General features: G+C 43.3%; 5 protein-coding genes, 1 long non-coding RNA gene and 3 other non-coding genes across 20 annotated transcripts; 1 reads left to right on the top strand and 8 right to left on the bottom strand.

Annotated features, from left to right (window-relative positions):
• The first annotated feature begins 94,121 nt into the window (after positions 1-94,121).
• On the top strand, positions 94,122-188,742 carry LOC122682646. The gene is made up of 5 exons (XR_006337464.1): positions 94,122-94,169; positions 105,538-105,614; positions 106,782-106,895; positions 181,939-182,026; positions 188,497-188,742. It is a non-coding gene; the product is annotated as an uncharacterized LOC122682646 (long non-coding RNA).
• On the bottom strand, positions 124,903-168,931 carry LOC122682639 (myelin associated oligodendrocyte basic protein). 5 transcript variants are annotated; one of them, XM_043885624.1, is made up of 7 exons: positions 168,783-168,930; positions 164,849-164,926; positions 146,083-146,292; positions 145,492-145,783; positions 137,727-137,944; positions 127,954-128,025; positions 124,903-127,849 (listed from the first exon to the last, which is right to left on the bottom strand). In XM_043885624.1, exons 3-4 carry the CDS (start codon positions 146,286-146,288, stop codon positions 145,528-145,530), a joined length of 462 nt encoding a protein of 153 aa, XP_043741559.1. In that variant the 5' UTR covers positions 146,289-146,292; positions 164,849-164,926; positions 168,783-168,930; the 3' UTR covers positions 124,903-127,849; positions 127,954-128,025; positions 137,727-137,944; positions 145,492-145,527. The 5 variants fall into 5 exon arrangements, with proteins under 5 accessions (XP_043741559.1, XP_043741562.1, XP_043741558.1 ...); XM_043885627.1 differs by lacking the exon at positions 145,492-145,783 and having other exon boundaries at positions 168,783-168,927; XM_043885623.1 differs by lacking the exons at positions 124,903-127,849; positions 127,954-128,025 and adding an exon at positions 135,283-136,433 and having other exon boundaries at positions 136,471-137,944; positions 145,538-145,783; positions 168,783-168,931.
• A 7,467-nt stretch (positions 188,743-196,209) lies between the features above and the next one.
• On the bottom strand, positions 196,210-210,027 carry RPSA (ribosomal protein SA). Of its 2 annotated transcripts, none has more exons than XM_043885621.1 (7): positions 209,947-210,027; positions 208,473-208,638; positions 207,275-207,393; positions 197,651-197,896; positions 196,769-196,897; positions 196,481-196,646; positions 196,210-196,356 (listed from the first exon to the last, which is right to left on the bottom strand). In XM_043885621.1, the coding sequence occupies exons 2-7, from the start codon at positions 208,603-208,605 to the stop codon at positions 196,262-196,264; spliced, it is 888 nt and encodes a 295-aa protein (XP_043741556.1). In that variant the 5' UTR covers positions 208,606-208,638; positions 209,947-210,027; the 3' UTR covers positions 196,210-196,261. The 2 variants fall into 2 exon arrangements, with proteins under 2 accessions (XP_043741556.1, XP_043741557.1); XM_043885622.1 differs by having other exon boundaries at positions 209,882-209,986.
• On the bottom strand, positions 197,442-197,591 carry LOC122683369. The gene has a single exon (XR_006337716.1). It is a non-coding gene; the product is annotated as a small nucleolar RNA SNORA62/SNORA6 family (small nucleolar RNA).
• On the bottom strand, positions 207,467-207,617 carry LOC122683367. The gene has a single exon (XR_006337714.1). It is a non-coding gene; the product is annotated as a small nucleolar RNA SNORA62/SNORA6 family (small nucleolar RNA).
• Positions 210,028-212,082: 2,055 nt separating the features above from the next.
• LOC122682633 (caspase-14-like) lies at positions 212,083-235,518 on the bottom strand. The gene is made up of 7 exons (XM_043885614.1): positions 232,626-235,518; positions 231,119-231,171; positions 229,716-229,865; positions 222,942-223,167; positions 222,333-222,449; positions 215,224-215,333; positions 212,083-214,056 (listed from the first exon to the last, which is right to left on the bottom strand). The coding sequence occupies exons 1-7, from the start codon at positions 232,969-232,971 to the stop codon at positions 213,955-213,957; spliced, it is 1,104 nt and encodes a 367-aa protein (XP_043741549.1). The 5' UTR covers positions 232,972-235,518; the 3' UTR covers positions 212,083-213,954.
• Positions 235,519-235,870: 352 nt separating this feature from the next.
• On the bottom strand, positions 235,871-248,963 carry SLC25A38 (solute carrier family 25 member 38). 3 transcript variants are annotated; one of them, XM_043885617.1, is made up of 7 exons: positions 248,574-248,961; positions 242,226-242,347; positions 241,546-241,630; positions 240,709-240,888; positions 240,277-240,451; positions 238,470-238,636; positions 235,871-236,695 (listed from the first exon to the last, which is right to left on the bottom strand). In XM_043885617.1, exons 1-7 carry the CDS (start codon positions 248,640-248,642, stop codon positions 236,573-236,575), a joined length of 921 nt encoding a protein of 306 aa, XP_043741552.1. In that variant the 5' UTR covers positions 248,643-248,961; the 3' UTR covers positions 235,871-236,572. The 3 variants fall into 3 exon arrangements, with proteins under 3 accessions (XP_043741552.1, XP_043741554.1, XP_043741555.1); XM_043885619.1 differs by having other exon boundaries at positions 240,283-240,451; positions 248,574-248,959; XM_043885620.1 differs by lacking the exon at positions 238,470-238,636 and having other exon boundaries at positions 240,283-240,451; positions 248,574-248,963.
• Positions 248,964-252,204: 3,241 nt separating this feature from the next.
• Positions 252,205-252,311, bottom strand: LOC122683414. The gene has a single exon (XR_006337750.1). It is a non-coding gene; the product is annotated as a U6 spliceosomal RNA (small nuclear RNA).
• A 5,535-nt stretch (positions 252,312-257,846) lies between these two features.
• On the bottom strand, positions 257,847-265,808 carry CCR8 (C-C motif chemokine receptor 8). 5 transcript variants are annotated; one of them, XM_043885613.1, is made up of 5 exons: positions 265,395-265,808; positions 262,573-262,733; positions 261,858-261,964; positions 259,895-259,999; positions 257,847-259,742 (listed from the first exon to the last, which is right to left on the bottom strand). In XM_043885613.1, the coding sequence occupies exon 5, from the start codon at positions 259,709-259,711 to the stop codon at positions 258,653-258,655; it is 1,059 nt and encodes a 352-aa protein (XP_043741548.1). In that variant the 5' UTR covers positions 259,712-259,742; positions 259,895-259,999; positions 261,858-261,964; positions 262,573-262,733; positions 265,395-265,808; the 3' UTR covers positions 257,847-258,652. The 5 variants fall into 5 exon arrangements, with proteins under 5 accessions (XP_043741548.1, XP_043741544.1, XP_043741545.1 ...); XM_043885609.1 differs by lacking the exons at positions 259,895-259,999; positions 265,395-265,808 and adding exons at positions 261,150-261,224; positions 264,383-264,435; XM_043885610.1 differs by lacking the exon at positions 259,895-259,999 and having other exon boundaries at positions 265,395-265,807.
• Between the last annotated feature and the right edge of the window lie 2,334 nt (positions 265,809-268,142).

The following is a 268,142-nucleotide window of genomic DNA, read 5'->3' as shown; positions in this document are numbered from 1 at the left end:
ACGTCCGACTCTTTGCGACCCCATGAACCACAGCATGCCAGGCCTCCCTGTCCATCACCAACTCCTGGAGTTTACCCAAACTCATGTCTATTGAGTCAGTAATGCCATCCAGCCATCTCATCCTCTGTCATCCCCTTCTCCTCCTGCCCTCAATCTTTCCCAGCATCAGGGTCTTTTCAAATAAGTCAGCTCTTCACATCAGGTGGCCAAAGTACTGGAGTTTCAGCTTCAACATCAGTCCTTCCAGTGAACACCCAGGACTGATTTCCTTTAGGATGGACTGGTTGGATCTCCTTGCAGTCCAAGGGTCTCTCAAGAGTCTTCTTCAACAACACAGTTCAAAAGCATCAATTCTTCAGCGCTCAGCTTTCTTCACAGTCCAACTTTCACATCCATACATGACTACTGGAAAAACCATAGCTTTGACTAGATGGACCTTTGTTGACAAAGTAGTGTCTCTGCTTTTTAATATGCTCTCTAAGTTGGTCATAACTTTCCTTCCAAGGAGTAAGCATCTTTTAATTTCATGGTGGCAGTCACCATCTGCAGTGATTTTGGAGCCCCCAAAATAAAGTCAGCCACTGTTTCCACTCTTTCCCCATCTATTTGCCATTAAGTGATAGGACCGGATGCCATGATCTTAGTTTTCTGAATGTTGAGCTTTAAGCCAACTTTTTCACTCTCCTCTTTCACTTCCATCAAGAGACTCTTTAGTTCTTCTTCACTTTCTGCCATAAAGGTGGTGTCATTTGCATATTTGAGGTTATTGATATTTCTCCCGGCAATCTTGATTCCAGCTTGTGCTTATTCCTACCCAGCGTTTTTCATGATGTACTCTGCATATAAGTTAAATAAGTCAGGTGACAATATACAGCCTTGACGTACTCCTTTTCCTATTTGGATCCAGTCTGTTGTTCCATGTCCAGTTCTAATTGTTGCTTCCTGACCTGCATACAGGTTTCTCAAGAGGCAGGTCAGGTGTCTGGTATTTCCATCTCTTTCAGAATTAAACCCAGTACATTTAATTAAATTGACCAGAAGATTATGTTGTGTTTATTTAGGATTAACCTTTCAATTAAGGTCTTACTATCATTACCAAATTATAAATACAAAAAAAGATTAAAGAATTTCAATCCAACAGAGTAAAGTTTCTAAATTTTCTCTTAAGTAAATCAATAGGAAATAGAAGAATATGTTCACTTTTATTACCTCATTGTTGACTAGATCTTGCAATAATTCCAGGCCTTGTTTCCAAGAAAATTTTAGATGGCATTTGTGAAAATGATATTTCAGCTACTTTACTGGACAATCCTTTAAGCATCTTGCCTAATTCGTTAAAAAAAAAAAAAAACAGTCAAAGCAAAAGAAAACAAACCCAAACTCACGCAAGCTTTTTAATGGTTCTGTTGTGCAGGCAGGAACCCGCCAGCCTCCCCAGCACCACCCCCAACCCCCTAAGGCCAGTTAGCCAATTAGACGTACAATGAGTCATTCAGTCACTGAACTGCAGCCTTGATATTCAAAAGGCACACTTGTTTTTGTTTCTTGTCCAGCAGCAAAATCCCCAAAGAATACATTTTTCACTGTATTTATTCATCACATGCTAAAATGACCCAGAACAAATATATGAGACCTTTCAGTGAACTACTTGGGCCTTCCTGTTAATCTGTCTCAAAAAACTGTCACTGAGAGGGATTTGTGATGGGTTATCACATGGTAACAGAAACGTTTTTCTCTTTAAATTTCTTACTTACTTATTTGTAAGCTCCAATATTATAAATTATTGTATAAATATGTATATTTATTATTTAAAGGAAGCTGCATATTTTTGTAAAGCAAAATGTATATATGTTCATTGTAACAATCTACACATATATAGTTTATATGTATACATATATACATAGTGTATATACATATATATGTAGTGACATATATACATAGTCACACACAATAGTACATATCTACCTATCTAGTATGTTAGACACACATGTGCTCATGCACAGTATGTGTAACATGTACATATATGTGCACACTCATATATTCTACAGTACAAAGGAATGGTTAAGAGAATGGACTCTGCAACCAGTGTTGTTCATTCACTCAGTCGTGTCCAACTCTTTGTGACCCCATGGACTGCAGCACGCCAGGGTTCCCTGTCCTTTACCATCTCCTGGAGTTTGCTCAAACTCATGTCCATTGAGTCAGTGATACTATCCAACCACCTCATCCTCTGTCATCTCCTACTCCTGCCTTCAATCTTTCCCAGCATCAGGGTCTTTTCTAGTGAGTTGGCTCTTCGAATCAGGTGGCCAAAGTATTGGAGCTTAAGCATCAGTCCTTCCAATGAACACCCAGGACTGATCTCCTTTAGGAGGGACTGGTTGGATCTCCTTGCAGTCCAAGGGACTCTCAAGTGTCTTCTCCAACACCACAGTTCAAAAGCATCAATTCTTCGGCGTTCAGCCTTCTTTATGGGCCAACTCTCACATCCATACATGACTACTGGAATAACCATAGCTTTGACTAGATGGACCTTTGTTGGCAAAGTAATATCTCTGCTTTTTAATCTGCCATCTGGATTGGTCATAACTTTTCTTCCGAGGAGCAAGTGTCTTTTAATTTCATGGCTGCAGTCACCATCTGCAGTGATTTTGGAGCCCCCAAAATAAAGTCAGCCACTGTTTCCCCATCTATTTTCCATGAAGTGATGGGACCAGATGCCATGATCTTAGTTTTTGAAATGTTAAATTTAAGCCAGCTTTTTCACTCTCCTCTTTCACTTTCATCAAGAGGCTCTTTAGTTCTTCTTCGCTTTCTGCCGTAAGGGTGATGTCATCTGCATATCTGAGGTTATTGATATTTCTCCCGGCAATCTTGATTCTAGCTTGAGCTTCATCCAGCCCGGCAATGGAAAATTATATGTAAATCTGTCAGTAATCTGCATGAATTTGTGAATGTAGTTCAGGTATAAATAATCACCCCCTCCTGTGTCTATTTCACACATTTGAATTTTTTGCATACCAGGTTTTTCCTCATGGGAGATATATGTATTCACTTAAAGACAGAAATTTTACTACTAACTCTTCTACCTTCTTCAGAAAACTAAGATCACAGCATCTGGTCCCATCACTTCATGGAAAATAGATGGGGAAACAGTGCGAGACTTTATTTTCTTGGGCTCCAAAATCACTGCAGATGGTGACTGCAGCCATGAAATTAAAAGACACTTGCTCCTCGGAAGAAAAGTTATGACCAATCCAGATGGCAGATTAAAAAGCAGAGATATCACTTTGCAGAAAAGGTCCATCTAGTCAAAGCTATGGTTTTTCCAGTAGTCATGTATGGATGTGAGAGTTGGCCCATAAAGAAGGCTGAACACCGAAGAATTGATGCTTTTGAACTGTGGTGTTGGAGAAGACTCTTGGGAGTCCCTTGGACAGCAAGGAGATCAAACCAGTCCATCCTAAAGGAAATCAGTCCTGAATATTCATTGGAAGGACTGATACTAAAGCTGAAGTTCCAATACTTGGGCCACCTGATGCGAAGAACTGACTCATTTGAATAGATCCTGATGCTGGGAAAATTGAAGGCAGGTGTAGAAGGGGATGACAGAGGATGAGATGGTTAGATGGCATAACCGACTCAATGGACATGAGTTTGAGTAAACTCCTGGAGTTGGTGATGGATAGGGAGGCCTGGCGTGCTGCAGTCCACGGGGCCACAAAGACGCAACCGAGAAACTGAACTGAACTGAACTTCTACCAACTGTACTTTCCCAGGCCAAATCAATATAACTTTTGACTTTGCCTCGCATATTTTGTATTCTAAACTCCTCAAATCTTTTCATTCATTCTTGAGCCTTCCTGAGTTTTCCACACCTCTGGAGTCATCATCAAACACCAAAATTCACATTATATTCTAACTGGGATGTGATCCTGCAACTGTGAAGCCCTCTCCAGGGCTGTAAGTCCTTCAAGAGGGACTGTGGTCTCATCTCCAAGTGCCTTGTAATTACCTCTGCCCAGAATGTCCATTCGTTCAGTGTTACCCTGGCCCCAGTGAGTTATACACCATCAGTTGGTCACTTAGCTGAACATCAAAATCACTAGGGAAGCTTTTAAGAAATACCAATGCTTAAGTGCCCTCAGAGCAATGAAGTCAGAATCTCTGGGGAAGTGGCTATACAGTGCTATTTTTTAAAAGCTCCTGTGTGGATCTCAGATGCGGTCAAAGTTAACAGTTAGTGCCATATAGAAAGGACATCACCGTCCTTTGGATCGTCAAACAGGCCCATATATTTGCTCTGCTGCCCATAAGGTGCTTGCATGTACATTCCTCATGGAATATAGGCAGCTACACTGTCTCACCTTCTCAAAGAAGGTCAGTGGACAGCTTTCTGAGGCTGTGCCCCACACCTTGTCACCAAATGCCTCCAGAAAAATATTTCTGCACAGTGGGGCTGCAGACTGTTTTAGAGCAATAGTTCTCACCTTTTTCTTCTATTGCCACACATGTGATGGCTGGTATCCACGGGCATGACACTCTCCTACTGTGACAGATGAGGGTCAATTCCCAGCTGTAATTCTATTTAAGGATGTATTTTAAAATGCAAGTTAGTGGCAGTGACATAATTACAGGGACAATTTGAGCTGTTATCAAACCAAGTAAAAATTTGCAAACTTAGATACTTTAGTTGCTGTGCATTCACTCAACAACTATGTATTGAATATCTACTCTCTCTGGACACTGATCTAGATGCCGGACGTGAAAAAAGTTCTTGCTCTACATAGATATTACATTTTAGGGTAATTACATATTAGTTAAGAGACAGACAGTAAACAGATGAATCTACAAATGTAGGGTAAAGTGTTTACAGGTAAATGTCATGAAGAAAAGGAGCAGATGAGAGAGTGCTTTGTTCAATAGATCAGTCAGGAAAGACCTCTCTGAGGAGGTGGTATTTGAGTGGAGAGAGTTCAGAAGGAAGTGAGAAGGCAACCTGTGGCGGGGGAGGAAGGGAAAATGGTCCCAGCAATTGCAGAGACCTTGAGGAGGGAGCCTGCTGTGCAGTTCAAAGAACATAAAGTGGACCAAAGTGGCTAGGGTGGGACAGGAATGAGAGAGTGATGGGGGTTGAAGTCAGAGCAATAGCAAGGATCCCAGAGTCTGTAGGGTTTCTGGATTTAATTCTTACAGCAGTGGAATTAGGGATGCTCAGATTTACTCTCTAAAAGGATGGATTATTCAGGTTGCCATGTAGAGTGCTTACTCTACTGTGGTAGAGGGATGGAATTGGAAGCAGTGGTCCAAGTAAGCTGTTGGTGATCCATTCAGAGCTGTAGCAGAGGAGGCGGAGAGAAGTGGCAGGATTTTAGGAGAGTTACCAGGATTTGCCAATGCAGTGAAAGTCAGGTGTGAGAAAAAGAGAAGATTATGGGGATGGGGATGCTATTTGTTGAGATGGAAAAAGAGGGTGTTTGAGGGAAAATCAAGAGTTCAGTTTGGGCTATGTTAAACTTAAGGTGCATTTTATATATCTAAGTAAAGATATTGAGCAGAGAGTTGAAAACATGAGCTGCAATTAAAAGGAGAGGTTGGGACTGCTGATTTCAATTTGATAGTCATTGCTATGATATGAAAGTGAAAGTGAAGTTGTTCAGTCGTGTCTGACTCTTTGCGATCTCGTGGACTGTACCCCACCAGGCTCCTCCATCCATGGAATTTTCTGGACAAGGGTACTGGAGTGGGTTCCCATCCCCTTCTCCAGGGGATCTTCTGGACCCAGGGATCGAACCTGGGTCTCCCACATTGCTGTGATATGAGATTATATATTTTATCGGTTTATTTTTTGTCTCTTTCTCCCCCAAGAATATGAGTTTCATGAGGTCAGAAAATTAATCTATTTTGTTCTTTACTGTGTCCCCAACCCCTGGAACATTGATAAGCACATAGATATTGTCCAATAAATATTATTGAATGAATGAAAAATTCAATTCAGGATAGTATAAGATAAATGAAAAATATCAGGACATAATAAGTGCTAAAGGGTGACATGGTATGTGAGTTGAGACTGGCTCCGTGATGAGTGTGTGGGCTATAATGTTCAAGAAAACAAGTCATGGGGGAGATTGATCTTTACCAGGTCTTAAAAAACCTTAAGGTCTATAGGTAAAATAAATCAAGAAGAGGAAAATGATGACATTGGTTATATTGAATTTGAAGTAACAGAGGAACATCTGAATTTGACAGAAAGACATTTAAGTTAGTTCTCTAAACAGCTTGAGATCTGGGCTTGCAAAGGACAGACACGGGCCCTCCTCCTTTCTGAAATTAGAACCCACACACTACAGTAGAATATTGATCTATAAATGTGGTCACAAGAAATTAAGGAGGAAATTTTGAGACACCAATTTCGAATTGAAAAAAAGCAACACTTTTCAAAATTTAATGTGCACACAAATCACCTGGAAATCTTGCTAAAATTCAGATTTTGATTTTTGTAGATCTGGGGTGGGGACTGAGCGTCTCTGTCACCAACAAGCTGCCAGGTGATGCTGATGCCTCCAGGTCCTTGGACCATTTTTAAATAGTGAAGTACTTACGTGAGGTGTGAAGCCAAAAGGAACATTTTCAAAGGAAATAAATAAAAACCCATTATTAATACATGACTCTTCATCTCCTCATAGACACAGAGAGTAAAAGGATTGAGTTTCTGGGCATCAGAAGAAGCTTATTTTAGATAGAACTTATTTGCAGGGAGTTGTTACTGAGTATGAGCAAGGGTCAGGTGCAGAGGTTACGTCCCTCTTAATCTCAAACCAAGAGAGAGAATTTCACTGGACTCTCCAACAGCACTGAGTTAGCTACTGTTGGAGAGACAAAAAATGGACTGAGTCTGACCCCAAAAAGGCAAAGGATGAGACACAGGCCTGGCTGGCTGCTGTCTGACAGGTTGAAATGGCTGCTTAGTAATCAGGCTGTGAATGCAATTTGTCAGGGCAGAGGAAATGGAATAGGTCAGAAATCAGATTACTGGGCAGAAGGAAAGACTGAAGCGAACAATCGCAGAGGGTCCTCATTAGGAAAAGTCCAGAATATTTCACTTTAAATCAAGTCTGGAATCTGGATGATTACATGGGATGAGAATTTTAATTTCTAAATTGAGATTCTGTTTTCTTTTTAAATGTTCATGGAATCTTTTATTATCTATGAGTGGTCTAAAAGTAATTTTCTGAGTTAGTTTTTTAAATGTTTATTTATTGATTGTTTTTGGCTGTGCTGGGTCTTCGTCGCTATGCGGGCTTTTTCTCTAGTTGCAGTGAGTGAGGGATACTCTCTGGCTGAGGTGCTCAGCCTTCTTTCTGTGGTGGCTTCTCTTGTTTCACAACACAGACTCTAGGGCCTACAGGCTTCAGTAGTTGCAGCAAGAGGGCGCTTTCTGGGTTAGTTTTTATCTCAGGGTGGAGAATTTCTCCCATGGAGCAAACTTTGAAGAGACAGTGGGAAACAAAGTAAAATTGGCTTAGGGTGATGCCCATGAGTTATGCTCCTTCCGTGTTCTGATGATAAGAGGGTTTCAGGGAGAGGAGGCAAGTCTACCTTGGATCTGCATACCAGCTACAAGATGGCCTTTAATCACGGTGCCCTTGAGCACGTTTGTCTGATATCACCACCCATAATGAGATCATCTTCTAAGTGCTGGTCTCGGAGATCTTGGACAGCCCTGTTGCTGTTAACACTACTCCTACAGATTAGCCCCACTGTGTCTGCTCATACTGAGCTCAGTTGAAAGAGCTCCCATTTGTAAGAGACTTGCTAACTCCACTAACTCTGCTTCTCTTTGAATAGACCATGGCAGTGGAAAGAGCAGCCACCCTGGTCTCGTAGCAGCTACAAACACCAACAGGGTTTTCATATCCTGCGCACATTAGAGTTAGGACAAATGTGACTTGGAGCAGTTGTATGTCTTGTCTTGTTATCTATGCCCAAGGAACCCATCAATGTGGAGATCGAATCAGTTCTCACCGCTGCAAAGCACTTACAACCCTAACACAATCAGAGATGATATTTCAGGTACTAAGCTTGAGATCTGTGAGTCATCATGGGAGATGGAAGAGTGGAAGCACCCATGCCCCCTTCTCAATCTTCCCTTCCTGGAATCTTCCCTTTGGGTTCTCAACTCATATCTCATACACCACTTACACTAAGATTCCTTGCTGTCCATGAACATGAAGACTTCCTTTCAGCCTCTACCTCAGTCTGTCTTCCTCATGGAGAGCCTCCTTCATCTTGTCTTTTTCAGGGAAGGTATGCCAAATGAGACAACCCTCTGAGTCTCCATGACACCTGGGACAAAACTCTACAGGATCGTCTGTCTGTGTGTGGTCATTTCTTGCTGCATTAACGGACGTGTGCGGGTGGCTTCCTATTGTTGAGTACCTTTTCTTTTATTGGATGTTTGATGAATTATGTAGTTAAGATAGTGTTAGATTGTTCCAATGACTTAAAAGTTAAGAAAACTCCTAGGTGGACAGCAGAGAGTCACAGAAGTGTCATGTCCAACAGCAGACTGTGGGCAGGGAGGTTCGTGAGAGGGCGCCAGGCACATTGTCTTCCAAGTTGCTCAGTTCCTTCGATGCTAGAATGGCAGTATCTCAGCCTGTGTGAGCTGGAAGCCTTCACAACTCCTGTTCACTGCCCTTTTGTTTTCTCTTACAATTTAGTAGATTTTAAAGTAACCCTCTTTCCCTAATTATAAACATAATACATTTTTATGGTCTCATAATACGAGCTGGTTTTTTTGGCACCAACCCTGTTGGCACCTGTGGTCCCGGTGTATTATTAATAGTTCTGCCTCTCATTCTCAGAAATTGTCTTGTTTGAACTGGGACTTACATTACCACCCTCCTGATGGTACAGGATTGGGACTGTACTCAAATTGTTGTGTGTACATCTGATTACCGTAGGATAGATTCCAAAAGGTAAAATTCCTGAGCCAAAGGTTATGAAGGCATTTCGGGCCTTTGTCACATTATGCCATTTTACTCTCCAGAAAAGTGGCAATGGTATACTCCAACTGGCGTTTCACGAGAGCCTTTGATGTTACTAGACCGGAGTTTGGTTATTAAAGTCAATAACCTCAGCACCAACACCAGTGGAACAACTTCAGAAACCAAGACGTTTCTGTTGCCTCACAATTAAGATGGGAAAATTAGCAACTTGCTCTTCTTCCCACCTTTGTCCCTGTTTACCATGATTTGCCAGTATCCTCTGAGCTAGGTTTCTGTCTTAAAGATAAGTTATTTTTCATTTTATTCATCTTTTCACTTAAGAACTATACACATATATTATGTTTATAATCAATGTGACTCTAGACTGTGATGTGTATATTGAATTATATATTAATAATGAATACTAATATATAATTATATATTTGTGTATTAATATATTAGGTCTATGTATCATACATAGATATCTATTTTTATATAATATTCAAATGGAGCCAAGAACTCCTGTGCCCTTTAATGTCACAGCTTCTCCATTTGTGAGTTCTTACCCATTTGCTGCATTCTTTCCTTTCTCCCTCATCCTCTAAGACAGCTGGGTTGTATCTTGAAGCAAATTCTTTCGTTAGGGAGCATTGATTTTAGGTTTCCTGTCATATCTGATCACATCTTCCTCAGGTCTTCTTTAGTGGATGACCTTGGTCAGAGTGGAGTCACAGATTTCCTGTTTTCTTCCCAGTCAGCCTTAAATATATAAAATGGAGCTCTGTGGACAGCCACGCTTTTGGGGCACCAATACATTTATTGGAATCATAATACAACCTTACCTACTGTTTCTTTCCTCAGTTCAGTTGCTCACTCATGTCCAGCTCTTTGCAACCCCATGGACTGCAGCACACCAGGCTTCCCTGTCCATCACCAACTCCCAGAGCTTGCTCAAACTTATGTCCATCAAGTCAGTGATGCCATCCAACTGTCTCATCCTCTGTCATCCCCTTCTTCTCCTGCCATCAATCTTTCCCAGCATCAGGGTCTTTTCCAATGAGTCAGTTCTTCATATCAGGTGGCCAAAGTATTGGAGCTTCAGCTTTAACATCAGTCTTTCCAATGAATATTCAGGACTGATTTCCTTTAGGATGGACTGGTTGGATCTCCTTGCAGTCCAAGGGGCTCTCAAGAGCCTTCCCCAACACCACAGTTCAAAAGCATCAATTCTTCAGCACTCAGCTTTCCTTATGGTCCAACTCTGACATCCACACATGACTACTGGAAAAGCCATAGCTTTGACTAGATGGACCTTTGTCTGCAAAGTGATATCTCTGCTTTTTAATATGCTAAGTTTGTCATAGCTTTTCTTCCAAGGAGCAAGCTTCTTTTAATTTCATGACTGCAGTTACCATCTGCAGTGGTTTTGGAGCCCAAGAAAATAAAATCTGTCACTGTTTCCATTGTTTCCCCTTCCTGTTTTTCAAGACAGAGTAGTCCTTTGGTTGAAGTTCCACAATCTTGAGGAACTATGTCTTTTCCAATCTGATCTTGGCACCCAGGCATTGCTGGATCCCATAATTTTTCATCTAGGAAGCCACTGAGGGCCAATTTCGATCTTCAGTTGTGTGTCCTAAAACTATCAGACCACAACAGACAGCAAAGGATACATTTGAATTGGAAGAGGGCTTTAAGTCTTTAATTCTTTCACTTCAGATGGTTACCTAGGTCAGGTCCTTGAATAGCCCCTGAGCAGAGATAGATCAGTTGGTAAATCCTGTGACCTAATGCCTTTGGAATTTCTTTGTTCTTCAAATTTGTCTCACTCTAAATTTGAGTTTTAGATTATTTTTTACTCACGTCCACACACATTTGCCTGACTCTCACTTGTTTCTTTTCAGCAGAGATCTCGGAATCCATTTCCTTACCAGAGGACATTCCAGTCCTGGTTACACAAGGCAAATTAGTGTTAGGTTTCAACCACCAGGTGTGCATCCACCTTCAAACATGTCATAATTTAACAAGGCATAAATACAAGACACACAAAAAATAGTGAATGCTCAGTGCTCCCTGTGTCATTTTAAATTCCATTACAGCTTCTTGGTGTGTGGCTGACACTTGCTGTAGAATTCTTGGTCATCTTCTCTCGTCTCCTCTGCCCTCTGCATGTGTCGTTCTGTCCTCTTCTGAGGCTGCTCTAGTTCATTTTCCTCTGTGAAGGTACCCACGCCAGCATATAAAGGTTGGTGCTGGCTCCAAGTTTGCTCTCCCTTGTTCTCTTGGAACCTATAGATCCGTTCACTCTACAGGCACAGGCTGTCCTTTTATTCATCCCTTCCTTCTGAATGCTCTGTGATTTTCACCATCAAGCCTATATACATGGAGTATATAATTTCCTGTACTGTCAATTCTACTTCTTGCTGCTTCTATTTTGAAGTTTTAGTTTTGAGACAGTTTAAAGTTTCTCTGCCCTCCCTTTATTTTATTCTAATTACCTTTACATCCCATTCTGTTGCTTTATTGTTTATTTGAAGTGTTGTGTCTCTTTAATTTCTGTTTCATCGAGTCCCAGGTCTCTTTGACTTCTTTTTCCAAAGTGAGTTTATCTTAGAAAAGGTTCTGGTTGCAACTGATGGAACTCCAGCTCAGAGTAGTTTAAAGATAACTGGGAAATGTAATCAAACTCTAAGAGAAGCAAGATTGGAGCTAGCTTTAGGAGTGTGTGGAGCTGAGGGTACAGTCCCATCAGCGCCCTCTCTGGCTCTTGCCTGTCCTTCTGTCATTGTATTAGTTTTCTTCTCTCTCACTGTAGACCTGGTCCCTACAGGCTCTCAGCCAAATGCTCCATTATCACAGAAGAAAAAACAATTTCCCTCTAGCTGGAGTCAAAAACTTTTTGTGGAGGCAGCTTGGTTACATTCCTACCCCTACACCAATGAGTGTCCCCAGATGATAACAGATTAGCCCACTGTGGGCCACAGCTCTGCCTCTGTGATCAGGGATGTTGGGTCTGTTACAATAACCCATACACTTTCTCCTCCTTTCTTTTGCAAGCTATTTTGTCCTTAGTTTTGTTGTAGATGTTCCTGCTTGTCACTCAAAAAAAAAAAAAAAAAATAGAAGTTGGATGGTTCTACCCGGGCTTGCTGTTTGTCCAGTAATAACGTGAACAGATTTTTCTTAATCATGTTTTTGCCTACCTTGTCCAAACCTCTTTGTATATTGATATTGATGGTTGGGACTCTCTTTCCAGTTATTTTGTTGTGTATGGACTGGTGAGTATACGGAATTGGAGGAGGGAGTGTGTAAAGGGAAGGATTTCTACCTGGTGAGTGCTCCCACATACCTGTGGAAATGACTAAGCCATCAAATGAGAAGCAACTCTCATTGGGTGAATACAGTTGTGACCTAGTCTTAGACTTCAGTGAGGCATCCAGTACTGTACAGACCCCAGCAATGGGAGTATAGGACGGTCTTATTGTTTGCTCTTTTCAATATTGTATTAATATTTGTAGCAGCTTTATTGAGGTATAATTTGCATACTATCACAGTCACTCATTTTACGTGTACAGTGATTTTTAATAAATTTACAGAGTTGTGCAAACATCACCATAATCTTAAAATATTCCTATCACCCCAGAAGTCTGTCCTGCTCATTTGCAAACCTCTTCTGGCAACCTAGCCTCTAGCAATACTAATCTGCTTTCTGTCTCCATAAAGTCATTTCTGAACATTTCATGTAAACAGGAACAGAATATGTGGTCTTTTCTATTTGCTTTCTTTCACTGAACAGAATTTATTTTAGGTTTATTCATGAGGCAGCCAGTGTTAGAAGATGGGTCCATTTTATGCTGAACGGTATCCCCTCATATGGTTTTAACAGCCATATTTATTGAACCTCTAAGTGAGATATATTATCTGACAAAGCTTGTTTTTCTGATCTGTAAGGGGAATGAAGTATTTTGAACAGAGACTAGCCTGGTATGGTCCGAAAGCAGGCTTTCTCCCTTGCCTCTGATAGAGTTTGACACGTCTGCTCAAAACAATCAATGTTGCTGTTTGGACAGAACTGGTTGACCTGAACAAATACATTCGTATGCCAATGCAGCATATGAGACAGGGGACCAGACAGAGATGATAGCGGAGGATGGTACAACTCCTGGACCGGTGAGAGCCAGCACCTCTTTAAAACACATGGAGACACGCAGACACTCACAGGCACGCAAACAAAACCCCAGATACGCACAAAGGCTCGCCTATGCAAACCTCCAAAGAAACACGTGAGAGCATTGGCTTTCTTCCTGCATTGCTCATGCAGAATGCAGAGTATCTTGATTTCATTTAAGGTAAAAATAATAATGATATATTCTTTCTGTTTCTAGATTGCTAAGGACAAGAAGGTACTGGTCTTCTTGGGGTTAATGAAGTCCAGATATTTATAAAGAATTAGTTTTCTGAACAAAGAATCTCAAAATATAGAAACCTTGGCCAAATAAGTCGTCAGGAAAAAAGTTCATTATTTGCATCACTCATCTTCCTTGGTAGTTACTTATATTTCTAAAATTACAAGGATAGTGATCATGTTAAAGGAAGAGAAGACAGTAAGCACATCCCCCCCATCTATCTGCCTACCTATCTATATCTTTCATCTACTATCTCTTCCCTACTTTTAAGACTTTGTGTGCTATTTCATGTATTCATTCACTTATTTAAATGTCCTCTTTTTAGAAAGGTTGTTTTCAATTTTCTGAATAATTTTCCCCTTTTTGTGGGCATTTAGATTGCTTACTGTTTTCTGAACCAAACTTACGATCAGCGTCCTCATACACGTGCCCTCGTGCGTGAGTGAGAGCATTTCTCTGTTTTCCCAGTTGTTGAATTGTTCAGTAAAGAGTGTCTGTGTGCTGTACGTTCAGTCACTCAGTCATGTCCAGCTCTTATGCGTGTCCAACTCTTTTGCGACCCCATGGACTGTAGCCCGCCAGGCTCCTCTGTCCATGGGGTTCTCCAGGCAAGAATACTGGAGTGGGTTGCCATTTCCTCCTCCAGGGGATCTTCCCCACCCAGGGATGGAAACTGCATCTCATGTCTCCTGCATTGACAGGCAGGTTCTCACCACTAGTGCCACCTGGGAAGTCCCAAGGAATATCCCAAGTTAACATTTTGATAGATGCTGCCAAAGTGCCATCTAAAAATGCACCAGTTTATATCCCCATGGTTTCATAGCTCAGTAAATTTACCAAAAAACTCCTGAAATGTATGCTTTAGTAGGTAAAATTTATGTTTGTAAATTTCATAGCAATAAAGCTGTCCAAAAGTATGTAGGTAACTTTTGCTAATTTTGTCAACTGATAAACTTGGAAAATTAAAATAAATACTTTGAGGGTTTTGACTAACATTGATTTTGCTTTGCAATGAGTTAAATCATGGATTAGTTTGGAAAGAATAGTTAGCTCTACATTATTGAGTTGTCCCATCAGGGATGGGCTGTGTCTTCCTGAATAATTGAATAGTTTCTTCTGTACGAGTCTTGCACATATTCTAAGTGTCATTTGTATTTGTTATAGTTTTTATTTCCTTGTGAATCAATCTCTTTCTCTATTACATTTTCTGATATGTAGAAAGTGATTAAATTTTTAGATTGTTGATTGTTTCTGGCTACATTATTCTGGCTCTTAGTGGTTAAAACAGTTTTTCATTTGATTCTCTTGAATTTCTAGGCTCATAGTCATATCATCAACATACAGAGTTTAATCTTTTCAGAAAAATGTTTACAGCTCATATCCCTATCTCTGTGTTATTGCAGTGATAGAAGTCTATATTATAATCTTGTGTGTTAAACAAGATAGCCAGCCTTTCTTTCTCATTGCTTCTCCTTTACACATGCTATTTGATCAAGGTACTTCCTTAAGCAAAAGTAGTTTCTGTCTATCCCCCATTCTTAAGATAATTTTTTCCCTTTGCAGCTGAGTAGTTTGCAGGGAGATAATTTGAAACCGTTTGAATATTCTGTTTCCCAGGAACTTTTCCTCTGAATAATGTTTGTATCCACTGATGATTCTTGCGTGAATCCATTATTATACTGAGATTGCAAAATGGTATTTGCCCTGCCCCCAATCTGATTATTCCTTCTACATCTGTGAGCCAGCATACATTGGTACACAAGAGATTTCTCCTCATGTCTCTATTTTTGGCTATCATGTGGAGTTATGGATTCCTTTCTAATTCAGTGTGTTCCAATCCATTACGTACTGTCATTATTCTATTTGGTCCTCAAATTGTCCCGTATTTGACCGGGTGCACACCTTAGAGTTAGCTCTTATGTAATTTTAGCCTGACTATCAGTCTTTGAGCACTTTCTTGCTTTCTGGCACAACATAATGTTCAAGGCTCATTTTGTACTTTCCTAGTGCCAGTCATGGAATCAGCCATTTCTCCAAGGAGTTCTGGTTTCTTTTATTAGAGGATGATATTTAGAAACTAAAATCTGGGCATCGGATATACTCACTGCTCTCGTTGTAATGTGGTTCTAGATGCCCAGTGCACAGAACTGGGAAATATATGTATAAAAACACACATGTACACACATCTATCTATTACCTATCTATTACTATGTGAGAAACCATTAGTTTATGATGGTATTTTCAATTTCAATCCAAAACCACAGATTTTATTTAAGCTTTCCCATCCTTAATATATTTACTTATTTTCTCAATCTTAGAATGTATGAAGAGCTGTTTTAGAATTGCTAACACACCCCACTGTGGGGGGTGGGGTTCCTATTGATTAGAGCTCAATATTTGTTTAAAGTTCTTTTTTAGTTTAGTCTAAGGAAGTATCATCAAAATACTGTATTCAAAGTTACATGAGTTCTTTTTATTTTCCCTTTCAGATTGGTTATGTTATTAATATTTGAAGTATAGCTAAATATATTTGGTTTTGTTTATATTTCAATTAGGGCTTTCCTTCTCATCCTTGCTAGTTTTTTTTTTTTTTTTTTTTTTACTTTTTGTTTATATAAAACATGACCATAGTTCCAAAATTCAAAATTATATAAAACCAGATACTCAGAGGAGTGTCAGTTCATGTGCCCCAAGTCCTCCCACCCTATTTCCACACATCTCCTTTAGGTAAGTTATCACATTCATTTTTGGTTTATCTTTCTTGTGTTTCATTTTGCAAAAATAAACAGGTGTATATATAGTGTCTTATTTCATTATTTCACACAAAGAAGTGTACTATGTATAGCCTTTTGTTTCATTTGCTTTTTTGCTTTAATAATATTCTATCATTACATTATACATAGTAATTTCATTTTAAAAGGTCAAAGCTCAAAGAAGTTAAACTTTTCTAGGTTCATGAAGCCAACAGGTGGAGGAACTAGGAAAATACACTTGCACCCTGATACCTTCCATCTTTCTTATGATCTTTTCTTTTTCTTTGTAATTAGTTTGTATTGCTACTTCTCAATATTAGCATTAACTGGCAAAAAGAATATTTACCTTTTTACTTTCTGGAAATATTACTGCTTCCTGGAAGCAATCCCAGCTTTGTTCAGACAGGTCGATGATGCATTTAATGGACATTTGGAATAACTCTAATAGTTCCTGTTGTGGCAAAGCTTACTTTAAAAAAATTTTTCTTGAGAGTTGAAAATACTCTGCATGATTATTTGCTTCCTTCCCATCCTACACTCCTTCTGTTTATTCCTACTTTAGATTTCCCAGCTGAGATGCATACTGCCTTCAAAATCTTTACAGTTTAATGTATTAGGGAGTTGACATTACCACCCAAATCACAGCAAAGGAAGCTATTATATGGTTTCTCTCTTTTTTCCCTCATAACAGAGAAGATGTATTGCTTGCTCTGGTTATAGAAAGGGACACAGTTGGCAACACTGTATTTTACTAATATGCAGGTAAATCTAAAATATCCATCAATCACAGAAGTAGTTTGAAAAGGAAAGAGTGGCTCAGTTAACCTCGGGCTCCAGGAACCCACCTCTGAGAACATTCACCAGTGTTCCTGCCATGCAGCTCTTCATCTGAGAACTCACTGATTTTTTCACCACCTAGCTCAGGAGATCCAAATGCAACAATATAAAGCCACTGTGACTGTAAAGCTTAAATGAAGGAAATTGAAGAGAAATCTAAATTAGAAAAAAAAGATGCCTTCAAGGAAAAAAATATTATTATTGTGTTGTAAAATACAATGGAGTCTCTTAAACTTTCAGATATAAGATTATATCATTGACACATAGTAATATTTTTGCCTATGCCTTTTGGATCCTGATATTTATATCTCTTATTCTTTCTCTTGTCTAATTGTATTGGGTATTAGTTATATTACATGTATTTGTTGCATAACTACAGTGATAATAAGGATGCTTGTAGTTTTCCTGCCTGTAATATTTTGCCACTGTGAGTGAGATTGGTCTATCCCTTCTTCCCTCCCTCCCACCTTTCTTTCTCCCTTCCTTCCTTCTTGCACGTGATCTTTGTGAGGTTGTTGTATATGAGCCATACTGGTTTCAGAAAGAGTTTGGAAATCATCACTTTTTTGTGATTCAGAGTGGTTTACTTGGGGTCTAATAGTACCTCCCTTATGTGAATGAGAGCTAACTGCAATAATGCATGTAAAGATCTTAGATGAGTGGCCAGCATGTAATAAGCACTGAACCAACATTAGCTATGATGGAATATGATTAGATATCAATTCCAGGTATCATGTGTTTTTGGCATGAGTAACAAATGCATCATTATACAAGTCTCGAGAATCTAAATGTCCTAGAGCTATAATTTCCCCTTCATCCCTGCCTCTTACTCCCCCGCCACCCTGGGTTTCCATCATCAAGACCTGCTGCCCCAATTCCAGAACCTCATGTGTCTGCTTCACAGTCAAGCTCCCTGGAGGAAGAGCAGAGGTGTGGAAGAGGCAAGGGGGTCCTGGGGCGAGGAGAGGGAGGAAAAAGAGAAAAGGGACTCACACATGGCTGACAGAAGTCTCCACACAGACCAGTACATAGCATTCAGAAAAAGTAAAACGCTGTTGATAATTTTCTCTGGATTCTGGAATGTACCTATTCTTGTCCACCTTGCTAGATGCTGTGTCCATGGGATCTTTGGCTTCTTTCTTCTCTGATATCTCTGGATGCTCCTTTCCATATCCTTCGTGGAATTTTTTCATCCATCCTTTAAATGCTTCTTTCTTCAGAGGACACCTCTAGATTCTTCTCACTCCATACTTTCTTTCTGTATAAATTTCTGTGGCTACTCTTCTTTAGTCCACTGGCTGTATATGGCAGTTACTCACAAACTCATCTCCAGAATGGATCATTTACTCAGTAGGACCAGCTACAGAACTGGTGGGACCCAGTGCAAAATATCCATGTTGGTCCCTTGCTTTAAAATTATTATGAATTTCAAGATGGTGACAGCACAACATTAAGCCCAACAAGGGATTCTTCAGAGCGTGGGTCCCTGTGTGACTGCAGAGGTTGCCCACCCGTGAGGCCTGGTCTGCCACTGACATAAAGGCCAGAATATTAACCGTCTCCTGGCTACTTCTACTTGGATGTCCCACAGGGCACATATCCAACTCAACACGTGTGAACTCAACTCATATCTATGTCTCCATCACTCCAAAAGTCCTCCTCCTCTTTTGTCTTGGGAAGCAGCAAATGGCATTTCCAAGTCAGAAATCGAGCGTCATTCTTATCGCCTTGTTTTTCTCAGCCTTGGCAGCCCAGTTTTCAGGGGAGATTTGGTCTTCCCCATCTTCACTACATCTACCTTGGTTTCAGACACTCCTGACTCTCATGTAGATAATTGCCACCCTCATCTTCTCAGCTAGTCTCCTTGCCTCCAAGTCTGTGTCTTTGTAAATCTGTTGTCCATACCAGGATAAGAAAGATAATTCTTTAACCTAAATTTGAAATGGTAACTATCTAGCCTATGAGCCATCAATGGTTTTTCTGTTGCCTTCAACTTGAAATTCAAGTTGTTTAGCTTGACAAATAAGAGTCCTTGTGATCTAGCACCACCCGGGCTATGGCTGAGGCAGGCTGGACCACAGGAAATTCCCTAACCCTTTCAGCAAAGAGCTAAACTGGCACATGAAACTGTTTTAATCCAGAATACCATTTTTAGTAGCCTAGAGTAAGCCTTACTCTTTCAATTCTCTTTTCTAATTCTTATGTTCTAAAGGCGTACCAATGCCAGGGAATCTGTCTAGAGGTGGCAGTTGGCTATTTCTGGTTGCTCTCCTTACATAGCTACTATTACTGTTGAACAGGGATGTGCTGGCCATTGTTCATTTTGGCTCATGCCCATAGTTAAATTGAATTATGAGGAGAGGCTCAGCAAGGTTTCTGTAACATGTGGCTTTCAATATCAGTTATTGTTACCACTGTCAGTGACACCATCTTTCGTTTGGAACAAGAAGTAATTTCCATGCGCCTGTAATATTATCCAACAATTCCATGCCTAACTATTTATTCAAGAAAAACAGAAACGCTTATGCTCGATAGGACGGGGATTTTCATACAACAGAACACCACCCAGCAATAAAAAGGTTGTGCTAATGATACATGCAGAACCGAGGATAAATCTCAGTGAATTGTGTTAATTGAGAAAAACTAGACACAAAATAGAATCCACTTACATGAAGTTCAAGACCAAGGTAGTCTGTGGTGAAAGTAATGAGGACTGTGATGGCCTGTGGAGGAGGGGGATTTAAGGAATGTGTGGGAGGGGCATGAGGAAATGTCCTAGGTTGATATGCACATATGTGGAAACTAACCAAACTGTACACTTAATACTATGCATTTTATTATATGTGAACTAGAGCTCAATTTCTAAAATTGTTAAAATAGGGGGGAAATTTGAAATTAACTAGAAAAATTAATATTAGAAGTATTTTTCAGGTCATTTAGATGTTTCTTGTGCGGTAAAGTAACTCCTATGGAAAACCATTTTAAAAGCAAACCAAAAATTGTAGACGAGCACTGTACATGTTTCATAAGTATATGGAAGGAAGATATCAGATAGTGAGGCATGCAAGTGGCTTAGTCATGAGAAGCTGGAGGTGGAAGCAGGCACATTAATTACGTTCCACTAAAAAGTTAGTTTCTGGTGTAAAATGACATCTAGCATGCAGTCTCTGACTCAACCTTTCACATGTTCCCTGTAACATACCACAAACTAGACAGATTGCCAGGATCCAGGAGGTTTTTCGCTAATTCCAAAGCTGTGCAGCAGACTCTGGAATAGTAATTGATGCCACACACCACCCACATCAGGCCCTGGTTATATTGAGGGAAGTGATGCAAATACATGCTTTCTTCCCAGGACCAGTCCTTGGGTTAGAACCCCAGGAATCCTAACAACCAAAAGACCAGGAGTCATCCTTCCATGGCTTGTTGCGGTGTTCAGAGTCCCCCAGCCCCATCCCCATACTATCCCTTAGCAATTCTCCATCAACCACCCCCCCCACACTCCCTCCCCCAACTCACCACCAACAACCAAAAACGGAATGGAGTCCAGGAAGACTGGGCGGGAGTGGAGACCTACCGAAAGAGCCCTGGTAGCCATGAACGCTAGGGAGAGTCTTCCTTCTGGTCCAGTGATCTACCTGTTCAGGATGCTGTGGTACCTGCTCAGGGGAGGACAAGAGGATCTGCCTTTGGTCCAGGGGAATCACCTTTCAGTGGGGACATCCAAGACCACAAAAATGGTGCTAGTCTCAGGCACATCACCCAGCTTAATTAATCATATATCTTAGAAGAGAACACAATAGCTAAGTGACTTTAATAATGAGAGAACCGCCCCCCCTCAGCATTCACATAATCTTTTTAGAAACACTGTGTTTAGATGGAGCATTTCTTGTTCAACATCAGGAACTTGATTTTGTTATTTTTGTTTAACTTGGGATTTTAGGCAAAACCATATATTCAGTCTGTCATCATGATACAACCTTTTCTTTTGAAATAATATTTGCATCACTTTTGTGCAAGTTATTTTTTGCTCATGAATATTGTATTGCAGTGATCTTTTTGTGCTTTTAAATGGAAAGAGCTTTAGTTGAACTAGAGGATATTGTTTTGTAATATATTTGAAAAAAACAATTTCTACATATCATAATGATGGCTGGGGGGACGCCTACTTACAGGTTACTAGCTTTGCATAATGAGCTTCTTTTCCTAAGTTGTCCTGCCTTTATTCCTTACAACTGCCTCCACTATGCAAAATACTGTCTCTGAATGTGGCAGTTAATACCTGGGAGAATGGTACACATCTCTTCTTGTTTACAGGTTGTTGTCTCTAGCTTTACAGAGTCATTAGTGGGTCTTTCTTTGGCCCAGAGTGAGTTCAAGAACGACTAAATCCTCTGTGCATTGTTATCTATTTATAGAGACCATCTGTCTTTATTTTATAGCAACACAATTGCAGTTATATTAAGACACTTCCCAGGCTCCAGAGATGGGCATTCTTAAGGTCTTGATTGTTGTCCATTTCACTGAAAGTGGCCTTGACGGAACCAGACTGAGAGGTATTAATGAAGAGGAGGGGCAGGAAATCTTTGTGTTGCGCCATTAACAAACCAGGGGGTTCCTGCCTGTGCCGATGCTGCCCTAGTTCTCAGGATACAAGATGAGTGGGTCAGAGTTCCAGCTCACAAGGAGCTCTTGCTCTCAATGTGGAAACAGGCACTGACCATAAAACACGGTAACGCACCTAAGGGCTGCAGCAGAGGTATGGATACAGAGAGGAAAAGCCGCCCAAGGCCTCCAGCAAGTCCTGGAGAAGGAGAACATCACCTACTTCCCAGCTGCACTTTCTACACAAACACATGAGGAAGAAGCGCCTTGATTCTGCAGGACTCCTGCAGTAGATGCTGTTGATGCCAGATCCCGTTACCTGTCACCAGCTTCTGTGAGTATTAGACAGCTATCCCTTTATTCTGAAACTTGCCCTTGGTCTGCTGGGGGCCACTTTTTGGAAATGCCTGGGATATTCTGCCCTTCTCATCAACGACCCACAGTCTATCACTGACTGATCACACAAGGTACAGAAGGCTGACCCCTTGCCTCAAGAAAGGAACACCCTGAGCTCACACTCTGGAGCTCCTTGTGGAATCAGGCTGAGGTTAGACTTCCGCTGAACTCACACCTTGGTTTGTTTCTTTCCCTTCTGTCTGATTTCCTTTCCTCTTAGCTGAATTGAAAGGAGTCCCTCAATCATTTGGTCAGCAATCCATTTCAGGCTCTGCTTTTAGAGAACCTACACAAGACCATTTCCTGTTTTTATTCTCAGCTTCTTCATTGTATGGCTCTCAAAAATAAATCATGGAGCCAGAAGAAATGGAAGGGAGAGAGCAGTGTCAGGGAATAATCTTATCAAGGCATTTCTCAGCTCTATCCCCCTTTTCTCAGTGAGAAGACCACTATCTAAGGAGAAAGAAAGCCTTCATGGAGGGAGGGTGTGGGAGGGAGAGCATATAAACAGAAGGCTGGCCTCCTCCAAGAATGTTGGAGGCCCTCAGTCTACATTAGATACTAAATAGAAAAAAAAATTTTTTTTTAATTATTTTTCTTTAGCACACTGCTGAACTCTAGTGTTGCTGATAATCTCAATCTCATTTCTTTGTTGTATTATAATGTCTTTTTCCTCTGATAGCTTTTATTTTTAAAGAATATTTTTTATTTATTGTTTATTTATTTGGCACTCTGGGTCTTAATTGGGGCTCATGGATCTTCTATCTCAGTTGTGGCATGCAGGATCTTTACTTGCGGCATGCAAACTCTTAGTTGCGGCATGTGGGATCTAGTTCCCTGACCAGGGATTGAGTTCCGGCCCCCTGTATTGGGAGCTTGGAGTCTTAGCCACTGTTCCCAGGCCAACAGTGAAGTCCCTAGAAATTGATTCAAATTGAAAGTGCAGTCACTTGAATTCTTGAGGTTGTGAAATTCACCTTTATGGCAACAAGAAGTGCTGGAGAAAACTGAGTTTGCAATCATTTTACTTATGGTTCTCTTTGGCTGTACCTCCTGATATTTGCAAAGGATTTAAATCAACCTGGGAGACCATCCTGAGTGCCACACAGGCCAAAGCCATCCATTCCTGAGACACCTGAAGCTTTCCCCAGGGATTACCTGAAACAGGAGTTTTACTTTCTAAGGGACATTCTAGCTGCCGGGGCAAGCAGTACAGGTTGCTGAGTCCATTCAGGAGAGAACATTTATGGAGAAGAGTCTGGTCTCTGAGCACAGGCCCTGGAGGAGGTGCTTGGAAGTTGTCTTCAATGAAGTGTTTTTGCATGCATTAGCTGTCCTTCATTAGGAAGACTGGAACAATTAGTGTTATCTTGATTAATGAAGCTAAATTAGCTTTGTAATATCTAACACTTCTTCCTCACTGCTAACATGCAAGAATTTGGAACTGATTTAATGCAGCCCACTGGGCAGACTTTTACACAATGCTGGGGTTCATCTACAGCAAAACGTTTGGTGAAGTCAGACCTGATCAACTTGTGTACAAGACGAGGCAAATGGGGCCTAGATTTTAAGAATGTGGGTCACAGAGCTGAGAGTAGGTTCTGGCCTGGTCATCACCAGCCCTCAGGTGATTAATGTGAAAAGTGGAAATCACTTGAACACCATCCTCAGTGTTCTAAGTCATGCGTGCTCACTCAGTCACATCCGGCTCTTTGCAACCCCATGGACTGTAGCCCACCAGGCTCCTCTGTCCATGGGAATCTCCAGGCAAGAATACTAGAGTAAGTCGCCGTTTCCTACTCCAGGTAATCTTCCAAAACCCAGGGATCGAACCGGCATCTCCCATGTCTCTCGCATTGGCAGACATAGTCTTTACCACTGAGCCACCTGGGAAGCCCTTGTTCTAGATCAGTGGTCCTCAAAGGGAGGTCCCCAGACCAGCAGCATCTGTGTTACTTAGGGATTTGTTTGAAATGTGAAATTGTAGTCCCTACCTCAGTGAATCATACACTCTGAGAGTGAAGTCCAGAAATCTGTTTAATCAACCATCCAGGGCATTCTGCTGCATGTTAGAGTCTAGAAACCACTGTTCTAAGCAGTGGTTCTTTACCCTGATTGGTCATTACAAGTGTCTGGTGAATTTTTAAAATATTTGAATGCACTGTTTCAACCCCAGGCAAGTCTAATATAATCTCAGGTGGAGCCAGCCAGTGTTCATATGTTTAAAAGCTCCCCAAGTCATTCTCTAATATGCTGTCAGTCTTGTTCTGAAGATTAAGTGGCATGCAGAGTATTGTAGCGTACAGTAATTACTCAAATGTTATTTATTTCTCAGTTATTGTTAATAATGTGAATGAATATGCAGTGAGTGACACTTGGGTAGCCACATTTATAGGGTCCTCCTCACCCCTGCTCGCGCTGCACCCCACCAAGCTGCCAGCCAAGTAGCAAAGTGGAGCACGTATTGGTTTGGGAGTAAGTCAGAGCAGGTTTGAATCTGAGTTTTTTCATTGGCGACCTCAGTCACCTTAAGAAAGTCACTTGACCCCTGTAAGCTTTAGGGATGTCATCTCATGGGCTGGGCAGCAGGAAACACTATCATTCATCACTCCATCCTTTCTTTCTTCCTCTTTTCTTTTCCCTTCTTCCTTCCTTCATACCGCCCTCACTCTCCTTTGAATTCTATGACAAGTGACGCTGCAGGTACATTTCATCCTTAGTTTGGTCCTCCCTGTGGACCCCTTTATACACTGTTCTGCTCTGGAGTGACCCTGGGCCACATAGGAACCTCCAGGACCCTTGGCTCTCCTCCGTGAAAGGTTCTACCTGAGCAAATCCTCAGGTGCCAGGGTCAACAGTCAGCCCTCCAGAGCAGTGCCCTGGTCCATCTCAACCCTTTAGCATGAACGACCCTCAAAGGCAAAAGGCACTTCCTGCAAGAGAAGACTGTACAATGATACTCCTGTAATCTCTGTGTCTTTTCTGTCAGATGGGCAGCTCATGGTACGGAGAAGGGAAGATGGGGGCCGTATCTCTAAGGTGTTCCCTTTTGTGCGTGATACATGTTGAGGCAGGCCCTTCTGTGGATCATAAGGGTGTGGGATCCGTTTCCCTAAGAAGCTTAATTCCACACACAACGGGCACCGCCGGTCAGATGTCACCTTGTTAAGTTTCCAATAACAAACTTGGACCCCTTTCCTCTATTTGGTTTAGTGGAGCCGATGAAAGAGAAACCAAGAATGACCCTCAGGTCTGAAAATGATGGAAAAACAGGAGGAGGCATAGGAAATAAATGAGCCGGGCAAAAAAAATGGAATATGTTCCAGATTGTTCTAAATTGACCCTTAATGTGAAGAGGGAAGGCTCCAGACTTTTGCAGGACTTAAGATTCAAAGACAATGCTATCAACCTCTTCCTGAGACCAGAGGCAAGACCCAGGTCACACCCTTTTCAATTTTTTGCTGCTCGTCTTTTCTAAAATCTGGTTTCCATCTGAGTACTGAGTCTTAAGCACAGAATCTGGTGTTGTAGGATGCTGTCAGCACCTCTTTGAGTATTCCCTTGGGCTTCACCATTTTAGTGCACGCTGGCCAATGGCCAGCTGCCAGCATCTGCCAGCACTTCCAGTAGCTGAGGTCTGCCTATGTGCAGAGCAGGTCAGAAGAATATGTCAAGAATTCCTCCCCAGAAAAGGGAACCCTCTTACACTGTTGGTGGGAATGCAAACCAGTACAGCCGCTATGGAGAACAGTGTGGAGATTTCTTTAAAAACTGGAAATAGAACTGCCATATGACCCAGCAATCCCACTCCTGGGCATACACACTGAGGGAACAAGATCTGAAAGAGACACGTGCACCCCAGTGTTCATCGCAGCACTGTTTATAATAGCCAGGACATGGAAGCAGCCTAGATGCCCATCAGCAGACAAATGGATAAGGAAGCTGTGGCACATATACACCATGGAATATTACTCAGCCATTAAAAAGAATTCATTTGAATCAGTTCTAATGAGATGGATGAAACTGGAGCCCATTATACAGAGTGAAGTAAGCCAGAAAGATAAAGACCAATACAGTATACTAAGGCATATATATGGAATTTAGAAAGATGGTAATGATAACCCTATATGCAAAACAGAAAAAGAGGCACAGATGTACAGAACAGACTTTTGGACTCTGTGGGAGAAGGCGAGGGTGGGATATTTTGAGAGAACAGCATTGAAACATGTATATTATCTATAGTGAAACAGATCACCAGCCCAGGCTGGATGCATGAGACAAGTGCTCGGGCCTGGTGCACTGGGAAGACCCAGAGGAATTGGGTGGAGAAGGAGATGGGAGGGGGGATCGGGATGGGGAATACATGTAAATCCATGGCTGATTCATGTCAACGTATGACAAAAACCACTACAATATTGTAAAGTAATTAGCCTCCAACTAATAAAAATAAAAAAAAATAAAAAGAATTCCTCCCCAGGAGTCATCAACCCCAGGTGGGATAACTCAGTGCATTCTACCCAGGTTTCCAGAGCCCCCCCCAGTGGAACTGACTTTCAGTAACCCACGTGGTCACCAGCTGGATAACAAACCTTTTGTTAGCTGGCTGCCCTGCCCTGCCTCACTTCCCCACATCTTGCTCAGGGTCTCCTGGCAACACCTCTTAAGTGAACAGCTGGTCTTACATCCTTGTCTCTGGGTCTGCTTCTGGGGAACCTGAAGTAAAGCACGGGGCACGTCCAGGGTGCACTGTGGTCACCACTTGCGGCCAGCGTGGGGGCCCGGCTCTGCTGAACTTGTGTGTGTGAGTCTCTCGGTCATGTCCGACTCCACGCCACCCCGAGGACTGTACCCGCCAGGCTGAGCTTACGACCCCAGCTCAAACCCTAAACCTGAGGATGCTCACGGGATAGCCTTCTTCCTTCAGCCTACAATGAGTTAATTTTCTTCTAGCCTACAATATTCCAGTGCAGACAAAACAAATTGAGCTCCTGGAACAGGCCTAGTAAAGATAAATTTATTAGGACCCATTGAATTAGGGAGGAAGTTGACTGCTTGTCCTGCTTCTCTCCGCCTCTGTTCTGGGTGATGATTCATGTCCTGAGCTTCCTTCCTAGGGATGAACGTGACTAACTGGGGCTTAGATGTCAGTGGTTCTGAAGCTCCAGTTCTGAGGAAGGCCTTAAGGATGGAGAAATGCTATCAAAGGTCAGTCACTCAGCTTCTCAGCATCATAAGGACTTACCACTTACTAGCAGAATCATTTCTTGTTGTCTGCTTCCCCCATTAGAAAGTAGACATTATCTCAGGTAGTCCTCACAATAATCCTATAAAGAACACATTATTACCCCGTTTTACAGATAAGGAACCTGAAATTTAGAAAGGTTGAATGCATTGTATAAGATCACCCAGATAATGTAGAGGAATCCAGAGGCTGCCATAGTAAACAGTCCTATGAACAGATACACTATCACTAACAAGAAGTGAGTGGAATGGCTGCTTTTTATGTGTTTTCCCTCAAGTATTTAAGTGATAAGGCTGCTGAAATCCCTCCCGCCTCCTGTGGCTAAAAGCAAGCCCAGCTCCCAGAATCATCAGCCAGTATATCTAAAGTTCTTCTCTAAATAGCTGTTAGTAAGAAAAATGCAAATGAGAACTAATTGCAAATTGCTCCAGCCTCACTTTGAGACCTTCTGTGTTGACTGAGCCAAAACTTCCTCCCAAGCACACAGATGTGCTGGCTCCTCTGTTCTGGAGCTTCACTGTTCCCTTGGCAGGGAACCAAGCCTATGACAGAACAAGACTGCCATATCCACTTCAGGACTTCTCAATATTGTGGTCCCTGCTGGAATCTGCCCACTGAGGGCATAGCTGTGGACAGAAGCCCTCCATGTCTGCCGAGAGTGCAACATCTAGGTCTTTAGCTTTGTTTTTAATTAGAACCAAATATCTCCCCATATTAAAGGGTAGTCAGTGAAAATAACATGAACAGGTGTTAAGACATATGTGTTTACACACACTCACACACATACCCGCAGAGTCACATGTATACTTGAAAGTACAACATTACTTTCCAGTCATGTTCTCCAGAAATGAAAGTACAACTCCAGGAAGACAAGCTTGCTTCCAGATTTCACTCAGTTACAGTTCAACAGTGTTGAGTGTCTTCAAAAGTGTTCACATAGGACTTTCCTGTATTAAGTTAAATCAAGCGAAATTGACATTTTTTAAGTCGCAAATAAGATCATGTGGTTTAACTGAATATGTAATCAGCAACCAGCAGGGCTTTTCTTTCTTCACGAAAATCAGAGATACCAAGGGAACATTTCATGCATAGATGAGCACAATAAAGGACAGAAACAGTATGGACCTAACAGAAGCAGAAGATATTAAGAGGTGGCAAGAGTACACAGAAGAACTATACAAAAAAGATCTTCATGACACAGATAACCACGATGGTGTGATCACTCACCTAGAGCCAGACATCCTGGAGTGTGAAGTCAAGTGGGCTTTAGGAAGCATCACTACAAACAAAGTTAGTGGAGGTGATGGAATTCCAACTGAGCTATTTCAAGTCCTAAAAGGTGATGCAGTGAAAGTGCTGCACTCAATATGCCAGCAAATTTGGAAAACTCAGCAGTGGCCACGGGACTGGAAAAGGTCAGTTTTCATTCCAATCCCTAAGAAAGGCAATGCCAAAGAATGCTCAAACTAATGCACAGTTGCACTCATCTCACACGCTTGCAAGTAATGCCAAGATTCTCCAAGTGAGGTTTCAACAGTACGTGAACTGAGAACTTCCAGATATTAGAAAAGGCAAAAGAACCAGAGATCAATTTGCCAACATCCGTTGGATCACAGAAAAGGCAAGAGAGTTTCAGAAAAACATCTCCTTCTGCTTCATTGACTACACTAAAGCCTTTGACTGTGTGGATCACAATTGTGATCCACATGTTGGAACTGTGGACAATTCTTTAAGAGATGGGAATACCAGACCACCTTACCTGCCTCCTGAGGAATCTGTATGCAGGTCAAGAAGCAACAGTTAGAAGCATACATGGAACAATGGACTGGTTCCAAATTGGAAAAGGAGTACATCAAGGCTGTATATTGTCACCCTGCTTATTTCACTTATATGCAGAGTACATTATGCAGAATGCCAGGCTGGATAAAGCACAAGCTGGAAATCAAGACTGCTGGGAGAAATATCAATAACCTCAGATATGCAGGTGACACCACCCTTATGGAAGAAACCAAAGAGGAGCTAAAGAGACTCTTGATGAAGGTGAAAGAGGAGAGTGAAAAAGCTGGCTTAAAACTCAACACTCAAAAAATTAAGGTCATGGCATCTGGTCTCATCACTTCATGGCCAATAGACAGGGAAAAAATGGAAACAGTGAGAGACTTTATTTTCTTGGGCTCCAAAATCACTGCAGATGGTGATTGCAGCCATGAAATTAAAAGACACTTGCTCCTTGGAAGAAAAGCTATGACAAAACTGGACAGCATATTAAAAAGCAGAGACATTACTTTGCCAACAAAAGTTCATATAGTCAAATATGGTTTTTCCAGTAGTCATGTATGGATGTGAGTTGGACCATAAAGAAAGCTAAGCACCGAAGAATTGATGCTTTTGAACTGTGGTGTAGGAGAAGACTTTTGAGAGTCCCTTGGACTACAAAGAGATCCAACAAGTCCATCCTAAAGGAAATCAGTCCTGAATAGTCATTGGAAGGACTGATGCTGAAGCTGAAGCTCCAATACTTTGGCCACCTGATTCGAAGAGCTGACTCATTAAAAAAGACCCTGATGCTGGGAAAGATTGAAGGTAGGAAGAGAAGGGGACTTCAGAGAATGAGATGGTTGGATGGCATCAATGACTTGATGGACATGAGTCTGAGCAGGCTCCGAGAGTTGGTGATGGACAGAGAAGCCTGGTTCATTGCTCTCCACGGGGTCGCAAAGAGTTGAACATGACTGAATGACTGAACTGAACTGAATTGAACCAGCAGAGGGAGTTAAGAAGCAGGAACCCTTCCCCAGGAGGCCCAGCAAGGAAGAACCTAGGGAGCAAGTGGTAATGGTGTGAATATAGAGGACCCAGATGAGAGGGGAGTGTGGAGTGACTTGGACAAATTCTCTTCTGCAGTGGGTACCACAGAAATATCTTAGGACAATCAGGAAACCTGCTGTCTATTTCAGACTTGCTTTCAACTAGCTGTGCTCCTTGGCAGATGGCTCGAGTTCTCTGAGCCTCAATTTCTTCATCTGTAAAATAAGAGTGTAGTTCAGACAGTTTCTGGGTCAAGGTCAGCTAGCAGGAGACCAGATTACTTGTCAGAAAATGGTTCACTGGGGGAAAGAAATTGACATTCCTGAGCATTTTTGTTACCCTGCCTAAGGATAGAATTTTAGGGCATAATTCCAGAAACTAAGTCATAACATGGAAGCATATGTTAAATAGATTTCTTAGTGTCCTAATGTTTGTATGTGACCACCATTGCATTTACTGGGGTTTCCTTTGTTCACTGCTGGCTGTTACAAATGTAGTGAAAGTGTTAGTCACTGAGTCTGACTCTTTGAGACCCCATGGACTGTAGCCCACCAGGCTCCTCTGTCCATGGAACTCTCCAGGCAAGAATACTGGAGTGGGTAGCCATTCCCTTCTCCGGGGGATCTTCCCGACCCAGGGATGGAATCCAGGTCTTCTGTGTTGCAGATGAATTCTCTACCATCTGAGTTAAGAGTAGGGGAAGCCCAAAATGTGTCTTTTTGGCATGAAGATTATTCTAGGCTGATTGTTTTTAGGAAACAGAAAACACAGGAAGTCTTTCTTTTTACCTCCCCCCACAACCACCCCTTAACTACCTGAAAGAATTTAGATAAAGGGTCTGGTCCAGGAAAGCACTGTAACCAGAGAAATCTACAAAGAATGTGGATTTAGGTGTGGTAGGGGCAGTTTAACAGGGTATGGAAGCTGAAGTCCTCTCTGGGTCCCCTCTGCATAACATAGCAAGCATTTGCTTACCAAACTTTTGTTTTTTCCATCTCCATGTAGAACTGCCTTCCTCCCCTTTGAAGTCTAAGCCGCTATCCCCTCTTTTTCTCCCAGATGGCATGGAAGTCTCAATTGACTGACTTGTCCTTTTTTTTTTTTTTTTTGCTTTTTTCTTGTGGGGTCCCTGTAAGTGTGTAGCTAAATTTTATTTTCTCCTGTTAGTCTATCTCGTGTCAATTTAATTCTTAGACCAGCCAGAAGAACCTAGAAAAGGTAGAGGCAAAAATTTCGCATTCCCCAACATGAAGCACAGGCCTGTGATTTAAGGAACATGTTTAGGACTCTGTTTTTTAAAGACATCTGTATGGCCGTAGATGAAAGAAGTTCCCTTTTCAGAGAACAGAAGAGGTGCCCTAAAGAGTGGCTCCCTTCCCCAGTGAAAAGCTGCAGCAGCCTTCTCTCTATTTGGGATTCAGAACCACCTTCACAGTAGCGTTCTGCAGATGCTGAAATGCAGTCCATTTCTAAGAGACATTTATGCAACCTTGAATTTATGGGTACCAATAAATTACAGCCTAAAGTCATCCATGGGAAATCTAAATAAGGTTTTCTATATACAGGAAAAAAGCCCTCTTCATTTAAGAATTAAATTGATCATGATTTTCAAAATATTAAACATTGCATAGTTATATTAAAACATACTCTTAATTTCCAATTTACGAGACTATAAATTTAATTCAGAAATCTTGGGGAAACAGGGAAATGCATCTCCTGGTCCCACCCTCACAAATTAACCTTTGTTAAAATTTTGGCAGGTAAATTTGTGTTCTTCCATTCATGTCACAAATATTTATTGAGTGACTGCTATGTGCCAGGCACTGTGCTGTGTGCTAAGGAGAAGTAAATTGAGAGATAAGTTGTTGGGGTAAGGATTAGCAACTTTATTCAGAAAGCTAGCCAACTGAGAAGATTGTGGACTAGTGTCCCAGTGAACCCTGAGTTAGAATTCAGGCTTCTTTTATACTGAAAGGGGAGTGGTGCGATTGGGTCCTCTAAACTTCCTGGTACAGGAATCCTTTGCTCTTGATGCTGTCCATGTAGGTCCCATCACATCGCTGTAAACCTCCAAAGAGACAAGTGTTATTCTCTGTTCTGCAACTTTTTATCTCTATATTAATGGAAAAGTGTTATACCTTTGAAGGTCAGAACCTTGAGAGTGGGGATATCCTATACATTTCAGGCTATAGGCAACATTCTTGTAATACAAGGGTTAAAGAAAAAGAAACAGATGCAATATAGAGTTAGATTTGTTCTCCCATATTACACTAAGGGTTCCATTTCTCTTTTCCTGCCTGTTCCGGGCTATTCTTTCCTACTGTGAGTTTGTAATGGAATAAGAGGCAACAAAGGATTGTGCAGAGATGGGTGTTGGACTCATTCCAGCCTTACAGATTTTGTTGCAGGGACTATGATGAATAAATGTAAAGAACCTGGCACTGAGCCCCACATTTGGCAGGTGCTCCATCAACAATAGCTATTGTTACTTTTTATTGCTGTTATTTTTCTGTAAAGGTTCTTATTACCAATTGCAGCTAATTTTAGTTCTGCTTCTACAGTTGTTCCAAATGCATTTTTAAGCTCCGAGTCTTCATCCTTGCTCTTCCTAAGGAGGATTGCATCTTTCAGTGCTGTCTCCAAAATTTTGGCTGCTGGCTATTTATTTCCCCCAGAAATGGCTTTTCTTGCCATTCAGGGTTTTCTTTTAGCTTTTAAATTCTGTGCTTCCTGCTTAGCCAGTTGCATGCCCTCTCCCCATGATGGAGGGTGGGGTTGGTGTAAATGTTACACTTCAGGCTTAACTTCATGGCAGTTAAGCCATGAAGGATGATCTCTGGGAAAGAAATATCCTCTTTTTGATAGTTCCTGTATCCTCCTGCTTAGCTTTCTCCCCTACTTTCAACAACTTAGTCATTTAACCACCCATCAGTGGTAAGGGAGGGGGCCTATCCCTAGAGAGAGAAGAGAACACAGCCTTCCAGGAAATTCCAACGCAAGGTCCCTTTGGCCAAAAGCACTTCTCCAGAGTGGCCAACATTCACAGCAGCTGGGAGGTGGGGCCAGTTTCTCCACAAAGGGGATCTGGGACAGGCAACCCCAAAACCAACTATGCCAGCCTAATGCATGGGTTTCTTTCCCCCAAGAATGAGCATAAGGAACTCTAACTATTCCTCAGTGTCATTTGTTGGAAGTGATGTAACTCAACTGTATAATGTAGAACAATTATAACTACAGTTATTTCTGGAACTCCACTTAGGGTGCTGGATCTGAAAATAGGGATTAGGGATGTGGGCAGAATGGTGCTATGTTAATAAGTGAATGAATTTGATGTTACTCTAGTAAAGGAGAGGATGAAAGAGAAAACAATGATTTTCATAGATTATTACCAGGTACTGCAAACCTCTTTCCCAACACTTTGAAGATTATTTGAAACATGAGGAAACAGTGTTTAAATAACAAAAATCACTTCCCTTTCTCTCTCTCTCCATATATGTATACAATATCATATATATATATATATATATATATAAATACATAGCAGAGAATGTGTGTATGTATGTGTGTATATACACACATATATATAAACATATATAAATATATGTGTGTGTATAGTCAATAGAAATAATCAATAAACAATCTATAATAGGAATAGAACAGTTTATTGAAGCTAATAGTTTTTTTTAAAGCCCAGAAGGCAGCATGCCCACAATGAGTCAATATGAACTTGGCACCTGGGAAGGGAGTCTTATCACTGAGGGAGTATCAGCATTGTCATCCCAAGAAAGGAGGCATTTAAAAACTTTATTTTTAATATGGACATTCTTTAATTCTGGTCAGTGTGCCCTCTTCTTAATAATGAAAGAAGATGTACAATGTATGTTTGACAGGTCACAAACAGGTTGTTTTAGTTAGCTTAAAATTCAACTTATGTGTAAGTCAATATGACTTCCTCATACCTCAATATGTGAAAATGTCTTTTATGTTTCTATATATGTGTATGTGAAGAGGTGACTCATTTGAAAAGACCCTGATGCTGGGAAAGATTGAGGGCAAGCAGAGAAGGGGATGACAGAGGATGAGATGGTTGGATGGCATCACCAACTCAATGGACATGAGTTTGGATAGACTCCGGGAGTTGGTGATGGACAGGGAGGCCTGGCGTGCTGCGGTTCATGGGGTCGCAAAGAGTCGGACACGACTGAGCAACTGAACTGAACTGACTGATCGAGCCACTAGAATTTCTGGGTTAAAGCTTGTAAAACTCACTTCACACGTAGGGACCCCGTGCAGAAGCTCACCTCCCCCCGCCACTGCCCGCAGGCATAGAATTGTACTGTATCACTCTGATCCTCCCTGTGACGAGATGCCTTTTCATGACTATCTTTTCCACCTGTGGCCATATCATTCTTAGCCATGGTTGCTAATTTTTCCAGTTCTATGAGTCCTGGCATCATGCAAGCTTTTGACGGTTTTTCTTCAGCTTGTGGTCTTGTGCCAGATCTCTTCCTGACTCCCCAGTGGTCTGGAGAGGAACTTAATTCATTTCCCTGTTTCTTTACTTTTTATTGGTGAGGGAGATGCTTTGGATGCTGGAAATATTCATTATGCTGCTGGTTTCTTAAAAGAAGAGAAAAAGACTCTTCTATACATTTTGGCTAGGATAACTTGATTCTCAGAGTTCCTGGACCCGTTCTAATTTAAAATTATGAACAAATGTCCCCCAGATTATTTATCAAATTCTGTATCTTTATATTGAAGTTATAATGCTGTTGTTACAGTTGGGGCTGATCTCAAATAAAATCCCATTTAGCTCACGAAGTCTGAGTCTCTTAGAGATTTCTGTTCCTATTGTGGATGTCTTAGAGCATTGAAATAGTATTTTCTATGCCTGGAAACAATTAAAGCATTAGGCTAGGAGAAAAGTGGCCAACATTATTAATTTTTTTTAAATCATTGTCACACTGTAGCTAGACACAATAGTTGTCTAGCAACTAAAAAATGGAGGGCAGGTAACTGGGCTGCCATACAAGGTTAGACTGGTTATTTCAACCTTGTTGCCCCAGCTTTGGGATGCTATTCCAAATGGAAAATGCTGAGATAACAAATGAGCACAAATATATGATCCTCTATTTAGTGACCGAGGAGACAGTCCCTATTACACACGTCTTGGATTCTCTTTGCTGATCATTATTACCGAGTCAAGCACATGTTAGTCCACTAAAAAAATAAAATTACTGTTTTCTGTTTCACAAGCATTTATGAAGAAACAATTGGGGAAAGTACAAAAAAAAAAAAGGAATTCTTTGGACATTGTTACAGAACTGTTTTAATTCTAAGCTATCTGATCACATGTGGTCGCAGCCCGTGGTGATAATGCTGGATGAAACAGGTGGTTAAGCTGCTTGAGTCTCTGGTGCTTCAGTCCATCTTCCCATTCAAAACTGTGTCTTGTTCTTTTAGGCAACAAGAGTTTTATTAGCATTCTAGTAGTGCCATGTAGTTTTAGTAGGTAAGCTATGTTGTTAAAAATTAATTATAGTAACATATTTTGAGATGGCTTAAAAACTGGGGTGTTCAGTCACTTTGGATCAAATATTAGAGTCCAGAAGAATAGTGATAGTTTATTCAACATGTATTCAATACAGATTTACTGAGCATTTACTATGTGGTAGGAATTGTTTATGCATTGGAGACACAATAGTATATGAGGTATAGTATATGAAATATTTTTCCTGCCTGCACAGAATTTACAACCTAGCAGGAGTAGGATGCCAAGGAAAAGAACACAAGTGGATATGAAACAACAAATCATGCTGCAAGCAATAAAGAAATAGTATGAGGTGTTAAGAGTGTAATGGAGAATAATTCCTAGATGGGGTGGAATGTGTTTAGAACAGATAACTCTAAGAAAGGCATTTAAACTGAATTGAAGTATGAATAGGGGTTAACCAGGTAGTGAGTGAGTAGAACATTTCAAATAGAGGGAACAATGTGTCTGAAGGTATAAGTTTTATGAAGGATTTATGAATTCGAGGTAGCTCAGCTGGTAAAGAATCCACCTATAATGCAAGAGACCCCGGTTCGATTCCTGGATTGCGAAGATCCCCTGGAGAAGGGACAGGCTACCCATTCCAGTACTCTTGGGCTTCCCTGGAGGCTCAGATGGTAAAGATGACCTGCCTTCCAGAGTAATGGAAATAAAAGCAAAAATAAACAAATGGGACCTAATGAAACTTAAAAGCTTTTGTACAACGAAGGAAACTATAAGCAAGGTGAAAAGACAGCCTTCAGAATGGGAAAAAAATAATAGCAAATGAAGCAACTGACAAAGAATTAATCTCAAAATATACAAGTAACTCCTGCAGCTCAAGTCCAGAAAAGTAAACGACCCAATCAAAAAATGGGTCAAAGAACTAAACAGACATTTCTCCAAAGAAGACATACAAATGGCTAACAAACACATGAAGAGATGCTCAACATCACTCATTATCAGAGGAATGCAAGTCAAAACCACAATGAGGTACCATCTCATGCTGGTCAGAATGGCTACTGTCCAAAAGTCTATAAACAATAAATGCTCGAGAGGGTGTGGAGAAAAGGGAACCCTCTTACACTGTTGGTGGGAATGCAAACTAGTACAGCCGCTATGGAGAACAGTGTGGAGATTCCTTAAAAAAACTGGAAATAGAACTGCCATATGACCCAGCAATCCTACTGCTGGGCATACACACCGAGGAAACCAGATCTGAAAGAGACACGTGCACCCCAATGTTCATCGCAGCACTGTTTATAATAGCCAGGACACGGAAGCAACCTAGATGTCCATCGGCAGACGAATGGATAAGAAAGCTGTGGTACATAAACACAATGGAATATTACTCAGCCATTAAAAAGAATACATTTGAATCAGTTCTAATGAGGTAGATGAAACTGGAGCCCATTATACAGAGTGAAGTAAGTCAGAAAGAAAAACACTAATACAGTATACTAACGTATATATATGGAATTTAGAAAGATGGTAAGGATGACCCTATATTTGAGACAGCAAAAGAGACACAGATGTATAGAACAGTCTTTTGGACTCTGTGGGAGAAGGCGAGGGTGGGATGATTTGAGAGAATATCATTGAAACATGTATATTATCATATGTGAAACAGATCGCCAGTCCAGGTTCGATGCATGAGACAAGTGCTCAGGGCTGGTGCTCTGGGATGACCCAGAGGGATGGGACGGGGAGGGAGGTGGGAGGGGGGTTCAGGATGGGGAACACATGTACACCCACGGCTGATTCATGTCCATGTATGGCAAAAACCACTATAATACTGTAAAGTAATTAGCCTCCAATTAAAATAAATTTTAAAAATTAAAAAAAAAAAAAAGAATCTACCTGCAATGTGGGAGACCTGGTTCAATCCCTGGGTTGGGATGATCCCCTGGAGGAGGACATGGCAACCCACTCCAGTATTCTTGCCTGAAGAATCCCCATGGACAGAGGAGCCTGGCTGCCTGCAGTCCGTGGGGTTGCAGAGTTGGACACGACTGAGTGACTAAGCATGCATGTATGAATTCGAGAAACTGTGACTGGGGCTCAGAGAGCAAGGGGCAGAATCACAGGAGAAGGAATTAGAGTCTTAGGGCCCTGTGGACCATAGCAATTTTGTTGTTGTTGTTTAATCGGAGATTCATTGCTTTACACTGTTGTGTGGGTTGCTGCTCTACAACAGTGTGATCAGCCATATAAGTGTGTGTTTGTGTGTGTATATCCCTTCCCTCATAAGCCTCCCTCCTACCCACCATCCCACCCCTCTAGGTTGTCACAGATTACCAGGCGGGGCTCCCATTTTGGTGGAAGTAATGAGTAAGTGAATGGAAAGAAGAACTACAGCTAATTGCAAGCCGTTATTATCAGAATGGATCCACTGTGAGCCCTGCTTCTGGTATTACTGGAAGACAGTAATACCTGAAGCTACTATCGTCTCAAAGGCCAGGATAAGAGCACGTAGTCCTGAGGCTCGAGGGGAAAACATTCCAAAGAAAAGAGAAGGATTTCACCAAGGCAAATGTTTGGAACCTGTCAATGCCCTCTTGTAACAATCTCGTAACAGAAGAGGAAGTCTAAACAAGTATTGTTCAACTTCTCAGCAGAAATACTTATTTAAGTCACAAAATGAGTTTGATAAATCTCATTAACATATTATCAAAAGTTTGAAGGCCCCTGAGGTATTCCAGTCTTTTCCTCTCTTATTTTTTTTTTTTGGTCTAATGCTTGGGTCTTTCTAAAATACTGTCCCACTTCCTCTCTTCACCTCCATCTGTAACAGGGGGCTCAAGGAGCTTTATTTGGAAAGATTATTACCTGGGTGATGTCCTTATACCCATGCAGTACTTGTTGCTTAGAACACATAAGCAAACACAACTCACCTCTGGCCATGTAAATATCAACCAGATGATTGGGTCTTTTTGCTCTAAGATGTATATTGACCTGAGGCCACTGCTGGGTATTATTGAGATAGAAGCATCAAATTCTTTTTCTACATCTCCTGAGATGATCATATTAGTTTTCTCTTTAGTCTATTATTATGGTAAATTATATTGGTTATTCTTAAAATGTTTAGCCAACCTTGCATTCCCATAATACACTCCACTTGGTTGTGATGTATTATCCCTTTTATATATAGCTGGATTTAACTTGCTAATTTAGGTTTGGTGGTATATCGGTATTCATGAATGATATGGGTCTGTCGTTTTCTTACGTCTTTGAGAAGTGTTTTATTACTTTTGTAAAGTAATTGTGTAGAAACAGTGTTATTCCTTAAATGTTTGATAGAATTTGCTAGTGAACTCTTCTAGGCCTGGAGTCTTCTTTATTGCTTTAAAACAATAGCTATGAATTCAATTTCTTTGAAGAATAGCAATATTCAATTTATCTACACTTCTTGAGCAAATTTTGAAGTTTATGTCTTTCAAGGAATTGATCCATTTCATCTAAATTGTCAAATTTGTGGACACTGTTTTTTGAAATATTCCCTTATTTTATTTTTCATTCCCTTATTATCTAATTATCTTTATCACAGATGAACTTAGTATCTATTTAGTGTCTGTCAGATCTGTCAGATGGCCTCTCTTTTTTTCCTCTTCTCTTGTTAATTTGTACCCTTTTTTCCCATAGTATGTCTGATTTATCAATTTTATTAATGCTTTTTAAGTACCAGCCATTGATTTTATTGATTTTTTTCCTACTGTATTTCTATTTTTAATTTCTTTGTTTCTGCTCTTTATTAACTCCCTTCTGCTTGCTTTGGATATGAGTTTCTCCTTGACTTCTAGTTTCTTACACTGGAAGGATAGATTATTGATTTTAGAGCTTTCTTTTTCTAGGGTAGGCATTTAAGCTATAAAATTTTTCTCTAAGCACTGCTTTAGCTTCTGTTTACAATATATTGATGAGAACATGGCAGAACTGGAATTCTCATTGGAATTCACAATGCTGGTAGAATACAAAATGGCACAGCCTCTTTGGAAAATAGTTTGTAAGCTTCTTAAAACATTAAATATACACCTACCATATGACCTGTTCATTCTACTCCTAGATATTCATGCAAAAGAAAATCATTATTACATATTATATACTTATTAGAACATGTGTTTGTACAAAGACTTGTACACAAATGTTCATAGCAAACTTATTTGTAATAGCCAAGAACAACCTAAATGCACAACAGTAGCTGAGTGGATAAGGAAATTGTAGTATATCCACATAATTGAAGACCATTCATTAATGAAAAGAAATGACTTGATATAAGCATCAACACACATGAGTTTCAAAGGTATCATGCTGAGTGAAAGAAGTTGGACTGAAAAGAGTACATTTATGTAAAACTCAAGGAAATCCAAACTAATGTTTAAGTAGATAGGAATAGAAAGTATTTTCTATAACAATGTTAGTTCTTTAGACTCCAGTGTTAGAAGCCAAAAATCACATTCACCGGTGTGAAACAATTTTTTAAATGATCCATCAGCTTAACATTCAGTTTTTTAGAGACAACAGATGCTACCTCCCTTATATGCAGAAGTGTTTTTTGCTAAGTCTTTGGAGTCATTCGCTTTCTCAATCCTGATACTGTTACTCTAAATTGTTCCAGAGATATTTACACAAAAGGCACTCGTGTGGAATGGTAATTTCCTGGGCAGGTGAGAGATTGATCTTACTTTTGTCAAGTAGGAAAGGAATGATTATTAAATGAGAGTTTAGAAAGAAGAACCAAGGGAACTAGTTTTGAAAAGCAATACATATGTTCAGATTCTAGGAATCGATTCCCATAAAACCATCTGTGCCCATTCATCTCCTTGAAAAAATTTAGTATATTCTGTAAATGTACCTTATACTGAAGACTGTTGGTGTAAAATATTTATGTAGTATTTCAAGATGATTTTAAGAATAGAATGCATGTAATATTTTTCTATTGCTATTAGACATAAAAGCTTGGTAGGATACACATTTGGGGGAAGTTACAACTTTTCCCTAAATTCTTTAGAGGTTTCCTCATTGTCCTTTGGAATTTGGTATTTCCAGAGAAATCTGAGCCTACTCTGATTTCTATTCCTACTATCTTTCCTTTACTTGGTGCTTTTAGAACTTTCTTCCTCTTTTTTTCATTTATTTATCTATCTATCTTCTTTTCATTCTTTAAATACAAAAAAAAAAAAAAATGTTTACCAGGATGTGTTTGATGTTGATACGCATGTCCTGGGGTAATTTCAGAAATTTTTTCTTTAACTATTAAATTGACAAATATTTATTTAGTGAGTCTTATGTGGCAAACGGGCTTCCCAGGTGGTGCTAGAGGTAAAGAACTCACTTGTCAATGCCAGAGACATAAAAGACACGAGTTCAATCTGTGGGTCAGGAAGATCCCCTGGATCCACTCCAGCATTCTTGCCTGGAGAATCCCATTGACAGAGGAGCCTGGCAGGCTACAGTCCCTGGGGTCACGAAGAGTTGGACACAGCTGAAGCAACTTGGCATGCATTTGGTAAATACTCCATTATGTGTTCATGAACAAGTTACAGTTATCTCCATTTCATGATGCTAGCTTTCTCCTTTTGTTCCATAAAGCATGACAGTTTTTTTAGTTTTGCTTTATTGTCCCCAGTAAGTCACTTTTTCAAAGACTATTCTGTCTTCTAATCTTCAGGATAATGGTTCTTCTGTTAGCTATAATTTTTAATAGCCACATATTAGTTTTTAAAAATCTTATCTTAAAAAGGAGAGAATTGTTTGATTTATTATTCACAGTACACAAGATGAGTAATAGCATAATTGTGGCAATGAAGAAAAACCTACCATTGTGTGTGTGTGTATGTATAGTTTCAAATGAACTTTAGCACTTTTCATGACAGCTGGGTCAAACAACTTTTTATGATGTAGGGAAGGAAATTGGGGATATGTGTGTTTGTTAAAATATTGTAGAACAATATTTTGTACTATAGCTGAATTGTACATCTATATTGTTGCTTTGCTGCTGGTATATTTGCAGCCAGTAAAAGTAGGAAATTGTCTCTGCTTCCATAATAAATACTGAGATCAGATAGACATACATAAAAGAAAATTGCATAGAAGCAGTCTGCAAAAAAGAGATATGTGTCCAAAAGCAGGCATTTATTTTGTAGACCTAGCTTTCCCTGTGGCTGATTATTTTAATATTGATTGAGTGAATAACAACAATTTGATTGGAAAATTTTGCCTCCTATAAAGAAGAAACATATTATCTCCGATAACTTACTTTATGGAAGACAATGAGCATTTTTAAAAGATTGAATGGACCATTGAAAAAATCCACTACTCTTCTTTCTTTCAATTCCATCTCATTGACTACATAAAGAGATTAGAATTTGACTTTATTGCTTTGAGTATTTTAATTAAAGTTTTACATTTAATCTTGAAGTAAAGGAAGTTTTATATCATTGAAGAGACACTTATACTTATAAGCGCTCTTTGAATAATAAAAGTAGAAATTATTAGTAAGTTACATGTATGAGAAATTACTTTTGCTAAGATAATAAAAAGATCAGACTAGGTAGGCATGCACATCACCATCGGTTTATTGGCCTAGAACCTGGATATGTTTGTGCTAAACAATTAATATCTGGTGAGGAAAAATTTGCACTCAGAAGTCAGCAAAACACTAAGAAGCCTATATCCTAGAAAGGTAGGTCTTTTTAGGTGACTCAGTTTACTTTCTCTAAGTGAATGAATACATTAGGAAATAAGAAAGGCTGAAGACCAGAGGGTCAGAGACATTGTCACAGTTAGATACAGCGTCTCATACAGTGATGTTTGAATCTGTGTTGGGGGTGGGAGAGGGAGGTGATAAATGTGCGGGTGTCTTTCAGTCAATATTCTCTGGTGTAGCTGTACTGGTTGTTTATGGGAGTTCTTTCTGAGCCTTGTGTGTTGTTAAATATTGTGAGTATCACCAGAGGTACAGGCATTTGCTCTCTGTGCTATACATCTAGTCTCATTCAACTAAAATTCAGTGAACACTTAGTGTATGTTGATGAAATACTATATCCAGTGGGGGGTGTGTGTGTGATTTAGGACTGACGATAGATACCCTACTTTTAGGTGAACAGACCATGTGGAAAAAGAGATGAATAACAAAGGAATTCAAAAACCTTGTGGACTATTTGATGAGAGTGCAGAAAATTTTACATTTTCCATCACTTTTCTGTTTTTCCACATGTGTGCAAATGACTCCTGAGAGGTTGTTTACTGAGACTTCTTTCTGCAGATTATTTCAACCCAAGGCAGGAGGCTTTCTCTGATACTGAAGTTAGATCAAGCTCTCCTTTGGAAAACAAGTCAGAAAAAGCCTGACCACATCCTTTTCCTTCTGAGCCCTTTTGGGTTGATCTACAGCAGGCAGAGGTTATTGCTGACTTTCCAACAGTTCATCCATGTCTTCAGGCTTTCACTGTAAATTTTAAGAGATTATTAGTGAGGTTTGCTGGAACCTTCTCCCATAACTCTGAGCTTCCTAGAAAGGAGAGTTTTGCATCAACTTCTGTCATCCTCTTCAATTTCAAGTTAATTTAACTCTATATGGTTGAAACTTATCAGTGTTGTTCAGATAAGTATTGAAACTTATCAGGTATGTGGATCATTCATTTATTCAGTCATTCATTTATTTTCAACATATATTTATCATGGTGCTGCAATGGGCCAGTCCCTGTTTTAAGTAATATGAACAAAACATAAAAGTAAATTCCCTCTTTAGCTTGCCTTGTAGGGAGGGGGAGGAAAGAGTAATCAACACCAGTAAGTATGTCATAAAGACTATGGTGGTTCATGATCTGGAGGAAAAATAAAGCAAAGAAGGTGTATAAGGAACTCTGGGAATGTTGTTGTCATTTTTGAATAGTGTGTCAGGGAAGGAATCATTGAAAAGATAGCAGTGAGTAAAGGAGAACAGGGAGATGGGGGTGCTAATCACTGGAAGAAGTGCATTCCAGCTAAAATGTGGAGCATAAAGAGGGGATATATGTGTGCATACAGTTGATTTACTTTGCCGTACAGCAGAACTAACACAACATTTTAAAACAACTATACTCCGATAAAAATTAATTTTAAAATAAAATGCACAGCATGCAGAGGCCTTGAGTCATCCATGGCTTGGAAGCTTTGAGGAGCAGCAAAATGTTGAGCGTGGCTGAAGCAGAAGGAGCAAAGGGAAAGCATACTAGGAAATGGTTAGAGAGCTAATAAGAAGGTCCAACTGAAGGGTCTGTTGTGGTTCAGTTGCTCCGTGGTGTCCGACTCTTTGTGACCCCAAGGACTGCAGCATGCCAGGCTTCCCTGTCCATCACCAACTCCTAGAGCTTGCTCAAACTCATGTCCATCAGGTTGATGATGCCATCCAACCATCTCATCCTCTGTCATCCCCTTCTCCTCCTGCCTTCAATCTTTCCCAGCATCAGGGTCTTCGCATCTGGTGGCCAAAGTACTGTAGCTTCAGCTTCAGCATCACTCCTTCCAGTGAATATTCAGGATTGATTTCCTTTAGAATTAACTGGTTTGATCTCTTTGCAGTCCAAGGGAGTCTCAAAAGTCTTCTTCAACACCACAGTTTGAAAGCATTAATTCTTTGTCACTCAGTCTTCTTTGGGCTTCCCTTGTGGCTCAGCTGATAAAGAATCTGCCTGCAATGTGGGAGACCTGGGTTTGATCCCTGGGTTGGGAAGATCCCCTGGAGAAGGGAAGGGCTACCCACTCCAATATTTTGGCCTAGAGAATTCCATGAACTGTATAGTCCATGAGGTCGCAAAGAGTCAGACACAACTGAGCGACTCACTTCTCACTTCTTGTTCAGCCTTCTTAATGGTCCAACTCTCGCATCCATACATGGCTACTGGAAAAACCATAGCTTTGACTAGATGGACCTTTGTCAGCAAAGTGATGTCTCTGCTTTTAATATGCTGTCTAGATTTGTCACAGCTTTTCTTCCAAGGAGCAAGCATCTTTTAATTTCATAGTTCCAGTCACCATCTGCAGTGATTTTGAGGCCTAAGGAAATAAAGTCTGTCACTGTTTCCATTGTTTCCCCATCTATTTCCCATGAAGTAATGGGATTGGGTGCCATGATCTTAGTTTTTTAAATGTTGAGTTTTAATCCAGGTTTTTCACTCTCCTCTTTCTCCTTCATCAAAAGGCACTGTGGTTATTGAAAAGATGTTGGCTTTACACGAAATGAGATGCATATCATTTCGTGCAAAACCAAAGTAATGATGTGATCTGGCTTATATTTTAATGGAACCTCGTGTCTGACACTTTGGCCAATGCCCAAGGGTAAAAGCAGCTAACAAATATACCTCTGTGATTCCAGCTACAGGATTCTGCCCCCTATTTTGATTGTGTTCAAAAACATGTTTCTAGTGTTCATTTCTGGCCATTTTGGTAGTTAATAGTAGGAGCATTGACCTGCCACTGTTCTAACTCAGCTGGAGGCAGACACCTTCCATCACCCTCTACCTACTTGTCTTTATGATATGCTGTATTTCAGCCTGTTCCTTTGTCTTACTGTCTGTCTCTCCAAACATGAAGGCTGGCCCGATTTTATTTGTTGCTGTATCCTGTGCCTATAACTTTGAGATGGCCTTTGGGCCAACCTCCTAACTGGTCTCTCTGCTTCTATACTGACCCCTGACTACAAAATGAGCCATTACCACAATAGCCTGAGTGAGCTTTTAGTGTTACTCACCCCTCTGATCCAGATGGCAAAGTGTCTGCCTGCAGTGCAGGAAACCCAGGTTCGATCCCTGGATCAGGAAGATTCCCTGGAGAAGGAAATGGCAACCCACTCTAGTACTCTTGCCTGGAAAATCCCATGGACAGAGGAGCCTGGTAGGCTACAGTCCATGGGGTAGCGAAGAGTTGGACACGACTGAGCAACTTCACACACACACACACACACACACACACACACACCCCCCTCTGATCAAAACCATCCAGTGGCCCTCATCTTACTCGGGGTCAAAGCCAAAGACCCCCACCAGGACTGAGGGAGCCAAATGGTCAGGACACCTTGTGACTCAGGATCTCAGCACCATCTACCCTGCCTCTCACCCAAGTGCCCTCACCAGACTGGTCTCCTGGCCACTTCTCAGACTCACCAGGCACATTCCTGTCTGAGGTCTTTGCCCATGCTGTTCCCTCTGCCTGGAATGCTCTTCTCTAAAATACCCACAAGACTTTCTTTTACATCAGACTTTTACCCAATCTCAGCTTCTAAACCAGGAACACAAACATTGGGACAGTTTTGCATGCTGTGCCCTGCCTAAGCACAGAGGGCCCCCATCCCCTTGTGGTCTAGAAGCAGCTCTTGACGGAGATAGGACCAGCAGCTATGCATGCTTATGGAGGGAGCATCCCTTTTTACTCCCATGGGCTGGTTTTCACCTCAATTTTACACTCCTTTCTCACAGAGTTACCATGAGGATTAAGCAATTGTATCAGTGATAATAACCTTAAGAAATAACATTTCTTGAGCAATTAGTTCAGGCCAAGTACTGTAGTAAACCCTTTGCAGTTTAGTGGTCTTATCCTCACAAGAACACTGTTAAAGATAGGTGCTATTATTATCACTAAGCATGCTGCTGCTAAGTCACGTCAGTCGTGTCCAGCTCTGTGCGACCCCATAGACAACAGCCCACCAGGCTCCCGTCCCCATTGTAAAAACATTCATCTGCATTCCAGTTACCAGCACCATCATCATCTCACAGTCTTCTGTGATTCTTTAGCTTGTACCTCTGTTAAGATTTCCCTTAGAATGTCTCTCATGAATTCTGAGGAGACAGTTGGGATAAGACATCATTCAGTTTCATTCCAGTTTGCACAACTCCAGCCAGCTATTTTGAAGGTTAAAGGCATAGTAAGAATACAGAAAACGGGCTTCTTTTTATGCACCTCAAAAATAGAGCATTAGAAACAAATGCAATAGTACTTCTGTCATCTGTTTCATCTGTCTACATAATCAGTTTTTGTTTCGTCAAACTATGTTTCAGCGGTCCGCTCTCGTAACGTCATCTAATTCTGGGTTTTAGGAGTCCTGGAAGCTCTGCCTGCTGTCCCGGCGTGGTCTGACAGGTCTGCCCACAGGAGCGAGGTTAGCTTGTCTGGGAGACCTGCAGCTGTGAGCAGATCCCTGGCAGTGTCGATAGTTATCTGATTATCATATTTGGTTTGGTCCTTCCTACTGGTGCTTCTAACCTGTCCTTCTTTGTTGTTACTTTAGGAAGACCTAGTTTCTAATCTGTAGCTTATAACGGACCTTCAGGCAAAATGAGAGGATGGCAGAGAATCAGCTTGTTGCTGGCAAAACAAAATGACTCTACTTCGTTCCAGTGATGAACAGGAGTGGAGGATGATAGAATACTTTCACGGTCAAAACATATGTACACATGACTATTTTATACAGAGCAGGCCAAATTAGTACCCTGAAGGTAAGAACATATTTTGGCCATGGAGAGCCTTAACAAATCTCCCAGGGCCTTCCAATCCAACTCGTTAAGTAGGTATAATGTTAAAAAGAGTTACTGCAAGAGATTGGCCACTTGGTTATGATAGGAGCACAGGGTCCTGAGAATAAAAAAAAAAAATGCTTGTAGCCTGGCTCCTTTATTAGCCAGAATGGCAATAAAAGAGTTTCAGACAGACATGATAGAAGGTAACCTGGAAGCTCTAATTCTTTTAGAAGCAAGGGACTTACGTTGTTTTCTTGTAAAATAAGTACAAAGCATGACAAGTGTCATCACCAGGACCCGAAGTTATTCAGTTCTCAAGTGAGGGGTATTTTTTTTGAGAAGTTGAGGAACCTGTGTTCTCTGGGCAGGTCACACAATACGTGGAGAACAACTCTTTACCACCTCTTAGTAAGATCCATGGAGAAGGCAATGGCACCCCACTCCAGTACTCTTACCTGGAAAATCCCATGGACGGAGGAGCCTGGTAGGCTCCATGGGGTCGCTAGGAGTCGGACACGACTGAGCGACTTCACTTTCACTTTTCACTTTCATGCACTGGAGAAGGGAATGGCAACCCACTCCAGTGTTCTTGCCTGGAGAATCCCAAGGACCGGGGAGCCTGGGGCTGCCGTCTATGGGGTCGCACAGAGTCGGACACGACTGAAGCGACTTAGCAGCAGCAGCAGCAGCAGTAAAACCCAACTGAATGCACCAAACATCAGTTTTAAGCTACTAGTTCTCTCTTCTTCCTTATCCATAAATTTCCTATGTTCATTAATTATAATATACCTTTATACATACACTTGAACATATATAGCAAAGAGTTAGATGACATTTAAAGCTTTCAGCTTTAATTTTAAAGTAAAATTAATTTTACTACCATGTTCTGAATTATGAAAAACACATATTAATTTTATCATCTTAGTTGAAGTGAAGTTAACCTTCAGTTACAAAAGCAAAAACCTTAATGTGTTAATCATTTTTAAAACATCAAATTAAAAGAAACTCGCCCATAAATATAAGTAGATATTTGAGTGGAAAAAACTTACAGTTCTTTTTAATGGGAGTAATGACTCATCATTGTAGCCCAGAACAAAACTTGGGGGAAAAATGATTTGAGAACCATTAGAAAACTAGGTGTGAAGTGTATTTGTAAATTGGTGTGCTGAAGAGCAAAGATGGATTGATTAGAAATAACTCATTTCCTGGGACAAGATATGGAAATAGTACCGTGATAGTGAAAATTGTGATAACATAGATACTTGCTTGCCTACATGCATTAGTGACCACTGTGAACCCTTCAAGACAGGGGCATTGTCCATCTCCAGGGTTGGTCCACCTCCACACCCAGTGAGGGTTGTGAAGCTGAGGTCAGGCAGGGGTTGAGCGCCTTTAGGGAATGAAATCAAACCCGGGGCATTGCAGGTATTTCTTGCCATGGATCAGGCCGAGACATCATCCTTCCTCACCTCTTCTTCCCTTTCCTAGCTCCCTCCCACACTTACAGGTTTTTCATGAAGAACATTCCCTTAATGTCCCAATAATCCTATAATCTTGAATCTGTCACAGGCTCTGTTCTAGGAAACCCAGCTTGAGACATATGAGCCCATATCTGAGAGCACAATGCCACTCTCACTATGGATAGTTTTCTGACACTTTTCACTCCTCTGCTGGCCAAGAGGCTAAGCCCTCTGTTTTCCCCTTGCCTTCCCCCTACATCCATCAGTCTTTCATGAATCCTATTAGTAGGAATCAGAGAAGCTTATCTTTGAGTCTAAGATCTTGGGAATGATTGTGGTCACAGAGCCCGACCTTGTTCCCTGAAGTGAACATGCTTTTCCTCTTTCCTGAGGACAAACGCCCCCCAACACCCCCCTACCCCCCATGCCCCACCCCAGCCCCTGCCAGTAGGAGGCCAGCCAACGCAGAATTTGCTCCAAGGGGAGTTTACCACGAGATGAAAACTGTGCCCCACTTCAACTTGAAAAGAGTTTGTTATACAAAGTTAACAAGACAGGAGATATCCTTGGAACAGACGTTAAAGCCCCCTTCCCCATAGCTGCCAAGTCTAGTCTGAGTTTTCATTGACTCAGACCCCAGGAGCCACGCCACTCAAAGTTCTGGCTTTGCTCTACTTTGAAGAGTTCATCAGCTCTCTCTGCATCTTCTCTCTTCTTCCCAGGGAAGAGCTTTCAGGATTCCTAGGTAGGGAGCCTCAGCAAAGCCAGGCACACTCACTCAAGATGCCGTTCTCCACTTCTGGCTATGATTACGATGCTCACAGAGGCCAATTCAAGCCCTGATCTCCGTGCCCTGGCTGCCGCTGAGTTCCTCTGTCGAGCAGGGATGGAGAAGCTGACAGATGGGCAGGGAACCTGTGACGGCCTTGTGGCAGCCCCTGTGACCGCAGAACAGCTGCCAGGACCATGCACACAGATGCAGGAGATGATTAGGAGGCCGCCAGGCTGCAGCCTCTGCTTAAATGGGGCCACCCGGGCTGTGTCTGGAGACAGATGGACAGAAGTTAATACAAACGTGTCATCACTACTCTCAAAGGACTATGAACCAGCTCATCTCAGCAGCTCTGGGTCTAGGGCCTAGAGGGAGACAAGGAGGGCAGTAATAGACTTTTGCTGGTCTTGCTTTGCAGCCAGTCACCCTACGTCAACCCAAACCTGAGGGTGAAGAGTGGGGACAAGGGATACAAAAGTGCTGGAAGAAGCACTGAAAATTGATGACTAATTTTCCCAGTTCTGAAAAGGCATCCTAGGCTGTCTAAACCACCACTGATCCACACATACCAACACCACCCTGGCACCCTTTCCCAATACATTCTATGTTAGCTTCCATGTGCAATCTTTTTCTATATCAGAGGAGTCATCATATTTTAATTTGCATAAAAATCAGCTATTGGAGTTTGTGAATAATGCAGATTCTCAGGGTCTTATCCTGGGTCAGAGTGGGGAGAGCTTGTTCTTACTTATATAGCTAAAGCCAAGAATCTTCAGTGGTTGGGAGAAGAAAATGGTCAACATTTGGATCTAGAATGGCTGGAAGCAAATAGATTCCTCCATTGTAGTTGCTTATCCAACTGGAGCACCAAATCTTGAATCATCATCATCAGAGCACTGAGCCTCCTCTGTAATTCACTCAGGCTAGAAAGAAAAGTGGATGAGGAACTTGGAGTCTAGGAGAGACCACAAAAGGAGACAGCAGGGTATTAAGAAGCTACTGTACTCTCTGTAGTTTTGTGCAAAGCCTCACAAAAGGTGTGTTATCCTTCTCCACATCAGCATGGCAGGAGACAGTATTGATAAATACAAAAGACACCAGAATGTGAGTCCACGTGGATGGAGTTCTCTGACTCTATCACATTGTCATTATCATTGTTCTGCCTTGCTGGGCATAAAATCTTAGCTGCTTAAAAACTATTTTGGAAGCAAATGCAATACTGGCTTTTCACCTGAGTTTGTACCGGGTTTGAGTCCTCTCCTCGGGAAGTACTGACTCCCTCACTAGGTTTCTGGGATTGGACACGTGAATTTCAACCCCACTGGTCCCTATCATACCTCATGCAGATGAATGATTTGTCAGGGAAGATCTTCTTCAGCTTCCTCATTTTTCAGATGAGGAAGCCTCCCCAGAAACAAATGTTTCCATGAGAACAAGAAGTTTATTCCTTATAGAGACTTCAGGGGTGGCTCTTCAAAAAACTTAACCATCTCTCCTGAACAAGATGGGTTTTTAACTGGTTCTGTTACCTTGCTTCTTTTTACATTAAATATTTACAATATCTCACTGTCTTTAAAATGGTTTGCTGTTCATTAAGAATAACTTGCTCCGTTCGAACAAAAATCCTTATACTCAGATATAGTAGCATTTGATCCACTTGACAATATTCTCAGTGGTTTTGTGGAGGTGTGTAAACTTGGATATGGAAACACGGAGAGAGCTAAATTGCTCCACAAATGAACCAAGAAGAGATGATAACAAGCCTGGAAGGCAGGTGGCTGCAAGTCCATGAAGAGAGAATCAAGAGATACCCTGGAATTTTTGAGTGAAATGCTATCTGTCATGCAACATAAACAATACCCCTTCTGCCTCTCTCACAAAGTCTTTAGTTAAATCTACATTTGTGGATGAGATTTGGTATTGGGAATGATACAAACAAAGAAACAAATACTGTTGCAAGATTGGCCTAGGGTGAGACCAAAGGCTGGGTACCGTGGCAAACGGACATGGGAGCAGCCGCACATAAGTTACACCAGGAATCAAAGTGCAAGCCTCGTGGAGTCTTTCTTGAATTATCAGATATACCTGAGATAAGTATAGTACCTAGAAGACTAGAAGGGCTTATGGCTCTAGGAATCACTCCCAAAAGAGAAGGACCAAAGAGTGTCATGGATGGCCAGGCTCACAATGAAAAGGGAAAGAGCTATAAGAAACAAATGCTTATGTGTATTGACCTACTTAGGGTTGGTAATGGCAAACTCTTCCTCAGGATGGAGATCCTTTAAAGCAGTGGTTAAAGAGTGTGGTTCTGGACTCAGACACAGCTGGGATCAAACCTTGGCTGGCTCTAGCATTCTCTGTTTAAGAAAAGGCACCTAACTTAACCTCATTTTTCTTAATGAGGTTCTGTTATCCTAACTCTCTTGCTTTTGAGTAAGTCCAATAACCTCTTCAGGCTCTTTGCTCTAGGACAGCAGTTTTACTAGAGGTATACAGGAAAGCATGAAGTATAGACTATTGCATTGAAAAGCATTTTGATGGCACCCGCCCAACCCAAGAGTTTGGAATCCCTCCCCACTGCACCTGGAGAGACCTTCCCAAATCCCCTCAGAACAAACAAACAAACTTGGGTATTGGATGCTTGTACTAAGTCACTTCAGTCATGTCCAACACTGTGCGACCCTATGGACTGTAGCCTACCAGGCTCCTCTATCCATGGGATTTTTCCAGGCAAGAATACTGGAGTGGGTTGCCATGCCCTCCTCCAGGGGATCTTCCCGACTGAATGATCGAACCCATGTCTCTTATGTCTCCTGCACTGGCGGGCAGATTCTTTACCACTAGCACCACCTGGGAAGCCCAAGGTACTCAATGAGCTGGTTTAAAAATAAAGATGGTTAAAGGGATGGAGAATCCATGAAGCCGTGGAAGATGAAGTCTCTTGTGGCAGTTCTAGGCTCAGTGGCAGATGACAGGAGATGACAAGAGAACTCCAGCAAGTATGTGATGAAAACTGCTCACAAAACTGAGGGAAGCTCCTTGATTGAGACTGTTAGTCCCTCAACTTCCTCATGAGTGCACCATGACATGAGAAAAGGTGCAATGGAGGGTCTATCATTCCACGGGGCCATCATACCTCTCTTTTCTGTACTCTGAGCCTGCATCTTAACAGTCAGTTCTTATTTGTTACTACAAGTCATTTCCTTTGATATCATTTCTGTCTCTGCACATGACATCTCTGTTCTATGGCTCTATGGTGCAAAAATTTTCCAACCCTTCCTCACCCATGACACGTTCAGAAAGTAATGGAGAGATGTGTGGCAAACTAAGAATTTCTAGGTAGCTTTAAATATCACCCTCCCCTTTTTTTGGACCTTGGGTTTTTCCATTTTAAAGAACTGAAATCATAAAGAATTCAGGAAAAAAATCATCTAATAAGTTGTTTAATCATTTAAATATTATGTAAGAATGCTTCCCCCAAATCTTCAACTCCTCCTTCCAGATTATTCTTAGACAATTTAGCAACTGAATGACAAAAAAAAATACCTTCACATATTAAAATTTTATGGCATACCCTCAAGCAGCATTGACGTTCTAAGCTCAGAAGTGTGATTAATCTCTTCCTCGTATCTATTGATTTAAAGGTGTAATGCTTTTTATAATTGTCATTTCAAAATGCCAGATGAGAGAAACTTTAACTTAGGTATGTGACAAAAAATTCGCCTGTGTCTTCCCTTACTTTTTTCAGTGGCTCCTTTTTATTCTTTTTAAAAACTGAGATATAACTGACATAGAGTTTCATGTTTCATGTTAGTTTCATGTGTACAACATAACAACTTAATATTTGTATATGTTAGTTTCATGTGTGTAACATAACAATTTAATATTTGTATATATTGCAAAATGACCACCGCAGTAAGTCTAGTTAGTATCCATCACCATATGTAGCTACCAATTTTTGTGCTCCCTTCTGCAGCACGTATACATAGTTACAAATTCTTTTTCTTGTGATAACAACTTCTAAAATCTATTCTTTTATCAGCTTTCAAATATACAATATTGTTTACTACAGTCATGATGCTGTACATGACATCCCCATTACACATTTATAACTGGAAGTCTTGCTCTTCATGTTATCTATAGGAGAGCACCGCCTAGTAGGGTCCCATCATCTGTTTAATCACAGCTCCCTCCTCTATGACTCTGAACCAATTTAGAGGTTGGACTTGAATCATAGTATCCCCTTTATTATTAGCCAGATTATAGAATATGAGTCAGACCTGAGGCAAAACTCCGCTTTCAGTGACCTCTTTCCAACTCAACTCAAATCTAAACCTTGCCACCACACAGTGGGGGAGTTCTGACTACAGAGGTGACTGCTCCAGTCACATGGATGAAGGATCTGAGTGTATCTTAAACTGCATCAAGTCAAATGGACAAGAGGCCCCACCTTCTAGGTGTATTTTGCACCTAAAAGGAGAGGGAGAGGGAAGAAAATAGCCTGTCTCCATGCTGGTCAGAGAGAGGGACACTTCTTTTCATCTCATCCATGAGATAAGTTACTTCTGTTATGGAGAGGGGGTAAGAGCAAAAGATTTTGCCCAGCTCTTCCTAAGCAGTAGAAATGTTGACAAATCCTGTTCCATGGACCAAGTCAGGAAGATATGTAGTAGGAATTGAAAGATATCTCTTATTCTTTAAGCACACCATCCATGAGAAACCATAGCACGTGAAGCCATAAAATTCATCCCTAGCTCAATACCATCCAATCAGATAATTAAGTATTATCTGAGAGCCTGAACAGTGGAAATTATTTTTCTAACCAGCTCCAAACATTCAGATGAAGAGACTGCATGCTGCTGTTCATTACAAGCTTCATAATTATCTCAGAATTCTTGAGCACACAGGTATATTTTTTTTTTCTTTTCATTTCAAATTGAAGAAAAGAATCCTTATTATGTTTTTATGGCTTTATTGAGGTATAGTTGATACAACGAAGGACATATATTTAAAATGAACCATTTGATAACCTTCATAAAACACTCATCACAATCAAGATAATTGTCCCCAAAGTTCCCTTGAACCTGGTACTTCTTCCCCCAGCAAGAAGTCATTTGCAGTATAGATTAGTTTATATTTCATAAAAATGGTATCATTCAGTTTGTATTTTTTATTTGGTTTCTTTCATCCAGCATACATCCTTTTTTTTTTTTACTCATCTATGTCATTGTGTATGTCAATTGTTCATCTTTTTTTATTGCTGAGTAGCTTTCCATTGTATTATGAACCACAGTTTGCTTATTCATTCACTTGTTGCTGGACATTTGGACTGTTTCCCGTTTGTGGCTCCTACAGATAAAGCCACTGTGAACCTTCGTCTTCAGATCCCTCTGTGGACATATGCTTTTGTTTATTTTGGGTAAATATCCAGGATTGGTTGGGTTGTATGGTAAGCATATGGTTAATATTTGAAGAAACTGCCGAACTCTTTTCCAGATTGGATGCAATAAAGACATATTCTGTTTTTTCACTTCATTTTGAACAAATGGAAAGAAAGCTTTTCCATTTTACATTTAACCATCAAACCGTCTGCATTTTTTTTCTCTTATGTTCTTGAGGAAGTGTCATAAGTCTTCTTATTTTGGAGAACTTATTTTTTCAGTAATTATGTTCTAGCCCTTCTACTGGCTTGCTTCTCATTTGTAAAATGGGGTAAGTCACCAACCTGGAGAATCTTAGGTTCAGAGATGCTGCATTTGCCTCAGAGACTTGCTGTGAAGATTAATGGAGATTCCAGGAAGTTTTCAAACAAAATACCTCAATTGTGGTGGATCTAAACATACTGCCTACCTTTGTGAACAGGTGCAGAACAGTGTTGATTGAAAGCCAGAAACCAGACTCTGGAGTGGAAAAAATTAAAACAAAACAAAACAAACTCTATGCCTTTCAGTTTCATCAAGATCTTCTCACCCCACCCACATTTATTCCAAGTACTTGAGATGTCAGAGCAGGAAAATTGATTTTGCTTCTCAGAGCCCTTTCTGACATGTAGGAAGAACAGGGAGAGAGTTGTTGTTGTTTTTGTTTTTTTTTTAGCTTAAAAATACTCTTATGAAATGGGGAAAAGAGCTATAAGAGTTATCAGATGGATTGGGGAACCGTGGGAAGCAGGAGCTGGCAGGTTGCTATGAGGAGTAAATATCACAGAACCTTGGTTTCCCAGCTTGTGCTGTTTGAAAGCAGTCTGGGGGTCTCCTAAGAAGTTTAGTTTATTCTGTGGTTTCTGAGAAAATTTAGAACACAAATTCACCAAGAAGATGGATGCCTGAATTACAAGCTTCAAACAAACACAGTCCCTTTATCCCAGTGTTTTTCCCGCTGGGAAGAAACACTCATTTACCAAACTCTGTGAAGTGTGAAGGCAAGCTTCGGGCCTCGCTCCCCAGCTCTCCCTCCAATGGGGAGGCCTGTTGGGTGAAGCAGGTGGAATGAAGTCCGCTGCCTGAAGTGTGAAGGAAGGTTGCCTAAAGCCTGGAGGGGTCAGTCAGCAACTAGGGCCCAGGCCTGGAAGCCAGAGGAGAAAGGAATTCGGACAGTGGACCCAAAAGAGAAAAGAGAAGGATTTTGTGTTTACTCCGGCTGTCCCTCACAATCAGAGACTCAGAGATGAACAGAACAGGCAGCTGGGGACAGAGCTGCAATAGAGGGAGCCCTGGAGAGGTGACCCCTCCACCCCTCCTTGTGGAACACGGCTCCCCAGCAGTCCTAAGCAGCTTCACACAGCCTTGAGATGATCTGGGAGTCTGGCTTCCACAGATGGCATGTGTTTGCCAAATTCATTCCAGTTCCTCCCAATTATTTTGAAAGTTTTGCCTGTTGTAGGCAGAAATCCCAAAAGGGTAAAGACAATAGAGGCCCATTTGTTTATCTTAAGATATCTGCTGTTTCTCACCTGCAACAACAACACAATAATAAAACCCTGTCTTCCTCATTTTCAACCTGATCCTCATAGTAATTCTCGTTTTGCTATTCTTCCTTGTTGTATTTGCATCCTTCCATGTTGTATTTTCCACAGACAGTGACATTAGAGGTGACAAATAGGCAAGGATGTTACAGAACATAAGGAGATGTGTCTCAAAGAAATGACAGTTTTCTATTACCTAACATACCACAGGATGCCTGGCCTAAAATTGGGAATTTGGTCGTTTCTAATAGACCCATATTTGAACACAGACACATTGCAGAAATAAACAGTCTGTGTGCTTATCTACCTGTCCATCTAGCTATCTAAATTATGCTAGGTTTCTCTGTCCATGGAACTCTCCAGGCAAGAATACTGGAGTGGGTAGCCATTCCCTTCTCCAGGGGATCTTCCTGACCCAGGATTGAACTAAGGTCCCCCACACTGCAGGTGGATTCTTTACCATCTGGGCCACCAGGCAAGCCCAAGATTACATACAGATGTAGATATTGCAGTGGGTAGAATTTGAAGCTGGACCCAAGCTTCCTGCTCCCTAGTGTGCATAACCTTTATAATCCCCAGGACTGTGAATAGGATAGATTTCCCTCCATGGCTCGGTCGCATTTATGTGTCTTTAAGAAGGGAAGATTTTCCAGGTGGGCCTGACCTAATCACATGAGCCCTTCAAGTCTGGATCTAGAGGTAGGAGTTTGAGAATTCAGAAAGAATCAAAGCGTGATGGGGACTCAATTTGAGGGAGATTCCTGTTGAAGACACAGAGGGCCATGTGACAGGAAATGTGGGGTGGCTCCTGGAGCTGAGAGTAGCCCCTGGCTTCAGCCAGGAAGGAATATACATGCTTGATTTTATAACATCCTGGGCCTTCCTGATAGCTCAGTTGGTAAAGAATCCACCTGCAATGCAGGAGACCCCAGTTTGATTCCTGGGTTGGGAAGATCCACTGGAGAAGGAATAGGCTACCTACTCCAACCACTGGAGAAGGAATAGGCTACCTACTCCAATATTCTTGGGCTTCCCTTGTGGCTCAGCTGGTAAAGAATCCGCTTGCAGTGCAGGAGACCTGGATTCAATCCCTGGGTTGGGAAGATCCCCTGGAGAAGGGAAATGCTCCCCCTCTAGTATTCTGGCCTAGAGAATTCCATGGACTCCATAGTCCATGGGGTTGCAAAGAGTTGGACACGACTGAGCAACTTTCACTTTCTCTCATATAAGCATTTCAAGCTATAAATTCCCATCTAAGGACTTTTTCAGCAGATAAATCGCAGGGTTTGTTTTTTTTTTAAGTATAGTCGATTTGCAATATTGTATTCATTTCATGGGTACAGCAAAGTGATTCAGTTATATAGACATATATGTATATATTTATTTTCTTTTTTATAGCCTTTTCCATGATAGTGTATTACCAGATATTGAATATAGTTCCCTGTGCTATACAGTAAATCCTTGCTGTTTATCTGATAGAGTTGTTAAAATTGTCATTAGTTCAACTCTTTCACAATTTTCTTTTGGATTATTTATTTGACCTGTGGATTATATGGGCTTCCCAGGTGGTGCTAGTGGTAAAGAACCTGCCTGCTAATGCAGAAGACCTAAGAGATACGGGTTCGATCCATGGGTTGGAAAGATCCCCTGGAGGAAGGCATGGCAACCCCCTCCTGTATTCTTGCCTGGGAAATCCCCTGGGGCAGAGGAACCTGGGAGGCTACAATCCATGGGGTCACCCAGAGTCAGGCACGACTGAAATGACTTAGCACGCACACATATGGATCATATGAAAATGTGTTAATTTCCAAATACTTGGACATTTTTCACTTATCTTTTTTTTTTTTTTTTTTTTACCATTTTTTAATTTAATTCCATTGTGGTCAGAGAACATATTCTATGTGATTTCAATCGCTTTAAATTTATTGAGACTTTTCTTGGGCCCAGTAAGTGGTGTATCTTAGTGAATGGTCCCTGTGCCCTTTGAAGGGTGGTGTATTCTTTAGTTGTTAAGTGAAGTTTTCTCTAAATACCAAGTTTGCTAAATTATTTGAGAGTATTGCAAGTTCTCTATACATTACTTTTTTACTTTAATTGTTCTAACAATAACTAGACAGGAGGCATAAATCTACAACTATCATTACAGACTCGTTTATTTCTTTTTTTAGTCCTGTCAGTTTTTGTTTCATGTATCTCAAATTGCTTTTAATAGATGCATAATAATTTAGGATTGTTTTGCCTTTTTTAAACTAAAACATCACTCTGGTTTTGAAATCTAATTTAATATGAATATAGAGACTTCGCCTTTCTTATGGTTGCTGTTTGCATATCTGCAGCTACCTAACAGTATTGTTGTTAAGTCTCTCGGTCATGTCCAACCCTTTGCAACCCCATGGACTGTAGCCCACCAGGCCCTCTGTCCTTGAGATTTCCTAGGCAAGAACACTGGAGTGGGTTGCCCTGCCCTCTCCAGAGGCTTCCCGACCGAGGGATTGAACCCACATCTCCTGCATTGCAGGTAGGTTTTTTTTTTTAACCACTGAGCCTCTGGAAGTCCCATTCACAGTGCTTTAATGTTATAATTCTTCACATCCAATCTAAGAATTTTACAACAAAATGTTTTCATTGGCCCCTCTTCCAGTCACCCATTTTATTTCTACATAAGCTGTATACCCTGCAAGACATTATTATGATTTTTTTCTTTTTCATATTATGAATGAGAAAAAAATTCTATTTACCCACATATTTACCATTTCTAGCAATCTTTGTTCCTTTGTGTAAATTGAGATTTCTCTTTGGTATTTGTTTTTTTCCCTTCTTTCTGAAGGTCTTCTTTTAGTGCAAGTCTGCTGGCAATAAATTCCCTTAGCTTTTGTCAATCTGAAAGGTTTGTACCTCATTTTTCCTTATGCTAGATATATAGTTTTAAGTTGAGTATTTTATTCTTTCAGCAATTTAAAGATGCTATTACATTGCCTTTGTGTTTAATAAGAAATAAGTAGAGATTCTTATCATTCTTCCATACATATAATGTGTGCTTTCCCTCTGCTTCTTTCAAAATTTAGTCTTTTTCTTGGTTTTTATCCATTTGAATGTGATGTGTCTGGGTGTGATTTTTTTTGTGTGTAAACTTCTCATATTTGTTAAGCTTCTTGAATCTCTGAAGTGATTTTTTTAATCAAAATTAGAAAATTTTCAATCATTTTTTTCTGCCCAATCTCCTTGCTATCTTTCTAGGATTCCAGTTAGCTATATATCAGACCATTGGATGTTGTCTCTTAAGTTGCTAAAAGATTATTTCTTTTTAAAATATCTTTTCTTTCTGTTCAATTTGCATAGTGTCTATTGATCTATTTTCAAGTTCACTGATCTTTTCTTTTCCAGTATCCACTCTATGATAAGCTCATCTAGTGAATTTTTAATTTTAAATATTTTATTTTCAGTTCTTGAATTTCCATTTAGTTCTTCTGCAAAGAAGTTTCCATTTCTCCACCGAGTCTCCCATCTGTTCACTCATTCTCTTTTTCTTTATATCCCTGAAATTTTTTATATAAACTTTTAAAATCCTTGTCAGTCAATTCCAGGATATATATTTGGTGTGGGTGTGTTTCTATTGACTTTTCCCCTCCTGGTTATTGCTTACATTTTCATGGCTTTTTGTGTATCTCAAAATTTACTATTGTATTCTGTACACTGCAGCTATTATGTAGTTGAGATTTGTATTATCTTTGACTTTTTAACCCTCTGAGACTTTTGTATAACTATGGGAGCATGGGAAAAGAATACTAGCATCAGTTGGATTCAGAGAAATATGAAGTAAAAACCCCGGTAAGATATCGCTCTGTTTGTTCCTTTCGACCTCTAAGTAGTATTCCGTGGTTGGGCACTAACATGGTTTACCTGTTTGCCATTTAAGGATGTTTTGCTTCCAAATGCTCAGAATGAGCAAGCACCAGAATAGCAAAAATGAAGGAGACTGATCATAACCAAGGGGTGTTAAGAATGTGAGACAATCAGAACTCTCCTCTCTTGCTGCAGTGTGATTGGTGCAATCTTATTGGGTAACTAACTAACTGGCGCTGTCTAGTCAAGCTAACTGCTGCCTACCCAGTGACTCAGGGTGTATCTAAGATAAAGGAGTGCATACATCTACCAAAAACAATAGAAGTTGTGGTCTATTTATACAATGAAACAATATCGAGTAATGAGAACAAATGAACCATTGCTACATGAAACAACACTGATGAATCTCAGAGAAATAATACTGAGTGAAAGAAGCCAGACCCAAAAGGATATATACTGAATTTTAGCATTTTAATGAAATTCAGATGGTCATAGAGATTGGATAATAGTTACTTCTGGGATCCTGGGTAGACGTGGGACCACATAGGAACATGAACAGGTCTTCTGTGATGTTAGAGATGATATAGAGCTTGATCTGGGTAGTGCCACATGGAGATATATATGTATGTGTATGTGTGTATATACATATATACACACACGTACCCTGATATATGGGCTTCCTGGTGGCTCATATGATAAAGAATCTGACTGCAATGCAGGAGACTGGGCTTTGATCCCTCGGTCAGGAAGATCACTGATATATATATATATATATATATATACACACACACACACATATATATATGTCTATATATACACACATACACACACATGTACACACGGATACATATTAGCTGCCACTAGTCTTCAGATATCAAAGTGGAGAATGTAAGGGGTTTGGAAATGAGATATTAAATGGGTCAGGGAAGTGTGTCTTACACTAGGAATTGTACAAGGTTTCGTTTTTGCCAGATGAAAGACTAATAATATATGTACATACACAGATATATATATATATGCACACACACACATATTCATCCAGCTCCATACTTGAGATGTATGTTAAACCTCAAAGAAATTTCTAAGTTAAGTATTATGCAACAATCTTTGAGAAATAAAATCTAGCTCTAATCTTTGGGTATATGAATTAAACCATTTTAATTTCCCTTTGGATGTGAAATTAAAATGTTTTAAAATTCCTTTTAACATTTGTTAATTAAAGGATGAATCTTTTCTTAAAAACAAAGCAAAAGTCAATCTCTCAAACAAAGCAGCCACAGATACTTTCATGTCTCTCTCAAAGTTTTATACTTAAAGTTCTTGAAGACTGTAAGAACTCAATTCAATTTCATACTTGAAAATCTTTCCCCTGCCAGATGCAGGATCTGCCTGTTGGGCCCTGATAATTTAAAGGTGCTAAATTCAGATACATTCAAGCCCTATGCTTCTCTAGAGATCACCCTTCTTTCTATAGATGGGGCAATTAAAACTGAGCTTCAGTTCTAGCTGCCACTAGTCTTCAGACATCAAAGTGGAGAATGTAAGGGGTTTGGAAACGAGATATTAAATGGGTCAGGGGAAGTGTGTCTTACACTAGGAATTGTACAAGGTTTCACTTCTGCCAGATGAAAGACTAATTTTTGAGGTTTGCTGGAATCAGTGATATTTGGTTGTACTTTACCTTTTTGTAGTTGCTATGCATGATGATTCCAAATATCTCCCACTGTAATTTTAAATAATTTTAAATTTGTACTGATTCTTGAAAAGTTTTGCCTATTTCTGTTGAATTGGAAAAAAGGTCAAAGTTTTTTCCATATCAATTATGCCTAAAATAGCTTTGTATTCAAAAGCCAGAATTTATTTCCCAATAAAAAGGGACAGTGAACTTTGCCACAGTGGAAACTTATCACCTGGTCTTTGGAGCATGCCCATTCTGAGAACACGCCCCTGTTTCTGGGGACTGCTCCTCCATCAACTGCCATGCTGTTCCCATCCAAGATCCCACCATAGCTCCACTCCCCAGTCATGTTTGCTGATTCCAGCACTAGTACCTGATCACTTATCTATTTATTTATAGTTAATTTTGCACTGGAACTGAGAAAGTTAATCAGTTTCTTTCCAGTGGTAGAATTAATAAGAAGCATTGCCCTATTTCCCATCAAAGCCAATACAAAAATGAGCATGTGTCTGGGATGCCAGCACAGCCCTTCCTGGTCAGGCCCAGAGGGCTTCTGGACCATTTGCCACAGGCTAAGACTTTCCTAATCTGGGAACATATGAGATGATAAATTCTCAACAGGAGAGCAGGATGCAGCAATGCATAGGTTGGTCCATTTCCTTGAGATTCTTTTTTTATTTCAATTTCAATAGTATGATTGATTTGAAGCTATGCACAGTTGTGATTTCCACTTCTTTTTCAAAAATTTGTTTTAAATTGGAGGATAATTGCTTTACAATATTGTATTGGTTTCTGCCATACATCAACACGAAGCACCCAGAGGCATACATGTCCCCTCCCTCTTGAACCTCCATCCTACCTCCCATCCCGAGATTAGTTTTATGTTAGGACAAAGGCAGAGAATTAATGAATAAATGTCATGTTCTTGCACCATCACATAAAATTTTTGCTGGCTTGCTGCTTTGAAATACCCCTTTGGAGAGTATGCGCTGCGCTTAGTCACTCAGGCATGTCTGACTCTTTGCGACCCCATGGACTGTAGCCCACCAGGCTCCTCTGTCCATGGGGATTCTCCAGTCAAGAATACTGGAGTGGGTTGCCATTCCCTTCTCCAGGGGATCGTCCCAACCGAGGGATTGAACCCAGGTTTCCCACATTGCAGGCAGATTCTTTACCATCTGAGCCACTAGGAAAGCCCCTTTTAGAGAGTATACAAAGCCTCAAATATAAAGAGAACCTGGAATAAGATATTGTCACCATCAGTTATCCTGGACACAAGAGAGGGATACAGATTATCTTGGGGGAGAAGCTCGGACTGGTTCATGTATGTGATGCTTCATGGTAAAGGAACTTTTTATTTGTCTTCTCCTAAAATGGGGAGTAGAGTGATCCCTAGATATGATTGCTCTTTGAAACAATTAAAGGATGGATGGATGTATCACCAGCAGAGAGTGAAGAAAAAAAATCGAGGGTATCTTCAAATTTTTACCCAGTGTATCTAGAGTAGGAAAAGTATTGAATTTTGTCCAAAAAACATCTTCTGATTGATGTCTCTAAAGTTCTAAATCTTCTCCTTATGACCTTTTTAAAGGTACCTGTTAGTTCATTTGATACCTAGCTAAGAAAAATGATTCTTCTCTGATCTTTAGACAGAATTTCTCCTAAAATATTCTGATGTCATCTGTAAGAAGTCTGTGAATGACTAAAGAATTCTTATAGGTAAGCAATATGAAAGAAAGAAAGCAAGTTGAGGCATGCATGAATACATGTTCATTGCTGAATTCCCAATATCTGGCTCAGTGCCTGATATGTAGTAGGTGCTTAATAAATATTTGCTGAATGGATGAGTGAATAAGTTTGATGTTGAAACATGGACAGGCAGTCTAAAACTAGTAAGTGTTTCTTTTTTACTTTGTTTTCATTTGGTAATCCGACAAAAAATATTTACATGTGTGGTGGTTTGAAAAGTTTTTCTAAGAATCGTAAGAAAAAGTCCACTTTGCTTATTAAATGAAAAAGGTCTGAGAAGTAGCCTTTGGAGGACCTTACATGAAAATTTTTGCACCCCCTAATGGTTATCCGTGGGATTACACTTCAGAATTAGAAAGGAACCTAGTTGGCAGTAGGACCGTATCTATTTCCATTCAAGTAAGAGTTAAAGAATAAAAAGGCCATCAATTCAGAAGAACAAAGACAAGAGGAGTTAGGTCAAATAAAACCAGAGATTACACAAATTTCTATGAAGTTTGAAAGGCTGAAAATAAAATGGTTACCTGGTAACTGCCTTAGCTCACCAGGTAAATCTTAAACCTGGTGCTGCCATTGATGACGATCACAAGAAATAAGTGATGGACTTCCAGCACAGAACCCAGGGACAATGCGGGAATTAGGGGCACCAGTTACCTCTAAGCGAGGAGGGGAGGGTCTGTAGGGTAAAGCTGACAAGGATTTGCTGCTAGTTTGAATGTGAAGCTGATAGAACCCACTACCGCAGATCAGCACCCCCTACCCAGGCAGCCCAGGGACCTGCTAGCAGAAGGAGGGAGATTAACCTTCTGGAGGGCTTCACAGCTGAGGATGGGGGAGATGTTGCACAGAGGAGTCAGGCTTGCACCCTGGGTGATGACGCTTCTGAGACTGAGTTCCCGTCTGGTATGGGAGCTCTGGTGTCAAACCTGTACATCTTGGGAAGAGACTGGAAGACTCTTCTCTGGGAGCTCTGACCTTTAAATCTGTGTTAAGTGTATTGCTTGGATTCAAACAAAATTAAACTATAAGAGAGCTGATAATGTGAGTCACCAGGAGGTTGTGATTTATAGCGAACCTCTGGGATAGTGTATGTCATGTGGCCGAGAAGGTTGTGAGATGAGCATGGGAGGACCGTCAGCCTCGCCTGGAGACACTTCTCTGAATATGCTTGTGTGAGAAATTGAACTTACTCTGGATTAATACTTTGGGTGAGAAGAGTAAGGAGTTTATGATAGCCCCAATTACAGGGTGATGGGGAGCAAATCTGGTCTTGGGAAACCCAAGAAGGAAGAATTGGATATTTGTAAGGAAACGTCTCCAAACACATGTTCATCTCCCACCTCTGCCCCCTCTGAGAGGTCGAGGGCAGGGGTCCTGAATGACCTGCTTGATTTACTTTATTTTTAGTGACATGCAAGAAGTTGGTTTCCCCAGAGATTCGTGTCCCACTCTCTTGTTTGTTTCTGTCATTTATTCACTAAGTCATGTCTGAACCTTTTGCAACTCCATGGAGTGTAGTCCACCAGGCTCCTCTGTCCACGGGATTTCCCAGGCAAGAATACTGGAGTGGGTTGCCATTTCCTTCTCCAGGGGATCTTCCTGATCCAGGGATCGAACCCGCGTCTCCTGTTTGACAAACTCTTTACCACTGAGCCACCTGGGAAGCCTGTCCCAGTGTCTGAACAGATTCTAATGGAGGCAGGTATGGTGGGCCCTGTGACCGGCCTCCTGAATTCCCTTTTCCACCTGGCACCCCTACGCCCAGTGACTGCAGGGCTGCAGCCCTGGCTTACATGGTTAGCTCCCCACATTAGCCTCGGCTGGTGGAAACTTCCTCACCAGGCAGTGGCCTGAGAGGTAAAACCCCCACTCCCCAGGGATGGGTTCTCGGCAAGGCTGTGCACCTTTCCTCTTGGGAACATTTGGCCTTTTTCCCTAGAATTTTTCCATTAAGCCACTTTCAATGTAGACTGACTCAAAGGAGGCTCTTTTTAAAAACTACTCCTTACCCTGTCGGTACAGGGAGAACTGCTCTTAGATTTATGAACCTTTTGTCTTGGTATTCTCTCTTTTGGCTTCATTTCTAGAATTGTTAACTCTCCAAACTGACAGTTCGTCAAGGCTTTTGTCCTGATTGCAGTTTATCCCTTACTTATCATACACTGGTTTCTTTTTTTAAGTTGTTAATTAACTAGTAGTCTTGTAGCAGATTTGGAGTTTGGGATTTCCAAAACCTGTGAACCCCAACTGGACACTTTGTCTGGCATGGGCAATGTCCACTCATATGGGACAGGAAGTTGGCTGTTGAAGCCTTTTTCTTCAGCAACATCACTACACTTTCTCCTGTGGTAGCCCTGTGTCTTAGGTTAGGCTAACTAGAAGCAGAGTCAGCAATTGGTATTTGATGCATGTAGTTTACTAGGGGGGTGATCTTAGGAGAGGGGGACAGAGGGAAGCAAGAAGAGGCAGGGGAAGTGGCTGAGCAGGGACATGATCCCAGGTAAATTCCAGCCTGATCCACAGCTCTGGGGCGTGTATTTCACCCCAGCATTGCCCCACCTTAAGGCAACGAGACAGTGTTTCGCAGCCCCATATCAATCGTTTGGCCCCCAGAATGAGGATTAACCTCCTGGGCATCTCCAGGTGAGGAGACTCTCACCAAGAGTGATTCTGAGAAGAAGGTCATAGAGAGCAAAGACAATTCCTGAGAGCAAGTTTGGGGGTAAGGATGCCTGTGTATCTGAAGCTTGGCAGGGGGAGAAAAGAGATGCTGTGGAGCCTTATAAGTCAGGATGCAATTCTATCATCACTGGTGGGCATCACTGGTGGTCGTGAGTGGGTAAGGTAAATGACGAGATGCACATTTCAGAAGGCCCACATCTGGGGGTGGTAGAGAGGCAAATATTGGTGCCTACAGCCCACCTGAAGCCTCTGGGAGAGAAATGGTCAGGGTTTATGTAGGACTGGCAGTCATGAAAGAAACTGATACTTTGAAAAAAGCAAGTAGTGAAAGCAGAGTCAACTTTATTTGCTATTTGTGCAAGAACCAAAGTAGCCAAGATTGACTACACGAGTTTTGCTCTGACCAAAAAAGGGGGAAGGGGCATCTTGATAGAGAATAAGAGGGCATGTGGAAAGAAAGGTTTAGTTTTGGGTGTATCAGTAGTTCTTCCTGTTACACTGCTGAGTAGAGATCATCATACTGCTGTGGCATGGCTAATCTATTCACTCACTGATTGTGGACACTTGGGAGGTTTCCAGTTTGGGACTATTATGAACTAAAGCTTATAAAAATATTCTTATACAGAGCTTTAGTGACTATGTGAACAAATTTCTCCTCAGCATATATTTAGGAATAGAATTCTTGGGCCTTTCAGTAATTTTTAATTCCAGCATTACTATTTGACTGTTGTTTATATATTCCAGTTGTCTTGTGGAATTGTCTTTTCCTGAACATACTGTTTATTTATCTAGATTTTAATGTCGCTCTCTGACAGCTCCAGTGACGTCACATCTGTGAATCTGCCATTATGTATTTTTCTTCTGGTCTGGTTTCTTAGGAAGGCTTTATAATCTCTCATTGAGCGCTGTGTATTGTGTCAGACTATAGAAACCCTGAATGATGATTTCTTTCTCTAAGAACCCTCAACATCTCCTCTGGTAAGCAGATCGTGAAGTGATGATTACCTTAATGCAGGCAGGGAATTAGCCGGTTCAAGGTTTGGCTGCACGTTGGGCATGAGTTTGCCTACCTCTGGTCCCCCCTGCTTCTGCTGGGTGGTGCTTTGGGGTTCCTGATTGAGCTCCTGGGTTTTAGTTGGCTTTCTCTCTCGTGATTATTTCTAACTTCAGTTTTTCATTTTCTTAGTACTACAAAAGTGCAGAAGATTCTACTTTGCCTTTTTTCTTTCTTCCCAGTGTCTTTCTTCCCTGAAGTTTAAGAATTTGACAAATGCCTCCAGGAAAACAGACAGCATCAGACTCACTTCTAAGCACTAGCTTCTCTCTCTGGGGTCTTGGGTCTGTTTAGGCACCCCCACTCTCCACTTTTCCTCCCCATGTCTGTGAGATTGTTAGAATTTCTGCTTGGTCCTCTGTAAACAATGGTTCTCTAAAGGGGGTGGGGAGGGATAAATTGGGAGGTTGGGATTTACATATACACATTACTATATATAAAACTCATAACAAGTAAGAACCTACTGTATAGCACAGGGAACTCTACTCAATACTAATGGCCTATATGAGAAATGAATCTAAAAAAGAGTGAATATATGTGTATGTATAACTCATTCACTTTGCTGCGCAACACAACATTGTAAGTCAATTATACTCCAACAAAAATTAATTAAAAAACAATGATTCTCTAGCTTTCTTTTCCTTCTGCTTGGTCAGTGCCAAGAGCTGGCAAGTTCCCTGAAGGCAGAACAGTTCTAGAATGCCTGCTCACCAATCTGCAGTTCTGTTCCTACAAAATCCAGCCCAGAGCTCAGCTGTGCTCTGTGGTCTCCAAACAGAAGAAATTTCGTACTTTCCCTGGCTTCTCTGGTCAATCCTAGGAGAGCACCAGTCTGTTGCAAGTCACTGCATCATATCTGGAAGTAGAAATTCCCTATCATTTAAGTTGAATAACTTTTCATCATGTAGCACATATCTTCCTTTAATTTGTTACCTTATTTTACTATTTTTAAAATTCCCATGTATCTATCACTTTTCATCATTATTTTAAAAACCTTATTTATGAAAAAAAAATATGGAATTCAGCCAATGTGCACCAAGAAGAAACAACAGAAGATGCATATTTTCATGTTCAAACAAAAGCAAATAAAAAAATTGTTAGTGAACATTTAACTCACAAAGTTAGAATACACAAAACAAATCTGAAAAAGAACAGGAGGATTACATCAAGGTTAAAGAAAATGTTAAAGAATTTGACAAAACAAACATATTAAGAGAATGAAAAGACAAGCCAGAGACAGGGTAAAAGTCTTCGCAAAACGCATGTCTAATAAGGACTGATATCCAAATACAGAAATTCTTAAGACTCAACAATAAAAATTTAAAAAATGAACAACCCAATTCAAAAATGGGCAAGAAATCTGAACAGACACCTCACCAAAGAAGACATACAGGTGACAAATAGATATGAAAAGATATTCAATATTATATATCATCAGAGAATTGCAAATTAAGACTATAATTAGGTACCACTACACACACATTAGAATGGCCAAAATCCAAACCATTGACAACACCAGATGGTGGCAAGGATGTGGACCAAGAGGAACTCTCCTTCATTGCTGGTAGGAATACAAACTGGCACAGCCACTGTGGAAGACAGTTTGGCAGTTTCTTAGAAAACTAAGATTCTTAACCATTGTTGTTGTTCAGTTGCCCACTCATGTCCGACTCTTTGTGACCCCATGGACTGCAGCACACCAGACCTCCCTGTCCCTCACCATCTCCCAAAGTTTGCCCAAGTTCATGTCCATTGTATCAGTGATGCCATCCAGCCGTCTCATCCTCTGACGCCCTCTTCTCTTTCTGCTGTCAATCTTTTCTAGCATCAGGGACTTTTCCATGAGTCAGCTTTTCACATCAGGTGACCAAAATACTGGAGCTTCAGCTGCAGCATCAGTCCTTCCAGTGAGTATTCAGGGTTGATTTTCCTTAAGATTGACAGGTTTGATCTCCTTGCTGTCCAAGGAACTCTCAGGAGTCTAGTCCAGCACCACAGTTCGAAGGCATCAGTTCTTTGGTGCTCTGCCTTCTTTATGGTCCAGCTCTCACAACCGTACGTGACCACCGGGAAGATCAGAGCCTTGACTATAAGGATCTTTATCGGCAGAGTAATGTCTCTGATTTTCAACACACTATCTAGGTTTGTCATAGCTTTCCTGCCAAGAAGCAAGCGTCTTCTGATTTCATGGCTGCAGTCACCACCCACAGTGATTTTAGAGCCCAAGAAGAGGAAATCTGTCACTACTTCCAAGTTTTCTCCTTCTGTTTGCCATGAAGTAATGGGGCCAGATGCCATGATCTTAGTTTTTTTAATATTTAGTTTTAAGCCAGCTCTTTCAGTCTCCTCCTTCACCCTCATTAAGAGGCTCTTTAGTTCCTCTTCACTTTCTGCCATTAGTGGTATCATCCGCATATCTGAGGCTGCTGATATTTCCCCCACCTATCTTGATTCCAGCTTGTAACTCAACCAGCCCAGCATTTCCCATGATGTACTCAGCGTATAGATTAAATCAACAGGGTGACAGCAGACACCTGTCATACTCTTTTCTCAATCCTGAACCAATCAGTCTTTCATACAGGATTCTAACTGTTGCTTCTTGACCCGCAGGTTTCTCAGGAGACGAGTAAGATGGTCTGATATTCCCATCTCTTTGAGAGCTTTTCACAGTTTGTTATGATCCACACAGTCAAAGGCTTTAGTGCAGTTGATGAAACAGAGGTAGATGTCATCTTTTCCTGGAATTCCCTTGCTTTCTCTATGATCCAGTGAATGCTGGCAATTTGATCTCTGGTCCCTCTGTCTTTACTTAACCCAGCTTGAACATCTGGAAGTTCTTGGTTTGCATAATGCTGAAGCCTAGCGTGCAAGATTTTAGGCATGACCTTACTAGCATGGGAGATGAGTGCAGTTGTCTGATGGTTTGAACATTCTTTAGTACTAACCTCCTTGGGAATTGGGGTGAGGATTGACCTTTTCCAGTCCTGTGGCCACTGCTGGGTCTTCCAGATATGCTGACATATTGAGTGCAACACTTTGATAGCATCATCCATTAGGGTTTTGAATGTCTCCCCTGGAATTCCATCACATCCACTAGCTTTATTGACAGCAGGGCTTCCTAAGGCCCACCTGACTTCATGCTCCAGATGTCTGGCTTTGGGTGACTGACCACACCATCGTGGTTATCCAGTTCATTAAGATTTTTTTGTACAGTTCTTCTGTGTATTCTTTCCTTCTTTTCTTGATCTATTCTGCGTCTACTAGGTCTCTACCATTTCTGTACTTTATTAGGCCTATCTTTGGGTAAAATATTCCCTTGATAGTTCCAATTTTCCTGAAGAGATCTCTAGTCTTTCCCCTTCTATTATTTCGTTCTCGTTTTATGCACTGTTCCTTGAAGAAGGCTGTCTTGTCTCACCTTTCTATTCTCTGGAACTCTGCATTTAGTTGGATGTACCTTTCCCTTTCTTCCTTGCTTTTCACTTCTCTTCTTTCTTCAGCTATTTGTAAGGTCTCCTCAAACAACCACTTTGCCGCCTTGCTTTTCTTTTTCTTTTGAGATGGTTTTGTTCACTGCTTCCTGTACAATATTACAGACGTCCATCCATAGCTCTTCAGGAACACTGTTTACTAGATCTAATCCCTTCAATCTGTCACCTCTGCTGCATATTCATAGGAGATTTAAGTGGTACCTAGCTGGCCTAGTGGTTTTCCCCACTTTCTTTAGTTTAAGCCTGAATTTTTCTATGAGAAGCTGATGATCTGAGCCACAGTCAACTCCAGCTCTTGTTTTTGCTGACTGTGTACAGCTTCTCCATCTTTGTCTACAAAGAATGTAATCAATTTGATTTCAGTATTGACCATTTGGTGATGTCCATGTGTAAAGTCATTTCCTGTGTTGTTGAAAAAGTGTGTTTGCTATGACTGGTGCACTCTCTAAGCAGAATTCAGTTACCATACAATCCAGCAATCATATTCCTTGGCATTTACCTAAGTAAGCTGAAAATACATGTATACACAATCACTTGTACATGAATGTATATAGTAGATTTATTTGTAATTGCCAAAAATTGGAAACAACCAAGATGCACTTTTTTAGGAGGATGGACAAACTCGTACATCCAAAAAAAAAAAAAATAGTATTCAATGATAAAAGGAAATGAGCTAACAAAGCACAAAAAGACATGGAGAAAAGTTGAATGGTTACTACTAAGTGAAAGTGAAAGGAGACAATCTGAAAACATTTAAGTACAGAGTGATTCCAGCTCTGTGCCAGTGCCCCGGAAAAGGTGAAACTCTGGAGACAGTAAAAAGATCAGTGCTTGCTAGTGGATCTGGAGGGGAGGAAAGGATGACTAGGTGAAGCATGGGAGATTTTGGGGGCAGTGAACTGTTCTAGATGATATTGTAAAGGTGGATGGATAACTGGCATTATACATTTGTCAAAACCCATAATTCTATAATATTAAAAGTGAATTCTAATATAAACAATGGATTTCAGTAAATAATTTATTAGTATAGGCTCATCAACTATATCAGATGCACCACACTAATGCAAGATGTTTATTAAAGGGAAAAACTTGTTCGTTGGGGGGGAGGAACAGGTATGGAAACTCTATACTTAATACTAAATTTTTCTATAAGACTATAATGCTATAAAAATAAAGCCTATCAATTTTTAAGTGAAAATAATAAGATATAACTGATGAATTAGGTTATGCACTGGCTTCCCTGGGGGCTGGGGAATCAGTAATAAACAAGACTAAAATCCGTTAACAATTAACAAAGAAAAATAGTTAACACTTATCACACACCAACACAACAGTCCTAAGGCATCAGTGCTATTACTATTCCCATTTTACAATTGAAGAAACAGCCAGGGCAGGTTTGGATAATTTCATCCCAGCTCACAAAACTTGCAGAGGGTCACATAGAAAGTGATGGGGCTGGGTGTTAACCCAGTTTATGTTGCCCCAGAGTCTATCCTACTAGCTACGAAGAGGTACTCCCAGAACATAGTGAGTAGCCAGTAAGTGTGTTACCTATGATTTTAACAGTCATATAAGAAATAGACTTTGTTGATGACTAAACATAGCAATAAATGTAGTAATAAAGCTGAATAAGAAATTGTTTTATGTGACGGTGTGACAGAAGCTGTCTTGTCTGGGACCCCTGCCCACCCTCATCTGTAGGGATTTCTGGGAACTGTGCTAGTTTTCACGGCGCAACGCCTGCTGGAAGTCACTCCTAATTCTCCCCAATCCTAGCCCCCAACAACCGCTAATATACTTTCTGTCACTACAGCTTTGTCTATTCCGGACATTTCATATACATGGAATCCTGCAATATCAATACAAACGGATCTTGCCAGCTTCACTGAGCATCATGCTTTCACGGTTCATTCACTTTGTGGCATGTTTCAGCCCTTCATTCCTTTCTTTTGCTGAATGGTATTCCGTTGGGTGGACATAAAACCACATTGCATGTGTTCGTTCATCTGCTGATGGACATTGGATTGTTCCCACTTTGTTACTGTTGTGAATAATACTGCTAGGCGCATCCTGTAAAAGGTGTTGTGTGATCTCATGTTTTCATTTCTCTCTAGGAGCGAAATTGCTAGAAAATATGATCATTGTTTAACTATTTGAGGAACTGCCAAACTGTTGTCTGCAGTTGTTCTGCACCATTTTACATTCCCACCAACAGTGTATGATGATCCCAAATTCTTCACACTGTCACCAACACTTATTATTATCTGTCTTTTTGGTTATAGCCATCCAAGTGTGTATGGAGAGAGTATCTCACTGTTGTTTTTATTTCATTTTCCCGATGAAAATGAAATAACACTCTAGTATTCTTGCCTAGCACTCTAGTATTCTAGTATGCACTCTAGTATTCTTGCCTAGAGAATCCTGTGGACGGAGGAGCCTGATGGGCTGCCGTCCATAGGGTCGCCCAGAGTCGGACACAACTGAAGCGACTTAGCATGCGTAGCATGCAATAATATTGAACATCTTTTCATGTGCTTATTGGCCATTTTTATAGCTTTTTTTGAGAAATATCTGTTCAAATGCTTTGCCCACTTAAAGAATTTTATTGAGGTATAGTTGATTTACAATGTTTTGTTCATTTTTACTGCACAGAGAAGTGACTTAGTTATACATATATATATTCTATTTCATTGTGGTGTATCACAGAACATTGACTATACTTCTGTGCTATACAGTAGGATCCTGTTGTTTATCCATCCTATGTATCCTAGTTTGCACCTGCTGATCCCAACCCCCCAATCCTTTCCTCTCCCACTTCCCCTTAGGAGCCACGAGTCTCTTCTCTATGTTCTGTGAGTCTGTTTCATAGATAGGTTCATTTGTGTTGTATTTTTGATTCCACATATAAGTGATACGATATGTTTGTCTCTCTCTCTTTATGACTTACTTTACTTGGTATGATAATCTCTAGGTCCATTCATGTTGCTGCAAATGGCATTATTTCACTCTTTTTATGGCTGAGCAGTATTCCATTGTGTGTGTAAATACAGTGCATCTCCTTTATCCATTCATCTGTCTATGGACATTTAGGTTGTTCCCATGTCTTGGCTATCTTGAATAATTACTTTGCCAATTTTTGAAATGGGTTATCTTTTTTTTTTTAACTGTTGAGTGCAGGAGTTCTTTTTATGTTCTGGATCTAATTCCCTTATGAGATATATGGTTTGCAATGTATTTGTTTTGAACGTTAAAAGTTTAAGGTGTTTATAGTTGATTAAATTTATAGGAGTGTGAGTCTTTTAAAGCACAAATATGCTACATTCCCAAGACTGAGTTATTGACAGAGAATGTATAAAGTTTGTAAACCATTTTACTAGATTATAAAGTATAAACTAATCTCCAAAGATCTATGTTTAATAATGAAACCTTCCATATTTCACTTCAGCAATTCAATTTTAATAAGGAATGATTTCATTTTTCTCTGTGTCTTAAGAAATTTTATTAATAATGCATCATCCTTAGACTCCTTAGACTAGAGTAACTATATCAGAGCCTCAGAAGAAAAATTGACTGTATACAGCATTTTAAAAAAGAATTTAATCAACACTATGCCCTGATTCCCTTTTGTCTAGCCCAGGTCTCCAAACAGCAGAGACCCACATCACAAGGCACACAGGGGGGTCCTGGTGCAGGGTGCTAGGGAAGCCAGTCAATAAAGGGACCACAGAGATGACCCCAAAGCAGATCCCCACACACACAGCATTCCTTCATTCATCCAGCAAATATCTATCGAGGCTTGCTACATGGCAGGCACTGTTCTAGACACTAGGATCACTGACAATGGAGAGTGAAACCAAATATAGTCTCCATGTTAGTGGGGAAAGACAGGTTAATGACATAACCACCTGATGGAATGAAGTGTTACGTTTGCGAGCAGGCAGTGCCAGAGCACAGTTAGGGGTGATCAAGGAGAGCTATTGGAGGCACTGGCATCCAAGCGTTTTCTGAAGACAGAGCTGGAGTTGATGAAAAGGAAGGCTGAGAGCTGCTTATTGCTCTGAGCTGGCCTTGAGAAGAGGAGTCCAGGGATAAGTGAGGAACAGAGATCGCCAGGCGTTCCCGGTGAGGCTGGAGGTGTAAACCCAAGCTTGTGGGCGAAACAGGCTCAGTCCAGATCTCCCCCTACCTCCAGCTGTGTGACTTTGGATAAATCCTTTTATCTCTCTGATCATGCTAAATAGGAATCTTCCTACCTAATAGGATTGCTTGAGGATTAAAAGAGATACAGAAATAAAACGCCCAGAACAGTGTTTTGTCTCTAGTAACCACTCCAAATAAGTGGGAGAAAATATAAGCCAATACAAGAACACAGGGCCTTCCTCGCCTCTGGCTCCCCCATCTCACCTCCGTTGCAGTCATGGGCCCCCAGCTCTTGCTGCCAGCCTGGGAGGCCCTTGAGCCCCTCTTAAGTCCTAGCTTTCTTCCTCCAACATATGTAGCTTTTGTTGCATTGTATTCCAGTATTTTCATTTGGGGATATCAGTAGGGAATTTTTAAAATATTTTTATTTATTTGTTTGGTTGTACCAGGTCTTAGCTGCAGCCTGTGGGATCTAGCTCCCTGACCAGGGACTGAACCCAGGCTTCCTCCTTTGGGAGCTCAGAGTCTTAGCCACTGGACACCAGGGAAGTCTCCCAATAGGGAATTTTTTAAAGTACTATAATTCATATTTCTGAAGAAAATTTTAAGAATCTTTTCCTTTTTAACAGAAATGCACCATCTCCTTATGGTATAAAATTTTAAAAATAAAAAAAGTTATCCATGCACATATTTATCAAATATTTATTGAACAGTTATTAGGTGTCAGGCCCTGTTCTGGCCACTGGGCACACAGTGACCAACAAAAGCAGGCCCCATTGCTGGAACGTGGGCTCTAGTGGGGGAAGACTGACTTTAGTCACCAAGGTTCAAGGTCTTATTTTATTGTTTTATTGGGGACTGGGCTGCATTTTCTGAAGTTTCTGCAACTGGCTTACAGATGTTCTCTTGCCCTGGTATTGGCAGCGTTCCCTGCAGAGTATCTGAATTATTCTTGTATGTGTAAAGCTCATCAGATTCTCTGTTGTTTCATCACTGAGGGTTTCTTCTTGCAGCTTGGAATTTCCTGATAAAGGCAATGACATCCATGGTCTGCTTGATGGCTTTAACCCTCCTATTTTCTGATTTCAGCATGTATAGCTCTTCCCTAACAATGATTCCAGCATTCTGCCAGGCTAGCCATGTGAAACTCAGTTCAATCAGATGTTCACACCCACTGTATTCCACATGTTCAAAGAAGATGTTGATTCTTATTTCCCATGACTGATCTAATGTCCTTAAGTCCCCACCCACTGGCTTATAAGGAAAACCAACCAACCAAACTAACAAACCTTAAATGTTCCAGTGGATGGTTTCTCAGTATAAAACAGTTTAGAACTGTTCCTTTGGATCCCTGAATCCTTTTGGGTAGATATTTGAAGAATTTGAAGATTCTCTATCATGGAAGTTCCTCCCTTCTATCTCCTTTTTCTCAACCTGGCAAATGAACACGTGGGGAAACTTGGGAATCTACCTTCTGTGGGAGAGGAGAGGCCTCTTTGCATCCTATCCCCTGGGTCCTTATACACCCCAGTTAAGGTATCAGATCTTGCTTGTATCTGGGCAAGAGCCTCTGGTCTCCCTGGGGTCACTGACCTTGTCACTGGTTCTAGCCAATGTTTGGGCTGGTAAGAAAGCTCTTTAAATTCATCGGAGACCAAGGCTTCTCCAGGTTTTTACTTCTGCTCTTAAGGGATAACCCAAGATGTCTTCATATCTACATTCCCTTCAGCAGAAGGGAGAAAAGGGGAAGGGAAGTGCAAGCCGCTCCCTTTAGGAATGGCTCCAGGAAGTTCCACATACTACTCTCATTTATATTCCATTGGCAGAACTTTGTCACATGGCTATACCTGGTGCAGGTCAGGCTGGCCAGAACTAGTGGTTATTCTGGATGGCCAGGAGCCTAGATATCCAGAGGAAGAAGGCAAGATGCCAAGGGTACTGGTAATTCATTTTCTGTCTGTAAAGTAAGACAACTCTGAAATTGTGCTCAAAGGGATAAGAACTCAATCTGTAGAATCTCATCTTGAGGGAATTTTCCTAGGACCACTCCTGACACCAAGAAGTATATCAATCAAGTTCTTGAGGAACCATCCTAAATTTTTGAAACAAAATTTAACACAGGAGATTCTACATCAGTGATAGAAAACCTGAGAAACTCAGCAGGGAGTTGGTAAGGCAATCCCTAAAGTAACTTCAGCGGGAAACTGCTTTCAAACAATTTCACATCAGAAACCCATGTTCCTCTTACTCATCAGAACCAATCATCCTGGACAGTTACCAGTCCCATTTCAAAGACTGTTTTACCTGTTGTTTCAAGAGTGTGAGGAACCAACCTGATCAGGGGATAGCCTGTGTTTCAGATTTAATGGGGCCACTGTGTGTCCCCTGGTGAACGCCTCCCTCCCTAGAGAATGAAGACTTAGATCGACAGAACCCAAAGTTCTGAAATGGGAAGCAAAAACTCTGCCAGCAAGTTACCAAGTGTAAGGATGAGAGAAATCACTACTACTTTGTTACTTTGTTCTCGACCTATGTGTCTCAGTTGTAGGTTGAGAATATATAACACATTCTGAAAGAAGCACCCCAACCCACACAGGTTTCCCAGTTAGCAACACAACCAATTTAAGGGGCCAACCTCTTCTTAGTGATAAAGTAGATGCTGAGTCCAGAGAATTCCAGAGGTGGGAGTGAAGTGTCGTAACTTTTACGCTGTGAAACGGGTTGCTCAGATAGAAGCTGTGTGGTGAGGGATATTTGATGAGTTTTAAGGCACTCAGTGAGTCCATGGGTAGTGGTGTTGGCGCTAGCAGAGAAGGCAGAACCATTCTCTAAACAGGAACCTATCCCATTAAAGACAAATCACTGCCATTTTCATGGTGAAATTGGTCCAGCGTTATCAACTTAATGTTCCCCAGTCTTTCATCAGATTTGCATTATTTAAAAAAAAAAAAACTACAAAAATTGCATTATTGATCTCTCTAAAAGAAATAAATTTACCTGCAGTGTGTGTGTGTGTGTGTACACATGCAAGTTTATTTGCATCTTTCTTCTGAGGGGAAATTTTTGAGGAAAAGAAATGCAACAACCTAGATAATTCAAAAGAAAATAGGAAGTCCTAATAAGCTGAATTTTTTTCAAAAAAGGCGCCTTGCTCAAATATAGAATTAGTCCCTGGCCCCCACCTCCCCAGCCTTCATGCCAAATGTAGCCTTGAGCCAGTAGCCTTGAGCCAGATGTTTAAAATCCTGTTGAAAATACTGCTTATTTTAGTAGGTTCTTAGCTATACTTAAGGACTTCCCAGTTGGTGCTAGTGGAAAAGAAACCAGCCTGCCAGTGCAGGAGACCTGAGAGATGAGGGTTTGATCCCTGGATGAGGAAATGGCAGCCCACTCCAGTATTCCTGCCTGGAGAATTCCATGGACAGAGGAGCCCGGCGGGCTACAGTCCACAGGGTCACAGAGTCAGGCACGACTGAAGTGACAAACACTCACTTTCAGCTATACTTGCATCAGGTGGCTTGCCTGGGATAAGAGCACCAATCTATTTCAGGTAATTTTGTATCTGTGGAAAAGTTTGCAAACCATGACCAGAATTTGGGAACCAAGTTTTCAACTTTGCTTTTGAGAATAAGGTCTTTATATTAACAATATATTCAACCATGTAGGCAGAATCTGATGTTGGCTCATTCCTTGAGATACTCATCCATCTGCTCTCTTTTAATAGAAGTTTTTAAAAAGCTTTAAATGCTCTGGTTGCTTCATCTTAATATACCTTTTGGTTTTAGTTTTGTCTTCTTGCTCACAAATCCTGCTCTTTTTTTGGCACTTCCCTACTAAAAGGCCTCCTAACTAAGCCTCATACACTGACTGCCTTGCCCACAACTTAGTTTAGATTCTGAGTTGGAGCTTAAAGCTGAAAGAACCTCACTGGGCCAGCTGTTTAATTAAGAGATAAGAATATTAAGTGTTGAACTATCACCTTCCTCAAATAGACATGCTAGTTGAGGATTCGAAATGATTGGCCAGTTAAGAGTCCATAATGTACATCAGAGATATTGCCCAATTACAAGGTCCAACCCCCAGATATGTAGTCCAGAGACTCATTGTTACCAATATCGCAAAGATGACCATGGTCTAAAGAACAGGCTCACAGATATCATACTCTCCAGAGACTGGGAAAAGAGACTTTCTGACTGTTTCTCTCTGTATAATTCTGACAGCTCTGAGAGTTAATCTGAGTCCTGCAGGCCATTGCATTCAACAGTGAAGTGGAAGCTCTGTGTCTGGCTTTGCTAGTCTTCCAGGAGGAGATTCTGTCATTGACCAAGAAACTTAGCAAGGCACATTACGATTGGACCAAACGACCTAGGGTCCATTTCATGACAGTTCTAAAGTTCTCTTAGAATTCTCCAGGCCAGAATACTGGAGTGGGTAGCCTTTCCCTTCTCCAGGGGATCTTCCCAACCCAGGGATCAAACCCTGGTCTTCCGCATTGCAGGCAGTTTCTTTACCAGCTGAGCCACAAGGGAAGCCCAAGAATACTGGGGTGCATAGCCTATCACTTCTCCAGCAGATCTTCCCAACCCAGAAATCAAACTGGAGTCTCCTGCATTGCAGGCAGATTCTTTACCAACTGAGCTATCAGGGAAGCCCAAGTTCTCAAATACTTATGTCCAAATGCAGGGCTTCCAGGCTTATTCGTTGTCAACATCTGATATCAAGAAGTTAGTTGTAGGGAATAAAATAAAGAACTTAAAACTAGGACAAAAGGTGGTTTCATGTATGATAGAAATCAGTTTGACTTCAGAGAGATCATACAAGCATGCCTGAATGTCTTCCAACCCAAGCAAAACAAACAATCCTTTGACTCCTTATCTACTTCCAGGTGTGGCTACATTTTCTACCCCCCTCAAAGCCAAACCACAAAATAATTGTCTACTCAATGTTTGCATTTCTTCACTACCTGGTTTCTTTCCTTCCCACTCCAATCTGGCTCTGCCCCTACTGCTTTCCTGAAATTTCTCTTACCAGAAGTCACCAACAACCTCCACAGTGCCATGCATAATGGCACTTTTTTTTATCATCACCCTGACCTCTCAGCAGCATCTGGCATAGTTGACCTCCCTGGTTTTCATGAAGCACTCCCTTCTTTTGGGTTCCATCGAACCACCCACTCTTAAGCTCACTAATGACACATTGGCGAACTGACTTCTTTCCTGTAACCCTTCTCCTGGCTACCTCTAATGGTTGGATGGACCTCTTCAAATTTCAGTTCTCAACTGTATTATTTATCTTAATGTTGTTCTCCTGGGTGGCATATTATTTGATTGCCCACAGCTTAGGGCATATGCCTGGCCAATTGGAAGTCATGATTAAAATCCCCACTAGTTGTACATGGGATGGACAGGAAATTCTCCAAAGGTATCAGAAAGGGATTGGGTGAGAAAGACATTGGGTGAGCAGCTCTAACCCATTGCAATTGATTAAAAAATTACTCACAGGCTCTCCTCCCATGTGCTCACCCTTCAAAAAGTGGCTCCAGATGCTGGGTTCATTTCTCTGTGTTCTGTTCTCTTCCTAGTTCCTGGACCTACAGCTCTTCATGTTTTTCACTATCTTCTTAATTCTCTGATGCCTCCAAACAGATTCTTTAAAAATGCTTTCTTCTATTTTTCTAAGTGTTCTTGGTGAAAGCTGGTCTGAATTACTTAGGCACTGTGACCAGAACTGAAAATTCCTAAGTTGGAATCCTTGTGCCACAAACACCCATTAGAGTTGGTAGTGCCTTATACTCTAGTTTGACGGTGTGTATACTCTGATCACAAGCAAAGGTACCCTCAGATTCTGCCTGTGGTAAGCATAGTGTTTTTGAACAAAAACTCTTCTCTAGAGTTCTTAGACACTCTGACAGTGGAAGAAAAAGTTGTTCTGGTTCTTGCATTAAAAGTTGAAGTAGAATCTGGATTGAATGTCCTAATTTTCCAAAGGTAGTGTGGCGTTTAATCTGTTAACTAAAGTTCATTCTTGATGAATCATTACTAGAAGAGTCTGGATCACGCGCCAGTGATTTTTCTATCGATGTAAATAATTTGCAGAGGAAAAGCTGTGATTGTCTGATAAATGGTCTAGTTTAGTCGCAGGGGACTTACTCGACTTGTTGGATTTTCAATAAGCACTGAAAACTCAGAGGGAGCACGGATGTTCTCGCTTTGAAATATTTTATCATCAGGTTGGGTTGCTTCTAAAATTTATCTGAAAATACAGAGGATAAATGGACTTTGAGCAGGAAGACGACAGACTCGAGAATTTAGATTTAAGTTTATATAAGAGAAGAGACAAAAGATGACGCTAGCTGGGTACTGGTCAATAGACACAGGCAGCTCAAGTGTGGGGCAAGACTTAGTGACCATCTTTTGGTGATCAGCTCTCCTGGTCACTCAGGCTCAGCTGGGAGCAGTCGAGTGTCTAGAACCCTAATGCCACACCTCTGCAGTGATCGTTTCCTGTAAATGTTTACTTTTGATAATAAACGTCAGTCAGTATTTAGAATGAAATGCAGACACATCAGAAGTGGTAGGTGTAGAGCCCAAACTTAGAAATTCAAAAGCATGGAGTCACAATAAGAGAATGTCCCAAGAACTCACGCGTGGACTCCTAGGTTTGTGCTTTTAATTTCAAAGGGAAGTTAGCCTTGTTCTCAGAACAGCTTTAATAAGATCTTCAGTCTCCTATTCTGTGAAGACCTAAAGAAGCTCAAACAGCCAATATCTAATTAGATTATTTTAACAGATAGGACAGTGATTTCTTCAGTAGCTGCTGCTTCCTGTGTAGCCATCAAAATAGCTTTGCATTCCAGCTGACTCTAGTAACCAGGTCAGTTTCCACTGACTTCCCCTGCTTCCAAAAATACTTCAGGCTGATGGAGTACCTGTCATCTGTGGCCAGCATGCTTTAGGAATAATTCATCCTTAACATCTGTGAGAGTGAGAGGCCTTACCTCTTGATTAATGAGCTGATAAAATGGTGGCCTTAAGACTTGCTCATCCTTAAACATAAGAACATAAGTATTTGGCAGATTTGATTTTTTTTTTTTAAATTCAACAGAAAATGCATTTTGGGTTTAATATTTGCTCTGTTTCTTTTTTTCTTTTGACATGTACCACACTCCCGAACCCAATCTGTTCTATTGCACTTTCTAACCCCACCACTCCTTGTGATATGTTCCCCAAATCTAAAATGCTTTGGATCTGCTTACCCATATACTCGTGAGTGTCTACCAGGGGCCATATGGGAGGCAGGGTAGGGAGCCTGATGGAGCCCTGGACTGGGTATTAAGGAAATTCAAAACTCTAGTCCCTACATGAACTTGGACTGGGTATTAAGGAAATTCAAAACTCTAGTCCCTATATGAACTTGGAATGAAGCCTTAGGACTGGGTTTCCTGCCCAAGCAGTGAAGTTGGACTGTATCAGAGATTCTGTTGCTATTTTTCTGTTGCTATCTAGATGCTACTGAGATAAGGAAAGGAGGAGGAGCAGGCAGAACCCCAGCTCACCTCTTTATACTCACACACATTCATACATCTTAAGCAGAAAAACCACGTTCTGTTCTTATTTAAAAAAAAAAAAAAAGGTAGAATTCTGTATGGATTGCTTGGGAAATGTTCAAATTATAAATGAATTGTTTAAAATCATGAATTTTGATGCTCAAGAGGACCTTGATTAAGGCTTCAGGGATGTTATCAGTTTGCTCCACTTACAGACTAAAATGCTTCCCTTGGATGAAGCAGGGTTCTCAAGGTGCCTGTCCTAGAGGGAATGAAAATACCCTCTCACTTTATTTAGGCATTTTCTGAGCCCCGTGGGGTGGAGGGTTTGAAAGACGAGTGTCCATGGGAGGAGTGTCAACAGCCGTGCACCCCTCCCTGCCCACCTCCTCTCCTCACACTAGATGACCTAGAATCCCTGAGGCAAGGTAAGACACGGCTCCTCAGGAAAGCTCTCGCTTCCCAACGTGAGTAACCACTAGCCCCACTGGCCTGTGCGGCTTAACTTCCGGGGATTATCATGTGGGATCCCTTTCATCCCCCTGCACAGTCTCTCTTCACCCTTCTACTTTCCCCTCTTCACCAGAATGCTGCCTTCTGTGAATTACTTTAACAAGTTCTCTTGTCTTCTGGCTTCCACTTGAGAATTCCTAGAGACTGGAAGGAAGGAGATAAGGCAGACGGGCTGGAGTCAGATCATGCAGGGCCTTGCAAGTCATGAGAATGACTTTGGCTCTGAGTCCAGCACAGTGGTAATCTGTGCTTGGATTTCAAGCCAGGGAGTTAAAGATCTCATTTATGCATGACAAAGATCACCCTAGTGCTACACCTAGCTAGAGATGAGGGAGGTGATGGTAATGGCAGCTAGCAGATTGGTAAGCCTCTAAGCATCCTCCACTCACAGTTCCTTCATCCCTGATCTAGTGGCTGAACCTCTTACAAGAGAGAGTATTTGAATGCTCCTGGGGAAAGGTACCAAGAGGGTTCTGTGCCTAGTCGCTCAGTCGTGTCTGACTCTTTATGACCCCGTGGACTGTAGCCCGCCAGGCTTCTCTGTCCATGGAATTCTCCAGGCCAGAATACTGGACTGGGTAGCCATTCCCTCCTCCAGGGGGTCTTCCCAACCTGGGGATCGAATGCAGGTCTCCCACATTGCAGGCGTATTCTTTACCATCTGAGCCGTCAGATAAGCCAAGGATAACGGTCAGCTGAAAAAGCTGTGAAGGTCACTCACAACGGTTAGTCAAACCCAGATTGCAACACCTACTGCTTCCCTCTCTCCATCCTGAGATGCTCCCACCTTATTTAACTCACCTAATAAAGTTGTTTAAGAGTTGCTCAAGTTTTTAGGCTTGTTATATTTTTCTTCCTGGGTCAAGCCAAGTTAATTCATAAAATAACCCAACATCTAAGGAATTATAAGTACTCTTTAAGAAAAGCAGGCTGAATGAATGCTACTGAAGAAGGCCAAATTAAAGAATCATACAGAATAAAAATTTAAAGTATGTTTATTATACATCCTCAGTGTGACAAGAATTTTTAAGACATGAAGCTTGAGTAAGTTATTATAGTAAAAGAATGAAGTACAAATATAGAGCAGGAGAAAGAAAAATCACCCCAAATCTGGTCAAAGAACTTTTTTGTGTCATGTAATTAAAATTTCACATCAAGCAAGATATGCCATTTTGCTATATATTTTTCTATGATACTATAGTGACATTTCATTTTAATAGGTGTTCAGTTTGTTGCAAAGCTTCTGCCATTGTAAAGACTGAAGCTATTGTTACCTTTTAGTCAAATCCTTTCATCCTTAATTGTGCCTCATACTCTTTTTACTGAACCATGTTGCCAAATTTGTATCTCATATATATATAGCTCTACAGGTGCTAACAGGCTTCCTGAATGGCTCAGAGGTAAAGAATCTGCCTGCCAATGCAGGAGACGCAAGAGACATGGGTTTGATTCCTGGGTCAGGAAGTTCCCCTGAAAGAGAAAATGGCAACCCCCTCCAGTATTCTTGCCTGAAGAATTCCATGGACAGAGGAGCCTGGTGGGCTACAGTTCATGGGGTAGCAAAGAGTCAGACACAGCTTAGTATCTAAACAACAGGTGCTAACAAGGAAACATATCCAAGACACAGTGTTAAGTGATATTAAAAATATTTGTTGAGAAACAGTATATATTATATCCCACATGTCCAAATACATTTATATAAACATAGAATATTTCTGAAGTAACACAAGAAATGTTTTAGATTGGTTGCTGCTGAGTAGTTCTTGGGTATCAAAGTATGTAAAAGGAAACTTCATTTTATATGTTCCTGTACAGTTATACTTGCACATATTACATTTATAATACTTTCACTGGAAATTATTTCAGAAGAACTAGTGGTCATAAATACTAGTAGAATTAGAAGTAGTATCAAAATTATTAGAAGCATCAACACTAGTAAAAATGACAATAAAAAGAATAAAAAGCAGCAAGCACAAGACAGCTGACAGCCCTCTTCCCCCTTCTCTAAGCCTTTGAAAAGTCTGTTCTCTAGCCTTCTGACAGTAGGGCTCTGCCTCTTTAAGCATGTGCTGGAACACCAAGCTATCCTCCTCCCCTTTACCCCCTTACTCCCGAGTTTGGGCCCTGAAAAGACAGAAAATCAAACCCTTGTATAAGTTACACATAGGATCTGGGAAATGCACTTCTCCCATGATCTATTGTTACATTTGTAGAGTTTTTTATTCCTCTTGTGCTTGGGTGCTCTGTCGCTTCAGTCGTGTCTGACTCTGCGACCTCATGGACTGAAGCTCTACAGGCTCCTCTGTCCATGGGATTCTGCAGGCAAGAGTACTGGAGTGGGTTGCCGTGGCCTCCTCCAGGGGATCTTCTCAACCCAGAGATCAAACCCGTGCCTCTTGTGTCTCCTGCACTGGCGGGCAAGTTCTCTACCACTCGCACCACCTGGGAAGCCCCTTTTATTCCTCACATGTACTTAATTCACTCTAAAAGTTGGGAGAGTCAACCAGTTAGCTGAGAGTAGAGAATGTGGGCTAATTCATGAAGGACCACGTTCCCTCAAAGACATGGGATCTTGGGTAGTTTTTCAGCTTTCCTTTCCAGTGTCCAACTGTGGGTTTTATGCTGCATTGTCAAGATGCTCTCTTGTATTGAATATATAACTCCGTTCTGAAGTTCCTACGCAAATCATCTTTACCAGCTTGGCCTCAAAGGAGGAATCTGAAGTACTTGCTTTCCCTACAGCACATTTTTCCCTTTATATACCAGAAAGGAAGCATGTTCTACCCACTATGACCTTTACCTGTGGGTTTTAGGAAGCTATTTGATTTTCTGTTCAAGGAGAGCATTGTAACCCTGGCAACCAGACACCATGGTACAGATGGGGGATCTAACATCCAAAGGCAGTTTGACAGGCACACACACTAATGCTGCAGGCTGAGGCATCTCTCTTCTGTACTCTGACAGGACTTGCAGTTGAGCTCAATTCTGCAAAGTAGAACCTTCCCCTTTTCTAAACACAGTAGGGCTCTCAGTGGTTTACCAGTGGTTTACTTCCTCTCCACCACTCCCAAATCTAACTGATGCTCAAGCTTTGATCCCTACCTCAGTCACAGAATTCAGATGGTTAGTATTCAAAATACTGAGCATAACATTCCATAGTTCCATGCACTGTGACCGTGAGCTGTGAGTGAGTCAGTCAACTGTTGCAACTTCTGATCCAGAATTGAAGAGACTTGGATTGTCACCATTACACTAGCTGTGTGTATGTGAGCATGCCGATCAGCCTCTTTTAGCATTCTCATATGACTCTGCCTCATCAAATCTAGACAAATATTAAAGTATGGAAGTATGTACATTTTATGACTGATGAAATATAAGTAGGGCAGGCTAAATGCTGTGACAGCTAAACCTCCAAATCTTAGTAGTGTAATGCAGTACAAGATAACTTCTTGCTCATATCATTCGGTGTTTTATTGATTCATGATCTTTGCATCATGCAGCTCCACCATCAGGCAGATCCCCAGACCCTTCTCCATTATGTACATAATATACATTATGTACGTAGGTAATTGTACATTATGCCATAATGTACATACTGTTTTTTGTTTAGTCGATAAATTGTGTCTGACTCCTTTGCAACCCCATGGACTGTAGCTCACCAGGCTCCTCTGTCCATGGGATTTCCAGGGCAAGAATACTGGGGTGGGTTTCTAGTCATGTGACCATGCCTAATTGCATGGGAGTATGGGGAATATAGCTTCACTGTGTACCCTGGAGAAAACAAAAAGAGGTTGTGGTGAGCACTTCCAGCAGTCTATCAAATATCCAGTTTATTCTTCTTTTTGCTTGGAGAACATCCAAAACCTCTTCTGCAAGAGACAACCAAGAGTTCCATTGTGAGCCTGCACACAGCTCCAGGTCCAAGATCTCAGGCCGTTGTGAAACCCTGTCTGTTAGTTTCATCCTTTTAGGAATGAGACACCTAATACTCAGCGCAGCAGAGACACTGATTTCAAACTCTACCTGAAACACCCAGATATCTTCCTTAAAAAGACTTAGAATTTCCCCAGTAGAGGGAAGAAGCTGGGCAAGGACTTTGAGTCCCGGATGTGCAATTAGCATTTCTAAATCATTTATCCATTGCCATGCCCATGACCTCAGTTCTAGTCCTGTCCTGGCAAGGACAGCACAATCCGAAATGAAAGTGAGGAAAGGGTTGTTGAGTGACTTTCCTCAGGTCCCATGGCCTGATAAACCCTTCCAGGATGTTTGCAATCCTCTCAGATGTCTTTCTTTTAGTTTCCATCAAGCGTCATCCCTCACCCTCTTCAGGATTTCTTTGAAACTCATATTCTCCTTGTTGAGCAGACTAAACGTCTTTTCAGTGGACCCCTCCATGACAAATAGCAATCTACTGCAACCCAATGTGATGTAAACATCTATGCACAAATGTGTGCATTTGTGCTTCGTTCCTTCTCCTAATGGATTGGCAGTTGTGCTTGTACCACCTTCCAGCTTGTGGTCCCCTCTCCCCATCTTCCTGTCCTCTGCTTCCTGGCATTGCACTAATGGGTGGACATACACCTCGCTGCACCCAGCATCTAGCACAAGCCCATGCACACAGGCATTTCACAGAAGGGCCCTACCTCACAGCAAAAGGGGACTTGGAATGTTCTAATCTCATTTCTGCTTCCCACAGGTTGTGAGACCTTGAGAAATTCCTTGATTTTCTCTGAATCTTGGTGTGTTTTATTGATGTTATTTCACTTAAAAAACAAGAAAATTGGATACAGTTAACTTGAAAGTACATTTCAGGACTTCTCTGGCAGCCCAGTGGTTAAGACTTTGCCTTCCAATGCAGGAGGTATGGGTTTGATCCCTGATTGGGGAACCAAGAAAAAGATGTCTTTCAATGAGAACACACCATGACCGTGTATGACACTATGGCCAAGCTTTTCAAATGGGTTGCCTAATTGTTTCTCTTTCTTTATAACCTTTACACTAGGAGTCTAAAAACCTCTCTCCCAGGTCTTATAGCTTTCAGCTGCCACCTCTAATTATATATTCACATCATTGTACATGATTCTTTCTGATCCTACTTCTAACATGCAGACCCACACAAACACACACATAGACCTACACAGACACACGCATACAGAGACCCACACAGATGCTCTAATTGTTCTCTCTAGAACAACTGGCTAGACTTCTTATGATTTTTCAAAGAACATCCTGGGCCTTCATGGAAAAGAAATAACATTTTATTAAATGCCTATTGTATATTAGGTACTTTTCTTTTGCCCCCATTTAATCCTCATAATTTTCAAAGATAGGTCTTATCGTCTGCCTTGTTACATATGAGAATATTGGGGGTCAGAGAAGTTAAAAATTATGTGTTGTCACCAATTTGAAGTAGAAGCCGGAATAACCTCAGATCCATCTGATTTCATAACCCTGCCACCGCCTGACAATCTATTACAGCAGTCCTCAGCTCTCTCCCTCAATGGGTCATAAAGCACATATTGGCTCAAAGAAAATTGTCTTTCAAAAATACTCAGGATGTCCTTGTTTCTTGTTCACCTCAAACCATCCTCTAATCCTGTATGTGATGCAGCGGCATTGAGGGCCCTGTGAGGTTAGGCGGGAGAGTTAGGATCCACTTTCCTTCAGGATCTGGTGGTGTCCGTGCAGTCTGTGATAATAAAGGCCGCTTTATAAATCTGGTCACAAAGAGCTTACTCTTGGTCAGTGCTATGGAAACAGAACTGGGCTGGCAGATTTTCTTTTATTGGACGTACTGTCATAGACTTGATGAGTGAGAGAGTGTGGCTCATATCAACACGTTGCTTAGTAATTGGATAGCTCCACTGTTTTACTGGAAAGCGAACCGTGAAACTAGAAAATATTTCATTGAGAATGTGAATTAAATCAGATGTGCAAATGAATGCTTCTTTTTTTACAAACTCCCCTTTCCACCCACTCTGAATTAGCTGCTGTTTGTTTATTTTGCCTTTGAGGAGAGCAGTAGCAAAATTTTCAAATTCCCCTCATTTTGCAGAAAAGTAAACCTAAGCCACAAAGAATAATGACTTGTTTAATAAACATCTGTTTTAGACCAACATACATATACTCTGAGCACATGTTTATATTTGGGAAGGCTTATCCTGACTCCTACATATCCTTTTTCATAAACATAATATGTGATTTTCTTTACAGAAAGATAATACATATTAAATATAACTTAAAAACTAGAAAAATGAGAAAAACCATCCATGGCTCCCCCACCCCAACAGTCATAAATGAATACTGTTGGCATTTTGGTTAATTTTTTTTCCCATCTTTTTTGAAAATACATTTTTAAATACAGTATTTGTATTTATACTGTAAATATATAATATAATCATTTGATTACCTGATATGCTATTATAAGTATGTTTTCATGTTTTTACATATTTGGCAAACATTTTCAACGGAATGGTAAACAAAAATAAGGATCCCTTTTTTTAATTTAGTGTGGTTAGTACTTTTTAAATTTAAAACAATTTAAAAGATTTTTATTGAGAAAAAGTTTACATGCTGGTGAAGTCACCCTATTTCGTATACAATCCTGTGACTTCTGAAAAATTCATACTTGACAAATACATGACAAATACCTGTGACCATCACTGCAGTCAACATACGGAACAATTAAAAAATTCCTTCGTGCCCTTTTGTGGTCAACCCTTCCTCCTGCTCCCAGCTCCTAGCAACCACTGATCTGTGTTTGTTCCTGTGGCTTCTTGCCTATCCCAGAATGTCAATGGAAATGGATTTACACAGTGTGTAGTCTTTGAGTCTGGCTTCTTTCACTTAGCTTCATGAATCTCAGATTCATCCTTCTTGTTGCATGTGTAAACGTTCTTTTCTTTTTATTGCTGAATAGTATTCCTGTGCAGGGCAGTTTGTTTATTCATTCCTTGTGTTGTTTCCAGTTTGGGTCAATTAAGAATAAAGTTGAAGGGAATTCCTTGGCTGTCCAGTGATTAGGGCTCTGCGCCTTCACCACCGAGGGCACGGGTTCAATCCCTGGTCTGGGAATTAGGATCCCATAAGCTGTGCAACGCAGCCAGAAAAGAAAAAATCTGTTATAAGTGTTCATGTACAGATTGTGTGAACACGAATTTTCGTGACTTCTCATCCCCCTCAGCCTTAGCAATTGCTAATCTACTTTCTGTCTCTATAAATTTGCCTGTTCTGGGCATTTCATATAAATGTGATTACATAACCTCTAGCCCTCTGTGACTGGCTTATTTCACTTCTTGTAATGTTTTTAAGATTTGTTATGTTGTAGCACATATCAGCATTTCGTATCTTTTTTATTGCTATTTAATATACCATCGTGTGGATATCACCTTTTACTTATCCACTCATCAGTTGGTAGACATTTGATTATTTCTATTTTTTGTCTGTTATGAATAATGCTGCTATGAACATTCAGGCCCCAGTGTTAATGTGGATGTCTATTTTCAGTTCTCTTAGGTATATATCTAGGCATGGGTTTGCTGGATCATATTTGAACTCTGTATTTAACTATCTGAGGAACTGCCAAACTATTTCCAAGATGGCTTAGCATTTTACATTCACCCCAGCAATATATGAGCATTACAATTTCTCCACATCCATGTCAAAACTTGCTTTTATTTGATTTTTTGATTATAACTAACCATTCTAGTGAGTGTGAAGTAGTATCTCATTGTGATTTTGATTTGAATTTCCCCAACAACTAATTATATTGAGCATCTTTTCACATGCTTATTGGCCACTTATATATAATTTTTGGAGAAATGTATATTCAAACGTTGTGCCCATTGCAGACCTGCTCCCTTTTTCCATGTTGGCAATTGGGGGGCCCAGGCCTTACCTGGCTCCCTCATCCTGCTGATGGTCTCCAGTCAGCGCCCAACTGACTCACTGTCCTGATAAGTCAATGAATCACAAGCCTGTGACTCAGCCTTTTCCCTTTTGTTAACATAACAAGGAAGCCTCTGCATACAGCCATGGAATTCATTTTCAGAAAGAAAATTTGCTGAGATTAGTTGATGAACACATTTTTATTCAGTACAGAGAAAGGTCACATTAAACTGAAAAATAGAAAATCAGAAATTACTTTATAGGTGATATTTGAGGGAGGAAAAGAGACCAACGTGCCTTCTTTGAGTGAAAGAGAATTATTCTCTTCCCCCAAGTAAGAAGTAATGGCTTCAGTAGTGGGTGGATTATTGAACTGAAAATGTGGCTAGATGACGGTGTGAACATAACAGAATGCTATTAAATGTGATTTTAATCTCTGACACACTAAGAGGAATGACACAAAAAGTGAATATCTAATGGTTTCACATTTTTATAAAGTAGTCAGTCTCCCAGACTTCAACTGCTTATGAGCAAACTTCATTTTTTGAATTTCAAACTTCAATAACCTATCCTAATACATTTTTGAAAGCTTAATAGATGAACACAGCATTATGTTAAATATAGGAAGACAAAATTTGGCATCTGCTATTTAAAAGCTCACAGTTGGTGGGGCCTAAAATTTGTGTTTACATTTATTTATTCAATATTTCTTTAGTGTCTACCATATAGTAGGTAAGTTGAAGGTAAATCAACATATCCTCTGTGCTCTGGTCTCACATTGGAATTTTCCCCCATTTCAGTGTCGTGTTATGAAGGTGTTGGCATGGTTGACCATCTTTCAAACACTCTTTTGCCTTATCTCATTGTTTACAGAACAGTATGGGAGGTTTTGTCATCCTGCTTTACAGATGAGAAAACCGAGATGCAGAGATGTTAAGTCATTTACACACAGTGATGCAGCCAGAAAGGGCCAGGATTTGAACCTAAGTCATGTCACCATAAATCCAAGCTCATTTCAGCATGCCATGCTCTGTATTGTACCAAGAAAATGATAAATCCTAAACTTTCATGAGATAGGGTTCAAGTGGAAGTTGCTTCTTCCCCCTGGCTTCAGTATTATTTCCTTGGATATGAAAGGAAATGAGTTGATATTTTTGTAGCCAGACTGGTTGGGTGTAGATTGACAGTGTTTCAGAGTGTCACAGTCATGACAGACATGAATCGTTTAATGTGATGGTTAATTTTATGTGTCAACTTGACTAGGCTACAGGGTGCCCAGATATTTGGTCAAACATTATTCTGGCTGTTTCTGTGAAGGTGTCTTTGGATGAGATTAACATTTGAACCAGTAGACTGAATAAGCAGATTGCCCTAATGTGGGTGGAACTCAACCAATCAGCTGAACCATGAATGGAAAAAAGGTTGACCATTTCATGAGTAAGAGAGAACTTCTCCTTCTTGATTGCCTTCAAGCTGGATTGTCAGCCTTTTCTGCTTTTGGACACAATGGAAACTTCTCAGGCTTCGAGCCCACCAGTCTTTGGATGGTTCTCGTGTTTCTCAGGCCTCCCGACTGCTACCAGAACTACACTGGCTGTCCTGGGTCTCCAGTATGATAACCTACCCTGTAGATCTTGAGATTCATCATTGGCTATAATGACATGAGCCAATTCCTCATAGTAAATCTCTTTATAGATACAGAGTCAGCATATGTATTAGTTCTGTTTCTCTGGGAAACTCTGTGGCTCTGAGGGCATTGGCGGACTCTTCTCTCCATCACTCCCGGTGGGCGTTATCCAACGGGCCAGTGTTTCTAGCAAACAGGCAGAGGGAGGATCCAGCCAGACCACCAGGATCAGTCCTCTCTACATGGCCATGCTACCACCTTCGACACAGCTGGGCTGTGGCTGGGTCCCAAGCTCTGAGCGAGGTGAGGGGTTGGCATGTAGCATCCTAGGCCTTGTGTCAGCAAGACAGTGAATATGGAAACACAAGGCCTGTCTGAAGGGAAAAGACAAGTGAGCCTGAACTCTGGAATCTCATCAACCCCCTTGCTTTACCATGAAAAAATATATAAATAAAAGAGCCTGCACATTTTCCCAAGTCCTGACTCCAAGTCATCTCCAGCTGTCCCTGAGTGGCACCATCCTGATTTGCCCACACTGCCCAGGTATGGACAGGTGATCTGCAGAGATCCAACAGCATCCCTGGCTTGCTTTCTCCACAAACACGGGCATAGAGTGGGCACAGTGGCCTGCCCTTGAAGAGAGCTCGAAAGAAACGGAGCATGTGCTTTGCTCTGGCAACAGAGCCTGCAGGATTTTGCTGGTAAAAGGAAGGAAAAAATCAATGTGGCTGTTTAAAATGTAACTGTGGCAGTGAAGCAGTGCAGAAAAGTCATTGCACGGAGGAGGTTCAAGGCCGTGGGGGATGCTGTACCCCAGCCTATCGAGGAGGACTGCCCAAGGAAGCCAATTTTCAGAAAAGATTAGATTCATCTCCGTCCATCTTTCCCCTACTTCTGAATCATCTTCACTTCATTCCACACGCCATCAGCAGTAGCTCCCAGATCCCAAGTACCCACCAGGTACTCCTGACTGCTACTAGAACTACATGGGTTGTCCTGGGTCCCCAGTTTGACAACCTACCCTGTAGATCTTGAGATTCTTCGTTGGTTTATTCAGCATGTTCCCTGCCTTCGGAAATCTGCTACACACTTTATACACAAATATAGATGCAAAGATCATCTCTAGTTTACCCTTAAGGAAACTCAACCCAACAAGGTTAAGCAGCTTGTCCATTTTGATGCAGATAGGGGAGTAGAAAAATTCCATATAAGTCCAAGTAAACCTGATTCAAAGCACATACTCTTTAGGTCTTAGCATGTCACTCCAGCCAAAGTCAGCCAAGAGAAGGTTTACCTGCTTCTGTGCATTAGAGTTGGTTGGTAATTTTGGAGCCTCTCGCAAGTACATCACTTGGGTATTTGGCTGCCATTCAGCCCCTAAGCTACTCATGGGTCAGTTCACTAGTCATCCAGGCAAGATTAATGGGTGTATAAATGGCTGCCAAGTGGTGACAATTTTAGTCCTTGGTGACTGATTCAAGTTGCTTTAGTCTTTGTCCCTAGGTCTAACATTCAGTGGTTCATTTCCCATTTAAGAGTGTGTTTTGTGTACACTGGGAATTTCATGTCCAACTCAGAATTTTAAAGAAGATATACAAGCCCTTTCGTGGTACCTGACTGTTTTGTGTGTTTTTTTTGTTTTTGTTTTTTCTAGATCTATAAAGAAGTTCTAAGCTTGAGGCTGTCAGTAGGAGTGAAAAGAAGGTAAGAAAACATGCCTGTAACTTATAGTTGATCTTAACCAAGGTTCCTGCATCTCCACAGGGCCGCATCTGGGGATTCAACCCACCACAGATCATGCAGTACGGTCATATCCATTGCTGATAAAAACCCGTGTGTGAGTGACCCTGTGCAGGTCAAACCCATGTTGTTCAAGGGCCAGCTTTATATGCATATATATATCACATTTTGCTTACCCATTCATCTGTCCGTGGACACTTAGGTGACTTGATTAGATATTGTAAAAGAATGTTCCTATGAACCCATGTGTGTGGTTTTGTCCAGTTTTTACAAATAAGGATCTTCAGGTTCAGAGAAGTGGGATAACAGTGTAACATCACATGGTCACTATGTGATAGAGCTTGGAAAGCTAAATGATCAGGGAGGTAAGGGAACTCTGCACTTTTCACGGAGGCCAAGCTCCTCTGGTCTGCGTCCAGGGTGGAGGTGGATGAACAGTTCGCCGAGGCGGGGCTCGGGGCTTGGCTGCCAGGGCTCCCCGCCGAGGTCTTGCAGAGGCTACTGGAGGGATGCTCGTCGGGGTGACAGGTCCTCCCCCTCCGCAGTGCCCACAACCCAGAGGAGAGAAGAACCATTGGTGACCTGTGCCAAGAGTGGCCATCCTGAGAGCTTTCCTCCTGAAGGGGTGAGCAGGAGACGCTAGAGCGGGAAGGGGACATGGCAGTGTTGGGTATGGAAGTCTGGGTCTGTGAGCTCCGTCTCAGAGGGGACCATCTGAAGTGTGATCCATAGCCAGCAGCGTCAGCACCACCTGGTGAAAATGCAGACCCCAGGCCCCACTAGAGCAGCAGAACCACATCCGCATTTTACAAGTTCCACAGCCGTCTGAGCAGAGTTTAAAGTTGGAGGAGTTGTTTGTTTTTTTTTTAAGTTGGAGGCTAATTACTTCACAACATTTCAGTGGGTTTTGTCATACATTGATATGAATCAGCCATAGAGTTACACGCATTCCCCATCCCGATCCCCCCTCCCACCTCCCTCTTCACCCGATTCCTCTGGGTCTTCCCAGTGCACCAGGCCCGAGCACTTGTCTCATGCATCCCACCTGGGCTGGTGATCTGTTTCACCATAGATAGTATACATGCTGTTCTTTTGAAACATCCCACCCTCACCTTCTCCCACAGAGTTCAAAAGTCTGTTCTGTATTTCTGTGTCTCTTTTTCTGTTTTGCATATAGGGTTATCGTTACCATCTTTCTAAATTCCATATATATGTGTTAGTATGCTGTAATGTTCTTTATCTTTCTGGCTTACTTCACTCTGTATAATGGGCTCCAGTTTCATCCATCTCATTAGGACTGATTCAAATGAATTCTTTTTAACGGCTGAGTAATATTCCATGGTGTATATGTACCACAGCTTCCTTATCCATTCATCTGCTGATGGGCATCTAGGTTGCTTCCATGTCCTGGCTATTATAAACAGTGCTGCGATGAACATTGGGGTGCACGTGTCTCTTTCAGATCTGGTTTCCTCGGTGTGTATACCCACAAGTGGTATTGCTGGGACATATGGCAGTTCTATTTCCAGTTTTTTAAGGAATCTCCACACTGTTCTCCATAGCAGCTGTAGTAGTTTGCATTCCCACCAACAGTGTAAGAGGGTTTCCTTTTCTCCACACCCTTGCCAGCATTTATTGCTTGTAGACTTTTGGATAGCAGCCATCCTGACTGGCGTGTAATGGTACCTCATTGTGGTTTTGATTTGCATTTCTCTAATAATGAGTGATGTTGAGCATCTTTTCATGTGTTTGTTAGCCATCTGTATGTCTTCTTTGGAGAAATGTCTGTTTAGTTCTTTGGCCCATTTTTTGATTGGGTCATTTATTTTTCTGGAATTGAGCTTCAGGAGTTGTGTGTATATTTTTGAGATTAATCCTTTGTCTGTTTCTTCATTTGCTATTATTTTCTCCCAATCTGAGGGCTGTCTTTTCACCTTACTTATAGTTTCCTTTGTAGTGCAAAAGCTTTTAAGTTACAAATGTTCAAAGGACTGTCAAAAGATGTATATACCTCACTGAAGAAGAAATAAGATTTGCCAATAGGTATGGTCATCTTTAGAGATGTCCAACTTCTTTAGTAATAAGAGAAAAAAATTTTTTTAATGAGGCATTACTTAATATCCATTTTAGAGGCAATGGATACAGTTCTGGATAAGCCAATAATTATGATGGTGTGAAATGGAAGCAAAAACTTGGAAAGCTATTCTAGAGTGCAATCTTAAACTATGAAGTGAAATTAAAGTTGTCTATACCTCAAAAAAAAAAAAAAAAACGTTGGAGGAGTGCTGCCTTAGAGCCCTTTGAGGCACATGTTTATGACATTTCTTCATTGTTAAATTTCATCAAGTCCTCACCAGACAGGGCTGATGGTGCAGAGAATGAGCTGCCTGCTTTTTCCTGTTTCCTAGAGACAGAGGAGAACCCCCTTGGGGAGAAGGGCATGTCCTCCAGAGACAGGGAGATGGTCAGAGGGGACGAGAGACTGTGGGAGGGGAGGGAGTGACAAAACAGGAAAGCGTCACTTTTGTTGAGTAAAGATTCAACGCTGCAAATCATATACTTTAGAGACTGACTTAATCTCCGAGTAACCCTCTGAGGGATTCACTGTGTTCACACCATTTTGTAGATGAGAAGAAAGATTCAGAGAGGTGAAGTGCCTTACCTGGGGTCACACAGCTAAGTGGCTGGCTCCCCCTGAAGACGGTGGTCCCAAATGTGGCTCTTTCCCTGGCTGCAAAGTGTCGGGTTTGGTGTTTCCGTCCTGGTGCCAATTCCTCGACCCAGCAGTCTTAGGACACTCAGGCAAGGGTGACAAGGTCAGCTACTGCTCCCAGGCTGGGAGCAGAGTGTGTGAATTTGAGGAAGTAGAATAATGAGGAAGTGTGCACTTCAGTCAATAGCTTAGTTCCAGGCATATATGGGTCACCCAATAAGCATGTGTTGAATGAATGAATAGAAGAAAGAACAGATGTCTGGCCTGTTCTCCTGATTCTTAGACCCTTGGTTGTTGTTGCTATTCAGTCTCCCAGTTGTGTCTGACTCTGCAACCCCAAGAACTGCAGCATGCCAGGCCTCCCTGTCCCTCACCATCTTCTGAGATTTGCTCAAGTTCATGTCCATTGCATTAGTGATGCCATCCAGCCATCTCATCTTCTGATGCTCTCTTCTCCTTCTGCCCTCAATCTTTCCCAGCATCAGGAACTTTTCCAATGAGTCGGCTGTTCACATCAGGTGACCAAAATACTGGAGCTTCCGCTTCAGCATCAGTCCTTCCAATAATTACTCAGGGTTGATTTCCCTTAAGATTGACTGGTTTGATCTCCTTTAGACCCTTGGAGACACCTGTAAATCACCTGTTTTCAACTTCCCCTGTGTTGCCAAGGCTAGAATCAGGGAGTCCAAAGTTTCAATCCAGTGCACTCATCATCACCTCCCCCTTTTCTTGTCAGGAAGCAGCAAAGAAATTTAAGTTTCCATTATAGATTTTATTTTTGTCCCAGCCTGTGCCATACCTGCATATCATCTCATCACTTTCTGTGCATTTGGTAGTTTCCACATGCCCTACCGCTGCGAGGGGAAGTCCTATGTTGTTGTTGCTCTCTCTCAGTTCCTGCCCCAAGGAAATATCTGTCTCCTTAAAGGATCTGGGGGTGGGACGATGCAGTTATTTTTTTCCCCACTCTCTTTTCTCTCACTGCTTTGCTAGAAGGCAGCCCAAGTCACAGGCAGGTCTGTCTCTTGGGCCAGAGGAATCAGGAAAAGAAGCTGGAAAATGTGGGGGAGATGCTAGGAAGAAGAGAGTACTTCTGTGGAATATGTATATATACCTAATAATGGAATTCTCCAAGCCAGGCTTCAGCAATACGTGAACCAAGAACTTCCAGAGGTTCAAGCTGGTTTTAGAAAAGGCAGAGGAACCAGAGATCAAATTGCCAATATCCACTGGATCATCGAAAAAGCAAGAGAGTTCCAGAAAAACATCTATTTCTGCTTTATTGACTACGCCAAAGTCTTCGACTGTGTGGATCACAATAAACTGTGGAACATTCTGAAAGAGATGGGAATACCAGACCACCTGACCTGCCTCTTGAGAAACCTGTATGCAGGTCAGGAAGCAACAGTTAGAACTGGACATGGAACAACAGACTGGTTCCAAATAGGAAAAGGAGTACATCAAGGCTGTATATTGTCACCCTGCTTATTTAACTTATATGCAGAGTACATCATGAGAAATGCTGGGCTGGAAGAAGCACAAGCTGGAATCAAGATTGCTGGGAGAAATATCAATAACCTCAGATATGCAGATGACACCACCCTTATGGCAGAAAGTGAAGAAGAACTAAAGAGCCCCTTGATGAAAGTGAAAGAGGAGAGTGAAAAAGCTGGCTTAAAGCTCAACAGTCAGAAAACTAAGATCATGGCATCCAGTCCCATCACCTCATGGAAAATAGATGGAGGGACAGTGGAAACAGTGTCATATTTTTTTTGGGGGGGGGGGGCTCCAAAATCACTGCAGATGGTGACTGCAGCCATGAAATTAAAAGACACTTACTCCTTGGAAGGAAAGTTATGACCAACCTAGACAGCATAATTAAAAAGCAGAGACATTACTTTGCCAAGAAAGGTCCATCTGGTCAAGGCTATGGTTTTTCCAGTGGTCATGTATGGATGTGAGAGTTGGACTGTGAAGAAAGCTGAGCACCAAAGAATTGATGCTTTTGAACTGTGGTGTTGGAGAAGACTCTTGAGAGTCCCTTGGACTGCAAGGAGATCCAACCAGTCCATCCTAAAGGAGATCATTCCTGGGTGTTCATTGGAAGGACTGATGCTGAAGCTGAAACTCCAATACTTTAGTCACCTCATGTGAAGAGTTGATTCATTGGAAAAGACCCTGATGCTGGGAGGGATTGGGGGCAGGAGGAGAAGGGGACGCCAGAGGATGAGATGACTGAATGGCATCACCAACTCGATGGGCATGAGTTTGAGTAAACTCCAGGAGTTGATGATGGACAGGAAAGCCTGGTGTGCTGTGATTCATGGGGTCACAAAGAGTCGGACACGACTGAGCGACTGAACTGAACTGAATAATGGAATTACTGGGTCAACGTTTGGATTCTCTTTATGGTTTTACTTTGCATTTCCCTGATGATCAATATGCATTTTCCTGCATATTTCATATATTTTACATATGAAAAGTGCCCATCTTTCTATTGAGTTGCCCTTTTCACTGATTTGTGGAAGTTCTTTATATTATCAATATATGGACTACAAACATTTTCTCCAGCTCTATGGGGACTTTTTCACTTCCTTAATGGGGTTTTGATGACTAAAAGTTTTAAATTTTTCCCCTTTTTTCCCCTCTTTTAATAAGGAGGGAAGACTAGAGAAGGGTCTTTCTCTAAAAGTTCTTAACTTTAATGAATGCCAACTTATCCATTTTTCCCTTAAGTACTCAAACTTCTTGTTATCCATTGAAGAAATCTTTGTGTACTTGAAAGTCATGAAGATATTTTCCTATGCTATCCGCTAGAAGCTTTAATGGCTTCATATTCACATTTAAATCAGTAATCTGTCTGGAATTGCCTTTTGTGAATAGTGTGAGATAGGGGATCTTACACCATTTTTTGAAGAGACTCTGCTCCCCAAACTGCATGGCAGCATACCTTTGTGACAATCTGATAAAGCATGTCTAGGGATCTCTTGCCAAACTCTCCACTCTATTCCATTGATTTATTTACCCAAACTTGCATTCATTCATGCAATTGTAAGTTGTCTCAATATCCTCCAACTTTGTTCTTCAACACTGGCTTGGCTATTCTTACACTTTTCCATTTCCTTAAGATCTACTTGTCAATTTCTCCCCAAGGAACAGCTTTCTGAGACTCTGTATTGAATCTGTATTGAATTTAAACATCAATTTGGGGGAGAACTGACATTTTCACAATACTGAGTGCTCTATTTCATGAACATTGTATACTCTCTATTTTTTTAAAAGGTATCCTTTAAAGTCTTCTGTGCTGAATTTTAGTTTTCACTATGGAGGTCTTGAACATATTTCATTATATTTATTCCTAAATCTTTGATACATCTTATGCAATTATACCTATAAAGTAAAATTTAAACTTTATTTTCTATAATGTTTCTATAAAGAAATACAGTTGATATTTATGCACTGCCCTTGTAGCTCAAGGACTTTTACAATTCACTTACTAATTCTAAAAATTCACTTATTAATTCTAATAATTCTATTAATTCTCCATCTATGTCTTTGCCTTCTCTTTGCTCCTCCCTCACCTCTGCCCAATTTGGTAGCAACGCATGGAAGAGAAATGAAATTCACCTCATCCCATAGCCCTTAATATGTCAAAAGTGTGATGAGTATTGGGGCAAAGCATGGTCTAAAATGAGTCTGGGCTTTTATGATCAAGTTTGACCTTTCTGTCAAACTTTATTTAGCAACCTACATTATAAGTGGGTTGAATTTGTGAGGCTGCACTCTCTAATGCTTCCTTATATTCTGTGTGATGTTATATGGGAGATACTTGGTGTGACAGCTATTATGACTAGTCAAATGTTAAAAAGAATTGATGAGGAAGCTGGGGAGCTTGATGCTGCCACAAATATAAAAGCCGGCCACCTCGTCCTGTGTGCTGCAGACCATGACAGGGACCATCTCTTTAAATTGCATTTGCTTCATTAGCAGAAGCAGCTCAAGATCATGCAAGCTCACTCTAATTTATCTTGGTTTGTTGTCATCCTGTGACTCAGGAAAGGGACTGCATTTCTGTTTCCAATTAAGGCTTGATGAACTCCGAGGCAAGGAGCCGGGGTGGAAAGCTGGTACTAGGGAAGCAGGAGGATTAAACCTGGTGGAGCATAGCCAAGAGCATTTAGCAAACCCAGGCATCCTTCATCGGAGCCTGCTCTGTGCCTGTGACTCTGCCTCAGAATAGCAACAGGAAAAAATAGCAAATAGAAAATCTCTGGATCTCCAGGAGGGCTCTGCATACCTCCTCACTCCTCCCCGGTCCACAGACCCTTCCTAAATGCCCGTGCCATGACCTGGAGGGGGGAATGTACTCAGAGACAACGTTGTGTAGGGGAAAGAGCAAAGTTTTTGGAATTAGACCCCCCTAAATTGGACCCTGGACTCTTTCACTCCTAGCTGAGTGAGCCTGTCTCACTGAGCCTGTTCCTTCAACTATGGAAAGGTGACCATGATACCTACTTGGCACCATGGGCTGTACCCTCTAGCATGGCACCAGCTGATGTGAGCTCACTCTCAGCTTGGGCTCTCCAGCTGGCTCCACTCGTCTTCACTGGCCACCCGGACACCTCTAGAATTTGAGTTTGCAAGCCTTGACTTGGCCCAAGTACCAAGCCACTTCCTGTTTCTGTGGAGAACATGATGAGTGAGCCATTGATGAGTGCAGCCATCTGCCTCTCAAGCTCTGTTTAAAATACCCGCAATCACCAGCGTCCTCTGTAAGCCACCAGGGCAGAAACCGTTGGTGGGCTGAGAGTCAGGGATAAAAGTCTTCCCGAAGGACTGCCTGGAGCGTGGGCTTCGGATCAGCAGATTGGCATCACCTTACACTTGTTAGAAATGCAAATTCTCAGGCCCCTCTGAGACTACTGAATCAGAAACACCAAGCAGAGCCCAGCAACATTTGCTTCAGCAAGCTCTGCGGGTTCCTGTAATGCAGGCTGACGTTTGAGAACTGCTGGTCTGAGCAAGCGCTGGAAGCAACACAGACCCAGTTTGATAGTCTTCTGCCTGGGAGTGAGGAATAGCCGCGGGACTCTGGGGTGCTCACCTAGGGCCACGGGGAGCCTGTGAGCTTCTCACGGGTCTATCAGGAGGAGGCCCATTGAGGAACATGACACACAGCTTCCTCATGAAAGTCTAGCCCTTCAGCCAGGTGCTCAGGCCTTTCCAAATGGCATCTTCTTCTCTAAGCTTATCTGCCAGACTGCTCTGCTCCGCTCCAGCTCTTCTTGTCCCTTGTGTGGACACTCCCCATTTGTTCATGCCTCCACTGAGCTCTTGGTATTCTGTGATGGTCCTTCCAAAGTGTAAAGGTCCAGGTCAGCTTTCCCACAATATGCTCCTATTGACACCAGTAGGTGAAACTAAGCTCTGTGGTCAATGGATGTGGGAAATTGTGGCTTACATGGCTTACTGGTGCGGGATCTACCACAATGTCTAATAAATTAATATCCATTGTAAATTCCCAAGGAAGTAGATTTAAGAGATAGAATTTTCAAGACTGATTTAAACACAAAAACATTTACGCCATATTTTGAAGGGCGTTTTCTGTGGGTCAGACTTTCAGAGACGTATGTGTTGTCATATACTTCCTCACACAGTCGTTTATTTACGAATCCAGGCTCTCCAGCTAGGCAGAGTATACCGCTGTTCCTCTGTGCTAACACCAAGCCCTGTGTATCTTAGGTGTTTGGGAAGATTTTGATGCTGTGCTACTACTGTTTTCCATTTGAATAACATTTCTGAAGCAGTCATTTAGTCTTTACAGTATCTCTGTAATCACTGTGATGAAGTCATCTCTAAGATCCAGGTGCTTTAAGAGCCAGGTTGGGCAGTAGATTCCTCAGATGTTCAAAAGTGATATTTGCAGGATGAGCTGGACCAGAATCCTGGTGTCCTGATCACTGGTTCTGGGGGAGGAACAGGGCTTGGGGTTTTTCCCTATATGCCTAAGTGACTCACTGTTGACAGAGAGAGGAACATGAGGGTGTAGGCAACAGTAGGAGTCGGTCTGGTTGTTCCTGCTCCTCATTGTCCAGCATTAGAAATACTTAGATTTCATAACACTTTGTATACCTCAAACTTACAGTGTTATATGTAAATTATATCTCAGTAAAGCTGGAGGTGGAGGAAAGAAAAAAGTTATCTTTCAATAAGCACAACGCACGACTTCTGGCTTATCTGGATACCTAGAAGGTGCCTTTCTTATAAAAGAAGAGCTGGTTGCAGAAATGAAAAGGTAGAGAGAGGGGCCAATGAGGAAAGTTATTCCTTATTCCCAGCTCTCAAAACACCTGTCATCAAATCACAAACCACTGGACAAAGGCGATGCGACATCTTAGCATCTGGAAGTAGGATTCCCCGGTCACTTAGGGGCTTGAAGTCTGGTCAGGGCACTGCCACCTCCTAGCCATTAGGTCTGCCTACCTTGGTTCCACTGGAGCAAGCTGGTTATAACATTCAAAGTATTATCTGAGTTCCTCAAGAGGATCTATTTTTAGCACAATGATACACTTCTTTGCTGATCACCCCCCATCCCACCATTTGCTCCAGAACACCTAGATCCTGAAGAAAACTTACTTTGGTGATCACTGTACTTGCAGGAAATAGGGAAAATCTCCAAGGAGCCCTCCTTCCTAAAGAAAGGGTGTTAGAGCTAGAACCGGAGCTGGGAGCAGAAAGTAGTGAATAAGCTGAAAGAACGAGGCTGCCCCCAGGGCAGTGCTCATAGCAGTGCTGTGGTTTGCAGTCGTGATGGTAAATCTCAGGCCACAGCAAGGAGGAGAGCTGGACAGAAATCTCTGCATCACCCCAAGCCGGCAGTGACCCTCCGATTCCCACGCATGCCGTGTTCTTGTGTTTCAGTAACTGCAAAATATAGTCTCCCTGCGCCCTCCACGCTTCCTTTTCAGGATTTTTGTGTCTGTTCTCATAAGCTTATTTTTTAGATGGATTTTATATTGTGGTATCACATTCTAACATGATTTTACAGGTTGTCTTGGGAAAGACATACACTTTTACAATGTCAAATCTTCCCACAAGTGAACAGGATGTGTTGGGAGGGATTGTCTTCTGGCATAAAGCTCTCATTGCTGATAAACGCCACCACTGCGCAGTCACAAAGATGGCTTTGGTGAGAGAGATTTGGTTCAACATGTTGTTGAAACCAAAGGGCATTCCATTTAAAAGCCACTCATTGTGGTCGTCCCTTGGGCCAGGCACTGTATCATGTCCTGTTATGGAAGACTCAGTCATGAATGAGAATCCATTAGGATGGCTACTTACTATCAAAAAAACAGAAAATAGTAAGTGTTGGCAAGGATGCGGGGAAATTGGAACCCTTGTGCACTGCTGCTGTTGGGAATGTAAAATAATGGCAGTGCTTTGAAAAACACTGCAACGGCTCCTAAAAAATTAAAAACAGAATTAACATATTATCCAGCAATTCCACTTATTGAAAGCAAAGACTCAAAGAGATATCTGTACACCTAGGTTAACAGCAACGTTTTGCACAATAGTCAAAAGGCAGAAGCAAACCCTAGTGTCTATTGACAGATGAATGGATAAACAAAGTGTGGTGTATATATACAGCGGTATATTATTCAGCCTTAACAAGAAAGGAAATTCTGCTATGTGCCACAGCGTGGATGAATCCTGAGGACGTTATGCTGAGTGAAATAAGCCAGTCACAAAAGGGCAAATGCTGTGTGGTTCCACGTATATGGAACAGGGAGACTCATACGGACAGCGCTGAGAGTCAAGGGCTGTTGGGGAAGGGGAAAAAGGGAGTTAGTGCCTAATGGGTACAGTTTCAGATTTGACAGATGGAATGAGTTTTAAAGATGGATGGTGGCCATGATGGTTGTGTAACAGTATCAATGTACTTGATGCCACTTAAAAATAGTTAAGATGCAAATTTTATGTGCATGTATTTTACTGCAATTAAAAATAGAAATAATTTAAGAAAAAATTTTTTAAAAGATGAGTGAGGAAAACCATGCATGCTCAGGGAACTCTGTGGGGGAAGAACAGTGGCAGGGGGCACAGACATAGGCACCCTGGCCTGGCAGTAGTTGGCCGAGAGCAACTCTCTGGCATGGATCTGCCTCAACAGGGGACTTAATCCCCCAGCTCGTGGAGGCTGGGCGGCTTAGGGACAGATTCCAGGCTGGCAGAATAATGGTCTGAAGAGATGGGGGAAGGGATAGTGAAGGAGTTGGGGGTGGACATGTACACACTGCTATATTTAAAATAGATAACCAACAAGGACCTACTGTATAGCACAGGGAACTCTGCTCAATGTTATGTGGCTGCCTGGATGGGAGGAGAATTAGTTGCTCTGCTGTGTTCCTGAAACTATCACAACATTGTTAATTGGCTATACTCAAATATAAAATAAAAAGTTTTTTAAAAAAAGAATAGACTTCCTAAAAGTATATTCCAGAGCCCGGCACCACATTTATCTTGTCATGGGGTATGTTCATGAACTTCCTGAAACCTAAACATCACTCCTGATTTACGGATTTCCTTGCTTTCTCCTTCTCTCTTTCGCGTCTCTCTTAGGTGCTCTGACTTCTGGCCTTGCTACTGACGGATGCTGCAGCTCACACCCAGCTCCGGCCATCCTCCGTGGAACTCAGGTGAACAATTTTCCTGCTCCAGAAGCTTTCAGTTCCCGTTGCAGAAGGTCACATTGTTAATTACAACAGGCCCAAGCACATTTGGGGAGGTAACTCTGTTACCTTGAAGGAACTGCAGGGTTGACACTTCATTAATAAGAAGTGTAGATGCTGGCGCTGAACATCCAAAGAAATCCATTAAATTGTATCTAAATGTAATCTAAATGCTGAGAAGAAAGGGGGTCTAAAATGCTTCCAGTAGAATTCCTGCAAAAATCATGACCTATTAAAACCAAGCTCTGTTATCTCAGCCCCAACAGTAGTTCATAAATATAAAGGGCCTATCTTCTTAGTCACGTAGTTTTTGTTTTGGGAAATACAGTTATTTATTATAAAAAGATAGCATTTATGTTAACATGTAAGGGGTTGGTTTATTTTCAATGAATTAGTACATATCTGTAATGTCTTGCTATTCATTTCTAATATGGTAAGTATCAGTGGAAATAGCCCATATCAGCAGTCTCTTTTGGGGGTTCCTTAATAACTCATAAGAGTATAAGGGGTCCTGAGTAAAGCAGTGAAGTGAAAGTTGCTCAATCGTGTCCGAGTCTTTGCAACCCCATGGACTATAGCCCGCCAGGCTCCTCTGTCCATGGAATTCTCCAGGCAGGAGTACTGGAATGGGTAGCCATTCCCTTCTCCAGGGGATCTTCCCAACCCAGGGATTGAACCCAGGTCTCCCATATTGCAGGTGGATTGTTTACTGCCTGAGCCACCAGGAAAGCCCAAGAATACTGGAATAGGTAGCCTATCCCTTCTCCAAGGGAACTTCCCAACCCAGGAATCGAACCAGGGTCTCTCGCATTGCGGGTGGATTCTTTACTGGCTGAGCCACCAGGGAAGCCCATAAGAGGGTCCTGAGACCAAGCATTAAAGGAATCACCCAGCGTAGAAGTCCCCCAGTGAAGAGGAAAGATGTTGGTCCCCACAGCCCAATATGCAGGTGGTAATTCTCCAGACTTACAGCACTGATGATAAATAGGAGGACACACAACCCAAGCCAAATGTGAGAACTGCACCTGCCGAGTGAGGACCATTTGGGAGATGCTGGGCTTGTCCGCATGGGACTGGGTACTGTCACTGTGGCCAGGCAGCCCTTGTTATTTCATCCCCTCCTCGTCCCCACAGGTCACCTCTGGGAGTGAGAACTGTGGTCTCCGAGTCCTCTCTGCCCGCATCTTCTGCCCCTGTTTTCTGCCCCTGGACAGCACCCCCTGGAATCTGGCCAGACTCCTCTCCCGGGTAAGTGCCCATGTGACCGTCCATGTCGTCAATACTGCTACACATACCGTCCATGGATATTGTTCTCCTGGCAAGGCCAGCTTGCTCCACAGCGTGTGTTAGCTGCTTGGCGAAATGTCGTGTCATTGTCATGGTTACTATTCAGAGATTATATTCGAGTTCGCTTTGCCTTTCTGAAAAGTGAAGATAATTTTCCCTGATGTCCCTCCTCCCAGGGTTGTTCCAGGAGACAAACTGGTTACTGTGTCACTCAAACACATGCTTAGGGCCCAACCATCAAAGGTGGTCCATTCAGGACGCAGGGGGGAACATGCGGCTTCCCTCTGTGGAGTCAGGCTTGGCTGGTTTGATTCTGATGCGATCGCCAAGCAGTGAACTGATCTGGGTGACGCTATGTAACTTTCCTGCGCGTGTCCATCTGTAAACGGAAGCGGCAGACGCCCCTGAAGTCCAGGGCTGTAGTGAGGATGAACCAAGATGAGGCATAGAGCTCTGCGTGCGGGTGCCTTGACTATAGGAAGCTTTCAGTGGAGGCTCTTTTTAGTAACATGAAGGGAGACACCTGGTTTTATTATAAAGCTCCACTGGAAGGGGATATCGTCTCTGTTTCTGGAACTCTTTGCTCAATGAAGGGGATTGAGTATCTGGACGGGATGCAGGGCCCATTCATTTGGGTCGGAATTCTGCAAATGAGGGGGAATCATGAAACCGCCTAAGCAGGGGAGATGTTTCTTAAAAAGATAAGTCGGGTTCCTGTGCATGTAGACAGTTCCATGGGGACCGTGTACTGAGGAGGCAGGCAGGAAGGAGCTGCAATGGTACAAGAGGGGAGAAGTGTCTGGTTCTAGCAGGCTCTGGGAAGTGGAGGTGATGGGCTTTGGTGGACTGGGTGGATGATGTTGGAGCTGAGGAGAAGAAGGGGTCTAGAGTGACTTCATAGTTGAGTCAGAATAAATAATGTTTTCCTTTTGCTGACTTGAGCTCTGGAGAAAGTCGGGGAAACAAATGTTCAGTCTTGACCTTGTGGAATTTAAGACTTTTCCAAGCAGTGCTTGCCAGCATCCTTCCTTCTCCACCTGGCCCCACTCAAACCTCCTGCAAACCCCAGGCCTCCAGCTGCCTAAGAAGCTGAGAGCCCTTTGGATAGGATTCATCCCTCTAGGGGCATGACTTCCTTCCTTATGGGAAGCTGGGCCAGCTCACAACATGTGGGCCGCTTCTGCCCCCGTCAGCAGACACCTGGCCCCAAATCCCTTCTGTTTGAGCCGAGGGAGGCCTGGACTCGGCTGCCCACTGAAGACCCCTGCTCAGGAGCCAGGAGCACACAGAACATCCTCCTCCAGGGAGTCCGCATGTCACCAACCTCCTTTTCAGAAAGACCAGGTGATCAGGTCACACAGCTCATAAGGAACAAAGCTGGAATCCCAAGTCAGGGCAGTTAGACTCCAAACCATTCCCCCTCCTCTGCTTGGCCTTGGCTTGTGGATCTTCTCTGAGCCCCTTGGCCCCAAACTGCTAGACCACCTGGGCTGCTGTCTAAATCCATCTTCCTAGTTCTTTGCAGAACCTGTCACCACACACACCTCCTAGGAGAACCATGTGTGCTCCTAGAGATGCAGAAATTCCTGTCCACCCACAGTGTTCAGTCATTCAGCAAATGGTCACTGAGGGCCTCTAATGGTAGTGAACCTCACACTCACAGGAAGTCTGCTCACTTTCCTCCCCCTATTGACTTGTGCAGCTCAAATTGGCCTGGTTTTACTCCTAGACCCAGGAAGAGGCCCTCATTTACCCATCATCTTTCAAAGCAGAGTGAGCAAGCAATGCTCATTTGAGCCTACTAAAGATAATTTAAAAGTAGCCTAAGAAGTTTGCCTCAAGGGCAGGGCCATGGATTTTTTTATCCACCCTCCCTCCCCCACAAACAGAATCCAGGAAATGCCTTTAAGTGAAGAAACAGTTTGCTGAGCACTGGAATAGTGCAAATGAGATTATAGGGAAACTGTTTAATCTTCTCAACAGAATAATTCCCACTCAGCATTCTTAAACTGAGCATCTCATAGGGGAAAAAAGTAATGCTTATTATAAATCAGCCTCATCTGTTTCTTGATGCCCTTTCTTAAGTCCCAACCACTTCTTTAAAGATATAGGATAACCCAGGCCGCTCTGATTCGGCCTCTAAGAATTGGTTCTGTTTCTGTGTTTGCACAGACCATTCATCTTCAGAAAAGGGTGTTCAGCCCTAACCCTGCCCTCCAGTACTTCCAGAGCTGTCATTTCGCTTTCTGGAAACTTTCCATCACCACCAAGCAAGCAAGGCAATTCCACAGAAAGAGCAGATGATGGGAGAGTTGGCCAAGACACAGGGCAAACTCATCAGATAGATGTCTTCTTCCTTATTACTCTCTTTTTCAACACCAGTTGTCTCCTGAATGAGTGAAAGTGAATTAGGAGTGTTATTAAATCAGTTTCCAACAAAAACTCTTGCCAGTTCTGTGAACCTGGCTTCGCACGATCTGCTCCTGAGAACAGTGCGTCTTTTCTCGATGCGGGCGGATGGGTTGGGAGGGATAACAGAGGATGAGACGGTGGGATGGCATCACCGACTCAGTGGACATGAGTCTGAGCAAGCTCCGGGAGATGGTGAAGGACAGGGAAGCCTGGTGTGCTGCAGTCTATGGGACAGCAAAGAGTTGGACGCGACTCAACAACAGTACAGCATCCTCTTGGATCATGGAGAATTAGTGATTTCCTCCCTTAAGAGTGTCAGTTAGAGCAGCAGAGCCTTGTCAGAGAAGGGACCCAATGTGACGCTGTAGAACCGTGGGAGCAGATTGTCCGGGACCAACCCTCCCCCTCTCTCCTCACTGGGGCCCCCAGTAGGACTCCGGGCTTCTGGACTGGGGTTGACCCCTGACCCTTTTCTGACTGAAGTTTATCTAAAGCAGCTTATGGTGGGTGGCGAGCAGCACTGCTTACCCCTGTGGGGGAGGAGGGTCAGGAGGCCTGAAAATAAGAGAGCAGAGAGAACCAACCCAGCTAGAAAGCATGCTGAGCCCTAGGGTTGTCCCGTCAGCCTTCACATTCTTCCCCGCTGTCATCTTCCTTTGCTCTGAGTCTTTCACTTTTATTCTTTATTTTTTTTTTCTTTTTATTCTTTTGCATTGCTCATATTTCTCTAACTGCCCTCAGATCTTCTTTGTGAACAAGGTGAGGTTTAGAGGAATAAGTGAGGATGAGTGAGGGGCCGACCTACCTCATAGCATCCTCTAAACCAATGTAAGGATATTTCCCCATCTGCTTGGAGAAACATCTTTATAGAGCCAGAAGGGGCCTGACCTGAGAATTCCCTGCCACTGGAAGGAGAAGCTGATGATAAACCCCGTCACTTGCTTCCTTTCATGACTGTTAGGAGACTCGTATCCCGTGGCCCAGCTAGGAGGAATCTGCCCACAGCAGGCTGCCCCTGGTCCCTATGGACCCAGAAACTCATACTGGGGCTGTTGGGAGCACATCCAAGGTTGACTGCCCCTCCATTTCTGATTGCACTGGCCCAGCTGGTGGCCATCTGAAAGTTGACCCTGGATGAGGTGCTTCTGTACAGTGAGCATCTGCAGGATACCCAGGTCTGTCTGGTCGGTCTTTGGGGCCAAAGAGAGCCTGCTGAGTTTCTTCCGCCCCTGCCAGCAGCAAAATGTACTGTCGGTACCACACTCTTTGGGCAGAGAATGCCTTGGGCACCAAGGCAGAAATCCTATAACGGGCAAGGCTCTTGGCCAAGCACATTTAAATAGCGCTGGTAATAGCGTGAGGACCTTCATTTCCCCAACACAGCATTCTTTGTAAGCAGGGATCTTGCCAGCTGGGCAGGAAGCCACCATCACCCTACATTTTGTGGAGAGGGGGTTGTAAGTGCGGATTCATCCAGGACACTAACCAAGGTCATACGGTTGGTCTAGGATAGAGGTGACCTCTTTCTGTGAGGCTGGTGTCTGTCCTATTTACTCTGCAAGGACATCCGCCCTCAGGCACTGTCAGTGGTGGGTGCAAGCTGCAATCAGCCTGTGATGGACTCACTCTATAAATGTGCTTATTTGGAGAAACTCTGTCATAGGAGGAGGGCTTCCCTGATGGCTCAGACCGGAAAGAATCTGCCCACAGTGCAGGAGACCCAGGTTCGATCCCTGGGTCGGGAAGATCCCCTGGAGAAGGGAATGGCTACTCACCCCAGTATTCTTGCCTGGAGAATCCCATGGACAGAGGAGCCTGGGGAGCTACAGTCAATGGGGTCACAGAGTCGGACACAACTGAATGACTAACACTTTCACTTTCACTTTCTTCCTGTGATAGGAGGACTTCCCGGTGACGGCTAGTGATTAAGACCCCATGCTCCCACTGCAGGGGCTGCAGGTTCGACTCCTGGTCCGGGAGCTAAGATCCCACCTGCCTCATGGCATGGCCCGAAAACAAACAGCCCTGTGATAAATCCTTAAAGGAAATATTCTGCTGTAGAGTACGCCTGCCCACCTACATTCCCATGGAAGCACCTCTCCACTCCCCACATCCATCCTGCCCTTACTTCGCCACTGTTTATCACTTCTGGGAATCACAGAATTCCCGATGGAGGCTCTGGTAGGGGGTGGGTTGCAACCTTAGATGCCTTTTTGGTTCATAGGGGAAAGCATCCATGCTTAATAGGTCTATGCAAGTCTGCATCAAACAAAAAGTAGCATCATTGAAAACACGAATATAATCAGACCCACGTCCCTTCCTCTCTTCCTCTGTCGCAGCAGCTCAGCCAGACGTGGCCTCATCACCTCAGTTAGGCTCCTGCAGAAGGTGAGTTTTGCCTTGAAATGATTTAACAGAATACTGAGCCAGGCCCACGCAACATCTCTCAGGGGTTCTGATGAGGATGACAAGCTGCATGAATCCTGTACTGGGTCAGCTCGTTGTTACTTCTCTGCCCACCCCATTTGGTGGCGGAGAGAAGTGACCCCACCCACAGCTCCTACTGAAGGGATAGCCTGAGGCTGACCATAGCTGAGCAGGGGTGGACGTCTGACCTCACTGTGGAGAGAGATGCAGGAAGAGCAAATCCATGGAGGAGGCTGAGGCTGGTAGGTTTCTATTTTGAGAATGTCAGTTTCAAAACCCAGACCCTGTGACTAGACCCTGGGGCATGGAGAGTCGGGCCCATGCTGCTGCCGTGGTGAGTCCAAGCCAGTCTTTCAAGCATTCACTGAGGATCTCTTATGTAGAGGAATCAGAAAGAAGCAGAAACGGGAATCTTAGGGCCCAAGAGTAAGAGACCTCGGATTCTGACTCAACAGACTGTCCCGTGAGCCTGGCTGACTTTATTTTCAGCCCTTGGAAGTCTATTCAGTTGCCTGTTAAGGCCTCACAAATAACCCTCCTTTTCTTAAGCCTCCACAAGGGGGATTTTTTTCTTGCTGATCTGTGTGCCTGGAGTAACACAGCTCTTTATACCCACCGTGAAAGTCAGCGATGGTGGGATGTGTGGTCAGGCCAGTGATCCTGCTGCTAAGGGCAGAAGGCTGCCCCTAAACCATCCCCGGAACAGATTGCTCAGTCTCTGGGGTGTGGGCACACTGGCCAGATGAGAGGGCTGTCTGTGGGAGGCAGAGCTGCCATAGAACGTGCCCAAGGAGGAAAAGCATAGCTGTTACAATGAAGCAGATCCAAGGTATTTGTCTCTAAAACATGCTTTTTTTTTTTTCCTTCATAGTTTCTCATTTGTGAAATCAGGATGTCTCTCACAATTCACGGTCTGGCAGCTAGAACCGTTAGAGTTATTGTGAACAAACTTGGCCAGGGCTGTTCCCAGTGTTGTCACTTCAGCTGAGTTATATGCATTTGTCAGACCCACAAGTGCTGAATTTGTTGTTGAAAATATCTTCAGAAAGGTTTCACTGTGATTTGGCAAACAAAAAAGTCATTGTGTTTGCAGAAAGGCATGAAAACGGAGCAGTGGAGTATATATTTTATATTAATGAAGCCCGTATTTTTGTTAAAGGAATGATTGCAATCTCATATTTCTTTCAAAGCAATAACCAAGTGCTTTAGAAACTTGTGGGTAGAAGAAATGGAGGTACATTTTGTTACTGAGATAAATGCACAAGGATGGCTTATCACCCACCAGCACAATGCAACCACAGGCAGGAGAGATTGCCAAGTCCCTCAGAACAGATGAAAGGCATTTCAAAGCACCAGGAAGCTGGCGTGCCCTGTCCATGCATTGCTAAGGCTGTGACCCAGTGTACTGAGCAGTGATTTTCTTTTTCTTTAGTGGCATGTAAAATATTGATATGACTCACAGTTGAAGGAGTCTTAGATTAGATGAAATACATTAATAATAACCAGCAAACTGTGGCTGAACAGGCTTACACCCCAAAAAGAAGAAAGCCAAAGGCCACTCATGCTTCAGTCCCTGTTTATCCGCAGCAGGTAACAGTAGGGGAGAACAAAGGATTTCATAGCTCTGCAAAACTGTGAAGTCGAAGGTTTTGTGGCTGTGGGTTTACTACATGAAACACACCCTCTGCGCTACACCAGATACTCAGAAACTTGCGCTTGGTCGTGTTGTCTGTCAGCGTCAATGAACATGTGGAGTGAAGACAAAGGGAGTTTCAGTATCCTGTGTTTCTCTCCACTTCAGGGTGCCCACACTCCTGGGTCCGCACCTCGGTTCTCCTTTTCCCCTTAGCTGACTCTCTTGTTCCTTCTTTGTCTATCACTCTCGGGGTCTTCAGAAGTAGTGATGGGAAAGCATGAGTTCCTCCCAGTGTATCAGAAAGGTCCATCAAGAAAAACTATATATGTGTTCCCCAGTATAAAGTACCTCCATTTTCATCCTTTTTATGGCAGAGTAATATTCCATTTAGTGTGTGTGTACACACAACATCTTCAGTATCCATTCATCTGTGATGGACGTTTTGGTGGCTTCCATGTCTGGACTCTTATAAATAGTGCTGCTATAAGTGCTGGGGTGCATGTGGCTTTTTGAATGATAGTCTTCTCTGGTTATACACTCCGGAGTGGGAATGTAAGATTGTATGATGACTCTGTCTAGTTTCTTAAAGAACCTCCATACTGTTCTCCATATGGCTGCCCCAATTTACATTCCCATCAACAGTGTAGGAGGGTTCCTTTTCAGTTTGCAAAATGACTTGCAACTCTAAAACCTTATTCTATGACAATGCTTTCAATTGAATTGTCATAGAATATTTCAATTTTGATATTATCGTTGCTGAAGAGAAAATTTGTCTTTACGAGTACAGTGGTAATTATAAGTCAACCGTTGTCATTTTGACAACACCAACTTAAAGTCATCCAGAAGAGGCTTAGCAATAGATGAAAAGTTCAGGGCTGTCACTTCAAGACAGGGATCACTCGGTACCCACTTAATGTCAACATAGCTCACAGACTGTATGGCAGAAGCTGGGTTGAATGTTGAGTGTATCATCCGTGTGACTGAGAGTATGCTTAAGATAATTCAAACCAACAGTTTTTGAGAACATAACATTTTCAAGGTTATCTTTTGGGAAAAGAAAAAATAAATTAACTCTCCAGGATTCTCCCATCCACAGATACCAATGTGTATTATACTCTAATCTCTGCCATCTTCATTGTTGGGGAGAGACAACAGGCCAGGAGAGATGGGAAGCAAGTGACTCAAGGTCATTCAGTCACTTCCCGGACGTGGCTGGAGCTCAAGCCCAGAGCCTATCCCATTCCACCTAGCTTTGTCTATGTATCATTTCAGCTCTTGTGCTCCATGAAGCAAGTCTGGGCTGACTCAGTTCAGATATACAAATGGTGGTGCTAAAGGATACTTGGTATCTCTTAGTTTTTTTTTTTTTTTTAAATATATATTCTCTGTATCTCCATTAAAACCTAGAAACTTTCCCGTTAACATCAATTCATGGAGGACCATTTTGTTTCTAAGCTGCAACCAGAGCTCCCTCTAATGGCTATATATTTGAAGAACAAATTCTAGGGGAAATGAAATAACTCCCGTTCTTTTAGAACTGAGGACTTTTAAAACTATTATCGTCTATCGCGTTGTTACCGACCTTTGCAACTAGGTCATTTTAAAACAGGACTGAACCAATGCACTGATTAATTTTGTGTGTCAGCGTGACTGAGCGACCGGATGCCTGGATATTTGGTCACACATTATTTGGGATATTTCTGTGAGTGTGTTTTGGATGAGATCTACATTTGAATCAGCCTGAGCTGCAGCCCTGGATAGAACAAAAAGGCTGATAGTGTCTCAAGCAAGAGGGAACTCCTCCTGCCTGACTGTTGAGCTGGGGTATCAGTTTTTCCTGCCTTTGGTGTGGAACTGAGACATCAGCTCTCCCTGAATCTTGAACCTGGCAGCTCTGGGATTGAAACTTCAAATGTCAGTTCTCTTGGTTGTCAGGTCTTCGGTCTCAGACTAGTTACCCCATCGGCAAGCTTGGGTCTCAGCTCACAGTTGCAGATCTCAGCTTCTATAACCAGGAGAGCCAATTTTGTGTGTGTGTGTGTGTGTCTGTGTACACACAGTCTATCGGCTTTGTTTCTCTAATGAACTCTGACTGATTCACTAAAACACTTGATTTCAAGGCACTTAAAAAAAATATGAGGGACTTCCCCAGTGGTCCAGTGGGTAAGACCCCACCTTTCAGCGCAGAGGGTACGGGTTCAATCCCCTCTCAGGAAGCTAAGGTGCCACATTATGTGGGGTACAGCCAAAAATTTTTTTAAAATAAATAAAAGCAGTTGTACTATTAAAAATGTTCAACTCTACTGATGTTCCATTTTACATTTGCTTATATCACATTTGATAAGATCCTCACAGCCATGCTGGGAGACAGAGCAAATATCCTGAGCTCAGAACATAGATAGAACTGATGCCCTGACCCCCAGAGATAGAGCTGACCTCTAATATTGTGCCTTTTCCATTATAATCACAGTATCACTCTGAGTCATTCTCTGCCACAAAACAGGAAGACAGCCTCTCCAGTTGTTTCACTGATCGCCTAGGCTATTGATGATTTTCAATCCCAAACATGCTCTTCAATGGCTGTTTTCTGGCTGCGTTGGTTCAGTAACCTAGCACACAATGTGAATAATTCTAGGCTCTTATGATAAACAAGAGAATAAGATTACTTACTGTCTCACACAAGCAAGTTCATACTGGAATTCCAGATTTTTTTAAAAAATGGTTTTACTGTGATCCTTTCTTTCCCACAGATTGCTAAGTGGAAACCTGATTATGTGGCTCCTGTAAAAGTATTGATTTATCCATGGGGAGGAGGTAAAAGTGATCCACATTTACCAATGTTACCATTCCCCTGCATCTAAAAATGAGCAGGAATTGTTCCCAATAAAAACCAGGACTTGCTTTTTAAGCTAGGCTTCTATATTGTCTCAGTTTCCCTGGACCTTGATTTCTTCATTTATATGTCTTGGAGATTATTCAATAATAATGAGCAAAGCTTTCACTCATTTCCCAAGTATTGTATATTATTCCCTTATGTGAATTTTCAGTAATTAATGGGACATCTTATTAATGAAATTCAAGTCTCAAGGCAGAATAGAATATATTAATTAGTGATGAATAATAAACATGTCTCAACAACCATGCATTTAATCTTCTTTTTATACAGAATGTTTATAAATATGGTAATTTTTACTTGCTCCGTCTTCATGGAGAAAACTGTAAATAAAATTCCAGATAAAGATGGATGGGTTGAAATTCCTCAGTCATATATCTATAATATGCATAATCACAAGTTGGGAGTCAGGTCACCTGTATTACAATTACAGGAATACCTATATAGAAGAGAAACATGTTCAGTGTATAACCTGAGAGCTATAAAACCTTGGCAAATGTTACCCAAATGTAGGCCTTTCCTCAAGAACAAAAACAAGAGCAAAAACTTGCTATTTTCCCCTTTTCTTTTCCATCTATGTGTAGAAGAGAGAGAAATATTTTATGCTCTGTCATTTTCTACTACATTTATTTATATATATATATTATTATTGAAATATAGTTGACTTACAATGTTGTGTTAATTTCTGCTGTATAGCAAAGGGGTTCAGTTATACAAATTATGCATTATTTTTTATATATTGTTTTCCATTATGGTTTATCACAGGATACTGAATATAGTCCTCTGTGCTGTAGAGTAGGACTTTGTTGTTTATCCTTTCCATATATAAAAGCTTGCATCTGCTAACCCCAACCTCCCACCCCAGGCCACCCCCCCCAACCACCTCCTCCTTGGGAACCACAATTGTGTCTATTTCTCCGTGAGTGTTTCTGTTTTATAGATAGGTTCATTTGTGTCCTATCTGAGATTCCACATAGAAGTGATATCATATGGTTTTTGTCATTCTCTTTCAGTTACTTCACTTAGTATGATAATCACTAGTTGCATCCATGTTGCTGCAAATGGCATGACTTTCTTTTTGTGGCTGAGTAGTATTCCATTGTATATATGTAGCACGTCTTCATATCCATTCATCTGTCAGTGGATATTTAGGCTATTGTGAATCATGCTGCTATGAACATAGGGCTGCATGTACCCTTTTGAATTAGAGTTTTATTTGGATATGTGCCTAGGAGTGGGATTGCTGGGTCATGTGATAGCTCTATTTTTAGCTTTCTGAGGAACTTCTGTGCTTTTTCCTTAGTGGCTGCACCAAGTTACATTCCGACCAACAGTGCAGGAAGGTTTTCTTTGTTCCACATCCTCTCCAGTATTTGTTATATGTAGACTTTTCCACAAAGGCTATTCTGACCAGTGTGAGGTGGTACCTCATTGTAGTTTTGATTTGCATTTCTCTAATAATTAGTGACATGGAGGATCTTTTCATGTGCCTATTGGCCATTTGTATTTCTTCTTTGGAGAAATGTCTATTCTGGCCATCAGTCCATTTTTCAGTTGGGTTGCTTATTTTTTTATTGTTGAGTTAAATGATCTGTTTGTATATTTTGGAAATTAAGCCCTTTTTGGTTGCATCGTTTGCAGATATTTTTTCACTCTGTAGGTTGTCTTTTCAGTTTTATTTTTTTATGGTTTCCTTTGCTGTGGAAAAGCTTGTAAGTTTGATTAGGTCCCATTTGTTTATTTCTGCTTTTATTTCTATTGCCTTGGGAGCCTGACCTAAGAAAGCACTGGTGTGATTTACATCAGAGAGTGTTTTGCCTATGATCTCTTCTAGGAGTTTTAGGTGTCTATCATGTCTTATGTTTAAGTCTTAAAGCCATTTTGAATTTACTTTTGTGTATGGTGAGAGGGTGTGTTCTAACTTTATCGATTTACATTCTACTACATTCATTTTTTTTTTAACTTTCTGCCACTTTCCATAGAAGACTTAAAGAAAAAACACAATGAAGTAGAAAACTATTACTATATAAAACTGACATCAAGAAAATGCAAAAGAACAAACTGAAGAACAATGTCAAATATGAGTGTGTAAACTATTACTTATTAGAAGTAGAGGGCAGGAACAGTTCATTGTTCACCAAAAACCTGTTTTACTTCTCCTTGGGCACATAACTGGATTGTACTTCCCAGCCTCCCTGCAGTTTGAATTTCAGCCAAGGGAACGTGAAGAGAAGTTGCATGTACTACTTGTGGTCCATGAGAGCCTTCCTTTACATTCTTCTGTATACTTTCCTCCTTCCCTTGACTGGAAAGGACATGGCAAAGTCCTGCTCTGATTATGGCAGAGCATCTGTCATCCTAGGTCTTATGTGAGGGAGAGGTATTCAGCCAATCCACACGCCTTCCCAGGGTTGTCCCCTGAGCCAAGGCCCAAATTTTGATTGTCTTTGATCCATTAATCAGTGTTTGTTAATTCAGCCTGGTGTAGCCTAAATAATACAGGCAGTTGACATAAAGCACAATAAACCTGCATTTTCTTTTCAGAAAGCCTTTTAACAAATGGGAAATAGACAGATATTCATGCAGCAAACAGCAATTCAGGGCATGCCTGGCTTTAAATTAGTTCATCCTCTTTTTTGACATTGGAGTAGGTCCCAGCTGGAGGAAGAGGTTAGTTAATCCTCCGAAGGGTTAAGCCCACAACACTTGGGCAGTGTGTCCATTGAGCCTCAGGAACCTTCGTGGCCAAGAGGTGTCCAGTTGAAGGACATCACCAGTTCAAATCATAGAACCATAACTGGAGACTGAGGAGCCCATGTTGTCTGTGAGTCATTGATTTGAAACCCAGAAGAGGAGCTGTGGCCAGTGTCTGGAGTTGGTCAAATGGCAAAATCAGGAGCCCTGGGGAATGGCAGGTCCGTGTGGAAGTCACCAAAACCAGGATCCCAGCTGCAGGGTCCATATCCCAGCTTCACTCCTGACTAGTTATGGAATCTTGAACAACTTGTTCATGTTTCTGGGCTGATAGATTTCTTCTCTTACAAAACCTGGATAATAAAGGTGTGTAATTCAGAGCACCATGAGAATTAAATATACCTAAAGGGCTTAGTTCAGTGTCTGGCACATGATAAGCATTCAGTAAATGGTGACTCTTTTTTATTCTCATGAATGAGAAGGATGAGCAAGCACACCTTGGGAGCGTCAGGATCAGTGCACACCAGGAGCCTGGCCAGCAAGAGCTGAGCACCAGGCTTTGCCCAGTGTAGATATTCCCCTCTGATGCTGGGATGTGGCTCTCAGTCTTGGCCCATCTGGATCTGAAGTGTGGAGGAGTAGCCAAGTCATCCCACTGCCGTACAACATCCATGATTCACCTCTAGCGGCCACCAGTGGCCGGGCAGCATGTAGGAGCTTGCTGGCCACTCACATGGGGGAGAGAGGGCAGCAATAGCAGGAATCACCCATCCTGGGGGAAGACACCCCTAAGGCCTCCCAGCCATGCAGGGGGACACTGGGCACTGTCAGTTATTGAGGTTTACCAGGAAAAGAGGGTTTGCACAGGCACCAGAATCTCAGGTCCTCTAAGTATCAGCTGTGTGACTTTGGGGTGAGTCTCTGAACTTTACTTCTTCCTCATCTAAAATACTGTCTTAAATTGCTACATTATGGATAAATAAGATAACATGGTATCTTATGAAATAACCAATAAGATATAGCTCAGTAAATCTTTAACACATATCAGTGGAAGGAGGGAAATCATGTTTATATGGTCTGTTCTGATGGGTGAGTGGCTGGGTCGGGCATGTTAACAATTCAGTTTATTCCATAAACCACACTTGGAAGCATGGTTGGTTGTGATTAAACACTTAATAATGTTTGGTGTGTGGTGAGCTGGTCCTTGTGCTATAAGGGACCGCAAAGACTCTGTGAACGACTAGTGGGCGCACCACCCTGCTCAAGGGGCTGCTCCCTGGGTTCCTGTCTCCCACATCCTCTGCATTAGCAGTGCTGCTAATGTGAATAGCAGAAGCTGTGGGTGATTGCATTTGCACTCCTTTTATTACTGGGCTTGCAGTATTTCCACCGTATATTGAATCCTCTTCTGGGACTTCACCACAGGCAGAGTTCCTAGGTACAATGAACTTTTTCCAGGCTTTTCGAGGAAGTCCTGACTCCATGGAACTAGCCTTATCACCTGCTTGCCCTCAACATGCCTCTTAAACCCCATCCAAGCTGAATCACTCAGAGCCCACTTTCCTGCCTCCATCTGACCATACATTATGTTACTTCATCTAGGAGGGTCTGGTTCCTGGGAAGTGTTAGGGATGGGCAGGTGGGTCTCCGGGTCATTTGCTGGTGAGGCAGTTTATCTAACAGAAGAATTTCTACTTCTTTGACATTACAGTCTATTCCTTCATCAGCTATTTTCTGGACTTTTAAACATCCTCCTGTGTGTTTTTCCTGCCAGTCTGCTCCCCACTCATCTCTCTCCTCACAGCCTCCAGAACTGACATTGCTTACTAAACTGTTCTAATGATGGAAAGTGCTTTGAACAATGAGTCTGGGTGTGTCACTTCAGCACAGCTTCTCTGAGGAACTTGGGGCAGATCATGTACCCCTCAGGGATGCAGTTTTTCACCTGTAAATTAGGCATGTTGGGCTATATGAAGTCTAAAGTGGTACTTGCTCTATAGGGCTGAATGAAGGGAATGGTTTTACAACCATCACCGTCATATAGACTCGAATGACACCTGTGCATGAGGACATTTCTGACTCAAAAATGTCACTGGCTCTTGTGAGAAACTATGGGATCCATTTTGTGTAAAAATAATGTTAGTGAAGAATTAATTGAGGTGAAATGCCCACTGGGCTTCCTGACGATCCATGATATTAATGTACTTTACCATTAGATTTGAGTTTTTGTTGCTGTCTCGATAGATGTATTTGAAGTAGTGTAGTGTTGGTACTTTTCACTTTCATGCATTGGGGAAGGAAATGGCAACCCACTCCAGTGTTCTTGCCTGGAGAATCCCAGGGACGGGGGAGCCTGGTGGGCTGCCGTCTATGGGGTCACTCAGAGTCAGACACGACTGAAGCGACTTAGCAGTAGCAGGCCACTAGTTTATAACAGTACAGAGAAGAGACGGACTGCATGGTGAGAGAGGATCCGCATGGTGTGTTTGTATCTCGGGAGTGAGGCATGAAGGCCCGTGAATGATAGAATTCAGGTAGAGGAACAAAGCCAGACATCCCGGATTCTCAATATCGGGGGAAACCACTGCCCAGGACCTAGAGGGAAAGCTGGGTTGAGCCACGCAAAGTTCAGATGGTGATGGCAAGAACCAAGAAGAAGCAGGGCAGCATCAGAAAAAAAAAAAAAAACTGCAAGATAAAAATCCATTCTGTCAGAGCAAGGGAAATTGGAGAGTAAGGCGCAGATTTCAGAGAATTTGTATCAGGAAGGTTATTCTGACTATGACCTCAGCAGCGTGTGACTATAGAAATGGGATAACATATATTAATGCTCCCAAAACAAACTTCAAGTCCCAAGAAAATACCTCAAATATCCTGAGTGATCACAGTGGGGTTGACCCCCCGCCCCAGGCTTCCTCAGCAATTCCCATTAAATCTGCCTTCTCTTCAAGCTGACATTCCCATCTGCAAGGGCCCCTGTCTCTTCTGCTCTCTGAAGGTCTAGAGGTAGAGCCTTCTGGATTTTTTTTTTATTACATCTAGACCATAGGGGTTCAGCAGGGCCAGAGCCGTATCCCCCAGATTGCCACAAATCATGTTCAGAGATTTAAAGAGCCAAGACGGGAACAATGCTAATATGGTGACAACCTTCCTTTTCACCCTGTCTTCAGGAGTCTCATGTTTCTTTCAGAGATGTTAGGAACAACGGCAGTTTGCTTGGAGCAGTAGGCTGTCTCCATCACTGTGAACCCAGTTTGACCCACAGCCCCTGGTGTGAGTTCTCACAGGGACACCCGTGGGAGAGAAGAGGAGACTAAGGAAGGCGAAGCTGCCAGTCCCGTGTGATTGACACAGCCCTGCGTGATTGACACCGACCGTGGACAGTGCTCAGAGGCTCACAAACACCCATCCTGGGACTTACATTTGAACAGAGCCCAGAGCCCTCCTCACTCAGTTTCCGCCCATTACTCCCTGATGCCGCCAGCTGAGCAGCCCCTCCGTGTGCTGACTTCTTGCTCCAAGCAGCCCCCCTCACACCCCCACAGCACCTCCTCTGGGAGAGGGTTTGACCTCCTCCTTGCGTGGTTGACACCCTGCTCTCTGTTGATGATAAACCTGTTGCTAGTTGGTTTCCCTCCGATTCTGTGTAAACCACAGTATGTGTCTAAGATACCGATTTTGCAAAGAACCAGATGTTCTCAGAAGCACCAATTCATGTCTGAGCGACCTTTTTCTCATTTGTTTTATCGTACACTTAGTTCTTATAGAATCAGTTGGCACTGTATTGACCTGCTTTTCCACTTGATTTTTGTGCTCTTGGCTGTGGTTAGTGCAGACATTCCTCTTCACCTGTTTATGACCAAGCTAATCCCTTGTCATTCTACTTCCTGTTCCTTCGCTTATCTTCTATACTCCCTTGATTTTAAAACCTCCTTAGAAGGAGCAGCCCACTTAAAATTCACGTTTTTATGGCACATCTTCCCTTTATTTTTCTCCTATTACTTTAAAAACCAGCATTGATACACTTGACCAGCATGCTTTCTTTCTATTTGATATTGCCGACTCAAGAGTTTTCTATTCTTCAGGGTCCACTTAACATTTTCTGCCATCTCTGAGATTTTCTCCTCTTCTAGTGAGGCATGGTGAGGGTTACTGCAGGAAGAGAAGCTGGTTCTGCTCTGCCAGCTGAGGCACACAGTCACACGGTGGTGAAAAATAATGTAGAAACAGGATGCAGAGCCCCTGTCTGTGCGAAGCGAATCATTGTTGGATAAATGGTCACGTGTGTGTGTGTGTGTGTGAGTGTGAGCACGTTCACACGTGCTCAGTCGTGTTGACTCTTTGTGACCCTATGGACTATAGCCCGCCAGGCTCCTCTGTCCATGGGATTCTCCAGGCAAGAATACAGGAGTGGGTTGCCATACCCTCCTCCAGGGGGTCTTCCTGACGCAGGGATCGAACCCGCATCTCCTGTAACTCCTGCATTGGTAGGTGGTCTCTTTACCACTGTGCCGCCTGGGAAGCCCAAATGGCCACAAGCAGCATGATATGTATAACATGCACAGCGCATGTGTGTTGACTACTTGATTAAAAATCCAGCAGTTTTCAGGGGGTGCCTCTATCCACTATGCAACCACGATGGGCAGTACTTAGGAAAGACTGTAATTTATTGCTGGAAAGATAAGAGAAACTAGTCTTTAAAAGTCACCCCTGGCATCATGAAAAAATCCCGATTGCCTCCAATTTGCTTGTATCCTTTTCTGTCAAATAAACCACACTTCACAGAGATCTTGAATATTGTTATTGTCCCATGACTATGTCCTGCTACGAGTTCATCTCCTTATGGAAAAAGACAGTTTCTTGCATTTTCAAACTGTTGCTTGTGTGTAGGCCTCATGTAATTTTTTTAATCGATATGTAGCCTTTTCAGTCTGGAGAAGGGCATGGCAACCCACTCCAGTATTCTTGCCTGGAGAATTCCATGGACAGAGAAGCCTGGCGGGCTGCAGTCCATAGGGTTGCAGAGAGTTGTCCACAACTGAGCGACTACACACACACACAGCCTTTTCAGTAAACAATTTCAAAGACTGGCTATATTTTTTTCAGGCAGTTCTGTTTTATCTTCTCTTTTGAGCCATTATGGATTTTTGACTTTGATACCTTAATGCAAGCTTGCTTTCTCTTTTCTAAATTTAAACTTTTTGTTTTCAGTTGGGGTATAGCCGATTAACAATACTGCGATAGTTTCAGGTGAACAATGAAGGGACTCAGCCATACATACATATGCATCCATTCTCCTCCCAACTCCTCTCCTATCCAGGCGCCACAAAACATTGAGCAGAGTTCCATGTGCTGTACAGTGGGTCTTTGTTGGTTATCCATTTTGAAAACAGAAGTGTGTACATGTACATCCCAAACTCCCTAACTATCCCTTCCCCCCGTCCTTCCTCCTGCCCCTCCCAAACTTCGAGAATAAGTTCATTGTCTAAGTCTGTGAGTCTCTTTCTGCTTTGTAAGTTCATCTGTGTCATTGCTTTTTAGACTTCACTTACGAGGGCTGTCATATGCTATTTCTCCTTCTCTGACTCACTTCACTCAGTATGACAGCCTCCAGGTCCATCCATGTTGCAACAGATGCAACCTTGCTTTCGTTCAACATCTAGAGTTTACAAACTAATCCTGAATTTTTCCCCTGCCCAGAAATATGGAGTCAACTATTGCCCAAGGGCATCTGTCCCTCTCATTGGAGAATAGTTTTAGAAACCACAAGCACTACTTCTACAAATAAGCTTGTCCTACTTTCTGACTGGAGTTTGACAGATGGCAGCAAAAATATCCAATGGCATAAATCACTGCAGGGACAGAACAGATAAAGCCTCCTTTAAAAACATGTCCATGGATTCTTATTGAAATTTCCAATTCATCTCAAGTTTCATAAATTTCTTCTTGGTTTACTCTAATGGAAGAGTTTATTATTCCATTGTTTTTCAATTTTTGAACAACTGGTTTTTCTTGTTCATCAGCATTAATTTTTTTTAAAGTAATACATTATCATACCAAACCATAAGTCTAAATATCAACATTGCCTCCCCAAACTCAGAAGGCTCTATGTCTTTTCTTCTGTCTCCACCATCAGCTCGGCCATCCTGAAACTGGCTTCACGGTGAGCAGGTCCCATCGATTCTTTGGTCAGCATCATCTTAGCACCAATATCTGGAAGGAGAGGAAACCCTAGCCTCTATCCAGGGGAACTCCAAAGAAACTAAGAGTTCAGAACACTCAGGGTGACACATAGATGCTTAATAAAAGATAATAATAAAATGTAGAATATAGACAAAGTTTAAAAAAAAAAATCCTCTGCCAGTTTTCTCTGTTTGAGCTCCCAGTTGGAATTTATTTTCCCTTTTATTTTTTCTTTCACTAATGCCTTTGTATATTTATGGGGCAATATTTTTAGTAAAAAATCGTTTTACACAGGCCCACAGGTATATACAGTGTCCTATACCGACTCACAAGGATCAACTTCATGCACCTCTTCCCAATTCTGCACTCAGATACCACATTTGTAGCTTGCAGTCAGCCATAATGGAAGTATTTACACCATGGAAATTGGCAAACACTATCAACCAGGACTTTCCACCCAGAGAATCACAATTTAAGCATGTATCAAGACAATTCCAGGTACACACCTCAGTTTACCCAAAACGAGTCAAAATGTCAAAACAAAATCAGTTGACATACAGAACTATCAGAATAATATGCCAAACGTTACAGTTGAGAACTCCCACTCAAGAAATTTACTGAGAGTAGCTTTTGGAGCTTCATGTGATTTTTGTAATGTTCACTGCATAGGGCTCCCCAGAACCAATCATTAAAAGACAAAAAATACAGTCGGATTATGGTACAGTTTAGTTATAATTCTGTTTAGTTATCCATCAGTTTCAAGTAATTTCCAGATATTTTTGATCCACCCCCAGCGGCCTTTATTTCCACAACAGACAACATAGAGAATCCAGTCATTTCTAATTATTAACATTTCCATGCTGATATACAATTTCTTACATGAATTAATACACACCATGCTCTCTCCTCAACGTCACATTCTGTAGTAACCATGTTGTATCTCCTGGATGATATGGAGGGTAGAACCCAGCAAACTTAGAGCATGGGGTCTGGCTTTGCCAAGATATAAAACGAGCTAAAAGAATATGAAGTTTCCTCATTGGGTCTGAGTGGGGCTGGCCCACTCATCTGTTCTTTCTGGTAGTCTGTCATGGCACCCCAGGTGTTATTCCCAGGAATATAATGACCTTGGATATCCCATCGTTGGAAACTGTTCATACTAGAGGTTCTCATTTGGTTGTTCATTTAGCACCTGAATGTAGGCAGGAAGCATGTCTATCTGCAAGCTCTGTGTCGTTCGATTCCCTGCCTTTTATTAACATCACCACTCTCACAGAGAAGTGACCTCCCTACGTGAGGAAGCCAGGGCACCCTGTCCTTCCAGCTGCCTTGGGACAGTTCTTGGCCGACTTCCACTCCCCAGGAGGATGGCGTTCTGAGCTACAGCCCATCTGAGTCTCGCATGCTTCCTCCCGGCTCCTGACACTCCCTCTCACCCAGCCCCTACCTCAAGCAGGACTTCCCCTGGCATCGCTCCCCAGCTTCTCACGCGCCCCTCAAGCCTGGCTCCACCTGGCTGTGCCCACTCAGGGACACAGACCCATGGCCTTGTTGGTACATGGCCTTGTTGGTACAGGCATTTGTGCTTGGCCGTCCCAGCCCCCAGCACCATGCAGGCCCACGTACCCTCACTCTCCTGTGCTCTGAGCGTCTCTCCACCTAATACTGCCCATTTTACATCCCTCCACGTTCTACCACATTCCATTATCTTCTACTGTGCCTTCCTGCCTGTTACCAAGGGAAGCTTGGGAGGGAGGAGTATATTCTAACCCTTCCCCTTTTCCCCTGTCAGAAACCACAGTTCAACTCAGATTTTTAAAAATTGACTCCAAACAAGTATCTTTGTTTTCTAAGACTTTGAAGCTTGGAGAGACCCCAGGTTGGTCATTTGTCTCCCTTACCTCCCCAGCACATTTGTGTCTGGCTAGTACTATTGACCACTTCTATACAGCCTTTAATTTCTGTTATTTCTTCAAGTCAGGAATTATTTGAGATCTTCTTTTTGATTTCCAAGAGGACAGATATTTCTTGGATTGCCTTTTATTCTGTTGTCTCTCTCTCTCTTTTTTTAAAAATTCTGTTGCACTCTAGAGAGTGAGAGATCTTACCATTTCTGCACATTGGACAATTATAGCTTTGTGGGTGGTTAAAATCTATACATAGGGCATCACTGCATTTACATCTATTTTTTATATTCCTCATTTTGTCTTCCAAATTTATCTACCTGGTGTGAGTATACCTGATTCATTTAACTGCTGTTCAGGATTTATTTATTGGATATTACATTATTGATTCTCCCATCAATGGACATTTTGATTAATTTCTTTCTAACTCTTTTTTTCCCCCAGTGGCAAACAATGCTTCACTGAACAGATGTACTTGTATCTCCTTTTTCTATGAATGCAAATTTTCTCAGGATTGGTGCCTAATATCATAATTACTTGCTCATAGGCTATACAGTATCTTATTTTGCTGGTACCCCCAGATTGCACCCCAGAAATGTAATAATTTATAAGTTCTCAATGGTGGCTTGAATTTTCCCCACATCCTGGCCAACAATTGATAATTTTTATTTTTTGCCTTTATCATGGTTGTACAACAAGATCTTGTGGTTTTATTACACATCCCTGAAGAAAGATACATATCTTCAGATTGAAAGAAACTTGAGTCCTGAGCGAAATAGATAAAAATAAATCCATACTTAGTGACATTATAGTGAAGACAAAGAGAAAAATCTTTAAAAGTAACCAAAGAAAAAAATACAGTTTACTTACAATGGAAGGACAGCATATTTCTCATTGGCAATTATAGAGGTCAACAGACCACAGGACAGTATTTTCAAAATGCTGTTGAGGGAAGGAAAAAAAAAAAAAAAACCCTGTCAGATTAGAACTCTAAAGTATTTTCCCAGTATTGTGTCTGCACATCTCAATTGACCTCCCCACCTTCTTCAGAAATAGATACTATTCCTTGACTGAAAGGATGGGTAGGTGTCTAAAGCTGGGCAAATTCTAGAACCTCATGCCTCTGGCCACATGATCGGTCTTTTCCTTTGTTCAGTGTCCTTTGGCTCTACCCTAGGATTGTAAATACCACTTGGCAAGACAAAGTGCTCTGGTTAGCCATGTGTTTCCTGTTCCGAAAACCTGCCCCACCTCAGGGAACTTTGTTCACTTTGCTCAGCCCTAGGCATGCATGAGTCTAGGTCCAGAGCAGGGAACCAACATATCCTTTTCTCAGCCCAGTATGGTTCCAGGCCTTGTTCTGTATCAAAAACCAGACTGGCTAGACTCTGATCATAGCAGTCAAGTTCCTGGAGTTCTAGATGACTGAAAAGTGGTAAGCTGACCTCTATCAACTAGCCTCTGAAAGTAGCCCCTCCAAAAATTTATTTCCATCTTAGTGTGCTAAATCTTTTAGATTCAAAAAGTTCACCTTCCTCAGTCTGCACAGTAGCCCTGTGAGAAAGTGAAGGTAAGGTAGGCATCATCCTTTCCCTTTCACAAATAAAGAAACCCCGACACGATGGGTTGAATGACTTGGCCCAAGTCATACAGCTGATGAGAAACAAAACATGTCTGAGTCAGTTTTTGTTATAAACGCCCTTTCCAGAATCCAGGTTTTTTGTCCATTTTCCTGAAACTTTCTTTGAGCCTCTACTTTCAACGCCCGCAATTGAAAAACTTACTAATTTACTATATTTGCTCTTATGTGAAGGTATTAAAATTTTGCAAAGTAAAGATGTAGACAGCAAGATAAGAAATATCAAGAAACTGAATATATGTTTAGAAATCAGATAATTTTTTTAAAAAATCAAGATGTATATTATACTGAGGGGTTAACATATTCAAATGAAATCTTACTTTATATTCATTGTGGATAAAGCCTAAATAGAAATATTCATAGGTATATTGCTCAGGGCAGAGGAAAAATGGTTTGAAAAATCAAAGAATTTTAGTTCATAGATTCTTATTTTCTGAAAGCTGTAGCTTAAGTAAAATCAGGTACCTTGATCACGAGAGTTACTCCATGGAACAGTGGCAAGGATCCACATGTGGGGTCTGACATCATATTATCTCCTTCTAGATACTCTGACTAATGGAGACAGAGGACCCTACAACAGAGGAAGGCTCTGCCCATTTCTTTTGCTCTGAACTGATAACATGAGTTCATATTTGGTCTTTCCCTGGCATAGGGTCTCTGGCTAGAGCCCCTCAAGTAAAATGCCTTATTCCTCACTAGGGCCAGGGCATGGAAAATAATCACCTATTTGTCAAAGTCACAGCTGTAATCCCTGAGTAAATGAGCTGGAGGATGAGGGGAGATGATAGTGTTCCCCGCTATTCTCTGAAAGAGTTGTGTGACCTTGAGCATCTCAGGTTGTCCTCTGGGCCCTCTGCCTGCCGGTTGGCATTTTCATTTCTGAATCTTTACTTACATACTACTCAATAAGCCTCTAAATAATTTTTTGAATATATTTTCATTATTTACTCAGTCAGCAAATATTGACCTTGTTGGCCAGTGACTCTGGGGATGAGCAGAATTATCCTTGAACTTGAAGACAGACCCTTTTGTTTCGATCTCTTAGGTATAAATATAAAAGTGCTTACTGCTCCAGGGTCATATGTGAAAGGAGGGCTCCTAAAAATTGTGGGTGGAGAGCAAAAGTCAGGTAGTCCTCTAAAAATTTTTAATGAGGGCTTAGATTTTGAGGCAAAATGAGTTCTCCATTTAGGAAGGGAAAACACACACACAAACACACACACATCCCTGATTTGCCCCCCATGTAAACAATGTCCTGGTTTAAACCATTTCATTGGCATAAGGAATTCCCTGTATGAGAAAGTCACTGTATAAAACTGTTCTAAATCAGTTATATCCCAGTAGGGGTTAGAAGTGTTCAAAAAACAGAGCTGCTTCAAGAAGCAGCTTTAGGAAACTTTGTTGGATGATATATGTACACTAAAGCTTTTCCGTTTTCACAGCAACATGAGTTTCACAAGTCAAGAGAGAGAGGAAATTGGAGTGACATGCCAACCAAACCTCCTTCTGTTTGGGCAAGAAGTACCACTGGGTTCACCCTTGCCAGGGGACCCTGTACCTCCCACCGCCTGCATATGATTTGAGCACAGGGATGACAGGGAGTCAGGGGTGGAAGGAAGGGAGCCAGCCTCCCCAGGGCACACGAAGCAGCAGAAGGAAAGAGGCCACAAAAAGGAAAGAATCTGGCTCTGCCTCCCTGTCTGTCTGTCACACACATGCACACACACACACACCAGTTTGGTGCTAAATGCTCCCAGCTCTTCCTCTGGACTCCAGAGATTCTCTTACTAGGACTTCAAGAGCTCACTGAAGGGAAATGTACACCAGAAGAAAAGGGAAGTTGTCATCTGAGGAGCGGGTTCAAGTATTTGGAGGACTTTTGGAGACTTGAGAAGACGCAGGTAGCAGCAAATTAAAACTGTGGGTAAAAGCAAGTTAAGGAGGCAAACTCAGCAGTGACACAACCATCGTGACTCAAGAGAGCCTGACGTGATGGCACCTTGGCAAGGCCAGTTAGGGAAGTGAAGAAAATAGGACTGGAGAGCCCTGGAGCCAGAATACACCGGGGTGTGGGTCAGCACCCCTCTTGGCCTCACTCTTGGTCACCTGAGGGTGGGGACCCGCACAAAGCAATGTGGTGCTGGTTTGGACAGAATCTCCATGAACAGCTGAGAACAGCATCTGGAGAAGGTAGTGAAGACATTGTGAAACCCAAAGCAATAAAAATGTGGAAAAATTGTTAGTAGCTCTGCTAGAAATCTAAGCATCAAGATCTTCTGTGAATTTAAACTGTAGGAAAACAGATGAGGGAGGGAAAGAGATGAAAGGAAGACAGGAGCTGGAAGGAGAGGAAGCTGTTGGAGGGGGTAGGGTGATCCCCTTCTGCCCCTTGCTGTTCATACCCTCCCAGCCCTGGCCATGGGGACTGGTGAGCAAATCAGGTAAGAGTTCATGTCTCAGGAAGAAGCTGTGACTTAGAAAAATAATGGTGTTGAAGTTCTCAATAAATATGCTCTGCAGCTAAAACTTAGTCATGAAAGATCAGAGGAGAAAAATCATAGGGAAGGAAATGAACAGGATCATTTTAAAAATAAAGATTTGGTTGGCAGATTACCATTGTAAAAAAAAATGAAGTCAGGAAAGTAGATGATACCAAAATCCACATTAACAAGAGGGAAGAAGACAGACACTATTTACATTCCAAGCCAAATAATGAAGCGTCAGCGAGGCATCAGCTGAAAGAAAAAGGGTTGGAAAATGATTTTCTTTTTCGTTGCTTGCAGGCAAAGTTCTGGTTGAAAATAAATGTAAAATCTTGCAGCTGGCAGTAGAGGTCCTTAATGATCTCCATCAGCAGAAAACTAAGATTCTGTTAAAGGGTCTGACTCACAAAGCTTATAAGCCAGAAGAGAAAGAACAGAAGCTGTCAGCTGCAGAAGGGGATGTTCACAGAGAATTCAAGAAACGGAAGATGAATTATAGTGAAGATAGATTATGTAAAAATCTGTTGGATCACCATGTGGTGAAAAAAAAAGCCCAAGAAACCAGACTTTTTCTTTTTGATGCATCAAGATTTCTTCCTGGAGAGAAGAGAGATGCTGCCTTGTGGAGACAAGAATTGCAGATAGCAAAGTCAAAGATGGATGTACTTCAGAGGCCTCAGAAATTAACCAAATCCAGGAAGATCACTAAGTAACTCCCATCAGTGAGACATCCTGGGAGCCAGGCTGGCTCCCTGAGCACACTCCCTGGCAGTACTGGGGCACTCGACCCCACTGTGACCTTCACTTGCTTCCTGCTATGGAAGAGGCATGTTTACAAGTGAATTAGTTGTGAATGGGCTACCACCTGGGTAGAGGTACCTATCAGGTATCAGGAAAAGCTTTGCTTTTGATCTGTAAACCTGACTTGATGAAAAACTGCCAGAATGTCTACTGAATCCCACACTCTGAATGACAGACTACCCAGCCCTCCTTAATGGTGAATACAGTGGGGATTTGTCTACTTCATCGCTAATCAAACAGACTTGCTTGGTGGTCAACAAGAGGCTACGCATGGACCACCACCTGGGCCAAGGAGCTATTTTCAGGATCTGATAAAATATCCGCATCTAATATTGGCCCTGGTGTGGCCTCACTGACAAAGAATGGCCCCAAGAGCTCTTAACCTTCTCCAGAGAGGGCTGGCTTAGTTAATGCTGGTGCCAATAACTTCCCATCTTCACCAGGAATATCTGCCATTAACTCAACACATTAATGACTCACATTGCCATCAGCCACCTTCTCAAACATGGACCCACACATTCCCAGTCTTTCTTCCTAGTGAGCTTATATCTCTTTGCTATAGGAAATTTTAGAAACATAGACCCTCTTGCCATAAGAAAGTACCCTCTTTCTTGACCCTCCTTACTTGAGATTATCTTTCTCTCACTACAGAATACATGCAGCCTATGGGTTCTAGAAAGGAGCTTCTCCTGATATTACCACCTGCTCCCCCAGGTTGCCAGCCTCAGGTTATGTTGGGATGCTTCAAAATCCACTGTGAATATTATTTTGGTAATTAGGCTAACACTGTCTTAGAACTCGGGCTTCCCAGATGGCTCAGTGGTAAAGAGCCCACCTGTCAATGGAGGAGACACAGCAGATGTGGGTTTGATCCCTGGGTCGGGAAAAATCCCCTGGAGGAGGAAATGGCAACCCAGTCCAGTATTCTTGCCTGGAAAATTCCATGGACAAAGGAGCCTGATGGGCTACAGTCCACGGGGTCAAAAAGAGTCGGACAGGACTTAGAGACTGAGCGTATCTCAGAACTTAGTTTTATTGTTAAGAGATCTTTTTGAACCAAATGACTCAAATCTGATAGATATTTGATTTGCTATGAAGACCACCCCTTGAGCTGTCACCTTTCATTTTCTCCTCTCTCCTCAAACCTGTTTTATGTACTATTAATATAGTTTATACAGTTAATGTACCTTGTGCAACAGAAATGAATTTGAATATGATCCATGTTGAATATAAAACTTTTATATCAATTTGCTTAAAACAAAAATAATTATCAGAACTATTGGCTAATCTATGTTGGTTTGCTCGTCCAAATGTTGGATAAACCTTGATCAAAAGTCAAAACACTCAACTTGGTGGTTGGTGAATGTTGCCTTGGAGGAAGTAAGTAATCATTGAAATACCCTTACCCATCAACTGAACCTAAATCTATAATGTCATTGCCAAAGATTACACTCTTCAAGAAATCACTTAGAAAATTACTAACATAAGTATTCTATCAATATTTGAGAATTCCCTGCTGGCCCAGTGGTTAGGACTTGGCACTTTCACTTCCAGGGCATAGGTTCAATCCCTGGTCAGGGAACTCAGATCCTGTAAGCCACATGGCAAGGCCAAAAAAATTTTTTTCTTTCTGCTTTAGCCATGAAAATAGAGATTTTTGACTCTTTTGCCATAGTGGGACCCTTTATCTATATAAAATTAGATATCAACATAGACCCTAAAAGCTGCTTTAGTTGACATGGAGGTGGCCTGGACCCCTGTTGGTTCTCTTCCCTCTTAGCTCATAAGGTGGCATCTCCAAGTACCCCAGGGTTTCACCAAGCTCAGTTTGGCAATTTCCAGTTTGTGACATAATAGCGATAAGGTCAAGGTCCTGATTCAATGGCCATGGAGGCCATAACCAACTTCTCCTACTTATAAAACTCTATGTGGCACAGGATAGATAGATAGTTGATACTCAACAAAAAAATTTTATCACTATCCTTACCCAGCATTCTTGCAAGTGTGTACCTGTGTTACAAATAAGAAGAATGAGTAGGCAAAATCTCTCCAAATTGCAAATAAAACACCCCACTCTTGGGCCAACAGCATCATCTTTGTCTGTTAAAAATACTTCATTTTATTTCAGTAGAGATAGTAAGTACCTGTTAGTGATGTTATTGATGGGGCTGACAGATGTGCTATGGAGTCAGGCAAGAAGCTCTCCTGGAAGAATAAGTTTTCACGTTTCTCTGGTGTCTGAACAGCAAACCAGATGGACACTCAGCAATTTACTGTCCCATAGCACAACCCCATCTCACTGTGAAGTGTCAGCATTTTTGCAGCTTCCCATAGTGAAAGCTTCCTTGTGATTCTGTATTCTTTGGGAAGATTAAACTCTGCCCTTTCTCTCCAACTCTTCCATCTTCCTCCTGAGACCACATGGGTCTCAGATTTAGATCTTAGATTCACATTTAAATGTGACATTATAGACAACAACTTAGTGTCACGATATTGCCTTGAACTAAAAATTAATTAATGAAATTCATCTAGAGAAAGGTTTAAGAAGATTTCAAAGACCTTAGATAAAGTGATATCTTTCTAATCCTCTCCACTCTCCTCATATCTCTGACCACTAACAGCACCAGCATCACCCCCATTTGTGAACAGGGCACTTCACCTCCTACTCCAGTAGAAAAGCAAAGCCACGGGCAGGAATTGCCTCAGGCTCCTGTCACTGACCCTGCAAACCCACCAGAACCTATGCTCTCCTTCCCTTTTTTCTGATGAGAAGGAACCCTTGCTCCACACCTGATGCCCTCACCTGTGCTCTGGCTTCCTCTCGCCAGCCTCCTCAGTTCCTGTTGTTCAGTCGCTGAGTCGTGTCTAACTCTTTGCAACCCCATGGATTGCAGCATAGGCTTCCCTGTCCTTCACTGTCTCCCAGAATTTGCTCAGTTCCTGACTCCACCAATTATCTCCTCCTCCTCCTTCTTACACCCACTCTGCTGCCTCCTTCCCAGCAGTATTCAACATGCCAGGTGTCAACTGGGTTCATGGAACACTCCTGCTATGGCCCCCTCCTCTGCCTCCCTTCCTGGTGGAGCTTAGTTGAGGGAGTTGAATCTCCCTTCCCCAATTTCTGTCCTTACCTCCCATGGACTCTCACAAAGGATGCCCTACAGGGTCACACCCTAGAAGGTTCCTTGCTGCTGAACACAATAGACACCCTTGACTTCTCTCTCTGAACTTTTGGAAAATTGTGCCTATTTTAAGAATAACAGACAAATGTCCATCCAGTCAACAAGCATTTATTGAGTTCTTACTAGTGTTGGGAGCTTAGAATGTGGCAGTAAACAAGTGTTGGCAATTGTGGAGTTTACATTAGGAGGAGATGGGGTCCCAAGCAATAAACAAGTAAATATCTGAACAAGATGGTTCGAGAAGGTGATCACTGCTAGAGTTATGCGATAGAGCGTAACTATGGAAACCACACTGACTTCCCAAGGAAGCCTCTCTGACATGGTATTTGAATTGAAGGCATTAGTGCTAAGATCTTGGGCCAAAACATCACAGGCAGAATGAACAGTAAGAATAGGGCCCTGAGGTTGGCACAAGCACTAACAGATATGACAACATACCATTTACACGTACAAAAGCAGAAACCAGAAAGAGGCAAGAAAGTAAGGTCTTGCTGGGTAGCGAAAGGGTGTCTGAGTCACAAGCAACGTGAACAACGAGGTCTGTACCCTTTGGGGTTGGGGCCTGGCTCTGCCTCCCCTCCTTGGGCCTCATGAGCAGAAGGGTTGGAGGAGTGGAGGACCGGGAGGAGGATCTGTTCCCTGTATCCTCTACCCTTCGACCCCAGATTTAGAAACCAATAGGCACAGTGGCAAAAAGAAGTTGGGATAGCCTTCTGGAATGGACCCCACTGGAGCCTGAAGAGAGATGGAGGCCCTCAACTCTCTCCTTCCATCCCTCCTCTCTGAGCTGGGTAGGGAAAGTAGCCCACGGAGGGGTGCTCCCCCAAGGCCACTGCTGGGTTATACAGCGGAATCCTACATCAAGGTCAGCCCTGGAGGGAGTGTGGTCTTCTATCATGGTCAGCTTCAGCGGTCAGGGTCCTCCAGGGCCGTGGGATTGACAGAGAACTCAGAAGGGCTCTCCAGTATTTGGGCCTGGGAGCGAAGACAAGCCCAGAGATATTCTCCCAAAGCCAAGATTCTAAACACACACACACACACACACACACGCACGCACACGCGCACACACACACACACACACGCACGCACGCACGCACGCACGCACGCACACACACACACACACACACACACACACACACACACACACACACACACACACACACACACACACACACACACACACACACACACACACACACACCAATCCACAGGAGCACCAGGTGGTCTAAGGGTCCTCTGGTTTACCTGGGGCACCAGGTGGTCTAAGGGTCCTCTGGTTTACCTGGGGCACTGCCCCCCACACGTGCATATGTATAAGGAGTATAGGAGGACCAGAGAGGGGTGAGGGAGTGAGTTCCTATGGCCCTGATCTAGAGCCCATCCTCAAGATCAAAGTCCTTTTCAAGAGCCTAGGGCTACAGATAGTGGGAGCAAATCAAAACCAAGAGATGAGAAGTCAACCCCAACCCTGCTCCATGATAACTGGCTTCAGCGCCCCACACACCATGGAATGGTTTCACACACAGGGAGGGAAGTCTTGGACTGCTCAGCTGCCCTAACTCACCCTTCCCCTGGCTTAATTCTCCTCTCCCCAAGGCCAAGTTCCTCTCCTAGTTTTCCTGATCCCTCTACAGTATATAAAGGGGTCCAGGCAGGGAGAGCGGGGGTGGGGGATAGGGGGCAGGGCTCAGCCCTCCCCCAGGAATCTGGGGCTCCATGGCCTGAGAACAGCAGCTCTCTGAGCACCCTTTCTGGCCCTGCGAAGGTGCCCTGGGGTCCACCTGCGTCCTGAGGTGGGGAGGGGGGAAAACAGCAGCGCTGCCTCCCAAGGGGCCAACTTAGCAGCCTTGTCTCTGAGCATTCGGGAGAGGGGAGGCGGGCAGGGTACTGAGCCCAGATTACTTGCCCAGGGTTACACATTTTACAGAGCAGATAGCGCTGGAGTTGAGACGGTCAAGAGGGGTTGGACTTAGATGGTTGCCTGAGAGTGTTTGCTGTCACCCAGGAGGGGGTCGGGAAGAGACACCCACAGATCCCTGTGTGAGGCTGGAGACAGGGGCCTGGGGCTGGGAGGGAGCGCCTTCCTCATGACTTTTCTCCAGCTTCTGACCCAGCACATTGGCTGTCTCTGACAGGCGCGTCTAGACAGCTCCTACCCTCCCAGGGAATCTCCTTGCATCTCCGGACCATTTGGCAGCCCCATGCCTTACTACAAAAGAACTTGAGTCTTCCACACTTGAAGCCAGCTGTGCCTCTGACTGTGAGCTAGTCCAGGGACCAGTTAAGGAGGTCAGACAAAGGAGGCGGTCGAGGATTAACAGTCAGCCTAGGCAACAAGATGCCAGGCACGGAGGGTCTTGAGTTTGGAGGACAACACGTGGGCTGGCAGTGGGGCCGTCCTGCTCCAGAGATCCTGGAGGCCTGTGTCCACCCTTCAGCGGACAGGACTGTGGCTGAGACCAAAGGAGCTGTGGGGCCTGGGGGGTGCTGTGGGGACCCGCCGCCTGGAGCCTAACGCACACAGGTGTCTCCTCTCACCTCCAGGCAGGCTGCCCGGCGGCGCCCGCCCCCGGGACTGTGGGCATCGGCCGTGGCCACATCAGCAGGTGGCGGCCCCTGCGTCATATTCAAAGCCGGGGGACCTGTCCCAGGGTACGTGCGTCGAGAAGCAGAGAGTCCAGGAGCTGAGGCTGACCGTTCACTTGAAACTCCTCCATCACTTCTTCCGAGGGGTCGGCTTGCTCCTCTTTTTCAATCTGGTTAACAAAAAGAAACAGACAAACCCTCAGCATCGGGGCTCAGTACTAGAACTGTAGATTTATAGACTACCTTTGAGGTGATCACTTCTGGTAAACTCAGCCTTAAAAATCTCTCCTTAATTTCTCACTTCTGGAAGTATCTGGCCAAAATAATACGATAATATTTTTTATTTTATAATAATATTTTATATTTTGGGCCTGAGCCTGGGAAAGATATTCTTTAAAAGCTCTTCTGTCTTTATGGACAGTGATGATTGTTTCGCTGTTAATCATTGCAAATATTTTGAAATACAGAAAAACACAAAATCAAAATACCACCACTCCTAGAAAAAGCTAGTTTTACTGCCTATAGACATGCACACATGAACATACACATAGATACATAGGGGTGTGTATGCACATTATAAAATTGTGACCATATTGATGTGTTCCTATTTTGATGCAGAATAGACTTTTCAAGAAGGAGATAACACCGTTATTTCCTTATAAATATGTGATCCCAAAATATTATTGCTTGAAAGTTTACTCTCCAACTGAGGGATTAAATTATTTAGACTGCAGAAACCTATGTGGCTACCTTCAAAATGAGGTCATGTCAAATAGTTTCAGAATATCATCAAAGTTCTTAATTTAAAAAATAAATAAGAAAAAAAATACCAAGACAAGTGCGTCAGGAATATGCATTTTTCCACCAGAGACTAACCTTATGAGGATCACAGCTTTTCCTATAGCTTGGGGACTTTGAAAAATTCAAAATAAAATTCAAAATAAAGTGTTAACAGCAGCATTCTCCCAAACCCCAAATTATATGGCAAGTGCTAAGGCCCTTCAGAAAGGATTCAGGACACCAGGAAAAACAATGAAGAAATACTTTGTTGAAACTTGCCTAGTGAATTGTAGCCTGAAAGGTTAGAACACATCTCTTGAAATTTAGGAAGAAAATCTGTTTTCTGGATCTTTTCCATGCCTTCCAGACATGGGCCAGCCTGTTCACATTAGAACGTCCTATAGATCCTGCTGAATATAAAACCCTGGATGCTGACACTAGTGTGGAAGCTCACATAGCCTGGGTACCACCTCTGCAGTTACCGCTGCACATAGACCACTTAGCATCTTAGATACTCTGAGCACCTGGTTATCTCACGGGCACTCCCCTGGCAATGGCAGCCACATTGATGCCACTGGGATGCCCAAACTGTGCAGCAGCCCCTGAGTTCCTTCTCAACCAAGGGAAGCAACCAGCTTGGGGAGGATCTGCTAGTAGTTAGGATTTGAGTGACACAGTGTATCTGTTACATAAAAGTTCTAATGAATTAAGCATTTTACCATGATCACAAATGAGGTAGATAATAGCCACATGTCACAGACGGGAAAAACACAGCTTTAAGAGAATACGTGACTTGGACAGGCAGGGGTGCTCAGCCTCAAATCTGATGCTGAGGTCTGACCTTTCCACCGGGCCGGACTGACTGCTAGGTGTATTGATAGGTCTGTTCAGCCAAGCCCTGAGTCAGGCCCTGGGGTCGTCCCCAGAACTTCCCTGGTGGACCAGTGGCTAAGACTCTGTGTTCCTAATGCAGGGGGCCTGGGTTCAATCCCTGGTCAGGGAACTAGATCCCACATGCCACAGCTAAAGATCCACGTGTCACGATTAAGACCCGGTACAGCCAAACAAATAAATAAATATTTAAAACAAAAAGAAAAAAAAAAAAAAAAGAGTCCCTGCTCCCGCGACTCCTGCACCCTCCAGCAAGGGAGATGGACCCTGGGGTGTCAAATGTACCAGCTGAGCTCACACTGGAGTTGGCCTCAGCTCAGTGAGAAGGCTTTGTCTAAGGGCCATTCCCAGGCTCCTTCCCACTGACATCAGTGATGACTCTGCAGACACGGGCGTCCTCTGGCTACATGACATACTCTGCATATCATCCCCATTGGCCCCATTTGGCCATCGGCCAAACCAAAATAGGAAAATAACCGGCCACTATTAAGCTGTACAACATGTCCTGATCATCATCTTGTAGCCCAGCTTTGAAGGGTGAAAACTGTAAAGACCTTCCTCATGGCAGAGCAGAAGAAACAAACAGCTCAGGGCCCTGTAGGGTTGGGGAAAGAAGAGGCGTGAGTTTTGGCTTACACATAGTCAGCCCTCACAGGACCGTTCTTCAGGGTCTTAGCTCTCCTTAAGAAGAGCTGGCCCTAAATGTAGATTAGAATTAAGTCCATCATGTAAACGCAACCTGAGAGCTTCACCTCTCATAAGCATCAAGGTGATGTCTGTACCTGGTGATCCTGGGGAATTGCCCAAGTTAAGAATTCTAGTGGTAATTGGAAACTCTTTGATTCTATAAATGCAAAGCATATTCATGCCCATTCTCTAGTTTGATGATAGAAGATGTCAGTCAATGAGCTATGAGGAAAGATAAGCCACATCCTGAAATAAGAATTTGAAGTAAAAACAGGTATGAACCTATAACTCAACCCAAGTCCAATATCTGGTTGGGCCCAGGCCTTTGGGATCTAATCCCTTTTAATTATTCAGAAAGACCATTTGGCAAGGACTTAATCTTATTAAAATATTTTTCTAAAAATAAAATGATCTAGGTGAAATAGCAGTTTAAACCACATACAGAAACTAGGCATAGAGAGCAAAAAGAAAAAAATGAAACTGTCTCTTTTTACAGATAACATGACTATCAATGTAGAAAATTCCAGAGTCTGCCCTCCCCCCCCAAAAAAAAACTAGAATAAGTGAGTTTGGCAAGATCACAGGATACATGATCAGTATACAAAAATCAATTATATGTTTATACATTGGCAATGAAAAATTGAAATTGAAAAAGAACTATTTTAATAGTACCTAAAAGCATGAAATGCCTAAATGTAAAGCAAACAATATGTGTAAGATCTGTATACTGCAAACTACAAAACAAAAAAGAGCTAAATGAATGGGGAGATATACCATGTATGGTTCTCCCCAAGTAGACTTACAAACTTAACACCATCCCATTCAGTTTTACCAGGATGTATTGTGGAAATTCACACACTAACACTAAAATTCCTATGGAAAAGTGGAAGAATGAGAATAGCCAAAAACAATTTCAAAAATGAAAAAGAATGTTGGAGAGTTTGCGCTAAACTGATGTTAACACTTACTATAAGGCTATAGTTAATGAAGCTGGTTAAAGAAAAGATACATAAATTAATGAAACAGAATAGAAAGTCCAGAAATAAATTCACAAATGACCAACTGATTTTTGACAGAATTGCAAAAGTTAAGAGTTAAAAGATTCAGTGGAGAATCTTTTCAACAAATGATGCTGGAACAATTGAATATCTGTATGTAAAAAAACTTGAACCTCAATCCATATCTCACACCATTTACAAAAAATTAACCCTATATGGATAGTAACATAAAAGTTAAATTTTTAAATTTTGAAAAGAAAATATAAGAGAAAATCTTTGTGACCTTTGGTTAGGCAAAGAACTCTTACACACAATACAAAAAGCACACATACAATACAAAAAAAATATGATCTATAAAAATAAAAAATTAATAAGTTGGATTTAGCCAAGGTTTAAAACTTTGGTCCTTCACAAAGACACTGTTAAGAAAATGATAAAGTAAACCACAGACAAGGAGGAAATATTTGCAAAACATATATTTAACAAAGAGCTTGTATCCAGATATATATTTTTATATATCTGACATATATAAAATAATTATATTATTTTACAATAATATATTATATAATAATACACTATAAGATACAATAATAAGAAAATAATTTGCTTTTTAAGTGAGCAAAGGATCGAGCACACACTTCACCAATAAATGTCTTTGGTGGATGATATGTAAGTTCATTTAAAAAAGCATCATTAATCAATAGGAAAAGCAAAATTAAAACTACAGTGAGGTACCACAACTCTCATATTAGAATGGATAAAATTTTAAAGGGCTTCCCTGGTGGCTCAGTAGTAAAGAATCCGCCCACCAATGCAGGAGACACAGGTTTGATCCCTGGGTCAGGAAGATCCCCTGGAGAAGGGAATGGCTACCCACTCCAGTTTTCTTGCCTAGGAAATCCCATGGATGGAGGAGCCTGCTGGGCTACAGTCCCTGGGGTCACAAAAAAATCGGACACGACTTAGGGACTTAACAACAATAAAATGAACCCTTATGTTCACTGCAGCATTATTTATGAATAGCCAAGATATGGAAACAATGTCCATCAGTGGATAAGTAAATAAACTGTAGAGCATATATATATATGTACACACACACACACATACATACATGCATATAGTCAGCCAAAAAGCAAAAATTTCATTCTGATTTTTCCGTAACATCTTGCATATATATGTATATGCAATGGGCTATTATTCACCCATAAAAAGGTATGGAATCCTTCCATTTGTAGCAACATGGGAGGACCTGGAGGGCATTATGCTAAGAAACATAAGTCAGAGAAAGATAAGCATCGTAGGATCTCGTCTACACATGGTATCTAAAAAAGCAAACAACCAAATGAAAAACAAGCTCACAGACAGAATAGAGGCAGAGAGCAGGGAGGAGAAGTTAAACTGTGTTGACTTTTTTTTAGTTTAAATAAACTGGAGAACTTAAAATAATTTAAATAAACAATTAAATAATGAACACTTAAAACATTTTAAAATCAAACTACCAGGATTAAAAAAAAAAAGGAGTCTGATGGAGAGAGAAGGAAAAGCCAGAGGCGCCTGGTGAAGTTTAAGAACAGTTGCTGTGAGAACCTTCAACAACGCAAGCCGGGAGAAAAGCAGACTGTTGAGTTGGATGAGTCCACTGGTGATTTCAGAAATGGCTCTCGTTTCCATCATCGGACAATAAACGTCATGAGAACAGGTGGTTCAGACGCAGCCCCATCCAGCAGAGCTCAGCAAGCCCTCAGCACAGCCTCACAGCCTGTGTCTCTGGTGTTCCTAACCTACCCTAACCTTCCCAAACCTCTGATTCTTTCCTCCGCAGAGTATGACTTGCCTTCATCTTAGCCCATTAATGGGTCTCTCTCTGCTTTCCAAAGCCAAGGCTTTTCCTGCTCCATCAGAGGCCCATCCCTCCACACACACTATGAAGGAGCCTTACTCTAGCCACGATCCCTATATCTTCTCCTCTGTTTCTAGGTTCAGTCTCACTTCTGCGTCCCTTCACATCAACTCTAAATGTACTTTAAGTTATGGTTAAAAAAAAAAAAAATTCCAGAAAGTAAAATTGGCAAACCTGTGTGTGTGGTGAGAGGCTGGAATTCAGGGTGGGGCTTGGGTTTCCAGTGGGAGTGACTAGAGGGGCTGTGGTGTTATTTGCTGAGATCGTTGATAAGAGGAAGAGTGAGAATTACTAAAGACCCAAAAGGCCTTTGTCAAAATTGTATAACCTCTAAAGGTCAGATCTCAAGAATGGCACCATTTCTAAAAGTAAGTCAATTTCAGGAAAACTTTTTGTGACCTTCTCTTCACGTGGAATTTAGTAGCTCTGCTTCAGAGGGAATTTTTTCCCATTAACCTTCCTCCTACCACTTTGCTTTAGGACAATCAGTGTCAATAGAGTATTGTACGCATACTGCATAGTACGGTGAAGTGGTCGCCCTACTGCATTGCTTAGGACCTTTGGGGACCTGAGAAGGGAGAATGAGTACCATGGGGAGGGTTCAGATGTGTCTGGGATGTCACTGGACATTATGATGAAGCCTGTCAGGTCCCCTGGTCCCAGGGAAGGGGCAACAACTGAGGAGGCAGTAGCCTATAGAGGTGTCTTCTCTGATACCCACCGAGAACAGCTAACTGGGGGAGTCAAAATACACCACCACTAAAATATTTAAGTAAGTAAAACCAGCGAGGCTAAATCCAGACACATCTGTGTCTCGGAGGAGATTGGCTTTCCTTGTCTTCCCCCTCCTTCTGATGTCCTGGTTCAATTCCCAGCCACCCAACAGCCATCACATAACACACTGGGGATGGTGGGCTTGAAGCCACCACCATGGATGACTTTCCTCCACTCTCCACATTTCCTAACCACGTCCATATATCAAAACTTACCTGTCATAGGACCTTAGTACTCAGCCCCCTTCAGAAGGCATAAATTAACAACCAGATTACCTGGTATACAACTTCCTATTACACTTTTAGTGACTTACCAGTCACTTACCAATCTGTTATTTCTCTTCACAAATTAACCTTACCTCACCTACGCTGGGGATGGGGTGGTTACTTGTTGAAAATGCAGCTCCCCAGATCTCACCAGTGACCCAAGGAATTAGATTGTTTGTGAGCATTTTAACATTCTCCAGTTGATTCTTCTATGTACTAAATCTGAAAACATCGTGAGACATGCACACACTATTATATGCTATGTAGTCTCTGAGCATCAGAGCATATATGAGAATCTCAAATACAGTTAACACCCACTGTTAACTTATAAAACAGGTTCATTGTCAAATACTAAAAGGATTAAAGAATTGGCTTGCCACGCGTGTGGGCAGAGAGTATATGGGAAATCTCTAACCTTCTGTTCAGTTTTACTGTGAACCTAAAACTGATCTGAAAAAGCCATCTATTTAAAAAAAAAAAAAAAAAAAAAAGGGCTGACCTGCCTAAGATGGAGCTGATGAACATGTGCTGTCCGGCTCACCTATTCTGTCTACAAGCATCACCCCCTTTGGTTGTTGTTCAGCCACCAAGTTGTGTCCAACTCTTCAGGACCCCATGGACTGCAACATGCCAGGCTTCCCTGTCCCTCACCATCTCCCAGAGTTTGCCCAAGTTCATGTCCATTGAATCGGTGACATCATCCAACCATCTCATCCTCTGTCGCCCTCTTCTCCATCTCCCTGTTATCCTCTAATTATCCTCCCGCTCATCCTCTGCTTATTCTAACCTAACCTCTTTGAAGCCCCAAACAGGAACCATTCTCCAGGTTCCCATCGCCCAATGCACATGCTGATTACGAGAGCACTAGAGCATTTAACCCTACACTCTGCCTGACTATTCTCTCACTTGGTCCTGGTGAGTCACAAACAACCTGGTTGTTCCAGCTGCATCCCCATCCCCAACACAGCATGTGGAACTCTATACATAGGCAATCAAGCTTGTTGAATGAATGAATGATCTTACCACTGAGGTTAACATCAGATGAAGTGTGTTGGGAGGAGGGATGAATGAACTGGCTGACCCTCTCCTTTAGCACACACACAGATACCCCTTAGAGTCCCCATTCCTTCTCTCTCTGAGGCACAGAAATCGAGGGCCTTGTTTATTCAATCTGTCACTGTGGTTCACACTCTGACTTTATAAATTAATCATTTGCAGCCCTATTAGACAAAGGAAGCAACCCGCAACTGCCATCTGAAGTATTGTACCAACAGCATCTTTGAGCAAAACAGGAGCCACACTAGGAGTTTCCAACGAGGGGATTTAATGCAGGGAACGGATTACACAGTTTTTGCAAGGCTGAATGAAGGAGGACCATTGAGATAACCCACTGGTAGTAAACACAGGAAGCAGCTACTAACCTGAGGGCTGGGGGGAGCAAAAGGGAAGAGATGGTGTTACCAGAACCTAGAAGCTTTGACGGGGGACCCCCCACGGCTGGTGCCTGGCCCTCTCTGGGGGCTGCTGCGCGGCTGCTGCTTGGCCTTCTGAGGGGGACGCTGCTTGGCTGGTGGAGGTCGGACTTCTGGGCGGGGGCGTGGCTGACGTTCGGGCCTCGGAGGGGACCGTGGCTTGGCTGGCGCTCTGACCACCGCGGGGGGTGCAGCTGGCTGGCGCTTGGGCCTCTGAGGGGACGTGGCGCGGCGGCTGGGTCTGAGAGGGCCAAAAGAAGCTGCAGGCTGGGGCCATGGCTCTCCTCTGCTGCCTACGTGATGCTGACCGGAGCTGGAAACGGAGGAAGCCCTGCTCCCCCTCCCACCTTCCAGTCTCCCTCCAGTATCTTCCGATGGCAGAGCCGAACGGGGAGCCGACTGCCATGGGGTTGGGGGAAGCGCAGTTTGCAGAGAGCCCCGGCCCCAGCATCGCAGAGCAGGGCAGGAAGGGGGAACTCGGAGCCAGAGACAGAGGCCAACGCGCAGCCCAGGTGCCGGGCGGCAGCACAGACCACCCACCTGGTCTTCTGGCAGGCGCAGCAGATCCAGTCCTCCTCTTTCTTCTGGTAGAAGCAGCCACTTTTACAGATGCTGTACTTGCGGTCCACGATCTCGCGTTTGGAGTTGAGGAAGGTGAACGGCGGGCAGCAATGTATGCTGAAGTGCTCGGAGAACTTCTGGTTTTTGGAGAGTCTGGGGCCCTCCTTAGCCACTTTCTGACTCATCTCACTGGAAAAAACAGTGACGGGGGCAGGGGGAGTGGGGAGACATAAAACAGCATGTCAGGCGAGGGAGGTTTCTACTCAAGGAACCCACTCCAGGCCACTCCCATGGTCCAAGCTCACATTCAGGGCTGTCTTCCATCCTGGATCTAGGTCAATTTCCTGCCCAGCTCTATGGAAAGGAGCTATTGAATAAATTGCACTTTTTTAAAAAAAAAATATTATTTTTAAAATTTTGAGTATAGTTGCTTTCCAATGTTGTGTTAGTTCCTACCGTACAGCAAAGTGAATCAGCTATACATTTACATGTAGCCCCTCTTTTTTGGATTCCCTTCCCAATTAGGTCACCGCAGACCACTGAGCAGAGTTCCTTGTGCTGTACAGGTTATCATTAGTTTCCTGTTTTATAGGAATCAATAGTGTATATATGTCATAGTGTATATATATATATATATATGTCAATCCCAACCTTCCAATACATCACATCCAAAATTTTTTTTTTTACATCCAAAATTTTTAAAAAATATTTATATGGTTTTTAAAGGTTGCAGTCCATTTACAGTCATTACAAAATTTTGGCTGTATCCACCATGTTGTACAATACATCCTTATAGCCTATCTTATACCCAGTAGTTCATACCTAGGCAGTGTAAAGGAAGAGTTTGTTAATTTTTATTTGTGTATTTTAAAATCATGTTTTCTGAAAATGGACTCTCTTTTCTCTTATGTGTTAGCCACTCATTTAGGACAGGAAAAAAATATTGTAAAGCCAAATACATCTATGGCAAAATAATGTTGTAGATTTAGGAGTGACTGTTTCTCTAAAAACTCAAGAAAGATTTGTTATTAAAAGCATAATTGCCATTCATACAATAAAATACTACACCAGAGAAACAACAGACTATAGACACACATCAGCATGTTTGAATCTCACAAACATAATGTTGAACAAGAGAAGTCAGACACAAAGAAGTATAAGCCGTATGATTCAATTTATATGAGGTTCAAAAACAGGTAAAACTTGTCAAGTGCATGGTGCTAGACATCAGAACATAGTTATAGTTGGAGAAGGTGGGGTCTGAGAAGAGGCAGGAGGGAGCCTGCTGGGGCAGAAAATGTTCTGGATCTTGATCTGGGAGATGACTACACAGGGGTATATGTATGTAAAAGTTCAGTGAGCTCTGCACTTCACTTATGTGCATTTTACTACTTACCTAAGTTAAAAGGGGAGAAGGCAATGGCACCCCACTCCAGTACTCTTGCCTGGAAAATCCCATGGACAGAGGAGCCTAGTAGGCTGCAGTCCATTGGGTCACTAAGAGTCAGACAGGACTGAACGACTTCACTCTCACCTTTCACTTTCATGCATTGGAGAAGGAAATGGCAACCCACTGCAGTGTTCTTGCCTGGAGAATCCCGGGGACAGGGGAGCCTGGTGGGCTGCCATCTATGGGGTCGCACAGAGTTGGACACGACTGAAGCGACTCAGCAGAAAGCAGCAGCAGGTTAAAAGGGATCTTCCCTGGTGACTCGGTCAGTAAAGACTCTGCCTGCAATGCAGGCAACCCGGATCTGATCCCTGGGTCAAGAAGACCCCCTGGAGAAGCAAATGGCAACCCCCTCCAATATTCTTGCCTGGGAAATGCCATGGACAGAGGAGCCTGGCAGGCTACAGTCCATGGGGTTGCAAGAGTTGGACACGACTTAGTGACTAAATCATCACCTAAGTTAAAAAGGAAGAGTAAGAGGAGGAAGACAAGAGACTAGAGAGAGAATTTTGATTCTTGGAAAAATTCTGAAAGGGTGGGTAAAATCTTAATTACTACAGCATCCTTTGAGAAATGTGACACATGCAGAAATAGTCCTACCTAACACTCCGAAACCTTGACGCACACAGGGGACTTAAATGACTGTTCATCAACAAGAGCTGACAAATAAACACTGGTACTGTGCATGTATACTGGACGCTGAGCGTGTGAAACACAGGTAATGTGCATGTATACTGGATGCTGAGCGTGTGAAACACAGGTAATGTGCATGTATACTGGACGCTGAGCGTGTTCTTGCTCTCAGCAAACTCAAGGTCACGTTGCACACACAGACATGCAATATGTCATTGCAAGACAGAATGATGTCAACCAGCAGAAATAAGTACAAAGATCAAAGAGATCATGAGAAAGTGATGGATTCTTTGAAGACAGAGCAGATAATCCGGGTTGGGTTTTATTGCTGTTGTTTATTTGCCTGCGCCAAGTCTGAGATATGCGAGATCTTCAGTTAGGGCATGTGGGATCTAGTTCCCCAACCAGGAATTGAACCTGGGCCCCCTGCATTGGAGGCACAGAATCTCAGCCACTGGACCACCGGAGAAGTCCCGGTCTGGGTTTTAAGGATGAATATGTTAAAAACAACTAAGTTACTCTGAAGGAATATTTTGATTTTTGTTTTTGATTTCTTTTGTTTTTTATTCAAGTATAGTTGATTTATAGTGTGTAATTTTTTTTTTTGTTTTTTGATGGGTTTTTTTTTCTTCTGTAGTTAGAAGTGAGGGCTGAGGAGCAAGTTGAGGTGTAGTTATAAAAAGAAAATACATTGTTTTTCACCTCGTAGACCTTGTAGAGTCCAAATTTTGTGTTACACCTATTATATATGTTGCAAATGTTCTTTCCTGATGTTTCACCATCTTTTATCATGTCAAAAATAATTAATTTTTTTTAAAATGTGTGGCTGTATGAGGTCTTAGTTGCAGTGTACAGGATCTTTCAATGCAGCAACTAGGGCTTCTCCCTACTTGCGGCACACAGGCCTAGTTGCCCTGAGACATGTGGGATCTTAGTTCCCCAACCAAGGAACAAACCCTGGTCCCCTGCATTGGCAAGTGGATTCTTAACTACTGGACCACTAGGGAAGTCCCCCAAATTATTAATTTTTAGGTAATTAAGTTTCCTACTTCCCAGGGAGTTCAGTGGTAAAGAATCTGCCTGCCAATGCAGGAGACCCAGGTTCAGTCCCTGGGTCAGGAAGATCTGCTGGAGAAGGGAATGGCTACCCACTGCAGTATTCCTGCCTGGAGAATTCCATGGACAGAGGAGCCTGGTGGACTACAGTCCATGGGGTTGCTGAGAGTCGGACACAACTGAGCATGCACACACACTACAGTTTCTTACTTGGGTTTTATATTTTACTTAGGAAAGTCTTCCTCACTTCAGAAGTTCTTAGTCATAGTCATGAATATCCCATTTTGGAAGAGAATCTTCTCTGAACCTCATTTTCACATCTCTTTCTCTCTGTAACTCCTCACTTCTACAGAGAAGTTATCAATAAATACTCTTTCTTTCTATTTCCACATCTCCTCCCCATCCATGCTCTTTTGTCTGGCTTCTGTTCCTTTCCGCCCCAAGAGAAGTGCTTCCCATAAAGATCTCTGTGCTGCCAGACCAGCCATCTTCTTGTCTGAGCTCTCTTTCCATGTAAACACTTCCCTGTCTGGTCACTGACAGTCTCCTAGATTCCCTCCACCATCTCTACCACTTCCATTTCAGTATCTCTCATAGGCTCATCTGCTTTGTCCAAAACTTTCAATGTTAGAATTCTTCAAGGTACAACAAATACTACATGATTAATGGGGTTGCTTCAAGCATCCAATTCAGCATTTATTATATGTTCCAGTTGTGCCAAGCACAGCCTCTGTTAGGAACACAAAGCTGAGTCATACTGAGTCCTGTCCTCAAGAAATGTGTCCACCAGCTGGGAAGACAGGCAAGGATACACATGGCATGCTCCTGGGCACAAGACCCATCTATTGAGCCCAAATATGTACACATCTCTGGATCAGATAAACATCCTGCTGACGATGAGCTCACAGTGTACATGATTAATGTTGCATAGATGTCAGCAAGTGCAATTCAAGGATGGCATGCTCTGGAACACAGGAATGTGCTGAGCAATGGCACACGAGGGCAGGGCCATGTGTCAGGCTGGGGAAGCAGGTAGAATATAAGTGGAAACCTTTCATCTGGCCCTGAGATTTGGACAGTCAGAGATAAGGGTTTGTGGAAGAATGGGAACAGTTGATTCCTAAGCAAAGATACAGAAAGGTGAATTGCAGTCACCCTGAGAGCCCGCCCTGTCTGCCGGGCAGCATGGGAGAGGTAATGGTGTCAGGACACAGGTGATGAGGTAGCCCAGAGTTACCCGTCACTGTGAAGGCTCTAGCCCTTGTGGGTTGTGCCATCAGCTGATCAGAAGTCTAAATACAGGAGAGGGAGAGATCATCTCATTGGTCTGGGTTATCGTAAGTTGGAGCATGCTCACAACATCCACGTGGAAATGGGCACCTGAAACTCAGGAGCTAGAGCTGTCATCTCGAGAGTCCTTGACCTCAGGGAAGAGGCACCACCTTGGGAGTGGGTGTGCTGGGTGTGAGCTGAGTGAGGAGCCAGGCCAGGCAAGGAGCAGCAGTGGGCCTACCTTCAAGCCCCAGGAAGAGGGTCTGGGAAAGAAGGAGCCTCAGGGGCAGCAGGGAGGTGCGAGGAGCCTCTTGGAAGTCTCCAAATTTGCAAGAGGAGGGAATGGGTCATCAGTATCCAAAAAACTGCTTCATACAAACAAGCATTTTTAGACCAGTGAGAAACTGAAGTTGCTTTTTAGGGTCTGATTCACTGTAATTACAACCCTGATGATCTTCCAAAGCCCTGCTGAACCCTACACATAGGCAAAGTCCAGCTCATGTTTCTGCTCCCCTGGGAAATGATGAACTGAAACCCTCTTAAGGCTCCCAGCACACGGAGACCATGATGCTCAGCTTTTCACGGGCAATTCAAACATCACCAGTTCCTCTAGCCTGCTCGGGTCATCTTGCCCCCTGGTGTTAGAGAGAGATTTTGGGTCTCCTGGGACTCTAAACTCCTGCTCTGACTGAATTCTCAATTGCCACCCACCTGACAAGGTGCCTGGACCGACTCTTACGACCATCTAGACCCCTGCTCAGAGAGTTCCCAAATTATTCCCTGACAGCTGTCCTCACTCGCCACCTTACCCACCATGTCCAGCAGGGGGCAGCCTCACCACTTGTTACCCATCGAGGGTGTTCCTAAAGGGGAAAGCAATTCTCTTCCCTGGAACCCTGACATTCTAGAGAACCAGCTGAAAATTCACCCAGCTTTAACACAGCACTTCCCGCCTTCCTTCAGTGAAATGTTTACAGTCGGTGGAAAGTCTCTGGCTACTCTTGCCTGTGGAAGCAGAAATACTGCATTTAGTTGGTGTACATGGTTAACTGGGTATATATCCTCCCCTCCAACTCTGCCCCACACCACGCCCCGGCTGAAGAATGCTAAGGTCCGCGTGCTGGGCCCCAGCAACAACACACACACACAAGCCACCCTTTCCCACCACACAGGCTTCCGAGTAAGTTAGTTGTGTTGTTGTCACAGTCACCCAGTCATGTCCAGCTCTTTGTGACCCCACAGACTGTGGCGCGCCAGGCCTCCCTGTCCCTCACCATCTCCCAGAGTTGGCCCAAGTTCATGTTCATTGCATCAGTGATGCCATCCAGCCATCGCATCCTCTGATGCCCTCTGAGTTGTAACTACAGGCAAATAGGGCTTCCCAGGTGGCTCAGTGGTAAAGAATTTGTCTGCCAATGCAGGAGACGCAGTTTCTATCGCTGGGTCTGGAAGATCTGCTGGAGGAGGAAGTGGCAACCCAGTCTAGTATCCTTGCCTGGACAGTCCCATGGACGGAGGACCTTGGAGGGCTACTGCTAGTCCATGGGGTCACAAAGAGTCAGACATGACTGAGCGTGCACGCACAGGCAAGTAACTAACAGTAGAGGAAATAACTCACACTTCCTGAGACCCTATTCTATGGTGGTTGCTTTGTATTCTTTATCTCATTTTTCTAATATTACATAATCATCAACAATCTAAAGACGAGCTAGGCCAAGGAACATGACTAAGTTTAAAAAGCCAGTGAGAGGCAGATGGGGATTTGAACCTAGGTCCCTGTAACTCCAGCTTCCGGTGCTGTCTGACCGAGCTCAACATCATCTGAGTTCCCTGTGCTCAGCCCTCCTCCCGGGGGAGCAGGTATCCAGGCGATGGGACCCGCCTGGACTATGGGGGCCTGAGGGTGGGCCCAAGGATGGGATGAGGGCACAGAGATGCGTGGGCCTATGTCCCAGGGTGAAAAACACCAGTAGCTGGGGAAACAGCTCCCTGAAGAAAGGAAAGGTAGGGGGTGGAGTTTGGAGACAGCACGACCCCCTGCCAGAGCCCAGGGTGGAATGTAAACTCGGGCAGGGTCCTGAGGGGAGTATGATCCACGGGTGCTTATTCCGTCCCTCTCCCACCAGCCCTTAGGCAGTTTCAAGACCTATGTTCACTGTTGAGAATTAGAAAGCATGGATAAAAAGAAAAAAGCCTGGATAAAGGAAAATAATGAAAATTGCTAAATTACTATCTCATAGTTAACCACTTATAAAATATTTGAACATTTTTTTGCCTTGAGAATTTTACATGTAAATATATAGTTAATAAAAAAGTCACACCATACCTTATATACTTTTCAAATTATATGTTTGAAAAATCAGTCATTTTTTAAGTTTTATAGATACAGACATAATATTACTTGTAGCACTTTCTTACACCTTTTAAAATCTATAATAAATTTATAGTCACAGTCCCCTTTATGGTTTATAGCATATATTTGTATATTCTCTCATTTTCTTGATTAATCCTGACAGAACTTATCCCCTTTGTGACTTTAAAAAAAAAAAAAACTCTTGGTTTTCTTGCTTGTCTTTGCTCTTTTTTCCTAGTCCATTAATTTCTGAGTGCATTTATTATTTTTTTTCAGTTTTCTTTAGGTTTATGTTCTTATGCTTTTTCTCTATTCTTGAGTCATACTCTTCTTACATGTGCATTTATGACTATAACATTTACATACAACTGTGGCTGAATACCACAATATTAACATAAATTTTTCAGTTTCTCTTCATTTTGAATATGAATGAGTTCTTCAATTCATCAATTATTTTTAAAAAATCTGTTGTAAAATTTCCAAGTGTATGAAGCTATTTTTATGACATTGACTTCTGACTTTAAGGCATTCTAGACAGAGTAGTCTGAATGACAGTGACTCTTTGAACTTGGTTGAGTTTCATGTATTCACAGTCAACGTTTTTAAATGTTCCACATGTGCTTTGAAAGACTGTGCATTTCCAGAAACAATTTGGAATTATCTAGGGACGATAGGAATGTGAACAAGCTACAGTCTAGCAATTTATTCTGGGCGCAGACTACAATCTAGCAATTTATTTTTGAATCATAGCTCAACCTTGCTGATAGAGCCGCTTGGTGGAGCATAAACCTGGAGGAGCCTGAATCATTGATGAGAGTCCTTCTAGCCCTGGACCCCTGAGTACTGATCACCTTTTATGGGAGAGACAAACCAACTGCCACTTTGTTTAAACCACCATTTCAGCTACATGTGGTGAAATATGGTTCTGACTTAGTACACTCAGTTTTCTCACCTTAAAAAGTGTGTGTTAGTCAATTTGGGTGTTACAACAAAAATACCATAAACTGAGCAGCTTATGAACAATATAGATTTATTTCTCATAGACTAGAGGCTGGGGAGTCTGAGATGAAGGTGCTGGCAGATTCTGGGTCTGGTGAGAGCCCACTTCCTGGCTCACAGATGGTAGAATGAGTAAGGGAGTCGCTGGGGTCTCTGTAATAAGGGCACTAATTCCATCCATGAGGTCTCCACCCTCATTACTTCCCTAAGGGCCGACCTCCAAGTACCATCACACTGGGGGTTAGATTTCAAAATATGAATTTTGGGAGACACAAGCAGTCAGTCCATAATAGAAATAACAAACAATATTTAGCTCAGAGGGCCTTTGATAGTATTAAATAAAATAAATAGGATAAGAACCTAGCACTACCAAATATAAGTAACTTGCTTCATGAATTCCATTTTCCTTTCGCTAAGAATTCATTAAAATGACATGTCTAATTCCACTGACTTCTTCAGGCACTCTCTTTATGTATCTCACATGACATTTAATTCAAGCATTAATTAAATGCTTAATAAAGTAAACTCATCTTTATTTACTTTTGTAACTAAAAGCAGATCATTATAAACACTACATGTGTTTTCACAAACCATACCACCTAATCGCAGAGAAAATATAAACTGTCTGACAGGATGAAGAGAAAAAAATGACTGAATTTGAAACTGTAAAATTATAATTTCTCCCAGGCTTTCCAGATATCTCCATATATTCTAAAACTAAAGAGGAGGGGAAAGTGAGGCAGGTATTTGAAGAAGGAGAAAAAGTAAGTGAAGGAAAGGAACCAAAGGGAGAACAAGAAGCTCCTCTCACTATTTATTGAGCACCTACTATGCTCCGGATGCTTTCTGTCACTTCTACACTTGCTCTTAGCCAAAAGGCCGAGAAACAATCTGTCATTTCTAAACCCCAATATAACCCTCCAGGTAGTCTCTACCGTTCCTATGTTAGAGATGAGGAAATTGAGACCTGAAGAAGTTACATAAACTCTCCAAAGTCATATAGTAATGACAACAATAAAAATGATTGAAAACTCATAATGTCCAGTATGACTGCTGACTACCAAATATCTGCACTGCCCTTCTATAACAAACCTTGCTGATATGCCCTGTTAAATATACATAACTCCCTATGTGACCACATTCTGGCCAAGAAGATGGAGGCAAAAGTCTATGGCTACTTGACCTTTTCCTTCAGTAATAAGGCTTTTATTCAGTAAGGGACTCTCCCCTGGTGAGGGCATTCAGCCCAACCCAGCTCTTCCTGGCCCCCAAGGGGCAGGATTATTTCAAGCCTTTGGACCTTGAGCCTTAGGGCTCCTTCCCCTACTTCCTTCCCACCCAACAGTTAACACAGCAAGTGCTTCTAACACCTTGGGGCTCAGCCCAAAGTCAAGTCACTTCCCAAGGAGGTTTTCCAGAACCTTCCTTTCCCCCAAGGAGAAGTGATCACTACTTCCTCTCTTGTGCCCTAGCCCTGTAAGTGAAAAGTGAAGTCTCTCAGTCATGTCCGACTCTTTGCGACCCCACAGACTGTAGCCTACCAGACTCCTCCGTCCATGGGATTTTCCAGGCAAGATTACTGGAGTGGGTTGCCATTTCCTTCTCCAGGGGATCTTTCCCACCCAGGGATCAAACCTGGGTCTCGCACATTGTAGGCAGACACTACTCTCTGAGCCACCAGGGAAGGGAGCCCTGAATGTTGTATATAATTCTAGGAGAGCATCTGGAACCTGGAAGGGTGCCCTTGTTCGGTGCCTTATTCAGAGCAGATGTTCCATAGATGCTGAACATTAAGAGCTTGGACAAAGGGTACCTCTCACGGCTTCTGCAGGGGCCCTCAGGCTGTCACTGCCTGTCCCCAGATGCTCTTTCGTGGTCCCCATGTCCCCCGGGGACCTCTGCTCTGATTCAGACAGCAGGTCTGCTCAGGGAAAAGGCAACCCAGGAAGGAACCTTTCCAGCTGATCTTGAAAATTATAGAACCGGGCTCTTTAGGAAAAAATAAAAGACTTTGTGAACCCCCTACACTTTTGCTCTTCTTTCTTTTTTAAAAATGTTATTGAAGTACAGTTGCTTTACAATGTTGTGTTAATTTATGCTGTACAGTGAAGTGACTCAGGCATATATTCTTTTTCATATTCTTTTCCATTATGGTTTATCACAGGGTATTGAATATAGCTTCCTACACTATACAACAGGGCCTTCTTCTTTATCTGTCCTATATACCATAGTTTGCATCTGCTAATCCCAAACTCCCAACCCTCCTTCCCCTATCCCCTCTCCCCCTTGGCAGCCACAAATCTGTTCTCTGTGTCTGTTTCATAGATAAGTTCATTTGTGTCCTATTTTAGATTCCACATAGAAGTAAGATCACATGGAACTTGTCTTCTCTTTCTGACTGACTTTGCTTAGTTTGATCATCTCTAGGTTCATCCGTGTTGCTGCAAATGGCATTATTTCATTATTTTTTATGGCTGAGTGATATTCCATTGTATATATGTACAAAATCTTCTTTATCCCTTCATCTGTTGATGGCCATTTAGGTTTTCTCCATGTCCTGGCTATTGTAAATAGTGCTGCTGTGAACACTAGGATGCATGTATCTTTTTGAATTGTAGTTTTGTCTGGGTATATGCCTATGTTTGGCTGAGTGCTAAAGAATTGATGCTTTTGAACTGTGGTGTTAGAGAAGACTCTTGAGAGTCCCTTGGACTGCAAGGAGATCCAACCAGTCAATCCTAAAGGAAATCAGTCCTGAATATTCATCGAAAGGACTGATGCTGAAGCTGAAGCTCCAATACTTTGGCCACCTGATGTGAAGAACTGACTCATTGGAAAAGACCCTGATGCTAGGAAAGATTGAAGGCGGGAGGAGAAGGGGACGACAGAGAATGAGATGGTTAGATGGCATCACCAACTCAGTGGACATGAATGTGAGTAAACTCCAGGAGTTGGTGATGGACAGGGAGGCCTGGTGTGCTGCAGTCCATGGGGTTGCAGAGTTTGACATGACTGAGCAACTGAACTGAACTGACTGATGCCTAAGAGTGGAATTGCTGGATCGTACGGTTATTCTGTTTTTAGTTTTCTGAGGCACCTCCATGCTGTTTTCCAAAGTGGCTGCACCATATTACATTCCCACTAACAGAGTAAGAGGGTTTCCTTTTCTCCACACCCTCTTCAGCATTTATTACATGTAGTGTTTAATGATGGCTATTTTGACCAATTGTTAGCATATTATACCTTTTTTTAATCCCATGGACAGAGAAGCCTGGTGGGTTACACAGTCCATGGGGCTGCAAAGAGTTGGACAGGACTGAAGTAACTTAGCAGGCAGAGATGGCACGAGCATATCCGTGTTCCCACCAGTGTCCTGGGTATCTTTAAACACACTCTTATTATTCCCTAAGACACTGCAGGTGAAAATGAGAATCATGAACATAAAATGGATTTTCTTCCTTCTGTTCATCCTTCCTAACATCTTTTTAAAAAGGTGGTGGGGTGTGGGTAATTGTTTAATAAAAGCAGTATGTGGCCCTTAGTTGTGGATGGATCACGGGAAGTCAGACATGGAAATGCGCACAGGCTCTACCGAGTGAAGGGTGGGTGCAGGTTAGTATTTGGAAAACAGTACACTTCTCCAATTCTTGTCAGTCAGATCCCTCAGCACCGTGAGCAAGGGCCTGCCCTTGTCTTGTGATTAGAGAACTCAGCGTGGGAAGGACAGGAGGCAAGCCTTTACCCTGGCTACCCAGAGCCTGAGCCCTCTGAGAGAACAGTATTCTGGCTTCAGATACCAAAACTCCAAAGGAGGAAAATGATCAGTCCCAAGACCTCTTAATATGTTACATGGATTAAGGAGAAGAAAGTTTTATATATACTTGGTAAAAAATTTTAAGTTAATAAAGCAAGAAGTTTCAGATGTATTAAAAATAAGCTCAGTTGTACCTATATATATATATATGACTTTTTCATTGCTCTATATTTGCACAAGTGATACAATACCACAAGAAAGGATAAGGGAGAGGGAATGAAAACCTCTGAACTTATACTGCCTCAATTATTTCTGGCATGAATTGTCTCTTGCTAATAAGTAGTCAAAGTTCAGCTCCTTATCAGGACTATTCCTTGCCTCCCTCTATTTCTGCTCAAGGTAGATAAGAGTATGGGGAAGCTGAGAGTCCTTGGGGCGATTAGGGAAGGGGTGGCTGGTCCTGGGGGCATCCTCCCCTCCTGGACTCTGTCATAGGTACCTCGTGTGGTCTCATCTAGCCCCTTGCCATGAATGACACGTTGCTGCTGGCTACTTGACCCACCAAAGCCACTGGCCATCAGGACCCCAACTCAGCAGCCTCCTATCCTGGTCTAGGCATCCTCTCAACTGCTCAAAATTGCTAACGGTAGGAGTAGGGGCTGAGCAGGAAAGGAAGCCCAGCAATGAACAGGACATGCAGATAGACTGAACATAGGCATGAAGGAGGGACAAATAGGAATTCCCCAAGACATATTAAGCTAGGTGATGAATCATTTTGCTAAGGTTTAGGGATGAGAAGGAATAGTCAAAAATTTAGTCTGAGGCATGTTAAGTTGAAGAAACTTATGAAGCCTCCAAGCAGCTACGAAAGAAAGTAATTTGGCCACATGGGTCAGATCTTGAGAGAGAGAGAAAGGATGATAAATAAATTTAAGAGTACTTGATGCTGGATGAGATTTATAGCCAATGGAACACAGAACACCCTGGGAGAAAGGGAGTATAAGAAAGGGGAGAAAAACTGGAAAACATTTTATTCACAATAGCAACAAGAATCTCCAGATACCTAGAAGTAAAGCAGAAATTAAAATGTGTAGATCCTTGTGGGGAAAACTTCAGTATCCATTCTTGATAAATATCCTTAGTGGAAAGGGAACAGGAAGTCCTTAACATTATAAAGGACTAGCTACTAAAATATCCAGAGAAACAGCTTACTGCTGGTGAAATCTTAGAAACATTTTCATACAAATCAGACACCCCAAGGAGGATGCTGTCAGCACTACTATTCAACACGGCCCATGAAATCCCAACTAGTACAAAATACAAAATAAAAAACTGTGAGACTCCGCAAATGGTTAGAACTTAAATCCAGTGAGATTTCTGGACCCAAGATCATTATGCATCTGCTGCTGCTCAGCCGCTGAGTCGTGTCCAACTCTTTGTGGCCACTATGGACTGTACTCCACTGGGTTCCTCTGTCCATGGGATTCTCCAGGCAAGAATACTGGAGTGGGTTGCCATTTCCTTCTCCAGGGGATCTCCCTGACCCAGGGATCGAACCTGCATCTCCTGCATGGCAGGAGGATTCTTTACCACTGAGCCACCTGGGAATACACCAAAATCAAAATCATTTCTATAGGTCAGGAAGAGCCAATTTGAAAATGTAAAATAAAAGGAGCCATTCACACTGACTACAAAACCATAGGACAGCTACTGGTAGATGTATATCTGATAAAAGAAATGCAAGACTTCCATGAAGGAATTTGCAAGGCTACAATAGAAATAAGTATGCTGAATATCTCCTAATAAATTTATAAACTTAATACAATTACAATAAAAAGCAGAGTTTCATGGAATTAATAAGATGATTTTATGGTTCTTATAAAGGCCCAAGATGAGCCAAGACAATTTTGAATGAGAACAGGGTCTTGCCCTACCAAGTATTAGCACTAATCATAAAATATACTAATTAAAGCAGTAGAGTGGTGGTTTGGGAATAGACCAACAGATCAGTGGTACAGAATACAGCATCTGAAAACAGACTCACATATGTATAGAAGCATGGTCATAACAGAGGGAGCATTTTTTAAACTATTCAAAAGGGAGACAAAATGCAAGTAAGCAAAAGATCCCAACAAGAAAAATGATAGCAAACACATGTCATGAGATGGAAGCCAGGTGCTATTTAAAAGGGCTTTATGTGTTTAACTCACTTAATCCTCATGACCTCACAAGAGCCCCACTTTGCAAATGAGCAAGCCAAGGTACAGAGAAGTCAAATAACCCACTGGAGGACACAGAACTAGAACTTGGGAGCCCCAAGATCCCAACCAAAGTAGACTCGTCTCTGTTGCTAGTCTTCGCAGCACACAGCTTCTAATATAGCAGAAATGAAGTGGAGGGAAGCAAGTCAAAGATTATGATTTTTGTAGAATAAAACATACCATGCAGTTACAAGTTTAACATCCTATGCCACTAGAGAAGAAAATACACAAACACATAAAAGTGTAAAGTTTTAATAATCAGAATATTTAAGAAAAAATGAGCTACAATTTTTTTTAAATGGGCAACTAATAGAGAAGACTCTTTAAAGCCAGTAATCATATACAAATATGTTTAACTCTGTAGGACTCTAGGAAAGAGATAGTAACAGCAAGGGAATGTCAATTCACACCCCTTGTGATTGGCCTAAAAATGGGATTGGAGGATGATGCTGTGGAAGGAAGGGGGAAAGGCTATCAGTCAGAGCATGGGCAGGGGCACGGGGGACGGCCCCTTCCGTGGTCAAGGCACTGTCCCAGGCTGCCAGAGCCCAGGCTTCCTTCAGGAGAGGAACGCACCTGGGTGCTTTGTCCAGGAGCTGTTTCTGGAATAAAAGCTGCGACTTTGAAAGTTCCACTGCAGGCCTGGGCTTCTTTCACCTAGCCTTACCACAGCCTTCCGCAGACTGCCCAGCCTCAAATCCTCTGCTGTGAAAACCATTACCGCTGAGCAGCAAATTCATTCCACATTCACCACCTCCCTTAGAGATCTTGAATGTTTCTTAAACCTTGCTAATTCTCAGGTCAGGGGCTAATGCTTGCCTCTGAGAGCAGCTTTACATACCAAAAGACAGTGCCTTCCGTGTTTGTCCACAGCAGCAAAAACACAATGAGGGGAAAGAACTTTGCTTGTAGCTACTAAAGGCTGTCTCTAAGGATGGCTTTATCCATTTGTCCTTGTTTATTCATCTGTCGCCTTAGCAACCAAAATGTTTACTAATTAGTACACTGAATGTTGAACAGTAGATTCTTGTTGGGAAACCAGTGCCCCGGTAATGGAAACTTCATACAGATATTTATTTTGAATCAGAGTGCTTTTCCACAAAGAGCAACATCCTGCCAAAATCCTACCCTGATTTGAGGAGCTGCTGAGGCTTGAAAACATAACAGTAATAAGAGGATGCTGCTGTCCTGAAGTTGGCAGCTCGTTTTTGAAGACAAAGCCCTCACTGTTTTACTTTGTTTCTAAGCTACAAAGACAAATTAAAGTGACCCAAGGACCACACTGCCCACAGACCACTATCTCACAGATTCATGCAAAAGCCCTTTCTGATTGAACAAACTGTACCTAATCCCAGCTGGGATACCAACCCAAGGTTGGTCTCCTAAGTGCAAAGATAATATTTTTAGCAGTTTGAGGGAGAATGGCTACATGTATATGTATGGCTGAGTGGCTCTGCTATGCCACTGAAACTATCGCAGCACTGTTAATGGGCTATGTTCCAATATAAAATAATAAGGTTTTTAAAAGATTGTATGTTTAGCAAATGTTTTAGGAGTCAAAACCTGCCTTATTATAGTGGAGCTAAACAGACATGTAAGAAATACAGTCATTTTCTGAAAGTAGTTTTAGTAACACAATGTTCATTTTTTTTTTAACATCTAAAATTACAGAGTACATTGTTTTAGTTTATCATGGGAATTTACACTAGAATTGAATGTGAATGAATAATCTCATACTTTTCTATAGACAAGGGCAAGCAAATCCAGGAGGAGGAACCAAACGCATAAGCCTGTCTCCTCATTTATCCATTCCCTTACTCAAAACCACAGAGACCCTTCCCAGTTACAGAGCAAAGTCCTTGCTTCTTAGTTAATGTGGCACATAAGACTCTTCGTCATCTGGCCCCTGTCCAGCTTTCCCCCTTCTCTGCCTTCCCCACACCCACACACTTCTGTAGGTTAGAAACATCATCCTATGATCAAAAGGTGTGCCTTTGAACAAACTGTTTCCTTTTCCTGGAATGCCTTTTCCCCATGGAGGCTGTGAAGTAAACTCCTATTCACTCTAAACAACCCATGCAGTTGGTTGGTTGGGGTGGGCTGGCGCGGCTGGGGTCGGGTCGGCAGGGGACCACCCCCCGGCCAGCGACCCGGCACCGCAGGGGGCATTTCCAACGCGGCAGTGCCTTCTGATTGAGGCGCAGCCCGTGGACTGTGTGAGGCCGGTACAGGTCTTCCCCAAGTCGGGTTGCTTGGGAATGCAGCCCAAAGTGGGTGGTAAACTCCATCTAAGGCTAAATAACAGCAACAAGTACCGTAAGGGAAAGCTGAAAAGAACCAAACAACCCAGCTAAGGTCCCAGCCCAGCAAAGGATCCTCTCTCCTCTGGGAGGTAATGTGTAGGTACTTCCGTTGGTGAGCACATCATACTGTGTTGTGATAGTGTGGCTGTGTGTCTGGATCTCCTCTTGGACTCTGTGAGGGAAGGGTATCCTCCCTGACTAAATCCTCAGGATTCTGCCACTGCTGCTTCTGCTCAATGAATGAGTATTAACTGGGATCGAATTACAAGTGACCCCTGGGATGTCCTATAGGACTCAAGTGGCTTTTGTCAGATTCTCAGCAAGGCTATTATAAGAATTAAGACCTTAACATAAAGTGGTTATTTTATTATTATTTCATTTTTTCAAGGTGTAAAAAATTGTCTTTCTTAATCCAGTGTTTGTGATATAACAAATAAGGATAATATGTTTCTCTTTCTCTGTGAAAATGATGGGGTTCTAGATGCACACAAACATAGGTAACACAAATCCTCTCTCTTGTAATTCCTTCCAAAATGATGGAGAAGGAAACCAATCTTCCAGATTTGCATTGTCTTATTTAAAACCCTAAATGTTGATTTGGCCTGTGGTCATAGTTGGGTGGTGGAAGTGCTAAAGAAGAGAACCTAAATTAGCTGACTGACAGACTTATTGCTCCACTGAGACCCTTTAACATGCTTTGGGTTCTGCCTCGGGTTTTCAAAGGGCATTAGTCTCAGGGAGTGCAAGAGACCAGGCCAGAGATAAGCCGATTGTCAACCACACCCTTTCCCATATTTTGTGTCCAAGGTCACCATCTGACCAATAGCAGTGAATACTTGTGGACTTTCCTCAGTTTGATGAAATGCCACTTATCTTTGTTCCATTTTGCAATTTGTATTTACCATATTTTATTGAATTCATTCACCTCTTCCAAGAGAAGCAAGAGCCGTGGAGTCTAACTCCAAGGTATATAGTTTGAGCGGCTTAGGTCAGTGATAGAAGCCTCTACTGGAGGAGAAGTTTTGAGAGGAGAGGCTGAATCATGAGTTCAGTCCTAGGTGCATTCAAGTTGAAGTGTTTGAGGGGCATCTAGATGGACATGTCAAGTGGAGAGTTCAGAGAAATCTCAGCAGGAGATGGAGTTCCAAAGTTGCTAGAGTGCAGGTGGTGACTAAAGCCTTGGGATGAATAGGCTTGACGAGGTGGCAGATGGTGGGCTGAGAGGAGAGCGTGGCCGTGTGCCGGGGCACTGCCACACTTGCAGGCCAGGTGGAGGGGCAGAGTGATAAAGGAAGAAGAGAAGAGTTAGAGAGGAAGGCGGGAACCCAGAGCGTGTGGTATCGTGGGAGCCAGAGGAAGGAGTGTTCAAACAGAGGGGGTGGTCAGAGCTGTATGCAGAGTGATTCTGAGATGTGGTGAGACAGAAGACTGTAAAGAGTACATTAGCGTAAGTAAAAAGGAGATATTTGGTGAATGTAACAGGAACTGTCTCCACAGAGTGGTTGAAACAAGTTACATTGATGGCCCAGTCGAGGTCACTGAGCCTCATTGTGTTTTTCTCCAAATGTTCTCAGCAGCCCGGGTGGAGACACAGAGAAGACACATGGGTTCCTCCAGGGTTGGGCTTTGCTAGAGACTTTGCAGAAGAACGATTGAAGTGATAAACCCTAGAATCTATTGATAATAGAAAGAAAGGTAGAAATGAGTGATTGTTGAATGGATGGGTGAATGAATTGATGAAGGGGTAAGTAACTGGATTCATAAATGGATGGGGAGATGAAGGAGCAAGTCAATCCAAAGCATCTGGTGAAAGAATAGTTGTAGTGGGGTCCTTAACAAAGTTGAAAGAAAGGAAGGTTGTGAATCAGATGCTAGATGTTTGCACGATTTGATTCAGAGAGGGTTGTTTCAAGTGTTGCTAAGTTCCAACACGGCAGTGGATGGATGCGGCAGAGTGGATAATTCACTGGAGTGGTGAAGAGTTGATTCACACAGAAACTAACGTCATCTAAGTGGGTGCAACTGAAATGGACAGGCAGTGGGGGAGTACGAAATCTGGTAACAAAACTAGCAGGCAAAGACAAGGAGTGACTGGGAAGTCAGATGAAGACTGACCCGGGGAATGCAGCGCAGCTTCAGGTTATGGAGCAAAGAGGAGAGAGTGAAGGGGCAGCGGATGTGGCGGTGGGGAGGGGGGGAGGATGCTGCCTTGCTCTCAAATCTGGAGCTTCTTGGAGTGTAAAATGGTCCTCACTCGACAGGCTGACAGATGAGGCATTGTTCTCGGAAGACTGGCTGGATTCAGTTAAGACAATGAGATGGACAGAATCTCCGGAGGAGAGCCCAAGGCTGTAGGGGATGAAGTCTCTTTTTCCACTTCGCTATGCACTGCGGCGCGTGGCTTTGTCAGAGGTGAACAAATGGTGGCTTGGGTCACAGTGCCTCTGATTGATACAGGGAAGTGTTTTTTCATGTTTCTATTCCCCAAACCCAGAATACTGTAAGACACCTGGAATCATTTTCTAAAGCGTGTAACTCTTATTGAAAGTTTGATTGCCCCATCTTTCGCTGATTCTACATTCCACTTTGACATTCTGAATACTAGTAATCATTATACTGTAATTTAGTTGCTGATCCAAAAGAGTGTAAGAGATTCGTTTGTACCTGTATTTTCATCCGTGCACATCTGGTGAATAGATCTCTGTTACGAGCTTCTCTTGGTATCATTTGCTTCTTTTTTCCCTAAAAAATGAAGCAGTAGAATGTATTCTGGTTAATTTAGGGTTTTGCTGACTGAAGTTGTAGTTAACTCAAGTGTCTTAATCACAGAGCTTCACACACACAGCCCCAGGAAGGATCATGATATTTCATCTAGATACTGTCTGTCAGATAGAGGATGGGCTAGGAGGGGATATAATGACAAAATTACATGCAAACTTTTTAAAGTCCACCTTATCATCATAGAGGGAAAATGCCATATATCCAGTTAATTCACCATCACTAGGTAAAAAATAGTCATTTCTCTTAATACACCTGAGCTCTACAAACCTGATTTTTGCTTATAATACTAATAAAATTCCAGAGTCCTGCTCTAAAAATGCTAATCTTCATAATTAAGTAAAGCACCTCAAGAAAAGATTTGAAGGAATGTCCTCCTCCCTTACAGCTCTGGAAAGAGATGTGGTTTTTGCATTGTAAACTCAGTGAAGTATCCTTTGACAAGGTAGCAAATTGAGAACTTCTAGAAAATATCAATGTAGTTTTATCATGCACTACAGAGATTTATGTGACTATTCATGTCATTTGTCCTTAATACATCTCAGATCTTGGGGTCTTATAAAATTGTGAAGATTCTAGACACAAAAATAACCTCCAGGAAAAAATCTGTAATTCTAACTGGTTGTCTTAGTTGATACTTTTTCTAGTGATAATGATGTAATTGGCAACTTCTGTCTAACTGTATAAATCTTTGTAAGATTTTTCTGTCAAATCAGATGAAGATCACTAGAACGTTCCTCTTCTCCCAACTACTTGACAGAATAATTGAAATCATATGACTCTACAAGCTTTCTTACTTAAAAAATTAATCATGGGGACTTCCCTGGTGGTCCAGTGGCTAAGACTCAGCACTCCCAATACAAGGGGCCTGGGTTCCATCCCTGGTCAGGGAACTAGCTCCCACATGCTACAACTAAGATCTGGTGCAGCCAAATAAATAAAAATTATTTAAAAAAAAAAAAAAAAATTAATCATGATCTACTAACAAGTATTGAACTTACAGTCCCACTGGAAACAACCACAAAAGCTGAACAAAATATGCAAAAGAATTGTTTGCAGGCATTGGAGAGCAAATATTGCAGGGCTTTGATCCTCGAGAGAAAGGAAGCAAGAGAAGATTTCCCCTGGTTTTCTGCCTAAAGATAGTTTTCAAACTGTCCTACAGGGAAAAAGAGCCTAAGAGTGGAGAAGAAACAGAGATCAGAGTCAGGGGTTGCTAAGACTGCAGGGATCCAGAAGGGGTTTGGATGCAAGCAACAGATAGTAGGGACCTGCTAAGAAGATACATATAACTTTTCTCAGATCCTTGGCCAGTTCCAAAGTTGTACAGTTGCTGGGTGAAACCAATTGCAAGTGGGAAGCCAAGGGAAAAAAAAAACAAGTTACAAAGAGGTTGATAATTAAGTAGAAACATCAGGGCTTACACATCACTGGGGCAATTGCGAGACCCTGGTGAACACCCGAGACTTTCAACTGAAGCCTCAGAAAGATCTCACTCTAGGGCAGGGGGCATGCCTAGGAGAAAGGACAAAGATAAATAAGCCCTAACAAGGCCTAAAACCAAACCTGGACAGGACCAAGGTGATCCTTCAGTAATTTAGCATAATCTAGAACCTCTGCCACCTACTATCACTGCTACTACAGTGTTCAACACACAATAAACTTACAGAATTGGAAGATACAGGAAAATGTTCATCATGGAAACACGTAATCCTTTAAGTCAAAATACTTCCTCAAACTCCAGGGTGATTTTAGTGGCCCAGATAAAGCAGTCATCATCGGTGAATAAGTAACGCTACATTTTCTCCAAAGCTTAGTTCCTCAACATTAAATAGCACCACGTGTAGAACCCCAAACTTGAAAGTAACTACCTAATCCAGGCAACAGTTCTATTAAAGCCATAATATATTCACTTGACCAAAGGGATTGTAATCAAGTTAATCAGTTGCCCATACTCAGATTTATGATGACTTCAGAATTTTCTCTGGGGGAAAAAAAAAGGACGATTTTTATCTGCATATCTAAAGAATCCAGTTTAGTAATACTCCCCAAACAAAGGATGTTTGTTGGGAAATTCTGGGATGGTAACTGCCAAATACTTCCGAGAGAAAGTTTTCCCACTTATAAACAAGAGGAAAGTTCTTTCTCTACCAGGCACCATGTCAACATGCTAAAGACCAATGAACCTGGACTTGCTTCTCAGGACAATACTTTATTGAACTCTGTTTTCAGCAGATGATTTTGCTTAGAAAAGAAGGGTCACATTGATGAAATGAATACTCAGAGCAGTAGGCATGTATCCAACACACACAAAGAAACTCGATAAAGACTTCACTACATGCCTATCAAGTTCTTGTACGTATCACTGTAATTACCACTTATAATTCAAGGACAGCACTTACACACTTCAGTTGAATACTTGAGAATTGCATATAAAAGCTCTGGATTTTAAGTTTTTTGTATTTTCTTGTAAGATTTTAGGTACTCATTTAAAATCCTGGGTACCACTAGATGAATAAGACCTCGAATTAAAAGTGTGTACAATTCAAGTATGAATGTGGATATGTATGATCTAAAATACAAGCCTATCCCTACAAAACTGCCTAATTATGACCTAATCATGAGAAGACATCAAACCAAATCCAAATTGAGGACATTTAACAAAATAAGAGGCCAGTGCTGTTCAGAACTGTAGAGATCATGAGAGAATAACTGTCTGAGGACCCTTCCAGATTAAGGAGATTAAAGAGACATGATAACTAAAGGTGATGGCTGATCCTCGATCAACTCCAAGGATGGTTGGTGAAATCTAGATGTCTGTTGATTAGATGAGAGCATTTCCACAGTGTCATTTTCTGATTTGGATCACATCTGTAATTTAATCTCAAAAGGCTTAGAAAAATATATATAAGTGCATATACAGAGAGAGAGTGGTAAAGCAAATATGATACGATGTCAACATTCAAGATGGAGGTACATCTGAAATTTTCCTACTGTTGGCATTTTTTTTTTTTTTTTGTAAATCTGAAACAATTTTTAAAATCCACCCACCAAGGCATTCTCCTGTTTTTCTAAATGAAAATGCCATTATACAGAATGGCATAGCTGCCTATCTGGTGGCCGTCTGTTCTCTGCCTCCCTGTTTTACTCACAGAGCATTCAAAATTCTTTCCCCCATTTTCCTCCTAGTATGCTAGCCAAGTTCAGTCGTTTCATTCCCCTGATACACATAATCTTTTCATTCCTTTTTCTATCAACCACAACACTGAAAATGGCTATTTTTAGGAGATTCTGTATGAGACAAAGCATTAGCATCTTTTCATTGAAAGTTGCTAGTCTACAGGGAGCAAAATTCTAACAAGATGTGGGCTTTGTTGTTCCACAAGTATTCCCCACACGTAAACCCAGCTGTATGAGGACAGAGGCTGATCCTAAATAAGAAGAGAAACTCATTTTCAAATTATGACAAGCAATAAAAGAACTGGGAAAAAAAGAAGCCAATGACTGCTATTGATCTAGCCCCAGTAACATGGGACTTCACACCCAGGAGAACCTGGGTTAAGATTTGGAGACTCTCCCGAGTCTCAGACAATCGCAAACACTAACCAGAGCCTTCCAGGAAGGCCCACTGCCCACAGCGGAATCCCCTTGGGGTCCTCTGTGCTCATTTCCTCCCTTCTTCTGTCTCCTCCCGACCTTGACTGCAATCACCTTGTCTCCCTTCGGAGACAATGAAATTGACCTGCACAAAAATGTGCACTTGCCACCAGAAAGTGAAGCGCAACATGAAACGAGATGAAAACCAGTGGAATCCCCTTACCTTCAAGCGGCAGCTGTTTGAAACAGGTTCCACGTCTGCACCAGATCCTGGGGTGGGGTTGAGGCCACCTCAATGCATGCAGAATATATAGGGGCAGATTATATATCCGGGTTTTTCATTACACAAGGTGTTTTTGATGGGTTCTCAGCCAAGATCCACTTAAAAACAAAAGCTACACAAAGACTACAAAAAGGCCACACAAAGTTTAAACAAAAGGCTAAAGAAAGACCAAACAAAAGCCAAAGAAAGTTTAAACAAAGAATGAAACAAAGGCAAAACAAAGGCCTAACAAAGACAAAAACAAAGACCAAAACAAAGGGCAAAAGAAAATCTAAACAAAAGCTAAGCTAAGCCACAACCGTATCACTCCCACACACACACACCGTATTACACGCTATCCCCACACACACGCACTAATTCTGGCCTTCCACCTCCCATGTCATCAACACTCCATGCCAAATGCCTCACTAAGGCTCACTCCACACCAACTGTACCCCATCAAACCACATACCAGGTGCAACCACACCACACACCCTTCCACTGCGCCACCCCACCTCAGCAAGCATGTCACCCCACCACGCTATACCACACCACACACCACAAGCCAAACCTACAAACCACGAAAGGAGTTGGAGTCACACTGATACATCTCTATTTTTAGGCTTCTGTTTCCATACTGTATGCAGATTAAATACACGTACACGTTGCCCTCCCTAACACACCTACCCACACAGGCCCAAAATAACATTTACACACACATGCCCTCATACACTAAACTTAACAAGAGCACCTTGGTCTAGTCACAACTGGGCTTGGATTTGGAAGATTCTGTGACAATTACCCGTTACATTCAAATTTATGCAAACTTTTGAAAAAGATCATCTCTTTTGGTACCTGATTTCTGTAACTGATGAATCTCATGCAACTAACATGGTAATATTGACTTCAGTCTGAGACATTTGCATTTTCTTATCATTGTCCTGTAACTTGTGGGTCATACCATTGAGTCCTATAGCTCTGTGCCTCTGTTAAATTTCATGGTTCCTATAAGCCTGTGCTTCTGCAAAAGTTCGTTTTATGTACTTAGAACTACACACAAAAAAAATAAAAAAAGAACTACACACAACTGATTTGAAAGAGGAAAGATCACTTCTGAAACTAATCCAACCAATAGCAGCCTTGCCTCTTAAATTCCCAGAGCTCCCTGCATGACGCTTGATGGTGAGTTATAAAGGCCAACATTGCCATCAAGTTTCCTTTTAGACTCTTGTCTGTTGTATGCAAAAAAGAATCACCCAGGGAACCTTGAAAAGGCAACCTGTTGGACTGCAAACATCCAATAGAAATCTCCTTGTACACCAACTTCATGGCTAGTTAAACATGTGTCTCTGAGTAAGGAGTTATAAATGTATGCTCACTGGCTCCTGCTCTGAGGCCAGGGCTCTGCAAGTGCCGCAGTGGGTGTGTTTGAGGGCCAGGTAGAGTGGGGTGGTTAAGAGCATGGGCTCTGAGCACTGGGATGGTCACAGGACTCTTGACTCCAAGTACAAGCCCAGGGCTCGTTGACAAGCAGTGGAATGGGCAGACATGCTGGCCTTCGCATGGGCAGACCTCAGAATCCAAGTAGCTGGAAGGTTTTCCCGTTTGGTCATTCAGTCTCTTCAGCAAAGAGCAGTCTGTCTTCCAGACTGGCAGGGTAGGGAATGTGGGGGAGTGGGAGTATCTTACCACTGATATTCTGTGATCAGGGCAGGCAAGGGGCACATAGGAGTATGTGGATGTTCCCTTTTCTAAGCCCTGCCCATCACCCTGCTCTCCACAGCTTCTGAGTCTAGAAATTTCTTCATAATAAACTTCCTGGAACCAGGGCAGGTCAGTGCAGTAAACCTGGAAATCTGTTCAGAACATGCACCTTCCCCACACCTTGCCGCACTTTCTGCTCTGCCTGCTACCCCAAGCCTGGAGACGAGTGGTGTTTTGACACATATTTTTGACATGACTTTTCTGGCATGGCCCCTGCTTCTCCGGACAGCCAAGCCAGTTACTGCCCTCCACTCATTTCTACTTTCCCAAATTGCGTTATAATCACCCATCTTTTGTTTAATGGGTTAAAACCTTTTAAAAAATTCTCTACTGCCCCTGTGAGAGTTTAAAAAAAATCATTCTTTACCTTCTAAAAAATATTGTACTATAATTTTAGTAAAATTTTTTGGATAAAAGTAGATAAATAAGCTTGTATAGTTAACCTGTCACTTTTAACCAAATATATAGGTAGGTAGGTAGGTAGGTAGGTAGATAGATAGATAGATAGAGTTTTTATTGGGATATGGTGGCTCAGTAATAAAGGATCTGCCTGCAATACTGAAGACCTGGGTTCGATCCCTGGGTTGCGAAGATCCTCTGGAGGAGGGCATGGCTACCCACTCCAGTAGTCTTGCCTGGGAAATCACATGGACAGAAGAGCCTGGCAGGTTACAGTCTGGGGGGTCACAGAGAGTCAGGCATGACTTAGCAACTAAATAACAACAACATAATTTACATACTGTAATAGTCATGATTTTAAAGTGTAAAATTTAGAGACATTTAATATTTAATATAATCACTCTATACGTGGACATCACCAGGTGGTCAGTATCAAAATCAGATCCATTATGTTCTTTGCAGCCAAAGATGGAGAAGCTCTATAGAGTCAGCAAAAACAAGACCAGGAGCTGACTGTGGCTCAGATCATGAACTCCTTATTGCAAAATTCAGACTTAAACTGAAGAAAGTAGGGAAAACCACTAGACCATTCCGGTATGACCTAAATCAAGTCCCTTACGATTATACAGCGGAAGTGACCAACAGATTCAAGGGATTAGATCTGATAGACAGAGTGCCTGAAGAACTATGGAAGGACGTTTGTGACATTGTACAGGAGGCAGTGATCAAGACCATCTCCAAGAAAAAGAAATGCAAAAAGGCAAAATGGTTGTCTGGGAAGGTCTTACAAATAGAGAAGAACAGAACCTAAAGGCAAGGAAAAATATACCCATCTGAATGCGGAGTTCCAAAGAATAGCAAAGAGAGATAAGAAAGCCTTCCTCAGTGATCAATGCAAAGAGATAGAGGAAAACAATAGAATGGGAAAGACTAGAGATCTGTTCAAGAAAATTAGATAAACCAAAGGAACATTTCATGCAAAGATAGGCATAATAGACAGAAACGGTATGGATCTAACAGAAGCAGAAGATATTTAGAAGAGGTGGCAAAAATGCACAGAAGAACTACACAGAAAAGATCTTAATGACCCAGATAAGCATGCTGGTGTGATCACTCACCTAGAGCCAGACATCCTGGAGTGCAAAGTCAAGTGGCCTTAGGAAGCATCACTACAAACAAAGCTAGTGGAGGTGATGGAATTCCAGTTGAGCTATTTCAAATCCTAAAAGGTGATGCTGTTAAAGTGCTGTACACAATATACCAGCAAATTTGGAAAACTCAGCAGTGGCCATAGGACTGGAAAATGTCAGTTTTCATACTAGTCCCAAAGAAAGGCAATGTCGAAGAATGTTCAAACTACCGCACAATTGCACTCATTCCACACACTAGCAAAGTAATGCTCAAAATTCTCCAAGCGAGGCTTCAACAGTATGTGAACTGAGAACTTCCAGATGTTCAAGCTAGATTTAGCAAAGGCAGAGGAACCAGAGATCAAATTGTCAACGTACACTGGATCATAGAAAAAGCAAAAGAGTTCCAGAAAAACATCTACTTCTGCTTTATTGACTATGCCAAAGCCTTTGACTGTGGATCATAACAAACTGTGGAAAATTCTGAAAGAGATGGGAATATCAGACCACCTTACCTGCCTCCTGAGAAATCTGTATGCAGGTCAAGAAGCAACAGTTAAAACTGGACATGAAAGAACAGACTGGTTCCAGATTGGGAATGGAGTACATCAAGGCTGTATATTGTTACCCTGCTTATTTAACTTATATGCAGAGTACAACATGCAAAATGCTGGGCTGGATGAAGCACAAGCTGGAATCAAGGTTGCCAGGAGAAATTCAATAGCCTCAGATATGCAGATGACACCACCCTTATGGCAGAAAGTGAAGAGGAACTGAAGAGCCTCTTGATGACAGTGAAAGAGGAGAGTGAAAAACCTGGCTTAAAACTCAACATTCAAAAAATTAAGATCATGGCATCTGGTCCCATCACTTCATGGCAAATAGATGGGGAAACAATACAGTGAGAGACTTTATTTTCTTGGGCTCCAAAATCACTGCAGATGGTGACTGCAACAATGAAATTAAAAGATTCATGCTCCTTGGAAGAAAAGCTATGACCAACCTAGATAGCATATTAAAAAGCAGAGACATTACTTTGCCAACAAAGGTTCATCTAGTCAAAGCTGTTTTTTCCAGTCATGTATGGATGTGAAAGTTGGACTCTAAAGAAAGCTGAGCACCGAAGAATTGATGCTTTTGGACTATGGTATTGGAGAGACTCTTGAGAGTCCCTTGGACTTCAAGAAGATCCAACCAGTCCATCCTAAAGGAAATCAGTCCTGAATATTCATTGGAAGGACTCATGCTGAAGCTGAAACTTCAGTACTTTGGCCACCTGATGCGAAGAACTGACTCACTGGAAAAGACCCTGATGCTGGGAAAGATTGAATGCAGTGGAGAAGGGGATAACAGAGGGTAAGATGGTTGAATGACATCACCGACTTGATGGACATGAGTTTGAGCAAGCTTTCGGAGTTGGTGATGGACAGGGAAGCCTGGTGTGCTGCGGTCCATGGGGTTGTAAAGAGTCAGACACGACTGAGCGACTGAACGGAACTGAATAAAATCACAGGTATGTGAAAGCACTGTCACTGTCTAATTATGTAACATTTTCATCACTCTAAAAATAAATTCATACTGATTAGCAATGAAACATAATACTATTTTATGTCAGCACATAGAGTCAGACATTAAAGGAGTTAAGAGGATCTAGCGAATACTGTGTTGGCCATCACTGAATGTTAATACAAAGTGAGTGAATCATCTGTAGAAAAATTTACCTTAGGAGAGACACCGATGAGAGGAGGATGCCTCCATATTCTTCTTAGCAGGTTAAATGTGCACAAGTCACATCCACAATTAGACAGTTGTGTACCTGACAAAGTTATGTCCCAAAGCATGTGTTGTAAAAGATAGACTAGAGACAGACATTCAGATTAATGGCAATGCTATTTTTCCTGTAGAAATATGAAAAAAAAAAATGGCCTTTATAAATAACTGTAAAACCATTATATTACTGCAGGATAAATAATAATGAATTGATCAAATCAGAGAGAGACAAACTGAAATGTCTCTTCATTTACCCTTCAGTCCTCACTTTCAGAGCATATCTGTCTCCTCCGAGACTTTGACCTGGACCTTACCCATTTTGAACTGTCCCCAATGTTCAGTAGTAATCAGAGGAATACGACGCCCACTGAGCTCCCAGCCATTCACACAAAGCCTCTGTGTGTTTCCAAGTTCCACACCCAATGTCTCTCTCTCTCTCTCCCCTCTTGGACTCAATCACAATTGTGTTCTGGCTAGCAGTGACCTATATGTACATTATGTCCTCTGCTTAAAGGACTGGATTTTATCCAAGTTGCTGTGTTAAAAGTCACTCTTTAGAAGACACACTTCTTCTGTTCAACTTTCTGGACCCAAACCATGGATCGATTGTATTACCCCTTGTAATCTTACCAATAGAAATGGAAAGAGTGGACATGGGGTAGCAATAAGCAAGGATTCTAGCAGAAGGAGAGATTCAGAATAAGAATGCATTGTTGTGATGTGTAAAAGAAAACCCAAGCTAAATAGTAATTAAAGTGTTAAAACCAGCTTTTACTCAGGAACTATTGCAGTAGGAGAAAAGAGGCCGCAGTATAAAACCGGGCTCAACTCCAAATACAAAATGGACAAGTGCGGATAAATACCAAAGCAGCAGATTGGAGGAGTTGATGGATGGAAAACTACTATCAAGGATAAGGAGGGCATTTGTAACTAAACTGACTTGACAGGATTCTGGTTAAAATCACAAGCTGTAATGGGCCACTGCAGGGTCCCAGATAACATGTCACCCAGCACTTCTATATATAAAACCCATGGTTTCCAAACACTGCAGGAATCCCTTCTATGCACAGCAGGCTCACAGAGTGCCATGGAATATTTAAAATGTCAAGAAAAACTCAACAATACTGGACCTCTGTCTGATATCCATGGGCCAACAGCTTGAGGTAATTCACCATTTCAATAGTCCATTGTACTGCGATTTTCATATTGCTTGGTATTTTGGCTGCACTTGCGTGGCTTACAGGATTCTAGTTCCCTGACCAGAGATGGAATCCGCACCTCCTGCAGTGGAAGCGTGGCGTCCTAACCACTGGACGGCCAGGAAATTTGCTGTATTGTGTTTTATTAGATGATATCATATTCTTTATAAGTGTGGATTTTTAGATGTTTGCGTGATAAAAAGCAAGTATTTCAAGAGAACCATGAGGAACAAGATCTGAGAATGGCATTGTCACAATTCAACTCCTGCATGCAAGTAGGTACTTGTAGTTTCTAAGAATAAAAATATAGGTGTTTTTTTGTTCCTTCTCTTAATTTTTTTTGGCTTCACCACAGCGTGTGAGATCTTAGTTCCTTGACCAGGGATCAAACTCAGGCTCTGAACAGTGAAAGTGTGGAGTCCTAATCACTGGACCACCAGGGAATTTCTGTTTTTTTCAGTTTATGTGTATTTTCAAATTGCTACGTAGTTTTGAGAACATAAATTCTAATGAAATTATTTGGGTCTAACTTCCCCGTGAAAAGGACTGTTAGGGATTTCTTTTGGCCTATGGGTGCTGTGAAAAAAATTACAGAAACCCTAAAAGCTCCTTGAACCGAGATGCTCAAGAATTTCTGATATAAAACATAAAATGGCAGGGGTGTACCACAAGAAGACTGTCTTTCTTTTACTAGAAAAATATGTATTGTCTGTGGAACCTCTGCAGTGACTCTGAAGAGCCCTGGGTTTCCTCCTAGAGCAACAGTATGAAAAACACAAAGAACAGAAGTGCGGCGTATACATATGTCAGTGCCAGCCTCCCCCTCATTCCACCCTCCGTCCCCTGCTTGCTATCCATACAGCTGTTCTCCACATCTGTGTCTCCATTTCTGCCTTTCAAATAGGTTCATCTGTACCATTTTTCTAGCTTCCACACATATGCATTAATATACAGTATTTGTTTTTCTCTTTCTGACTTAACTTCACTCTGCATTTTCTCTCTTCGAAAATAGTTCACCCCTGAAAAGAATCCAATGTCCTTTTTATCAAAAGTCTGTCTTTAAGAATACTTATTTCTCTTTGGCTGTGTTGGGTCTTAGATGGGGCATGTGGGATCTTCACTGTGGCATCTTTTGTCACGGTGGGCAGGCTCAGTTGCCCTGCGGCATGTGGGATCCTAGTTCCCGTTCCAGGGCTTGAACCCACGTCCTTTGCATTCGAAGGCAGATTCTTTATCAGTGGGCAGCCAGGGAAGTCCCTCAAAAGTCTGTCTTCAGAGGTTCTGGCCAGCTCCCTTACTTCAGGATCGGTTCTCATTGATCTTGGGAACATGTCTGTAATAGGTTGGGTCTGCCTGGCTGTGTACCAGGGATGCAGGCAGACCAAGTCAATGGAAACAGCAGGAAGGTCATCACTGCTAGGAGGATGGTGATATAATGTATGGAATAAGAAGTGCCTATTCTTACTGGCTTGGGAATGGGATTCTTCTAGACTGCAGCCTGGCAGAAATGGTGAAAGTGAAATTGGCTCAGTCGTGTCTGACTTTCTGCGACCCCGTGGACTATACAGTCAAATTCTCCAGGCCAGAATAGTGGAGTGGGTAGCCTTTCCCTTCTCCAGGGGATCTTCCCAACCCAGGGATCGAACTCAGGTCTTCCACATTGCAGGTGGATTCTTTACCAGCTAAGCCACAAGGGAAGCCCAGAAATGGTGAGATGTTAGCCAAAGCAGCTTCCTCTTTCCACCAACGTTCACAAGCAGCCTGATCTGGGTGACATGCCTAACAGGAGAACTCACACCCCCGTGGGCCTGGGCAGGCCTAGTTTGTGTCTCTTTTCCCTGTGTCCCTTCTGGTTTATCATTTGTCTGCATTTTTAATTTTTCCATAAAGTATTCTCTTTAATCACCACCTTGGAATAAGCCAGGACGAGTTCAGTAGGCCTCCAGCCTATATGTCTGCTTCTGCCATGACCTCTTCTGCTGGGGTGTGAGACAGGCATGCAGTGAAAGGGACTCTCACTTAGACATGCTAAAGTCTGAAAGATGACCCCTGATAACCAGCTCTCTTTCCAAACACAGCAGCTTAACTAATGCCTCCCTGTCGAGAACAGCATTCAGGACGCTTGCTAAAATTATAGAGAGCTGGGACACCAGCTGGGGCCAGTCAATTCCTCCTTGTCTCAGATGGTGAGAGAAGTACCCCAAGCTGCTGCCTCTGCTGGGGACTTGAGTACCAGCCAGATGCACGGTGACAAAGAGCGGTCTGATGGTTTTAGCCGCAGTGCTTTTTAAATTTCTTTGTATGATATAAAGCTACAACTGTTTAATTATTTGGCAGTGGTTTTTGCATTTTGCAATAAAGTTTTTGATGACCAAGAGCTCAAATAGATGAAAGCCAAGGTTTAATAGAAAACTGTGTTGAATCTCAGTTTCTCCAGAGAGTTGGTGACGAATGTGTAGCTTGCACAAAAGTTGTACAAGCATTTATATGCCGCTGTGGACTCTGTGATGATGTCAGTGACCCTCCCACACTCCCCACCCCCAAAAGAGAAATCTTTTGTGGACGTGAGAAATATCTTTGTGGATGTGAGAAAGCATCAGCGTCCACTTCAGAAGAATGTTAAGAAGGATATACATCATAGAATGGCAGGCAGTTTGACAGGCGCAGTTACTGGACGTGAAATTACAGAGCACGCTGTGAAGTGACGCTCAGTTTAGATCACATGATAGCCACTTTTTTTTTCTTTCAATATTTATTTATTTGACTGTGTCAAGCCTTAGTTGTGCTATGCAGGATCTTTAGTTGTAGCATGTGAGTTCTTGGTTGTGGCATGTGGGATCTAGTTCCCTGACCAGGGATTGAACACAGGCCCCCTGCATTGGAAACATGGAGTCTTGGCCACTGGATCACCAGCAAGTCCCAAATGACTGCCCTTCCAAGTGTGCTTATTTTTTATTTGAAATCTGCTGCTAAGCATCAGATTTTAGGAAAGGTTGAGCCTTTGAAAAACTACTTCATAAATCAAACTAAATATCCCTAATCATTTTTGTAAATGAGTTTGAACTCCATTAAAATACTCTGAGAATGAAGCACCAGAAACTTCAGTGTTTGAAGTTTCAAGAAATCACAATTATCATTAAACCCAAGAAACTTGTTAATTCTCCCCACCCCATCATCCTTCTTTGAGACACTGTGCTCTATTTTTTATCTTATTTGGCTGCACTGAGTCTTAGTTGTGGCATGTGGGATTAGCTGTTTTGTTTTTTTAGTTGTGGCATACGAATTCTTAGTTGCAGCATGTGAGATCTAGTTCCGTGACCAGTTATTGAACCTGGGCCGCTTGCATTGGGAGTCTCAGCCACTGAAGCACCAGCGAAGTCCCAAGATACTCTGTGTTCTGGGCTGCCTCCGAGTCCCCAGTGGCTGCAGCCCCATGTCCCTTCCCTACATGTGTGGGCTTCCTGCCATCACCGCCCTGGTAACTTACTTGGGAGTCCTTGTGCCTGCGTCTGCTCCTGGGGGGACCCAATCTAAGGCTAGACCACAGGACAGTCTTCCCGTGAGTCATGCCCTCTTTTCCTTCATCTAACGGGGCTCTCATTGGACTTGAAGTCTGTGTCTACCTTGTATGAGAAGTCACATTTCCCCAGCCTAGCCCCAGGTCATCCTGAAGTTTGGCATGGTTTAGCCAAGCATTTGCTGTCAAATCAGATGCCTTGTTCCTAAGAGCAGCTTCTGCTCTAACAAGTCCATTGACATTTGCTGAAACCCGGGACATCTCTGTATGAAAGTGTTAGCCCGGCCACTCAACTGTTATTTGCTTCAAGAAATACTCTCTTTTTTAAAATAATATAAACAGATTGTACCAATTTGTACAAATACTATAAAATTATATTTGGTGTATACATAAACTACATTGCATAAATATGTAACATTCTCTTTGATTATTAAAGAAAAATAACTTTATGCTTGACCATTCGGAGATTACAAAGAAGTGCATATCTAATTCCAGGGATCAAGTAAAGCAGGTAAGTCCTCCCGTGTGAGGCTGCAGACTTGGTCTTCTGGAACCAGCAGTCGGAAGAACTGAACATGGAAAGGCAGAGCATCCAGGCTTGCAAATAAGGAACTTGTGGCCTCTCTCTACATCTGCAGTGTCTTTGTTAATCAGAAAGTATGATTTTGCATTCTGATTACCAGTGTCATCAGCCTTTGTACAGATTTGAGCAGAGCAAATCACAATCATAATCATTTTATGACATGGGATTCAAATCTCTTCACAAATTATTAACATTTTGAAAATTATTTAACTGCAGTGGTTGATTTAAAAAGACACACACAAGTCTGAAAACCAAGATCCAACAAATACTTTGGTTGGTTGAAAACAAAGTATTTTAGAAAACCCGCTGTGCAGGCTGTATTTTATGGTCAGTATTTTTATTTAAATATTTGATATTGGTTAAATCTATTTTTTTCTTAGTAAATTTTAATGAAATACAATGTTCAACATAACTTGTTAATTTATCTTTATTATAAAGACTTTTAAATATACACAAAATTGGGGGGGTGTTCTCTTATTTTTTTTACCTAATTTCAGTAACTGTTGACATTTGCCTTTCTTGTTTCATTTATACCTAATCCTCACTCACCCTCTCCTCCACCCACATTCACTTTTTTCTTTTCTTTCCTTTTTTACTGAGGATGGGTTAGAAGTTTCCAAATCAAATCTCAACCATTATTTCACCCACAAATCTGTACAATGTACTGTCTCTCTAACAAATTATGACTTTTTAAAATTGCTCACAATGCTATTATCATGCCTACAATTCAACAGTAATTCCATAGCTAACAAGATGATTCATTTGTGATTGTTGTTGATATTCAGTAATCCAAATTGGCATTGTAGGAAAGATCTCAGCTGGTACTTCATTATTTTGAAAATATAAATTGTCATAAGATTTTGCTTCTGTTTCAAATTCACCAGCTAAGCTTGTCTGCAAATTCAGTGAAGTTGGGGAAAAAAATAGAACTCTCCCTCTATTAAGAATTGTTTAAAGTTACATAATAAGACAGTTTCTTCTATCCCCATTTTAAATAAAGTGTTTAAGCTCTGTTTTGTAAATTCTCAAACAACATTAGGATTCTGTGGGACTTCCCAGGTAGCTCAGTGGTAAAGAATCCACCTGCCAATGCAGGAGACACAGGAGATGCGGGTTTGACCCAGGATCTTCCTGGGTCAGGAAGATCCCCTGAAGGAGGAGATGGCAACCCATTCCAATATTCATGCCTGAAGAATACCATGGACAGTGGAGTCTGGTGGGCTACAGTCCATGGGGTCCCAAGGAGTTGGACCCGACTGAAGGGACTTAGGACGGCAGACCAAAAATGATGACTTTCGTTTTGCTGAAGTTAAAGTGTAGCCCTACTTTGGGTGGATATTAAATAGCGGGGCTACCTGTCAGTTAAAGCCTTTACTTCCTTGTTGCAGTAAAGGCGTGCTCACCCCGTGAGGGAAATGTTGAGCCCTCTCTACAGTGGGAACTGCTTCCCAGGCAGCTCAGTGGTAAAGAATCTGCCTGCCAATGCAGGAGACACGCGTTTGATCCCTGGGTTGGGAAGATTCCCTGGAGGAGGCCACGGCAACCCACTCCAATATTCTTGCCTGGAGAATTCCATGGACAAAGGAGCCTGGAGGGTACAGTCCATGGGGTCACAAAGAGTCAGACACACGCATTAGGATTCCGCACACAGTTTCTGAAATATGTTCATGTTGTGTTTATTGAGGTAGAACATAGAGGACCCCAGGGGTATTTGGGGTTTCAGGAATAAAATGATGCATTTGCATGCAGTGTCAATTTTACTCACATGTATTATGGAGTAAAATCTCATATTTTTAAACAGAAGCAAAAGCTTTTGAAGAAATACCATCCTTTACTTAAGCTGCTTTACCAGACCCTGTTAGATTTGAGTTCCGGCTCATCTTTTCCTCCCCTGCTAAGGGAGAGGGATAGTTTTACCGGAGAAACTTGTAAATACTGAGTCAAGGGATTAAGAAAACGCAGCTAATTCCCACTGAGGGATATCTTTATTAGTCAACACATTTCAACACTGCTTTAGGTGAAAAACCTGCCTTTCATTATACAATCCAGATTCCAGCCTGAAAATTCAGAGCAAAATCCTAACTAGCACATTTTAGTCATGCCAGAATCAAAGTCTTTATTATGTTAACAAAAATAATTACAAAATCCAGCAATCCAGAAGTTAGCAGACTATCTAAAATATACCCACCCTCATTTAATAAGCATAAAAAAAATTCTATGGATTTTCTTTTTGGTGCAATGAGTCCCAGCTTTCAAATATTTCAGAACTTATCATTTCTGCTTGTTGTTCACAATACCTGATTGGTATGAATTTGCAATTATCCACAAGATAAAGGAAAATACAAGGGAGGATAAAATAGTTTACTTTCTAAACAGCGGAGGAAACAGGCTTAGGTCATTACTCATCATATCTCTTAGGAAAAAATTGTTTACTTTCAGTTATATCACTTAGTAATACCATTAAGTTGACATTTGTCTTTTTTTTTTTTAACTTCAAGTCCTCTTTATCACCATTCCCAATTCCAGGGCCCAAATCAAGTCCTTCTCGGTAGTAATTGCTACAGAGCAGATCTCCTGTTTTCATTCCTTTTAGGTTTGTATGTTTATTCCTTAGTGCATGTGAAATATTAGGAGGGGTCAGTGTGAATATACTCATACATTTCCGGTTTTTTCAGCAGTGTCTTTAGGATCTATTTGGATGTAGAGGTGTGCGAATTCCTTTTAATTGCTGGATGTCCTCTGTCATCACATACAGGTTTTATCTGATTCTGCCTTCCCCCTTTGGATGGAGACGAAGGTGTTCCCACATGTTCCTCTGCTGCAGTGCCCAGTGCCAGCCTAAGGTATGAGGAATGAAAATGCATTTTGTTAAAGGGGAAGATGTCCTTGAGCTGGTTGTTTCTGAATGGAAAAGGAAAGTGCGGGACAGATTAATATGGATACAGAAAATTGTGGAAGGTTTGTAGAGGAAGAACACTGAGTTTTGTGCATGTTCAGGATTGGCTGAGATAAGATTGAATTTCTTTAAGAAAATGAATGTTAAAGGTTTAGAACCTGAATCTGGTTCTCTAAGAGAACAAAGTTGTCTTAAAATACTGAACTGTTTTTGGTAATTGTGAATTTCTTTGTTTAAGTGATCTCTATTTGCCAGTGAGACCTTTTATTACCACTGGGTAAAGTTTTTTTATATTTTGATAAACTTCTCCTCCTGGGGTTCCTGTTACTTCCAGATCTGGGATCCTCGGCCCCTCAGCTAATTGGAGCCCCTTTTCCTCTTTTTTTTATCCCCTGCTGGATACACTGGCCTCACCAGGGCAGCTGCTCTGACAAACACACATACACACATTTAGACCAACACATGCACGCTCCCTCCCAAAGGCCTGTGGGTGAGCAGAAGGCAGGCAGAGACAGTAGACGCCTCTTCCAGCGTGGGGGCCTCTGATCTCCAGCCTGGACTTTCTGCTTGCTTGAGTGTGGAGTCCAACCAGAGAACCAGGCAAGGGAAAGAACAAACTTAGGGGTGCAGGCCAGGCTCTGAAAGGACAGGAGGGAAGTTCTAGGGTCAGTTTATAATCATGAAGCTCTCCCCTCTATCCCTTTTTTCCTGGATATAGAACATAAAAAACTCAGCCTTTTGCAGTGGTCATTGGGGGTCCCCATGTGGACAGAGGGGCTGTCATCAACGAGCCCAAATCCCACTGCAGGGACTGGACTGGAGAGGGTGGCATCACTGCCAATATACTGATTCAACACAAATTCCAGAAAGTAGATGTGGACTAAAGAAGCTGACCCATATTGCTCGCAAGTCATTGCCAGGAGGAAAACTTAAATTTTAAACGGGCAATAAAAAAAAAACAAAAACCTCTTTAAAACATAGTAAATCTAAGCAGAGCAGAAAGGGCCCGAAGTTCCCAAATCCCTGTGAGTCCTACCTCAGCCCGCCTGAGAGTCTGACCATCTGGCCTGAGCTTGGGCAGTTGGCCGGAGAGGTTCACTGGGGCGAGGGAGGCAGTGTGCATCACGGAGCCCAGCACAGGGGAGGCGAAGCTGGCCGCGCCTGGCCCTGGAGGGCTGAGCCACTCATTGAGTTTGACCTCGGCTCTGACCCATGTACTAGGTCCATCTGAAAGGCTGAGTTAGACACCCCCAACCCTCCCAGGAAGCGAACCCTGCCCCCAGCAGCCGTTTCCAAATGACACCAGGGACCCTCCCACTCTCTGCTTAGGGTCCCCAGAAACAGCAGGGCTGAGGGGAGGTCTGAAAAGCAGTGGTGCATTTTCATGGGCGGGTGGGACTCGAGGTCAGAGAAGAGCGCCCACGGAGGCCCTGTGTCTCAGCTGCGTCCCCACAGTGAGCTGAAGACAATGGAAAAAACCAGAGAGGGTTGAATAATGTACTTTCTAAACAGTGGAGTAGAGAGGCTTAGGCCTCTATTCATTTTAAGTACTTAAAAAAAAACTTTCAGTTTTATCACTTTAAATTATACCAGTAACATTACATTTGTCAAAAAGCCTTTGACTGTGTGAATCACAATAAACTGTGGAAAATCCTGAAAGAGATGGGAATACCAGACCACCTGAGCTGCCTCTTGAGAAACCTGTATACAGGTCAGGAAGCAACAGTTAGAACTGGACATGGAACAACAGACTGGTTCCAATTAGGAAAAGGAGTACGTCAAGGCTGTATATTGTCACCCTGCTTATTTAACTTTTATGCAGAGTACATCATGAGAGACTCTGGGCTGGAAGAAGCACAAGCTGGAATCAAGATTGCTGGGAGAAATATCAATAACCTCAGATATGCAGATAACACCACCCTTATGGCAGAAAGTGAAGAACTAAAAAGCCTCTTTGATGGAAGTGAAAGAGGAGAGTAAAAAAGTTGGCTTAAAGCTCAACATTCAGAAAACTAAGATCATGCCATCTGGTCCCATCACTTCATGGGAAATAGATGGGGAGACAGTGGAAACAGTGTCAGACTTTATTTTTGGGGGCTCCAAAATCACTGCAGATGGTGACTGCAGCCATGAAATTAAAAGATGCTTACTCCTTGGAAGGAAAGTTATGACCAACCTAGATAGCATATTAAAAAGCAGAGACATTACTTTGCCAACAAAGGTCTGTCTGGTCAAGGCTACGGTTTTTCCAGTGGTCATGTGTGGATGTGAGAGTTGGACTGTGAAGAAAGCTGAGTGCCAAAGAATTGATGCTTTTGAACTGTGGTGTTGGAGAAGACTCTTGAGAGTCCCTTGGACTGCAAGGAGATCCAACCAGTCCATCCTAAAGGAGATCAGTCCTGGGTGTTCATTGGAAGGACTGATGCTGAGGCTGAAACTCCAATACTTTGGTCACCTCATGTGAAGAGTTAACTCATTGCAAAAGACCCTGATGTTGGGAGGGATTGGGGCAGGAAGAGAAGGGGATGACAGAGGATGAGATGGGTGGATGGCATCACTGACTCGATGCACATGAGTTTGGGTACACTCCAGGAGTTGGTGATGGACAGGGTGGCCTGGCGTGCTTCGATGCATGGGGTCGCAAAGAGTCGGACACAACTGAGCGACTGAACTGAACTTTACATTTGCTTTTAAAAGAAAAACAAAAAGCAAGTCTCCAAATTCAAGTTCTCTTTAATACCACTCCAAACCCTGGGGTCCTTCTCAATTCTAACTGCTACAGGGCAGACCTCCAATCTGTTCCTTACATTTCTAGATCTGTATGCTTGTTCGTTAATACACATGCGGTATTTCCTCCTAATAAGAGAAGGGATGAATATATTCATACACATAGAGCTTTGTCAGCAGTGTTTTTAGGATCTATTCAGATGTACAGGTATGTGAATCCCTTTTAACTGCTGGATGTCCTGTGTCATCACATGCAGGTATCATCTATGATTCTGCCTTTGTCCTATGGGCGGACATGAAGGTTCCCCACCACCACCACCCCCCCAGGTTCCTCTGTTATAAACAACGCTGCAATAATGCTTTCCCCAGTGCCAGCTCGAGCTGGAGGGCTATACAGCAGCAGTTGGGAATGGTGGGAAGAAATAGTTTATCAAGGACTTTCAGAATTTCTTTCTCATGGTGCTAATTAATTAGCAGGCTTTAAGTGAGATGACTTTAAAGTCTGCACCACGCACTCCTATCGCCAGTGGGAATAGACTGCTGCCCACCTCTCCACCTTGCCCTCACATGCCTCCTGTTTCCTGGTAGGTACCAGAAAAACATAATCACATTTAATTTCCATGAATGTTGCCAAATGTTCATTCCAAACTTGATCTTTTATTTTTTTTTTTCATCAGCCTTTAAGACAACTTTACCTTGGATTTTCTTCATTTCCCCTCCCCTGACCTCCTGAGACTCCTTCTCTACCTGGCCCTGTAGTTCACTCCTCTCAGATCTCATCCAGTTGCCTGGCTCCATATTTATGTCAATGAAGCCAGCCCCTCTCTGATGCCCTGTTCACACAGCGCACCTCTCCCTGCGAATGTTGGCTGGGCCTAGGTTATCTGCTCATGAACGATTCGTCTCTCCAGGAGGCCTGGGCACACCCCTTCTCCCCAGCATTCCCTGACTTCCTTCACCCCTACCTCTCCATCTCAGTTAAGGGCAGGGGAACAGCCAACTACTAGGATGTCTTTCAGTCCCTCCCCCATCAGAATGACTAGTTTGTCACATATATTCATACTTGTTTATACCTTTAAAAAAGTGTCAGCCATTCTCCACCCTAAGAGCCACCCCTAACCCAGGTCGTGTTCCCCCTGCCCCCACCTAAGTCACCCACACAATTTCTGGCCAGCTTCCAGTCCCTGACTTGCCTGGGAACTTTGTCTTTGCCCCCACTGTCCCCAGAACTTCCCTCCACACCACGCGTCTGATGGGACCCCTCAGCTCTCTTCTTCCGGCCATGAAGGCCTCACGATGTCGCCTCTATACTTCCCTACCCAGGGGTGTCTCTCTCGGCCCTTTCCTCTCTTTCTAAGGTCCAGCAGCACACTAGGAAACCAGAAAGGCTTCCAAAGTCAGGACCTTCTCAGGGTAGCTCTCCAGGACATCATGCCGCCCTTATCGTCAGCATAGGACACCCTAAAGACCATCTTCCTTTGTCAGTTTCCAGCCGCCCTAAACACTGCCTCCTCTAGGCAGCCCACCCAGTATCAGCACCCACCGCACCAAGGGGAGAAGATTCAAGCCCGAATCCAGAGTCAGGGGGCCTCTGGGGGCTGGGTGCTGGCCTTGGGGTTTGGCTGGAGCCTATGGAGACTGGCTTGGGCCCTTGGGCTGGGGATGTTGTTGTTTCCTGGGGCCGTTGGGGATTGGCTAAGGTAGTTGAGAGTTGGCTGGGGCCGTTGGGGATTGGCTGGAGCCGTTGGGGGGGGGGGGGTGTTGGCTGGGGCCCTTGTTGATTGGCTGAGGTCGTTAGCGGGGTTGGCTGGGGCCCTTGTTGATTGGCTGAGGTCGTTAGCGGGGTTGGCTGGGGCCCTTGTTGATTGGCTGGGGCCGTTTTTGACTTGCTGGGGCCATTGGGGATTGGCTAAGGTCGTTGGCGGGTTGGCTGGGGTCGTTGGGGATTGGCTGGAGCCGTTGGGACTTGCTGGGGCCGTTGGGCATTGGCTGGGGCCGTTGGGGGTTGGCTGGGACTGTTGGAGCCTCAGATAGTTACCAGAGAGGTTCTGCCTAAGTCCAGGGTAGGGAGCTGAGGCCAATGAAATCAGGAGTTGGGGCCCAATGCCAAGAACCCTGGCGACACCCTCCCACCAGTGCCAGGACCTGAAGTCGGGGAATCCAACCCAGAGTCTGCCAGCCTGCCAGCCACAGAGGGGCCAAGGCCAGGAGATGAGCTACAGCCAGGGCGCCCCTGAGCATCCGCCCTGCTATCTGCAAGCAGAAGGTCAAGGGTGCCCCCCCAGCAAGGAGCCGGACTGGTGTGTGCAGGAGACTGAGGCCCCTGCACCGTCCCTGGGAGAGTCGGGCCCGCAAGGGGTTCCGCTGGCCCCTAAGTCCGGGGCCGCGCCTACTGAGAGCCAGGAGACCCCTGCCGCCTCAGCCCTGCGCCCGCAGGAGCCGCGAGGGATCCTGGACTGGACCCAGTTCCCCGTCTTACTGTGGCTCTTCCCAGATCTTTTTGAGCACAGGCTCCAGTTTTAGAGGTTCTGGAGGAGTGGGGCAGCGGGCTTCCAGCCTAAAGGCGCCCATAGCTCTTTCCCAGCTCACTCACTCCAGAGGAGCTGTCCAGGTGCCTTGGCCGCCCTCTTTCCTCCTGAAGGCAGGGCCGAGATCCCCTGCCTCACCCGGTCTCAGGAACCTCCTATTTATTTTTACTTTATATGAGTTGCCTTTTGCCTCTTCTCATTCCTCCATGAGGTAGACTTCGGGGCCTGTGTTTGCCCATGCCTTCCTGTATCCACACTCGGGGAACTCCTCCTGAGGCTGGGCTTGGATAGGTGATTTATTTTGGCCAATCAGATACCACAAGTGTTGCAAGAGGAAACTTGAGAATAGTTTGTTACTCCCGGAACCTGCCTGGGTGTGCGCAGACCCTGACTGTTCTGACAGATGACTGTGGCCCAGAACCCTCAAAGTGCAGCTGAGAGAGAGGCCACCTGAATCAGCCGGCCCACGGGCCCCCCTACCCCAGGTGTGTGAGTAAATTCATCCCAGGTCGGCTGAGCCTGTGAAAAGAACCACCAAACACTAAATGTGTTGTTGATTTGAGACGGGTTGTTACAGAGCAACAGATGAGTTACATGCTATACTCAAATCCCTTTGTTCTCTTCAGTTCCCACCCCCATTTCTTTTCCTGACCTTGTCACTCTAGACAGCAAGCCTGCAGGAACCTCACTACGGTTTCTAAAGAAGTGTTTCCCAAAAACTTTTACAGAGACCCCCTTGCCTCAGACTCACTTGGAGAATCTCTTGGAAATAGTCCTGCTCATCTTTGAGAGTGCAGGGTGGGAATCTCCAACTTGGCAAGTCCCTCTGTCCTGGAGAAGGAAATGGCAATGCACTCCAGTGTTCTTGCCTGGAAAATCCCATGGATAGACGAGCCTGGCAGGCTAAGTCCACAGGTTCTCAAAGAGTCGGACACGACTGAGCACCCCATCCCACTGGACACATTTTAACAGTTCTATTCCCACATCCACAGCTGTTGCAGTGTCCTTCCTTCCCCAGTCCCCGTGTAACAGGGAGAAACCTTTGGATTCTATACAAGTTAATCGGGAAACAGATGTTGCCTATAAGCTTGGACATTCTGGCCCTTCTCTGGGAACCCTGCCTCCCAGATAACAAGCATTAAGCTAAAATACCTTTGTTTAGCACCCAGGAACCGTCTTGGCCACATCCGTCCATGAATGACTGCAGGCGGGAAGAGAGTAACACACCCTCTTTGAAGGCCGACAGGAACCAAGAAAGATTTGATTTCATTGCCTGTGGGTTAAAGGAAGCTGAGTTCCAACTCAGGACACAAGTCCACCATCTCCGTGGGGCGCTGGCTTTCCTGCTAAAGACGCCCTTCCTTGCCCTGACAGCCTGTCTCTCAACTTATCGCCTGTCCTGCCAAGAGCGGTACAAGCTTGTACTTGGAACCAGCTGTTGGCCATCCAGGCAGGAGCTTCGCTACTGGTGACTAGCTGGCCCTGGTTGGGGATTTTCAGGTTAAGGCCCTAGCAGCTGCAGGAACCGCTTGTCGTGAAGATCTTCCCTTCAAAATTCCTGAAAGCAGCCCCGGCTGCCCCAGCACTTGGCAACTGGAGCAAGGAATCGACATGCGGGAGCTAATGGGCTCGATTCAGTAGGGTAAGTGGCTCCAGTGCTTACAGCTGGGGACTTCATTTACTCTCTGTTTCGCACATTTTGTCTGGAATAGCCAAGTTGGGGGGCCCTGTTGGAGACAGAGAAGAGTTGTTGGACTTTTACCCAATCTGTGAGCCAGCTCTTTCATTTGTTTGGATGCTAGCATTTGTGTTTTGTCTTGAATTTCTGACTTTAAATATGGTGAATGCTTCAGCTATTCCTAAACTGTGAGAGGAGGATGATATTTTGTTGAACCATGTGTGGTTTAGGCAGGATTACCTTGGGGCCCCGTGTGCCGTGTTTGTCTTTGGGATATGCAAAACCCCAAGACCAAACTTGAGGGTTTCTTCAGGATTCTGTCTGTCCTTTGGATTTTTCGTTTCATTTTGTTTGGTACTGTTTCTCCATTTACCTCCAAATCAAGTTTTATCCTGGTAAATTATATCATTTCTTTTGATAATCTCAAATTGTTGTATGTCACAATAGTAATCAAGTTTCTTTTCAATTGCACTGTCCCCCTGGTTGGTTGACACCAAGGCAAAAAGGCATCCTTTTAATGGTTAGAGGTGAACTCTGTGCAAGTGTCTGAGCTGTGACATCAGGGAAAATACAGAAGGGAATGAGAGTGAGGATATGTTGCTCCAACCTTTCACTCCTCCAGCTGAGAGGAATGCCCTTCCTCTCAGATGACTGAGTATTAGATGACTGCATATTAGTGCATCTTGGCAGAATCTGTTTCCTGACCAGGGATGTGACCCTGGGTCCTTGGAGTGAGGGCAGAGAGTCCTAACTACTGGACTGCCAGGGAATTCCACCTGTAGATGTTTTCTTATTCACATAGTTTGTTCAGATTACTGAAGGGGAAGCTGGCAAAGAGATCTGGTTACTTATTCTTGACTTCTTAGGCCAGGTGTTGCGAGATTAAGATTTGAAAGGTGTGCTTGGGATGGAGATGAGTAGAGCATGGGGATTCCCGACTTAAAAGTTCCAGTAGAGCTTTGCTAAAGGGACAGGAAAAGGGACTGTCTGTTGAGGGTGGTTTCCTGTAAACAGCTGCTTACAAGCCTACTGCTCACTGCTTTCACCCAACATAAGCTCTTTGCACCATTGGCTAAGGGTGAGTGCTCAAGAGGACTTGCCTACTGCTCAGTCAATCCTTGCCCACAGAATGTGTGCTTATGGCCAGAACACCGTGTGACCTCAGTGACTTGGAATGAAGGGATGACGTGAGTCTATGAGGGCCCTGAGATGTCCCAAGCCCCCAAACTCAACTCCTAGGCAAGGTTTCTCAAGGTCAGTCTGATATTAGCTAGACATGTCCACTTTTACCTAAAGCTTTTCTGACAAGGACCTGGACAGACAAGGGCTGTGCCTTCTACCACTAAGAACTGGTCACCATGGAGGTGCAACAAGGCAGTTTCTTAAACCCACAGTTAAAATAGACAAATGCATAAAAATAAGCAAGGGAGATAAAATCATGAAGGCCTGGTTGTGATGGCCACTTGAAACTCCCCATATATGGCCCCAAATTAATTGCCTTAATCCTACCAGTCCCAGGCCTGTTTCCAGATGACAGAAGAATTTGCTACCTGATTCCTTCAGTGGGTTACAAATTCTTTTTTCTTTTGGATATTAAGTATCCCACAAAGTGACTTTGTCTTGCAATGTCTTTTTTTTCTACTGATGACTTGGACTTGAGATTTCTTTGGTGTTTGAAGGTATTTGGTAGTATTTAAGGAACAATTATCCAGACAGATGCCCTTCTTTTTCAGTTTTATTGGACTCTTCTGAGCTCACAAAGGGACCAAAAGAGGAATTTAGGGTTGTAAAATGCGAACTCTAGTAGCATTGCTCCTGTTCCTTGAGAAGGAAGAAGACAAAAGGAGTCACTGTACGCCCACCATAAGCTGTCCATTGTGGTCAGTCCTTTGTCTTTGAACAATTTCAAGTCCTTACACCAACTAACTGGAATAACTAGCTCGACATCCTTACACCAGTGAGGACAAGCACAGGAAATGCAATTCTTTCTTTCTCTGAGATGACTGCCAGTGTATACTAGTGGGGTTACAAGTAATTTTAATTAAATTGCTTCAAAGTAGTTCTTGATCTTCAACTTGGAACAGCCCCTGTTCTACCCAGATCTTAGCTGTTCTGCTAGGGGAGAGTAGAGGTTGACCAAAAGAAAAAAGCTACCAAAAAAATGTGAAACTCACTAGTGACTCTTTTCCTGTAGGGGGTCTATTCCACTCAAGAACCTTTGCTTTAGCTTTCTCTTCAGTATCCAGCAAGTTTTTTTTTGTTTGTTTTTCATTGAAAGTTTCCTTCCAATATTAATTTAGATTCAGGTGTATAGCACAGTGAATCAGTTATACATAAATTTATGTTCCTTTACTGATTTTTTCCCCTTATAGGTTATTACAAACTATTGAGTGTAGTTCCCTGTGCTATACAGGAGGCCCTTATCAATTTTATATGTATTTGTGTATCTGTTACACCCAGACTCCTGATTTCTTCTTTCCCCTAGGATAAGCAAAAGTTTGTGTTTTAATTCTGCAAGTGAGTTTCTCCTTGGTAAACTAGTTCATTACTACCAATGATCAGATTATCACTTATAAACAATATGATACTGGTCTTTCTCTTTGACTCATTTCACTGACTATGATCCTCTCAAGATCCATCCAGCGCTGCTGCCAGTGGCATTATTTCACTCTCTTTTCTGCCTGAGCAATATCACATTATATCTAGGTACCATTCTTCTGTTCATGGACATGGGTGGTTACTTCCCTCTTTTGGCTTGTGTAAATTACTGCTGCGCTGAGTGGTGAGTTGCATGTCTTTTTGAATTCTGGTTTTCGTCCTGTAGACACCCGGGAGTGGAACGGATAGATCACAAGGTAGCTGTTTTTAGAGCTCCACAGTGTGCTCTCCATGGACTGTCAACAGTTTACATTCCCAGAAGGAGCGTAGGAGCATTCCTTTTCTCTACATCCTCTATCACTTATTGCTTGTAGACTTTTGGCTATGCTGGGTCTTCATTGCTGTGCACAGGTTTTTCTCTAGTTGCAGAGTGGGGGCTACCCTCTAGTAGTGGGGCACGGGCTTCTCATTGCTGTGACTTCTCTTGTTGTGGAGCATGGGTCTAGGGCACGTGGGCTCCTTAGGTGTGTCTCACAAGCTCTAGACAACAGGCTCAGTTGTGGTGTGTAGGGTTAGTTGGCTCTGTAGCATATAGAATCTTCAGGGACCAGGAATCGAACCCGTGCCCCCTGTACTGGCAGGTGGATTCTTATCCACTGCGCCACCAAGGAAGTCCTATTTGTGGACTGTTGCATGATGGCCCTTCTGACTGGCAAGAGGTGATTCCTGGCTACAGTTTTGATTTGCATGTCCCTGATATTAATAATTACTGATGTCGAGCTCCTTTTCATATGTTTCTTCTAATAGTGATAGAAAATGAACTTTTGGTTGCCAGGAGGAAGAATGGGGACAAGGGATAGAGTTTGGAATGGCCATGTACATACTGCTGTATTTGACATGGGTAACCAAGGAGCTACTGTGTAGCACAGGGAACTCTGCTGTGTTCTGCTGCAGCCTGAATGGGAGTCTGTGGGAGAACGGATACATGTGTATGTATGGCTCTTGAGGCCCTTCACCTTTTACCTGAAACTGTAACATTGTTAATCAGCTATATCCCAATACAAAATAGTTTAATTAAAATTAAAAAGTGAGAGGGAAATTTCCCTGTTGAAAGTGGCTTCCTGACACTTGGCTTCCTGACACTGTGTCCCATTTGAATTTTTTCTTCACTTTTCTAATCACCTACTCCAGGGCAGGTGTCATTTACAGCCCTAGAAGCCCTGTGAATATTACGTGTCCAGGGTACAGGTTTTTAAAAGTTGCTGCTACCCAAAAGAGCCACAAGGGGGCAGGATTTCTTTCTAGCCTCAGCTGGTTACTCTAGAGACCAGTCTTGTTAAGTCATGTTCCTAGGCAGAAAGGAAATACCCCAAAACTTGTGTCTCATTACTTTCGATTTCCTTATTTTAAATGGAGTTGTCACTTTATGGTGCTGGTTGTATACGTACACCATCTTGTCCATTTATACATATTATCACTTCCTCTTCAGGTTCCCTCCCCATGTAGGTTGAGTGTTGAATTAAGTTCCTTGTGGTACACAGGTTCTTATCAACTTTATATGTATTCAGTTTTTGTTCAGTTGCTAAATTGTGTCCAACTCTGCACCCCATGGACTGTGGCATGCCAGGCTTGTGTATCTGTTGATCCTAAACTCCTGATTTACCCTACGGTAACCAAAAGTTTGTGTTTCTCCTTGGTGAATTAGTTCATTACTACCACTGTTCAGATCCTACTTATAAGCACCTTTTGATGCTGATCTCTCAGTTCATTTACTATGATCCTCTCTAGGGCCATCCAGGGTGTGGCATTATTTCATTCTGAGTAATATTCCACTGTATCCAGGTACCATTTCTTACCCTTCTTCTGTCCATGGACATTGTGGCTGCTTCCCTCCTTTGGCTTATGTAAACAGTGTTGCACAGAATGGTGGGACATGTCTCTCTTCAATTCCAGTTTTACCCAGGATTGGGATAAACTGAAGGCTCTGTAATGTTATATATAGCAGATATTATCAGTTTACATTTCCACCAGTAGCATATTAATTAGCATTCTGTCCACATATCCTAGTGCACGACGTGTGCATGGGTCTTTTGATATACACCCCTAAGAGGGTGTCGGGCTTCCCTTGTGGCTCAGCTGTTCAAGAATCTGCCTGCAATGGAGGAGCCCTGGGTTGGGAAGATCCCCTGGAGAAGAGAAAGGCTACCCACTCCAGTATTCTGGCCTGGAGAATTCCATGGACTGTACAGCCCATGGAGTTGCAAAGTTAGACACAACTTTCACCTCACGAGGGTGTTAGGGATGGTTACTCAATAATGCCATGACGCACCAACTGGCTTCCCAGGTGGCGCTAGTGCTCAAGGACCCACTTGCCAGTCCCAGAAATACCAGGGACAGGTTCAGTTTCTGTGTCAGGAAGACCCCCTGGAGGAAGGCACGGCAATCCACCAATTGCCTGCACAACCCCAGTCAGAGCCTGGAGGGCTGCTACTGTCTGTGGGGTCAGAGCCGGACACAATGAGCACGCACGAAGCCTGCTGACCAGCCAGTGTAGTTCTTGTATGGAGGTATGGTTACCAAAACCTTTATGGTATTTCTTCTTTATGGTATGTTTGCAAAACAACTTTAATCCTACCCAAGCATTTTGTTAGCTTTTCAAGGATAAAAAGTGTTTTACTGCCTCTTCAGATGCACAGCCCATAGCTGCATGACTTGGTCCTACAGAAATGTCTGGCTGAGTGTACTGAGCTCAGACAGAATGTCCTTGAATTGATTTATAAGAAATTAATTCTCAAGCCTTTCTCTTTGATGCTGACTTTCCTCCTCCATGTATTAATTCCAACTAGATGTTTGTGTATATTTTAACTGCTCTTTCCTAAGTTCTGTCCAAGTCAATTCTACATGTGTTTTTCCAGTTCAATTTCCTCTCCAACAGTCTTTTTCTTCTGCCCTCTGTTATATAGTAAGCTATTTTTTATTTCTAAATTACAAAAGCAATTATAGTATTAACCTTTAGACATTGTTTCAAAAACTATTTACAATAGATTTCTTTATGAAAACACTAAAGAAAGAAACAATCTTCCCAAAGGGATTTTGAAACAAGTATCACACCAGCTTGTGAGGCCCTTGTGCAGAATCTTTCCTGTGGGCTCCATGGGACTCCATGGCCTCTGATAAAGGGTCCCAAGTCCCCAGGAGAACTTCTCCCAAATGAGTCTCTCCCTCCTATAGCCGGACACTTGCGTTTTAGACAAACCTTCATTCATGTTTACATCCTCACTTCTGATACAATAAAGAATGGTGTGCTAGATTTGTTAATTGCTAAAATTACCTCGAGAGGCAGAACAGGGTAATTCTCAGGTTATTCTTAAGCGAAGCCCACTGAACTCGGCACAGGGAGGTGTCCAGAAGGTTCTCCATTAGTAAATGAGCTCAATGTAGGTTTGCAACATATTTTTCATAGACGGAATTTGCTAATACAGCCCTTGCCTTGTGCAAAATGTGGACTGCTCCGGCAGGGTCAGAAACACCATGGCTGTAGTGCCACTTACAACTGCCTGTCTGTGTTACCTAGTTAGGGATCTAATAGGATCACTAGTTATGAAAGTATAATTTAAAATATCCCAAGAATATAGGCATATATTTACCAAAGATATACAACCTCTTTGAATAAGGTAATACTGAAAAACTCAATGCTGTGAATCAATTCTGTGCTAGATTGTAGTCAGTGCAATCCCATCTGGCTATATGGTGCAGCTGCGCCAGGTTAACATGTGTGTGACCATGTCGGAGGCTCAGCAGTTAATACCCTGGACAGGAGGAGAGAGGCCTGTCCCAGCTGGTGCCACAGTGGAGTAGAAACCCCAGGAGAGGAGGGGACAGATACAGGAGAGCAGTGGGAAGAGGCGGCCGCATCAGACCCTGCAGTTTTGAGCTGTGAAGAAAGGACAGCGCTTTCTATAGAAAGTGCTAAAGACTGTGGCTGTGTTTTCAGAGGATTTCTATTGGTGATTGTGAACCGTGAGGAAATTTCTGTGCACCAGGATCTGTAAAAAAATGTTCAGAGAAGCTCTGCTGGTAATGGCCGAAACATGGCAACAAGCAAGCCATAGAAAATACGATTCCATTTATACGCTGCTCAAAACAAACTGAAGAATTCCTAATTGATTTAATCACTTTACTTTTTTCAGAGGATGGCAGGAGCAGAGCTCATGACTTCAGAAGCCAGCAGCTAGAATAGACTTTCCCAATCTTGGCACCTTGTACTTGGTAACCTGTTTAACTGGCTTCAGAGGCTTTAACTTGACCTTTATTCTCCAAGAATACACAGGTATGTCTATTAGATCAACTACATGCATGACATATTTTACTATTTAAAACTATCTTAAAATTATACACTAAGGAACGACAGAATGAGCACTGGCCACAGGCCCAGACTCAGGACCAGCTGCTCTGAACCACAGCCCCATGAATACTACCCTCTGCTGAGGACGACACCTGGGCCCAGAAACATCTCCTGTCCCTAGTGCCACACACTAGGCTGAGCAAGGCTTTCATACCAGGTGGGTCCATCCCATAGACTGAAATAAATGAACAAAATTTTTAGAAACGGTTTATTTTCCATTTTGGTGGAAGTCTGTTGAAGAACAGCTTACGACCACTCCGTGGTGGTTCCTACCCACTCAGTGGCCTGGGCGGTGGGAGCTGCAGACCAGTCTTCGGTGGAAGGCTGAGCACTCCAGTCTTCTGTTGAGAAAACACAAGGAGGTCATCAGCCACACCCCCAGATTACTTCTGCAATCCCACCCCACCAATCTGCTTGTATCCCTGCAGACACATCAGGCCGGATGCCCGCGATCTCGATGCGTACCCGTGGGGAACTGCTGAATCGGCACGGAAGGCACCTGCACGCCCTCGGACCAGTCTGCCACCTCGGGCTGAGTGGCGGTGAACTCGGGGGCTGGAGCAGTCCACTCTCCCTGAAACTCCTCCTTGGTCACAGCCTTCTCAGCTGCTGCCTGCTCTTCTTTCTCAATCTAGTTGAGGAAAATATTTTTAGTTTTTACTGCCAAGAACAGAAACTAATCTGTCATTGCATATAAAGTAACCAGATATGTACTTATGTGAGTGACAACAGGCCTTTGTGGACGAAGCTCACCTCTTCAGGATCTCTGTAGAAGTAGAGATCCGGCATGACCTCCCATGGGTGTTCTCGGGAGATGGTGCCACGCATGCGCAGAACTTCCCGGGCGAGCATCCACCACATGAGACCCACTGAGTGCGCTCCCTGCAAGAGCGCCAGGTCATTAAAGTGATACTTGGCAAACCCCAAACAATCTCCACCTAACCCGTTCCCTCATCACCTAGGTCCCGTGGTACCATGTGAGTAGACGTCTGTTAGTTTGAAAGTGTGTGTAGGACAGCAGAAACTAACACAACACTTACAATTGTACTCCAATTAAAACAATTCAAAGTTTGTACCAAGATTGTTCTCCATCTCTGGTCCTTAATCTTGTCTGCCACTGGAATCATGGGGTTTAATTAAGACTGCACTCTACACAACAAAATGGGGTCAGTGCCTGAATACTGGTAGAAATAAAAGAAAACCTCTGCCCCATTCTTATGTGTAACCAGGTTTGAGATCAGTGACAAATGACCAGTTTGAACCATAGGTAACCCACCTTTTTAGGATCTCAGAGCAGGATACATCAACTGAGAAAACAGAAAAGTCAAGTACTGCCTGAAGAGTTAGGAATATTGAAGAGAAAAAAAGGTATTTTTTAAATGTTTTCATCTCTCCTTAAATAAGCTCTCATTCCTTAAAATCATAGTTTTGTAGCAAGTATTACTATCCAACTCCACTCATTGGGCCAGGGACCCTTGTGGTGTTAGCGAAACACTTGCCCCTCGTGTAGCACACTACCTACACTTGTGAGTCCATGGGCCAGCAGCCTCAACTCCAAGCTCTAACAATGTGCAGAGGGGGGTCCGTGGCTGGAGCACTTAGCGGCCGGCTCCAGTGCAGTCACAAGCTTGTTACCTTGTTGTTGCACGGGATGGCGATGTCCACGTAGCGCAGAGGAGAGTCTGTGTTGCACAGAGCAATGGTGGGCAGGTTAACGTAAGAGGCTTCTGTGAGGGGCTGGTGGTCAGCCCTGGGATCGGTAACCACCAGAAGCCTTGGCTCCCTGAACGCGGCCTGGATCTGGTTAGTGAAGGTTCCCGGAGTGAAGCGGCCAGCGATGGGAGTGGCCCCAGTGGCAGCCGCAAACTTGAGCACAGCTCGCTGGAAGGAGCGACAGAGAGAGTTAAGTGTCCCAGGGACGGTGCCACAGGAGCCCTGCGATGATACATGGAGCACCACGTCTGCTATGTCACCGAGCTGGCCATCTAGCAGGAAACTCCCCCAAATCCTTCCTCAAAACATCTACTAGTTAATTGTTCTATGAAAAATCAAAGTGTTAGTCACACAGTTGTGCCTGACTCTTTGCGACTCTATGGACTATAGCCTGCCAGGCTCCTCTGTCTGTGGGATTCTCCAGGCAAGAATACTGAGTGGGTTGCCATCCCCTTCTTCCAGGGATCAACCCGGGGGGTCTCCTGAATTGTAGGCAGGCTGTTCTCCATCTTCCACTTATTGCCTGGAAACATTAGAACAAAAAGAAAAACACGCTAAGCATGGCCCCCCACCCAGGCCCTCTGCTGGGGATGCTCTTCCCTCAGGTTATCTGATGCTCACTACATCCTCACTTCTGCTGGTTCCACAGCAAACCAGCCTGGTTCAAGTACCACTTAGGAGTAACTGGGGCTAGTGACTCCTATATGTCCAAATTCCTCATGAGGCTAAAAAAATGACACAGAATCAAAACACACCATGTAGAATCTGACCACCAGAGCACTTCTGTAACCTAGGTAGTAAATTTTCCTTGATGGAAGCACAGACTGGTCACTGAGCTCATTCTACAGCAGTGATTAAAACCATCACCCACGTGTCTCACCAAAGAATTCCAGTGACTAAGCCCGCCACAAGGGGAATAAATCCCAGGTAAAACACCTCTTGCAAGGAGGCCTAATCACGACAACTGAGTAAAATGAGAATTGAGAACTCACCCCCTCCGACAACTACAATAAAAGTACACTTACATATTTGTATATGTATAAAGGTACATTTGTACGTATAACAGAACACCTAGGACACCTCAAAGGGCAAGAAAGAGCTCCACAGAACAGGGTTGGAAGAGGCAAAAAACAGGAAGTGGGGCAGGACCAGCAGTCCTCTGGGGAGGTACCTGAAAAAGAGGAAACGTTTCCTGCTACCCTGACATTCCCTCACTGGCAGGGGTATTAATTGGAACAAAAAGGGAGGTTCAGCAGCTCAGTACAAAGATGACTGGTTTGTGGGAGGCGGGACAGAGAGACCCGCAGACGGTCTGTGCCATCGCCCTGCAGTGCAGCCTGAGACGTGTGTCCACGTGAGTCCAGGTGAGGGCTGAGTGCTGCGCTCAGAGGAGATACCAGGCAAGACTGGTGTTGGTGGGGGCACACACTGAGGAGGACAGGGCGCAGTCCTGCTGCAGAGGGGCGTGCTCGTGGGAAGGGGCGGGCCTGCGTGAGCAGGGAAGTGCTGCTGGGCATGGCATGAGAAGAGGCGAGGTCGCCAGGGCAGCCCCTGCCTTTACTCACGAGCTCCAGTTGCAACCTTGGCCTCGCTGAACCCAGAGGCAGACACCACCAGGTTGCCAGAAAACAGGGGGACTGAAACTGCAGCTGAGGCCTAGGATCTAAGCCACAGCTTGGGATTAACATATACACACTAATATGTGTAAAACTGATAGGCAACGAGACCTACCACAGCACAGGCAGAGTCCCACGCTATACAGTAGGTCGCGCTGCCTATCAGTTTTACACTTGTTAGTGTGTATATGTTAATCCCATGGAAACAGATCTGAAGATGGTGACACACGCACATAACTGGACACGACCTTGTACACCTAGAACAAACAGTGTTGTTACTTTATTCCAATAAAAAATAAAATTCAGAACTTTCCTGGTCAAGGGACTGGATCCCACATGCTACATCTAAGACACCCCATGGGGCACAAGGGTCAAAGACCCTGGGGATTGCAACTGAGAACCAGGGCAATGCGACCAAACAAATGAACACATAAGCATTTAAAAAAAAAAAAAAAAGAAAAAACTTAGAAAATAAAAAACAAGCTCTAATGTGAAAGGAGATTTGGAGTGTTTCTTCTGGCACTTCCACAAAATCCTGCCACCATGTGACCATTTCGGGCCAACAGCAACCTGGAAACCAGGCCCCTGCGCACCTAGTATTCACAGGGCCTGCAGGGCTGTAAATGACACCTGCCATCAGGAATTGTCTGGGGTGAGTAATTGGGGAAAAAGAGAAGCAAGAGTCTCAGGATGCCAATTTCAACAGTTTAATCTCCCTCACACTGTGTTTAAAAGAAACACATGAAAAGAGGCTCAATATTGCTACTTTGTAGAGACATGCAAATCAAAGCTACACTGAGAAATCAGTTAGCACCTGTCAGGATGGCCACCACCCACACCTACGAACAACAAACGCTGGACAGAGAGTGGATTAAAGTTGTAGGATTGTAAACTGAGGGTTCCTTAGTAAAGCAGAAACAGAGCTACCCTAAGACCCTGCCACCCCACTCCTGGGTGTCTTACCAGGAAGAAACCAGAATTCAAAGACACATGCACCCCAGAGTTCACTGCAGCCAAAAGAGGAAGCAGCCAAAATGCCCACCCACAGCAGCAAGGCAAAGGAGAAAGAAATGGTATCCAGGGACAGTGGAATATTACTCAGTCAGAATCGAGAATTTAATAAACGCCACTGGCAGCAAGCCTGGATGAACCTAGTGAGGACCACACTAAATGAACCAGTCAGACACAACAGGCCAACATCATCTTGTTACTGAGTCACAAGCCTGTTTGCCCGATGCCAAGTGAGACCAATCATACTAACCGTTACAGTTTGGAACAGAAAGAGGTTTATTACAGGTTCACACAAGCAGATGGACGGCGCATGCCCTAAGAACGCCTAAAGTCACTGAAAGCTTTCAGCAAAAGCAAAAGGTGAGGGAGGGGTGTGGTTAGATGTTGCAAACTTCTTGGTGTCTGATCCTTTGTTTTTGAGGCCTGGTCATGGTCAGGTAACAATGTTCCTGTAAATCTCTACCAAATGAATGTTACTCTTTGTCTTGACAAGAAAGGGCAAGGTCCCAGTCCTGGCTAAGAGGTGGCAAATCTCAGTTGGCAGCTCCTTCAGGGCCAGGTCTCCACATCCTGCCCAGCTGTCATCCCCGAGGGAACCAGGCACCCAATCCAACCGGCCCTCAGTCTCCTCAGGCCACACAAAAGCTGAGGGAGGTCTAGGTCCCAGACTGCAACCCAGGCAGATGGCCACTGCCATTAGGTCACAGAAACAGGGATGAGGGAGAGGTTCACCACTGCCTCAAGGCCAGGGCCAAAGCCTCAGTGAAGGCTCTGGAGCCCTGCAGGACATAGTCCCCAGTCTGTCCCCTGGGCCCTCGCGCTCACTCGCTGGCCCAAGGCTGGGGAGTCGGAGGGGCTCTATAAGAAGACCTGAATCTGCCTCATGCTCCACATGATGACCACACACTACTGACCCGTGGCTGAGTCGCTTCCCTAATGGTCCCCCACTGACAGCTGCTTGTGGGCGGGGCCCACTGAGGTGCCCACCCATGGCTGAGTAAGGCCTGTTGCTTAGTAACCAGGACGTGGAGAAATGAGGCACAGCAATGGCTGCCTGCCAAGGGCTGTGCTCGTCTGTTGTTACAGTGACTTACAGGTAGAACCACAAAGTTGGTAGCACGAGTTTATCAGGGACAACCTCCCTCGCAGAATTAAAAGCCAAACTTAGCTTACCATCAGGGAAAGGATAAATTAGGAGTTTGGGATTAACAGATTCACACTAATACAACACCTACAACAAACACTGCATTGCAAATCAACGTGACTCCATGATTCAACACAGCGAAGTAGGACATGTGCTCATCTCCTCCTGCGGGAGCACCAAAATCACAACTAGCCATTGAGGAACCAGCAACAGGAGGATGCTGGAACCTACCAAAAAGATACCCCACCTCCAAAGACAAAGAAGCCGCACTCAGATGGTAGATGGTAGGAGCGGCACAATCACAATAAAACCAAATCCCACACCAGCTGGGTGGGTGACTCAGACTAGAGAACAATACCACCAAAGCAGCTCTCCCACTGTGGTAGAGGTTCTGAACCTCACATCAGGCTTCCCAGCCTGGGTATCCAACAAAGGCACTGGCAACCCCCAGGGAATCTGACCTTGCAGACCAGTGGGATCTGATCACAGGATTGGGGGAAACAGAGACTCCAGTCTTGGAGAGCAGAAACAAAACCTTGTGTGCAGCTAAGACTCAGGGGAAAGGTGCAGTGGCTCCACAGGGGCTCACCACAGGGATGGGGGCACCAGTCTGAGAAGGTCCCTCCTTGACGTAAAGCCTCTTGGAGGTCGCCACTAACCTGACCACTGAGGCTGCAACCCAAAGCTGGGTGCTCTCAAGCCAAAACACTACCAGGGAGGCAGCACAATCCCTGGGAGCACCCATCAGCAGACAACTGGATTAAAACCTTACTGACCAAGGCCCTGCCACCAGAGCAAGACCTAGTCTTTCCCACCACCAGTCCTTCCATCAGGAAGTTTACATAAGTCACAGCCTCCTCCATCAGAGGGCAGACAGAGAAGCAAGCACAGGTCCACAGCGACTAAAACAAAACCACATTACAGAAAGCTAGTCAGCATGAAAACGCAGAAAGTTATGTCCCAGATGAAGAGACGACATAAAACCCCAGAAAAACAAGTAAATGAAGTGGAGACGGGCAACTTTCCAGAAAAAGAATTCAAAATGATAGTGAAGGTGACACAGGATCTTGGAAAAAGAATGGAAGCAAAGATTGAAAAGATGCAAGAACTGTTTACCAAAGACCTAAAACAAACAGACAAATAATACACTGGAAGAAATCAGTAGCAGAAGAGGCAAAAGAACGGGGACCTGGAAGACAAAACGGTGGAAATCACGGCCACAGAACAGAATGCAGGAGAAAAAAAGACTGAAAAGAAATGAAGACAGCCTAAGTGACCTATGGGCCAACATTAAACATACCAATGTTTCCATTACAAGGGTCCCAGAAGGGAGAAAGGACCTCAGAAAATATTAGAAGAGATAATAGCTCAAAACTTCACTAAAATGGGAAAGGAAATAGTCAACCCATCAGGCTACCACCTGATTTCTCAACAGAAGCTATAAGCCAGCAGGGACTGGCATGATATATTTGAAGTGATGAAAGGGAAGAACCTACAACCAAGAATACACTACCCAGCAAGACTCTCATTCAGATTGGAGAGAGAAATCAAAAGCTTTCCAGGCAAGCAAAAAGTTAAAGAGAATTCAGCACCACCAAACCAGCTTTACAACAAATGCTAAAGGAACTTCTCCAGACAGGAAACACAAGGGAAGGAAAAGACCTACAGAAAATAAACCTGAAACAATTAAAACGGTAATAGGCTCATACATTACCTGAAATGCAAAGGATTAAATGCACCAAAAGACACAGACCAGCTGGGTGGATGAAAACACGAGCAGGAAAGCACTTCCACTTACCACATCTTTCACTACTGTGATTATGTAACTATTACCACTTAATACCATTGTATCATGATTGGCCAACAGAAAAGTAACAGAATCCTGTACCAGCAAAACTATCATTTAATAGAAAAACCTGTAATCACTTCTTAAAATCCAGATGCACAAATCAGAATTATCTCAGAATTTTTTGAGTACAAATGCCCAGGTATTGCTTTACGTTTGCCAGTGCTCCAGATATGTTTCTAATGTTTAAAAACAACTGTTATGTGAGGATCTCTTACTATTATCTAGTTTGTTTCACTTTTTCTATTTCATATTCAGTGCTCCCATCTCATCTAGTTTACGGTTTCCAATTTCTCCATTTCTTTTTAGCTTAATGTTCTTTCTCAAGCATTTATGAAGCATGGTAGTAAAGCTTTTGCATAATATAAATAATATGCATAGTATATATATTTTTGAAGACTTATGAATTTCTGCCTAACTAAAAAGCATATGACATTTTGATTCCACTTGTTTGACTTAGAAAATAGATATGCAAGAAGCTGTGCTTGCTTCAGCAGCATATATACTAGATATGCAAGAAGCAACAAAGGCTTACTGTATAGCACAGGGAACTAAAGTCAGTATAATAATCTATCATGGAAAGCAATTTGAAAAATAATGTGTGTATATGAATAACTGAAACACAAAAATAAAGAATTCTAGTTTTTGAAACTTAGTAAGGTTTATCTCTTAGCCAGTTTTTCCAAATGTTCTGTGGACATCTAACAGTCACATGTAAGATACAAAATTTTAAATAAATTTTAGGATATAAAATTACTATAACTTAATATAAATAGAAATATATTCTAACTAAATTATTAATGACATCATTCAAGATGCTCCAAGTATTTTTTCTGCACTTGATAAAATATGCTCAGAGAAATGTTAATATGTCTCACGATATGATTATTTTTCTTTTCCCTTATTTTTTTTTCAGTTTTGCTTTGCCTCTTTGTTGTTAGGTGCCTAATGGTTTCTGATGTCTATCTTCTTTGTGAATAGCACCTCTTATCACTGATCATCTTTTTCATTTTAAAAAAATAAAAAATAAAGTTACTAAAAAAATACTTTATTTCAATAAATAAAAATTACATTAGAAAAAAATAAAGACATAAGGCTTTGGGTGCTCATTCTGGCAACTCTACTGCTAAGTCACTTCAGTCGTGTCCGACTGTGTGACCCCATAGACGGCAGCCCACCAGGCTCTGCCGGCCCTGGGATTCTCCAGGCAAGAACACTGGAGTGAGTTGCCATTTCCTTCCCCAATGTAAGAAAGTGAAAAGTCAAAGTGAAGTCGCTCAGTCGTGTCTGACTCTTCTGAGACCCCATGGACCGCAGCCCACCAGGCTCCTCCGTCCATGGGATTTTCCAGGCAAGAGCACTGGAGTGGGGTGCCATTACCACTTTCACTTCCAGGAACAGAAGTTACACCAAGGCTCTGGTTGCCTGAGTAGAAATCCTGTCACCGTGTGGCCATATTGATTGGGCAACAGTAACCCGCAAACAAGGGCCTTGGGCACTAAATAAGTCACGGAGCCTGCAGAGCTGTAAATGACACCTGTCATCAGGAAATGCCTGGGGTAATTAAAGGGGGGAGGTGGAATCATCAAAAGTCAGTCTCAGAATGCCAATTTTGATGGGTAAATCTCCCTCACACTGTATTTAGAAGCAGCACACGGAAAGAGGCTCAATACGCTCATTTCTAGAGACGTGCAAATCAAAACTACACTGAGCAATCAGTTCAAAAAACCTTTTAGTCACTCAGTTGTGTTCTTTGGGACCCCATGGACTGTAGCCCACCAGGCTCTCCGCTGACCATAGAATTCTCCAGGCAAGAATACTGGAGTAGGGAGCCATACCCTTCTTCAGGAGGTCTTCCCAACCCAGGGATTTAACCCGCATCTCCTGCACTGCAGGCAGATTCTTTACCATCTGAGCCACCAGGGAAGCTTGAGGAATCAAGACAGCACCAGTCAGAACAATAAATGCTGGACAGGGTGTGGAGAAAATACTCATTCCTAGTCTACTGGTGGGAATGTAAAGCGGAAACAGCCACAATGGGGGTTCTTTAATAATGTAAAAACAGACCTACACACTCTTGGATGTCCATCAGGAAGAAACCAGAATTCAGACACATGGAGCCCAAAGTTCACCGCAGTGATGCCACATACACACACGCAACCCAAAGTTTACTGCAGTGCTGCTATTTATACAAGCCAAAAGAGGCCAAGCAAACAATATGCCCATCCACACAAGAACCAGTAAAGAAAAAATGGTAGCTCGGGACAACGGAATAGTACACAGCCAGAAAAGGAGAATTTAATAAATGCCACTGGCAGCAAGAAGGGATGAAACTAGTGAGGATCATACTAAGTAAACGGAGTCAGAGACTCAAAAGGCCATTATATGACTTATAGGTGGAATCACAAAATCAGTACTAATGCTCTATTTACCAGGAAGAAAAAGTATAAGACAAACATATGCTATCACAGGGCTAAGAATGAGTTTAACAGATACACACTAATCACATATTAAATTCATCATCAACAACCTCCTGAATAGCACAGGAGCTCTACTCAACACTCTGAGCCCCTATACGGGAAGAGAACCGCAGAGGCAGGCATACATACACCCAACACCAACGTGTAAATCCACTCAACTCCAATAAAAACACAAGTATCAGGCAATAACAACAGACAAGCTTTTAAGTGTTTCTTCAGGCATCTTTCACTTTTAACTTTCAACCCAAACAGTGAAGCGCTGGTTGCCTGAGTAAACAAACTTGAGCAGAGAAATCCTGCCTCCTTGTGGCCGTTTCCTGCAATAGCAATTTTCAAACCAGGGCCCTGGGCACCAGGCCTTCAGGAGCCTGCAGGGCTGTAATTAGACACCTGCTATCAGTAAATGTCTGAGGTGGCCAATTGAAAAACTCATTTAAGGCAGAACGTCAGCTTGCCAATATCAACTGGTAAATTTCCCTCATACTGAGGAACTGGTTCTCACTATTCAAAATGGCCATCATCAAAATGTGTACAAATAATGCTGGACAGGGTGTGGAGAAAAGATCGCATGGTATCAGTCGGAATACAGTGGTGTCATAGAGCAACTTCCAAAAAATGAAGGGGAAAAAAAAGACAATGTTTATTAAGCTATTTTTATTCACTTAATCTGGCAAATATTCTTACTCTTGCTGATGTGACAGAGCGTGGGGGTTATCTTATCAACAGAAGCCCTTCCTGAAAAACTGGCATTTAATTCTAACTTTTTGCTTATTTTTTTTTTTATTAGTTGGAGGCTAATTACTTCAAAACATTTCAGTGGGTTTTGTCATACATTGATATGAATGAGCCATAGATTTACACGTATTCCCCATCCCGATCTAATTCTAACTTTTTAAACTCAACATTTCAGTGTGCGTTTTTTTTTTAAAAGAAATGAAACCTGAATGTAATTAAATTTTGGGTGCACTGTGTCTTCCCTGGTGTGTGGCCTTTCTCTCCTTGTGGTGGCTTCGCCTGCTGTAGAGCAGAGACCTTAGAGGGTGGGGGCTTCAGTTCTTGTGGAGAGTGGGCTTACTGCCCTGGGGCATGTGAAATCTTCCAGGACCAGGGTTGAAGCCATGTCCCCTGCATTAATAGGCAGATTCTTACCACTGGACCACCAGGGAAGTCCAATGTTTCATTTAAAACCTTCAAAGCTCACTGCTAAAAATGCCACTTTTTCATTTCTTGAAATTCAGCGGCACAGGAAAATACACAATCATACATGAATTTTAAGTGTCAGATGTGAAGTGATAAATACATTGACAATCTTTAATTTTGGGAATTCCTCCAACTCAGCCCAGTTTCAAATGTTTTTTGAATAAATTATGGGGTTTGCTACAGCTTTTCTATACATCCCCAAAAATCTGTAGGCTTTGCAGCAAAACCCTCACACACTGTCCCACAAACCTGGCCGGTATTCCTGGAGGATATGACACTGACATCAGCCGGGTTTTCAATGGCGACAATGGCCCGTGCGGCCAACAGAAGCTTCTCCCAGGTTCTCTTCAGATTTATGATGTAGATGCCTAGAGGAGGACACAGGGTTTTCTTAAGAGCTAACCAAGCTTTGTAAGGTAATATTCTCCTAAAAACATGAAGTCATGTGGCAGCGAGTACTATCAAACTCCAGTCATAGAGGCAAGCTCTACTGGTGTTAGCGAAAATCCTGCCATTGATATAGCACACTTCCGACACTCAGCAGTTCATTGGCCAAGACTGGCCTCCACTCTGAGCTTTAATAATGTGCAAAACGCATCTTTTCATTTCTCATCCTGTGTTAACCCACTCTCAAGCCTTCCATGCAGGATCCAAGAAGTTCGTTCTTATTTGTGGCCTACCATTATTTTCCTCTTGTCATCTACCATGCCAAATTTATTGTGAACTCCTTTAAACCATGCCACTCACAGGTGTAAATCCTTCAGTGGTTCTATCTTAGCGGAACAACTTAACGCATTCCAGTCTCATCAAAAGCTAATTTACTTTTTCTGATACATACATGAAAACCAAAATGTTTGTTCCCAACTATAGCTCTACTTTCAGAAATCAGCTTTACAAACCCGTAATGGTAGCTACAAATTATAAGGCACTCTGAGAGATAAATTATTAGAAACCAAATATGGTAAAGCGTCCGCCTACAATGTGGGAGACCCAGGTTCAATCTCTGGGTTGGGAAGATCTTCTGGAGAGGAAAATAGTAACCCACTCCAGTACTCTTGCCTGGAAAATCCCATGGACAGATAAGCAGGGTAGGCTACAGTCCACGGGGTCGCAAGAGTTGGACACGACTGAGTCACTTCACTTCAAGCTATTAAACTTTCTCCTTATCTTTACATTGTGCTTATTCAAGGCCCAATCCACAACATACAACCTACCAGTTTCCACTCTTCCACTGGAGTTCAGAATTTTTCCTTTAAAAACAATCAGAGCACTTAATACTTTTAAAGCTTCTTACCCATCTAAAGATCTATTTTCATTAGTTACTTGGTGAGAGCCTTCTAAGGTGCAAATTTCACTTCAACTCAGTACCACCTGTCAGAATAGTAGTGTCAAAACTTGTTCTTATAGCTGGAATAATCAAGCAAGTAACACTAAAGCAATGACTGACCATCACTTTTCCTTTTGTAGATGTACTGTTCCATTTGGAAGTCAAGGTTGGTGCCACCTAAGTGGGTTCCTGCTGCAAGGAATTTGAGGACATCCTCCTCCTTCATTTGCAGGACATCAAGGGCTCCGGACATTGTGAAAGCTTCCCTTTAAGTTACGATGGGAATCTGAAAAACAATAGTTAACAAAAGTCCTTTAAACTCCAGGGACTTAAGCGGGATGGTACATTCTACTCTTGGGAGTCAGGTGTCTTAATGTTTAAATCTTAACCACAGACCACACCTCCTACAGTGTCAGGCAGTGGGGTCAGTCTAGTGGGATGAAACAGAACACTAATAGATCTATGCCACATCTTGGAAAATCAAATCCTGCTCAAAGAGTGGTGTGGAGACAGACAAAACACCCAGGTAACTAAATGAAAACAGTGAATTGAGACTTTTTAATACTCAAGGTACAGAGGAGTTAGATGTGAAAGAGCAGCCATGTCTAAGAATATTCAGAAGGTGAGCAACGGTGATGTAAATAGGCGTATTTTCAAGCAGCCTGAAGGTGGTACCTTCGGCATTACTTCTGAGATTACTAGTTTTCCTTAAAATGAGAAAAACAAAGCCAGATCAAGGACAATCTCCTCAATCTCCGCAGATATCAAGCAACTCCCACCCCCTTTCTCTGTACTTAATGTGACCATGAAGCGTTAAGTATGGCGCTTACAACACGAACATAAATTAGATTTTGATTAAAGCTCGTCACACCTGAATAGGAAACCCTGCCCACAAATCCACAGGGCCTGGTCGAGCATACTAGCTGCAGGTGACTGCTCTTCAATCTCTCAGGAAGGGCGCTCGTAGAGGAAAATGGCTCTTAGAGCGCATGTGCGATGCTTTCCAGAATCAGGTGCAATCAGATCCCATCCAATTTCAACAAAGTGTACTTCGCCCCTAATCAAGAAACCTCCCATAGAAACCACCCATTAGAGAAATCACCTCAGTCTGTTATGACTTTTTTTGCATTCCTTGTCCAAATTATTTCGAACCGAGAGAACAGAAACGCGACGTTTTATCTTTCCAGTAACAAAAACCTCGTCAAGAACCTTAACTCCTTAACACCACGAACAAGGAAGAGACCAACTCAAGTAGGTGGAGAAAACTGGAGCATAAGCCTCGGGATTTACAACCGAGCGTCGTGATCTGAGTCAAAACCAGCGCAGAGAGTAGGGTGGTCTCTCTGCACCCTCAGCCACCGGCACCCCGGCCCGGGGCCTCCGCGGCGGGAGCTCAACTTCTGCCCGCTCCCGAGGCCTTGTGGGAACGTCCCGGCCCGGGCCCGGCCACGTGTAGGCCGCCGGTCTGAGCGTGAGCGCGCCTAGTCAAGAGACTAACGCACTCCGTCGGCCCCCAGGTGCTCCCATACCTCGTTTGGACAGGAAGCTTATCCTCAAGGCCCTGGGAGCCACCGGCAACCCAAAAGCAACTCACCGAGAACAACGCCGTATGGACCCCTCTCACGGCAGCGTCGAAAGGACCATCAGGCGGAAGTGACGTCCTTATATAGTCCGCATCCAGCCAGTAACAACGAAAGCTCAGCGGAAGCTCGATAAAGGCGTGCATCCTGGGGGCGGGCCTTCCTCCGGAAGACGGGATACGGCGCTAGCGCGGACGCTAGCGAATGGCGGAAGTTGGAGGGTTGATTGCCACACTAAGGTTTCGAAGAGGTGTGCGGTGCGGAAGGGCCAGCAGGGAATTGGCGCTCTCACTCAGCTTTGTGTACCTACGCGCTTGAGCGGGTTCCTTATTTAAACTGCATTTTTCTTTCGTGGGAAAGCACTGAACAAACCTGTGTTGAATGAACAAAAGCTGGAGAAGATACTTTGCGGTTTTTGGAGGACAAATTAGCAGTGTCTAATTCAGATTTTTAAAGAGTTCTGTTAATGGTAAGTTTCCCGCTTAAAAAAATAAAATGAAGACTACACGGATGGAATGCATGAGAGTTTTTTTCGTAGAAAAAAAATTGCGATAGCAATTATTAGTTAATATATATTCCGCCCAATACCATGCAGCCATTAAAAAGAATTAAAATATGTTCTATAGTTCAAAAAGGAGTTACAGGATGAGGGCGATCATTTTGAAATTTGGAAGCCCTAGGTATTAAACGACTGTAAAGAAATAACCAGTAGCCAGATTAATTATACAGTAGGTTTGAAGTTTGGTTGCACTTAGAATCGCTTGGAGAGGTTTTAAACCTATGGCCAACGCTAAACTACAAGAATTTAGGTAATTTTAACGTGCACCCAGGGTGGGAACTACGGATATACAAGTAGAAAACTGGGTAGGTTCTTGGCCTCGAGTACTTTTTAAATTTTCTTTGAGGAACACAGGTTTTTAAATTGAAATAAAACAAACACTGCATTTAAATAAAGAACTGACATACAAGCAAAGGAATAAACTTAATTGTGGCTTTAAGCATCCTTAGAAACTGGTGCAAGTATCTGTAGACAAAAAGGGGGGAAACTTGAAAGGCTGGCTTTTAGGGACAGTTTTCAGTCACTGCAGGACTTTCCTGGAGGGTGTTCTAGGACACTCCCAAACTATTTCAGCAGCTCCCTCCCCAGTGCACCATAGAATCTCCAAAATACTTCCATTCTAACAGCTGGGAAATTGTGCTGTAATTATGTTTAGGTTTTGTTTCTCCACAAAATACTTTTTTTCCACAAAACAACTGTCCTTGAGAAGTGCGAAGCATGATGAAAATTTTCGGCAAGGAAGCAAGTTATCTTCAAAGGTGAAAATGTATCATAGTGATAGTAAGCCAGAGTGAGGAGCCCTCAGCCTAGGGGGCACTTGTCAAACTGTGGTAGCTCCCCAGCCAAATGTCCTCCCTCCCACCTCAGCCTCCTGGCCCTCCGCACAAGTTTCTCCACTATTTTTTATTCGTACACATTTAAAATAAAAATCTCAGCCTTTCTTTTGCAAACTTTGGTTCCTTGGGTCTGTATTTAAAAAATAGTAAACACTGGGCTTCAATTTCTTTTTCAAATATAAAATTGTGCCAGGGACTATTTTGGGGGGGGGTGGGGAGGTGTGTGGCTGTATTTCACATGGGTTGAATGGCTAGGAGATTCTCTACTGATTTGAAGCTGAGAGAAATATGGGGTGGTTAGCTGGCCCCAGGCATCAAGTTCATCTTGGGCCATCTACCTTTGTAACCAGAATTCCTCCTTTCTCCTCTTCATCTGTTTGGTACCTAGTTGTCCTCCAGTTCTCTCCATGACCCTAACTTACCTGTAGTGGTCTGAGCAGGGTTCCAAAATAATTTTTCCCTCCTTTGTCCCAAAGCCTTCATTCCATCAGTTCAGTGGTAATGGAATGGTCTCTTCCATCCATCAAAAGCATTCTGTCTTAAAACTTTTCTCTGTCATTTGGCATTTCATCTCTTGTATTATTCATGCATTGAAATCCCAGCATCACTACATGCTAACTGTGATTGTGAACGACCTAACCTCTCCCAGGAAATAACAGCTGTTGATATTTCAGCTGATGCCGCCTCCCTGAAACAAGCCTCTGTGCCTAGAAGTCCTCCAAAACCCAAGTGAATAGAGAAGTCTCACCAGATGGTCATGTTTTATGAACCGGAGACATTTTAATGCTCTATACAAAACCAAAGCTACATATCAAGTATCAGAATGCAAATGCTTAAAAATTGAATCACATATATTTATACTTACAAAATCACATTACCTAAAATGGACACAATGATCTCTGAAATGGAGATAGGCCTGGAGACTCCGGATTGCTTCAGTTCATCTGGCTCTCAATCTTCAAGCATTCTCACTAACCACCTGCATCCTCACACAGACCCAACATTCTTATGCAACTGCCAGCTTGAACCCTTAGGTTCGGCAACAGTCCCACCTGCAGGGTGTTCAGAAGCAAGTTCACTAAGCAGTTCAAGTTCACTGAAGTCCAGGGGGGTGGGTTCTCAGGGTCTGCTGAGCCAAACCTCCTTTCATACAGATGAGGAAACAGGTCCAGAAGCAGTCCAGAGTTACAACCAAAGTTGGAATACAAAAATTCATGCTCAGTCCACAGTTTGTTACTCTAGAAACAGTCTACATACAGTTTTCTTTACTGTGGGATGGGACCCAAGTTGCACTCTGAAGAACATACAGTAGAAAGGAATGGGCATTTCAGACCGAAAGGAGAGACTGAATTCTGATACGATAACATATCCAGGAGAGTTCATCCACATTCACTAATTCACAAGCCCGATTCTGTGAGACAGGATTATTAAGGGAGGGCGAATTACCAGGACAAATAGGCAGTACATGAGTAGTGTAGGTTGAGCCTGAGAGAGAAAGACGTGCAATATTCTCCTAGGGGACTTGGGGTGTATATCGTGCAGGCAGTGGGCAGTCAAAGGATTATGAACAATGCAGTGGGTTTTATGAAAGGATTTTGGGGAAACTCAGGTTAACTTCCAACTTGTTGAGTAAAAGCAGCCATGAGACATGCATGTGTGGGGGGATGAATGGCAGGTGGCTAGATATGCAAGAGGCCAGGTCTGCAGAAAGGGTAAAATAATTAAAACACAGGGATCAGTCACTCACTAAATGTTCACTGCATGGTCTCTCTGTGTCCTAAGGCACGGACGGAAGCTAGGATACAGCCATGAATGAGACACACAGCCTCTGCCTCTTGGAGCTCACGACTAATCTGGAGAGAGAGAGACAGGCACTAGATAGTCATTTCAATGCTACAGAAGAGAAGCTGAGAGTCTCTGGGCACTTAGAAGAAGCTGACCTAGCATGGGGCTATGGAAAGCCTCCCTGTGTGAGTGATGCTTGAACCAAATTCTAAAGGATGGCAAGGACTTACCTATGTGGGGTGGAATAGAGGGCTCCAAGTGGGGAAGACAGCAGCTCAAAGGATTAAGGAGCAAGGAGGAAGGTGGGAAACAGGCGCAAAGTAAACACATGGAGGCCTCAAAGGCCCAGAGTCATCCAGGTTAAGGCCTGAGAATGGCTTAACCATTCTCTTCCCAGAGATCACACTGGCTACAGACAACAGTCTGGGGAAATAAGGTGCAACAGAGGACAAGACCACACCCAGCAATTCTTGACTAAACCAAGAGAACAAGCCTTAATAGGAGCACCAAACTGTGGGTGGAGAGGGTGGGGCAATCAGCAAGAGAAACACAGGATAAAAACAGTACACAAATGGAGCTGGACGTCCATGTTTTGATAACAGTTCAGCAAAGTGTTTTTTCAGAAAACAGTGATCTTAAAAAAAATTTAAAAAGACTTACAAGTATCAAGTAAGCAGACTTAAATCTTATAAAAATTATATATATATATATACAAAACAAACTGAAGAAACACCAGTGACAAGAAAAATGCAAAATGGTAACTGTTAGTACAATGCTACAAATGCTCATAGCTCTTTACAAACTGTTGCAAAGCAGTCCTTGTTTTTTGAATCATCCTCATGTCAAAAGTATACAAATTTTGTTAAAGTTGACTCCATTACCAGTGATATTTTTATTGGTTTGTTACATATATTAAAGTCACGGTGCACCACTCTGTTATTCACCTGTAAGAGAAAAGAACAAACTGTCCAAAAGAACTGTAAAACCCTCAAAAGCCTCTTAGTAAACCCCACAGAAGGTGAAGGCAGAATTGTCTGACTGCACCAGGAAAAGCAAAGGTCACCCACATCCCACCGAAGGCAGCGCTGTAGATGGAAAGAGCTCTGAAGTGTGCACAGCGTGCTAAGTCACTTCGGTTGTGTCCCACACTTTGCAACTCCACGGACTGTAGCCCGCCAGGCTCCTCGGTCCATGGGACCCTCCAGACAAGAATACGGGAATGGGTTGCCAGGCCCTTCTCCAGGGGATCTTCCTGACCCAGGGATCGAACCTTCTTCTCCTACGTCTCCTGCATTGGCAGGTGGATTCTTTACCACTGAGCCAACTGGGACGCTCCTAAGGAGCAATACTGCGTGACTGTGATTAAGGCATGAGCTCTAAAAGCACTTTGTCTGGACTAGAAAGCCCAGGTTGCCACTTTCCTAGCTCTGCATTTGTCACAGGGGATGGGCATCAAAGTACCTGCCAGAGGGCTGCTGAAAAACTTAATATCTGTCAATTGCAAGGAACAGTAACTGGCACAGAGTGAGCGTTCAGAAGGTGTTAGTACTTCTGTTACTGGGCTCATTTACAACCTTTTCTAGTTAGCTCTCTTCGGAGAGAAAACTCCCAGATTAAGAAGAAAATTACTCTTTAATCCTGATATGGTAAACCACTATCATCAGGCCCTCCTCCAAACTACAGTGTGCATATAAATCTGCTATAATTCTTGGCCCCTCATTCATTCACTGAACATTTACTATTGGCTACAAGTTGGGCAGACAAATGTAAGATAGTGTTGGTCCTCAGAGAAGCCCTCTGGTTCTCCCCTCTTCCTGGGGGAGATAAATCAGGCTGGCAGGACCACAGTGCAGGCAGAACTTCCAGGCTCACTGACAGCCAACTCACTCATGTTCTATTGAATGAGGTATCACTGTCAGTTTCCCACTGGCGCCTGGCTCAGCCACGCCTTCTGCCACAGCCCTCTAAACTCACCAGCCCACTGTTTACAGGCAACTTCTGAACCTCTCTGATGCTTTCGTGGCTGGAGTCAGTCTTCTCATGAAAATGTTTTCATCAAGTGCGTTAGCTTTGGACTGAATGGAGCACGTGTTCACTTGGAATTGACTTACTATGGTAAAGAAGTCAGCGATGTGCCACTTATTTCCGTACTGCTTAAAGACCTCAGTCATCTCCTTGATCATCACAGAGCCAGTGCGGGGATCCCGTAAAGCGACATGATCTATAAGGAAAAAAAAAAAACCACTTCATCCATTTTCCTCCTCTACTTGCAGCAAACTTGTTCTTTGCTCCATAGAAAATGGCTTTGAACTGATAATACAGAAAAACCGGCATTATGGAAAAGAATCTAAAAAAGAATATATGTGTGTGCTTAGTCGCTCAGTTGTGTCTGATTCTTTGACCCCATGGACTCTAGCCCGCCAGGCTCTTCTGTCCATGGGGATTCTCCAGGCAAGAATACTGGAGTGGGTTGCCATGCCCTCCTCCAGGGGTTCTTCCCAGCCCAGGGATTGAACCCAGGTCTGCCTCATTGCAGGTGGATTCTTCCCCATATGAGCCACCAAGGAAGCCCAAAAAAGAATATATATGAACCACTTTGCTGTATGCGTAAAGCTAACACAACACTGTAAATCAAATGTACTTCAATAAAAAGTTTAGAAAAAGAAACACTGCATTAAGACGGAGAATCCCCATGGACAGAGGAGTCTGATGGGCTAACGTCCATGGGGTTGCAAAGAGTTGGACACAGCTGAGCGACTAAGCACAGACATAAGACTTGTGTGACCAACTGCACACAACCTCTCAAGAGCAAATCTTTAAATATGCATTTTTTAAATCTAGCTTCAAAGTTTTCAAATATACACAAAAGTAGAAAGCAAAGTTGAATGATCCCCCTCCAAATAATCATCCCTCAGATCCTAGAGTTATCAGTTTTTGTCATATTTGCTTTATTTATCCCCTTTCTGGGCTTCCCAGGTGGCGCTGGTGGTAAAGAAGGTCTGCCAATGCAAGAGACATAAGAGATGCAGGTTCAGTCCCTGGATCGGGAAGATCCCCTGGAGGAGGGCATGGCAACCCACTTCAATATTCTTGCCTGGAGAATTCCACGGACAGAGGAACCTGGCGGGCTACGGTCCATGAGTCAAAACGAGTTGGACACAACTGAGTGACTTAGCACGCACGTACACATCCCCTTTCTACTTTTTTATTGCTGACTTTTGCTCTAGCATTTTAAGCTAAATAACCCTAAATATATCTATATGGAATTTATTTGGGGGTATTCAAGGGTTTGACTACCAAAATTATGCTTATTATTAGATTGAAAAACACAAAATATGTCTGTATAGTGTGGAAGAAATGTGAAAACGGCACTCTCTCATAGTAAACCTGGGTTGGAACACAAAAAAACACGGGACATGTTTGCAACTTCGGGGTATGCCAAGGTTTCTTACAACACAAAAGGCATAAGCCATAAAAGAAAAGTTGATAAACTGGAGTAGAAACATAAAATTCTTGCTCTTCAGCAGGTGAGAATTCTACTACAGAACCACCACTGAATGCTTACAAAACTCTTGCTTTTTGAAAGACATCTTTAAGAAAATGAAAAGCCAGTCACAGAGTGGGAGAAAGTACTTGTAACTTGTACCAGAGAAAGGACTAGTATTCAGAATATACATAATTTAATAAGAAAACAAACAACCCAGTGCAATACTGGGCAACAGGAGATACATGAATGGCCAACCGGCACATAACAGATGGTCAAAAAAAAGCCCATACAAATAGAAAGAAAAATATTTTTATTTATTTATTTTCGGTCATGCCACTGGGCTTGTGGGATCTTAGTCCCCCAACCAGGGATTGAACCTGGGCCCTCAGCTGTGAGAGCAGAGTCCTAACCACTGGACCACCAGGGGTGTCCCTCATTCTTAAATAACCACAGTTACTACTGGGATGTGTGTCCCTGATGGGCACTGCATGACTTCTCCACTTAGGACACCACAATGGTGCTTGCTCCTTAGCTCAGCAGCCCTTCAAAACTCGGTACCCCTAAAATATGGTATCAGAAAAACACAGCACCGTCTAATTTTTGGAACCGTAACTTATCTGAGCTGGTGGTTCACAGAATTCAGTATAGCGGTGTGACTTCACTGTGGCCCCCTGATTTACAGACTACAACACTAGGGTGTATACCCAGAAGTGAAACTGCTGAGCATAAATATACTTTTAATTTTCTTGGTATCACACATTAATCTCCAAAGAGGCAATGTAACTTGCTCTCATCAATGGTATATGGAAGTACTAGTTGCCCCACAACCCCAGACGTATTTGGTACTGCCTCATTCCATTGGGTAAAAATGGGTGACCCAAGGCAACTCCTTGGTGGTCCGGTGGGTAGGACTCTGAGCTTCCACTGCAGGGGGCATGAGTTCTATTCCTGATCAGGGAACTAAGATCTCACATGCTGCACACCAAAATAATAAAAAGAAATGGGATCATGAAATTTAAAAAAAAAAAAAAGGTGACCCAAAAAATTCATCTTACTACATATTCCAAGTTTTCCACTTTGAGCACTTGGAAAGAGTGTTAGTCGTTCAGTTGTGTCCGACTCTTTGTGATCCCATGCACTGTAAATGGCCAGGCTCCTTTGTCCATGGAATTCTCCAGGCAAGAATACTGAAGTGGGTAACCATTCCCTTCTCCAGGGGATCTTCCCAACCCAGGGACTGAACTGGGGACTTTCGCATTGCAGGCAGATTCTTTACTCTCTGAGCCACCAGGGAAGCCTCTGGGCACTTTAAATATTCCTCCAGTTATAAAACTTAATTCTTGATTAAAGCAAAAAAGCTTAACGCTATTCTGGGCTAACAGAAACGAATGGAAATCCCCAAGGCAAACCATTTCTGCAAATGAGGAAGTTGAAACTTCAACCAGGAGCAGAAAGTAAATAGGAACACCAGAGCTGTGCTGTGCCTACGGAGAAGTGTCAAACCCGAAAGATGCGCCTGGGAGGGAGGGAGATAAAGATTCCCACAGAGGTCCACATGGGTGATGACGCTCTCTAAAGGCAAGTACACCGGATTTATGTCCCCAGGAGTAAGAGATTAAGATTCAGCAAATGAGCTAGGAGTTCAAACACACAAAGAAACAAACCCCCAAGAGTGACAGGCAACAGAAACCACCATAAGAAAGATTCCCAAAGACTTTAGATATTGGAAGTATAAGAGACAAAATATAAAATAACTGCATGAAATGCTTAAAGAAATGAATGAATCACAAGGAGGAACAAGCAAAGACATTGTTATGTGATCAGTCAGATTTGGGTGTAAAGTGATTTACCACCTATAAATCTTCCCTAAATGAGTTTCTAAAGAACATACTTCACGAAGAAAGAATATGGTCTGACAGTCAGGACAGACTAGAGAACAGAGGAAGTGGTAAACACATGGGTAAATATAAACAAACATACACTGTATAAAAATACTATGAAATGTTCTAATTTGTAGGGTTTTAAAAAAGGAATATGCATTACCTAGCATAGTGCTTGTCACCCTAGGACATGCCAACCTGATGAAAATGTGTTGGGTTAATGTCTTCATTTAGAAGAAAATTAGGATAAAAGGAATGTAAGAATACATAAGTAATTTCATATAAATAAAGATACAAAAATAAAAGAATTAGCATTCTAAGGTGGTTCTGTGTATCATCAGGAAGTAAGAATAAGCTTTTTATTAACTTTAGGTTAAGTACACGCATATAACATTTCAAGAGGAACCATGAGAAAAAGAGATGTGAAATTCATACCTTCTAAGTCAGTAGAGAGATAAAATGTAATAATAACAAATCAAACTCATAATCAAAAACAAGAGCAATAAAACCACCATAATACTGTATATACCATACACTTCAATTTTTTAAAAGAAAAGCAATAAAGGAGGGGGAATAAAGCAAATAAATAGCACCAGGTATAATGGTAAAAGTGTAAATGTATCAATAGTGACAATAAAGATAACTTGTCTTAACTCACCAGGAAAAAGTGATATCAGATTGGATTAAAAAACAAAATCTAACTATATTCTCTTTAAAAGACCACCTAAAACATAAGGGCCTAAACAGGTTAATAGAAAAGGTCTGAAGGAGATATACCAGGCAAATATGGACCAGAATAATATATTCTGGAGTATCTATATGAATATCAGAGAAAAACTAATATGATAAAAAGTACTATTGGGGGTAGAAGGTTCACTAAACAATGATTATATATTTATGTCACCACAAAGTATAACAATTCTAAAATCTTATCCCTCTACTAAAGTTGCCTCAAAACAAATAAAGAAAACAAAAATAGATAACAGAACTACAGAAGAAATTGACATATCCACCATGATAACATGACATGCTAACACATTATCTCAATTATTGCTAGGTCATTGCTTTCTACTAGCTGTCCTTATCTTAGAAGACACGCTTTCTCAAATATCTGCATAGCTCACGCTCTCATGGCCTTCAATTCTACACAATAATCAACTTCTCAATGGGAACATCTCTACACATCACTTTTTAAAAAACTACAACCTCCACTCCTGCCCCTCAATACTCCCTCTCCCTGTTTCTGCATTATTTTTCTTCATAGCACTTATCACCATCTAACATATTTTATTTCTGGTATTTATTTCACTGAAGGGTAAACATCATACAGAAAGGTGTGTGGAGCATATTGGAGTGGGTTGCCATTTCCTTCTCCAGGGGATCTTCCCAACCCAGGAATTGAACCTGGGTCTCCTCTGTTGCAGGCAGATGCTTTACGGAGAGCTACAAGGGAAGCCCTGTGGGTACATAAGAGCTCAGTAAGTTTCCATCCAATGAACACACTCCCAGCATGGGCACCCTCATCAAGAAACACGACGATGCCAGCACTTCACAAGTCCGCTTTCGCTGCTGTGGTCATCACCTCTCCACACACTGTGCACCCTGACGGTAAGTAGCACCCTGACTTCCACCTCCCACCATTGATTAATTTCACCTGTTTTTGCACTTCGTAGAACTGGAATCAAAAGCAACCCAGTACCCACTTTCTGTGTTTATTTTCTGTCTCCCTCCCCAGAACATAAGCTCCCTGGAGGCAGAGATTTTTCATTCTTTTGTTCCCTACTGAACCTCTAGTCTTCAACATAGCCAGCACACAGTCACAAAATTCATTCATTCAACAAAATTGGAGGTCAAGTTACATTGTCTTGACCCTTAACTGTTCCATAAAAATTCCGTGGTTAGTTTCTCAAATTCCATGACAAAACACTTCAGAATTCAATTTACAAACTAATTCGGGGGGCGGGGGGGGGGGGGGGACAGTCATTTCCATTGTACTACAATTTTCAACCATGACCAAGGTATTTCCCACCACTGATTCAGGGCTTCCTTTATGTCTTTCTAGAATGTTCTCTCATTTTCCCTAATGAAGTCTTGCTCCTCTTTTGTTAGTCATTCCTAGACATCATTCACTAAAGCAAGACAAAGTAATACGGTATCTTTTTTCTTTTCTCTTTTATGTCCTAAGTGATTATTACTGTATTGAAAACTATCGTCTTCTAGAATACTGACCCTTATATTTCTGTTAATACATTAGCTAGGACTACTCATGCCATGTTAGAGAGTAGGAGTGAGAACGGGTTACACCTATTTTGTGTAACCTATTTGGGTAACACCTAAGCAGGTTACACCTGCTTGCCTTACACCTAACTTTAAAATTTTCAGCTTCATAAAAGTATAATTGACCACTGACTATCATCCATACATATTTTAAGCAAATGGTTTAGTAAGTTTCGACATATGTATACTTAAAGCCAACATAATGAATCCAATCCTCCTCCTCCAATGTTCTCATGGCCCTAGCAGTCCTTCCTTACCTCTTCATCCCCATCTGCAAGTAGTATTGATTTGCTGTCTGATAGATTACTTTGTACTTTGTAGAATTTTATGTGCATGGGACCACACAGTTATCTGCTTTATTCTGTCCGGCTTCTTTCGGTCATCAGGAATCCTTTGACCTTCATCTGTGCTCTAGCATGTGTCAGGAACTCATTGCTTTTATTGCTGAGTAGCACTTCATGTATGATATACCACGATTTGTTTATTCTTTCACCTGTTGGTCATTTGGATTGGTTCCAGTCTGACTATTTCAAATAAATCTGCTATGAACATTCATGTGCAAGTGTCTATTAGGATATATGCTTTCATCTCTCTTGGGTGAATAAAGTTATATCTAACTTTAATAGGGACATTTTCATTTTACATTTCTGTCCTTATTTTCCTTTGCTTCCATTTCTTCACTAACATTTTATCTTGAATTGTATATACATACATATCTGTATATGTTATATGTTTTATACACACACACACACACACACACACACATACATACATAAGCTATTTTAATCCTTTTTCAAGAAAGTCAGTATAAAAACAGCTAAATAAATGCCCTTGACACTTACTTCTATCTTCTCTACATTTTCCTATTTCCCTTCCATGACTGAATCAAGTCCACTCCTTCAGCACACAACACTCTTTTGGATTTTTATTAGTATTAATAATAAAGACAATAATGTAATCAACATAATATATTAGTAGTAAAATTAATCAATTTTTAAACTTATACCAGTTATTACAATAAGCACAACACCTGCATTCATTATTTAATTTATAAACATCCCAATGAAATAAGAAAATTTTATGATTCTTATTTTGCATAAAGAAACTGACATATCTTAGAGGCTAGAAAATATAAAGGTCTCAAAGACAGCAGAGTTGGCTTTGGGTCAAGATCTTTCTCACATGAAAGCCAATGATCTTATTTCATATGTGATATCTGCTAAGAGGATGGTGTCTTCCTGGAAGAGATAAACAGTCAGATGCAAATCTGTCATCTCTGAAAGTGAAATAGTTTCTGAAGGGAGATGGATGGGATAATGAAAATTTCTCCCATGCACATCAATCTATAAGGCACAGATAATTTTTTTAAGAAAGGTTTCTGGGAATGCCCTGGTGGTCCAGTGGTTGAGACTCTGCGCTTCCACTGCCAAGGGCCCAGGTTCAATCCAGGGTCAAGGAACTAGGATCCCACAGCCTCGCAGAGAGGCAAAAAAAAAAAGAAAAGAATTTTCAAAAATCAGTAGGAATAACCTAAATCCTCTGGATGAATATGTATCTTCAAGCCTCACTATCTTACCTGCTTGGGTGGGATATATGATGAAATAATCACTGAACGTAGGCAGCCTCTTCTTCTCTGATCCATCATCCAAGTCCATGGGTTCATCATCTGTTTCAACACCACTGTCTCTTCTCTCTGTTTTTTGAGGAATGAAAATACAAACTACAATAATATACCGTTGACATGAATAACCTTTAATAAAAGTCACAAGAAGCTTGTATCTTCACAAGAGAAATAATTAAAACCAAAGTTACATAAATCAGAAATTAGTCCCACAAGCCAATTAGAATCACATGAATGATGGGACATCCCCCAGAAAATTGTCCACCTCTCCCCCAGAATTTGAGGCTCTCAGATCCACCTTATGATTTTAATGACTTAGACCTTCCTCAGATTAAATTAACCATCCTAACCCAGGTAAGCTGTCACTCCATCCCTTTCTCCCAGCTCAAAGTCCCTAGTATGCTATATAATGTAAGATACATCAGCTATGGGTCTGATGTATCGTCAGTTATATAATTTAATATAATTATTAAAAAATAATTTTTTAAAACTCACTCTTCTTTCCTCAATCATCAACATGAGAATTTCCTGGAAAGAGAATGATACAAAGACATATCCACTTACCTCCTCTGCAGGCCTGGATTATAAAAATTTTTGGTTTCTCTTGAAGTGCTGGACAATTTTTATTGTTGAACATTTCAAAAATGTCTTCCAGGCTGACTTTTTCACCGTCTTTCATTTTGATAAAACCTTCTTCTCCATGGGACATAAGAGTAACAAGGCAACAGGCAATGTCATCTTTAATTTCATTTAGTCCATCACGAAATGATGTTATCTTTCCAAGTAAGTCCTGTAAAATAGGATAACATATTAAAAAAAAAACTGGAAGGAGAAAAAACCAGAAATCCCAGAGATGGCTTCTTTACAAGGTGAATCAGTGAGATGACAAACATGAAAATACCTACATCTCTATAGTGTCAATATGACTTATCACTTCACTTTTGGATGCTTTCAGACTTCGTATGATTTATTCTATTATCAATGGTGATTCTTGTTTGACAAAATTATGGCACTTCTGATTCTCTACCACAAAATATAACAAAACTATAGTTCCCCAAAGAATTAATGTATTTAAATACTACATTATTAACTTATTTTATTTTTTTAATTAACTAATTTATTTTAATTGGAGGCTAATTACTTTAAAATATTATAGTGGTTTTTGCCACACATTAACATGAATCAGTCATTGGGTGTACATGTGTTTAACTTATTTTAATATAAAAATTATTTTATAAAATTAATACCCTCAGTTAGCTAGAAATGGCAAGGAATGAAGGAGTCTATCCAATCATATCCACTTGCCAGAATCTATCAAGAGGCATCAGCAGAATCAATTCCCCTAAAAAGATAAGCAAGACAAGAATGGCTGCTCTTACTATGTTGGAACAAAGATCCTGGCCATTTCAATACAGTACAGCAAAAATTAAATGAAGTATAAATATTGGAAAAAAGACTCATTGCTTATAGATAATATGACTTTCTAGAAATATACTCAATTCAGTTCAGTTCAGTTCAATTGCTCAGTCGTGTCCAACTCTCTACGACCCCATGAATCACAGCACACCAGGCTTTCCTGTCCATCACCAACTCCCGGAGTTTACTCAAACTCATGTCCATCAAGCCGGTGATGCCATCCACCCATCTCATCCTCTGTCATCCCCTTCTCCTCCTGCCCCCAATCCCTCCCAGCATCAGGGTCTTTTCCAATGAGTCAACTCTTCGCATGAGGTGGCCAAAGTATTGGAGTTTCAACTTTAGCATCAGTCCTTCCAATGAATACCCAGGACTGATCTCCTTTAGGATGGACTGGTTGGATCTCCTTGCAGTCCAAGGGACTCTCAAGAGTCTTCTCTAACACCATAGTTCAAAAGCATCAATTCTTTGGTGTTCAGCTTTCTTCACAGTCCCAACTCTCACATCCACACATGACCACTGGAAAAACCATAGCCTTGACTAGACGGACCTTTGTTGGCAAAGTAATGTCTCTGCTTTTTAATATGCTATCTAGTAGTAGATACAATGGTCATCTGAGTTAAATTCACCCATTCCTGTCCATTTTAGTTCGCTGATTCCTAGAATGTCGACGTTCACTCTTGCCATCTCCTGTTTGACCACTTCCAATTTGCCTTGATTCATGGACCTAACATTCCAGGTTCCTATGCAATATTGCTCTTTACAGCATCAGACCTTGCTTCTATCACCAGTCACATCCATAACTGGGTATTGTTTTTGCTTTGGTGCCATCCCTTCGTTCTTTTTGGAGTTATTTCTCCACTGATCTACCCTTCGCCCAAAGTCAGGGGCGACACAGGAGCGACCGAGAGGAGCTACCCCACGTTCAAGGTCAGGAGGGGCGGCCGTGAGGAGACACCCCTCATCCAAGGTAAGAGAAACCCAAGATGGTAGGTGTTGCGAGAGGCCATCAGAGGGCAGACACACCGAAACCATAATCACAGAAAACTAGCCAATCTGATCACAGGACCACAGCCTTGTCTAACTCAGTGAAACTAAGCCATGCCGTGTGGGGCCACCCAAGACGGACGGGCCGTGGTGGAGAGGTCTGACAGAATGTGGTCCACTGGAGAAGGGGATGGCAAACCACTTCAGTATTCTTGCCTTGAGAACCCCATGAACAGTATGAACAGTATACTCAACTAAAACCTACTAAAAGTAGAGATCTGCAAGTTGACCAGATACAAACTTAATTTACAAAGATCTAGAGTTCCCTAATCCAGACAGCATATTGAAAAGCAGAGACATTACTTTGTCAACAAAGGTCCATCTAGTCAAAGCTATGGTTTTTCCAGTGGTCATGTATGGATGTGAGAGTTGGACTATAAAGAAAGCTGAGCGCCGAAGAATTGATGCTTTTGAACTGTGGTGTTGGAGAAGACTCTTGAGAGTCCCTTGGACTGCAAGGAGATTCAACCAGTCCATCCTAAAGGAGATCAATCCTGGGTGTTCATTAGAAGGACTGAGGTTGAAGCTGAAACTCCAATACTTTGGCCACCTGATGTGAAGAGCTGACTCATTGGAAAAGACCCTGATGCTGGGAACAATTGAGGGCAGGAGGAGAAGGGGATGACAGAGGATGAGACGGTTGGATGGCATCACCGACTCAATGGTAATGGGTTTGGGTGGACTCCGGGAGTTGGTGATGGACAGGGAGGCCTGGCATGCTGCAGTTCATGGGGTCGCAAAGAGTCAGACACGACTGGGCAACTGAACTGAACTGAACTGAGAGTTCCCTAATTACCCAGGAATAAAACATTTAAACTGGATAATGGAAAAGGGATCCTTTGAAGGTCATAACAAAAGTAGAACATTACCTAGGGATAAACCTAACAAGAGATGAACATTATCTAAGTGAAGAAAATTATTTAAAAAATCTTCAGTGAAGAGGCAACATAAACTATGACAGCCTGAAGTTTCTGATTGCAATGACTCAATACTATTAATTCGTCAGTTAACTCCAAATAAATTTCTAGTCAATGTTGTATGAGTTAAAACCTCAAAGGATTTCTCTGAAACTTAACTAGATGGTTCTCAAGGTCACAGAAAACAGATCCTCAGAAATAGCAAGGTACTCAAGAATAGCAAAGAACATTCAGAAGTAAAAAACAAAGGCAAACAAATAAAAACAAACAAAAAACAATGAATGGGCGATAGATCATCTCAGATGTCCAAATGCACTATAAAATCATGGTGAACAAAACACTGATATAGCAGCATAAGTATAAACAAATATATGAACAGATATTTTAGAATCCAGAAATCAATCCAAATACACATACAGGGATTTAATTTATGACAAGAATGGAATTTCACATATGTGGGGAAAGGATGTACCACCACCAAGTGAGAACTGGCTTGGAAATAAAGGTAGACCTCCCACCTCACTGTTTCAGTGAGCAGAAGGCTAACCTTAACTATAAAGATGTTATAGAAAAATAATTGTAAAAATTTTCAGCTGGGGGGCTTCCCTCTCGGCTCAGTGGTAAAGAATCCACCTGCCAATGCAAGAGAGCAGGGTCTGACACCCGATCCGGGAACCCACATGCCAAGGAGCAACTACACCCATCTGCCACGGCTCCTGAGCCTGTGATCCAGAGCCTGGGAGCCCCGACCACTGAAACCCGCATGCCCTACAGTCTATGCTCTGAGACAGGAGAAGTCACAGCAACGAGAAGTCCAAGCCCCGCAACTAAAAGTAGCCCCGCTCACCAGCTAGAGAAAGCCCACACGGCAACGAAGACCCAGTGCAGCCAAAAAAAATACTAAATTTTAAGCTGGGGTTTAATCAAGACAGAAAAACCAAGAAGCTGACAAAAAGAAAGACTGACGAGTTTACAATGAAAACTTCCATGTGACCTGAGACAACAAAAAGTCAAAAGGCAAGTAACAAGGCAGGAGAAAAATATCTGCAGTCTATTTTGTCTAAAATTCAGGAAAAAGAACTACAGAATAAGAAAAGAAAATCCAGTAAGAAAAAAGGGCAAAGGATGTAAACAGGTAATCCACAGAAGGGAAAATAATGACCAAAAGATGTTCAACCATGCTACTAGTCAAGAAAATGAAAACGTAAAATAATTTTACCAGTAAGATTGCTAAATATTTACAAATAAATGTTGACAGGATGTAGAGAAAGAAGTCACTTCTGGAACTTTAGGAGCATAAACCAGAAAAACATTGGCAATTTTCTGTCACCTGAATGGAAAAGATGGGTTTAAAAAAAAATCACATAACACAGAAGAAATTCTGGTACAATCCGTGGAAAACATGAAGGAGTCTGGTTTTAACTTTGAAACAAAATCTAAATTTATCGAGTACTTACTATGGGCCAGCTATTATCCTGAGAACTTTTACATAAAGCAGCTCATTTCATCCTCACCCCAGCCCTACATGATAAATTACTATGACCTCCCCATCTTAGAGATAAGAAAGCCGTCCGTTAATTTACAGCAGAATTTCTAGAATTATCGCACTGCTGACACTTTGTGTCAGGGAGCTTTGCCTTGGGAGCTGTGCTGCGCATTGTCGTATGTTCAGTCGGACCCTTGGTTCTACCTTGGCATCCACACTAAGGCCAACAGCTCCCTCCAGTGATGAAAAACAAAAATGTCTCTGTGCGCTGGCCTGAGTGCACGCTGAGTCACGTCCGACTCTTCGTGATCCCCTGGACTGCGGTCCGCCAGGCTCCTCCGTCCATGGGATTCTCCAGGCAAGAATACTGGAGTGGGCTGCCATTTCCTTCTCCAGGGGATCTTTCCAACCCAGGGATCAAACCCACATCTCTTGTGTCTCCTGCATTGGCAGGCGGGTTCTTTACTGCTGTGCTACCTGGGAAGGCCAAAAATGTCTCCAGACAGTGTCAGAAGTAGCCCCCAGGGGGGACAAAGTCACCCCCAGTTGAGGATTAGACTAACAACTGGTAAGAGATAGGACTCCACCTCTGTTGGCATGTGTGGTTCTTCTAGCCCTCCTGCTATGCTGTTCCTTCATGTTCACTAGCAATGACTCCTGGGGTCTATGAAGACTCTCCTCTGTTATTAATCCAAAAGATAGGCAGGGCTAGACCTGGACTCAGCTGGGGTCAGAGAGGTCACAATGAAGCGCCCACCCATCCACCACCGCTCTTCCCCCTCATCTTCTTCTCTATCATCTAGTTAAATCACAACGCATTTTTGCCCAGGGCTCAGTAATCCCTCTCCACATCCCCTCAATGCAGAGTTCCAAAGAATAGCAAGGAGAGATAAGGAAGCCTTCCTCAGAGATCTGTACAAAGAAATAGAGGAAAACAACAGAATGGGAAAAACTAGAGATCTCTTCAAGAAAATTAGAGACGCCAAGGGAACATTTCATGCAAAGATGGGCACAATAAAGGACAGAAATGGTATGGACCTAACAGAAGCAGAAGATATTGAGAGGAGGTGGCAAGAATACACAGAAGGACTATACAAAAAAGATCTTAATGACCCAGATAAGCACGATGGTGTGATCACTCAACTAGAGCCAAACCTCCTGGAATGTGAAATCAAGTGGGCCTTAGAAAGCATCACTACGAACAAAGCTAGTGGAGGTGATGGAATTCCAGTTGAGCTATTCCAAAACCTAAATATGATGCTGTGAAAGTGTTGCACTCAATATGCCAGAAAATTTGGAAAATACAGGACTGGAAAAGGTCAGTTTTCATTCTAACCCAAAGAAAGGCAATGCCAAAGAATGTTCAAAATACTGCACAATTGCACTCATCTCACATGCTAGCAAAGTAATGCTCAAAATTCTCTAAGCCAGGCTTCAACAGTACATGAACTGAGAACTTCCAGATGTTCAAGCTCGATTTAGAAAAGGCAAAGGAACCAGAGATCAAATTGCCAACATCCAGATTATCAAAAAAGCAAGAGAGTTCCAGAAAAACATCTACTTCTGCTTTATTGACTATGCCAAAGCCTTTGACTGTGTGGATCACAACAAACTGTGGAAAATTCTTAAAGAGATGGGAATACCAGACCACTTTACATGCCTCCTGAGAAACCTGTATGCAGGTCAGGAAACAACAGTCCGTCTAGTGAAAGCTGTGGTTTTTCCAGTAGTCATGTATGGATGTGAGAGTTGGATCATAAAGAAAGCTGAGCGTGGAAGAATTGATGCTTTTGAACTGTGGTGTTCGAGAAGACTCTTGTGAGTCCCTTGGACTGCAAGGAGATCAAACCTTGTCAATCCTAAAGGAAATCAATCTTGAATATTCATTGTAAGGACTGATGCTGAAGCTGAAACTCCAATACTTTGGCCACCTTTTGCGAAGAGCCAACTCATTGGAAAAGGCCCTGATGCTGGCAAAGATTGACGCCAAGAGGACAAGAGAACAACAGAGAATGAGATGGTTCAATGGTATCACCGACTCAATGGACATGAGTTTGAGCAGGCTCCGGGAGCTGGTGATGGACAAGGAAGCCTGGTGTGCTGCAGTCCATTGGGTCACAAAGAGTCGGACACGACTGAGCAACTGAACTGAACTGAACATGACAAAAGCTCCTGTATCCATCAGGGAAGCTCGGTTAGAATTTCATCAGGACATTCAGGTCCATCGCTCAGCAGGCCCTGGTTCTAACCAGGTAATAAAACTCAATTTTTTTAAAGAAGAAAGGAAAATTATAATATCTAAGCTACAATTTTTCCTTTTTTTTTTTGCCATGTCACAGGACATGTGGGATCTTAGTTCTCTGACCAGGGATCGAACCCGAGCCCCCTGTAGTGGAAGCACAGAGTCTTAACCACTGGACCACCAGGAAAGGCCCAAGCTACAAATTTTCACTTTTGTTTTTAACTTGGTACCATTTTGTCAGGATCGATGCACAACGTCTGTTCGAACTTGCACTCGTTAAGCCAATCCTTCATCAGTTGGACATCCTGGTGAGCTCCTGGCCTGTTCTTCTTCACACACATGAGGAAGGCCTCCCGCCTGCCACGTAGGTCATAATGGTCCTGTTTGCAAGGAAAGTCAAGAAACAATGTTAAAACCAAACTGAATCCAAATGTGCCTTATATGTGAAATGAGTTTAACACCGGTTTCCTCTTGTCATGACTTCCTTTATAATTCTTTCAAATACCTTTGTCAAACTCGGACCAACAGGCCAATCTCATCTCTAAATTCCTATTCATAGCCATAACTACCCGTTTAGGGAAAGTGGCAAATGGTAAATGACATAACTACACGGTGTAAGGAAAATGCAGTTATGGAAATCCAGAAGGTGGGACATTCTACAGGACAAATAACCAGGCTTCAGCAACAAACAACAGAAGAGGTTAGAGGGAAAGGTGTCATAAACTAAGAGTGTTAAAAGACCTTCAAATGTATTTGCATTTGAATCAGAGCTGAACTCAAACAATCCAACTGTACAAGACATTGGAACCAGCCAAGGACATCTGTAGGCTAACCGCATCTCTACCGAGACTAAGGAATTTGTTTCTAGGCTTGCTAAATACATACTCAAGTATTGTATGTATGAAAGTGATAAGATATCTGGGTGTGGGAGAGGGTTGCTTTAAAATAACAGGGTCGAGGGAACAGATGAAACAAGACTGGCTACATTGCTAATTGTTGAAGTAGGGCTCTAGGAAGGCGGCACTGGAGTTTGGGGATTCATTTTTCTCTTCTACTTTAGCTTATGTTTTAAATGTTCATAATAAAGCAAACAGAAAAGAGTCAGAAGCCAGCAATTTATGTAGTTGTGCAAGGCCATACAACCTGCGGTGCCCTGATTTGTAAAATGGAGATACTAACCATACTTACCTAATTTGGTTAATGCATGCAAAGTGGTTTTAACTGGCTAATATTTTGCTTTTTCTATTTATAACAGAAAGCAGAAAGATCTGACCACTTGAGACAACCACACAGATGTTCCTTTTCAGCCCAGCAGAAGCAGCACAAAAACCATTCAAATGGTGTCTAAATACTATCTGAACTGACTGAAGTGTGAGCGTGCACTAAGCTGCTCAGCAGTGTCCAACTCTCTGCAACCCCATGAACTGTAGCCTGTCAGACTCCGCTGTCCATGGGGATTCTCCAGGCAAGAATACTGGAGTGGGTTGCCATTTTGTACTCCAGGGGATCTTCCCCACTCAAGGATCTAACCCACGTCTCTTGCATCTTCTGCATTGCAGACGGATTCTTTACCACTGAGCCAGCAGGGAAGCCGACTAACGTGTAGCGTTAGAATGAAAGTCCAGATACTTACCAATTCACCATCCACACAGTCATAGCTTCTCTTTGGAATCTTTCGTGGAATCACTGAATGAATTTTCGTGAAAAGACAAAACAGAAAAGAGCATTTTTTTCCCCCACTTTTCTCTTTTTAATTATGATCTGTAGTCGTTCCTGTTAACAGAAAGCAACTCCCAAGAAAAACAGTTGCCTCTTTCGTTTTGGGGCCCAGCAGGCTTCAATCTCATTTCAGAACAGGTTTCCGGGATCATGAAAACCCTCTCCCAAACTCATGAGGATGGAAACCTAACAGAACTCCTTTAGGCCTCAGTCAGGTTCAGGGGCCAGGGAGAGGCAGGCCAGAGATGAAAAGGATAAAGACCAATGAACATTACTGAACATGAACCTCCAGAAAAGGAGACCAAGACTTTGATAAGGAGACGAAGGAAGTTAAAGACCCTATTTGGTGTCTTAATTAAACAAACTTAGCATTCAAGTATTTGGGGGGCATCTGTAGTGTGTAGTCATGATACTGTGTAGTTTGGTTGGTTCTGAAAAACCAAAAAATAACCCACTTTACCAACTGCAAGAGATTCACAGTCTAAAGCATGATAACAACTCAGGGACGGACAGTGTAAGTGTTGTGCAGATGCAGTCAAGGGAGAACTGAAGGCTTCCCGGGGCCAGTATTCTACCTAGAGGCCATGTTTTGTGGTGGTTTATGGTGGTCACCCATTACAAATTCAAATGCCAGCAAAGCAACGTACTTCGAAACTCAATCAGATCATAAGCATGGGAGAACAGACACCAGCTATAGTATATTTTGGTGTCTACCTCAACACGCCCAACATACCTACTGCTTTCTCTTTCTCCTTTTTCTCACTCTCTCCTTCTGTCTCTCTACACACGTGTACACAAACTGCCTCATATATTATACACACATACCTTTATTAAATTTACCAGGAGAAACCCTAATCTCCCCCAGCTTGTTACGTTTCTTGCTCCTAAACCACATCTTCCCAGATTTATGGCAAATGTTCTAACGGTGTATTCCAACACTGAGTTTTTCATTGCACCATCTAAAAACCTTCTCCCTCATAACCACTCGGAGGTAACTGCTAAAAATGCACCTTAGTCTTGCTGAGTCAATCTGGATTTCTCAGCCCGTCCCAGAATGGTAAACCCTGATGGCTGCTTTGGACTGGTCACTTGGATTCCGTGCCTGGGAACGATCTCTCTTCTTCCCGCTGACTCCCGGGCTCCCACCCTCCGCCGCGGGCTCTCTCCCTCCCTCGAGGCCCTCGTCCTTCTTGCTCCGCCTCCCCCAACGCCCCTCGCAGATAATCGGTCCCCCGCCGCTCACCTGGGCTCCGGGGCCAAACCCGGCCCTCACCTAGGGCCCTCCCCCCGCCACTCTCCCCCTCCCTAGGTCAGTACCCACCCCACCCCCGCCCCGGCCCCAATCCGGGAATCCCCGGGCGGCGGGGGCCAAACCCCGCGGCCCCGAGCACCCCCACCTCCGGGAATCCCCGCGCACTCACCAGGGCAATCGGTGGGGGCGCTCTGCCAGCGCGGCAGCAGGTCTGCGCGGGGCAGCAGCTCCAGCACCTGGACAAGGACGCGCTTGGCGGCGGCCGGCGGGTAGAGCTTGGCAAGAAGGCCGGCCAGCCCCGACGAGCTGTGGCCCTCCAGTTCCAGCTTCACCTGGCTCGCGCGCGGCTCCACTTTCTTAAGGTGGTCGCGGAAGCTGCGCAGCTCCTGCGAGGATAGCAAGTCCAGGGTCTCCTGCAAGCGGCTCTGCAGCTCCTCTGTGGCCGGCGAGATCTTCGCAGGCGCCGGCTGACCGTCTGACCTCGAGCGCCGGCCGCTTCCCAGGCTCCCCTCCATTGTCCCCCAGCGATGCTGAAGCGCCCGGGCAGAAGAGACCTATCTGAGCCCTGCGCGCCACACACGCCTCCCGCTTCTCCTCTTTGTTTTGAAAAGTGGAGGCGTTTCCGCTCGCCCAGCTAAGCCCAGAGAGCGGGACCAGGGCGGCCTGGAAGCTCCCGCCTTCCCCGCTTTGGCTCGGGCCCCGCCCCCGACCCGGAGCCCCGCCCCGCACCCTAGAGGCCACGCTCCGCCCACAAGAGCTAGTCTGCGGTTTAACCCTTGGAGCCTGGGTTGGGAAAGCTGAGTGGTGCCCGCCCTGCAAGGCTCCTACATAGTTCTCTGCCTTGGCAGCACGTTAGAATCGCCAGGCCCACTACTCATGCCCAGGCCACAACCTAGCCTGATTACACTAGACCCTCTGGGTGACCGACCCAGGTACTAGTGGTTTTTAAAAAGCTTCCCAGGTGATTCCAACCTGCAGCCAAATTTGAGAACCACCGATCTTAAAGCGTCTATCAGCTACCTAAGCCAGTCCCCAAGGAGCAGGGGAAAACTTGGAAACTGAAAAGACACCTAGAGATTATGGGATCGAGCCAGCTTTTTTAGAGGACTTGGTGGCAAAAACTAGTTTTTTAGAGGACCTGGTGACAAAAACTAATAATTTGAAGGCAATAGATGTCGGAAATGCACTGTGCAGCCTGAGGGGTGTGAAAGGAGCACTGCCTTGGGGAGCACTTCGCAGCTTTGCAACCCCCTTCTTCCTCCTATTCCTCTGTTCCCTGACTTGATAGGGCTCTCAGGAAGTGATGACTCATTTAAACCATGGTCTGCCTCAAAATTACTTACCCTTTCAAACAGTTGGTGAAAGAATCTCAGGACTTATCTGAATCGTGACTCAATTAAACCAACTGTAAACAATCACTTCGGAGGCCATCAGAGAAACTGTGAATATGGGCTGAGTACCGGATGATAAGCAAAAAAAAACTGTTAACTGCTTTTTTGGTGGAGTAATAACATGGTACTTACAGAAGAAAAATGTCCTTGATTTTTAGAGATGCATGTTGAAATGTGGAAGGGTGAAATGGTCTAAGTCTGGGATCTGCTTTTAAAAGCTTCATTGCAGAATAAAGGAGGTAGTGGGGAAAGGGGAGAGCGGAGCAGTAGTGAGTAAATTCTGGTGATTGTTCCATTTGAGTGATGCTGAGTGACGGGCAGTGTACCATTTACTGTTTTGATTGAGCTATTTCATAATATACTCTTGGAAACAGTATAATGCATCTTGAAAGCTTGGCTTCAGTCCTTTTTGCCTCCTGCCTTACTAGGCCTTATCTCTAGCTGCCAGATGACTGTTTACCCCCACAAAGCCCCCCGCCCCAAAATAATTTGCTTTAACTCTGGGGCAGTTAAGAACAAATCAATTTTTTTTTCATTAAAAAAAAAGGAGGTGGGGGGAACTGGGCAGTGTTTCCAAGTCAGCTGAAGCTCACTGCCCACTTCCTGCCTGAACGTCAATACTTGTGGGAGACAGTGGAAGAGGAAAAAAATTCTTGGAGCCTGGGATATGCAGACCCCAGAGGCCTTCACTCCTGGAGTCAGAGTTCGTAAAGGCAAATTTCAGTTTTACCCCACATTTAGAGAAAATGAGATGATTTCTCCAAATTTTAAGATGATATGCCCCCAAAAGAAAAAATGAGGAGTGGGGAGGGGGCTCTGGTAACTGAAATTCATCAGCTGTGTATAAGATGAGCAAATTTGTACTGGATGAAGCCTGCACCTCTGGGCCTCATCTCTGCTCCTCCCCTCCCAGGTCCCTGGCAGGGCCCTCATTGGCTCTAGGCTCCCAGAGCCCAAGATGAGGGTCGGTCAAGGGAGACTGAAGAGGCCAAGAAACCCGAACATCTTGCCTCAGAGGCTAGGTAAGTCCTTAGGCAGCAGGCGCCCCATCCGTCATCTGTGTTAAGCTGCCTGCCCTGCATTCCTGCCCCAAGTACACCACTGCCACCCCGAAATGCCCCCCACTTCCCCCAGCACACAGCCTCATACACACAGGGCACCAGTCACTGGTGGCTTAGGTACCACTAGACTAGGATCCTACTTTTCCTCTCCCACACTCCTCCACATAGTATAACTGTACATAGGGCCTTCTAACCTTAGAATGTAAAGTATAAACTTAAACTCAGAAATCTGGACAGAGAGATACATGGGGGAGAAAGCATTGTGAAGACAGAGATTGGAGTGATGAAAGCCAAGAACTGCCAGCAACCACCGGAAACCGTAAGAGCAATACCACCAGTAGCACCACTCCGAGGCATGTACACGAGGGAAATGAAAATATACATCCACACAAATGACTCATGCAGGAATGTTCATAGTAGCGTTATTTTTAAGTGCCAAGAAGTGTTCACGATGCACATATTCATCAACTGATGAATGGATAAATAGAATAGGCACACAATAGATTATTTGGCCATAAAAAGGAATCAAGTATTGAAGACGCCACATCATAGATGAACTTCCAAAATGTTATTCTAAGTGAAAGAAGTCAGACACAAGAGACGACATATGAAAGACTACATGGGAGACTACACTGTATTAGTCCTCTTATAGGAAGTGCAGAGAAAAGGCAAATTTATAGACAGAAAGCAGATCAGTGGCTGCCTGGGCTTGGAAGGAGGGTTCATTGTAAATAAGAGCTCTTACTGGAGGTGTGAATGTGTTCTAAAACTGATTTATGCTGATGGGCTGCAGCAGACAATAAAGTTACTTAAAAAATCATAGAATTGTGTATTTGGAATGGACGGATCATATAACATATAAAATAAAGCTATTTTAAACAATTTTAAGCTTGAGGACCTATATAGATCAAGTGTTAGCCACCTTATTTTGTTACTGTAGGATGGACTCATGGCACTTGAGGTTTTCCAGTGATAAAATGCTTCACTTTATTTATCCCAACTTTAGCTGCAGAAAAATGCCAGATCAACTTGAAGTTGAAACCGTGCAGGGGCCGAAACCAAAAAATATTATTTGGACACTTAGAGGCTACGAAACTAATTCCCTTCCCTGCTTCCCTGGAGCCTCTTAGAAATTAACAAGGAATCAGTTAAGTCATGACATCTTTTCTTCTTCATCCTAACATCACCTCAGAGGGAGACTTCAGCCTGGTGAGTGTGACTCCTTGCTTGGCAGATCCAGTCTCGCTGCTGGAACTCCTCAGACACAACGGAGAGCTCACAGCATCTCTGGGGTTACAATTTCTTTCCCAAGAGCAGATCCAAGCAGGCGGCATGGTGTAGTGGGTGGCTGAGCGGGACCGCCAACAGCACTCTCTCTGGAAATGCCTTTTCACATGGCCTTGTAGGGTATGCAGACCCTTTTGCTGACTCCCCACCGTGCTCTATCAGCGACTCCTCTTCTGGGAGGTTCAGAAGGCTTAAGTCGGACCCACCTATGTGAGTTGGGCCCACCTATTCTCTTCTTGAACTGAGTAACTAAAGGCGATGTATCTGCCAGGCTCTCCTGCTAGGACTTCATCTGACTCTAGCATGGTGAGATGAAGCGGCCCTTGGCAGAAACCAAGCAGGACAACAGATCCCATCTTTGCCCGGTCCCTGCTGGGTCAGGACTTCAGGCCCATCTTGGCCATCATCTCTTCGTAGACTGTCCACGCCATGGCTGCCATCAGGGTTCTGCGGAGGGCCCGGGGGACACTGCCTTGGAAGAAGCCACGCAGCCCATAGTCCTAGAAGGGAAAATGGAAGCCCAAACACTGGAATTAAAGCAGCAATACAATGACACACCTGCTATGAGAGTGAGGGTGTCCCTCTGCGTTACTCCATTTTTAAGTCTTACTTTATAGACTTTTACAAATATCGTTAAAGCTATGAATACTGGGTCCAAAGGGACGAACTAAAAAAAAAAAAAAATTTGTTTGGCTTTGTTGCTAAGCTTTATCTGTTTTAGGCATGCTCTTTCCAGGGGACTTTATTTCTCAGATGAAAATCTTCTAGAGGCTTACTCTATGTAGTGTGCAACTTGTACAGTACACAGAAGCCAGAAGCCCCAAGCAGCAGCTGAAATCCAGACCGAAGGCTCTCTGCCAAGCCCTGGGCCCCAAGTCCAGGCTGAAGGAAAAGGCACTTCTTGGCACTCAGTCTGCCTAGAGGGAGAACCCTTTTTATTTTTTTTTAAACTCACTAGATGTTCTCGGTGGCCCTAAATAAGAATTAAAGACAAAACACCTCAGCATCTGGATTGTTCTTTCCTACTGTTATCATCCCTTCCATTTTCACATGGAAGATATCCAGAGGCTCTATTTTCAAACTTCATGGTTTCAGGTATCATGAATAAGAAAGCAAGCAACCTAAGCAGTGTGAGATATATGATCAGATTCTCAAACATCTGCTTCTATCTAGGGTAAGACAGATAAGTGCTGGCAGATGCTAACATCTTTCCTCTGCTACGAGGAAAAACTGAGAAGTACAGAAACATCTAAAGATCTAAGTGACAGATTTACTTTGAAAGAGAATATCTGATAATAGAACAAGTTCCCAAAGGGCCAACTCAGTGGCTTTGAAATAGCATTTTAGCGTATTTGACACCTACTTTACTTTTTATTTTCAATACATCTGTACATTTGTATTAGCATAAACTCCTAGAAACAAAACAAGGTGCCTGTGGTCTTTTTCTGACTACATTTCCTCCTAGGTCCTTGATTCAGAGAAGGAAATGGCAACCCCCTCCAGTATCCTTTCCTGGAGAATCCTGTGGACAGTGGAGCCTGGTGGGCTTCTGTCCATGGGGTCGCACAGAGTCAGACACAACTGAAGCGACTTAGCATGCATGCATACATTGGAGAAGAAAACAGTAACCCACTCCAGTATTCTTGTCTGGAGAATCCCAGGGATGGAGGAGCCTGGTGGGCTGCCATCTATGGAGTCGCAGAGAGTCGGACGTGACTGAAGCGACTTAGCAGCAGCAGCAGGTCCTTGGTTAGGTTCTTGAGTCCTCCCAGAACTCCTGACTCAGGAGGTCTGGGGTAGAGCCCAACAATATGCACGTTTAACCAATATCACAGGTTGCCCCAATGTTGGGCCCCCTCCCTAAACAAAACCCAAAAAACAAAAAGACCCCCACAACCATAGTTTTTAGCAGTTGATTCTCAACCTTGGCAACACATTGGAATCACTAGGGAACTTAAATACTGATGCCAGGGTTTCATGTCTTCCAGAGACTCTAATATGATGAGCTCAGGCTATGCTCTGGGAATGGTGATTTTTAAAAGCTCCCCAGGTGATTCTACCATGTAAAGGACAGAGCTACTGCCTTAGAGAGAAAGAGAGCTTTAACCACAATACGAACCAATATGTATTCTAAAGCCTTACTATTTTTTTTTTTGGTTGTGCCAGAGGCATGGTAGATCTTAGTTCACTGACCAGGGATCGAACCCATGTCCCGTGCAGTAAAAGCACGGAGTCCTAACCACAGGACTACTGGGGAATTCCCTAAAGCCTTACTTTGAAAATGAGCATAACTGCCTGGCCAATCCACCGAAATTTCATTGGAGAGAGCTGCATGTGAGTTTTGATCACATCTGCAGGTTGAGTTACCAGCGAGGCCAGAATCCCAGCAAATATTCCACAGCTGAAATTCACAACGGGAACAAGGACTGCATCCAACTGGTCTGAAAGAGGACAAAGGCAACCTTCGGTTATAAATAAATCTCATATCTATCAGATAAATATCAGTGCCAAGTTGCCACTAATTCCTTCTGAAAGCCAGAAGGGTCTGGATATTCAAACAAAGCTAGGAATTCAAAATCTAAACTAATCAATGTAAACAGAAAAATGGAACTAAAAGTTCACCTTTTTACAACCATCAGCATAATAATTGATTCAGGCAAGAGGAACTGACTGATGCTAAAATATAACGATGAAATAACAGAACGTTTTACACAGATTCAAAGTATCGCCCTGCAGAGATACTTAGAAATTACAAAAGAACAAACAACTGAGTCTTCACTGGAGACATTCTTTTTATCCACCAATAAAGAGTTAATATCACCCACAGTGGGTCAAAAGGTGACATGAGCTTCCCGACATCACACAATGAAGACACAACCTGTTACATGCTTCTCTTGCTGAAAAGGTAGAGTAAGAATGAATCAAGTTGCAAGGAATCATCAGATAAACCCAGGCTGAGGTTATATAATTGGCTTATACACTTGAAAATAAAAAATAAAATGGCCACAAAATATATTATTGGGGAAATTGGAGAAATAAAGACTATAGATTGGACTATAGATACAAGAACTGCATCTGTGTAAAATTTCCTAAATAAAAGATGGTCATTAAGAATGCTTTTATTCTCAGGAAATACACAGTGATGTATTTAAGGGTAAAGAGTTGCATCATGTCTGCAACTTACTCTTAAATGGTTTGGAGAAAATAATTATACATATAGAAAGAGAATAATTCAGGGCTATGGAGTTATATGTATTATTCTTGTGACTTTTTTGTTAAATGTAGAATGATTTCTAAATACGAAATTAAAAAAAAATTTTAGGATGAATGAAGAAGTTAAAACATATACCCAAGCTCCCTTATTGCCTTAACTTTCTACTGCAAGGTAAGGCTGTGACCTGCAATGTCATAACTCCTGGTACTTGAGGCGAAGCAGCAAATCTCCTAAAGCACCCCAACTGACATGGTCATGAGGGCAGCATTCTGGCTTTCCCAACTAAATGGCCTTGGTTGTAATTCCGTGCTCAGATTATCCACAGCCACCTGACCGAACGCTGCTTCACTCTGCGGGATGTGTTTCTACCAGTGTGTGAATCTGCCTGGGTGGACATTTACTGGTTGTTGATTTTGCCCAAGTCTCGCAACACGAGCTTACTGGTAGGGTGGACCTGCTAGAATGTGGGAGGTTTGGCAGCCTTTTCTCCATCCAAACAGAGGGCTCTCGTTAACTGAGAGCATAGCAGGTAAGTGAAAACAAAATTTTTCTTCCAGCTCTGAACCCACTAGGTTTCCCAAATTTGTCTGTTAAGAATCAAATAAGCGCTTCTTAAAAAATACAGTTTCCCAGTTCTTACCCCAGAGCTTCTGATTTAAAACTCCTTAGGTAGGACCCAGAAATCTGAAGATCAGGCAAATGTGGGAAGTATTGTTGCAAGGCCTACGCAGAACGAGGTTTATTCCACCCCCACCCCTGACTCAGGAATTACATACTATCACAACAACAAATAGTCTCCTATCTCTGAGAAAGCGGTGAGGATGTGACCCCTTGAGGGATCTCTCTTCTCACCACACCTTCCCTTACCCGTACCGTGAAGCACAACGTTCTTGGTCTGGCTGTAAAACATCAGGTAGATTCCGGAAAAGGGGGCGTCACGAAGGAGTGTTGCTGTCAGGCCACTGAAGAGGCCCCGGAACCCCTCGCTGTGATAGATGCTCCTCAAGGCGGCGTAGATGCTCTCGTAGCCGTACCGCCCACTCTGCGAAGGAAGCGCAGAGCCCATGGCGGCCTCGATGGCCCTGCGGCTGCGCACTGCGCCGCGGCCGTCCTCAGGCTGCACGGCCGGGGCCCTGGGGCTCTGGTTCCCACGCGCTTGGCCTGACCACACAGACGGGTTCTCCGACCTCACTGACCTCTGTGCCGGTTATACATCAGGCGGTGGCAGCACTGGCCACTTGACCCAAGAGTCCAGTGCCTCTCTCTGCCCTCTCCAGCCCCCGAGGCTGTCCAACTCACCTCGTACCGAGTCTTGATCACAGTGATGGGTGACATGCAGACCCCTGCAACGGAGCGGGAGCCCACCCCCAGGATGACCGACTCCAGGGCCGTGGGGGGGTGGCCCCGCAGGAAGTACTGCTTCAGAGAGTACAGGGTGCCAAAGTAGATGCCAACGCCAGGGACACACCTCACGATGGACTGCAGGAAGAGCCGGAGGGAGGGAGGGGTCAGAGCACCACGGGTGGATCCCCCAAAGAAGACCCAGGATCTGCATGCGAGGAGTTGATTTAAGGTGTGGAGGGACCGCCAATGGGAGAGTGGGGACGTGAGATGGGAGAGAAGGTGGCCAATAACGGGCATGCCGTCCCATCAGCTTTCACCATGGGCAATGGAATCCCTCTGGGCAACTCTGGGAATCAGCGTGGACGTGCCTCGGGTACCCCGCCACCTGAGGAGGGAAGGGGGCTTCAAAACATCAGGTCTCATCTTTCACCGCTTACGAGCTGCTTTGAGGTTGGGGTGAGCATGAATCCCCTGGCTTGTCCAGCAAAATGACTTCTGAAGGCCAGAAAACGTCTTCCAGGGAGGGAAAGCCAGGTGTGGGGGCATGGGGTAAGGGGTGGGGGGTGGTGAGGGCCTGCCGAGGGCGGGGCGCCCGCTGCCTCTGCTGTAGGACTTGATGCTGCTAAGCAGCCGTGCCCGGGGCACACGGGGGCCCTCAAGCGGAAGCCAGGGAGAGTGACGGGCATGGAGACCACAGAGGCCCGCTCAGTCTCCAACCCTCGTGCACTCTTAAAAGCGAGGGTGCATGAGGTGGATGAGAAACGGCTGGTGAGGAAAAGAAGGGGAGCTTACGGGAGACATCCCTTTCCAGAGGCCCAACAGACTCTCCGTGCGAACCACATTCCGGAGCAGGGCCAACATGCCAACACGTCTGGACCTGAAGGCAGACGAGACAGAGACAAGGAAGGGAACATCACTGACTCCCTGCTCAGAGACTTCTCTGTGTGGCCTCTTTTCTACAACACCTCAGGATCTCTGCTAGGCATCCGGAAGTGACTCTGAGCCCCTATGCATTCACAGCGTGGCAGGTCCGTGATTCTTTGTTCATTCAGGCTGCAAGCAGTGGGATAACTACTCATTTTCCATACATTTCACACACTTCCCACAGTGCTGAGCCCAATAAGGGGGCTCACAAGGGACACTCAATACTTCCCTTGTTTCCAGAAAACCAGCCCCTGCTTGCGCCAGGCAGCACAGTCATGACATTACAGACGGGCACAGTAAAATGCAAATGTCACCAAGGCAGATGCCAGGAAGCAGCTGAGCGAAGGACCCAATTTAATTAAAAGAAATGTCAAACACAAGAGTATACACAAAACGCAGGAAAGCTGGGCCTGGCCTGCGTTTCTCTTTGACCATCCCACAGAATGGAAGCTGCCTGAACACAGTAGAGATGCTCCCGTGTCTGAGAGAAGTCGCTGAAACCAGTTCCTGAGTGAAACAGGGGTGGGGATGTGGGCAGCAGGCCTTACCCGTGGGCTGAGGGCTGGAGGGTCTGCAGGCGGGTTTTGAGGAGATCCAGGGGTTGGAAGAGGAGGGTAGAGCAGGTCCCACTGATGGAGCCACACAAGAAAGCTTTGATCACTGGCTGCAACTGCAGGGCAAGAGAACATGGTGTCATGAGCTCCGTCCCACCATTCACCACACCTGGACCAGTCAGTTCTCCTAAGGATTTCTTAGCGACTCACCTGGCGATGCCCTGTATTAGTAATAGCTTCTGACTTCAGAGAAGGGCAAAATGTAGTCAGGGACGAACAGTGTTAGAATGTGGCTGAGAACATTGTACACTCCAAGAAGTAGCTCTCACGTCTTACTGATAACAAGTTTAGTAATCACTGATAATTTTAAAATTTATGGATAGGGCTTCCCTGGTGGCTCAGTGGTAAAGAATCTGCCTGCCAATGGAGGAGACATGCGTTCAATCCCTGATCTGGGAAGATCCCACATCCCTAGGAGCAACTAATCCCATGCACCGCAACTGTTGAGTCTGTGCTCTAGAGCCCGGGAACCAACGACTGAGCCCGTGTGCCCAAACTACTGAAGCCCAAGCCCTGGAGTCTGGGCTCTGCAACGAGAGAACCCATGGCAACGAGAAGCCTTTGCATTGCAACTAGAGACAGCCTCCGCTTGCTGCAACTAGAGAAAAGGCCCAAGTGCAGCAGCAAAGACCAGCATAACCAAAAACTAATAAAGTATAAAAAAAATTGTAGATAACTTCTCTCCTACTGAGCAACACAGCTATTTCCATCTGTGAATTATGCCAATGTCCACACCTCCCTAACTTGTCCTGAACATAAGTTATTGGCCAACTTCTCGTGACGAAAGCAAAATCAATTGAGCAGCGTGTTTTAACCCTGGACTACTGGTTTCAGGTTCCCTGGGTTGTAGGACCGGTAGATTATTTACAGAAGTAAGACAAAGGAAGTGAAACTGTAAGTGAGCTCATGCACTGTGAACTGTATGTGCCACTTCCTGTAAAAGTGATGCATTTCCTTAATTTAAAACTTTCCCTCTGAGTACACCCATTCACCTCACTGGGACTGAAGCAGACCGCAGGGGCACCACAGGCCGGCAGCCACTCCTGGGTTTGCCGATGGTCCAACATACTGGGAGTCACAGCTCAGTTCAGTTGCTCAGTCCTGTCCAACTCTTTGCGAACCCACGGACTGCAGCGTGCCAGGCTTCCCTGTCCATCACCAATTCTCAGAGCATGCTCAAATCCATGCCATTGAGTCGGTGATGCCATCCTACCATCTCATCCTCCGTTGTCCCCTTCTCCTCCTGCTCTCAATCTTTCCCAGCATCAGGGGCTTTTCCAATGAGTCAGCTCTTTGCATCAGGTGGTCAAAATACTGGGGCTTCACTTTCAACATCAGTCCCTCCAATGAATATTCAAGACTGATGTCCTTTAGGATGGACTGGTTGGATCTCCTTACAATCTAAGGGACTCTCAAGAGTCTTCTCCAACACCACAGCTCAAAAGCATCAATTCTTCCCTCAGCTTTCTTTATAGTCCAACTCTCCCATCCATACACGACTACTGGAAAAACTATAGCTTTGACTAGAGGGAACTTTGTTGGCAAAGTAATGTCTCTGCTTTTAATATGCTGTCTAGGTTGGTCATAGCTTTTCTTCCAAGGAGCAAGCATCACTGTTTCCATTTTTCCCCATCTATTTGCCATGAAGTGATGGAACTGGATGCCATGATCTTCACTTTTTTGAATGCTGAGTTTTAAGCCAGCTTTTTCAGTCTCCTCTTTCACTTTCATCAAAAGGCTCCTTAGGTTTTCTTCACTTTCTACCATTAGGGTGGTGTCATCTGCATATCTGAGGTTATTGATATTTCTCCCAGCAATCTTTTTTTTTTTTAATATAAAATAACTTTTATTTACATAATTTACATCTACAGAATATAACTGCTTTCTTTAGAACAAGAAAATTTACAATGACAGATATTGCTTTTTGTCAAAGACTTCGTCAAGCAAGATAGTATACATGGTGACCTATATTTCAAAAAACATGGTGGTAAGCAGTGGATATTCATATTTTTATCTGTGCCTCAATCATTTACCAACAATTAGGCTTTTAAGTCATCATGTTGATCACTTGCTAAGATATAAGTGATCCGGAGGAAAAGTCAAGAAAAAAATAAAGACCTTTAATCATATCTCTTTGAAAATTTATAAAATACAAATTCTTCACATGATCTTTATATGAGTCAGATTAAACACAGGAGTGAACAAGTTTTTCCCCTTTATAAGGTAAAGACACTGATTTTCTTTCTCTAAGAGTAGTTTTAAGGATATAACTGTAGGAGAATTTAGCTGACTTGATTCTCTAATGTCTCCCGACTTGATTCTCTAATGTCTCCCAGCAATCTTGATTCCAGCTTGTGCTTCATCCAGCCCGGCATTTCACATGATGTACTCTGCATATAAGTTAAATAAGCAGGGTGACAATATATAGTCTTGACGTACTCCTTTCCCAATTTGGAACCAGTCTGTTGTTCCACGTCCACTTCCTACTGTTGCTTCCTAACCTGTATATATGTGCAGGAGGCAGGTAAGGTGGTCTAATGGTATTCCCATCTCTTTCTAAGAATTTTCCACAGTTTGTTGTGATCCACACAGTCAAAGGCTTTGGCATAGTTAATAAAGCAGAAGTAGATGTTTTTCTGGAACTCCCTTGCTTTTTCGATGAGCCAACGGATGTTGGCAATTTGATCTCTGGGTCCTCTGCCTGTTCTAAATCCAGCTTGAACATCTGGAATTTCACAGTTCTGGGAGAGTCACGCACACTGGCTAATCTACAGGCAGCATTCAGAAGGGCAGGACTGTCTGGCAGACTAACTGCGCTTTCCCCAAGCACACTCCAGGGCCTCACAGCATGCCCTGGAATCCAGACATACTCAAATGATTGTGCGAACACACTTTTAAAAATCCAAGCAGGAGAGAAAAGTCTTCTTTTCAATAGGAGAACTGGGCAAACTCCATCCAAAGATGTTCTCTCTCATTAAATGGCATTTGCACTATTATTTTGTAATACTGTCATCCTAAAATGCTATTAAGATGAAGTTGCTTGTTACACACGGTACATAACTATACCTAGAACCAAAACGTTTGTAATCTGTGGTATTTGTTTCACAGAGAAAAGAGGTAATTCCACGTTCCACCAAACCAGCAATTATCAACTTATAACTGGAATTCCTTAAAAGGTCTAAGTAAGTTCAGATAATAAATACTGGAGCTTACAGCCACATTCAAATAGCTTTCTAAGCAAAGGTCAGACCGTAAGTACAGCCAAGTCAAACGGGCGCTTCATCAGGTGCGCGTCCGTACGCGGCGGCCTGCTCCTCCTGCTAACTGCGCTCCCACAAGTTTTGTTTCTCAGGCTCATCTGAGACTTTGTGTTCTCAGTGAGGGCCTCCTGCCTGCACACTCAGCCTCTTACTTCCGCTGACTCCTTTGCCTGGAACAAGCTTGAAAGCCCCCATCTTTCCAGGCTGAGGCCACATCATCTCTACTCCCTCTTCACCAGTCACCCCTCACATCCCCACAGTTTGCCATCCGGCTAAAGCCCCTCCACTGAAGCTGCCTCACTGAGGACGTGAGCAGCCCAGGACCCCTTTCCCATGCCCTTCTCTTACCTGGCCTCTCCGGTGCATTTGGAACACCTGCTGATGGCTGCCCCTCTGGCTTCTCGCTCCTCTTCTGGATGCCCTTCTGGGCCTCCTTTCCCCAGCTCACAGATGTTGCTGTTCCTCTTATCTCCCTGTAGCTGCTGCCTCTCAGGGCACCCTTATCCCCACACCACACCTCGCTCCAAACACGCATGCCAGTAACGCCCACATCTCCAGCCCAATTCAGCCCTCACTCCCGGTATCTCCCCTCAGATGGCCTGCAGACATCTCAAACTCAACATCCCCAAATGGAAACTCAGTCCACGGTTCTTCACATGCCTGCCTCTCCTTCAGTCCACACTGAGATGTTCCAGCAGGACCTTCAGGAGACGAGGAAGACTCCTTGGTCTACCTACCATTTCACGACCAACTCCTGCCGCTGACCCCTCTTTCCTCCCACAGCCTGCCCTATGCTGATCTGAGTAACCTCCCTGTGAGTCTCCAGCCTCAGCAGTGCCAAACCCACTGAGCAGCCTGGGGTGAGGCATCCATATACACCACCTCGAAATCTCACAGCGCTCTTATGAGCTAGGTGTTCAAACCCATGGTGGTTCCCCCAGGACTGATTGCAGAGGCTGGTCTGCATCAGGTGCTCAATAGTCAAGAATGAAGGAAATCACGTCATCTAAGAGGAAATCTACACGTGGCTCTCCCTTGACCACAATCCCACAGGATAAAGCTTAGTGGGCCCTGCAGGCCCCATCCCTGGGCAGCGGGATCGCCCCAGGCACCCTTCAGCCCTTTGCTCCAGTAAGGATGTAGGACTGATCTGCAGTTACCACTTCTAAGCAGTTCTCTTTGGAGCTGCTTCCCCAGTGTTCTCACTGGTATTGTATGGAACTACCCCTCCCCTCTGGGCTTCCCAGGTGGTTTAGTGGTAAATAATCTGTCTGCCAACGCAGGAGATACAGGAGACTCAGTTCGATCCCTGGGTCAGGAAGAACCCCTGGAGGAGCAAACAGCAACCCACTCCAGTATTCTTGCCTGGAGAATTCCATGGACTGAGGAGCCTGGCAGGCTACAGTCCATGGGGTAGCAAAGAGTTGGACAGAACTGAGCACACTCACATGTACCCCTCCCCTCTCCCACAACACACTGTCCTCCACTACAAGATCTTATCTCAGAGCACAGTGCTTAGACATTTTACTGACTCAATAAATATTTATCGAATACATCCATAGAGCCCCAAACCTCTTTAACTGTAACTTTCCAGGTCTATCAGCACAGTGAAAGTGAAAGTGAAGTCGCTCAGTCGTGTCCCACTCTCTGCGACCCCATGGACTGTCAGGCTCCTCCGTCCATGGGATTTTCCAGGCAATAGTACTGGAGTGGGTTGCCATTTCCTTCTCCAGGGTATCTTCCCGACCCAGGGATGGAACCCGGGTCTCCCTCATTGTAGACAGACGCTTTACCGTCTGAGCCACCTAAATATATACCAGCAGTATTGATTAACCTCGAGTTAAAAAACAAACAGGCAACAAAATTGTTTTTAAAAAACAGAATTTACACTTTTCTTTTTGAAAGATATTATCAATAGTGGATGGCACATTCTTTAAGGCACACTTGACTTTTTTCTAAGTAGCTCAAATTTATTCAAAGTAAATACTGATAACAACCAAACAAGAATACAAAGATACCTAAAGGCAATAAACAACACTTGAACAGTTGGCAAACAAGTTCCACAAGCAACTCCCACTTCCCTTGAAAAAACTAAATCCTAAAAAATTAAATCAGATCTCCAGGCCAGAGCCGGAGGACCCAGAAAGAAATCGGTAAGCACGTGATTAAACATGTAAACTTAAAGCGGCCCCCGACCCTGCCTTTGTTTAAGATTATAAACAAAAACAAACAAACTAAAAAAGACCAATAAAAAAGTACCCACAACCCCGCCCAGCGCCTGCCGCAGGTGGACCGTAACCTTCGTCTCAGGAGAAAGCCACTGGCCCTCGCGCACTAAAGGAAGCCGCATCCGCGCCTCCACGCACCTCTAGTAGCGACTTTGCCAGACAGTCCTCCTCTGCCCGCCTTCCCAAGCCCCGCCTCCACCAATAGCAGGCCCGCGGACGACCACGGCAGCCAATCCAGATGCGGGGGCTTGGCCCCGTGGCGCCCGCAAACCACAGCAGTTTCCCAGCGAGTCCCTCTAACCCAGCCGGTCGGCTCTGAGTGATCCTAATCCACCTTGCTTGAGCAAGGATCGCCATTTCAGGCTTAGCTTCATTGCCGGGCTTTGCAACAGTCCAAATATCTACCCAGGTGCCCTCTTACCTTTCAATCTAGGAAAACAACCCAAAGCAATTTCCCATAGCGCTCACACCTCATTTCCTGCCGCGGGAGGACATTCCCCTGACGGCCCCCAAGGCCGCAGCAATCCCTCCTACCTCTATCCAGATACTAACACAGAAATGAGACCTTTGCTTGCCTGTCCAAGAGTTGCTCTAATACTCCTCTCCTTCCTCCCTACCCTCCTTTTAATCCCTTAGTCAAACTCCATCTCTGCGCCAAGTCCCCAACCCGTTTTGCGCGCATCCCCGGTGCAGAAAACGAACCCCCGAGGGCAGCTGACCCCCGGCAACCTTCCGAATTCCCCTCCCCGAGCCTGCGACGCCGGAATCCCTGCCTTCCCTTCCCTGCAGTTTACCATAAGCGTTTCCACCCTGTCTCCAACATCTTGGTGCTGCAGCAGCGCCGGGCGTGACTTTTGAATCATTGGAGGGGAGGCCTGTGAATGCACTGGGCCCCGGGTGCCGTTGGTAGGAGCGCAGGCCGGGCCCTGGCTATCCTGGAGGAAGACGACGCGACGGCGGTAGCCGGGCGACGCTTTCTACGTCAGGGCCTCCTCTGCAGTCTACGCCGGCCGGGACCTGCGCGTCCACCGCCAGTGGGTGGCTCCGAGCGCCGCTTTTCACTTGCGCCGCAGACTCTTCGGCTCCGCTCCTCGGTCCATCCTGCCCAGTCACGGGCTTCAGGACTTGAGGAGAGTAGGGTGCACTAGAGATGAAGAAAGCCGGAAGAACTAGCTAGAATGCCGGAATTTAGCTTCCGGGGTTGGATGCGCTTCGCGCGCGGAAGAGGATGTGCTTCTTAGTGCCACCTGGTGGGGACGTCCGGGACTGCAGGTTCGGCGGCTTCCCTCCGCCCGGAGCTTTAAGGGACGTCTGCAGCGATGGATTCTTTCGGGTGCCACGTCTGTACTAGCTACAGACTTAACTCTGCCCAGTGCGGTAGCCAGTAGCCAACTGGGGCCACTGAGCACTCGAGAAGTGGCTCGTGTGACTGAAGGCCAGAATTTTAAACTTGATTTAGTTGTAATTCATTTGTATTAAAAACTGAAACCATGTGGAATATTTTTCCGTTAAACATGACTTTATTGTTTTGGCATTTCCACATTTCCCTTTAAAAATTGCTGAAAGCTTGATGGCAGAAATGTGCTGTAAGTCATCCACACACCGTATTTCTGACATGGCAGTAAGATAAAATAATTTCATAAACAATTTTTTCATTTTTACCTGTTGAAATGATTTTTTCGGATGTGTTAATTGGATGAAATAATTATTAAAATTAATTTTACCTCTTTTGCTTTTTTAATATGGCTACTAGAATACTTAAGATTACACTTGTTATCCTGTGATAAATCATAATGGAAAAGAATATATATATGTGTGTGTGTGTATAACTGAGTCACTTTGGTGTACAGCAGAAATTAACACAACATTGTAGATCAACTATACTTCAATTTAAAAAAATTCTTATACTTGGGGCTTGAACTACTTTTCTATTGGACAGCACTGGTCTAGATGGTTAAGATTATGGTTCTTACCTCTTATCTGGACCCTATCAATAACCTTCATTTTGGTCTCTCAACTTCCCATTATTCCTATCTGGCTGATGGGTGGGAAACTATTACTGCTAGAATCCTGACACTCTTTTTGGAAAAGGCAGGCACACGTCTTCAGGAGTCCTGATTATCTGCAGAATAAAGCCCAGACTTTTCATAATGGCAGCCTTCATTACTTCCCACCATCCATTCTTCACTCAGGAAATCTAGGTCAGAAAAGAAACTGATGATTCAGGGAGCAAGATGCTGTTTTTTTAAGGCTTAAATTCCTATACTTCTGAAGCACAAGGAACAGGCAAGAAAGTGTGGGCTTTTTATCATCAGAGGGGATTAAGCAAAGAGCAAATATAAAAAATACACAGGCAAGCCTGCCGGGTGACTGCTGTATACTCTGCCATCTCTTGTTCTAAGCTGCAAGGCTCGTTTTCCTTGAGCAATGCTGAACTAGGCTGAAACTTGTCTTTAAAGGAAGACCTACTTTTCTGTCCTCATGGGGCAAGAATTCCTACTCATGAGAAATAATCTGTTGGTGTGTTTTAGAGGCTATTCTTGGCCACTCTGAGAAGGGGATAGAGGTGGGACCCAGAATGAAGGCCTGCTGCCCACTGCCCCACCCTCAGCAGGTATTGGCTTGGCTCTGGGCTCAGATAAAATGGACTGGTTTTTAAGGGTGGTTGGTGCCTGCCTGGGTTTTCCTCTTGTGTATCTGTTCCTGCTACACTCACAACTCTGGAGCCCAAAGTCCCCCCACCTCCTCAATCCTCCCCCCCCCACCACGTCTGAGAGGGTGCAGAGATATATAAGATCATGTAAAAGGAGTATTACCCATCAGCAGATGAGTGAAGGTTTTAGGGCAGTACTTCATGGTAGAATTTAGAGGAGTGAATTAAAAAATGAAAGGAAAAAGCAAGCAGAAAAAAAGAAAAGGAAACATACCTGGTGAAAACATTGTGTGTGACTTCAGTTCAAAACAAGATCATTAATTAACATCGGGCAAGGCTCCCTTGACTTGGCTGTAGCTGGTGGAACATGATTTTGCTTCTGTGACCTTACTCCCTTCTGCAGTTACACGTTGGGTCGCTCAAACCCAATCTGGCCCTTTTTCTGTTTTCTGAGTTGGGTGTTAATGTCACACGATGCTTTGCTTTCCCATCCCACTGACCATAGACATCTCTATGCAGAAAGAAATATACATATGTCCATTTGGATACATGATCTCCCTTTACAAAGTTTATTCATAACAAGCTCTGACAGCCGGAGGAGTTTCCACCAACCAAAGAGGAAGGGCTGGAGTAAACACTGGCAGCTGGAAATGGGTGGGACAGACAGACTGCTCCAAAGGAAGTTCTGGTTTCCTGCCCTCCAGGCCAGGAGATGAGCCTTATGGTGCCTTGCACCTGTGTCACTTCATTTGGAAGAAGATAGCTGGAATGGTGAAAAACACAGAGGTAAGTGGCTGTCAGGTTTTGCTTTCAGGAAAAACCAGTTCAAGGAGACCTTTCCTGTCTGCCTGGAGCCAGAGCTGCTTCTGGAAATATCTAAATTCCCTCTATTGTTGCCAAAGCAATGAGCCTGCTTTTGCCTTTTGGAGGCCAGAAGGGGGCCAGGAGGGGAGATACCATGCACATTCTGCGGCCACAGCCCCTCCCCTCCATCCTCATGAGCCCCTTTCTGATCGGTAGTCTCCCAGGGAGGTGAGTGGGCGTGTTATGATGGCCTCTATCCTATAACTTATAGAGGCTCCTCTCCATGTGAGCATCCCGTCCAACCCCAAACACACCCAGGGCAGCTGCTACCCCCAGCAGTGGGGAAAGCCACCTTCTGTGCCTGGTCACGTGGGTGGGCACCAACAGCAGGAAAAAAGAATTCTCATGGCCTTACCAGAAGCTTCGGCAAAGAGGACGGTCCTGTCGCTGCTTTGGGCTTCGCAAGAGAGAAACACCTTTCTTCCTTCCATGCCAGTGATGTTTGCCTCCAGCCTCACCACTGAGCCGAGGGTGATCGGGCTAGGAGAGGGGCAGTGGGGGCGAGTGGCTGGTAGCCTGGTCTCTGAGAAAGGTGGGGGATGACCCTGCAGGGGTTGGAGGCTACCAGAGTCGGGGTCCTGGGCTTCTACTCCAAGGGCCAAGATGTCAGGGCCTTTGTGTTTGTCACCTGCTAGCTGTGTCTTTGTTTCAGGTTCCTCATTTGTCAAGTTGGAGATAATGGTACCAACCTCCCAGGATTATAGTAAAGATCGGACAAAACAATGTGTGCGAGTTTAACAACAAATTAATCACGCATCAGGAATTCTCATTTCAGTAGCAGCCCAATAATTATTTGTGGACTGAGTTAAATATATACAGGCACATGGGTTGGCTTTCTTTAAATCAGAGGTGGCCAAAAGTAGTTCACCATTGTCCTGTGGAGTGTGTTTTGTTTTTTTTTTTCTTTTGAAAATATGGAACGCTTCACGAATCTGCGTGTCATCCTTGCGCAGGGGCCATGCTAATCTTCTCTGTATCGTTCCAATTTTAGTATATGTGCTGCCGAAGCGAGCACTGGAGTGTGTTTTTATGTTGGAACACAAAACCCATGTTCAAGCTGATCACCTTGAACTTGGATGAAAAGGGAACATCTAACAAGTTTAGGTTGGTCCATGAGAAAAACAAAAGTAGAAGCTCCTCTTTGTACGCTGGATTACTACATGAGCTCTTATCTTCCATCATAACACCTGGAATAAGCTCATGTCAGCTTACTCCTAACTGGAACCCAGGGAAGGAGACAGACCTCTTGAAGGTGATTGTCATGGTCCCAGTGAAAACTGCATTGGCACTGCAGTACGCCGTCATGAACAGTGTGGTGTCTATCATGGTCCCCAGCGCGCCACCATGGATAATCCTGCAGGGCCAGACAAGGGGAGAAAGGGGAGGAAAGAGTCACCCAGGATTCCACTCCGCATGGCCAATTTCCGTGAGGCGACGTGCTGAAGGGTTCCCTGCAATCCAGGACCAGATCCTTCTATCAATCCGTTTAGAGCAGAGATGTGAGCGCAGAGCCAGTGCCGGGGAAGCAAACGCTATTGTCTGAAGTGAGTCACACCAGCTTAGAAGAGAACAAACTAAAAGCAGGAGAAGCCCCCACCCCACCACCAGCCCCAACCACAAATTCGGATGAAGCTTGTATTCCCTTCTGGGCTGGTGTCAGGGGAACTAGAGTGGTACAGTGAAAACAGCATGGGCTTTACAGGCAGAGAGCCCTAACTCTAAATCTCACATTTCTAGCCATGTGACCTCAGTCACAGAACCACTGGGGCCATCTGCGTCTTTCATTTGTAGGAGAGGAATAGCTCCTAGGAATTTTTGTGAGTGTTACATTAATACAGCCAAAGCTTCATCTAAAGGGTCTGACATATACTAGCGCTAAACAAGAGTAGTCCCCCCGCTTCTCATTTCTAACTTCCACTGCTTACTGCACTGCCATTTAGGAGGTTAAGGAGGTTCTTAACAGGGAGAGGCCACACCTTGAGTGGATCATTGAGGGACTGGCAGAGCCTCGCTGCCCAGGGAGCCAGTAGAATAAGGCGGCGGTAACCAAGAACCTGGGACTTTCCTGGTGGCTCTCTTGGTAAAGAATCCACCTGCCAATGCAGGAGACCCAGGTTCGATCCCTGGGTCAGGAAGATCCCCTGGAGAAGGAAATCGCAATCCACTCCAGTATTCTTGCCTGGAAAACCCCATGGACAGAGGAGCCTGGCAGACTACTGTCTATGGGGTTGCAAGAGTCGGACACGACTTAGTGACTAAGCTACCACCCACCAACCAAGAACCTGCTGAAGGCAACCAGGGACCCACAACTGGGTTCTCACCCACCACCTGCTCTTGGATCAAGATAAAGGCCATTTGAGCTGCTGGCTGGGACAAGCCTGCATGCCTCACCCAGGCAGCCCCTCCAGGAGGGGCCCAGGCTGGAACAAGCAGACGCACTTCTTCTCGGAGTCATTGTGGAAGACGACATACTCAAAGCCAAGTCTCTCCATCTCTGTGATCCGGAGAAAGAGGCGGGCGTCTTCTACCTTTTGAACTGGAGAGAAGAGTGGATTCAATAAGAAAGGCCTCAGGCAGGAGTCTGATCCTCAGGGTGGTGTGGTCTCCAGGGCTGAAAGCACCCAACCAGAGGATGTCTCGGGAAAGCCACCGCCCTCAGCTTCCCATGGGCACGCCACCCCGGGCATGGTCCCATAAACTTCTGACGGAGAAGAGCAGCTTCCAAGGGGAGGATGAGGTCAGCAGTGTGAGGGGCAGTGAGGAGCCAACTGCCTGTGAATTCAGGACACCACTGTTCCCATCAGCTGAATAACAAGCGCTAATCCAAATGCATCGATTGTGGCAGATCTAGGAGTAAGCAGACCACAGTCCTTTTTGTAGAACACGTGTATGTGTCTCCTCTCACTGCCACAGGCCTGAACTTTCAGTGAGATTTGTTTATACTGTATGACTTCTGAGGGAAATGGGGATAATTTAGAGGCCCTAATTAGAGGTTAAGCCTCCAATATCCAAAACTTAATGACTTCCCTGAAGCTCAAAGGGTAAAGAATCTGCCTGCGATGCAGGAGACCAGGGTTCGATCCATGGGTCAGGAAGATCCTCTGGAGAAGGGAATGGCAATCCGCTCCAGTATTCTTGCCTGGAGAATTCCTTGGACAGAGAAGCCTGGCAGGCTATACAGATCATGGGGTTGCAAAGAGTCGGACACGACTGAGCGACCAACACAGCACATCCAATACTTTGTCAAACACCTTCATTTTGCCAAGAATCTCAAACCAGAATTTCTTTTCTTTCTCTTTTTTTTTTTTTTTTGGCAGCATGGCTTATGAACTCTTAGTTCCCCGACCAGGGATTGAACCCATGCCTTCGGCAGTGAAAAGGCAGAGTCCCAGTCACTGGGCCACTAGGGAATTCCCCTCAAAGCAGAATTCTGAATGACAGCTTAGGTATACAAAATTATATACTATAAACATAGCATACAATTATAAACTATAAATAAAAGTCTTCCGGCTGGCTCCTCCTGTCTTTCGAACGCATCTCTTCATCTTCTGTTTTCCATCCGATGTCCTTCACTGACTGGTTCAAGAGCTCAGCCCAGCTGACCACTAGAGGGAGCGCGAGTTCTTTCCCCAGCAGATTCTGGCTCCTGGCCCTGGATGTCAGTAAGATCCTGCCATCTGTAGCATCACTGAGCTGCCAAAACTGGGTGTACCAGGGTGAAGGCCCTGGCCCTTAATCCCAAGCACTGCCTCTTCCCAATTCTTCACTGACACTGCAGTGAGATGGTGGGGCTGGCAGGTGGAAGGAGACGCCAGGGGTGACCGCAGACAGGGGTGGAGCGGGCACTGACCCGGGAGCCCGGAATCCCTGACTCCAGTCCAGTCTCTGCCAAAAACTCGCCTTGTTGCCTCTCTAGACCTCAGTTTTCTCACTTGTAAAATGAGCAGGTTGAACTAGATGGCCTCCACGTCCCTTTTCTAGCCTGACAGTGTATGAATCTAGGATCACCATGTCCAGACTGCCTCATACCTGACTCTCAGGCTAATGCCGGCCACACAGGAGGTGTGGGAACTGGGCTGGAACATGGAGCTCCCCAAGGAAAATGCACACACAGAAGCAAAGTTTTGCCCACAGTCCTGCACTCTCCAGAGGCCCCCTCCAGCCCAGGTGAAGCGCTCCTAATACAGGGGTGTGAACGTACCAGGGACAACTTTAGCGATCCTAGCTAGGTCTCCCTCTTTAAGGAACTGCCAAGAGTGACGGTAACCGGGAAGTCGCGTCCACGTCCCATCCACAGTCTTCTCCATGAGTTCATCGTACAGCCTCACCATGATGGGGCTCCAGCCGGAGTTCGGGAGGGAATAATCCTTTGAATCAGAATGGAGGTCGTGACTTCTTGAGACCTGGAAAGTTCAAAAGGTAGCTGACTGTGTCCATTCCTACAGGGCCGGCACAGCTGAAAGAAAACTTGGGGTGGGGGAGGATTCAGGCCCTGGACCCACGCAGCCAGAAGTGACCTTGGGGAGTCGGGGCAGGGGGGAATCAAACCCAAGACCCAGGAGGCCAGAGGGGACCCTGAGGGGTGGGGGTTCAGACCTGTGACCACAGCAGACTTGCTGGGGCCCAAGTGGGCAGGGAAGATGCTGGTCACATTTTCTGATGATCCTCCAGTGCCCCGAAGGTCCCATTCTGTTCTGCTGATCCCCTCGCTATAAGTAGGCCCCATCCAAGCATGGGAACATCTTCCCTACCCCAGCCCCCATGAGGGCCATCCCACCTCCACTTTTCTTCCTTTCCTCCTGTCCTTCCGCATCCTACCTCGTCATGTGGGGATTCCGCTCATCTGCTTAGGTGTCCAGGGACCCCCACCAGCGCCTAGTAGGTGCTCCTACTTATGAGCAGACACGAACTCCTCGTCCTCCCACCCCATCTTCTTGACTGTTACCCACAGTTTTCTTTTAGTTACACCTCTTTTTTTGTCCAGAAAATGTTATGTGAAACAGCAATCACTGCTTTCCCTTGAGTCGCCACTAATCAGATTCTCTTTCCCTGATTCTGCTCGCTTGCTCACTCTGGGGCTCGGCAACCCCACTTAACCGTCTGGGAAAGGTTCAGCAGGGTCAGGAAGACTGGAGGGGCCTCCAGATATTGTCACTAAGTTCCCAGGCTGAGGGTCCACCCCTCCATACAGGATGAAACGGCCAAGTGGCATGAGCATCTTCTAGACATCAGGAGTCCTGGCTCCGAGTTCTCATCTGTCACAGGAGTCTAAGGTCCCTGGTAGCTCCCTCCCTCTGAGACTCTGACCACACTCACAGCAGCCCGCATCTGGATGCAACGTGGGTACTCACGGTGATGAGTGGGGCTGGCATCCAGGCTGACCAGAGCATCCGGGGCTGGCCAGCCAGGGCTGGGAGAAGGTGTGCTGCCTGTCGGTGCCTTGCCAGCCACCTGAGACCTCTCTGCAGCATGACGTCCAACCGAGACGGGCCAACTGAACCTTCTTCCAAAGGCAAGCCTTCCTCCTGGTAGTTGAGCACAGACCTGAGGCTCGGACTCAGCCAATCAGAGCGTGTGTGGGTCCTCTGAGGGCCAGGCCGTCCCACGTCCCTCTCCTGCATCAGGTCAAGCAGTGCGGAGCGGAACTAGAAAGGACGTCAGGCAATTGTGGGTTAGAAAGTTACACATGCATTTGATCTGGAGAGTTGCCAGATGTATTTTTGGCTGTGTGCCTGGAACAACTGAGTCAATCAGAATGTTTTACAGGCCAGGTTCACCGGGATGGAAAAACGATAACCAGGAGCCAGAGTGGATAACCTCCGTCTCTGCATGTAAGGGCAGATGGCTTTGATACCTCACCCTGGTTCTTAACCGTGTCTTATTTCAGAGGCCAGTTCATTTATTCATCCGACAAATGTTAATTAGGCACATACTATGTGCCAGGAACTGTTCCAGACTCTGGGAGCACAGGAGTGAATAAAACAGATGAAGTCGATGACCTCATGGGGTTTATGTCCTAAGTAGGTAGTTAACAAGTAACGTTAATTGTTGCACTTTCTACCCCCAGCTGCTGTCCTACCTGTTTCTCTGTTTTATCAATTTTAATACTTAATGTTATCTCATAAACAGCCCAAATTAAAAGTTCACCAATCATCCCCAAACTGTCTTTCAGAGCATTCCCCCTCCACCAACCCAGAATCCAATTTAAGATCATTTATTTCAGTTAATTGTTATGCCTTTAGCTTCCTTTAATCTGGAACCGTTTTTCAGCTTTTCCTTGACACATTCTTAACATACCACACACACACATACACCAGATACACGCAGGAATGAGCTCCCATTCTTTCCACCCTGCTTTATGGGACTCTTGTTACTCCCAGTGAGTGAACGGTAGGTGGCGTTAGAACACAGCTTCATAACCTTGCATAACCAACCCCCAGATATCAGAGGTATGCATTATTGCTATTAATATCCGCATTTACATATAAAGACACTGAAGCACAGAACAATTAAAGTACACCGCCCAAAACTGCACAGCTAGTAAAATGTTATATGCTGTGCATTTTTATTATAGTAATAATAATTAAACTTTTATGTGTACAAAGATGTTTATAGGCTATAGGTGGGACATCGGGTAGGTCTATGGAGCAGGCAAGGCAGAAAGCAGCATCATCACCATCTTCAACTTTGTCTTACACGTGTCTGCCTTGACATGCAGAGATGCTACCTCAGGCCAGCTTGTAAGTGGGGAGCGGGGTCTAGGACAGGAAATCCAAGGTGACCCTTGCAATGTCCTGAGCAAGGCCAGCATGGTTCAAGATCCGAGGCACTTCCCACTTCACAAGTGTTGCAGGTCAGTATCTCTCATGAACACAGATACAAAAATCCCAAGAAAATCCAGTGCTTTATTGTTAAAATGATCATAAACATGAGGTCATTTTTTCCAGGGAAAACATGGGTTGATTTAAAATAAGAAAATCTATCAATATAGTTCATGAAATTAACAGAATAAAGGAGGAAAGCTACATGATCACCTCAATAGATAAGGAGAAAGCATTTGACAACATTTAAGCTGGTGTTTGATAAAGATACTCCAAAACCTAGGAGGGAAAAATCCCTATAGCTAACACAGTGAAACATATAGACTATTTTCAGAAAATAGTGACAAAGTCTTTGAAAGTTGACAGGGTTGACTTGCAATAGTAGTAATTCACTGAATACCATGAAAGAAGTCTTGTGCCTGTAGCTAGCTCTCCAGGAGTCTCCCTTCAATGTAGCCTCCAACTCCAGCGTGAATCGTTTCTGTTTCAAGAAGGTGGGTGATGGAGGCAGAGGGATGCTCTGCCCTGCACAGACTCACAGAATGTAGTCTATGGTGGAGGAGCGAGTGGAGTGCTGATTCGAGGATGATTTTTCCAAGGCCTCCCTAGAGACCTGTCTCCCTACGTAGACGAAGATGTGGCTGCGACTTTTCCGAAATAGTTCTGATAAGTGTTTCTTGAACTTCTCACCCATGAACGCATAGATAATAGGGTTCACACAGCAGTGGGTGAAGGAAATGGTTTCTGTGACATGCGTGGCGTAGACCAGCCGCTGGTTCGTGACACATCCATCCAAGATGTGCATGTCATGCAGGGAAGTGAGGAAGAGGACCATGTTGAAAGGGACCCAGAAGAGCAGGGAGGCAACCACCACGATGAGCACTAGCTTGATGGCCTTGGTCTTGTTGTGGTTCTGGCAGCTCTTCAGCTGGTGCAGGATGTTGATATAGCAGAACATCAGGATGCTGAACGGGATCAGCAGGCCTAAGATATTCATTTCAAAGTGGATGAAGATCTTCCACTTCAGCGTCTGCTGGTTGTAATATGAGTAACACTGTAGGACGCCATTTTCGGAGGCCACTTGGTAAAATACTAGTAACGGGCTGGTGGCCACGAGGGCAGTCAGCCACACCACCAGACTCAGGGCTGTGCCCATGCGGACCGTCCTCACTTTCAAGGCATACACAGCATGGACAACTGCCAGGTACCTGTCCACACTCATGAGGGTTATAAAGAACATGCTGCTGAAGAAGCTGATGTAATAAAAGCCAGAGACCACCTTGCACATGATGGTCCCAAATACCCACTGGTCCAGCTGATAGTGGGTCTGAAAGGGGAAGCAGAAGACAAAAAGCAGGTCAGACAGGGCCAGGTTCAAGAGGTATACGTCCGTGATGCTCCTCAGTTTCTTGCAGGCGACAAGGACTAGGATGACCAGGCTGTTGCCCAGAAGACCAAATACAAACAGGATGCAGTAGAAGACGGCAAGAAGCAGCTTGCTGTCTCTTCCCTCCCCATCGCAGGGGCTCGAGTAGATGTCAGGATAGTAGAAGTCAGTTACTGTTGTCAAATTGGGCTCAGGTGTGTAATCCATCAAGGCAGGAGGAGGCCAGCCACAGAGGCACCTAAGAGACATTCCTTTCTTAGCGATATTTTGTATTTAAAAACACGGACTGAATTGTGCCCCACCCCTCCCCACCAAGTTCATATGTTGAAGCCCTAAAGGCCTGTTATGCACTAAATGTGTCCTTCCAAAATTTGTGTGTTGAAACCTTACCCCTATTGTGATGGTATCAGGAGGTGGAGCCTTTGGAAAGTGATCGAATTAGGTGAGGTCAGGAGGGTGGAGGGCTTCCCAGGTGGTGCCAGTGTAAAGGACCTGCTGGCTAATACAGGTAGACGTAAGAGACACAGGTTCTATCCCTGTGTCTCTTCCTCAGGAAGATCCCCTGGAGGAGGGCATGCAACCTACTCCAGTATTCTCGCTTGGACAGAGGAGCCTGGTGAGCTACAGCCCATAAGGTCGCAAAGAGTCAGACACGACTGAAGCGACTTAGCACACACACCCACATGAGGGTGGAACGAACCCTCATGAATGGGATGAATGCCCTCATGAGAAGCACAGGAGAGCTTGCTTCCTCTCTACTCTAGAGTCTGTGAGGATACAGTGAGAATTTGGCAGTTTGCAACCTGGAAGAGGGTTCTCACCAGAACCTGACTGCTTGGGTACCTTGATCTTGCACTTCCCAGACTCTAGAAGTGTGATAAATCAATTTTGTTGTTTGTCAGCCACCCAGTCTATGGCATTCTGTTTATTGGAGCCCAAACTGTTCAAGACACCCCCAGTGTCACTAAATTTAGAGACAGGCCATTAAGGAGGTAACTTAGGTTAAAGGAGATCATCAGATGGGGCCCTAAGTCCAACTGGACTGGTGTCCTTGTTAGACAACAATCAAGTGTGAAGGCAACCCTAGAGGCTCTCAGTAGAAATCCAATTTGTCAGCATCTTGCTCTTGGACTTCTAGCCCCAGAACTGTGAGAAAATAAGTTCCTGTCATTTAAGCCACCTGGCATTTTGTGATGGCAGCTTAAATAGAATAATAATGCAGGGGCTATATGGAACCTCTCTGGGGCTTCCCTGGTGGCTCAGTTGGTAAAGAATCTGCCTGCAATGCAGGTGACCTGGGTTCAATCCCTGGGTCAGGAAGATTCCTGGAGAAGGAAATGGCAACTCACTCCAGTATTCTTGCCTGGAAAATCCCATGGACAGAGGAGCCTGAAAGGCTATATAGTCCATGGGGTCGCAAAGAGTCGGACAAGACTTAGTGACTAAACCACCACCACCGCCTCCACCATGGGACCTCTCTGCCTTTTCTACGCAAATGTTCTGTAAACTTAAAACTTCTCTAGAAAGTAAAGCCTATTTGCATTTTAAAAAGTTGAAAACTGCCCAGGCTAACTAATACAGAGGGATTCGGTGGGATAAGAAAAGCCAAAATTTGCCAAGAAAACTTAAATACCTATAGTTCTACCTCTCAGAATTAGCAACTGCCAGCATATTGCCATATTTGCTTTTGATTCTTTTCCTTTGCCCCCCTTCCTTCCTTCTGCAACAGAGATAAACAAAGTGAAGGGAAGATTCAACATTTAAAACATGATCTTTCTCCTCAAACTGATATTTACATTCAAGGCAATTTTGATCTAGACTTACGATTTTTCCAAGGCATTTGATTATTGGACACTCAGACATCCCTCTCCACCATGCCACATTCGCAATTTGAAATGCGAAGCAAGTTAGCCATTTTTAAAGATATTAATTTCACTTAAGTATTTACACAAAATAGATTTTAAGACAGTTTCTGAAGTATGGAGGTGGGTCTCTTTTTTATGTGGCCAGCATCTTTCAAAACAGGAGTCTCTCCTCCTACATCTTCCTCCCCACTTGTCTTTTACAGTTACTTAAAAAAAATTTTTTTTCCATTCATGGTCCTTCTGTTCTGCTCTCCTAATATCCTGGGATAAGAGGAAGTCTTCCTCATTTTCTTCCCTAGATCCTTCCTATCCACTCCACACTCCCCACCATGTTCCTTCATCATTAAAATCTGTGCAAAGTATTATCGAGCCCTACCATTTATCACAGTGCACCAAGAATTTTACATGCATCACCTCATTTACTCCTCTTGCATCCCTGAGAAGCAGGCACTAACCTCTCCTTTCTCTTTCTGGAGTTACAATCATACCTGAATCTCAGCTTTTGTCCAGCACCTGAAGTTACACAAAGGGTGAGGCAACAGAGCCAGGACTCAAAACCACATCTGTCTTCTCCAAATCCTTGTTCTTTTCTGTACTTCATTGTGGGTTAAAAAAAAAAAGAAGAAGTAAAAAAGCTACAATATTTTAGAATCTAGACCATCTGACTTCCAAGTTCTAGATTACTTTGTAGCAGAGTAAACTTGGACTTGCTTTTCAAACTGAAAAGGAGGCTTTTCCATTTGTGAGGAGGCCAAAAAGGCTTTTCAGGGTTTGGTGGGATATGCCTGTGGTCATTTAAGTTAGCATCTAGTCAGGGATGAAATCTGCTTGCCAGCTTTGTTCCTTGAGAACAATACCTACATGCCTTCCCGTCATAGACGCAATGCACACAGTGTAAGGACAGATTCCTCCCCAGATGCCTGGGGATAGGTGGAATCTTCTGCTATCCACCTTCCCACTCTTGGAGGAGGTTTGACACCCTCCTAGCATCCTGCATAGAAAAATGGCATGGCTTGCTTTTCTCCACTAGACCACTATGGACAGGCCCTGAGACATAAGTGGGGTTTGTAAACAGTGGGGATGTGAAAAGAAAAGAGTCACCTCTTGTGCCAGGTTTCTGAAATCCTGGCCTCTCTCCCAAGGACATAACACTATCCTTGCTTCTTATGTCTTTCTTTCCCAAGGATGTTTGTTAGTACCTACCTTAATTAGAGCCTTCCTTCGGAGGTTTTCAGTGTTGCTAGTTTCTTTTTCTCAGAGTCTGCTCTGCTGGGCATCTGCAGCTGAGTGGAAAACAGCTCATCTGCGGGTATCTCATCTGTCTGTGGTCGGTGGCAAAATAGGGGTGGGTCTACTGCTACTCCCTACAATTATTTTTAAAGTTTAAAAAAAAAATTGATCTCATTTAGAGAACATACTAGTGGTTACCAGTGGGGAGAGGGAGGGGCAATGTAGAGGTAGAGAATTAAGAGGTAGGAACTATTAGGTATAAAATAAGCTACAAGGATATATTAATAATAAGGGAACAGGGACAATATTTTATAATAACTATAACTGGAGTCTAACTTTTAAAAATTGTGCATCACTTAAGTGTACACTCATGATATGTAATACTGTATATACTGTACATATGTAATATTGTACATCAACTATATTTCAATTTTTTTAAATGCTTAAAAATTATATATAGTAACAATGCTAAAACAAAACACTATAACCAAAAAACCCCAAAATTTCAAAAATAGATCTCACCAAAGAACACATACAGATGGAAGATTAGCATATGAAAAAGCATGAGGGAGCTGTATAGTAAAGCAACAGTGAATTATCACAATACACTTGTTAGAATGGCTAAAATCAAAACACCAAATACTGGAGAGGAAGAAGATTAAGGGACTTCCCTGGTGGTCCAGTGCCTAAGACTCCATGGTCCCAGTGCAAGGGCCTGGGTTCAATCCCTGCTCAGGGAACTAGATCCCACATGTGGCAACTAAGAGTTTGCACACCACAACCAAAGATCCTGCACTCTACAGCAAAGATTGAAGATCCTGCATGCTGCAACTAAGAGCTGGTGGAGCCAAATAAATAAATAAAAACAAATATTAAAAAAGATTAACAAGAGAAAAGCATATAAATTAATTTTTTACAAAAAGATTAAGAGGTGTTCTCATTTATTGCTGGTGGAAATGCCAACTGGTACAACCACTATGGGAGACAGTTTGGTAATTTCTTATAAAGCTAGAATAGGCTCACCATATAATCCAGTAATCATGCTCCTGAGTTTTACTCAGATGAGTTGAAAACATATCCACACAAAAATCTGAGCACAAATACATATAGCAACTTTATTTATAATTGCCAAAAATGAGAATCCACCAAGATGTCCTTTGATAGATGAATGGATAAACAGGACTGTGGTAATGTACACAAGGGCCTGTTTTCCAGTGATCTTAAAAAACCAGCTATCAAGCCACAAACAGAAGCCTTAAAGTGAGTACTGCTAGCTGAAAGGAGCCCGTCTGAAAAGACTACAAGCTGTATGACTCCAACTACAGGAGAACGTTTTGGAAAAGGCAAAATGACACAGACAGCAAATGATCAGTGGTTGTCTTGGGGTGCAGTGGGACGGGGGGCTGATTCTTCCAATCCAAGGGCAGGAGATATTTTTCCATTTCTCTGAATCATCTTTAATTTCCTTCATCAGTATTTTATAGTTTTCAGAGTACACGTCTTTCACCTTCTTGGTTAAGCTTATTCTTAGGGGTTTCTTTACTGTGATTTTTTTTTAAAATTTATTTTATTTATTAATTTTTTTGGCTGTGCCACTTGGCATATGGGATCCTAGTTCCCCAACCAGGGATCAAACCTGCACCCCCAGGAGTGGAAGCGTGAAGTCTTAACCACTGGATGACAAGGGAAATCCCTATGCAATCTTAAGTGGGATTTTTCTTTAAACTTTCTTTTTCTGATATTTCATTTTTAGTGTGAAAAAATATGGTAGATTCTTCCTTACAGTGTCGAGAACAGGTGCTTCAGGAACAGAATTGTGAAGTGACGAACTCATGGTTTATTTCTGCTTGTGAGACCAGGTCAGTGGGATAAGTTCAGTCATCCGCATAGAGGACAGTCTCCTGCCTCAGGATCAAGAAGCAAGGACATAACCTGGCCTGACAAAACCAGACCAACTTGGTCACCTCACCACGAAGGTCTACAGCCACGGGCACCTTTACTGTGGAGTTCAGTTCAGTTCAGTTCAATCGCTCAGTCGTGTCTGACTCTTTGCGACCCCATGAACCACAGCACGCCAGGCCTCCCTGTCCATCACCAACTCCCGGAGTCCACCCAAACCTATGTCCATCGAGTCAATGATGCCATCCAACCATCTCATCCTCTGTCGTCCCCTTCTCCTCCTGCCCTCAATCTTTCCCAGCATCGAGTTCAGGCTGTCCTGAAAAGGTAACACAGAAAGGGGCCCATTCCTCTGGCTTTTGTGGTCCAACGGATACAAGTGACAAAATTTCCCCACCTGCCAGTCACAGGAGCTCATCACCACCACCCACCCCCCCACCCGCCCACCCTGGTGAGGAAGAGAGGTGAAACCAGAGCTGTCTTTCCCACCACTGCTCCCCCTTCTGGAGGGATGTGGAAGTTCCTCATGGAAACAGGGAGCAAGCTAAGAATTCCCCCACACAGATGACATCGGTTTCACGGTTACACTTCCAACTTCTTTCTTTAGATGCCATTTAGAAGGGCTATGTGTTCCTCTATGTCTCGTTTCCTGACCTCTAAGCCCATTCTCCTTTGTCTGCAATTTCATCTAAGTAACTGATGGTATCCGAGTTCAAATCTAGGTAATTCCCCTCGCTCACATTATTCATAAGCTGACGTAGTTTGGGGAAAACCTCAGATCTTTTACATGAGTTTTGTCAGTGATAAGCAAAGATCAATGGTTCACAGACAGGGAGACTCGGGGGCTCACACTTACTGCTCATTCACGAGGGCGGAAACCATGGTACCTGCTTTACCTGAAGCTGTGGAAGGGGCCGTGGACCGCTCCCCGTCTCGGGCACACAGGCCTCAGGGACTGGGTGGAATCCCCCCAAGACCAGCTTCCAGGTAGGGCTAGAATGATGGCATAAGACTTGGCGCAGACATCCTTGGGGCCGAGGGACGTTGGGGGGTGGGCTGGCCTCCATCCTGCCTGTTTCCTCCACTCCACAAAGCCGGGCCACTTGGTCGAGGCCAAGTTCGGCTGAGCCACCTGACTTGGGCAGAGGCAAGCCCAGTCAGCAGAGGTGTTTCTGCAGCTGATTTACACTCCCAGGCGTCCTTCCTGTGAGCTCCTCGAAATCCTGCCATTTACTGTTCCTTCCACCTGGTGGACTGAAGCTTTCCAATAAACTGAATGGTGGACGAGGCACTATGAAGATAAGGGAGTCAGGTGAAGCACTGGGGAGAGGACCACACAACCTGGACCAAAGGACCGCCTCTTGCTGCAGTCCCTGGGCCATCACAGGGAGCTGGTGTGGGCCCCTGTAGACCTGTGTCTGCCCTTGCCATGTATCCAAGTTTACTGAGGCTGCTGTAAAAAAAAAAAAAAAAATTACCGCAGACTTGGTGGCTTGAAACATAAAATTTATCCTCTCACACTTTTGGAGTTCGGATGACTGAGCTCTCTCCAGGGTCCTCAGAGAGAATCCTTCCTTGGCTCGTCTGGCTCCTGGTGGCAGCCCAGCAGTCCTGGGCTTGCGGTTACATCACACCAGTCTCTGCCTCTGTCTTTATATCGCTGTCTCCTCTGAGAGCTATGTGAAATCTCCCTCTGCTTCTATCTTGTAAAGACTCTTGAGACCACATTTAGGTTCCATCTCAATAATTCATGATAATCTCTCTATCATAAGATCCTTGACCTAACCACATCTGCAAAGACCCTTTTTCTAAATAAGGTTACATTTACAAATTCTAGGGATTAGGACTTGATATCTTTGGTTGGGAGCTTCCCTGGTAGCTCAGCTGGTAAAGAATCCACCTGCAATGCAGGAGAACCCGGTTTGATCCCCGGGTTGGGAAGACCCCCTGGAGGAGGATCTCCCAGTATTCTTGCCTGGAGAATCCCCATGGTCAGAGGAGCCTGGTGGGCTACAGTCCATGGGGTTGCAAAGAGCTGGACATGACTCAGCAACTAAGCAGAGCACAGCACAGCGTCTTTAAATGGCTTTTATCCAAGCTACTTTACCCCGGCTCTAAAGATGCAGACTGTGATGGAGTTAAAGAGAAGCCTCCATTCCTCATCTTTGGACACAAGGCAGGGATCCCAGCATCCTAGAAGAAGGCAGCCAGAACCAGACTACACAGCCAAGGTCATGCAGGGCTCAAGAATCAATGCTTTCTCCAGGTCCATCTTCTGTTGCACAGAAACATTCACTAGATCCTGAAAGGAATACCCTCAGGGACAGACTTTTTTTTTTGAGAAAACCTCTTGACAAAGGTATAAAATGCAATTTAGAATGGCTTTGTATTCCTCTGCATCTTGCTTCCTGACTTCTAAATCCATTCTCCTTTGTCTGCAATCTCATCTCCTAGAAATATTTGCTGGTGTCTGAGTTCCTATCTGGAGAAGGAAATGGCAACCCACTCCAGTACTCTGCCTAGAGAATTCTGTGGACAGAGGAGCCTGGTGGGCTGTTGTCCATGGGGTCGCATAGAGTCAGACACGACTGAACTGACTTAGCATGCATGCATGCATTGGAGCAGGAAATGGCAACCTACTCCAGTATTCTTGCCTGGAGAATCCCAGGGAGAGAGGAGCCTGGTGGGCTGCGGTCTATGGGGTCGCACAGAGTCGGACACGACTGAAGTGACTTAGCAGCAGCAGCAGAGTTCATATCTAGGTAATTCTTTAGGACACAGAAGTGCTGGACTGCCTCTACCAGGGACAGTTCAGTTCAGCTCAGTTGCTCAGTCGTGTCTGACCCTTTGCGACCAGATGGACTCCAGAACACCAGGCCTTCCTGTCCATCACCAACTCCCAGAGTTTACTCAAACTCATGTCCATTGAGTCAGTGATGCCATCCAACCATCTCATCCTCTGTCGTCCCCTTCTCCACCTTCAATCTTTCCCAGCATCAGGGTCTTTTCAAATGAGTCAGCACTTCGAATCAGGTGGCCAAAGTAATGGAGTTTCAGCTTCAACATCAGTCCTTCCAATGAACACTCAGGAGTGATCTCCTTTAGGACTGACCTATTTGATCTCCTTGCTGTCCAGGGGATTCTCAAGAGTCTTGTCCAACACCACAGTTCAAAATCATCAATTCTTCAGCACTCAGCTTTCTTTACAATCCAACTCTCATATCCACACACAACTACTGGAAAAACCATAGCTTTGACTAGATGGACCTTTGTCCACAAAGTAATGTCTCTGCTTTTGAATATGCTATCTAGGTTGGTCATAACTTTCCTTCCAAAGAGTAAGCATCTTTTAATTTCATGGCTGCAGTCACCATCTGCAGTGATTTTGGAGCCCCAGAAAATAAAGTCTGCCCCTGTTTCCACTGTTTCCCCATCTATTTGCCATGAAGTGATGGGACCAGATGCCATGATCTTAGTTTTCTGAATGTTGAGCTTTAAGCCAACTTTTCACTCTCATCTTTCACTTTCATCAAGAGGCTCTTTAGTTCTTCTTCACTGTCTGCCGTAAGGGTGGTGTCATCTGCATATCTGAGGTCAGTGATATTTCTCCCGGCAATCTTGATTCCAGCTTGTGTTTCATCCAG

The sequence above is a fragment of the Cervus elaphus genome, chromosome 24 (assembly GCF_910594005.1).
Source record: "Cervus elaphus chromosome 24, mCerEla1.1, whole genome shotgun sequence".
In the NCBI taxonomy this organism is placed as follows: domain Eukaryota; kingdom Metazoa; phylum Chordata; class Mammalia; order Artiodactyla; family Cervidae; genus Cervus; species Cervus elaphus.
Note: the sequence above shows the minus strand (reverse complement) of the source record. Positions and strands in the feature narration are given on the sequence as shown.

Bases quoted from the DNA above. Each gene is read 5' to 3' on its own strand.
- RPSA (XM_043885621.1), bottom strand. From the start codon at position 208,605: ATGTCCGGAGCCCTTGATGTCCTGCAAATGAAGGAGGAGGATGTCCTC. The intron at 196,898-197,650 runs GTAACAAGCTTG...GCGCTCTTGCAG, and splicing joins CCATCCCGTGCAACAACAAG to GGAGCGCACTCAGTGGGTCT. The intron at 196,647-196,768 runs GTGAGCTTCGTC...TTCCTCAACTAG, and splicing joins TCTACAGAGATCCTGAAGAG to ATTGAGAAAGAAGAGCAGGC.
- LOC122682633 (XM_043885614.1), bottom strand. From the start codon at position 232,971: ATGGAGGGGAGCCTGGGAAGCGGCCGGCGCTCGAGGTCAGACGGTCAG. The intron at 231,172-232,625 runs GTGAGTGCGCGG...AAATTCATTCAG, and splicing joins CGCCCCCACCGATTGCCCTG to TGATTCCACGAAAGATTCCA. The intron at 223,168-229,715 runs GTACCAAGTTAA...CCTATTTTACAG, and splicing joins GCATCGATCCTGACAAAATG to GACTTACTTGGAAAGATAAC.
- CCR8 (XM_043885609.1), bottom strand. From the start codon at position 261,175: ATGCTGGCAGTTGCTAATTCTGAGAG. The intron at 259,743-261,149 runs GTAGAACTATAG...AATGTCTCTTAG, and splicing joins GCAGTTGCTAATTCTGAGAG to GTGCCTCTGTGGCTGGCCTC.
- SLC25A38 (XM_043885617.1), bottom strand. From the start codon at position 248,642: ATGATTCAAAAGTCACGCCCGGCGCTGCTGCAGCACCAAGATGTTGGA. The intron at 242,348-248,573 runs GTAAACTGCAGG...CTTGCCCTGCAG, and splicing joins ACAGGGTGGAAACGCTTATG to TTGCAGCCAGTGATCAAAGC. The intron at 238,637-240,276 runs GTAAGGGAAGGT...GTCCTCTTTCAG, and splicing joins CGTTGTGCTTCACGGTACGG to ACCAGTTGGATGCAGTCCTT.
- LOC122682639 (XM_043885623.1), bottom strand. From the start codon at position 146,288: ATGAGTCAGAAAGTGGCTAAGGAGGGCCCCAGACTCTCCAAAAACCAG. The intron at 145,784-146,082 runs GTGGGTGGTCTG...TGGCCCTCTCAG, and splicing joins TGCGCCTGCCAGAAGACCAG to ACCCAGCCGCCGCGCCACGT. The intron at 137,945-145,537 runs GTTCTGGTAACA...TTTGTTAACCAG, and splicing joins TCCCCCGTCAAAGCTTCTAG to ATTGAAAAAGAGGAGCAAGC.